Genomic DNA, 288358 nt, shown 5'->3' with positions numbered 1-288358 from the left:
AAGACCATATAAAATTATATTTTAGGAGGGTTTTAGGAGCATCAGCGACTAAGACCATATTGCTCCGTGTATATTGTCTGTAAAATTTGCGTGAAGTAAAATATTGTAATCATATTTCTAAAAAAATCGTAAAGTCAGTTTATTCTGAGTCTTTTCTTTAACTCATTAGCAACTTATGGCACATTGGGTCATATACAACATGTCAATAAATTGCCTGTGCTCTGTGGTCGATTTGCTATTTTCTGGACGAAAAACCCGAGTTTCCGGGAGAAAAAACCATGCTACTCTCGCCTAAGACCAACTAACTCGCCCACGTGAACAATAAAAATTCCTCGCGTAATTTACGGAATTCGAATTCAGGTCTTTTCCACGCGGTGTGGTGAGGACGATAACTATACCAACTGTGCTACCCACGAGGGCATTAGATACCACTGGCAGAGGCCATCCCTCAGGAATGGCAAAGTGGAAATAATCACCGTCCTCCACACACACACAACGGATGGAAAATGCCTGGGTTTGAATCCTCAATGACGCGAGGAATTTATATAGGCCTTTTCACAACGTGGCTTATTTAATCGGTCTCGGGCGAGGGCAGCATGCCTTTTTTCTTCTGGAAACTCGGGTTTTTCTTATAGCAAACAGCAAATCGACCACAGATATATTATATACGGAGCAATATGGCGTAAGTTTCTGATGCGCCTAAAACTCAAAAACAACCACTTCTTGTGGGTCACTTTACCAGACATAATCTAAAAATCGGGAACATTCTGAGGACAAATAATACATGAAAATCGGGGAGGTCTAGTAACCTAATGAAACAAAAAACTCTTATAAAAGAATAAATTTGTCTAAAATTCAGTTTAACAGTTAGAAACAGGACGTTAATTGTAGTGGTGTTATGTCAGTTTAAGTTTTAAATAACTTCTGAATAGCTGAAGCATGGTTTTTTGATCCTGATTTAGTGACTAAATGAACGAAATTTCTAAGACATACAAGTATATCACAACAGTCCATAAGTTCTATTGAACTGAAAAAAAAAAAACGTTTGTTGAAAATTCCCTTATGACTGTACATGCGTATATAGGGGGGGTATCAACAATCACAGTCCTTATTATCCACCGAGATTAGACAATACACCTACTCTATGACTAACAACATCCAAAGGAATCTCCTACACCGTTACAATTGCCATCAAATATTGCACGTATCTGAAGTGGACTAAGACGTCTTGAACATACAACCTATGATTAAATTTGCAGCTCACTTCTTATCTTAAGACCAATAGTCTATTTAAACACGAACTTTCGAGCATGATTGCATGCGCGTGCGCGCATGCGTGTCAGTATGGTTCTATAGACAAGCAAAAAAAAAAAAATAAATAAGTTAGACTTCACATTTAGTCCGTGACGAGAAGTCTCTATCTCAAAAAGTCAAGTATTGGACAATCTCATAATGACAACCTATCAAGTTTAAAAATTCCGATAATTCAGGGACTGCATTTTGTTCGTTAGATCTGTTTTTGGTTTCCCTTAGAAACGCCCTTGGGAATGTGGCACACGGAAATATGAAGCTAAAACAACACACACCTTTCCGCGAAGTTTGGAGTTTGATAATACCGTGTTGTTACAGGCTTCCATCGATCGTCAGGGCATACGAAATGGTTGATGTGGATGTACAGGCATTTCCAGGGGCGGCTCTGGAGTTTGCGGAACCGAGTGCAAAGTAACTACGTGGGTTCAGTAAAATAATTGCGCAGGACCGACAATTAGTAACCTAATAATTTTTTTTATATAAATAAATTAAATTACGTTTTAACAGACTTCAGAAATAACGAACAGCCATTGAATTGGGATATTTGTTAGAACCGAACCTGGTGAAAAATCCTGGTTTCAGGGAACCAGGATTTTTCACTATAACCTTCTAGCAGCTTGCTAAACGTGTCAGACATCAGTAGGGATTTAGCAGGCTACATGCAGTCCGTTAAAGCGTGATTTTATTATAATGGCGAATTTTAAATTATTACAGGAACAAGAAGGGCAAAATTATTAACCTAAAATTTCAGATTTTTAAAAATTTAAAATGAAACAATTGGTTTCGTGTATATAGGAATATGAATTAATCTAGATTAATACTGTGTTAATTTGTAAACGGGGTCTTATTTCTGTGTTTCTTTTCATGTCAATAAAAAGAAACACAGAAATAAGACTCCGTTTACTCTATTCTGAGTGGCTAATGATTCTTTTCATTGCTTTTTAAATTAGTCGTTTGTTCGTATTTCTAAATGTAGTTTTTTAAAAAGTATTCGTGTTTTTTTTGTTTATTTTACTGTATTTTATCGTACGTTTTGTATGTAGAGAGAGGGATGTCATACATTCCACTACATAGCACAATGGTAAACGCATGTGGAATACTGTGTTCAAGCATGGAGACCGTACCTAAGGAAAGATACTGAGCTTCTTGCAAGGGTCCAAAGTCGGGCAATCTGCCCATCTTGTATTGACTTCTGTAATGCGACCTTTTTGATAATTCTTAAACAACCCCTATAAATGTCCCTTATACCTGTGCGAAGTTTGTCGAGTCTCCTCATTTCATCGTTATTCCATGATACACCACCATACCAAATTTTGTCCCGCTTCATTGCAAGCTGCAAGTGTTACACTATGCTTTCTGAGCGTTCTGTTAATTTTCTAGAGCAGTGTAATGCCAATACTAATACAATCTTGAAACTTTCATTTTTTTTATCCCAAGTTCTCAGTTGTAAATTTTACTGTATTTCAAAAAAAACATGGTTGAAATAAATAAAATAAATTATAACAAAAACATGGTTGAAATAAATGAAAGATAGTCAACTATATTTCATTATTTCGTAGCCAAGATACCATATAAATGTGATGGCCTTGTATATTATACAATGTACAGCTACACGAAACGTGATTCGGCAACCCTCAGTTTCTTCCTCATTCCTGAGACACTATTAAAGAGAATGAAATCACTAATTGTATCCGTATTCTTAAGAACAGTGACGAGAACCCACTAAAATAACCCACCTCCCTATTAATTTTATTTTTGCTGATGTTCTCGCCGGTATTCATCATTTCGTTTTTATTTTTGTTTATTTTATTTTTTTTTCGTGAATCTTATTAACCTTTCTGGTTTATTTTCTATCACTAAAAGCTTTGTCTTAAAATATGCTTTTCACGTTTTCCTATGTAAAGTAGCTTCGACTGAATAAATCAAATGAAAACGAGAATTATTATCAGCAATCTCATCCGCAAATTTTTCTCTTCATCGTGTAGGCAGACACATGACTGACATCCAGCTGCCTGGCTAACATCATCAGCTATCGTACCTTGATGATGTTGCATGCCAAGACAATATTTTATTCTATGAAAACTGCGAATTAATCCGATCCTTGTTCTGGTCACCTTCCAGAGTTTTTCTATCTTATTCTAGTGGAGGACGACATGCAGTTTTCAACGTATACCTTTTACATGCCCGGATGAACTTCTATTAAACGCCATTGTAAAAAAAAACTGAATAACATTGCATTTCGCTAGCAAAGACGCACCCGTCTCTGTGAACGTCATATTGCCTCTGCTGCGCATTATTCCTCATGCATACAGGATAGTTAAAGAAATCTTTAAAAAATATAAATAAGAAGAACTATGCTGTATGCTCTTTATGATGAAATTATATATTATTTTTGGTTTTACCGCGAATCATCATCTTAATCCATGTTGCGTCAACGCATTATGTCTATACAAGCGTGTTTTCACTCCATTACACATATCTTCCAACATAATCTTCGCTCCATGTTTTGTATTTCAGGTTCTATGTATTTATATATATGTCAGTCCCTGTAGTTTAATAAATTAAAAAAATCGTAGCTTTCTATTGCAATTTTACTTATTTCAACTTGGATTTTAATAACAATTTAAATATAATACGTATTTAACGTTTCTGCTGTGATTAATATAATAAGAATACAGTAACACTTCAAGATGTATTTAGCAAACTCATAACAAACGAGCAAAAAGCAATGACTTTTATGCACTAACCTGGTATCAGTGTAATTCTACCTGGCATTTAGACTGGCTAACTGACTGTATAGCGAGAAGAAAACACCAAATAACGATTGTAGACCACTACTCAAAAGATTTTACATCCCTAAGAAGTATTCCTCTAGGATCTTCGCTAGGACTTTTGTCATTTAATATATATATGTTAATGACCTTACCAAAATTAATTTTCCGCACGGTGATAGAACTCTAATGTATGCCGATAACATAGAGAGGTACCTACGCGCCATACTCGAACCCACACTATTCTACCTAAAATTCAGAACAGATTACGGGAAATTATCTCCGTTGAATTACCTTTTGGATTTAACTGATCAACTTAATTTGGATTCATTTATGAAACCCTCCTGGGTAGCACAGTTGGCAGGATCCCCACATCGCGTGGAAGGGACCTCAGTTTGAGTCTCGTCGATGACGGAAGGAATTTTTATGGGTCTTTTTCACAGCGTGGCTGAGTTAGTTGTTCTCAGGCAAGGATAACATGGTTTTTCGTCCACTAAACAGGAAATCGACTTCAGAACATAGACAATATACACGGAACAATATGGCGTTAGTCGCTGATTCTCCTAAAACCCAACAGCAACCCTTTATGGATTCCCAAACTTTTAATATTATTTAAAAAAAAATTAAGGCGGGTCTTCAAGACCCTGTCTGATGAGTCCAACACTACCTAAATACATGATCAGACAAAAGTATATTCATCTACTTATGTATCATTCTAAAGAATGATACATAAGTAGAATGATACATTCTAAAGAATGTATCATTCTTTATGTTCTTTTATTTATTTATTTTTAAATTTGCATTTTACATTATAAAGTTGCTTATTCACTTTATCAATGCTACTGCATTTATAAAACGACTTGCTTAAATCCTATTAATAATTAAAAATTTTTAATAGTAACATTTCTTTTTAAATTAAAAAAAAAAACTTACAACAATTGCTGTACTTTTATTCTTCCAGTAACTTACGGTTCGAATTTTAAGCTAACATTTTAAATGTTACCTAGAAATTATTATTAGTTTGTTCTTTTAAATGCACTATGTTCCAATATTTTAATGATATTAAAACGTTATCTTATGATGGTACACAGCGTAAGTGGATGCATCGCCTGTAATGTGTTTAATTCTAAATAAATAAATGAGAGCATTTCGTTTTTGTGCATCGGCCATTTTGCCCATTCATTTCTCCAACAGCTCACGGCAATAAACATAATATCCAGCACTTCAGCTACAATAGACGATATATGGTAACCTATTTGATATGAAAGAAAATAATGATAATAATAATTGCCAGATTTTTATTTGTCCCATCTTAATAAATTTAGAAAGGCTCGACAAAGTGAAATATAAAATTTTATGAAAATCCATTCCGTGGAAGTCTAGTTATTACATGCGAACGGACGGACAGAGAATTAATAACTGTCGAATTTGTATTGGTCCCATTTAATGAAATTTGGGATGGCTAGACAAATATTTTTAAAAGGCCCAATTATAAACTTTCATTAAAATCCATCCATTAGGAGCCAAGTTATTACATGCGGAAGGGCAGTTGAACATAGTGAAGAAAACAGGCACATTACTCATACACTCAGCGGTCACTGAATTATGATCACCCCATCCGTAATGGACTATGTTGTACAGCTTGCAGTATAAAAAGCCGAACAACTTAGTACGCTAGAGCAGTGGTAATTTGCCTATATGGGGAATGCAAGAACATTTTCCCAAATGAGTATGCACTGCACACTCAAACATATGGGATTCCACAGCAGACGACCCAAGAGAGGCACCCTCCTCACTGCTGATCATCGACGGCGAATGCTGTGGTGTCAACAACACGCTGGTTGGTTACTGGAGGACTGAAAACAAATGTGCTGGTCGGATGAGTCCAAATACTTGGTGCAGCATGCCGATGGAAGCCTTTATGTGTGGTTCAAGCAACAAGAAGAAGAAGAAGAAGAAATCTTTATTGTATACAAAATGCATATGCCGTACACAATACCCTTCACGGCTAGAAGCCAGGGGTTTACAGTAAAGGTTAACACAAGGTAAAAGTCTAATATAAAGGTTACAAAGGCTAATACACTGCAATAAACAAGGAACGTAAATACACAACAGCATGTTATCATGCTAATTTATCCTCCAGGGAGCAGTCCTCTTACAGTGTTGGAGTCATCTGAGCAGGCGCAGAAAGTTGGAGCAATGTAGTGAGGGATCCATGGGAATGATGGACAGGTCCTTGGGAGCAGGTTCTAATGCCCTGTGACGTGGTCCTGAGAAGGAAGTCGATGGAGTAAGTTCTGCCTGTATTTTTTATCCACTGCGAACTTGTAGAGGTCGCCATCCAAGGAGTATACGTACTGCAGCATTTGCACGGGTATGAAGCGATCGGATAACTTTAACCGGTTTGGGGTGGCCTGGAGGACTGGATTGGCCCGAAGGCTTGGGACCGGGATCCTCCAACCGCAGTTGGCCCAGAAGTCTGGGTGCGAAATAATGCCAACCATCATTTTTACAGAAAAGACGAGTCTTCTCTCATGGATAATGGCAGGAAGACGTCTGATATTTAGAGATGCTGCCATCTGGGTGGTCCTTCGTGCAGAGGGAAGTCGGAATTTCCATATGGCCCACTTCAATAGCCAAAATTCGCCCGCAAAAATCCGTCTTAGATGCGTTGCGGCAGTTGAGGTCCAGACTTCTGCTCCATAAAGAATGACCGGATAGACACACGTCTTAATATACCTGCACCCAACGGCCTGGTCATGGACATGCATAAGTTGTTGCTTAAGCATCCACCGGAGTCGACAGAATTTTTTTTGCAGGTGGTCTATGTGTGGTATAAAGGAGAGCTTCTGGTCAAAAATAACGCCCAGGTCGGTGTGTTGCTGCACAGCAGAAATCGCGGATCCTCTTATATTGGGTTGCACCATCGTTGGGTTCCGTTTGAGCGAGAAAGTGAGCTGTTTCGACTTCTCAGGATTGATGTGAAGGCCGAAACCGGAGAGGAAGGCCTCGAGGTTCTGGATTTTATGTTCGATTACTACGTTTGTGTAGTCAGCAGTGTCTCCGGGGTTGATAACAGTGAACAGCTTTATATCATCGGCGAAAGTGATAATATCAGTTCGGCCCGTCACGAAAGGCAGAAGAACGGCTGAGAACAAAATACCAGAGAGGACCCCACCTTGTGGGACTCCAGTTGTAATATTTCTGGAGTAGCGTCGATTGGCATCGCGAACAATAATCGTCCTATTCTCAAGCATTGACTGAATGAACCAGAGCACATCTCCGCCAATGAAGTAATACTCACGTAATAGCCTTATCAACGCGTGAACGGATACGGAATCAAATGCTGCCTGGACGTCGATATAAGTAACGGTGATTTCCGAACCGTGCTCAAATGCTTCGAGGATCGTGGTAGTGGTACTGACTAGATTTGTAGCGGTGGATCTTGACCGGGTGGCATAGTGGATCTGCGGTGGCTGATGTGGCATTATTTGTTTGGTTAACGTTTTCAGAAGAGATTTCTCAAATACCTTTAGTAGGCTTGATGCAGAAGAAATAGGACGGAAGTGACTGGGCTGAGAAGCAGAGCGTATTTTTGGCAGCGGTCTTACTAGATAGACATGCCACATAGGAGGGAAGAATTTTTGATGAAGGATTTCATGGACCTATCGTTCATGGTGCCTACTATCCAGGCAAGCGGCGGTGGTTGCTTAATATGGGGTAGGTTTTGCTGGCAAGAACTAGAACCCCTAGTGTGTATGGATCAACATATCACTGGTGAGGTCTACTGGCAGCTCTTTGTCTGCGCGGGTAGCACAGTGGTATCGTCCTCCCCACACCTGGTGGAAAAGGCCCGGGTTCGAATTCCGTCAATGACACGAGGAACTTTAATGGGCTGAGCTAGTCGGTCTCAGGTGTAGATAGCAAGGTTTTTTCCCCGATCAACTGGGAATTTTTCGTCCAGCAAAACAAGCAAATCGACCAGAGGATACACGCAATTTACAGACATAATATATATATATGGGTGGCTCTAATATAATAGTTTCATTTTTACTGGCAGTTCTTAGAAGACCATGCGCATCCTGCCATGTTGCATTTTTTCTTGAACAGAAATGGGATCTTCCAAGACGATAATGCGCCGTGTCATTGGGTCTGCACTGTGCACTGTGCACCATCTTGATTGGCCTCTAAAATTGCCTGACCTCAGTCCAATTGACCACCAGTGGGATGTTTGGGAACGGGAAGTGAGGCATATGGACACGCAACCGTCATCTGTTTCAACATTGTGGAAAGCCTTGCAGGCAGCAGATTTATATGGACTGGTTTAGCAGATTTATATGGATTTATATTTATATGGTTGCAGATTTATATGGACGTCTTCAGGCATCTAGTGAAGTCAATGCCTAGGAGAATAGTGGCTGTAATACGTAAGTACGTGATCATAATTCAGTGATCACTGAGTGTATATGCTAACGCGCCTAATAACCCACATCCGCACACAGGTGAATTTGGATTTTGATTTATATAAAATTGATTTCTAATTTCATTTACATAATAACTGTATATGTACGACCAAAGTGAATGACTGATTGACGAAGAGGCTAGCCCCTTTACATTGCCCTTCGGGAGCTCGCCAACAACACTGCTGACGATGTGTCTGTTTTAATCTGCTTGTCATTTTTGGAATTTTTTATTTATACGACTTGATTAATTTCTGCACAAGTTCTCTTGAAACCTGACACAGAAAAAAAAAATCAAAAAATTTTTTGATTGGTATATTTAAATAATAAAACTAGGAAAAACCATGGCGTGTGAGGACTATACCTGATTTCACAGAAGTGTAGAAATTAGTAATTTCATGGAAAAATGTGATAAGCCTGACTTAGTCTTTCCTACAGAGAAAGAGAGAGAACATAATTGTAAACTTCTTAAAATTGTTTCTTTAAAATTCGAATTTTAAAACGTTCATTTAAAAACTGAAAAAACTTTTAAAAAAAATTTAAAAACGTTCATTTATTATTATCATTACAATAATAATCTCAATCAATTTCCTGACACGAATTTAATTTTTAATTTTATTAACCTTAATTAAATACAAGAGGGAAGTGAAGCAATTAAATAATCTACATTTCTTAATTTTTAAATTTTCCTATCGATATAATTAATGGAATGAAAAGAGAATCACAGCTTTCATAAAATTAAGCAACACGAACAAATAACACAAAACCGAAAAGAGGCGTATTTGTTACCTAGTTATTCAAAAATTTCTTTGACGCCCTTTTCATGTTTACGCCCGAAATACGCACATCGCTCGCGGCATCTTTATTTCTGGCTTTGAAATAACAGATAAAATTTAGAAGCTTATATTTGTAATTTATAATTGGCACATGTAAGATTTACACACACATATATATACTGCATATATATATATATATATATATATACACACTGTGCTGCTACTTTATTAGGTACACCTACCTAGTAGTGTGTTGAGCCTACTTTGGCCTTCAAAACAGCCTGAATTCCTCTAGGCATGGATTGAACAAGATGCTGAAAACGTTGTGCAGGAATACATGAGTGTGTTACGCAGTTCCTTGAGATTCGACGGAGGTGTAGGCCTGCAGCGAACAGCCCTTTCCAGCTCATCCCAAAGATGTTCAATAGGATTGAGATTCGAGGACTGAGCGGGCCACTGCAGCAAAGAAAAGTCATTATCATGTTCCTGGAACCATTCCATAGTGATTCGGGCTTTGTGCACCGGCGCATTATCGTGCTGGAAGTAACCACCTGACTGAGGATAAACTGTCAACATGAACGGATGCACTATCTATGGGTATCAATGGACCCGACGTGTGCTAAGAAAACATTCCCCATACCATAACACTGCCCCTACCATCTTGCACAGTAGTCGTCAGACATGACGGGTCCATGGATTCATGTTGGTTTCGCCAAATTCTGAGCCTTCCATCAACATGATGCACCAGGAACTTCGACTCGTCAGACCAAGCAACTGTTTTCCAATCCTCGATAGTCCAGTGCTGGTGTTGCTGTGCCAACAGGAGGCGTGCTCTCTTGTTCTTCATTGATAACAAAGGTACGCGATGTGGCCGTCGGCCACATCGCGTACCTTTGTTATCAATGAAGGAATACAAATTTGAGGAATATGCTGTTGTAGCCCATTCGCGACAAAGTGCGACTAGTGGTCCGTTGCGATATTTTGTTCTGCGCACCAAGGTTGTATTCTGACATGATGTGCGACATTGCGGCCCATCTGTTTGGTTGCTTGCACAATTCTAGCCATCCTCCTCTGACCTCTCTCATGAACAAGCTATTTTCTTCCACAGGAGTGCCGTTGAGAAGATGTTTTCTGTTCTTTGCACCATTCTCGATACACCCTCGAAACTGTGGTGCGTGAAAAGTTCAGGAGAACTGTCGTTTCAGAGATGCTTTGTCCAGCACGTCTTGCACTTACTACCAAGCCACGTTCGAAGTCCGTTAGATCACTGCTTTTCCCCATTCTTGCTACGGTTTGTACACTTGACTAATACTAGAAAGGTTGTTCTGCTGCATTTATATCCACAACTGTGGTCATGTGATTTGCAACGTTGTGGGACAAACCATTTGTGTGCACAGCAGGGGTGTACCTAATAAAGTGGCAGAACGGTGTATATAAGTAATTATAAGCAAAGTTAGAAAGAGTTTTAAGAAACAATAACAGTCAGAACAATGGAAGTGTTTACATTTAGAATAATTACGTCTTGGCAAGTGACACCAGAAGCAAACGGATTATCGTTTATTCACTACTACACCACTTATCTTAAAACCGAATTGGTCCTCCCAAAAATTAAGTGGTGTGAATTTTTGGGGTGATTAGTTTCTCCACTCCATAAAAAATTATTAGCATATAAATCTATATTTCTCTTTCTCTTTCTCTCTGTTATTTTTTTTTCTTCGTCTTTATGCACTTCATTAATATTAAATGGGAACAAGTCGTTAATGTACGGGGTGCGCTACATTTCAGACGCATTAGCAAATAGTAATAATTCATAATTTATAAAAAAAAAGGCAAAAAGCTACGAATTTTATGCGCGAACCGATAACATTTATATAAAGTACAGTATATGGATAGCCAATGTGATATGTATGAAAAAATAAATAAATGAATAACAATTACTGGATTGATTTCTGTTAGTCCGATTTTAATGAAGAATCGGTAGACTACCATCAGTTCTAAAAAACGAATTATAAAATTTCATGAAAATCTATCTACTGGGAGTCCAATTATTACATGTGGGCCGACGGACAGACAGAGAAATAATATTCCGGATTTATATTAGCCCGGTTATAATGAAATTTGGAATGGCTTGAAGAATTTTTCTAAACGAGCCAAATATAAATTTTATGAAAATCCATCCATTAGGAATTCAGTTATTACATGCGGACTGATGTAAGGAATGACATGGTGAGGACAATGGGCACATTACGCATATATGCTAACGCGCCTAAAAAAATATACTACTCAGAAAGGACATTAAAACATTTAAAAAGCGAAAATTTATTTTGCTTATATAATTTGAGAAATTCCTTCCTGAATTCATAGAACCAAAACTCACTTATAGAGCTCACTTCCTGCCATAATCAACCCGTTCACATTAGAACGAAAAGATTAAGGCAGGAAGTGTAAATCTTATATCCTGACCACAAACATTTCATTCAGACGTCATATATAGCTGGAAACTAAAGATATAAAAATAAAACCCATCATGTAAGTCTTTCATGTAAGAATGAAATGGAAAGTCATGAAAAAAAGTGCCAACTAGAGAGGTGTGTGTGTTAAGCCAAAGTAGCTAAGTATTCGTGTAATCTTGAATGATTTTAATATCTGCTACAGTGTGATTTCTCAGTCGGTTTGCCTATTTTCTGAACAAAAAGCCAGAATTTTCAAAAAACAAAACTATCTGAAACCGATTAACATGGCTGCATTATGGGGGCGGAAGAGGGCTATAAAAGATGATGATGATTTCAATGCAGGTCTTTACCAAGCTAGTCGATCTCTTGCTTGAGACCGACTAGCTCAGTCAAGTTGCGAAAAAAGTCCATAAAAATTCCTCGCATCATTGACGGGATTCGAACCTGAGCATTTCCCACCCGACGTGATCATATCTGCTGTGCTAACTACGAGGACCTTCATCTACATCATAACACGTTAATATCAAACCTCAATTTTTGAAAGTGCTAAGAAAATTTGCCTCTTGTTTAATAGCATTAGGAGTTTTCTAATTCTTTGTTGAAGCCATCGAATACGACCTCTGTTCTTGCATCACCAATGGTTCTGTCGAGGCAGGAAAAACTGACCTACTAGCATCTTACTTTTCTACGTTCACTTCTGCTAATCTCCCACCACAAAATTTCCTGTAAAATATAGATTTCCCTGAATTATACCATATAAAATCTCGCCCTGGGTTTAATAACTCCCATTTTTGCTTTGAATGAAAGAGATTAGTGTAATCTGGAATAATTTTGCTGTATAAACTTTTTCGTTCGGGACATTCGAATCTCTCAAACGAAACGACTGTTTCGCTAGTATGCCGAAAATTCACTTTTTAGTGGATAAAAATGTTAATTGATAACAGTTTTAGCAGCAAAATTATAAAGTCTATCCTAACAACTTTGGAAAACCTGCTTCGATCACCAGAAGTGGAAGAAGGTTTGGTGAAGAGTTTTCTACAAACTGCTCTGCTGAATTATAATTTTTTTGTGATAAGGGTTTAACATCCTTATCACAAAATAAACAGTGTAAAATCGTACTTAGCAAGACTCTGGCGAATGTGGCAAATCCCACTAAATAGTGGTACAAATTAGGAGCTTAAACCCTTGTTTCTTAAATGGTCCACAATATATTATTTCTTTGGGTTCTGGTGCGTCTGCGCGTGTAGCACAGTGGTATCGTCACTGTCCTCCCCACACCGGGTGGAAAAGGCCCGGGTTCGAATTTCGTCGATGACGCGAGGAACTTTAATGGGCTTTTTTCACTCCGTGGCTGAGTTAGTCGGTCTCAGGCGTAGATAGCAAGGTTTTTTCCCCAGAAACTGGGGTTTTTTCGTCAAGCAAACAGACAAATCGACCATAGAACACACGCAATTAAAAGACATAAGACACAGCACGGCAGATGAATTTAATTATTCGAGTGGCCTAAATATAATAGTATCCTATAGTTCTGGTGCAAGTGCACCAGAACTATAGGATACCATGCCACTGCTCCGAAGGAAATGGAATTCGACGCATAATTTCCTAAAGGATTCACTTCCAACAACAACAACAACAACAACAAAAAAAAAGTCGTTAACAAATTTTCTGACGGACTCAGAGAATTTGTTAGAGTTTTTAATCTTAGAATTTTAGAGATTAAAAACTTACAGTTTGTTTTAGAGATTAATAAATTAGATTTTGTTACAGTTGTCTTAGAGTTAATGAAATACCACAGATGATAATCGAGTGTCTTTCGTAATCTGTGAGTAAAATAGTAATAAATTATTCCACCGATATCATGAGTGCTGCCAGTGTAATGACTGGCCAGAGATTCATGTAAAAAAATAAGTTAGGCGTGTGTTAAGTGCCAAAGCAACTAAGGCTATGAGGTCAGTATATTTATGTTTTTAACTGCATGTATTCTTTAGTCGGTTTGCTATTTTTGCTGGAAAAACCCAAGTTTCCGGGAAAGAAAACATGCAACATTCGCCTGAGACCGACTGACTCAGCCACATGCACCACCGATTTTTTGCGTTTTTCCGTATTTTTAATCTGAAGTGAAGGTCTGTTGACAGCAACAGCCGTTCTGGACAGCTTTCAAGTAATAGAAACAATGAATCGACGCGTCCATTCGTCCATTCTCAAGTACTATATTCGTTTCTTATGGCCATTTGGGAATGAGGTAAGTCGCAGAAAAGCAGAACAGAACAGAAATACTGTAATTAAAAAAAAAAAAAAAAAAAAAACAGCCTGCATACCCATGAGATACGGCTCCTGTGACTTTTTTCTATTCTTTATACTTATAAAAACTTGAAAGTCAAAATATTTTAAGATGTGCAAATAAATATCAGCTTGTTATGAACAAGTAAAATTCCCCTATCCAATCAGGCTACAGGGGGTGATACCAAGTGGTAATTAAACAATGTGCTTGTTTATACTCCGGCACGACCACTAGGTCAGAGAGCGTTGTGAATTTGAGGAGTTTACATTAATTATTTTTACAAAACGATCACCATCATCATGAACTTGGTCCGGCTTAGGACTACAGAGGAACAGGTCTTTTAAGACCTGTTCCGTTGAGAACACGTCTTTGTATTCCGTTGTTGTTTGTTTCCATTCTTTAATAATTTTATTGATGTAGATATTAAATAAATTTGGTGATAGCCCACATCCTTGTTTGGCTCTTTTATTGGTGTTAATTTGGTCTGATAGTTGGCTGTTTGACTATTTTATGCAGACTTTTGAGTTTTTATATAGGCTTTGTATCGCTTTCCGGAGTTAGGTTAGGATATTTTCTTCATGTAAAATCTGCCCAAGTTTTTCCTGGTTTACAGCAGAAATGTTGGTATGTTAAATTCTCGTCTTTTCTCCAAAATTTGTTGTAATGACAAAATGGCATCTATTGTGCTTCTTCCTTTTCTGAACCCATATTGTTCTTCTTCTAAGAATTGTTCACTGTATTTATAAATTTATTCTTTAGTATATTAGAGTATAGCTTTGAAGCATTTGATAGCGGTATTATCCCTCTGTAGTTGTTAGGGTTATTTTGGAGCTTTTTTGTGTAAATTGATTACTATTCCTGTTTCCCAATTTTTGGATATGGTTTTTGTAATATTAACTATAGTTCTTCCATTGTTATATTTTCTTCATCTTCGGTTACCACAGATTCATCTTCCAGTTCCCTAGTGTCAGGTTTATACCATAGTTTGGAATAGTGTTGCTTCCATTCTGCTTGAGATGGAATTGGTTTTTATTTGATCATTTGTGTCTAGTTGTAATTTCTTAAATATTTTGAAACCTCTTCTCTGTGGGCCCGTGATATCACCTTCTAAGGATTTAACAAATTTATCCCAGTCATCTCGTCGGATTCTTCTGGTTAGTTTTCTGACTTCTTCTCTAAGCTTTTTATATTTTATGTGCAGATGTACGCCTTTAGTTTGTAGGAACAGTTTATAGGTCTTTTTTTTTCTCTCTCATCGATTATTTGATTCAATTCTTCATTCCAAGTTCTTAGCCATCATTAACCGTATTTAGCAGTCACGTGCGCATGAACCACAGTCCACTCAAAGCTCTGGTGTTTCTTCATCCTCGCGCCAGACCACCTGGCTACGTAATTAACGGACTATAATAAAAAATAATAATACTACAAAATGCTAAGGTTATGTGGTTGTTTTGAATTTGTGTAAAGGCAAATGAGGACATAAGGAGTGTGTATATATTGTCTATAAATTGCGTGTATTTAATCTACATTTTACTGGTTCTTCCGGATGATAAACGCGAGTTTCCTGGGGAAAAAACACGCAGCTCTCCCCGAGACTGTATACTCGGCCACAGTACAAAGAAAGCCTAGAAGAGTCCTCCCTCGAGACAGGACTCAAACCTAGGCCTTTTTTCACAGAGTGTGGAATTCCAAAAATTGAGTTCGAGAGATGCTTCGAGCATTAGTAGCAGTGTGGAATGAGTACAGTGATCAACGAGGAGTGATCGACGCCTCCAAGGTTCTCGTAGTCCTATTTTGAACGCTGTTACCATCCAAAATGGCGGGCAAGATAACAAGAATAACTTCGTTGATCAATCCGTCATGTTTATTATATCATCTTTACTTTAAGTAACAGCCCTAAACAAACCTCATAAATTCACTGGAAGAATAACACCGCCCAACTCGTGTAGAATTGTGTCTACGGAGTATTCTTAGTGACGCATCTAGAACGATACAAATCTTATGTTTTGTATGGTGTGTAGAATATTTTTTAACAGAACACTGTTTTTGTAGTCACGCAAAAGTTGTGCTATCAGAATTGGTGATTGATTGTCTGCAGCTTTCATATTCTTTGTCACGTTAGTGTTCCACAGTGTCCAGAAATAGTCACTATTAACTAGAAGAATTCTCGTTTAAAGATACTTAAATTCGCAGAACACTCCAGGTAAATTAATTACGCTAGCAAATAAACCTAAATTACTTGCATGAACAATGCACAGCTGAAAGCTCATATTAGGACATTCTGTCTCTTAGCTACAGAAAGTTGATTTTGTTAAACCAAACAGAAGCTGTCAGCCATATATGCCAAACTCGAATCATTTGGAAGACCACATTCATAATTTAACCCAAAAGTTATTATTCAGTTTATACCATTCCACCTTTGCAACGAATTAAATTTAAGCTTTCCCATCAATTGTCAGTTGTTAGTTAATCCATCTTACAGTGTTGGTCTAATTTAGAAAATTCGGTATTTAAAAATTTCATTTGATAATTTTCCACGGATATTGCTCATTGCATTTCTTTTATTGGTCCCAGAAACGACTGGTATACTATACCAATTCTAATCTATTAACATTCTTGGAACCTTGTAAAGTGTCAAAAAAAAAAAAAAAAAAAAAGGCTCTCCTTTTGCTGGGTGGGAAATGCAGCTTATGGCGAGTGGGTCTGATTCAGGTCAGCAGGAAGATCCTGTCTCAAGGTGGAGTTGTTATATCCCGTTCTGGGGTCGGAGGGAAGGACACCAGCACCAACAGATAGAGGTCACCCAGTAAAAGGAGATCCCATGATTGGGGTGAAGAAACATCATCATCAGCAACCTTACCTAGGTGGGAGTTGCCCATCCAGACCAGCAACTAGCTCCACAGGAACCACGAAGATAGTTCTAGGAAAGACCAAGTAAGGCATAAAGATCTGATTAAGTTTGGTTTGAAATCAGCGAGTACTTGTGGAGTGGGATTGCTGCGAACAGAACTTGGCAAATTAAATCTGGTGCTGACAAGTGCAAGGGCCGTCTGTCTGAAACGCAAAAAAAGCATCCTCTTTTAAACAGAGCTGTAGCAAACGTGGAGATGCTTGGAAGGCATCTTTGAATCCAATAAAGTACTTGCTGGAGTTGTGACTCCCAGATTCAGCATGGGTGTTGTGTCCGAAAATCCAAAAAGATGTCGCAGCAATGAAGTAGGTGGCTCCAGCTCTCCCTCCGTTTCATCACAGGCACAGAGGAAACGGCTGATGAGACACAGTTCCATATGCTTCTGATTGATGGATCTAGGCCCAATCAAAGGAAGGTGGTTTTCAGGTTTGGCCTGAATTAGGTTCTAGTGGATTTATACACATTTAGTAATTCACGCTACCTACACCTCACAGGCGTAGCGCCACCCTTTTCAAGTAATACTTAATCCTTCCTGCGGCGGTGGCGCTACGCCTGTGTGGTCCATCTTGAAAATAACGAGTCTGCATTAACTGCATTGGTTTCGAATGAATTGTGTTGCGAATGATTGGTTGTGAACGAAATAACGAGTCCGCATTAGTTCGCGATAAAAATCTGTGATTTTTCTGTACCTTCCTAGATATATAAAAAAAAAATAAATGAAATAATAATAAATTGTCATATTTATGGGGAAATTAACCTTCTCCTTGAAGACTACCTTACTGATGGACCGTTTGTCGTAAGAACAAATCTATCATACTCCGACATCTGTTATTTCTCCAGGGGAGTTGTGACTCCCCTGGAGAAATAACAGTACCTCAAGGCTCACTTCTTGGACCTATCCTATCTGTTCTTTACATCGATGAATTTCTCTCTCATCTTCCATCTTCTCACCTAGTAGCGTATGCCAATGATATTTCCATCCTGATCACTGATAAAGACCCTAATCAGCTTCAACTCAAGATCTCTGCCTTGCTCTCTGTGATGCATAGTTGGCTTCAAAAGAATCAGGTTATACTGAATCCAGAAAAATCAAAATACATGGTGTTTAGAACTAAAAATAAACCACTAAATATTGATTTAGACGTAACATACAAAGAAAAACAACTTGAAAGGGTGAATGAAACCAAGTTTCTCGGAATCTGGCTAGATGATAAGCTAAGTTGAGCAAAACAGATGATAACTCTACGAAAGAAAGCTTTGTCACTAGTGGGAATACTCGCCAGGGTGTCTCCTTCCCTCCTCAGACTAGTATTCCTTTCTTTAATTCAGCCGCACCTCACCTATGGAATCATCTCATGAGGTACCACCAGCCAAGAAAACCTTGCGAGAATCAATTCGATTCTCAATCGATGCGTTCGTTCCATTTTGGGCCTTCCCTGGAACGTATCGGTTAGTTTGAGATACAAGGAAGTGAGACGCCTCAGCATCTACCAACTGCTACAGAAAGCTGAAGCGGTCTTTGTTTACAATACATTGAAGACACCAGAGTTTCACCCTCTCTTCAGATCCTTTTCCATAACTATAGAAAAAGAAGAAATATCATACAATCTAAGGAATGAAGCCAACCTGAAGATTCCGCTTTTCAGAAAAGCCGTAGGTCAGAAAAGTATAAAATACAGAGGTGCTAAAACCTGGAACAAACTTCTTGAAAAAATCAAAAATGTCACTTTACTAAATCAATTCAAGAAACTACTAATTGAACACATCTCCAGGGATGTCTGATTCAAATTATCTTCCCCTCAACTCCTGGATTTTAAAAACACCAACATGGAACAAATGTACAAATGTTAAAGGAAGCAGTTGGCAAATAGTTTAAATTTCTGTGCAGACATCTCATTATTTTTCTTTTCTCTCCTCATTTAATTGTAAAAACGTTCACAATGATATTATAAGTAGTGATGCTTTTCGAAGTCTTCTGTAAAGAAAAAACTGCAATTTATTTATGTCTTTCCTGTTGAACATTACCTGTACAATTTCAGAACTGTATATTTTGCAATTGTATATTAGTACATTCATCGTTTTTTAAGGGAACACCCCCTAAAAAGCAATTGGCTTATGTGTTCTCCCTCCCTTTTTGCTGTTATCTCCCAAAAAAGTGTAACATAAAATAGGGATATATAAATTATTATTATATTATGTTACCTGAATATTAATTCATCTGCTCTGCCTTGTGAATTGTCTGTAAATTGAGTGCGTTCTATGGTCGCTTTGCCTGTTTTGTTGGACGAAAAAAACCCGAGATTCCGGGAGTTATATACGCCTTAGACTTACTAACTCAGCATCGGCGACTTAAGGCCAAGTTGCTCCGTGCATACTGTCTGTAAATTGCATGTGTTCTGAGGTCGCTAGACGAAAAACCATAGTTTCCGGGAGAAAAAACCCACGGTACCATCGCCTGCGACCTACTAACTCAGCCACGTTGTGAAAAAGGCCCATAAAAATTCCTCCCATCACTGATGGAACTCGAACTCAGTTCTTTTCCACCCCGTGTGGTAAGGACGGCGATACTATCAACTGTGTTACTCACGAGGGCATCACGTTTGCATTAGACATTTCTATTAAGACGGCTGAATATTTTTCTAATGTAGGTTGGTATGTATTACTTTTGGATGATCTCTTCAGAGTGTACGAGTACACTTAGAGCATTATTAGTGTTACTATAACACTGTAATAACGCTCTAAGTTTACTCATAAGCTGTAATTGAAGAGGTCATCCAAAAGTAATACATACTAACTTACATTAGAAAAATATTTATAGCCTAAAAGGTTTCTAGTTATCAAATTGATGGACTGAGAAATGGCAGTGGAAGTTTAACATCAACAAATGCAAGGTACTGCACGTAGGTAGCAGTAAACTCAGAATAATTTATAAACTGTGTGGTATTAACACTTGGGGTTAATTATGCAGCCAGATATGAAATTCTCTGACAGTGCAGACATATTGCCAGGACAGCAAAGGGGTTTTGTCAAGGATATACAGAAACTTTGCTAGCAAGGATAAGGAGGTGATTATCTCTTTTTACAAGGCCACGGTTAGGCCGCAACTTGAGCACTGTATACAAGTCTGGAGGCCGCACTTTAGGAAGGATGTAGAGCTGCTGGAACGGGTGCAGAGAAGGGCAACTAGGTTGGTGAAAGGAACAAAAGGGGGCTCATACCTAGAAAGGCTTCAGTTCTGCAAATTAGAGCCTCTGGAAACTAGGCACCTGTGGGATGATCTGATTGAGGTGTTTAAGGCCTTGACTGGATTCAGCTTACTTAATCGCATTCGTCCTCTTGCTGAGACTACACACACACATGAGGGGACATAAATTCAAGTTGAGGAAGGATGGTTGCAGGACAGATGTGAAGCTTGTCTTCAGCCAGCAGATGGCTGATTGCTGGAACAGGATTCCATCTGTTGTTGTGGAAGTGGATGGTTTGGTTTGGATAAATTCAAGGAAGAAACTTGAGAAATTCTTGGAGGGTACGATGAGCGACGTGTGTCGTTTTTTTTTTTTTTTTTTTTGCTGATGCTTGATAAGCTTACTTTCTTGCATCATTTGCCACTACTAGAAATACTACTACTAAGCAGATTCTATCTAATTTATTATTGTTTTCCAGAAGTTAATAAATAGGAGACTAACCTTTTAATGAGGCTATTCGTTTGAAAGTAGTGCAATACCGGTGAAATTCATTGTTCAGGAAAATTTTTTTTCTGCTGAGTATAAAGAACAGTAGCATAGACTATACACGGTAAACAATTTTTCCAAGTGATCTACAAACATCAATATTCTTAGAGGTGTTTTTGAAAGGTTTTTTGATATTTTTTCGTTATTTTGCCTAATCAAGACGTAAACACCGAAGGCGATATTCACTCGGAATCGAGTTAGCGAAAATTTTCGATTCCTGGCAAATCAAATTTGAAATACAAGTAATATTTTCTGAAATGTTATATACTGTATTTTTAAATGTTTTTAAAACTATTTCTACACATCATAATCTTTCGCGCGTTTAACGGTTTTTTCACTCCGTGGCTGAGTTAGTCGGTCTCAGGCGTAGATGGCAAGGTTTTTCCCCCGGCAACTCGGGTTTTTGGTCCAGCAAAATAAGCAAATCGACCATAGAACACACGCAATTTACGGACATAATAGACAATGCACGGCAGATGAATTTAATTATTCGGGTGTCCTAAAAATAATAGTTTGGTTTCTTTTTTTTTAGCCCCACCACTGCAGGGTTAAGGTATTATTTGGAAGGGTTGATACTTTCATGTTTGAATCCGATCGCCGTTCTGATCTACACTGAACTAAAGTGAATTCGTGCGTGCCCTATTAAGAATGCAAAGAAAATTGAATAGGGAAAGCCAGAATTATTTAATAATCCTGCTGTGTATTTAATAGTGCTTTGCTAAGATAACTCATAATTTATCTTAACAATTTTTTTTTCTTGGGATACAAAGAAAAAAAGAATGATTTGCAGATCTGATTTTATTACGGCATAGAGCCTCCTTTTGTAAGAAATATACATGCAGGTATTTGGGGCTTTCAATGCAAAGCTTACAGCATTGGGAATAGTGGAGGACCCGCGCTGTACTTGCGTGGAATACTTCCCAAATTACATAATACGAAGGAAAATGTATTCACCCGTTTCTCGCGCAGAACTCTCATTTAGGCAAGTGATTCTTACAGGTCTTTTCAGGTCACCCACAGGATTCTGTTGGGGTGAAATTGAGTTTCTGAAGCGGCCATTTTAAATGAGAATATTTGTATGAAGAAATTAATGATTTGGAAATTTACTGTCATACACTGTATTCCAGCAGATTTTCACATCCACCGACAGCCATCCGCCGGGAAAGGCTCAGAGAAGTCTTAATGCCCGCTGCGGTCCAACACCTGGAAACAACAAACCAGAATGGGGACCCAGACGAGAATCAAAAGGGAATAACGAAAATAATACTTGCGGCGAGTGAAGCATCAATGAAGAGGAGAAATCCCAAACCGGGAGCAGTCTCTTGGTGGACTCGCGAGTTCCAACAACTCAGGAGGGAGACCATGAAAAGAAGAAAATTCTTTCAACGGGCAAGACGCATATGGCCTGCTGCTGAGGTCCAGACACTGAAGTAGCGCTATAGAGAAGCAAGAAACAGATATATGGATGCGATAAACAAGAGCAAACAAAGAGCCTGGGAAAACTTAGCAGGCATATCAGGAAATAATGAGCCCTGGGGGATAGTCTATAGGATAATCACAAACAAACTCCCCAGGGGGGAAATTATTTATACCACATTGACACCACAGGGGAGCGAAACCACCACATGGCAACATTCAATCACAAATATTCTGGACGCTATTTTCCCGGAGACTGCCATGCCTACTTCACCTGAACAGCATAGAATATGCCAAGAAAATGACAAGTACACCACTGACTCCTGTGAGCCACCGTTCACGCTAGATGACATCAAACCCGCGGCAAATCACATAAGAAATAATAAGTGCCCTGGTCTCTATTATTTCGAGCTGTTTGTCTCCACAGAGTTCATATGGCGCAGATGTGGGGAACCACCGGAGGCGCCTTTCCCCCAACACTATGCACACTATGCATACCCCACGCACAGGATTTGACTCCTACATTGAAAAAGATCACCAAAGAAGATCCGATTCAGATCTCTTGAACTCTTCACGTGCTCTCAACTGCTAATGCCTGATGGCGATCTGTACCGGGCTCACTTGCCTAGTACCTTTACTCCCTTTCCCCTGGAGGGTGGAGGAGACAGTCTTGTCTCCTCTCTTCCCCTGCCAACCCTTATTCTTCTCCTGGTGAGGCACGGGCCTGCCTCACTGAATATCCTGGGGTCGCCTTCTCTATTGTCCCCATACTTCTGTATTCCCCCCCCTACTCTGCCTAATACGCCAGCGTTATACCCCACACAAACTGTGAGGTTATACCCCCCACACACACACACACAAACTGCAAAAACTTAACTTCGTCCAAATTAAACCGCATAAACCTCAACTGACTTTTATAATTCCAGTGCTCACCCCTACCGAGTTTTTTTTTTTATAGGCCCTAGTCACTGAAATCTCAGGAAACTAGGTGGCAGGGCCTGCCAGAGTAAAATTTCATTCTGTGTACCTGGTCTGCCTCCACGAGGCCAAGTGTGGGCAACATCGGGCCTCAGTAGGGGTTCAGCAGCTAAACGGTCAGATGAACAACGATACTAAACACTACACATATACAAAATCCACACACTTTTAAATCTCCGGCCTTCCCAGTGAACTGGTACACTTGCAATGAAAGCAACGAGGAGATGGGGGGGGGGGAACCGCTGGTGCCGTAAGACTTCAATACACTTTACACTTAACCCACACACTTTTTAAATCTCTGGCTTGTCCGATACAGAGAACATACGCGGAGATGGGAGAAATCCCGGAATTAGAAAATAAACGACATTTAAAAATTAAATATTACGTCTAATTATGTAGACATTAATATGGAAAAATTTAAAGCTTTACGTGCACTTTGGCTGTAAAGGTAAGGCTCTTTATACCTTACCTGGTATAAAGAACCGGAACTCTTGGACAGATTACCCCTAAAGAGGGAAATCACAAATGACATACAGTGCAACCATTTCTCACATCCCACCTAAAGGGCACAAGTTTCCCCAACCGTCATGTTCCAGAATCCAAATTGTAGATCTGTTGTTCATCTCGCATTCATCGAAACTGAGGACCCATTTAGGAAACTAGAGGTGTAGCAAAAGAATGCAACATTAATAATATATTGTTAGTCGAGTGTATTAAGCGCCAAAGCAACTAAGTCTATGAGGCGTCGGTATCAGTGGCGGCTCATGACTCTGATGTTTGGGGGTGCTGCATCTTAAAGTTACATTTAATTGCCTAGGTTATAAGACACGTAGACAATACACAGTAATAATAATAATAAGCAAGTTAAAAATACTACAAAACATTAACTAGACATTTACCATTAACAGACTTGAACTTGTATTTAAAAACAAAATCCATTCTTCGGTTTTTATTTGTCGAAAATAGATTAATAACTTTTTCATTCAAGTTTGGTGATGCATTATCTGATGGAAAAGTTCTAACCAGAACTCGAATTTTTCATTATTCAAGATGTGCAAAATTCCAGTTGCTTCTGAAATCGTCTTATCTGCGTTTGCTGTCGCTTGAAGTTCCTCCATGAACTTTTTTAAGGATTCAAAATTTTCATAAATGCTGTTCACGGTGCGTATATTGAAGTTCCATCTTATAGGGATTGTCGGGCAACACGGCTGTCCATATGCGTTCTGAAAACAGAGAGACGCTGTGGTGATCTCGAGAAAAATATTGGTATCAACATGAGGTTCGAAAAGAATATTCTTGGATCTGGGGTACTACTTGCTGCATTTCTCATCATCGGATTCAGTTGGTGTGCATAGCAGTGAATAAAATGTGCATTTTTATACACTTTTTATTTTAGCCTGAACTCCCCCTTTCTTGCCTTTCATCACACTTGCGCCATCAAATGTCTGAGCAACCAGTTTTTGAGCATTTTCTTCGAGAATTATGTCTAACTGATCTAGAATGCACTTCGATATTCCCTCTGCCGTTTGGTTTTCTGGAGTGAAAAAAACCCCAAAAACGCTCAAAAATGTCTCCATTCTGTTCACATCTCAGAAGAATTACCATCTATATATGTTCTGAAACATCTGTTGTGTCATCAGCCATGAGGTTCGAATGAAGCAATGAAGCTTCATTCGAATGAAGCTTCTTTAATTTCTCTTTTTATTTCATCCCGGCATATTTGCAGCAAACAGTCAAGAATATCATTCTCAATAGTTTTTGAAATGCCTTTAAATGCTACATTACTTTTAAAACGGTTCTTTAAATTCGAATCTAATGTACAGGCGAAATTTATTAATCCTCTGGATACTCCTGAATTTTTAGAATCGTCTTTTTCGTCATGTCCCCGTAAAGGAATTTCAAACTGTCCACAAAATTTAATGCAGTCTATTATTTTAGATAATACCTCACGATTCTTGGTAACTTTTCTGTTATGTTTGCAGATCGAAAGTCTGTAGGCTTCACTAAGATTTACGCTGCCTAAAAGCGATAGTGAAATCACATTATCAATATGTTTCTTCAAACTCTCATGTTTTAGAGTTTTTTTTCTTTCATTCTGTTTATGTTTGCAAAGCCACTTTTTGTCCACGTTAAGTCCACCTCCGAACAGTAAACATGGAAAACAAAACAATGCATTTTTAACTTCACAACCACAAAGCCAACTTTTCCTTTGGTACCATTCAGTTTTAAAACTGCGAATATATTTCTTATTATTACTTATTCCACGCTGAGAAATTTGAATCTTTGGGGTGAGGCGGCCTTCTTTTTTAATCGCATTTTTTTTCTTGGAGGAGATAATTGTGAAAAACTAAGTTGCTGAAGTTTATTCACTGTCACGCGATTTACTTCATGGGGAAGTTTATTTAATCGGTTAGTTTATTCGAAATTATTCATATGTGTGTGTTGGTGTATATGGTGGTAATTTCAAAAGTAGGAAGTCATGGTTTAGTTTTACCTTTTAGTTTATTTATTATCTGACAATAATCGTCCAAAAGAATAATGGAAAAGTTGATTAAATCAAGTTCAAAATGTAGTCAACAGTTGTGTAGACTGTCCCAGAATAACTCACGATGGAACTTCATCTATGAATTCACATGTAGCGGACATGGAAAAAAAAAACCAAGCTTCCCACTGAATGTCACCTGCTTTGAAGTTTTTTTTTTTTTTAATCATTTAAGAAACCTTCATTACTCTACATTTGACTACAAACATCTATAACTTTTAGCATGACAAATGTTCAAAATATATATGCTTGTAATATCTAATATCTCCAATTTTAACTGCATAAGTAAAAATATTTTCAAGAAAAAAATAAAACTTTTCTAAAGAACCCCTAGCATCTAGCCGTCAAGCTAGCATCTAGCCGTCAAGGGTGAGAGCATGATATCAAATTGAATAAATAAATAAAATAAAAATTGTCCACGTCTAGAACTTTTTCGATATTTGTTTCAATATTCAGAATTGAATATCCAAATAGCCGCTACGAACTCCAGCCTAGAAGAATAACCATCATATATTCCTACTATTATTAAAGAACAAAAAAAAAAAGTCAACTCATTTATACAGATACTAAATAGTACTGGGCCCAGGGCAGTGCCCTGCGGGACACTTAACCATAATCGGAATGGGGACGAAGCAAGTGACTTAGAGCTAAACTATATACTGTATTTTCTGTCTTACAGGTAAATTCAAACCAGTTCTGAGAGAGGTGGCGTAAACTATATGTCGTAAACCAAATACAGTCTCATTACGTACTTTATAGTCATACCTGGTGTGTATAGAGAATGAGAATTATTTTATAACATTTTAAATATAATACTGTCATTGATCTACTTTATATCACTTTAGGTAGTGAAGTGGATCAATGGAGTAATACGCAAAGCACAGATAGTCTTCCTTCTGTAAACTCATATAGGCCAGCCTATGAAGACAGTATGTATTTAGCACGGTTGTTGTTGTTGTTGTAGAGTTTTAGGAGCATCAGCGACTAAGGCCACATTACTGCGTATGTACTGTCTGTAGATTGCGTGTATTTTGTGGCTGATGTTATTTGCTGAACGAAAAACCCGAGTTTCCGGTAGAAAAAACAATGCTACCTTCGCCTGAGAACGGCTAACTCAGCCACCACGCCCATCAATATTCCTCACATCATCGCGAGGAATATTTATCCATGAAGGTTTAGTATGATTAACCGAAAAGTGTGCAAAAATATGGAGCATCATCTTTCAGCTTTATGCCTTAGAAAAATATATTAAAAATAAGCAAATTATTAGAATACACTATCGTGCGAAAAGTCATAGGTCACCCCCCACTTACTACAGAAAATTTTGCGAAATTTTGACTACGAAATATGCAAATATTTTGGCCTATGCAGTTTGACATTATTGGACATTAAGATACATAGTATGATGAACAATACCCCTTCGTGGGGTAGTACAGTGGATGTAATTAATTACCTTCCTCCTCACACCGGCTAGAAAACGCCTGGATTCGAATCCCGTCAATGGCGTGAGGAATTTTCATAGTTTTTTTTTCAGAACGTGGTCGAGTTAATCCGTCTCGGGTAAGGCTGCAAAGTTTTCTTCAGAAACTAGGGATTTTTCGTTCAAAAAACATGCGAATTGATCACTCAATTTACAGACGCATACGGACGCCTCATAGCTTTAGTTACTTTGGCGTAAATTACAAACAATAATGTCTAATATAGGAAGTTTTAGCGATCTGAATAAACCTGTTGCATACTACTATTGCTGTTCACCCCTACATTACCATCCTCCACCCACCTGGTGGAAAAGGTTCGGGTTCGAATCCCGTCAATGACGAGAGGAACTTTTGCGGGTTTCTTGACGCCTGAGACTGAGTTAGTCGGTCTCAGGCGTAAAAAGCAAGGTTTTTTTCTGCCGGAAACTAGGGTTTTCTAGAAAAACAGGCAAGTCGACCAGAGAATACACGCAATTAATGGATATGAAACACATGGCCATATAAATTAGTTCTTGGATGGCTCTAATACGACAGTTTATTCAATCTTACCCAGTATTGTACAGCACCATTCTTTACTGGTGGCACTTTATCGAACTAATTTTTTCAGGTCATTTCTTTTCCTGACTGCTTGCATACGATGAAATCAGCATTGGTCGGAGACTGGGAGCGAACCGCAAGGGCGTTCCGGTTCGGTACATGCATCGGTAACGTCATGTATAAATTAATTAAAATTACGTTATTTTATTAATAAGCATTCCGCTTCGTAGAATTTTCCATTTTCCATTTCGACCCTTGTGCATATGTACAATGCACGGCTAAAAGATTAGAAAAACACCCTTATTTGCATGAACATTGTGTAAAGGAAATTGTATATTCAAATCAAGAAATCACAGAGATATGGTGATATGACAGTGAGTTACGAGTTGATCGAATATTGATAGAGCTTTTGCATCGGTGATTTGGCATGAATATCGTATCACGTAACTGAGAGTGTAATGCATGGCAGTGAAATTGTAGGGGTTTGATTGTGGTAAAAAAGTAGCTCGAAGGTTCTAATCACGTAGGGTGGTATTTTTTTTTGTTTGTTTTTAGCTAAGAAATTTTATTTCTAGTAAGGCTATAACTAATTTCAAACTTTATGAACTTAACGGTACAGGGTGTCTCAAAAATACACGGCATAACTTCAGGAATGAGTTCCTCATATGTAAACAATAAAAAAATATTTTATATGAACATAGTTCCGGAAATGCTTGGTTTCCGAGTTTTGAAGGTCTGTCTATGGCACTTAACTGTTCACATCACCTTATAGTAGTAATTGTTCAAAATGTCCACCTTCTGCCTGAACACAGGCCTCACATCGACGTCTCCTCCTCTACTTCAGGAGTCGTAGATCTTGGTCATCCTCTGTCGGCAGCACGAGGTGTAAAGGTCCCATGTTCACAAAGGCGGCGATGGATACCTTCAAACGTTTTCCTGTCTGGACATCTTCGTTCTGGGAACCTTTCGTGGTACAAACGACGAGCCTCCAGAGCATTGCCGTCCGCCAAACCGTACATAAAATGTATATCCGCTTGCTCCTGATTTGAGTACATGGTCGGAATGGAAAACCACCAGATTCTGTCAGTACCTTGTGATGACCTGCGGGAGATAAGACATTCTGTCAATAACTCGGTTAATAACTCGGGAACCAAGCATTTCCGGAACTATGTTGATATAAAATATTTTTATTGTCTACATATGAGGAACTCATTCCTGAAGTCATGCCGTGTATTTTTGAGACACCCTGTATAGAGAAATGCATAACAAGTAAACTCATAGCGTAATACATATTGTTGCATTTAGGTATCTATTAGTTTAGTGTAGTAGTCTCAAATTAGATTGGATTTAAACGGAAATCATGCCTCAGACTACAGCAGCAAACCAAAGGATTAAAAATAGTGTGAGTACTGTGCTAGGGGGAAGAAGTGCAGGGGAAAGTTCTCCTACAAATAACGGCATTATAAATTGTGCTGTTTGTGCGATGTTTTCGGGTTATTGGAATGAGAAATGATACAGTCTTTTTGTGTATTCGGTGCAAAGAGAGTGAGGAAATTAAGCACGAACTCATCTCTCTGATGGGCGTTTATGAGAGCTTGAACAATACAGTGGTTGCCCTCGAAGGAATTAGAATGGTGGGCCCATCAAGCTCTCAGCTGCCCAATTCAACACCAGCGTTTACACTTGTGCAAGCGCTGTCATTCAATCGGAAACAGCAGAATTCCCCAAGGCAGAATGCGCTGGTCTCAGAGGAGATAGTTATTTTCAGGGAAACGGGAAATATACTGGGCAAATAGGACAGGTGGAAAAGGACCAGGGTATGTCTGCTGGGGGGAGGAAAAGTATATGACGTTGTAGAGCAGATACCATCTTTTAAGGACACAAAAATGACAGTTAGCAGGTCAAGGTTGGCACTAATAATATTAACATAAGAAGATCTAATTTACATAACAAGTGCAGGACAATGCCGAGAAAAAGTTGCGAGTTAGGATTAAACTTGAAAATATCTGCAATTCTGCCCGGATACGATAGAAAGAAGTACACATTGAAGGCTTTGTCAATCAATTCTGCGCTGGAGTGAATGTTCAAGACTTGTAGAGTAGTGAAAAATGAAAAAGACATGGGATAATTGTGCAGTCAGTCGTGAAATTCTTGCAGCAATGCAGACAGGCTACCAGGACAGCTCATTGGGTTCGTCAATGATATACAGGAACTTTATGGAAGGAATAAGGAGGTGATTATCCCATTGTACAAGGTATACGAAATCGGTTTTCAAAGTTGTAATATAGAAAAAAAAAGAAAGAAAAAATTATCTGTTGAATTCAGTGGCATTCCTGGACAATTCGTTACAAAAATAAGAACACATGGTTATTATAAATGTTTACAGATGTAAATAGGTTCATTGTTTGTGTTCCTTTAAAACTGCTCAGCCACTAGGTACATCTCTTTAAAATCCAGCGCCTCTCAATCCCGGGGGTACCGGATTTTAAAGAGTTTACTGTACCATCAGACAGATCCAGTTACGTTACCGGTTACTGCCTCAGTAGACGCTCTCCGTTATTTTCGAAATCTGTTAAATTGCGATTCGTTAGACTGAGGGTATACTACAGTGGCGGACAAAAAAAAAACCGCATCACTTGTGAATTTTGCAAATAATGTGTTTTGTGCTGCATTGTGCGGTTCACAAATGTTCGAAATGCATTTGTTAGATGAGATATATATCTCTGTGAATAAAATCCAATAAAAAGACTCCACCTGATATACCTAATTGCCATAAATATCTTCCCAAAGTGTAAAATGCGTAATTAATGGAAATATGAGAAATCATGCAAATGGCAATCATGACAACCAAACATACATTTTATTTTATTTACGTGTACAAACTGAAATGACAAGTTAACGTAATAGTATTATGTACTGTAAATCAGAAAAATAAGTCCTCAATATTTTGTTGTTCCTTCTCGAGCTGTCACTACAGCCTTGCCACGATCTGGCATAGAGTTAATCAACTTCTGGATCAACTTCTGGTTGCCCAATTTCGTGGTACCACACCCTTACAAATGTTCTCCTGCAGCTGAATCTTACTTTTTGATTCTTACTTCTGAGCAATTTTAGACGACATTATGTACCAGCAATTTTCAATAGGGTTCAAATCTGCACTGTTGCCGGGCCAGTCCAACACTGAAATGACAGCATTTCTGAGGTATGACTGCACCTTAAGGGAGAAAAACGAGGGAAAACATTGGTGTAAGTATGTTTTAAGCCTTGTGAGACAAGAAGACAAACTCATCATTAAATCTAAATAGCACAAAACTTACCAATTTTGCTGTGTGACAAGGTGCTGAGTCCTGTTGAAAAATGCAATTTTGGATGTCTGTGTGGTGATCTCTAATAACGGGTTTCAGGCACTCCTCCAAGACAGCAGCGTAGGTTTCTGCATTCGCCGTTCCGTTAATAAACTTAATTCGCCCCACCCCTTTACTTGTTATGCATCCCCAGACTATCTTACCGGCGGGGAACTTTACAGTCGGTATTATGCAGTCAGGATGGTATGCCTCCGATTTTCGTCTTCTGACATATCGCTTCCCATCCGAGCCATGCAGATTGAATTTCGATTCGTCAAAAAAGATGACGGTGTCCCATTGCGCTTTTGTCCAAGAAATATACGTTTTAGCCCAAGCAAGTCGCTTCTTCCTCATTTGTTGGATCAACAACGGCTTCTTCTTGGGCCGATAGGCATGCAGACTACATTCCGAAAGCTGTCTTTGGATGGTTCGTGCACTTGTTTCAACACCAGAGGCCATCTCAAAGTCCAGTTTTAGATCAGGAGCACTAGTATCGCGATTACGAAGGCATAGCTGTTTCAAAATATCGATCTTGGGAAGGCGTAGTCACTCTCTTACGGCCTGATCCAGGTCTTCTCTTCACATCATCGGTTTCACGCTTTAATTTCAACACCCGGAATACTGTTGACTGGTGGCAGCCTATTTTATCAGCGATAGCACGCCTAGAAAGCCCTTCCTGGGACAGAGATGTAAAGAAGTGTAGCTTCTTTTTTCTTGGTGTCAATTGAACATATGGAGCCATGCTTACACCTCCGCAAAACTAATGAGCGTGTATACCCTTCCAGCGCCGTATTTATCGAAACGGCTGATGCAATACATTGCAATTATTGTCTGATGCAATAGAAGCGTTAACTGACGCAATGCCTTTGCTTTGCGACAAACAAAATGACGGTAATCACACAATATCTTATACGTTTCACTGCAAACGTTACTTTTTTAAGGTGATGCAGTTCTTTTGTCCGCCACTGTATGTTTCGCCACTCCTTGTTTCCGCCTTTCTCTTTTTTTCTCCCCTCCCCAATTTCTCGGGCCAGAGAAAGAGAGAGAGATTTCTATAGGAGTCATCTTGTTCGCTATAATTCTAAACGAATTCAAGAAAACAAGTCCAATTATCAAATCGCCATGTTCGTCCGAAACAACTGTTGATAAATTATTTCAAATGTTTACTTTTCATTTTTAAAGAAAACGGCTAATAGTCACTATCTACTTCACGCATCGTAGAGACTCATTTATTTCCTTTTCGTTTCTTTTGCACGACATCATTATTACAGTGGTACCCAGATTTATCTCGCTAATCTACCTGTACGCCACTATCTGCAGTAAATCAACCCATATTTAAACTCCGCATGCACTTAAGCACGCGTCAGTTGAACGCTTTGCATCGAACGAAGAGGTACAAAGATACTAGTGGCAGTTGTTTCGTCGGCGACCATTGTCCCTCAAGTAGAACTACACGTGCGAAGGGGCAACACCTAGGCATCGAGTAAGTAAAATCTATCCAATATGTATAACGTCAATTTTTATGGTAATTTCACACACGTGATTAACCCTACGTGTATTTATTTATTTGTGCATGACAAGAAATGTTATTTTTAATTTTAGAATTCCAGTTAGCTGACGTACTACTACGCAGTTTCGCTTATTGGTATTTTACGTACATCACGCCTAGTGGCGCTTTTTCTTAACCATGGGAAAACTGTAAAATAATTGGAAATACGTGTATAGGATAAATGCGAATAATAAATTCGAATATTAATAGAGAATTTAATATAAAACATAATACTGTAGGAAATGATGGTGTGACTCTAGCTGGGATATACTTGCATGAAATTATAAAACTGCTGTAAAAACAGACATTACAACACTGTGAAACAACAATATAATTAAATCAACAGAGTTGTATTACAAATATTGACAGATGGCGCTAGGGTAACTATTATAGCTGTATAACTTTTTTTTTTTTTTCTTTTTTGAAATTTATATCTGGGAGAGCTCCGGTCATGTCAGTGACCAAAATGTGTGTGTATTAGGATTACATTGTTTTCAAATCCCGAAATCGGGACACTCTGGTAAGTGACGTCATATTAAACGCGTTTTCGTAAGTACGTCGTAGATGGGCGAAGCCAGTGTGTTTGCGACAACCCCCTTCAATCTACTCCCTCCCCAAAGAAGGAGGAAAAAATCCATAATTTTGCTAGATTTTCTAAAAACAATATTATTTATTTTCGATATACTGGTTGTTTCATAATATTTGGACCGTACTTTCCATTATGGATCCGTTGCTGTTTGAATTTTAAAGGGCAATCAAGATTTCAACAGTAAAAAATAATACACAACCATACAGCCATTTTTGTCCAGGCGAGTAGCACAGTGAATATAATCACCATCAACCCCCACATCAGGTGGAAATGTCCGGGTTCGAATTCGGTAAATGAAGTGAGGAATTTTTATAGAGTTTTTTCATAAAGTGACTGAGTTAATCAGTCACTTTATGAAATCAGTCTCAAGCGAGTATGTCATGGTTTTTCCTCCCGGAAATTCAGTTTTTTTTTGTCCATCAACAGACAGATCAACCACGAAATACACGCAATTTATACGCACAATATACTGAAGTCTCATAGCCTTATTTTATTTATTTATTATTATTTTTATATATATATATATATATATTTTTTTTTTTTTTTTTTTGGCGTTTAACACACACGTACACACATTCACAGCTCGGTAACCGTTCAGAATCTAGCATATGTTTACGCGAACGTTTTTTTAAATTTTTTCAACTTCTTTCACTTCATTTAATGATATTAACCAATGATGTATCAATCATTAAAAGTGTTGAAAGCGGTATTTTCGCTGTCCCACTGAAATCGGAATGATTGGCAACCCTAGTATGCGTGCGTATGTTTGCGCGTGCACAGGCTGGACATTAAGGAGGTAAAAGGATGCACTTTATCTGTACCCGAATTGAAAAGGGCAAGAGAAACTCCTCCTTGAAGTCCTTTTTCCCAATATTAATTTCGCATCCAAGCCCCTAGAACTCTAGGAGCAGTACTAGCGCGCAGTAATACATGTAATGTTGACAGGTGTCAGGTACTGACACGGTTAGTGAGATATTTGAGCGGTAAACAAATTTAAAAAATACATGTCCGGCATTTTCTTAATTAAGTCAGTTTTCTGTGTTCAATTTTAGCAATATTTAAGTATTCAATACAGTTGTTTTCTCGAGAGCATTAATAAATTTTGAAACCATTGTTGCTGTTTAGGGGGAAATACATGTATAGTCTTTAATCTTTATTATTTTCATGTAACCATAATACTAGGGGCGTTTGAAAACTTCGTATCCTGAATATGTACGAAAGGTTTATTTGAGGAGTCTAGTACCACGTTACTTTTCTACACTGCCCTACCATTCCATTAATATCCGGACACCTCCTCTATGGATGGAGAAACAGGTCCTATGCATGCAACGCGTCACAGAACTTGCTATAAATATGCGCACTGGGCTTCGAATAGATAAATGCAAAAGTGGGCATGCAAGATGACACGTTCAACAGAATTAACAGACTTCTAACGTGGAATGATAATAGGATATCACATAAGCAAGCGTTCTGTACGAGACATCGCAGTCACTCTGGGGATCCCTAGGTCAACGGTTAGTGACATCATATGCAAAAGGAAGAGGAATGGGACTGAATCTGCCAAAAAAAAAAACAAAAAAAAACGGCCTGGTAAACGATTCTGATTTGAACCCTATCGAGCATCTTTGGGATGTATTGGATCGTCGGGTACGTGCACGTCTAGATCGCTCAAAGAACAAGGCCGAACTTGTGGCTGTGTTAAAGGCCGAGTGGAGGAACATATCAGCTGACATTTATAAAAAGCTGGTTGAGAGTACGCCGCGAAGATTGAAGGCCGTCATAAAAGCAAAAGGTCTCAGCACAAAATATTAAATGACACAATAAAAGCTCCTTTTTTTTGTCTGAAGGCAGGTGTCCGGATATTAATGGTAGGGCAGTGTATGTAGTCCCCTTTGGAGTCAATACTTTTGCCACCCATACTACAATACATTGATTCTAGCTGTGAAAAAACGTTTTCTCTTGGGCCTTCAGGAATGTATCCACTGCAGCAATGATCTCACTATCAGTACAAAAATGAATGCCAGTCAGTATTTTTTCAAATTAGGGAATAGGTAAAAGTCCGATGGCGCTAGACCTGAAGAAGGATGGTCCAAGATTTCAAAGCCGCACTCATGCAGTGCACCCATAGGAATGACATATTTGTGAACTATGTGGTCCTGTGGAACAAGACTCATTTGCTGAGTTTTCCTCGGCGTTTTTCCTTTTGATGTTTTCACCAAAACGCCTCACAAGGTTGCATAACATTCCCCTGTGATTGTCTGGCCTTTCTGAAGATAATCCACTACCAAAACTCCATCAGCTTGCCAGCAGAAGGAATCGATTTGGCTTTCTTTGGAAGGGAGGGGGGAGAAGAGCTGTGTCCACTGTTTGACTGCTCCTTTATCTCTGACTGAAAGTGATGGACCCACGTCCCATCCATTGTCACAAAACTTGCAAGGAAATTTGCTGGATCTACTTGAAAACGATGCAAATGTTCACTTGACTACAACTCTTGTGCGTTTTTGATCTGTTGTCAATAAGCTTTGGGACCCATCATGTTGACACCTTTTTCGTAGTAAGGACCTATGTTATCATGTGGTACACAAGTTCAGATGAGATGCCCAAGACGCTGGAAATGTACCGAACTGTCACTCATCACCAGGTCATGCATACTGTCAACTTCTGGAATGAAAGACACTGCAGGTCTTCAACAGTGCGGTCATCTTCTAAGCTCTTCCTCCCTCGTTTAACTTCTGCCCACTTCTTAACCACGGAACAGGAGGGGACATCCTCCCCCAAAGTTGTAACCATATCCCCGAGTATTGCCTTTGGAGTTAGTCCCTTTTTTCTCCAAATATTGGATGACTGCACGGTAACTGGTTTTGTCCATCATTCCTCACTCACACAACTTTGTTGACTTCAGAACCTGTAATTAAAACAGACCTTACTGAAACTGCATGAAACTTGATGGGTTACTGTTTTAAGTGTTATACATTTAAGTACAGAAATAATTTCAACTGTCTCAATAAAAAAAAAAAAATAAAGCTTCACTAAAACTTTATTTTTTAATATACAGGGTGTCTCAAAAATATTGGTACAAACGTTTAGGGGAGGTAGGTAACATCTAAAGGAATGTGAATCGCATAGGAACCCATAACCGGAAACGTCACGGGAAAGTAGTAGAAGAGGCACAAGAAGCAGAAATGACACAAGACAGTAATTAGTGGCAAACATTTATTTGACATAATATTAACAATAGAGAACGAGATGGATGCATTTCATGATGTTACAACAGATGCTCGAAGGTTCCACCATAAGACGCGATGCATGCGTGACACCGACGCAGCATGGATTGGCGGACACGGTCGAACACACCTGGATTTCCTTGACAGTAGCAGCAGCGCAGACGAGTCTCGCCACGAGATCCATTTCCGTCTCCACAGGCGATTCATACACGATAGATTTGAGGGCCCCCACAGAAAGAAATCAAGGCTCGATAAATCAGGTGAGAGTGGGGTGGGGGCCAGGCAACGGGTTCACCACTGCCAATCCATCGACACCCAAAACGCCTGTTCAAATGGTCACGAACACACCTTCCATAATGGGCAGGCGCCCCGTCATGTTGAAACCAAATGTTGCGTCTCACATTTGCTGGAACATCGTCAAGTAACCCTGGTAGAACTTGTTCAAGAAAGATCCGATATTTAGCGGCGGGATGGTAACAGGTATGGGCCGACTAAGCAGTCACCGACTATACCTGCACACACACACACACACACACACACACACACACACACACACACACACACACACACACACACACACACACACACATTTATTGCGAAGCGATTTTGTGCCGCATGGCGGCGCCCACCGTTTGGGCCCTCTGCTAATCCATACACTAGGCGCATGTCTGCCAGCTCACAGTTCGTATATCGATGCATGCTCTTCGTGCGGCGACTACTGCTTGAATGAGTAAACCAGAAATTTTCCCTCTCGCGAACTGATGAACAGCGCCGTGTACCGACTTACGGTGACGTTTCCGGTTATGGGTTCCTATGCGATTCACATTCCTTTAGATGTTACCTACCTCCCCAAAACGTTTGTACCAATATTTTTGAGACACCCTGTATACTGTACTTAGAATATTTGCCCTCGTGAGTAGCACAGTTGGTAGAATCGCCTTCCTCCCTACACTGGATGGAAAAGACCTGAATTCGAGTCTCGTCGATGACGTGAGGAATTTTTATGGGCCTCTTTCAAAACGTGACTGAGACAGGCGAGAGGAGCATGGTTTTTCTCCCGGAAACTCATCCAGCAAACAGAAAATCGACCATGAACATATGCAATTTACAGACAGTATACGTGGAGCAATATGGCCTTAGTTGCCGATGCTCTTATTAAAACCCTATTAAATAATGATAATAATTCGAATATGCAGTGTGTGTGTGTGTGTGTGTGTGTGTGTGTGTGTGTGTGTGCAATAGTTTCTTCGTATCCGGTATTTTCATGGAAATTATCCATCAAGCCAGCCATATGACATCGCTTTAGACGTCAGTACTGGATGCTTCTTTTCTTAATTTCTAATCAAATAGAACTTCAAAGTAACGTTTTGTTTTCTAGAACCAAAATTATGGCAATTCAGTTACCGTCGCAATCTTACCAATAATATTTATAGAAATGACTCGTTCCTTCATGAAAACATTTTCCTAAGCGGGAAAGAGTAGGTGTATTAGATTGTGAATCCACAATTCCACCGCGCAAGATTGTTCGTTATTTATTTATCTATTAATTAAATGTTTGTTACTCTACGCAACGTACTTTGAATGAGGTCACGTTCAATTCGAATAAACCCATCGTTCAACATATCTTAATTGATCCCACTGAGAGCTTCCACGGTACCCTTACACAAGACACGGACGTATTTAGAAAACTAGATGAAATTTTTTGCCGCGGAATTCTTGCCCCTACCACACACATTCCTGGCACTAGTTCCTTAATGTATTATTTTGTTTTAAAAAACATGCTTATAAAAAAAAATCACTAGTTTGCTAGCTTATTTTGAATAACAAAGGATTGAATAGATTATAATAAATTTAAAGGATTAGACAAATCATAGCAAAGAATAGTGAAATAAAGTGAGCGTTTATTTATTTATTTTTTGATGATGTCGCATAAGCTAGCTTTCTCGCATCATTTTGCCCGTAGTATTACCGAACACTGTAGTATTATTAAATACTTAATACTGATGTGTTTCCTCTCTTTTTTTAATTTTTGGGACAAATAACAGCAGTCTTAATTGACATTGATGATGGATAAGAACGTTTCATTTCTAATCATGGCGAACGGTGCAATAAAAGTCCAGTTTTCATGACCTTAGTAGCTTTAGTTATCTTTGACTGCACTCAGAGAAAATTCTCTCTGAAAATTAGTCGGTGCAACCAATCTATTTGATCAAGCTTTATCTGTCAAAGGAAACTGGGTGACCTTTACCACAGTAATCTGTGCAATGATATAGAGGCGAATTCCCTCGTAAACAAAGATTTTATTTCCCGATATTGAAACTTTCCAGATTGGATTTCAAACCATGGTGATAGCAAAAGGCAATTAACGATTTTTGATAGCAAAAGGCAATTAACGATTCGTCAATTATCGTTCCAAAATAAGAGAATTTATTAGACTGTATTAATTCAGTTCTGCACTGTGATACTGAATGTTGTCCTTCGTTGTTGAATTTTTTAACATTGAAAAATTCGTGATAATAAACTCCAATATTATTCCGAAATCGTAAGAGCTAAAGAGGTAACATAATACATTTTAATTCTCTTTGATACCGAGAATTTCGCAAATAAGTATTTAAGTTAAAAGGAGAAGAAAAATTTAACTATTTTTGTCAGTTGTTCATTAATGGGTTGATGAATTATAATAAATATTACTAGGGGGGGCTTCACCACCTGCTCGCTTTGCTCGCCAACCCCGTTGTTGTTGAGTTTAACGACACATAGGCTGCTAGGGCCATATTGTGTCTTTCTAATGGTGGCCAACCCCCGCGAACGGTTTTCTAAGTAAAATGTAGAGGTATGAAGGAGTAAGTCAAATCTTTTCTATGTAAAAGACACTTGTCGAAACGCACTGATCGATATCTAATCAGGAAATTACTTTATGTAATTATTTACCTGTGCATTTGTAGTGATGTAATTTCCCTGCCAACTTGTACTCCGCATCCCTCTTCTCCTCTACCCCATCATGTGGCATTCTCAAGGTGGAATAAATATTACTATGTAATTATTTACCTGCGTTTACATAGATCACTAGGAAAACGCCTTTTGATTCGGGTTCCATAATGAGGAATATTGATGCATTCGAAAGACCAGGTCTAAAATATTTACAAAATTCTAAACTATTTACAAATATACAAACTATATCCTTCATCAGCTGACATTACAATGGAACATCAAATGATCTGGGCGCGGTCATGTACTTGATAGTGAAGCACGTGCACGAGGTCAGTAAACGTTATGGAGGCCAACAAAAATTATTTACAGTGCATTAGTAGTGACGTAATTGCCCTGCCCTATTCTCCCACTGGCTCGAATAAATATCCTAAATATCACTAGGGGGAAAACTTTTTTAATGTATAGAGAGATTATTAAAATAAGTTTAAGTTTATTGTCAGTGCACACTCCTGTATAGCTGTTGTTCAGCTAGCAGAGTAATTGTTACTTTCTATATAATTTTCACAAAATAATTTCCATTCTTATATAGAGTGACAATTCACGGGGTTGTGTCAACGATATAGAAGAATTTTGTTACCAGAGTCAGAGAGGTGATTATCCTGTTGTAGAAGGCAATGGTTAGGCAGTATCTTGAGTACTGGAGGCCTCATTTTAAGATGTGGATCTCTTGGAATAGTGCACAAAAGGGAACAAGATTAGTGAAGGACACAAAAGGGTGCTCTTACCAAGAAAGGCTTCATTTCTGCAAATTGCAGGGGTCCAGAAACCAGGCAACTGCAGCGAAACCTGAATGAAGTGTTCAATGCTTTAACTGGATTTAACTGGATACACTAAATGCTAATGGAATCCTTCCTATTTCTCAGACAACACGCATGAAGGAGCATAAATTTAAAGTGAGGAAGGATAGTTGCTAAATGTATGGAAACTTGCTTTCAGCCAGAGAGTAATTGATTGTTAGAACAAACTTTCATCTGAGGTTGTGGAAGTGGGGAGAATTAATAAATTTATGGAAAAATTGACAAATTATTAGAGATGATGGACACAATGATGTGAAGAGTTTTTTTTTTTTTTTATATGGTGTGAAAGCGCAGCTGTCGTACGAAAGGTACCTACTACAAGAGTTCAAGCCAGCTCTAATCTGATTACAAAAAGATTTAGCCGCCGCTTTGGCCTTGTTAGTTAGGACGAAATAAGTCCCTGGTTAAGTCAGCGATCTACAGTAATCCTAAATTATTCACATGAAAGGAAATTACAAATTTCGATGTATTTATTACTGTTTACGAATGAAGAATTTTCCAAATAACTTGCATTTGGAGTGCAATCTAAAGGATTTATGACACTATTATTGGCACTGAAGAATCCTCTCTCGCAATCTAAATACATTTTTTTATTCATTAATTAAAGCAATCTCAGCCAACCAATGGCAACCCCGCTGTCAGTTCCACATAATTTAGTGTACTCTGATATACGCCCTCTCCTGTTTGCCCAAGAACAGGGAGAGAAAAACTGCCATGACCAAAAAATATTGATATGAACAAACTGAGAAGAATAAAATTACATAAAAAATAAATATGGCTTTCCAACAGACTGTTCAGAGTCTGTTGGAAAGCCAGCAGCGCATGGAGCTGCCAAGAACAAAAATGCCAGCACAAAGAGTTGCAGTGGATATAGCAGACTCATGCCACCACTAAAGCAATGCCTTTCAGAACGATTTAACTGAACTTTTTAGGTAATTCAGCACTACACCATACCACATTACAAATCCAAGGCTTCCAGATGCAGAAGAGTCTTCTGCCTAAGAAATATTGCAGTTGCAAAGGCTTGGAAAGCTAACAAGTTCTCCTGTTTATCAACTAGAATTGTCTCGCAGCCTTCTGCCATAAGATTGAGATTACTCACCCGAGATACCAATTCAATTCGTAGATCGCTGTACTCCTCACAATTGTACATAATATCTTCCCACGATTCTCTTTCGCCACAATAGCAACTAGAACTTTCAGTGATTCCTAAATCATGCAATTTTGCATTAATCGAACCATGACCAGTCATTCAGAACATAGCTTGTAAGTTTGCTACAAACCATTTGAACTGTATCGAGGCTGCATTTCTTAAATCTGGGAAAAAAATTTGTGTAATCTGCCCTTTATCACAAAAGTCCAACAGTCTTGCCAGATTTTACCAAAGCGTCCCAGATTCTTGCCGTTTCCTTCCTGGGATTTGCCAAGATGTCCACCTCTATATTCAGAAAAGAACAGGGAATGCCACGGCGGATGAAGTAAGCCAACGCACAATACACCAAGTGCAGATCAACAGGCAATTTTCCAGTCGTAACTTGCAAAGCTGGGGTCGACACAGTTCTGCATGCCATGCACATCCTAAGGAGCATTACTCTTTGAATGGAACTGAGCTTTCTAGTAAATACTTTTCCACTTACACGCTCAAACCAAATTGGTGCACCATATGTTACATGGGGATAAATACACATTCATATAGCAAGTTCAGCACCTTACCTTTTATTCAACAGCTAAACATAGTGATTCGAGTAATCATTCCAATAAATTTCTTCATCTTTTCTGATAGATATGGACACGTGAGTTGAAGGTCAAAGATCCGTCAAACGTAATGCCTAGATATTTTAATTGCCTTGTCCATTTTAGGCTCGACCCATTCATTCTCACAACTGGCGGTCTTCTACTCGAAAAATGACCCTTGAAGACCATTGTCCTTGTTTTGGTTCCTGATACAATCAGTTTATGTAAACTACACCAGTTATAAAATTCAAGCAAAACCTGCTGTGACCTGGTTTCTAGTTGCCTCCGTGAATTCCTTCAATGGGCGGCTCAAGATCATTCGCATACGCCACAATCTCAGTATGCTCGAAGTCCTTACGCAGCTAGTCCTCCAAAACTAGATTCCACAATAGTGGTTCAAAAACAGATCCTTGTGGGCATCCCATGGTTACCTCTCGTACAATAGAACCAACCGACGACTTAAAAGTTACTGCACGGTATGTGAAGTAGTCCTTTAAAGATCTTATTTGAACAGCCTACAAGTCGCAATATCATAAGAACGCTACTCCATTGAATGGACTCAAAAGCTCCTTCAAAGTCAATAAATATTCCAAGGACATACTTACTGTTCGAGCCTAACATATAGTTTTGCAATGCCCAACCGCATCTTCTGTTCCATGACCTGGAGTAAACTCATATTGTTTGCCAGATCAGTGTAAGTTTTTTATTATAATCAGTAATCCGTCTCGCCAGCATTCTTTCAAACACCTTCCCTATTCCAGGGAGGAGGGCAATAGGTCGATAAGATCATGGATCATTCTTTGGCCTAGATGGTTCCTTCAGTATCAGCTTTAATAAGGCATCCTTTCATGATGCCTTTAAAGACTTCAAGAAGGATCCCTGGTATCAGTCGATGAGCCTGTTTAATGACCTCTCCTTCCTTATGCGCTGCACTGCATAACAGAGTTCAATCAGACTAAAAGGATCCTCTTTATGTACCCCAGAATAAGCAAGATTAAGCCTTTTCATCAACATCTGTTCCTCATCGCCTTGCTCAGAGATAGTATCTCCAATCAGATGATCCCAAATCGCAGACATACAGGGTTGTTAAAATTAAAGTATCCCTATGTAGAGGGCTCTGGAGCGAGTTCTAAGGCTCGTACTGAAGAGAAATTTGGATAACAGGTACAATAAAGAATGCGCTCGCCATTTACTGGAGAAAAAAATATATATTTACAAAATTTGTCACTATACGGCGCTGTGGCAATACAAATCACTTGAACAGCGCTACAATTGTTCAATTTGTCCTTCATTTTGCTCAACAACAGTTTCCATTCAAAGAACAGCATTTTCTACAGCATAAGTAATATGTCAACTGGAATAGCCAGCACATGACGTCTAATACTGTCCTTCAGATCTGCCAGAGTTTGACATCCTTCCTGATACATCTTGTTCTTCAAAAAACCCCACAACCAGACGTCGCATGGGGTGAGGTCCGGTAATCGGGGTGGCCATGATGTCTGGAAACAACGGCTGATGACCCGTTCGTCTGTGAAGTGTTGCCTTAGCAATATTTGGACATAACGGTGGATGTGGGGTGGCGCACCATCTTGCATGAATATGGTATCCTGAAGGCACCTACGTTGTTGTAGCTCTGGTATTGCGAAATTTGCCAACATTTCATAATATCGCTGTCCAGTGCCGGAACAAGTGCGTGGTCCAGTCGGTGTTACCCGTTCAAAAAAAATATAGCTCAATCATGAATGTGGCCGTAAATCCACACCACACTGTCACTTTTGGAGAATGCAACGGGACCTCTTGGATAACTCGAGGGTTTTCTGTTGCCCATTTGCGACAGTTGTGCGTATTCACTTGTACATTTAAGCAGAAGTGGGCTTCATCACTTCAAAGGACGTTCCATGGGCAAGTGATATCCACTGTCATTCGCGAGAAACTGAAGTGCGTATGGGAAACGAATATCTGCATCACCATGCTTTAGCTGCTGTAGCATGTGCATCTTGTAAGGATAGTACCGCAACACCTGAGGTATTACTAGCCTTAAAGTGAAATACGGCATGTCCACTTCACGAGAAACAGCTGGCACATTTGCGCTACCACATGGAGATTGACTTGATAAATCCACGACAGCCATAGCCACATCTTCAACACGAGAGGAGTACACTCGTTTTCGACCTCTACCCGGTTGAACACCAAGATGTCCTGTCGCTTCAAATTTCGCAATCATTTTGCGGACAGCACAGTCATAGGTTTGTGCTGTCCGCAAAACAGTACAGCTTCACTAATAGCGCCTTTTCCTGAAACGTTGTTGGCATTGCTGCTGTAGTGCAGGCAAACATCTACTGTATGATTTTGAAGAGACTGCTTTGCTTTTATACAGTACAGTAGAGCTGAGTAGTGGTTCTGTGGCAATAACTTAGGGCACGTAACTAAGATAGTTACCGGCCATACAGTGACAAATTTTGTAACTATTTTTTTCCAATAAATGGCGAGCGCATTCTTTATTGTACCTGTTGTCCAAATTTCTCTTCAGTACGAGATTTAAAACTCGCTCCAGAGCCCTCTACATAGGGATACTTTAATTTTAACAAGCCTGTACTTTCTCTCCAACTCGTACTTTCCTCGTCAACACGTCCAACTTAATGCCCACTGTTCTAACCAACGCTCTCCAGGCAGTTAATTTTAATTTAGATATCATAAGCACGTATGCACACTGATACTCTACTTTTAAGTACATTAACTGCCTCCTCCCCATTGTTACGCTGATTTCTTTGGTACCTTTTCCGCGTTTCATGACCCTGCTTCCGAAGTCGGCTTAACTCACCAGACCACCATTTAACGGGAATCCTATTGCAGTTCTTTTGCTTCATAGATGTGCTGGAAGCATCAAGGAGAGAGCGCTGAAGTAAGTCCACTGCACTCTCTCTCTCTCCAGACATCTGACTGAATGCCCCAATGCCCAGATTCCCAAGCTGGACATGAATATGTTCGTGAAACCTATTTCACTTTGCATTTTTAATAGCAAATCGTCGTAAATGTTCCTGAGACGGAGCTAGTTTTTTCATGTCGCTAACAGAAAATACAATGGCCCGATGATCAGAGCAGATCCAATCTGCTCTTAATCGCCAATCGTCCACGATACCAGCTGTCCTTATATTAGAGATTGTCAAGTCAATATTTGATTCTACATTAACATGAAGAAAGTACTATGTGAACTTAGTAAATTTTGTATAAGCAATCCACAACAAGCCAAGCATTCATCTAGTTGACGACCCTGATCATTTGTAATTCTGTCAAACCACGATGTTGATCTTGCGTTAGAATCTGTCGCAAATATTACTGAATTACTACCTAAGCAATTTTGAACCAGCTCCATGTACGTGATGTAGATATTATAATGTCTGTTGGGTGATGACAATACAAACAACATAGATAGATAGAATGATGCAAGATCTGATTACACTCCTATGCATACCATCTGTGAAGAGCACAACGAATTTATAACAGTGATAACTACGTCCTTATTAAACACTACAATTGCAGCTCGTAAGTCTGGTTCATCGGCACAGAGTACGCGTGCTGAAAGTGTATATCCTGTAGGCCGACCTTTCACTAAGTATGGTTCCTGTATGCAGGCAGTATCAATATTCTCTCTGCTGCACACTAGTCTAACTTCATCTGCCACCGATCTTGATCTCTGAGCATTAATCTGTAGTATACGTAGATTACCATTCGATTTTGCATTGTACTGATTAAGAATTAAGTGATTATCAATATCTGCCATTAACGTTATCAAATTGCGGTGCTCTTTCTTTGACCAACTAAGTACATCCAAGTATTCTGGACACTTTACTTCTTACGGAATGATATGTGGCTCGGTTTTTTTTTGCCTTGCAATTGGAACAGATCGGTTGTTCTCGCTGATGAGTACTGAATGTGTACGGCACAATGACTGCAAATAGGGTATCTGCAGTAGCATGTTCTGGCTGTATGACCACATCCCTGACAATTATAGCACAAGGTAACTAAATGAAATTCGTTGAACTTATACGACATGAAGCCAATGAAAATCCTACCCTGCGGTAACAAATGACTTCTAATACGCCTTGACACCTGGAGGACCCAATTGTTTCCTGTTTTTGCTTTATTAATACTACAAAAACGGACAAATATCTACGTCTCCACTTCCTCCCTGGAGATGTTCATACTTACTAATTTTTTGTTGTATAAGTCTTCTACCAGGTCTTCCTTGTTGATTGTTTTTTCCACATCATGCAATATTATTTTTCGCCCTGACTCTTTTGGAGTCGAGAGGATCACATCCAATCGTTTAATGCTCTCGCGTTCCTTTACCTCTTGTAGCTCCTTTTCTGTTTGCATCTCCAATATCACACCATTAACCCTAATCTTCCAAAGCCTCCTTATCCTAATTTTCTTTAAGCTGCTTTTAAGCTCTTTAGTTACTGCTAAACGCACCTAATCACTATTTTTCAATCTTGACCCCCCTCAGCTGCTTTCACTATCAGAACATGACCTTCTTCCCATTCAATGATGAGGAAGATAAGTACACCTGACTTTCATTTCTGCCCTTAGTTTGCCCTCGTCCTTCGATTTTCACCTGATTCTGAGGTGTTCTTTGCTGGATTACCTTACTATATAGTTCTTTTACCATATCACTATTTTTATTTTTCAGTCCTTCAATTTTTTGTTTGGTTTTTGGTTTTTTTTTTTTTTTTTTAGGAGTATTAGCAACTAAGGCCATATTGCTCCGGGGATATGCGGTGGTCATTCTCTGACCTTTCCTCATCCTTTGTATTCGGTGGTCACGGGTTCGAACCCCGGTCTAATCAAGAAGCCTGTCCTTCTTGATCTGGAGCTTTCTCAGTTGTATCTCATTCATATCTAGTACCCTTTCTAAGCCAGTGTGACCTTCTCCTTTAAACGTTCATTTTCAATGCCAACATCATGTAGAGCACTTTCAAGCGAGCGCCATCTTGAAAGTACCCCAATTAGAATCCTCATACCCGCAACTTTTTTTTTCTCCTGAAAAAAAAAATCCTCCAGGTTCTTGCGCAAGCAGAGAGAAAGCCAACTAAATGTTTTTTTTTTACCTAAAACTTATTAAAAGATATTTTCTCAGCTAAATCTACAGGTTCCCTCGCAAGATCCAGGTAAAAATCCCATTGATCTAGCATACTCTGTGTTTCATCACATGGAGACAAATCAAGGGAAACAGATGTCATAAACTTCTCCAAATTCCTATTTGCCTTGGCTAAGTCAAGATCCTTCTGAACATTGCGCATAGTATTCTTCAAACTGGTACTTACTTTGAAACGTTGCACACGTTTACCTTTGGCACTTTTCCTAGGCTGAGGGGATCTACTGCATGGCGACGTAGCGGGGCCCCGCGAGGTAGGGGTGTCCCCTTGTCTCCACTCTATTAGACCTATTTCGAAGCCTAACTGCTCTAAAACAGCCGGGAGACTTGTGGAAGAGAATAGAGTAACCATTCCCAAGTCATCTGCAAATCTTCACTTCTGCTTTCCTCCCGAGTATTTAGTCTAGTTAATGTTTTATCGCTTTTATTCTTAACGGTCTACCCTTTATTCTTCGGCCTAGCCTTTCCGGAACTCCTTTGCATTGTTCCAGTTGCTATTGCATCTGTTATTTTCTCATGAATCCCCACAGATATGTAGATTTCACTATGTTCATCCTCTCCATTATCTACTTCCTCATCCCCAAATCCAGTCATATCTCTTACCCTATTTATAACTCCATTAATTTTTCCAAGATTATTCAATTTGCCTGAACAGATTGTATCTAGAACAACCTTGTCATTCGAAGATCCTTCACACAAGCAATCGTTACTTCCCTTCACTATGTCTTGATTATTCCCTGCTGTGAGAAAGCCAAACACATTCACCAATGTTCCATTGTCATCAAAATCATTCTCTTTTTCCACCCAACAATATTTGATTGTCCTTTGTTTCCATATATTCAACTGAACCCATACATCTATCTCTGTCCCCTAACTTATCATCCAATTGTCTTTCACTAATCTCACCTATGTCCTTTGCGCCTTCTAAACCCTTAGCCATTGTCGTTTCATCCATGGTGAGAATCCGCAACAGTAAACGTTATGAGCAAAGCAAATGGTAGTACAACTTATGCTACCTAAAACTTATTGAATCCTGTACAGTTTACATTTATGACCAATTTAAGAGATGGCGCAACAGTTGTTCTTTCAAGACTAATGTAGACTATCGTTAACGGCTACCTGACTTAAAATCGTTGGGCCTAGAATACTATCAATAATTTAAATACAGTACTAGCTATCAGGCCCTCTTTACTTCTACAAATGTAATCCTGAACTAGAGATTTGAATGCTGTGACCTAAGATAAGATTGTGAGCAAGAAACAGTCCCAGAATTTTGAATCATATTAGTTCTCATTTCAAAATTTCAAAACCCGTGTAAAGCATAGTAAGCCATTAAAGGCAGTTACGCTTTGAGAACGTTCAACTGCCGCGACCTAAATTTGTATTTATATTCTATATATTTACCAATTCTTTACTAAAAATATTCAAACCAGAAAGCCAAAAGCTTCCTCTATGAAATCCACGTATTTCTTTTAACCTAGACTCGCTAATATTACTGTTTATTTAAAGAAAATAGTGGAGAAGTAAAAAACCAGAACTGTATAATGATACACCAGCCCCACCCTCTCAAAATCTAAGTACATGATACGCCGGCCAAAAAAAAAAAAAAAAAGCAAGAAGGACATGAAACAACCGCTTATGCATTTCTCTCATGAAAGTAACTATTCAGTTGATCTTTGAATTTCTTCAAACTGTTAGCCTTAACTACTTGAGTTAGTTATTTTGGTTTTTAGGAGCATTAGCAACTAAGGCCATATTGCTCCGGGATATGCGGTGGTCATTCCCTGACCTTTCCACATCCTCCGTATTTGGTGGTGACGGGCTCGAACCCCGGTCTAATCAAGAAGCATGTGCTATGCACTGCTGCTCCTTCCCACCTGGCTACGGAGGCGCCCTTTAACTACTTGAAGAGGCGACTTGTTCCAGTAATCAACGACTCGTTGGCTAAAAGAAAACTCCCTACAATCTAGTCTAAATCTCTTTCCCTATAATTTGGATCAATGGCTCCTAGTTCTAGAATTCCTTATAACAATTAAAATTCAGCCTTCATTCATTTTGTTAACCTCTCTCAGAGCCTTATCAACCACAAATAGGTCCCTGTCAGGTATTTGGTTCCCAAGCTCTGTAGCCCACAAAATCGGAGTCTTTCCTCGTACGGTCGCCCTTTTGCCGATCTCACCATGCGAGTTGGCCGTCTTTGGACCCTCTCAAGAAGCTTAATGTCTTTTTTTTTTTCTGAGGTGGGGTCTTCATACTTAGAGTATTCCAAATGCAGTCTTATAATTGCCTTATACAGTGGGATCATCGACTGGACACCATGGGCTTTCGCTCAGAACACTTCACATCTGTTCGTATTCATGAGTTTGAACGGCATACCCTTTCCTCTAGGTATTCCACAAAGAATATTCGGGTGCTGTCAAACCTGGAGATCGATCAGGCCAAGTCTTCAGTGTTAAATTAATCTTGAAAACATCTCTCTCAAGATGATTGTGGCGCTTAGTGTGCAGTAGCTTCACCTTGTTGAAACGAAAATATGTCCTCCAATTCTAGATAAAGAAAATTTTCAGTCATGTGAAAATTTTCCGTACCTGTCGTTTTTTCCGGCTTTTTACCTCATCTTGCTATCAGAACTTAGAAAATATTAGTTTGAAACTGAAAGTGACCACTGACAAACCTGTAAGTGTTTTCGTGGCACAGAGAAATGTATGCCATGAATTTTTAACTGAACAGCTGCAGCCGAAATGCCAACTGTCGACCGGCTTGGTGCAAGGCACACCGAATCTAGGCTGTAATTCAATGGAAATCGGTCCTGTAGAGCGATGAGTCATTCTACAGTCTTCCAGTTTGAATGGGTTTAGCTATAAAGAATGCCAGGAGAATGATTAGTACCTGAGTGTACACCACCCATTGGTCTATGCCTGGGATCGAAATGGATGGCTGGTTCAATTATAATTTTAATAATCAAGTATGTACATGACATTACCGATGCGTCTGACGAATTGGAACAGCGTTTCGATGTGCTCTGGACCATGTCCCCCTCCCTTACCAGAGACCGACTAGCTCGACCAAGAGGTAAGAAAGACCATTAAAAGCACTTCCGGCTAGTCCAAATTCAAACCAAGGTGTAGTTTGAATTGGGACGCTGGTAGAAAAATATCGATCATAGCCATTATGCTAGGTCCTCCGTGACAGTATGCGGTTCCGTCAATTGTAACTCGTTTGGAGAGGTCTGCTTTCGTCTATGACTGGAGGAATTTCTAAAGTCCTCTTCAGTCGAGGCTGCAGTCAGCCGATATTAGGCGGGGGAAGTAGGACTTTTCCTCATGAGTTATTCTGGATTTTTCAACTCGCACAAGACAAAAGTGAAAATTGGTACAGACATAATATACAACGGCGCAATACAACGGTCTAAGTTGATGCTACTAAAACCTTACAGCAACAACATTATGCTAGCCGCGACAGCGCAATGGATGCATGAGCGTAAAGGACTTTTTATCCTCATGGGTGAAAAAGACAGGACCGCCGCAAGTGGGTAGGCGAGGTAAGCGTCGCTTACGGGAGTCAGTTCAAGAGGAAGCCGAAATTTTTTTCCGCTATTGTTTTCTGATTGGTTACCGCTTATCAGTATTCAACATTTAGGGCAGCAAATTTTATTTTGCTTACTGGCGGCACATAGGAACGCAGTGCTACCGGAAACAGATAAACCGAACGTACATCATTTAACATAGTAAAAATGTCTCAATGAAAGAATTGCCCCTGAGTGGTATCCTGGGCTCGCACCAGATTTCCAAGCCCAATATAACGCCGTCCGCTAAATCAACAAATAGCATTCTTTTATGAGATTTAATTTCAAATCATGCAGTGTCCTTAGAGGTGGTGCAGCTTACGACTTGTATTCCTAGAGTGTATTGTATACTGTATTTTCAATAGAATTTAGGTCTTAGCGCCATCCTGGCTATTACATTCTTTAGATAATTTCGATTATCAGGCACTGCTGCTCCGACTGCATTCTACTGGATTCGTCCATGAACAGGAAATTAAGGCCAGTTCCATCCCTAAAAATTTGTACGTAGGCCTCTCGTGTACCTTTGGATAGTAAAGGAGTCATCGTCGAACCCATGAAGAAGTGAGAACCTTTGATGGTAGCGAAGCCAACTTCAAACATCTATCAATTAATGATACAAATTCCTCTGATCTTGGAATCTGTCCAAAAGTATAAACCAAAAATTTATTTATATACTTTGCTAATACCATCGTTGTATGAAAGATTCATACGATGGAGCGGTGGTAAGAAGGCTATAAACAAAACTAGAAACACAGGATAAGCTGGCTAAGTAAGGAGAGCGATGCTTTTATTAAACATACCTAAATTTGTGCATCCAAAGGGATGTTGTCCTCTTCAAGGGCATCTTGGGAGTTTATCACGATGTTTTTTTTTTTTCATCTTCAGTAGTGGAAAATCTTCGTTCTTTGGGGGTGGATTTGATTTTTTCAAATCGCTAAAAATTCTCAAATACTATTATATTTCTATAATACTGGGTCCCGGAACGTTGGAGTTTGTCACTGCAGATTTTGATGCATTGTTTCTGGGTCATACTGGAAGTACCGAGTTATCGCTGGCTACTGTTTCCATCAATAGTATCATCCATCTTCCCTTGAAAGATGAGAAAAAATACCAGGAAAAAATAATCACTCAAAGTGGGTGAACAGTGTTCACGCGGCAACTTTCCTCGTGTTCAAATTTTCTTTTACAATGAGTGTTTCGAAACCCTTTTAATATGTTCTGCCTCGTTTGCAGATTAGAAATTTGTTTAAATTCACAAAATTTTATATTAATATTTTTCCTATAAATAAAATTAAACTCATTTTTATCGTGACCCCTACATTAGACGGGTAGATCGACTTGAAAGTGCTGCTACTGAAAAGGTACACACATACCAATATTTCCGTTATTATCGTTCCTCCATTATCCACACACATGAAATTCATTCTTGTTTCTGTCATCACACGATTTGTTGTGCTGAATATATTTGATAACGACCGTGCTGAGATTTCTGAAATAATTTCCAGAATGAGAACTGAGAGCTAGTCAAGGGACGAGGACAAGTTCATCCAAGAGTTACTCAATCCAAGACGATCAGTGGTTTGCTTTAATGACAAAGCATAGTAACAGTAGTAGTGAAATGATATTGAATCATCCACTTAAAGCTATCTGCGTGGTGTTGCCAGTGCCGAACCAAGGTATTTTCTCGCCCAGGGCAGGAAGATTTTTCGGCGCCCCTTTTAATAAGGACATATATATTATTTATTTTTATTTTATTTTTTCACGATTTGTAAAATTTAACGCCCTTTAAAGAATGGTGCCCCGGGAATGTGTCCTGCTAGCCCGTGCCTTAATCCGACACTGCGTGTTGCCATTGTTTTATTTTGAACATGACGAAACGAACCAGTTTATTCTCCTTTTTAAAATCTTCAGCCAGATTCCACAAGTAGTGTAATTTGGAGACAACGAGAGAGGAGAATCTCTGCAATATCAGGGACGGCTATTTTGAAGACGGAGTAATGGGATACTTAACTGAAGGAGATTAAGATCAGTTGTCTGGTAGACAAAATATTTGTTTAAAATTTGTTTAAATTCAATTTCTGTAATTTGTAAATCTTATTTCAGTAATTATGCGAAATTAATTTTTTAATATTTTGTAAATTTAATTCTTAACTTTTCTAAAGTATTTCTGCTAAGTTAAATTCTATCAGGTATCTTCGGTAGCTTAATTTTAACTTCACTAGTGGATAAAGTTTTAGTGACTGTTTAATTTCTGTAAACATATTGTAAATTTATATTTTGTATAATCTTAAATTCAAATTTTACCTAAATAATGGTTGTTACAAGACCCACTTTCAATACATCGTCCAAAGCCATCATAACTAGGCAAAAAGTACCTGCGGATATTTCCGGCATGAGTCATGAGTTCGTCGCTTGTATGGAATGTGACGTCTTGTAAGATCAGTCTGGTACACTAACCAAGCTCAACTGACGACTCTTCTTTGATCCGGATAAAAGGAGCGCGCCGATCTCAAGTTAAAACTTAGTGCATTACTAGAAGAATTTGAGTCACTGAAGAAACGGGTGCTTGCCCTAAAAAAATGTAATTGGGACCTCGTCAGGGACTCAAGTATCTCGTGATTTGCAAACTGATGTATCCCCGTTTCGGGACACAGAATGTTCAGTTCTGGTCTCATAGCAAGTGGCTACTTTCTGCAATTTATAAAACTGAAGTTTTTCTTGGTAAGATTACTCTTTTATGCCCTAAGTTTACTGCTCTTCTCTGCACCTCAGTAGTACACTGGTGTGCAAAACTTAAGGACCAACACTATTTCTAAAGATTACAACCACAAAATGAAAGAAACAGCATGTGACGATTTGCATAACTATGGCCGTTCAGTAGAGAAAGCTGGTGCACATGCAAAAATTTGAATCGTGATGAGAGGGCTCACATAAACAGATAAAAGCAGCAGTTCAGCAGTTATATGCAAATTACCGAACGGTGAGCACGATTGTTACAGACGTTCGTCTGTAACAATCGTGGCTTATAGTTTGAAAAAAAATTCAAAGGTGAACTGGATAGTTACCTACATGAGGAAGGAAACGCGCCATTTTATTTTATCTACTCTTTTTTACCTGTTTTTGACCTTTTGCAAAAAAGCCTTGCAATATTCGGCTAATACTAATATCCGGAGTTTTCATGTAAAATTTTAATCCTATCCGGCCACTTTATTAAAGCTATGGATGTATGGGCTATATGCAATCAACCTATGCAAAAAATATGTAAATTGAAGAGTTCATATGTGCCTCATATGTACAGGGAAAGCGCTTTAGCCATGTGACCTGACTGTTTCTCAAATCAGCTTGCAGTAAGTGGGGAACGGACAAGATTTCACCAATATCCCAAGAGGTATGATTGTCCGTGGGCGCGTTTAGTAGGTGCTACAGCAGAGAGGACAGTTATTTTTGTAGAGTTTTGGGCACATCAGCGACTTAGACTGTATTGCGCCTTATATACTATGTCTATAAATTATGTGTATACTGTGGTCGGTTTGCTGGACGAAAAACACGAACTTACAAGAAAAAAAACAACGCAGCCCTCGCTTGAGCACGACTGTCTTATCCACGTTGTGTAAAAATCCCATAAAAATTTCTCGCGTCATTGATGGGATTCAAAGCGGGCCTTTTCCACCCGGTTGGAAGACAGTGCTTATATGCACTCGACTATTGGTGAGAGCTAGAGTACAGCTGTACATGCCGAATATTCAAAAGACTAGCGCCATTCGAGTCATTAACGCAGTGGTGTTCAATCGGGGTGCCGCAACAACATTCTTGGGGTGCCGTGTAATTTGGGTTTAAGTTACTTAAAGTTATTATTATTATTTAAATTTGTATATTTATTTCATTATAAAAAGGTGTACGGTATCCATTGTACCGTATCTTTTCATTTTTGTGGTGATCTTTATTTAGGACCTCTATATAAAGAATAAAATTATATAAAGAAAAAAAAAAATATTAAAAGGTCGAAAACCACTGTGTTAGGTATTTCTTTTGACCTAGGGGTGCCGTGAAAAAATTACTAGGACACTAAGGGCGCCGTTAACCGAGAAAGTTTGGGAACCTCTGCATGAACGAATGGGAAAAACGCCGAAGGCACGTTAGGCAGTAGCGGGCGAGTAATTGGTCTGGCTCAAAATCCCGATAGCCCTGAATCCAGACTATATTGTAAAAATATATGAATATAATTCTGAATATTTATTAGTTTTTTAGTAAGTAAAATTTTACCTTATTAGATTAATTTTGTAGAAAAAATATGAAAAATAACAAAAATTTTAACGCCAAATACCTCTCCAAATTTCAAGATCATAGCATTGAAATGCTGAAGATAAAAAGCGAAATAAGAATACTTTCAGAATATGAAAATTTAAAGTAATGTATTTTGGCAGCTGCGTAACATTTGTCATAAATATCATTAGCATAACTAAAACTGTAATTGTACAGGTATTTGTTATTGAACGTACTTTCATGAATTTCTTTGACAAGTACATTAGGCATGACCATGGGAGCCGGCAGGATATTTTGAAAGGGGTAACAGGAAAAAATATCCCACAGAAAAAAATCCCATTTTCTTCTTATTATTATAATGATAATAATAAGAAGAAAATGAGAAAATAAGAAAATGAAATTTCTTGTTAAAGATTCTGCAGTGGGAGAGGAAAGAATTCTATTTACAACAAACATAAATATTCAACGCCTATCATGTGCTCAATATTGGATTATGGATGGTACATTTAAAACCGTGCCCATAATTTTTTTATCAATTATATACAATACATGTACCCGTCGGTAATGAAAACTATCGAATTCTTCCCTTATTTTGTGTTGATGACGAATAAGAGTGAAGAAAATTATAAACGTTTGTTTCAAGATATGATTGACTTTGCCGAAGAAAATGAAATTGAATTGAGACCACATGACCTGGAATTAGCTGCAATAAATGCCTCCAAAAGTGAGTTCCCTAACGTGTCTAATAAGGTCTGTTTTTTCTAGCTGGGACAATGTGTTTGGAGAAAAATTCACGAGGGTGGACTGGCATCTCAGTACGGCACCGATGAAGAATTTTGTTTGTTGATTCGACATTAGTGTGCCTTGGCGTTTATTCCTCCTGGTGAGATACCACAAGCATTTAATGTTCTGAAGCCACATTTACCGAGGGAAACTAGTGATGTGACAGAGTGGTTTGAAGACATATGGAATTGGAAGAATTATACATATGAAAGAATTAGACGGTATATGCGTAATGGTACGGTAATTCGCGCTCCACCATTATTTCCACCACATACGATTCCATTCAACTGGGAATGCCACACACCCAAAACAGTGTTGAGGCTTGGCATGGAGGATGGGAGTGTATAGTTCGACGAGCACATATTGGCGAATTTAAGGAATTAAACATCGAGGAATTTAAGAAAGAACAACAACAGATCGATAACCAGGTTGAATGCATACTTCGTAATGAATCCTGTCCAAAACGTAGAGAGAGAGAAACGAGAATAATGACGGTTGTGAACGATCGTGAAAATAGATCTGTGGTTACTTTCGCGGTATTGCACACAATGTATCTTTACACTGTTCTGTATCACACGACAATGTATACCACGCGGAGATAGGGGAAATCTCTGGTGCCGTTTGATCTTAAACACACTTTACAATATATCTTTATAAATATTATTTTGTTTTATGCATATATATAAAGAGTGTTGTTTAGTTTATGTCATTAATATGACATAAAATATTAACATTACCATATGCTGTTTACATAACTGCAATATACATGTTCCATGTGTTCAAATAAAATTTTAATGTTTTTAGCGGCCGTTTTGATTACATGAAAAACATTTTTTTATTGCAAACAGTTTCTGAGATATGGATTCTAACTTTGTTTTTTTAAATGGAATCGGTATGTCGGGATTTCCGGCTGTCTGTCGGGATTTTGGGCGGCACCGGTGAGTAATGACTGGGTCCGAACATCATGTGGGGGATAGATATGGAGCGGGGAAAGGCAGGCCCTGTCAGACTGCCCGAGAGTCAAGACCCCTCTTGACGCTCCTGATGTCTCCTCTTAGCCTAGTGCAGATCAAGCAATAGTCACCAAACGACGAACAATTAACCTCTGTATTTAATCTGGCTGGAAAAGACCGGCTGGAAAAGACCTGCGTTCGAATCCTGTCCATGGAGTGTGGAATTTTTATGGGTCTTTTTCACAAATGGCTGACTTAATCAATCTCAGGCAAGGAAAGTATGGTTTTTCTCACAGAAACTAGGGGTTTTTCGTCCACCAAACAAGCAAATCGACCACAGAACACAACACAACACAGTTAACAGACATAATATATATGGGGTAAGATGGCCTAAGTCGGTAATGCGTCTAACACCCTACACAGAGCCAGATTTAAACTTGCTGTGACCCTAAGTTATAAAGTATGAGGCCCTTCACCGGCTCACTGTCACAATACTAAAAAAAGGATGTTTAAAGTGGAGCGAGGTCCCTTTTAATATGAGGCTCTAAGCTGTAGCTTGTTTAGCTTATAAATCCTGCCCTTACAACAAACAACACTGTGGGAGTCTATAGGAATAACGCTGCAAATAATGCAATAAAGGCGTAGACCTTCGTGACAATTCCCAATCTCGGACATCAACCGGAAATACGTCCAATTTGGTACCGACCAGGTACATCCAGCGATGTTACCTACTTTATCTGTCTGACCCCTATGGATAGTGTTATTATCAAGGTGACAACGAGACAAATGTATAAAAGAGTGGTGTGAAAAACAAGACTTCGAGGATCTGCCCTGGAAAAGAGGGAGAGGCCAAAAAAAAAAAACAATTTCACACATCCACTCCCTCTAAAAGTTTGTTCAGTTCCTCCTAGAACTTATTCAAGCTATCAACTTCCACAACGACAGATGGAAGTTTGTTCCAGCAATCAACCACCCGCTGGCTAAAGGCAAATTTCCGCACATCTATTCTACAACCGTCTTTCCTCAATTTGAATTCATGCCCCCTCAGGTTTGTAATCTCAGCAAGCGGAAGAATCCCATCAGAATTCAGTGTGCTCAACCCATTCAAGGCCTTATACAACCCAATGAGATCACCTCGCAGGTGCCTAGTTTCCAGCCGCTGCAATTTGTAGAACTTAAGCCTTTCTTAGTAAGAGGACCCCTTCGTTCCCCTCACCAATCCTCTTGTTGCCCTTCTCTGTACACGCTCAAGCAACTTTACATCCTTCCTAAAATGAGGCTTCTAGACCTGTACGCAGAACTGAAGACGTGGCTTGACCATTGCCTTATACAAAGCGATAATCACCTCCTTTTCCCTGCTAGCAAAATTCCTGTATATCATTGACAATATCCCATGACCCGCTCTGGCAGCTTGTCTGCATTGATGAGAAAACTTCATATCTGACTGTCTTTTTCCCAGGTCTTTTTCATTTTCTACTACCGTAAGTGTACTACCACACAGTTGGTACGTTTCTCTGGGGTTACTTCTACCCATATGCAGTACTCTGCATTTGTCAATGTTAAACTTCAGTTGCCACTTCTCAGCCCATCTGCCCAAATTTTCTAGATCCTGTTGGAGTAGCACACTGCCATTACTGTCATTAACAACCCTGACAACCTTTGTATCATCTGCAAACTTCGACATTAAGCCTGATATTCCTTCATCAATGGCTTCTACGGATACAGCGAACACTAAATAATAAACAACAATTAGACATTTCCTCAATGTAGTAGCAGCCTTTGACAACATCTCTGTCCAAGCTATGACAGTAATCCTGAAGGAGTATTTCCTCATTACAGGGAGCATTTTAAGTGTTCCTACTAACACTTCAAGAAAGACATATTATCGCAATTAACGGGAAACAAACAGCAGTTTACTGTATCTCCAGGGAAGAACCCCAAGGGACATACTGTCCGCCCCCTTCTTCGCAATAGCACTAACCCTATTTTTTGCTCAAAACTATGAACAATTCATTACATATGGAGATGATTTGAAATTTTTTGTTACCTCTAAAGAACAAGAAGTAACAAGAGGTGTTCACTATGTACAAATCGCAAATCCGCCCTACCATGGAATATTGTTCCCACATCTGGGGTGGTGCCCCCAAAACCTCTCTCAGGCTTCTTGATTCCATTCAGAAGAGGGCAGTTAGATTAATTAATGATTCATCTCTAACAGAGTCTCTCCACTCGCTGTCTCATAGACGTACTGTTTCTGCTGCATGCCTCTTCTACAGATATTTCCATGGGCACTGTTCTTCTGAATTGGTTTCTATAATTCCCGCTCTCTCTCTTTCAAAACAGTCCGAACACGTACCGCCACCAGCCAACATCCATTTACTGTCCAACTTCAAACTCACAGAACCAACTTTTCATCTTCCTCGTTTATTCATTCAACTGCCGTTTTCTGGAGCAATCTTCCTTCATACGTATTTCACGAAAATAACAGTCTACAGAAATTCAAGTCCAATGTCAACAAATATCTTCTTTCGTCTTCTCAACCTCCGACCCAAGCACGATACTAAGTACTATAGGTTCTAATACCTCTCGTGTTTGGGGTTTACATAAAAAACAAAAAAAACGCTGCACTTCATCTACCCGAGGAAGCAAACAAGACAATCAGGAAGCTTCCCTTGATGCCATACCACTCTAATCTGTACAGCAGTCTTCCATGCGCAACAGTGTCAAAAGGTTTCCTGAAATCCAAGTATATGATATCAAAATAATTTTTTGCATCCAGTCCTTTGTGACCACATCATGGTATCTATTATTTTTAGGCCACCCGAATAATTAAATTCATCTACCGTGCAGTGTCTTATGTCTGTTAATCGCGTGTTACTTCTTAACAATTACTTAGTAATTAATTAAAACTACTAAATTAATTAATTAAATTAACTAAATTAATGAAAATTATTAAACTACTAAATTAATGTTATGGTCGATTTGTCTGTTTTTCTGGACGAAAAACCACAGTTTCTGGGGGGGGGGGAGCCTTGCTATCTACGCCTGAGACCGACTAACTCAGCCACAGAGTAAAAAAAGCCCACTAAAGTTCCTCGCGTCATCGACGGGATTCGAACTCGGGCCTTTTCCACCCGGTGTGGGGAGGGCGGTGACAATACCACTGTGGTAGTACTCGCGCAGACCTCATCATAGTATCCAATCAAATTTGTCAGACAAGACTTTCCCTTAACAAACCCATGCTGTATCTGAATTATTACGGCAGTCTTGTCTAGGTGATCCTGCATCACTTCTTTAACCAGTGACTCCATTATTTTCCTCGCAACAGAAATTAAACTAACTGCTCTGTAATTACTTGTGTCACCCTTAGATCCCCTCCCCTTTGTAAATTGGGGATACATTTGCCCATCTCCAGTCCGTGGGGACCTCTCCTGAATTGAAGGATGCTCTCATAATTATGGCTAAGGGTTTGCTTACTTCCTTTGCCGCCTCCTTTAATATAACTGGATAAATCCCATCCAGGTGCCTTTCTTATGTTTAATTTCAACAATTTCTCCTCCACTTTGCTCTCAGTTATTACAAAATCATCATTAAGCACCCTGTTACAGTTTGATAAACTTCTGGTATTATCCTCCCTTAATAACTCCTTATGCGTGAATGTAGATGCAAAATACGCATTCAGATTATCAACCATCGATATGAAGTGGACCAATCTGATTCATCCCCTACTTCTACAGTTTATATAAGTAAAGAAGTCCTAGCTGTTTTTCTTAGCATCCTTTGCCAAAGATTTCTCCTAATTTGCCTTCGCTTGCCTAACCTCCTTTGTGATTTGTTTCAGACTAGCTTATATCTGCCATAAGCTTCTGTGCCACCTGATAATTTATATGCATCCCATGCATTTTTCTTAATATCTCCTCTTAATATTTTTATTATTTATTTTCTCATATTCTCCGCATTTTTATTTCGTATTATTCCAGTAAAGCTCTTCTAAGATTATTGCCCGTTAAACTTTTAATTTTCATTGATTCAAGGATGCTTGGCTATAACTTCTGAACAATGGCACAGGAGTTCACATGCTGTTCTCATTACTTTCCTACTCAGGTATTATCTGTCCTGCGCTGAAAGAGAAATAGGTTAAGAGCGTGCTGTAGTCAAAAGGAATATACGCTTCTGTCCAACGAAATATCTTTCTAGTAGCAGAGTTCCGCTACCTGAAAGATATCGATTTCTCAGACAATGCTTTTTTCTCCTCTTCTGAGAATAATTCTCAATTCAAGTGTAGTGAAAACAAAAGCAAGCCACTGAAAATCCATATAGGAACGATTTTTTTCACTGCTCAGATAAGCTCACTTTAACAAATTACATTTCATTATAATATAAACTTTAGCTGCTATTATCAATTATTATGGATATATTTTTTTCCCTTTAATAGCTTTGTTAATCTACCGCCTTAAAACTATGTTCAGTTAGAGCCACCAGTGTTTCACAGAAATTAAAATAATCTGGTAAAAATTCGTGTATAAAGTTCTTCGATCCTGATGAAAACAAAGTACAGTATAGTAAATAATAAGTATAATTAACATATATAAATATGTGTATATAATAATTTATTTATTTATAAAGTTATTCGTGCAAATAAATATCTAATGTAGGGTGGCAGAGATGGACGAACTGGGTTCAAAGACAAAATTTTGTCTGGCCCGTTACATTACCTGCATTTAACATTATTTCACACCTAAAAAGAATGGATGGACCTGGGGCATTCTTAGGAAATGCGGCGCCCCCTTTAAAATTTTCTTCATATGTATATTCAAGTTTCAGGTTTTCAGGCGCCCCTTGAATGTTGGCGCCCGGTTGCAGTGCACCCCTTTCACCCAAAACACGAAAAGAGAAGTATGGTAGACAAACTGCGTGAAATATGGCAAGATTAATGGGATTCGACAACAAAAGGTGCTGTTACCAAAATATTTATTCCAACTGTAACACTGACATACCCAAAGCCTCCTCCCTGGTTTGCTCCAGGTCTTCAAGTTACCTTCTTGCTTACAGGGCATGGCCCATTTTGATATAAATTAACCGCGCTTGGAATTGAAGAAAACTCATTCTGTCTCTGTGGCCATGAAGAAAACTGGGAACATGTCATGTACCTCTGTCCGCAGTATGACGGCTACCGGACTAGACTATTCACGAAGATACAGGAAAATCCCTGAAATTTTGAGCACCTTTTTCTCACGGAAGAAAACTTCTATATAGCTCTCACTGAGTTCGCCCAAGATTTATTCCAGAGAAGGCGTTCTACCCACTTGAGGCACACATTACCAATTCCAGGACAACCCAACTGATAACACTAACTCTTCGCACTCTTATCTTTTTTTATTTTTGCACCTGAATACCTTTGGGTTGGTCGGATGCAGCTGAAATCTGGCTTGCCAGATGTGGTATGCCAACATGGCGCTCTCCTCTGCAGGCCTCTCTTGTTCTGCAAACTGTCTTCCTTAACCTGGTAATGGGTGGGCTCCCAATGCCAGGGGTGATTCCCACTTCTCCTTCTCACCTCTTTGCTCCGCTGGAGGATACCTTCCTTCCTCATCCTCCTCCTTTTTTCTCACTTTGATCCACTTCTCGTCTTTATTATTATTTTTTTTTGTTCTTCGTCAGGAAGCTCGGGCTGCCCCTGACGGAGAGCAGCCAGAGCACTGTGGAAGGCTGGCTCACCTCCCAGTAGTGGTGGAGGGCAACGTGGAGTCGCACTAGGCGCCATGCGGCTAAGAAGCTAGAACATTACAACAGAACCCAACAGAAAACTTTTCACATACAACACGCTATACTTTTTTCTGGCTTTTACAGAGTTCTGTATACATCACAAGAGTACTGATGGCGCAGAAGTGGGAACCACAGGTGGCGCCTTACCCAAAGAATATGCCACTATGCCACTCCTTTCACCTTCGGGAAGGCCGGCCCCTGGAATGGACTTACCTGAAACGTTTCGTGGATTAACTGTGACATGTATGAGTGTAAACTATTATTCGTTTACATCCACATAAGATATCCATTCATTGTGCCGATCACCTTGGAACGGTGTACTAGAAAGTCCTGCTGTCAGTACTGTATTAACTAATTTTTACTGATACGGTTAAAAGTTGAATATAAAATAAGCCCTGCAGTGATACTAGCACTATGTTGTTGTTGTTGTTGTTGTTTGTTTTTTTCTGTGTATGTTAACACTAAAGTAACTCAGGCTATGAGACATCAGTATATTTGTGTCTCTAAAAAATAAAAAGAATAAAAAAAAAATCCATATACGGTATTTTGTAGTCCATTTTCTTGAGGGAAAACCCCCGAGGAAAAACCACACAACCCTCGTTGAGCCCAAGTAACCCAGCTTTGTGAGGAAAAAAAAAAAAAAAACATAAAAATACCTCACGTCGTTAACGGGATTTAAACTCAAGTGTGGGAAAGTCGATGATTATATCCAATGTGTTACCTGCGAAGGCACTAACATCATGAGGCAAATTTTCAAAAAGATTCCGGTTATTTCCATTTCTTGCTGTTTCTTAATGAATTTGGGTTTGCTGATTCCGATACTATAGGTCCACGTGGGTAGCACAGTGGTATCGTCAGCGTCCTCCCCACACCGGGTGGAAAAGGCCTGGGTTCAAATCCCGTCGATGACGCGAGGAACTTTAATGGGCTTTTTTTCACTCCGTGGCTGAGTTAGTCGGTCTCACGCATAGATAGCAAGGTTTTCCCCCAGAAACTGTGGTTTTTCGTCCAGCGAAACAGACAAATCGACCATAACATTAGTTTAGTTAATTTAATAAATTAATTTAGTAGTTTTAATTAATTACTAAGTAATTGTTAAGAAGTAACACGCAATTAACAGACATGAGACACACTGCACGGCAGATGAATTTAATTATTTGGGCGGCCTAAATGTAATACTTTGATTCCGATAATATTAGAAATATTGTTAGTATATTTCTGATAGTATCAATGGCTTGCCCCCAGTCCCAGAAATAAAAGGAAAGTAAATATGCAATAATACAAGTACTGTACTATATCAGATTAACAATGTTTAACTGCTGCACAGAACAGAGTATTAATCTTTCATAAAAGTAAACAACAAGCTAAAAAATTACAGATTAAAAAATTACAAACCTTCCTTAGGCTGATAGAAAAAAAAAATTCCTTAAAAAATGCACATTTAAACGTCTCTATTTTCTGGGCAGTATGATCATATCGAAAAAGATATACGAAGTGTAGCAATAAAGTTCCTAGACTGGTGCTGTTGCGGTCATGTTCGATGGGTTTAATAAAAATAAATGGAAGTGGCATGTTGTAGTTCAAACTACGTCCAACAGATGGTGGTACAAAGGTTGTCTAGTATGCTGACATGTTGCAAGTAACAACCAGTTTTGTTATTAGTGTTAACGTTCCGTGCCAGGATTTTGCAATAGAACAACGAACAAATATTAAACTTCGCTTTAAACTGGGAAAATCTGCAACATAAACGTATGAAACGTTAAAAACTGTTTATGGTCATGAAATGTTAAGTCGTACCAGTGTGTTTGAATGATATCTGCTAGACTGCTATGTTTTATTTTGTTTTTTTTGTAACGTTTAAGCGCAGCAGCCACTTGGGCCATATTGAGCTGTATGTATTATGTCTGTAAACTGCGTGTGTTCTGTAGTCGATATGCTGGATGAAAAACCCGAGTTTTCCGGAGGGGAAGAAACCATGCTACCGTCACCTGAGACCAACTAACTTAGCCACGTTGTGAAAGCTGTGAAAAAGATCCATAAAACTTTTCCACCTGGTGTGGGAAAAACGGCGATTCTACCTACTGTGCTATCTCCGAAGGAATGGCATAAGCGGTTCAAAGACGGACCTAAGGATGTTCGCAATGATCCAAGAAGTGGGCGTCCGTTTAATCATTTGACCTTCGGAAAGATGTTTAAGTTGGATATGAATAAGCAGAAGATTCGTCAAATTCTACATGAAGATTTAAGGAAAAGGAAGATCGGTGTAAAATTTGTGCCTCACAGCTTCACGGATGAGCAGAAGCAACGGAGTGTCATGAAGATTTCAGCCAGACTTGTCAAGACAGTCCTAATTTCCTCGAAGGTATTGCCAATGGAGATGAGTAGTAGTAGTAGTAGTAGTGGCACATGATGCAAGAAAGCAAGTGTAGGAGCTTATGCAGCATCAGCAAAAAAAAAAAAAAAAAAAAAAAATCACACCATTCCCTCCAAATGCCTGTCCAGTTCCTCCTTAAATTTATTTAACCTATCAACTTCTACAACGACAGATGGAAGTTTGTTCCAGCAATTAACCACCCGCTGGCTAAAGGCAAATTTCCGCACATCTATTCTACATCTGTCCTTTCTTAATTTGAACTTATGTCCCCGTAGGTTGGTAATCTGAACAAGTGGAAGGATCCCATCAGAATTCAGCGTGCTCAACCCATTCAAGGCCTTATAGACCTCAATCGGATCACCGCGCAGGTGCCTAGTCTCCAGCCACTGCAATTTGCAGAACTTAAGCCTCTCTTGGTAAGAGAATCCCTTCATTCCCCTCACCAATCGTGTTGCTCTTCTCTGTACACGCTCAAGCAAATCTACATCCTTCCTAAAATGAGGCCTCCAGACCTGTACGCAGTACTCAAGGCGTGGCCTGACCATTGCCTTATACAGAGGGACAATCACCTCCTTTTCCCTGCTAGCAAAATTCCTATATATCATTGACAAAACCCCATGACCCGCCCTAGCATCCTGTCTGCACTGCTCAGAAAACTTCATATCTGACTGCACAATTACTCCCAGGTCTTTTTCATTTTCTACCACCTTAAGTGTAGTACCACACAGTTGGTACGTTTCTCTGGGGTTACTTCTACCCATATGCAGTACTTTGCATTTGTCAAGGTTGAACTTCAGTTGCCACTTCTTAGCTCATCTGCCCAAATTATCTAGATCCTGTTGCAGTAGCACACTGCCATTACTGTCATTAACAACCCTGCCAACCTTTGTGTCATCTGCAAACTTCGACATTAAGCCTGATATACCTTCATCAATATCATTGATAAATATACAAAACAACAGTGGACCTAACACCGAACCCTGTGGGACTCCACTAATAACATTAGTCCAAGAAGAGCAGCACCCATTGATTACCACCCTCTGTCTTCTCGCACTTAACCATCCTTTTATCCATTGTAGCAACTTACCCTTAATACCATTCTGCTCCAATTTGTACAGCAGTCTTCCATGCGCAACAGTGTCAAAAGCTCTCCTGAAATCCAAGTATATGATATCAAAATTATTTTTTGCATCCAGTTCCTTTGTGACCACATCATAATAACCAATCAAATTTGTCAGACAAGACTTTCCCTTAACAAACCCATGCTGTGTTTGAATTATTGCTGCAGTCTTGTCTAGATGATCCTGCAATGCATCTTTAACCAGCGACTCCATTATTTTACCCGGAACAGAAGTTAAACTAAATGGTCTGTAATTACTCGTGTCACCCTTCGATCCACCTTTGTGAATTGGGGACACATTTGCACATCTCCAGTCCGTGGGAACCTCCCCTGAGTCCAAGGATGCTCTCATAATTATGGCTAAGGGTTTGCTTAGTTGCTTTGCCGCCTCCTTTAAAATAACTGGATAGATCCCATCCACCCCAGGTGCCTTTCTTATGTTTAACTTCAACAATTTCTCCTCCACTTTGCTCTCAGTTATTACAAAATCATTAAGCACACTGCTACAATTTGATAACCTTCTTCCATTTTCAAATTGTAATAATTCCTCACGTGTGAATGTAGATGCAAAATACTCATTCAGTTTGTTTGCTATCTGAGCAGGATCATCAACAGTCGTACTGGGCGTTTCAGTACGACCCAGACGACAAGAAGCCTCAGAGCACACAGTGTATTTTAACGAACCTTTCAAGATTCAGTTGAATCTCGAGTCCAAAGGATCCAGGTATGTTACCAATGATAGACATCTATCTAGGTTTGAAGAAACACAAATGATGAGAAAAAGAAACAGATCATCTCATTTCTGTTTCTATTGTTATTAATGTTTCGCATTTTTGAATAACTTTCTTTTTATACTCGGTACTGCCATTTTTTACTAAACTGCAATTTAATTGGCCTGACTGCGAATGAGAAAGGTACTATTTTCTCAAAAATGATTTATTCATTTTTACTAATTTATTTACTAATTTATTTATTTATTCATTTACTAATTATTATTTAAAAAATAAAGTTTAACTTAGAAAATAAAGTTTAGCTACTTCAGGCTACGTTAATTAGTTTGGCGCAAATAGTAACGTTATATTATTTAATTTTATTATTATTTTTAATGTTCTTCTTTGTGCTACAGGACATGACGTTTGTCGATAAGCGCTGCTTTGGAGTGTGGTGATGAAAATTTAATTACTATCATGCTGACTCTTAAATGTTATAATTTTACGAGTCTACCATTTTACAATCTACATGAAACAAAATAACATAGTATTAAAACAGAAGCTAAACTCAAAAACGAAATACAATGGAAAATTGATGATGACAGTAAAATATAGTAACTAGTTTCTGACGCATCCTGTACCAGAAGGGATAATAGTGAATAATTAATTAATACCTACAAATATACAGCAGGGTCAGTCTGTTTCCATAACTGAAAAACGAATACGATTAATTCAATTACAATGAGTATTGGCAGAATGCCAGAAGCAAATTCCAAATCGCATCCTTATAAAAACCTAGAACATTCCATAATATTTTTATCACAGAGTAATTTTACTACTCTGTGATTTTTATATGGATTTAGCCTCTTACTAAATAAATCCAGCTTGTTTTTCATTGGATTTCGCTTTTCATGTGAAATCACATTACAGACTAACATAATGGCTGGAGAGACCATATAAGTTTCATCATAATAAGAAATTTGTGTAGAAATGTTAGAATAAACTGTAAATATTATATTAAAAAGTTAGAATATTTAGATAAATATAAGCAATTTGAAAACAAATTTACCTCTGCTTCTTCTACCCGTTTCAGTTAACGCTTCAGTTATAATCATTAAATTTTACTGAATACAAAATCTACTGAATACATTTATGTGCGAAGATTTAAAGGTAAAAAACTAATTGAAAACTGTGTGCCGTAACCTGTACACAAAGTTCTAAAATGGCGATTAAAGTTCTTTTGGCAACTACCACCATATTTATCCTGTCTAAAGGTAATAAACTGAGCGTCACACTGTGACGAATTTCATATTTCATCAAATATTATTAAATTTATAATTGCATATTTAAAAAAATGTTTAATTACAATATTAATAAAAATTAACTATGTATAAATACAATTAATATAATTAATAAATAAAATAAATATTTCAATACAATCGCTTTGTATTGAAATAGGTATATTGTGTTTTCTTTAATTGTTTCTGAAATTATATTGTGAAGAATACTTGCATTCTGTGCTTCCTCGAAGGTCGACTATTACAAATTTAATGGAGACTACTACGGATACAGCTAGCATTAAATAATAAACAACAGTTGGACATCGTTTTCCTGGATGTAGCAGCAGCTTTCGACAACGTCTCAATCCCAGCTATAACAGTAATCCTCAAGGAGTATTTCCTCATTTCAGGCAGCACTTTAAGCATTCTGACTAACACCCTTCAAGAAAGACAAATTATCGCAATAAATGGGAAACAAACAGCAACTTACTGTATCTCCAGGGAAGTACCTCAAGGAGCCGTATTGTCCGCCACCTTCTTCGCAAAAGCAATAGCCCCATTTTTAGCTCAAAACTGGGAACAATTTATTATATATGCCGACGATTTGAAATTTTTTGTAACCTCTAAAGAACAAGAAACTGCACACCATCTATCAGAGGAAGCAATCAGGAAGCTAGAAGAATATCTGCATTACATTGGCCTGAAACTTAATGAAAAGAAAACTGCTCAAATGACCTTCACCAATAAAAAGAAGAAAAATGAAATTACGATTTTTGTGAACAATACCAGAGTCCAAAAATCCCCCGCACATGTCGACCTTGGCCTTAAGTGGGATGAAGGATTAAACTTCATACCTCACTTCGAACACATTAGGAAAAAGACATACGCAACACTCTGGAGCACTAGACAAGAACTCACCGGTCTCCGAAGCCCTCATCTTATGATTCAATACATAATTAAATGCGTTACACCGATTCCGTTGTACGCATCAACTATCTGGTCATCGACCCCCGAGAACAACATCAAGGCCTTCTTAGGAGTAGAATACTGGCTCCTGAGGTGGCTAAATAAGATCGCCGGGAAACCGTTTACCATTTCAAGAACGGTCTTGTTTGCCAATCTGGATATCACACCCTGGAAGTATATCATCATAACCAGAAACATCTTAACTCTGGAAAAGCTACTAACGGAGAGAATAGATGCCCGAAAGTGGGAAACGTGATGAGTCGTCCTCGGATGATACGACCGAGAATAAACAGGGAAGAACCAAGTCTCAAGTGCGAATTGACTCAATTGGACTCTCTGTAGATTCTTCCCAGCAAATACTGTGAATTATTTTAATAATTTAAATATAGATCCAGAGAAACTATGTACAGACAAAATGTATAGGACAGAAATCGTTGGTAATGTGCACCGACAGGTACAAATATAAAATAAGAAGACTAACTTAATAATTTATATAATAATATTTAGCATTTAACAATCATTTAGTAATTAATTAAACCAACTTAACAATTAATTCATTAACCACATGCTCTGTGTTTTTTCATCTCCAAATTTTGTAAATAAGTTCATGAAATATGCTTGTAAATACTGATAAAATGTAACCACACCCTCTAGCCACGTGCTGTTTATGGGTGTCTCGAAAGAGAAATAAACAGATAATAATAGCATATGGAGCGAATAGTTTATCGCCAATGAAATATAACTCAAAAATAAATGTAGATCAATTTTAAATTTAGATTAAAATTTTAGATTTATATATTTAAATAAATTTAGAATGACCTTTAAATTTATATTTATAATTAAATGAATTTATATTTCGGATATCTAAGAATTGAGCACAAGAATGTTATTACACAAGAGTGTAATTTACGAAATATGCGCCTAGACGCATAGGCGAAATTCTACCCCCAGCCTCAAGATTTTCGAACGGCCCTCCCCCACATGATCTTTAACAACCATATGATATCAATCGTTGATATGGTATTGACTTTTTTAGATTTTCTTCCTCCCCTCACTTGTGGAACTGGCAGTATAGTTGTTTCCCCCTTGTATAGACATAGACAAGATAGTGATCTAGGAGAGCCATGATTGCGCCCCTAGATAACTATCATGAGCGTCCTCATGGGTAGCACAGTTGGTATAATCATCATCCTCCCAACACCTGGTGTAAAAGACCTAAGTTCTAATCCGTCAATGACGCAAGGAATTTTTATGTGCCTTTTCATAACGTGGCAGAGTTAGAAGGTCTCAGGCGAAGGTAGCATGGTTTTAATCATGGAAACTCTGGTTTTTCGTCCAGCAAATAGCAATTGACCATAAGAACACATGCAATTTACAGACATACTATATATGGCGCAATATGAACTAAGTTGCTAATACGCCCAAAACCCATACAACAACAACAACAATATATCTATGATTCGAAATTTTCAGAACCCGTGACAACTTCCAGCCAAATTCAGTGGAATTAATTAGTCTTTTTAAATTACGGCCGTTTTAGACCACAGACTGCGGTTGAAATGGAAAATTTTACGAAACGGGATACTCGTTAATAATATATATATATATATATATTTTTTTTAATAAACAAATATGTACCTAGCATTATCGACAAGTGTGACTTAAAAATGCCTCATTAATGTTTCAAAGCATAATTTTTAAAAAAATTAAAGCCTTCTGGGTAATAAGCTTGTGAATGGACATTTTGTCCAGGATCTACAAATTTATAAATGCTCCCCTGAGTTATACACTTATCATATACGGTAGTACGATAGCACAGCTATAAATGAAGCTCCAGAAGACAGAGATGTTCACAATGGATATGCTTCACTGAAGTGAGCTCAAGGAAATTAAACATGGACAAGTTGTAGAATGCTATTAGACAGGACTTAGCATACAAGATTTCTCTTAGGCGCACTATAGCCATAGCAGCTAATGCACCATTAAACAACCATACCACCACAAAATTTCTCAGCTTTATAATATTTTGAAGATATGCAAGTAGAAGTCAACTTGGAGTGCAAAAATCATACATCAAGCAGGAAAACTGGGATGAAATCTGCGAGTAATTGTTCGTCTCATCTAATAAAAACCGCGTCTCAAATTTTTACAACTTGGGATGCTGTTTATTATGTTTTCGGGTTTTAGCTAAGTCTTTTGCGGTTTATACTAAAACTGATAGTAGAATCTGGCTTATTTTAAATTGTATACACTAGTTACCTATGCTCACTCATGACCTCAGTTTTTAACGTTTTCAACTGATTTTTGCCTCCCTGTGTAGCATTTGTCCATGCATTATAAATATATTTATTCCTCTGACCTAGATATTCATATTAATAAACAGATAAATAAGTAATGCTATAATAAAAGAAAGATGTTAAATTAACATGACTGTAAAGGTTTTAAACAATGTGGAGAAATAACCTTTACCCTATAAAATTCTTCCTCTTGAGTTTTGCGGGTATACTTATTCATGTTTCATAAAAGAGAAAGAAAAAGAAAAAATAAACTACGAAGAAAATTATCAATAATTTACAAGAAAATGGGTCTGGGTATGTTTGCAACTGACCTGTGCACGCATATGATCAAAAACTAAAACCATGGTGAGTTAATTTTAGTTGTCGCCAGGGCAGTGTGTAGAATTTATGTGTGCTAGTATTCTTTCTCGATTGAACTCTGGGTTCTTGGTTTTTTTATGTTGGTGCTATTTTTATACAGGAGATGCACACATTTGTGGATTTGTGGAGGCGATGCACACATGTGTGTGTGTGTGTGTTTCACTAAACATACACACAAATTTTATACCACAATTAGACACAGTGCATTTAAATAAATATTTATTTGGAGATATGATTTGGTATGAAACAAGTGAGAACAAACTTGCATAAAAAAACAAGTTGGAGAAAAAATACGATTATGAGTATGTATTTGAAGAAGAAGAAGACCTCTTTATTGCATACAAAAGTCACACGCCTTACACAAAACCCTTCACGGCTACAAGCCAGAGGTTTGGGTTCTGGTTACAATGCACACTCCATGGTTTCTACTTTTGCTGTGAGTGGATGTGACATAGTAAAGAAGAAAATAATTCCTGTTTCCGATTATGAGTGGTCCTGATTTATGAGGACCTCTTTAGTCATTAGTACATATTCGTTTATGTTCGTACCATAAAAAATATGCGACTAAAGATGCAAGCGGATGTTTTTGGTAATTATGTGGCGTGGCTAATTTTAGGTCACTAATCCTTATTTCGACTCTAAGGTAAACGTACAGATATATACTCCGAGTTGGCTTTGAATTAGTAGCACCTACCTAAAACCTTCGGGGCAACCTTTTACCCATAATACAGCCCGTACACGTCTTGGCATGGTCAGTTGGGTGTAACAGGGTTTCATATGCATGAGCAACTTAGGCCATATTGTGCCATATATAATATACCTGTAAATTCCGTGTGTTCTGCGGTCAACTTGCTGTTTGCTGGACGAAAAGGCCAAGTTTCCTGGAGGGAAAAACCATGCTATACTAGCCTGAAACCGACTGACGCAGTTACGTCGTGAAAAGGACCATAAAAATCCCTCGCGCCATAGATGGGATTCAAACTCGGGGTCTTTTCCATCCGGTATGGGGAGTAAGGCGATTCTACTAACTGTCCTACCCACGAGGGTTCGTGGCATATACTTCATAAGATGTTGCGTGATGTCCTGTAGTAGTGCTACCCATGCATTTCACAATGCCTCCAGTAATGCCTGCACATCTTAGGTGGGTGATCTTAGCATCGAATGGCCTTTTCCAGTAGTTGCCAAACTGGTTGAAATCGGTGAGTTCGGCGGCTATGAAAGATTCATTATCATGTTCCTGATAGCAATCTGCCTGGCCTTCTGACATGAAATGTTGTTTTTTGATAGACGGAGTTGTCTTTATGCACTGTCATTATGAACAGATGTATTTCGTCTGCGACGATAGAAAGGTAGGCGTTCCCATTGAGCACGTGACCAATGGTTTCCCACGAAAGCAGATCCCAAACCATGACACCACCTCCTCTAGCCGGCCGAACACCAACAATGCATCTACTTTGGTGTTCAGCATCAACAGTGCCATTACCTCATGTTACTTTCTCCAAAGGCTGATACGCCCACCAGAATGATAGTTAGAAACGGATTTCGTCGGACCAAGAGACAGATTTCCACATGTCAGTAGTTCAGTGTTGCTGCTGATGTGCCCATGCAAGGCACAGTTTCTTGTGTCTCGCAATGAGCATGGTACCCGTGACGGCTATCTAGTGCTATAGCCTATACAAATAAGCAAATGTCCGGCTCATAGACAGTGTGAATATTGGTCTCGCTATTCCTAAGTTGTATTGGGTGGTTAGCTGGGTCACTGTGCTCCGTCGTTGCTGTCTTATGAGACACGACTCTTACCACGGGCGTCGACCACACGTGGATATCGCATGTCTGACTTTTTGGCTGGTTGTATGACTGCTGTTGAGCCAGTCACGATGGATTCGTGACTCCACAGAATGGGAATACTTAACCACGTTGGCTGTTGTTGAGATAGTAGCGCCTGCAAAAAAAAAAAAAAAAAAAATTCAAATTAAAGTATTAGGGCCACCAGTAATTTCTTACGTATACCTCTGTATGTATTATGTCTGTAAATTGCATGTGTTCTCTGGTCGATTTGCCTGTTTTGCTGTACGAAAAAATCCTAAATCCTAGGGGGAAAAACCTTGCTCTCTACGCCTGACACCGCCTAACTTAGCCACGGATTGAAAAACCCATTAAAGTTCCTCGCATCATCGACGGGATTCGAACCTGGGTCTTTTCCACCCAGGGTGAGGAGGACGGTGATGATACCATATACCATTGTGCTACACGCACGGACAGTGGCACCTGCACGCGTCCCACAATTATTCCAATCTCGGATTACGAAAGATCTCGATGCCAACCCATTCTTCCTCTCAAACACTCAAAAAGTGATCGCCACGTGTGCGAACTACAGTATCAGCCGTTCCGACTTTGGGGCCATCATCAGCATCACAGACCAGCCCATTCCTACGCACGGAGGTATTGCGAATATTTTGTCGTTGTAGGGTTTTAGGCGCATCAACAGCGCATTGCGTTACATATAATATGACTGTTCATGTGTCCTGTGGCTAATTGGCTGTTTTCTGAACGAAAAATCCGAGTTAGACTAACTCAGCTACGTTGCGAAAAAGACCAGTACAAATTCCTGGCATCATTTACAGGATTCGAACTCAGATCTTTTCTGACCGGTGGGGGGCGGACAGTGATTATAGCAACTGTATTACCTACAAGGGTGAGTGCTAATGCAAAGGCATCTCAGTGCACAGTGAGTGGACAGAAATCATGGCGCCTCCGTAGCAAGGTGGGAAGGCGCAGCAGTGCGTAGCACACGCTTCTTGATTAGACCGGGGTTCGAGCCCGTCACCACCAAATATGGAGGATGCGGAAAGGTCAGGGAATGACCACCGCATATCCAGGAGCAATATGGCCTTAGTTGCTAATGCTCCTAAAAACCAAATAACTAACTAACTAACTGACAGAAATCATGGGTTATCTACCTAGTAACGGGTAGGCCCACCTTTCGCCCGGATAAGGGCAGTCACACGGTGAGGCATTGAGTCCACTAGTTCGCGAAAGCGTTCCACAGGTATTTCCATCCATGCTTGCTGCACCGTTATCCATAATCCCGTCGCATTCCTGGGTGGAGGATCCAAAGCTCGAACGAACCTTTTCCACAGGATCCCAAAGATTCTCCGCAGGGGTAATGTTCGATGAACAAGATGGCTATTCCATCGTGGTAAAATCTACGGAATGCTCTTCGAACCATGTTCTAGTCACCACGACTCTGTGGAGAGGCGAATTGTTCTGCTGGAAGAGTCCATTGCCCTGTGGGTGCACATGACCATGAAGGGATGCAGATGCTGACATCTCTGAACAGTCCAGGTTACATGTCCAAAGATGGACGTGTAACTTGGATCGTTCAGAGATGTGTCTAGACCTATCAGAGATCCCAATATGTGTGCCAGTTGAAAACCCTCCAGACTTTTACCGACAGTCCACCTTCCTAAACAGTTCGTTGTTTACATGACCGGTGCATAGCTTCGTGCGGTTTCCGCCACATACGCACCCTGCCGTCAGCTCGAAATAACTGGAAACGGGACTCATCGGACCAAACGGCCCGTCTCCAATCATCCAAGGTCCAGTGTCGATGTTCTTACGCCCAGTTGAAGCGTAGAATCCTGTGTCGTGATGTTAGCAATGGGACTCTGGCGTGTCGGCGGCTCCTATAACCTATTGCGGCTAATGATCGCCTGATGGTCTTGGTGGAGAAGTTTCTGGCACCTTTCTCGTTGAAGTCGGTGGTGATTTGTGCCACTGTCGCTCTCCGGTTGGCTGAAACAATGCGAGACAGACGTCGACGGACATGTTCATCCACCACTTTACTCCGCCCACAGCGCTGTCCACGATGAGATGTTGTTCCGGAAATGGCGTATTCCCGGTACACTCTTGATACCGTCGAACTGGGATAGTGCAAGTTGTGTACCACCTCCGCGATAGAGTGACCCATGCGTCGGGCATCCACTATCATCCCGCTTTCAAAGTCGGTTAATTCACGACGTTTTTCCTTACTGATATCGAATTACCATCTACGTGAATGCAATGATGCATCGTACCTATATACCTGCCAAGAGGTGGGTTCGTCCACTAGCGAGAGGGGTGACTGCGCCGCTTTGCCGAGGAACCGAGTGTCCCATAAATTCTGTTCTTTCAGTGTGTGTGTGTGTGTGTGTGTGTGTGTATAAAAAGACCGACAGTTACATTCTGCCTTATTAGAAAAATAGCGACATTTCGTACAGTTTCAGAAGGCTTACATGCATCCAGTGTGTGTGTGGGTGTATTTGGGTGTGGGTGGTAAGCTCCAAAGCAAGTAAGATTATGAGGTTTCACAGCTATAAACATGCTTTAAAAACTGTTGCACTAGACAGTTCTGAATCTTGGATATTTCTAAATTCATATTAAATTTTGTCAATATATCTGGAATAAAAATTCTTCTCGGGCATTTTCTCCATATTTTGCCTCTTCTACTGAAAAACAGAAAAAGATATAATATAGATCGCAATTTGATCTTTTCCTCACAAAAAAAATCTCGTAGAACCCTAATAGCATTTTTACGGCACACAATTTAAAAACCTATGATCTCTAGAATATCAATCTGCTAACTGTTTTGATTTTTAAAACAGAACTTCCTTAAGTATCTCTGATTATGAGAATGGAAACTAGCAAAGAAGAAAAATCGTTTAATAATAATATTAATAATATTATTATTATCAATTTATTTCGAAGGAATGTCCCTTTGCAGATAGAGGACAATATAATAGAATTTACTTAAGCATTTAAGTCACTTGAAAAGAAAACACCTACGTTACTTTGATTCTTTCATGGAGCTACCACTGGAGGAGTAACTATAAATTTTGCCTTTCACCGAGTTATTTCGAATGGCCCTAATGATCTTTAATAACTACATAATTACAACCATTGGAGTCACTTACAGTGGGAGATCTAGTGGAATGGTACTTAAATAACAGTTAATGGCCCATTCCAAGTTCATACCCGTTTACTGTCTCCATGTGTTTATCTGTCCCACACCCCAGGAGGTTATGAGGGATATTGCAATGCCATCATAACAAGAGATACATACATACCTCGTACACACCAACCCTGGGCCCGAGAATTCATTTTTTCCATGCATAGATATACTTGTATATATGGATAACAGTAATGGTCGCTTTTAATAATATTCCACTACGCTGCGAAGTCTATTCTCTTGCCACAGTTTGGATTGAACTATTCGTTCTTGAAGCCTTTGACACCAAGTCAATCGATTTCTTCTTAATACTAACGTGCTATATAGGAAAGTCATGCTTTAAAACGCTGTTTGCGTGGCTACTTTGTATTGTATATTGCCACATACATTTCAATACCGTTTCTACTCAACAGTATTTCACCAGAACAACAACAACGTGACTCATATTAACAATTTCCTCACGTGCTGTCGTTTCGTGCTCCTCTTGAAAGACTTCGCGTACAGCATACCTAAATATGTTGAGTATAGTATCTGTCTGACCAAACAGATGATGAAAGAATAACGACTTTTACGATGTCTCTCGCTGGCTCCAGTATTCCTTTGGATCTATAAAATGCTAAACAGTGGATGTCTGTATAGAACTGACTTATTTACGACAAATGGTTGCTTTGGATTACTTTATACTGAGTATATGTGGGTGTATTTAAGCGTCGAAGTAACTAACACTATAATTCATTATATTCTTTGTAAACTGCGTGCCATTTGTGGTCGGATTGCTTGTTCCGGGAGATAAAACCAAGACTCTCGTCTGAGACCGACAAACTGAGCGATGCGAAAGAAAGCCGATAAAAGTTTTGCGTTATTGACTGAGTTTTGAATCCAGGCCTTTCGCACCCTGGTGTAGGAGGACTGTGGCTGGAATCATTGTGCTGGAGCAAGGACTTAGTAGTGAGAGGAACATTAATACAGTGTAATACAGTACAGTGATAATATATATCATTGGCGAAACTATAAATTCTGGTTCCCCCACCCCCACTCCCTGAGCTGCCCCTCGTAATCTTTAAATTGGGCACCCCTGGACACGGAAGAAGAATACGAAGCATTCAGTAAGTTAGCGCAGGATCTTTTCGCAAGGAGGAGGACATTGATCGCGTTGCATAACAACGCAGGAGATTAACAAAGCAGACCGTAGACCTGCACCAAACGAACAAGAAAAGAGCAGCAAGGAACTTAAGTAAAGGAATGTATGTTCCCTGTTTATGGTGGCCCCTAGGCATATGCCTATCTCCACCTATTGTCTCTGTGAGGAAATAACCCCTGTTCAATGGGCCTGACATAGTATTAACACACACTACAATAAACACACTACACTAAGTAAAGTAATGGTGCACCTATCAACAAATCCTTACTGACTAAACACCCGGAAATTACTTACCTAAACTTCACGCTATTACTTACCCAAACTTGACGCTACTAAATAGAGAAGGCAATGAACAAAGAGGAGGATGCCTATGGCGACCCAACACTGATGACGGATACGTCCCAAATCAGCCTCATGTCTGATGGACCGGAACTGACTACCCACAGCGCGCCGAGTAGTAGTTGTACAAGATTCCCCTCCAAAACTGAAACTAGCAAATGGAAGAATTGGAATTACAACTGAAGGACAACGAATACCAACATATGGAATGACCTTCTAGTCCCCCCCCAGCAGGGGGACTAGAAGCATCCTGAATCTGATCTTCCGCCATTTGGTGATCTAAACCGGGTGCCCTAACCCGTGTTCTTTAAATCCCCATCCCCTAGCGGGGGCAGACTGGTTCCTGTCTCCTCTCCTCCCCTGCTTCCCACGTCTTCTCCTGATGGGGCCTGTCCCCGCTGATCTTCAAGGGGTCGCTTTTCCTATCGTCCCCTTATCTCTATCTGTTCCCCCAGCCTTCAGTCTCAAACAACTTACCGAGTATACCCATAAAGTAACTTCATTGAACTAGCGCAAAATTTAACCCCTTTCACTTAAACCTATACCCCAATTTGGCTCTAAATTCACCACAACGCTCACTTTTTTTTTTTTTTTTAATATACCAGGTGGTTATAAACACTAGGGTCGTTTTGACACTAGGATCTCCTATTCAGGAGACCCTATTGTCAAAACGGTTAGAGTTAGCGCTGTGAAAATCGGTGGGTATATCATGTAGGACCGACCGGGCTAGCCAGGTGGGTAAAGTGCCTGCCTGGCAACCCAAAGGTCGCGGGTTCGAATCCCGCCTCGGGCTTGGATTAAAGTACTGCAAAAAAAAAAAAAAAAAACTTTGGGAGGTGCACTATGGACACAGAAGCCGATGCGCCAACAACTACCAAAAAAAAAAAAAAAAAAAAAAATGTCATTTAGGGTATGGGGAAGCGATTTGTAGAAGAAAAAAATTAGTTCAAATTTCCACAACTAGGGGGAAAACGGCGCTGCACATATGTAAAAGCTGTCATTTACTTCAAGACACGCTGCTTACGCAAATGACATCCTGTTAGATAAAAGCAGAAAGGCCAACGCCACCATCAATGACCATTATGGCTCTTACAAAAAAGGAACGTACTCTTTTAATAAAACTGTTCTACTAGAATAATAGTTACGCTAATGCAGCACTACGTGAATACTAGAAACTTAAAGGTTTGCGTAAAGGACCTTTGACGTCAGTGGGGCTTCGAAAACTAATAAAGAAATTTGAAGCGACGTGGGAGTTAGGTTTAATTCCAGGCAGGGGATGACGACGTATCGGAACGGAGGTAGTGGATGAAGTGGCGGTTGCAATGGTCAGAATGCGAAACACTACCAGTTAGTAATGCCAGAGGTGTGTCAAGGGACTTGAACCCTCCTTGGTCTACTGTACATAGAGTGCTTCGAATTATTTTATGCTGGTTCCCGTACAAGATTCACGTAGTGCAAGAACTAAAGTCTTGTGATCAGCAACAACGAATAGACTTTGCTCTGCGATTTTTGGCTCGTATGGAACTTGACGATACATGGGCTCGAATGATCTTGTGGTCTGATGAGACACATTTCACTCTTCACAGAGCTGTAAATGCACAAAACTGCCAAATATAGGAAACTTCTCGTCCATCTGCTGTGCATGAAAGACCACTACAAAGTCCATACGTTACAGTACGGTGTGGATTCACAGCAGAGTTTATAATCGAACCATTTTTATTTGAAGAGTCTACGCCTCATGGTCCCATAAGTTATACGGTAACTAGTGCACGGTACTGCGCTCTTCTAAGAGATCACATTATTCCCTCTCTGCAAGAAAGACAATGCTCGGAGACCATAGTGTTCATGCAAGATGGTGCCCCTCCCCACGTTGGTCGACAAGTGAAGGAACTGCTCCGTTCAACATTCGGAAATGATCGCATAATTTCTAGAGACTTTCCACAGTTCTGGCCAGCCCATCAACAGATCTCAATCCCTGTGATTTCTGGCTATGGGGATACCTGAAAGACAGTTTACCGTGGCGGCATACAGACGCTTGTCGATTTGAAAGCAAGCATTAAATAGTATGTAGTTAACATCCCCAATGAGATGCTATGCGAAACTGCGTCGCACTCAGTCTTCGGTTTTCAGAATGTAATCTCAAGTGAAGGATAGCACATAGGACAATATCTGTAACTTTCTAAGTTCTGATATTAAAATCTAATCCTGTGTTAAGTATTTCATCTCGTGTTTACAGTGGCAATTTCCCTGGTGGCGGAAATTTGAACAAATTTTTTTTCTTCTACAAATCGCTTTCCCATACCCTAATTGACATTCTCACCGATTTTCACAGCACTATCTCTAACCGCTTTGACACTAGGGTCTCCTGAATAGGGAAACTTATTTTATAACCACCCGCTATATAGGCCCCTGCCACTGAAATTTTCGAAAACTAGGTGACAGGGCCTGCCAGAGTACTTAAAAAATCTACTGGGTGCCTGACCTGCTTCCTCGTGGCAAAGTGTGGGCAACGGTGGGTCCCACTAGGGGCCCAACATCTAAATGGTCAGAAGAACAACAGAATGTAACACTACACGACATTCCCCTCCCCACAACCTCCACCTGTGTTGGTTTCTACAAAACCAGAGGCATACATGGAGTCAATTATTAATTCTGTTAATATGGATATTAAAGCAATAGTGATGGGAGATTTTAATGTACCCTTTCACTAGTACTCTATTAATAGTAAATTAGTTATGGAAAAATCTTATCAGTCTAATCACCTTTTAAATATGTTTTCAAGATTTAAATCTAATTCAAAGAAATACTCTTGCAACTAGAACGAAAAATATACTAAATCTAGTATTCTCAAATTTTGACAATAAGTTGAATTATGCAGAACATAACTATTTTAAAGTTGATCATTTTGCTCTCCATTTGGACTTAACATTGGAAATTAAGTCAAATAAACCCAAAGATATAAAGGAGTATTTTGATTTTAAAAATACTAACTGGAATATGGCTAGAAGGGCTATCTCTCATTTAGATTGGAGCAAATTTTATGATATAAAAGATATTGATAAACTATTAGATATCTTAACACAGTTTAAAAAATATCATAGAACAAATGGTTTCCATTAAGATAAAAAATGCAAAGGAAGTCAAATATCCTATTTGGTTAAATTATGGTATAATCAAACTTATGAGAATAAACTAAAATTGGATTAATAAATCCAAAGATTTTCTTTTTTTAGGAAAGAAGTGAAATATAGAATAAAAACAGCTTATTATCTTCAATAGAATCTTCAGTTATTAAGAAAAACAATCTTAATCTATTTTGGAATCATTGGTCTAGATATAAAAAGCAACAAAATATAAAAAATACATTATTACCAACTATGAATGAATTCATGGATACCAATGGGCTTTTGGAGAAGTTGTATTGTGTTAAGTAAACAACTATTACACTTTATAAACACTCTTGCACATACAGTACCTCTAGAGTATTTTTTTTTTTTTTATCGCAACAGAACATAGTAGCGAGGGCAAAAGTTTCAAATGAGCGGGTACCAAATGCCAGGGAAGCGACCTTAAATAACTATAAGGGGTGTGTCAGGGTAGTTAATTATACAAGAACACTAAGTCTTAATTGTTTATACAGTAATGTCAGAAGTGTTGTCAATAAAATGAGTGAATTCGAACTGCTGGTTAGGACAAGTAACGCTGACATAATAGGGCTTGCAGAAACATGGTGCCACCCGGAGATAAGGGATGAAGAGTTTCAGCACGGTATGTATGATGAAGAAAAAATTAGTCAAGAAACACTTGTCATGATGAACCAAAGACGACAAATGAAGAGCAAGAAAAACACTGACAGGGAGAAAATTGAGTATACTGAGTTATGCAAAGCCATTAGAAAGAGACTCAGAGAGGACATAAGAAGATTTAACACAAGAAAAGTAGAACAAGCATTAAGGGAAAACAAAGGATTTAAATCAGCAGCCATGAGCAGTAATACAGAAAGACAAATGATACTGAAACTGAAGAATAGCGATGGTGTACTTATAAACAGCAGAGAAGGCATAATTCAAATAGCAGAAGACTACTATAGAGAATTATACAAGGAGCGAGGGAATGATACCAGCAGTGGGGAAGATGGATTGCAAAGTAGCAACACATACGACATACCCGATATTCTTCCTGATGAGGTAGAACATGTATTGAAGAAAATGAAGAATCGGAAAGACCCGGGGGAAGATGAAGTTACTGTAGAGTTGTTAAAATTGGGAGGAAGAGACATAACACAAAAACTGGCAAGGCTCTTCACAAAGTGCATTAGAAAAGGTGTGATGCCTAAGCAGTGGAATAATGCAATCATAGTTTTGCTGCATAAGAAAGGAGATAAATCAGAAATTGGAAATTATAGACCAATTAGCTTGTTATCCCACATCTACAAGTTGTTCACAAGGGTCATTACTAACAGATTAGAAAGAATACTTGATGAGAATCAACCGAAAGAGCAAGCTGGCTTTAGGACAGGATTCTCAACTATGGATCACCTTCACGTAATATCACAGCTAATGGAGAAAGCAAATGAATATAAAACACCATTATGCCTGGCATTTGTGGATTATGAAAAGGCGTTTGACTCCATACAGCATAAGGCAATGTTTCGGGCACTGGAAAGACAAGGCATAGATACTCCATATATTATGATTTTGAAGAAAATATATGAGAGTGCTACATCCTTTATTAGACTAGACAAAGACAGTAGCAAATTTAAAATCGAGAAAGGAGTTCGACAAGGAGACACAATATCTCCGAAGCTGTTTACTGCTGCCCTTGAGGAAGCTTTCAGAAGATTAGACTGGTCGCAGAAAGGAGTCAATGTGAACGGAGAGTACCTAAACCATTTACGATTTGCAGATGACATTGTGGTCATAAGCCACGATCCCAAAGAATTAGAGGAAAATCTTAATCAGTTATGCACAGTTAGTAAGGATTTTGGACTAAAGATGAATATGGCTAAAACAAAAGTAATGATGAACAAGTATGCCACGGAAAGGGAAATAATGATTGAAGGAGCAGTAATTGAAAAGGTGGAGTCATATACTTATCTGGGACAAGTTATTAGCTATAATAATGATAAATGGCTGGAAGTCAAGAGAAGAATAAATTTTGGATGGATAGCATTCAGGAAATATAGTCACATACTGAAGAGCAATATCCCAGTTTGTCTGAAACGTAAAATAACGAATCAATGTATACTCCCCACCATGACTTATGGAAGTGAAACTTGGGCACTCACCAAAAGAATGGAAGAGAAGCTAAGAACTACACAGCGAAGAATGGAACGAATTATATTGGGAATCAGACTGTTAGATAAGAAGAGAAACACATGGATTAGGCAGCAAACTCAAGTAAAGGACATTCTTATCAAAACTAAAGAACTAAAATGGTCTTGGGCAGGACACATAGCTCGAAGACATGATGACAGATGGACTAAGAAAATAACAGAATGGTACCCAAGAGGAGCTAGAAGAAAACCTGGATGACAAAGGCGGAGATGGATAGATGAAATTCATGAGTTTTTGAGTAGTAAATGGATGGCCAGTGCTCAAAACAGAAGGAACTGGAAAGTTGCTGGAGAGGCCTTCATCCTGCAGTGGATTGAAAATGGCTGATGATGATGATGATGATGTATGATGATGGATTTAGAAGAACACAGAAGATAGAAGGGGCGGTGGTGTCATGCTTCTTATCAAAAGTAGCCTGATCGTGACGAAAGTTTTCCCAGATTCAGACGTTTCACATGCTAGTATAGAATCTGTATGGTGTGAAATAGTTGGAAGCAAAGGTATAATGAGAGTGAGAGTAATCTACAGGCCAGGTGATTGTAAAGATTATGATGAGAGCCTCTACATGTAAATGGAATGGGCAAGTAAGTGTGAATGTCTTATTATTGGTGATTTCAATTTGCCTCTAATTGACTGGAGCAAATGGGAAGGAAACTCCACGTGGGGGGACAAAATTTTTAAATCAATTAGATGATTGTTATTTGTATCAACATGTCAGGGAAAGTACTAGGGAAAAGAATACTCTAGACCTCATCATCACCTACGAACTAGATGACATAATAGGGCTGACAGTACAGGAACCAGTAGCAGGAAGTGATCATGGAGTTCTACGGTGGACAATGAAGAGAGAGGTAGCAGTAATTAAAGGCTGTTGTTGTTGTTATTTGGTTTTTAGGAGCATTAGCAACTTAAGGCCATATTGCTCCGGGGATATGCGGTGGTCATTCCCTGACCTTTCCGCATCATCCATATTTGGTGGTGACGGGCTCGAACCCCGGTCTAATCAAGAAGCGTGTGCTTATACACTGCCGCTCCTGCCCACCTGGCTACGGAGTTGTCTTTTTGAATAGTATGACATCACAATTTTGACGTCACATCCGCAAAGGATGTTTCACATAAAACCACCTACGGGCGTGCTCGGCAGACGCGCGACTTTTTTATTCTTTTTTTTTTTTTTTTTACAACTAGGGAAATATAATGGATACATTTTTTTTTTTTCATGATAAAAAATTTTAATATTGAGAATAAAAAATAACAAAAACATTTCCCATATTACAAATAACGAATCATCACAAAATATTCTAGAATATAAAAACAAATATTACATAAAAAACAAACTGTTCTAGAAAAGGTACACAAAAATCACAGATTACATAAAAAAAATATTCAAGAAAATTTTATTCTGAAAATTGCCATTGCAATTTGCTGCTTTATTAATATTTGTTTTCGATCTTCTTCTTTGCTCAATAGCTGAGCTATTATTACTGAGGAATGATTCGACATAACGATCCGGATCAAATTGAAGCAATGGTTTTCCATTTAGATGTATGATCATCATTAACCCCGAGGGCTCACATCTGGTGAGTATGGGCTAGGCACACCCAGGGTCCTGAGCTGGATATCATCATTCTTCTCTTTCTTGGTGATTCCCTTCTACTTTTGACTCTCTGTCTCTCAGGGTAACTCGGGATTTTTTATTATTTTTTTTTTCCTGGTGCAGCATAAGCCTCCGGCTTCCTTGCACCATATGGCTATTAATAATAATAATAATCATAATCTGCAACGTGTTTAATTGTCAACATTATTCTTCCATTCACACGATATTATTCATTACGCTGAAAGCTCGCTCAGCTTCAGCACTGCTAATCGCAATGGTTTCAAAGATATTTCTGGCTTTCTTAATTGTAAAGGGAATTTCACTCGATTTTAAAGATAAACTGTCTTCGACAAAATCTCTAAAATCATTAATTTTTATTTCATATTTTATCAGCAAATAAATTTCTTATTCCGTTTTCACAGTCTTGCCACCGAGACGAAAGTTCTTTCAAATTCCACTGTTTTCGGTAGAATATGTTTAAAATTTCAATGGTATCATTATTTTCTTTATTTAATTTAAAATCACCCTGTTGCATTAATAACTTATTATTTAAGGATAAAACAATGCATTTAATAACTTGTCACAAGGTAATTTTACTGTTCTTACTTTCGATTTTGATTCCTTCAAATTCTTTCCACTTCAACATGCTCTCAATTTTAGCTTCATAATTTCCTTCAGAATTTTTCAAATTAGCGATAGCATTGATAGTTCGAATAATATTCATCTGCCTTTACCATAGTGAATCTGTAAAGCTTCTGAAATGTAAGAGGGCTCCTGTAGGATGTCGATCATTAGTGCTAAATGGGTAAGAAATTCCAGATTTAAAAGTCGATTTAACAATTCCGAATATTTAACTTCTGATTCAAAATGTTTGCACAAAGCGGGATAATTCCCTTAACCCGCAATTACCATCAGCAAGCTACAAGTTGCTCTTCGTAGCTCGAAGACACGACCGATCTTTGTAATTTCCACATCAAGTTCTTTAGCAATCATTTTTAATTTGCGCTGGTTTTTTGGAGATTGGTGATATCATGGATACATTATTATTATTATTATTATTATTGCCCCTATGCCATTATATTTTAGAACATTTTCTACATACTGAAAGATTCGACGAAATTTCAAAATCTGCCAACATTTCATCTTCGTAAAGTTTATATAATACCTTAGTTGCCTCAATCCACCCCCCTACGCTGCCTCAATCCACCCCCCTACGGAAACTACTGTATTTTAAATGTAATCAAGGGGAATTTAAAAAAAAATCGGTATAAAGAAGTTGGTTAAACAGAGGTCCGACTGTAATTAAATAAAATATGAAGCAATTTTAAAATACATAACCGATCGATTGAGCCATTAAAATGCTGGGAATGGGGCCCCGCTCGCCCCACTGTAGTATCGGCTCTGGATACTCAATAATTGCATCCAGGATTTCATTTGTAAAATAAATGATTGTCTCAACGATGGGCTCCCAAATTTTCAAAAAACATAACAGTATAGCTCATCACTGCTTAAGGTGCTACATGCCCATTATTAACTGGGTAGATATCTCACTGAGAGCGAATACAATTGGATCATGGTATACCTTTAAAACATTAATCAGAGAAGCCTTGAATGCTTATATACCATTAAATAAATACTCCACGAGCAGGATTCGGGGGCGGATAAGAAATTCTTCACATATATAATGCAAAGAAGAGAAGGACAAATTAGATCAGACCCTTATGTAATGGACGTGGGATAGTATTAGATACCCCAGCTGAAGTTGCAGATGAACTCAACAGTTACTTTGCATTGATATTTACTGAAGAAAAACCCTTCACATCAATGAGAAATTCCTGGAGTGAAGTTGAAAAACATGTAATTAATGATGTTGAAATTTCACACGTTTATTTAATGAAAAAACTTTTGAACCTACAGGCCAGTAAGGCTCCTGGGTTGATAGCATTTACCCTTTAATCTTAAGGGAGGCGGCAAGTGAGTGCCTTGAGCCATTGAGGCTAATTATGAGAGCATTACTGGACTCGGGAGTGATTCCGTTGGATTGGAAAAGCGCCAGTGTATCTCCAATACATAAGGGCGGTCTTCAAGAGAAGTGGGAAATCACCGGCCGGTTAGTCTAACATCAGTAGTAGGGAAAATCATAGGGACTGTAGTGAAGGGTGGAATTCAGAATCACTTAGAAATGGAATTCTGAAGGATACTCAGCATGGTTTTGTAAAGGGAAAATCATGTTTAACTAATCTAGTTAACTATTTTGACAGGGTCGCTCAAGAGCTGGACTTAGGGAATAATTTCGACGTTGTTTATTTGGATTTCAGCAAAGCATTTGACTCAGTCCCACATGAGCGATTACTTTATAAGCTGGAACAGATTGGAATCAGCTTATAAAGCATCAGAAAATCCTTAGATGGATTTTCCCGGATAGCAGGCTTCAGGGCAGGAGGCAGAGGGTTGTGATAAATGGTTATTCCTCAGATTGGGTTGATGTTAGAAGTGGGACCAGTATTAGGACCATTGTTGTTTTTGATTTTCATAAATGACATCGATGAAGAGATAGAGGACGTGATGTCTAAATTTGCAGATGACATAAAGATTGGTAGAGTAGTTAATGATTTCCGCCAAGCAGAGCTTCTTCAGAATGACCAGGATAGACTTCAGAGATGGTCAGAAAAATGGCAGCTATGCTTTAATCCAGCAACAATGCTGGATTAAAGATATGGCACCTGGGGGACAGTAACCCCAAAATCACTTATACACTTAGCGGAGTTGAGCTAAAGCAGGTAGTGGAGGAAAGAGACTTGGGTATTACGATATGGTCAGATATGAAGTTCTCCGAGCATTGTAGACTGGTTGCAAGGAGGGCCCATGGTCCCTATCGATGATATATCGAACAATCGCTAGTAGAGATAAGGACGTCATAATCCCATTATGTAGTCCAAGAGTTAGTTCCATTGTAGTCCCAGTAGTCCAAGAGTTAGACTACTCTTGAAATACTGTGTTCAAGTATGGAGACCGCCTAAAGAAAGATATTGTTCTACTTGAAAGGGTCCAAAGACGGCTAAATCGCCTGGTGAGTTCGGCAAAAGGGCGTCCATATGAGGAAAGACTTCGAATATGTGGGTTGCAGAGCTTGGAAACTAGGTACCTTAGAAGAGACTTGATTGAGGTGTTTAAGGCTCTGAGTGGCATAAGCAAAATGAATGAGGACAAAATTTTCGCGTTTATATATGATTCTAGAACTAAAGGCCATAATTTCTAGTTACGTTGGAATTGTTTAGATTGGATTACAGGAAGCTTTATTTATATACAGAGGGGTGTTCCACAGGGTTCTTCTCTTGGCCCTTGACCATTTAGTATATCTTTGAATGATATATATTAGGGTTCTTCCCCCACAGCCAAAAACAGCTAAGTTTCAGGAATTATTTGTACAATATATTTGTAAAGAGATACTTTTGACATTATTTACAATATTATACAGACATTATACCCTTTGATTTTATTACACCGAGTGGATAGAAATCACTGGATACCTATCTAGTAACGGTTAGGCCCACCTTTCGCCCGGATAAGGGCAGTCACACGGCGAGGCATTGAGTCCACTAGTTCACGAAAGCTTTCCACGGGTAATTCCATCCATGCTTGCTGCACCACTGTCCATAATTCCATCGCATTCCTGGGTGGAGGATTCAAAGCTCGAACGGACCTTTCCACAGAATCCCAAAGATGCTTCACAGGGTTGATGTCTGGTGAATGGGGAGGCCCTTCCATGGTGGTAAAATCTGCAGAATGCTTTTCGAACTATGTTCTAGTCACCACGTCTCTGTGGGGAGGAACATTGTCCTGCTCAAAGAATCTATTGCCCTGTCAGTGAAGGATGATCATGAAGGGATGCAGATGGTCTTCAAAGATGGAATGTAACCTGGACCATTCAGAGTTGTGTTTAGACATATCAGAGTTCCCAATGTGCACCAGTTGAACCCGTTCCCCAACGCATGTTCCAGACTATTACCGACTCCACCTACCTGAATAGTTCCTTGTTGATATGACGTGGAAACCCCATAGTTTCATGGGGTTTCCACCAGATACGCACACTGCTGTCCGCTTGAAATAACTGGAAACGGGACTCATTGGGCCAGGAAACTAATCTCCACTCATCCAAGGTCCAGTATCGACGTTCTTCCGCCGAGTTGAGGCGTAGAGTCCTGTGTCGTGATGTTAGCAATGGGACTCTGGTGGGTTGGCGGCTCCCATAACCTATTGCGGCTAATGATCACCTGATGGTCTTGGTGGAGACATTTCTGGCACCTCTCTCGTTGAAGTCGGCGATGATTTGTCTGGGTGGCTGAAACAATGTGAGACAGATGTCGACGGCCATATTCATCCACCACTTTACTCCACCCACAGCGCTGTCCACGATGAGATGTTATTCCGGAAATGACGTATTCCCGATACAATCTTGATATTGTCGAATCGAATGGAGATACTGCAATTTCTGTACCATTTCCGCGATAGAGTGACCTATGCGTCGGGCACCCACTATCGTCCCTCTATGTGAATGCAGTGTACATATATACCTGCCAAGCAGTGGGTTCGTCCACTAGTGAGAGTGACAGCGTTGCATTGCCCAAGAACCAAGTACTCCATTAATTCTGTTCTTTCAGTGTATATTGCCCACGTTACTGTGCAGTTTGCCTGGTTGAGGTTAGGCCATCATGGACCTGTCTCATGTATTTCCAATCCTTGGCAAATTTGTAGAGGTTGTCGTCGATTTCTTGGACTGTTATGAGCATCAGCCCGGGGAGAAAGCGGTCACTAACGGCTACTCTATTAGGGTGGGCTATAAGTGTGGGAGCTGACCTCAGTCCCGGTTGAGAAATTCTCCAGCCATACAGTTCCCAGATGTTTGGTTCCGAAATTATTCTGGTAGCCATTTTGTCAGTTAGGATGAGACGTCTTCCCATTACAAGATTTGGCAGTTGGGCAAAGTTTAGTCAGGTCGACATCGCAGTTGTTCTTTTTGGGGGGTGGACGATGTTGTTTATGTGTAATCCGTCGAAGGAGCCAGTATTCAGTGGAGCACACGTGCTTGATGTTGGTGGAGGCTGCAGACGCCCAAGTTTCTGAGGCATGTAACACGATGGAGTATACAGAAATGTATACGTACCAACGAGTCACATCCAGATCCCCAACGTGGAGCAGTTGCTGTTTAGTAGTCCATCGCAAAATTAATCGAACATTATCCTGTAGAGATAGGGAGGTCATAATCTGACTGTATAAGGCAATTGTTAGAGGTGATTTGGAATAAATGTTCATGCATGGAAACCTCATCTGAAAAAATACATTGAGCTTCTTGAAAGAGTCCAAAGATGGGCAACTCGCATGGTGAGATCGGCAAAAGGGCGACCGTATACGGAAGGACTCCGATTATGTGGGCTACAGAGCTTACCAACCAGGCACCTCAAAGGTGACCTGATTGGGGTCTATAAGCTCAGAGAGGGTTTAGTAAAATGCATGAAGGAAGGTGAAATTTTCACTGTTATAAATAATTCCAGAACCGGGAGCCATAAATTCAAATTACAAGGGAAGTGGTGTAGACTATCTTGTAGGAAGTTTTATTTTAGCCAGTGAGTCGTTGATTGCTGGAACAAGTTGCCTTCTTAGGTAGTTGAGGCTAACAGTTTGAATAAATTCAACGATCAATTAGGTAGTTACCTATGCAGGGAGAGAACCACATAATTTGTATTTTCTTATCGACTTTTTTTTTTTTTTGTTTTTTCTTTTCCTTCTTCCTTTTGTTTGGCCAGTTCAATAGTGCTTCCTTGCACTATTGGCGAACACCATTATTGATAATATTACTAAATAATGTGGATTTTTTTATTATTTTTTTATAGGTACATGATGACTAAAGGATAACAATTTCCCAGACGCAGCTTTATCCTCTTCCTCCTTTAGAAACTCCCTAAACTGTTGTGGACGTAGAAAGTTGGTTTTTTTATCCCCACGGTTTCATATCTGGTGAGTATGGCTTTTGCATACCCAGGGTTCTGAGCTGGATATCATTATTCTTCTCTTTCTTGGTGATTCCCTTCTCTCTCTCTCTCTCTCTCTCTCTCTCTCTCTCTCTCTCTCTCTCTCTCTCTCTCTCTCTCTCTCTCTCTCTCTCTCACATATTCTATTGGAGGTGTTGACGAGGAAAGTATGTTCAGAAAAAGTATATCTGCGATTTTGGATCATCTGATTGGAGATACTATCTATGACCAAGATGACGAGGAACAGGTGTTGATGAGAAGGTTTAATAATGCTTACTCTGGGATACATGATGATGATTCCTTTAGCCTGATTGAACTCTGTAATGCAGTACAGCGCATAAGAAACAATAAATGCCCAGGGATGGACCTCATTGAAGGAGAGGTCATAAAACGTGCTCATCGACTGATACCAGGGATCCTTCTTGAAGCCTTTAATAGCTGCCTGCGTGATGTGGTTCTTCCATCACCATGGAAGCATGCCTTATTAAAGCTGATACTGAAGGGACCATCTAGGCCAAAGAATGATCCACGATCTTATCGACCTATTGTCCTTCTCCCTAGATTAGGAAAAGTGTTTGAAAGAATGCTGGCGAGACGGATTACCGACTATACTGAAAAACTTACACTGGTCTAGCAGACAATATGGGTTTACCCAAGGTCGTGGAACAGAAGATGCGTTTCAGACATTGCGAAACTACATATTAGGCTCGAACAGGAAGTATGTCCTTGGGATCTTTACTGACTTTGAGGGAGATTTTGACTCCATTCAATTGAGCAGCGTTCTTATGATGTTGAGACTTGTAGGCTGTTCAACTAAGATCTTTAGGGTGGTAAAGGACTACTTCAAGCACCGTACAGTGACTGTTAAGTCGTCAGTTGGTTCTATGGTATGAGAGCTGACCAGAGGATGCCCACAAGGATCGTTTTTTGGACCATTAATGTGAAACCTAGTTTGGAGGACTGGCTGCGTAAGGACTTCGAGCATACAGAGATTGTAGTGTATGCGGACGATCTTGTGCCACTTCTTAAAGGAAATTCACGGAGAGAAACTAGGTCATAGCAGGTTTTGCTTGAACTTAATAACGTGTAGGTTACATAAACTGACTGTATCAGGAACCAAAACAAGGACAATAGTCTTTATGGGTCATTTTTTTGGATAGAAGACCCCCAGTTGTGGAAATGAATGAGTTGAGCCTAAAATCGGCCAGGCAGTTAAAATATCTAGGCATTATGTTTGACGGATCTTTGACTTTCAACTCACATGTTACTTATTGTAGTAGTAGTAGTGGAATGTGATGCAAGAAAGCAAATGAAGCATCAGTCAAAAAAAAAAAAAAAAGAATTTTACACAACCATTCCCTCTAAATGTTTGTCCAGTTCCTCCTTAAATTTATTTAAACTATCAACTTCCACAACGACAGAGGGAAGTTTGTTCCAGCAATTACACCTGTCTTTCCTTAATTTTAATTTATGCCCCCTTAGGTTCGTAATCTGAACAAGTCGAAGAATCCCATCAGAATTCAGCGTGCTCAACCCATTCAGGTCCTTATACACCTCAATCAGATCACCGCGCAAGTGCCTAGTCTCTAGCCACTGCAATTTGCAGAAATTAAGCCTCTCTTAGTAAGAGGATCCCTTCATTCCCCTCACCAATCTTGTTGCCCTGCATCCAGTTCCTTTGTAACCAAATCATAATAACCAATCAAATTTGTCAGACAAGATTATCCCTTAACAGACCCATACTGTGTCTGAATTATTGCTGCAGTCTTTTCCTGCAATGCATCTTTAAACAGTGACTCCATTATTTTATCCGGAACAGAAGTTAAACTAACTTGTCTGTAATTACTCGTGTCACCCTTCAATCTCCCTTTGTGAATTGGGGATACATTTGCACATCTCCAGTCCGTGGGGGCTTCCCCTGAATCCAAGGATGCTCTCATAATTATGGCCTTAGTTGCTTTCCCGCCTCCTTTAATATAACTGGGTACACCCCATTCACCCCAGGTGCCTTATGTTTAACTTCAACAATTATCTATCAGAAAAGGTGAAGAAATTTATTGGGATGATTGTTTGGCTGGGGAATAAAAGGTAAGGCGCCGAACTTGCTATATGAATGTGTATTTATCCCCATGGTAACGTAAAGTGCACCAATTTGGTTTGAGCGTATAAGTGGAAAATTATTAACCAGAAAGCTCAGTTCCATTCAAAGAGTAATGCCCCTTAGGATGTGCATGGTATGCAAAACTGTGTCAACTCTAACTTTGCAGGTTGCGACTGGAAAATTGCTTATTGATTTGCATTTGGTGTATTGTGCATTGGCTTACTTTATCGGCCGTGGCATTCCCTTTTCTTTTCTTAATATAGAGTGGACATCATGGCAAATTCCTGGAAGGAAAGGGCAAGAATCTGGAATGCTTTAGTAAAAGTCTGGCAATAGCGTTGGAGTGTTTTTGATAAAGGGCAGATTACACAAAAAGTTTTCTCAGATTGAAGAAATGCAGCCTCGATAAAATTCAAATGGTTTGCCCCAAACTTACAAACTGTGTTCTTATTCACTGGTCATTGTTCGATTAATGCAAATTTGCACATTTAGGAATTACTGAAAGATCTAGTTGCCATTGTGGTGAAAGATAATCATGGGAACATATTATGTACAACTGTGAGGAGTACAGCGATCTACAAATTGAATTGGCATATTCGGTTAGTTTTCTCAGTCTTATGGCAAAATGGCTGCATGACAATTCTAGTTGATAAACAGGAGAACTTCTTGGCCTTTGCAACTGCAATATTTCTTAGGCAGAAGTCTCTTCTGCACTGGAAGCCTTGGATTTGTAATGCGGTATGTTGTAGTGCCGAATTACCTAAAGTTCTGTGAAATCGCGGCGGCTTGAGTCTTCTATATCCACTGCAACTGCAGCTCCTTGTGCTGTAATTTCTGTTCTCGGCATCTCCTTGTGCTGTCATTTGTGTTCTCGCCAGCTCCTTGTGCTGTCATTTCTGTTCTTGGCAGCTCCTTGTAGCCTTTCTGTTCTCAGCAACTCCGGCGCTGCTGTTGTTGTTGTTATTTGGTTTTTAGGAGCATTAGCAACTAACAGCAACTAACTCCATATTGCTCCGGGAATGTGTGGTGGTCATTCCCTGACCTTTCCGCATACTCCGTATTTGGTGGTGACGGGCTCGAACCCCGGTCTAATCAAGAAGTGTGTGCCTCCGGCGCTGCTGGTTTTCCAACACACTGTGATAATCTTTCCTATAAAGTTTGGACTTTGTCTGAAATTTAATTATATGTATATTTATTATTTATGTAATTTGATTATTTTCAGTTTGTTCATATCAATCTTTTTTGGTCATGGCAGGTTTTTTCCCTCCTTGCACTTGGGGAAACAGGAGAGGGAGTATATAAGAGTACTGCTAAATTATGTGTAACTGACATTGGTTGGCTGGGACCGCTTTTACTAATAAATATCAATATCAATCTCTCTCTCTCTCTCTCTCTCTGGGTAACTCAGAAAGTTTTTTGTTTGGTACAGCATAAGCCTCAGGCTTCCTTGTACCATATGGCTAATAATAATAATAATAATCACTGCGTCTGGGTGTAATAAATTTTCCAAGCGTTTGTTGACAAATAACATGACGTCAGAAAAAAAAAAAAGATAGAAAGAGAAACAGGAATAGTCATCATCACTAACGGGGTTGTACAATTATTCTTCCTCCGTACCGTGTAGAAAAGGCCTGGGTTCGGTCTTAATGAGGCTGGAGGAATATTTATGGGCTTCTTTTCAAAACATTAAATATATATATATATTTTTTTTTTTTTTTTCAAGACATTCCACTTAGAAATTAATCTGTCTCATGCGAGGGCCACATCAAATATCAATTTATTTATGTCAGAGACAACTGGGTGCAATTATAGTGATCAAGACAGACACAGCTCCACATGTGTTGTTGTGGCGGACCCCAGGGTTTCCCCCATTAGCCAGACAGCTCCACAATAAAAAAACTCTACTGTTTTTTTTTTTTTTTTTTAATAGCAAAACAGGCAAACCAACAGAAGAATGCGGCACAGTATGCTTACGCCTCATCTTCATTAGCGATAAATGCACACACACACACCCACAGTATTTCAAAAAATGTAAAGAATAATTCCCAGCACTTTTTTGTTTCAACTAAAATTTGTGCATATTGTATTTACCATAGAGTAGTAAGATATTACTACTCTGTGGTATTTACTTTCATTCAGTATAACGCAGACTCAGTAAGATAGAAAAGCCGGTACGTTGTAGCGAGATTTCAATATTCTGTATTACCACTGATTGTGGTACGATGTAGAGGGTGTTATAAAATGTACTTTTTCATGAGAATTTTACCATTGCATTCATCTTAGCATTAGGTGGTGGTATTGAATGTAACATGGTGTATATGGTTTACTTTTTTCCCTGTTCACAGTTACTACTCCAAGTTTGTGTACAAGGTCATTAAGACATCATGGCCGAAATTGACTTGACCACGGAAGTAAAACACCGAGTCCTTCCGAAGTTAAATGGCGTTGTACAGCCTTTACTTACAGGTAAGCTAAATTTTTTTTGAATTTCTCGTCATTTTAATGTATGGGTTTATCACAGAGTTGTTTAGAGCTCTACAGTAAAGAACAGAATGATTTTAATATAATTTACTAGTGTTCCGTGCACGTGCATTTTTAAAATGCGGCGTAATCCAGTGCCGTGTTCCTCTTACAAGCTTCTTTCGTAGTATAATGCATTACGAAAAAAAATATCGTATAATCTCTCTCTATATATATATACACGCACACACACTTTGCAAACCTATTTTTGTATCTAAATCTGAACTCAGTGTTAGTATCCATACTCGTGAATCATTGGTGTTCAGTAAGCTCACTCTCCTTTTACTCCTTACGTTTACGTGTAAAGATTTTCTAGACTTTTGAGGTATAAATTTGACTCAGTTTGAAGTGAGAATTAAACTTGCTGTTTTCGCTTTATTGCAATTCTTATTCCACGGCAGGAATAACAAATTCTTGAAGAGCTTGCGGTTCGAACTAACTGCTTTCGGAGGCTCGAAGATTCACTAGTATTTATGAGCGATACGCAACCTTTTCAATGACGGTTATGAAACTTATATCACTATCAATTTGCTAATCCCGTGATCCCTTGTTTTCTGCCCATTTCTTTCTTTCGCATTTCTTGTTGTTCACAACGAACATTTTTTTCATTTAAAAAAAAATCAGATTTAACTCTGATTGAAACTGAAAATTTTAAGCAGTTTAATTAATAGCGTCGACATTCCTTTTATAAAATTTCAGATTTCAGTTTTGTGTTTGTCTTTTGCAGCCTGATTTTGTTTTAGTAATTATAGTATCTGGCTTACCTTTGTTATCTTTTGATTAAATTTGATTGAAAAGAAATTTAGATTTGTTAGTAATAGTTATTAGTAATAGCAATAAAGCACATTTTTAGGAAAACCATGGTTTAGACAAAAGATGAGAGTTCAGGTTGGAATGGGGAAGTAAAGATTTCATCCCTACAAGAATAATATTTCACTAATGTAATCTGAGCAAATATTAGAATCAGAAGATGGGGAAAATAGGAATAGATGTGTGTTCTTGTGTTCTCTACCTTGTAGTAGTGGTGGCATGTGATGCAAGAAAGCAAGTGCATGAGCTTATGCAGCATCAGCCAAAAAAAAAAAAATCACACCATTCCCTCCAAATGCCTGGCCAGTTCCTCCTTAAATTTATTTAACCTATCAACTTCCACAACGACAGATGGAAGTTTGTTCCAGCAATTAACCACCCACTGGCTAAAGGCAAATTTCCACACATCTATTCTACATCTCTTTTCTTAATTTGAATTTATGCCCCCTTAGGTTCGTAATCTGAACAAGTGGAAGGATCCCATCAGAATTCAGCGTGCTCAACCCATTCAAGGCCTTATACACCTCAATCAGATCACCGCGCAGGTGCCTAGTCTCCAGCCACTGCAATTTGCAGAACTTAAGCCTCTCTTGGTAAGAGGATCCCTTCATTCCCCTCACCAATCTTGTTGCCCTTCTCTGTACATGCTCAAGCAAATCTACATCCTACCTAAAATGAGGCCTCCAGACCTGTATGCAGTACTCAAGGCATGCCCTGACCATTGCCTTATACAGAGGGACAATCACCTCCTTTTCCCTGCTAGCCAAATTCTTATGTATCATTGACAAAACCCCATGCAGCAATGAAGTTTTCTGAGCAATGCAGCCTGTTTGCATTGCTCAGAAAACTTCATATCTGACTGCACAATTACTCCCAGGTCTTTTTCATTTTCTATTACCTTAAGTGTAGTACCACACAGTTGGTACGTTTCTCTGGGGTTACTTCTACCCATATGCAGTACTTTGCATTTGTCAAGGTTAAACTTCAGTTGCCACTTCTTAGCCCATCTGCCCAAATTATCTAGATCCTGTTGCAGTAGCACACTGCCATTACTGTCATTAACAACCCTGCCAACCTTTGTATCATCTGCAGACTTCGACACTAAGCCTGATATATCTTCATCAATATCATTGATAAATATACAAAACAACAGAGGACCCGACACCTAACCCTGTGGGACTCCACTAATAACATTAGTCCACGAAGAGCAGCACCCTACCGCCCTCTGTCTTCTCCCACTCAACCATCCTTTTATCCATTGTAGCAACCTACCCTTAATACCATTCTACTCCAATTTGTACAATAGTTTCCATGCGCAACAGTGTCAAAAGCTTTCCTAAAATCCAAATATATGATATCAAAATTATTTTTTGCAACCAGTTCCTTTGTAACCACATCATAATATCCTATCAAATTTGTCAGACAAGACTTTCATGCTGTGTTTGAATTATTGCTGCAGTCTTGTCTAGATGATCCTGCACTGTATTTTTAACCAGTGACTCCATTATTTTACCTGGAACAGAAGTTAAACTAACTGGTCTGTAATTACTCGTGTCACCACTCGATCCCCCCCCCCTTGTGAATTGGGGATACATTTGCACATCTCCAAACCGTAGGGACTTCCCCTGAGTCCAAGGATGCTCTCATAATTATGGCTAAGGGTTTGCTTAGTTGCTTTGCCACCTCCTTTAATATAATTGGATTGATCCGATCCACCCCAGGTGCCTTTCTTATGTTTAACTTCAACAATTTCCCCTCCACTTTGCTGTCAGTTATTACAAAATTTAATAACTGAGATATAATATAATAATTTAATAATTAAGCACCCTGCTACAATTTGATAACCTTCTGCCATTTTCAAACCTTAATAACTCTTTATATGTGAATGTAGATGCAAAATACTCGTTCAGTTTGTTTGCTATCTGAGCAGGATCATCAACAGTCAAACCATCAATATCAAGTGGGCCAATCAGATTCATCTCCTTCCTTTTAGAGTTTATATAAGTAAAGAAATCCTTGCTGTTTTTCTTAGCACCTTTTGCCAAGGATTTCTCATAATCTGCCTTCGCCTGCCTAACCTCCTTTGTGACCTGATTACAGACTAGCTTATATCTGCCATAGGCTTCTGAGTCACTTGATAATTTATATGCATCCCATGCATTTTTCTTCTTTGTCACGAGTCTCATTAGTTCATTTGATAACCATTTAGGCCTAAACCTTGAACAACATTTCTTAATAGTTATGAAACTTTTAGTAGCATCCATGATTAATTCCTTGAATGCTTCCCACTTAGAATTTACTGTTGTACATTGTCAGTTGATCCCACCATACAGAATTTAAAAACTGTCTGAGACCCCTGTACTTACCTTTACAGAAGCAAAAACCCTTTCCTTTACCCCTGATGGTAATTAAATCTTTAAGTAAATCCCACATCAGTACACTGTGATCACTGCCACCTAGTGGTTCCTTTATCTGCAAATTCTTAATACACGAATGATCACTGCTGATAACCAGATCAAGAGTATTACCCTCTCTGGTTGCCTCTCAAACATGCTGATGCAGAAAACAATCATCCAATAAATCCACAAAAGGCTTACTAGTGTGTGAGTGACCAACCCACGAGTTCCAATCAGTATCTGGGAAGTTAAAATCTCCCATTATAATACATTCTGATTTACTAGCCCACTCTATTTCTCTGTACAATTGTTCATTGTACTCATTCGAGTCATTAGGCCTATAACATACACCTACTCTTATTTTTGCTTTTGCAGTGCTTATGTCACACAAAACTGACTCAACAGTGCACTGTTTATCTATATCAACTGGATGGGCGCCTCCGTAGCCAGGTGGGAAGGAGCAGCAGTGCATAGCACACGCTTCTTGATTAGACCGGGGTTCGAGCCCGTCACCACCAAATACGGACGATGCGGAAAGGTCAGGGAAAAACCACCGCACAATCCGGAGCAATATGGCCTTAGTTGCTAATGCTCCTAAAAACCAAATAAGAACAACATCAACTGGATGCACTTCTTTTGATTTTATGTTTTTCTTAATTAACAGCATAAAACCTCCTCTCTCCCTATCCTGTCTATCCGTTCTGTACACATTGTACTCCCCAAATTCCAGTTCTTCATTCCTTATATCTGTGTGACACCACATCTCTGCTATCCCAACAATATCTGCCTTTGATGTCTTGACCAACATTTCAAATTCTTCAAATTTATTTACTATACTTCTAGCATTGGTATACATGCAAGTATATATATACATGTAAACTCTCCTGATCACCATATTTGCCATCCCAGAATTGTTGATGTTTTAGAGTGGCCACAGGACAGGTTTTCATTATGGACTGTCCCCATTACGATCCGAGGTTCCCGGAAGGCAACTAACATTAATTCTGCACTTTGAGGGATTGTTGTTGAATAAAAGACTGAGTGTTACACATTTTATTAGGGTTGCCTGGTATTTTAGTAGGTAAATGAACAAATTATGTAATGTTATTAGTAATAGCAAAAGCCTCACATGTCTGCCAGCTGGAGTTGTGGACATTACATCACCAAGGAACATTACTTCATGGAAAGTTAGTATAAATTTTCCTTTACAGAAAGGGTTTTTCCTGCATATTTTCCATGGAGGAAAATATGTTGTTTTTTTTTTTTGGTTTTTAGGAGCATTAGCAACTAAGGCCATATTGCTCTGGGGATATGCGGTGGTCATTCCCTGACCTTTCCGCATCCTCCGTATTTGGTGGTCACGGGCTCTAACCCTGGTCTAATCAAGACGCGTGTGCTATGCACTGCTGCTCCTGTCCACCTGGCTACAGAGGTGCCAAGGAAAATATGTGTACAGGTACCACGTTTTAGATGGAAGGAATCATAGAGTGAATAATTAGGATATGTGAGATGAGCTGGAGACAGCTCGTGATAAAATTCTCTCTGAGTAAAAAAAAAAAAAAAGAAGTAAGCTGGACTTAACAGGTTAAATTTAAATTGACATTACTAGGATTAGAATTGACACCATATATATCTGTGAAATCAATTGGAAAGCTTTGGAGAGGTTTAGTTCCTTTTCTGTCTGTAAGTTTGTTCCATTTATGCCATACTTATAGTATAATGAACTGGATATATTTTGATATACCCAGACCATTGCTTAGTGTCAGACAGATGCCTTTTTTAAATTTTTTTTTAATAAAATTAAGTCCTTCCCTGTACTTTTCTCCATCAATATTTTCTTTTGATTTACTACAGTTATAACGTTAACTGATTGTTTGGTGTCTGATAGATGCCACTTAGTAGTATTTCAGGTTAATGCAAGGTACTATTTCACTTATAGAGCCTAAACCCACAAAGAGCTCTTATATTGGGCAGAGAGGAATTAAAGGATTTTCAGTATGAAGACAACTTGAATTATCATATAGAAAGACATGAAGTTCAAGTGCTGTGTAAGATGACAATGAGAAGGGCACACCATGTTCTATGATTTATCAGAATTTTGGAAGTAGGGCAATACTCGGAGTGTGGCTTCAATTAGTACGGGATTCACTATAGTGCAGTTTATAATCTGCAGCTGCGATTGATTATCAATTAATTTTGTTCTTAGTCTACCTCATTACTATTTGTATTTATTATTTTTCTAACTAATCATACATAATTATTTCTAATATAAAAAATCCTTATGATACGCACATCATTATTTTTCCTATTGAAACTATTCCCTGTTTAGTGCTGATTCAGTCAGTGTGGTAGTTTTTTTTCCAACACATTAATTGCACTGTGTGAGGTATTCCTGTATAGAGGAGGTCATTATCCCTCTGTATATGATGATAGTACAATCATACTTTGAATATTGTCTCTAGGTCTGGATGCTGTATCTAAAGAAAGATATGGAACTTCTGGAGAAGGTGCAAAGAAGCGAGACTAGATTGGTGAAAAGCAAGAGCATCATTCCTTGAGGAGTAGCTTAGAAGATGTAGCCTACAGAGCTGACTAACTGGGCACTTTGTGTGGGAGGTATAACAGGTGGCTGAAATAGCGAGTTTAACAAAATTCAAGGAAGAATTGGATAGACACTTTTTGACTAGGGAATAATGTGCGAGAGGTGGTGTGTACAGGTCTGGCTTTAGGGTAAGTGCTGAGTAGGCACTATCCTAGGGGCACCAAGGTTTAGGGGGCATTAGTGCTCCCTCTAAACCTTGGTGCAAATTGGTAAAATTAATCATTCTAAAAAATGAGTCTTCACATTTGTGGGGGGGCACCATAAGTCAATGTGGCCTAGGGATGGCATATACCCTTGAGCCGTCCCTGGGTGTTTTTTTTTTGGCAGATGCAGAATAAGCCTGCTTGCTGCATGATTATTCTGTTTTAATACCACTTCAACATTCAGTGCCAACATTCAGCTTTTGCACCATTCTTCCTTGAAGCCAGCAACAGTAATTTGGCTCCCCTTCCATTCTTCAGGTTTTTTCATCAGCAGCATATTATAATTTGGCTCTTTGTACCAATTGTGTTTATTTTTCTCTGTTGTAGTCTGAAAATTTCTCACCCCCTGAGTGGTATAACAGAAAACAAGTGAAAAAACACAGCTTCAGCAATATAGATTTCAAACAAAAAAAGTGAAATAAATTACATAAATAATAATAAAGGAAATGTTTTCAATTCAGCAGAAGAGCTGAAAATTAAATTTTTATAATAATAATTAAAAAAACTGCACCTGAAAGACAAGATCTAATATTCCTGACATTTTGAGGCTACAGATTTAAAAAGTTTTTACGTGGCAAGTGATTCACTAGACCAAACCTATCGGTAATGCTCTGGGGGAGGGGGAGTAGCTGGTTCAGTTAGTATAATCTCGCTGTCTCTATTCCACCAAATAATGACTGGAGGGAGTCCAAATAGCCTCTTTGTGGGAAGCATTGTCGAGGCATGTTATGGCACGGAACTAGCCATATTCTTCTTGTGTGTATGTTATATTCAAAAATTTTATTAATTCATACAGCATGTCATTTCCCCCTCCCTACTCCTCTGACTGCATTATGAATAGAAAAAACTAATTAAAAAAGATCTAACCTCATTCATTTCACAAATATATGTGATCTCTGTTCCAATCTCATTGATGTCCATTTCCACCTACAATCTAGTAAGCCCTACATGCTTTTGTTGACAGAATCCCAATTTATCAGTTACCTCTAACCCTACCATGTCAATTGCCATAATTGTGTTTACTAATTCCTTTCACTTCAGAAGTGGTACTTGTGTATATATATATCCACTTTGATATTCCTTGTCAGAGACTTCCTAATTTAGAAACTCCTCTTTTTTATCTCCTTTTGCTAAAAACCTCTGCCCTGTTATCTCAAATTCATCTCATATCTCTGTTGTTCTTTCATTTACATACCAGATTATCAGACAATCCTAACCATACACCCAAAAAACTCTTGATCTTAGAAATGATATCCTTTATTCTGAAGTAGTAGTAGTAGAGGCATGTGATGCAAGAAAGCAAGCTTATGTAACATCAGCCAAAAAAAAAAACAAAAAAAACATTTCACACATCCATTCCTTCTAAACGTTTGTCCAGTTCCTCCTTGAATCTATTTAAGCTATCAACTTCCACAACGACATATGGAAGTTTGTTCCAGCAATCACCTACCCGCTGGCTAAAGGCAAATTTCCGCACATCTATTCTATAACTGTCTTTCCTCAATTTGAATTTATGTCCCCTCAAGTTCATAAACTCAACAAGAGAAAGAATCCTGTCAGAATTGAGCTGTTCAACCCATTCAAGGCCTTATACACCTTAATCAGATCACCTCACAGGTGCCTAGTCTCCAGACACTGCAGTTTGCAGAACTTAAGCCTTTCTTGGTAAGACCTCCCTTTCATTCCCCTCACCAACCTTGTTACCTTTCTCTGTACTCGCCCAAGCAACTCTCTATATCCTTCCTAAAATAAGGCATCCAGACCGGTATGCAGTACTCAAGGCATGGCCTGACAATTGCCTTATACAAAAGGATAACACCTCATTTTTCCTACTAGAAAAATTCCTGTGTATCATTGGCAATACCCCATGACCTGCTCTAGCAGCCTGTGTGCACTGCTCAGAAAATTTCACATCTGACTGCACAATTACTCTCAGGCCTCATTTTCTACTACCCTAAGTGTAGTACCACACAGTTGGTACATTTCTCTGGGGTTGCTTCTACCCAAGAGAAACATACTAAGTTTAACATTGACAAATGCAGTACTTTGCATTTGTCAATGTTAAACTTCAGTCGCCACTTCCCAGCCCATCTGCCCAACTTTTCTAATCCTGTTGCAGTAGCATACTGCCATTACTGTCATTAACAAACCTGCAAACCTTTGTATCATCTGTAAACTTTGATATTAAGCCTGATATTCCTTCATCAATATCATTGATAAAAATACAAAACAGTGGGCCCAACACTGAACCCTGGCGGACTCTACTAATAGCATTAGTCCATGAAGAGCAACATCCATTCATTACCACTCTGTCTTCCCCTACTCAACCACCCTTTTATCCACTGTAGCAACTTACCCTTAATACTATACTGCTCCAATTTGTACAGTATCTTCCATGCATAATGGTGGCAAAAGCTTTCCTGTAATCCATGTATATGATATCAAAATTATTTTTTGCATCCAGTTCCTTTGTAACCACATCATAGTATCCAATCAATTTGTCAGACAAGACTTTCCCTTAACAAACTAATGTGGCAATCTTAAAATCTAGTCCTTTACCTAAACCTAGTTTTTCCAATAAATATGCTAACCTTCATTTACCTACCTGTTTAAGATATTGCACTTGGATTGTATCCAAATTTCCAGTTTCATTTTTTTGCCCACAGTAAGCTTCCAACAATTGTAAAGCAGTTATTAATCAATTCAAACTCCACTTTGAATAGGCTAAGAGCAGAAAACTTCCATTTTGTTCAAACAATAGCCGAGCATTCTGGTCTCTTGCTAAAGCTGTTGGCCACAACTCTGTTTATCAATACACATTCCTCTATTACAATCTTTTGGTTGTATTGTATCCTTAGATCCTCATATAAAGATAAAGCTGACTTACTGGCATCCTATTTTTCTTGTAATTCTTATATCATTGTTCTTAGTAAATACTATACCTCCATACCCACTAAGTACCTCCCATGGTCTTCCTACTGAAGAATGTTAGCAGAATTCTGAATAATCTTAATGTCAACAAAGCTCTAGTTTCTGATGGCATTTCTCAACTTGTTCTCCAAACCTGTGCTTCTGAGCTTTCTGCTATTCTGTTTTGCCCTTTACACTTTTCTTATTTTACTGGAATTTTTCCTTCTGTTTGGAAATTTGGCCATATCTTATCTATCCAGTTCCTAAAAATGGTGCCAAATCCCTCCCATCCATTTATTGTCCCATAACACTTACCTTTACTCTTTCTAAAATAATGAAGTCCAACTGAAACTCCTAAACAATCTCAGCCAATTATCTCAATGATTGCCGGTTTGGATTATCAGTGCCAATCCACTAGTGATATATTTGCTTATGTTACTTATCTTTGGAAACTTATTAGTTAAAGTTTGGTGAGACTCAAGCAGTTGGCAGTTGCCCCTGACCTTTCTAAAGATTTTGATTGTGTTTGGCATAATGGTCTTCTAAACAAGCTTTGCTATGGATTGCTAACTGTTTTTTTGCGATTTTCTTTGTGGGTGATTATAGATTGCTGTCTTCTAACTTCTCCACTAAATGTTGGTTTTTTCCAAAGGTTGTTCTTTTTCCCCTTTTTTTCTCTTGTATATTAATGACCTTCTTCCATTGACTGAAATTCCTGTCTATATTTTTACAGATGATAGTACACTATTCCACCTTCAAGTTTGGGAAACCTTGCCATACATAAATAGCTAGCATCACTCAAAGAACTTTGACATACTGTACAGTTATTCCCAAGTCTTTTTCCTTATCAACTACCTTGAGTTTGATGTTAATCAAGTAGTATGCTATTCTAGGATTTTTGCTACCGAAGTGGGCAGTATCTTGCATTTAGAATTGTTATACCTCGTTTGCCATTTTTCAGCTTACCCAACTAGTTTATCTAGATCTAGTTAAAGTAATGCTTTGATTATTATCATTAACTGCCCTGCCTATCTTTAGATCATCAGCAAACTGACATTAAACTTGAAATACTTATATTCTATATTGTTAATAAATATCAGAAAACAAATCCCTGCAGAATAATAATATTAATCCATGAAGGGTTGTGACCATTTATAATTACTATCTTGTCCCACTTAATTCATGCCAATAACTTGGTCCTAATGTTGTTTTTCTTCAGTTTATAAACAGTTGTTCATGTAAAATGGTATCAAAATCTTTACCGAAATCTAATTAAATGATGGGAAGTATTCAAGGAGGTAATCTTGGAAGCTACTAGGCTTTTTGTCTGAACTGAGAAATACTATTCAAGGTTTAGGCCTAAATGGATGTCAGATGAATTAATGAGACTCGTGGCAGAGAATAAAAATGCATGGGATACATATAAGTTATCAGGAGACAGAAGACTATAGTAGATATAAGCTAGTCTGTAATCAAGTCACAAAGTAGGTTAGGCAAGCGAAAACAGATTATGAGCAATCTTTAGCCAAGGATGCACAGAAAAACAGCAAAGACCCCTTTACTTGTGTAGGAAGGGGATGAATCAGATTGGTCCACTTGATATCGATGGTTTGATTGTTGATGATCCTGCTGAGGTAGCTGACAAACTGAATGAGTATTTTGCATCTACATTCACACATGAGAATGTCTGTAGGGAAGTGGAGGCCAGAAGCTTATCAAACTCTAGCAGGGAGCTAAATGATTTTGTAATAATTAAGAGCGAAGTGGAGGATAAATTGTTGAAGTTGAATATGAGAGGCACCTGGGGTGGATGGGATCCATCCATTTATATTAAAGGAGACAGAAAAGGAAGTAAGCAAACCCTTAGCCATAATTATGAAAGCTTCCTTTGACTCAGGAGAGGTCCCCATGTACTGGAGATGTGCAAATGTGTCCCCAATTTACCAAGAGGGATCAAAGGGTGACATGAGTAATTATAGACCTGTTAGTTTAACTTCTGTTCCAGGGAAATAATGGAGTAACTGGTTAAAGAAGCACTGCAGGATCATCTAGACAAGACTGCAGTTATAGTTCAGACACAGCATGGGTTTGTTGTAAGCTCATGGTCACAAAGGAACTGGATGTAAAAAATAATTTTGATATCATATACTTGGATTTCAGGAAAGCTTTTGATACTGTTGCAAAAAAAAGACTACTGTACAGATTGGAGCAATATGTCATTAAGGTTAAGTTGCTGCTATGGATAAAGGGATGGTTGAATGGGAGAAGACAGAGTGGCAAATCACTGCTCTTTGGGGACTAATGTTATTAGTGGAGTCCCCCACGGTTTGGTGTTGGGCCCCTTGTTGTTTTCTGTATTTATCAATGATATTGATGAAGGTGTATCTGGGTTAGTGTCTAAGTTTGCATATAATATGAAGGTTGGCAGGGTTGTTAATGACAGTAATGATGGTATGCTACAGCAACAGAATCTTGAAAAGTTGAGCAGATGGGCTGAGAGGTGGCAACTGATGTTTAACGTTGACAAATGGAAAATACTGCATGTGGGTAGGAGTAACCTCAGAGTAACACACCAACTGTGTGGTACTACGCTCAGGGTAGTGGAGAATGAAAAGGACCTGAGGTAATTGTGCAGTCAGATATGAAGTTTTCTGAGCTGTGCAGACAGGCTGCAAGAGTAGCTCATGGTGTTTAGTCAATGATATACAGGAATTTTTGCTAGTAGGGATAAGGAGGTGATTGTCCCCTTGTATAAGACAAGTCAGGCCACACCTTGAATTCTGCGTACAGGTCTGGAGGCCTCATTTTAGGAAGGATGAAAACCTGCTGGAACGAGTACTAAGAAGGGCAACGAGATTGGTGAATGGAACAAAGAGTTGCTGTTACCAAGAAAGGCTTAAATTTTGTGAATTTAAGCATCTGAAGACTAGGCACCTGCAAGGTGATCTAATTGAGATTTATAAAGCCTTGAATGGTTTGAGCAAGCTCATTGCTGATGGGATTCTTCCTCTTGCTCAAATTACTCACCTGAGGGAACTTAAATTTAAATTGATGAAAGTCAATTGTAGAATAGATGTGCAGAAATTTGCCATATCCAGTGCATGGTTTGGATATAGTTGGAGCAAATTCCATCTGTTGTAGTGGAGGTCGACAACTTTATTATTATTATTATTAGCCATATGGTGCAAGGAAGCCTGAGGCTTATGCTGCACCGGCCAAAAAAAAAATTTCCCTATTACCCTGAGAGAGAGAGAAGTAGAAAGGAATCACCAAGAAAGGGAAGAATGATGATATCCAGCTCAGGACCCTGGGTGTGCCAAGCCCATATTCACCAGATGTGAGCCCCTGGGCTTAAATAAGTTCAAGGCAGTGCTAAACAAGCATTTGGAGTGAATGGATGGGTGAAATGGGAGGATTTTTTTTTTTTTTTTTGGTTGATGCTATATAACCTTGCTTTTTTGCATCATATGCCTCTACTAATTCTAATGTCAGAATTATTCCTTGCATCCAGTTCTTTTGTTTATAATCTCATAACTAATCAGATTGGTCAAGAATGCTCTCCCTCTAATAAATCCATTCTGGTACTGCCCCCATAGCAACATTCCTATCATGGTGATCCTGCAGTACTTCTCCAAACATTGATTCTATTACCTTCCAACTTGCAGGTCCATTGCTGCCCCCAAACCTTTGAAACTCACCCTTGTGAATAGCAGAGACATTTGCGTAAATTTCTGTCTTTGAATGCAGTGTATAAGGCAACTTGGGGGGGGGGAATGAATAGTCAGGGTGTTATTTACTCGAAACGTTTGGGTAGTTAACTAAAATTTATTCTTAATATGTTAACACTGTTTTGATAGTTGAGTTGACAGCCTGAAATGTAAGGAGCATTGGCACATCCTTGCTGAATATAGTTATGTGGACAAGTTTTTTTTTTTTTTTTTTCTTTTGATCAAGTAGTAAAAGCCTCCCTTCTAGCATTTTTTTTTTCTGTGTTTTTTAACTCACTGCAGATGATATATTGTGATACCAAATTTGACAATCAGATTTTTGAAATAAATGGCAAGAAATAATTTAAAATAGGAAACTTTAAAATTTTATTCTTAATTTTGACATATCAGATATATGAAAAATAATATGAAAAATATCTTAGAAACAACACCGTTGTTATCCAAAAAAAAAAAATTATTTCCCTTACTGCCTTACAGACAACTATCAGACAAGATGTGAGAAAAAATGAAGCTGAAAAGAAAGCTCTGGAAAATTAACGTGTATTTATTAGCCTAAACATTTTTACTCTAAAATGGAGCCTTAACAAATTTTTTATGGCTATTCTTCTCCAATTAAAAAAAAATATATATGTAGTTGGAGAGGAGGTTTTACCATTGTTGAAAACTAAAATTTTCAGTTTCTCAAAAATTCTCACAAAATTCAAAAGTGTTTCTAATTTGGATAGTGCTATATGCCCATTGTCTGCTTAAGGAATAATACCGAATCACTTGGTGATGAGACATGACAGGTCATCAAGCATTGATATCCAATCAGCAGGGAATTACATTAGCAATTTTAAATGAATTATTGAAGAACTTGGATACAGATGACTTGGAATTGCAATATGTTTGATGTCTTTTGAGTTTATGATGGGCATCATGGCGAGATCCAGTCTTCCTTACATTTTGAGAGTACAGCTCTAAAATGGTGTTCACAAGCTCTCTTAATAGTCCATTGGACTGAACCTATTGGTAACTCTCTAGGAGCAATCTGGATAAGCTAGTGTATAATCTCATTGTGTTTACTCTGCCAGATAGTGATTGGAGAGAGTCCAAGTAGTGTGTAATGGGGGATATTGTCAAGGCCACATTATGTCAAGAAGTTGGGTATATTCTTGCCATGTGTACACTATATCTAAAAATTTCATTACTTCATACAGCATATCCTCTCCACCTTTTCTTACTACTGAATACACCATGAATAGTCAAACTAATAGAGCAAACTTATCTGCAAAAAGATCTAAACCTCCCAAATACTTCCTCATTCATTTCACAAATATACATGGTCGCAGTCATTGATTAGAACTTAGTGTTGTTGTTCTGTCAGAGACTTTAGAATCTCCTCTGGCTTAAAATCTCTCTCTACCACATTCCGTCAAATTCATCTGTTGCCTTTATAGTTCTCCCAACTCCACTAATCACTTGGAACTCTTTGGCTTCCTTTCTTTGAAATTTGACTTTCTTCAGTCCAACTTTCTTAACAGTGAGGTGATTTTAATGTTCACAACTCCAGCTGGCTTCCATTTTCTAGTTACATGGATCCAGCTTATCACGGTGTTGTCTTTTGCAATTACTAATGATCTTGAACACATTGTTCATTTACCTACCAGAATACCAGACAGTCCTAACCATGCAGCCTTTATCTTTTTCTCATGAACAACCCTTCCAAGTAGATGGTCAAGGTTAGTGGTCCTCTGGGCGCCTCAAATCACAACTTAGTGATGGTCTCTTATCCAATGTTACCTTTCTCTTGTGACCATTGTCAGCCTCGTGTTGCTTGGCATTTCAAGAATGCAAAATAGAATGACCTGTGAGATTTCTGTTCTTTTCCTTATTTGGATTACTGTTTTAGACCTTTCTAGGTCAGTGTTTGTTCAGATCATGCCATTGAAATTATTCTTGTAGGTATTCTACACGCCACCTTATAATATCATCCTTTATGTAAACCTTGGTTTTCCAACAAATGTGCTAAGGTGTTCAAGATAAGAATGTTGTATATTGTAATTGACTTGCATCCAAATCTTTGGGTTCATTTTCTGCCTGGGGAAGAGCAGCATAACTTCATTTATGCTGCTCTTCCCCAGGGTTCAGTTCTTTCTCCCAATCTTTCCCTCTTGTATATTAATGACCTTCTTCCACTGACCAGAAGTCCTATCCATAGTTTTGGTGATGATAGCACATTACATTCCACCTTCCAGTTTGAGAAATCTTGTTCTGCACAAATGGCTTTGACTCTTCCAACATCCACTACCAATTCCTGAAATGCTGATCTCCAGTGCATGAAACTAAGTTAACTTAGTTTTTTTCAATCCTTCTAAAACCCATTCCTCTCATATCTCTGTTAGGGACTCTCCTGACTTGGCATAAACACATCACAAATACTCTTCCCGTGCACATAAAAATCTGTTTTCTCTTTCACTCTCAGCATTACTTTTTTGCTGCCCAAACAGCTGCTCACTCTGTACTAATCTGCCCTACCATGGACTATTGTTCTCAGATATGAGAACAATAGTGCATGCTGTATGCTCAAAACCTCTCTCGGGCTTGTAGACCTCATTCAAAAGAGGGCAGTTAGGTTAATTAATGACCCATCTCTAACAAAGTCTCTCCTTTCTCTGTCTCATAGATGTTCTTTTCTGTTGCATGCTTTTTCTGCAGATACTTCTATGGGCACAGTTCTTCTGAACTGGCCTCTCTAATTCCCGCTCTCTTACAAAACTAGTCCAAACATGTGCTGCAACATTGGCTGGTTGCTGCACATCCAATTTCAAATTCACAGAACAACTTTTCTTCTTCCTTGTCTTTGAATTTTTGGTTTCTTAAACAACCTCCCTTCACACATTTCTGAAAATTACAATCTACAGAAATTCAAGTCTAATATCAACAAGTATCTTCTTTCATTTTCTCAACCTTTATCCCATACATGGGACTAAGTACTGTCAGTTTTAATTCCTTTCATGGCTGTGGTTTTCATAAAAAAAAAAAAAAAAAAATGCATGTGTCAGGCACGTATGAACGATGTTCTATGTGAAACATTGCTGTAGAATTTAATTTTTTTTTGAAACAAAAAAAAAAAAATAGTTTTTTATTTTTTTAATATAATTTATTAGCTTTCAATTTCAGGAATACGAGGTACAACTGATTTGTGGTAACTAAATAAGGGTCGCAGATGGTTGGTCCTGACTTGTTTATGGCTGATTTAGTTTAGCCAAAGCAAAATTTTTCATTATTTTTGCACATTCTCAACGTTCCTGTTGACATTCTGCAGCTGATTTTGCAATCTTTTCGGTTTAGAGCAGGGATTCTCAATGGGCGTGATATTGCCTCCAGGGGGGGAAAATGGTTTTTGGGAGGAGAAAAAATCATGGGTATTACAATGGTTTGTTGCCCTCCAAAGTTCATCCCCACTCAACGATATCTTATTCTTTTATATTTAATTTCTCTCATTGGGTTTTCTTTTCTTCACTCACTCCTAATTTTATAGGAGTGAGTGAGAAATTTTGATAAAAGAAATATAGTGGGTGTGATTTAATTCAACCACCTTTGCTTTGCATAGGCATTAAATGCCTTAAGTGCTTTCAGAGGAATGTCTCGGCAATCCTTGGCATTTGCACCTTTCTGGCGGTAGCATCCTTGGCAGTGGTGGCGTTGTTGATATGGTTTATTTATTTACTCTTTTGTTTCATTGGTCAATATATGAGACATGGATGGGATAAGGAAATGTTTGTCTATTGTTTCTACTTTCTAAGCGACAATTAGTATTGATTTATTGTTTCCTTGTGGAAGTTGTTTATTTTTGATCAACAGTGATTTTAAAAAGAAAAAGTGTCAACAGTATCTGGATGAATGTATTGGCTTGGCACACCCAGGGTTCTGAGCTGGATCATTCTTCTCTTTCTTGGTGATTCCTTTCTACTTCTCTCTCTCTCTCTCTCTCTCTCTCTCTCTCTCTCTCTCCCCCCCCTGGGTAATTCAGAAATTTATTTTTGGCTGGTGCAGCAAAAGCCTTAGGTGTCCTTGCACTGTATGGTTAATAATAATATCTAGCTTATGGTTTTATTCAAAGCTCTTTTGACTCAAGACATCCTAATGTGTCTTATGTGTAATACAGTAGTTCTTTTTCAAATGAGGTGATGAAACCATCAAGACTTTTAGATCACTTAAAAAGTAAACATCGTGATAAATTTGGATGGAATGATTGTGTCTTATAAAATTGTAGAAATTATTGCAAAAACTGGTAGTACTCATACAGTTGCTGAGACAATTATACGATCCATATTAGAGACTGTAATTTCAACATCAAAATCCTTCCAGTATTTTAAAAGCATTGCCATTGAGCAACAATTCAATTCGAAGACGAATCGATGAGATATCAGTTAACATTGAAGAGCAGCTAATTAGTAGTAGTAGTAGTAAACGAGGCATGTGATGTAAGAAAGCAAGCTTATGTAGTATCAGCCAAAAAAAAAAAAAAAACAATTTCACACATCCATTTCCTCTAAAAGTTTGTCCAATTCCTCCTTGAATTTATTTAAGCTACCAACTTCCACAATCACAGATGGAAGTTTGTTCCAGCAATTAACCACCCACTGGCTAAAAGTAAATTTCTGCACATCTGTTCTATAAATGTCTTTTCTCAATTTGAATTTATGACCCCCCAGGTTCTTAATCTCAGCAAGTGGAAGTATCCCATGGAAGTTGTCTCCATGGATAGTTTGGCAAGGGCTTAGAGAAATTGAAGCCTGATGGATTGGTACCTATGGGAACCCATGTTTTTTTTTTTCTTCTTTTGCTTTCTTTCTGGCTTATGCAGCAAAAGCCTTTGACTTCCTCATACTGTACAGCTGGTATTAATGCTGTCATGCAATGCTATTTAATCTGATTATTATTGTTATAATGACTAGTAAACACAGTAATCTTTTAAAAAGTTAATTGTTAATTATTGAAATCAGTTTATTTCAAAGTGAACATCTATATGACCTCCAAATAGAGGTCACGTTTTAGTTTATGGAGGTTGTGTAGTTTTAGAAATTAATGCTTGTACACATCAGCTGAAATGCTATATAAGAAAATATGAAAATATAAAATAATATTTTTTTCTGATTAGTAGAGTTTCACTGTAGTATTTTGCTTCTACTGTATTTGTTTTTATAGATCTCTATCAAATCACAATGGCATATGCATACTGGAAGAGTGGGAAATGTGCAGATCATGCAGTATTTGATTTGTTCTTCAGAAAAAATCCATTCCATGGGGAGTTCACAGTATTTGCAGGACTAGAAGAATGCCTTAAATTTCTTCAGAATTTTCATTACTCAGAAAGTGGTAAGTATTTGGATCAATGTACTTAATTGAAAAATTAAGTACATTGAAAAATTTTCACCCTGTTAAACACACACACACACACACACACACACACACACACACACACACACACACACACACACACACACACACACACACACACACACACACACACAGTAAACTCCTTATTATGTCATTCCCACTTTTAGTGCTATTCTGCTTTTATTGGTCTCTTCTTCTGGCCCTATGATCAATACTGTGAAGTGTGGTGGGTCATGCTTATAATGCTTTTCCACTTATAGATTACATAAATCTACATACTGGGTATGTGCATTTATATAATCATTATCGTTGTAATGTACATTATCATTGGTCAATTGTGTGTACAGAGGTAGGCAGTGTTAACAGAATACATCATGTCATTGGATATGGATTGAGTTATTGATGATATTTTAAGGAGTCCTTATGGATTGGGTTATTTTAATGATAGTGCATCTCTGTGCTCCATTTTTCACCTTGGAGACATTTTGCACCCTGGGCCCCCATGATAGTTACAATGCTTGGTGTTATATTTCTTTTAGATAAGAGATGGATACTTAATTTATTTCAGAGAAAACAAATAACTGTGACATTGGTTAATACCAGTGCCACTGTTTCTGATGTGAGAATTAAAGCACATAACTGAATCATGTATATACAATAAATAAAATGAGAGAAGCACTTCACCACATTTAATTAACATAAATTTATTAAATTTTCAAACTTAAACAAATCCACCCGTTTTGATATTTGAGATCTACAACTATGGTAAGAAAAAAAATGTAGAGAAAAGAACTTTTAAGCTGCTAACTTGCATGCCTGTGGTCCTCTTTGCTACAAAGTGACTGATTTTCAATATAACATTTCAATATGACTAGTCAGTATAACAGTATAAACTGAAACATTGGGAAAGTAACAATTCTTTCCTCTTGTCCACCTCTGTTTTGTAATTCTGCCAGAAGAGGTTGCTATCCTTCCTTCCCCCAACCTTCTGCTTCTTATCATCCAACTCAAGTATTGTCAGAATTATAGACATTGTAAGCAATGCCTAAAAACCATTTATTTATGTTACTATATTTTGTTCACTGTTGTTTGTTCTAGTATGTAATTTTTCAGATATATTAATACTACTGAAAAGTGTAAGAGCTGGAATATACTGTCATCCTGCTTGGTAATTTTTGTTAACTTTACTGAATTTCTTTCCATTAAATGCACATAAAGAAGTGTTTTTCTTCATAATTATTATAGCCTGCATTATCATGCTTTTTTTGCCGATCATATTAGATCTAAGTAAACTTAAATTAATCTAATAAATACTGTGTTGCATACAGATAAATTTTTATTTATATTTCATGTGTTAAATTTCAAATTCTCATAATTAGAATTCCTCTATGGAATGTTTCATCTCATATTTTTGGCCTGATATAGTCGAGTTGTCAGCATGGGAGTGCATTTCAATGTGGCTTGAGCTCATGTGACTGCTAAATACAATTAGTGACTATTCATATCTGTATAGCTACCCGTCAACTCCTCTGACTTATGTGGTCATGCCAATAAACATAGAGGTTTTGGTTGGTTAGCGATGGCATTGGCAGTTTAAGTAAATTTTTCTTCATGTAATTGAAGTTTCTGGGAACATAGTCGTGTTGTTTTCCCAGCAGCTTCTACCCTTATGATCACTTGTAGACTTTTTGCTAGTGAAATGTGGTGTTAAGGGAAAATCTAAGCATGTGGTTGTATTATTATTCTGATAATGAGAATTTGTAATTTAATTCTTAAACATTAAATTTTTCATCATCTCTCTTTGTTTCATTTTTCCTTAAATTTATTGAAAGTACCCACTTCCACAACACCAGATGGAAGTTTCTTTAACAATCAGTCACTTTCTACTGAAAGCAAGAGTGACTGATATTTGCACATCTGTCCTATAACCATCCATTTTCAGTTTTTCCTTCTATGTATCCCAATATATATACAGGAACTGTGCAAAACTATTGCACATTATCTTTTGCAGATAAGTTTCTCATTGTTCTTTATCTTGTTCCTTTTATAATTTAAAATCTGAAAAATATAACACTTTAATTTTGCACATGTGCTTTTACTTGAATAAATATTAACAGTGTTGGTTTTAATAATAAAATTATTCAAATAATATTTTCTGATTGCTTTTCTTTTTTTTTTAATATCCTTTTCAGATATTTCTTACCTGAAGAAAACTTTACCTCTTACTGTAGAACCAGAATTTTTTTCTTTTCTTTCTCAGTTAACTGCAAAGGATGTTTCATTGTATGCATTAGAAGAAGGATCAGTAGTATTTCCAAGAGTGCCATTATTAAGGGTAGAAGGCCCTCTTCCTGTTGTACAACTCTTAGAAACAACACTGCTTACTCTTGTTAACTATGCCAGGTATGTATTTCTTCTTCCTACAATTTTTAGGATAACTTACTTAATATTTATGTATTAATCTATGCTTTTCTTCGATGACACTCAGATTTCTAGACAAGATCACGTATCTTTATTAGGGATTACCCTGACTTTTAATCTCTTGGCATAAGCACATCACAAATATTGCTTCCCCTGCATCTAAAAAACTGGGTTTTCTCTTTCGTTCTCGGTGTTTCTTTTCTTCCAAAAAGCTAAAATCTTAAATCCAGCCCCGTGGAATATTGTCACACCTGGTGCGATGTCTCCAAAACCTCTCTCAGGCTTTAGACTCCATTCAAAAGAAGGCAGTTAGGTTAATTAATGATCTATCTCTAACAAAGTCTCTCTCTGCTCTGTCTTGTAGATGTTCTGTTTCTGCTGCATGCCTTTTCTGTAGATACTTCCATAGGCACTGTTCTTCTGAATATGCTTCTGTAATTCTCCCTCTCTCTTCCAAGCCAGTTTGAACATGTACCACAACCAGTCGGCATCCTTTATTCCTTCAACTTCCATTTTCTGGAACAAAACCTCCCTTCATATGTAATTCCTGAAAATTACAAGCTAAAAAAATTCAAATCTAATGTCAACAAGTATCTTCTTTTATTTTATCAACTTTCAACTCGTGCATGGTACTAAAGGTTCTGATGCCTTTCATGCTTGAGGTTTTCATATTAAAAAAAATATATATATATCAAAGGTTGAAGAAACAGATGCTATTATTTCTGTAAAAAGACTCATTCTTAAGCATGCATTTCATAAATGGAAAACATTAGCCTATAATTAAATTAACAAATGGGTTGCTCCTTTAACTGTTTCCCCCATTTGAATATGTTGCAGTATTTGGCTAAATTGAATTGCTACTAGTTCATAGCTAAATTTAAAATAGTAGTGGTTATTTTTACTCTACAAAAGCACATTTCCCTGTCTTGTAGGGCAAACAGCGAGGTAGGCAAGTTCGTTACTTTAAATAATGCACATTTATATGATGGATAAAAAAATGTTTGTGACTGTTTTAGTAAAAGTATCTCTTATCTGTTCATATAAGTTCAAATGCCACTTAGTTCTTCTAACACATTAATTTGGAATATAGCAAAAAATTTACTATTTAATATAGTACAATAATTGTTCATTTTGCAAAAGGGATTTGTTCCTTAAGTCATTTTCTTAGTGTTCATTAAACAAAAATAATTTCCATTTAATTTAAAAGTAGTAGTTCATAATACAGTTCATTCCGGTTATTTGGGACACATTGGGACTAGTGCATTTTGGCCCGATTAAGTGGCTGCCCCGATTATCCGAAGTTTCATGTAAATAGTTAAAAATACAATGTGTACACCCCCCCCCTTTACGATTGATTCACTGTACAATCAAATCATGTTACGGCAAATTCACCATAGTAAAGTACCGTTCACTATACGGTGTGTAGTGAGCGCTGGTCATTGAATTTTAATTCTATTAAACAGTGATTCTAATTAGCGAAAATTGGAGGAATATTATCCATAGGCTATAAAAACAAAGATATATTAAGCACAAATTTACCCTTTATTACCTTACCAATTAAAAAAAATTAAATGATATGTGAAAATCGGAAGAATATACGTGATAATCAGAATAATTAATACGTAGCCTCTGTAGCCTGGTCAGGAGTAGGAGTGCAGTAGCACACGCTCTGAGTAGACCGGGGTTCAAACCCCTGACTGCTAAATACGGTCGATCTGCCAACCTGCACTGGACCAGCATGGCAGATTATGGTCCATTTTCCTCAGCATGAATTGTTGAGGAGGCTTCCATCCTGCAGTGGGTTGATAATGGCTGCAGTTTACTTACTATAATATGTACATACTAACTAGTTGACATTTCTGTTCACTGACATTTGTGGGTGGGGATTAAAATTTAAAACAGTAAGAAGATAAGCAATCAGTAACAAAGAACACAGCACACACAAATTGCAAGTAACACGATACGTGCAAGTGAGAACGGAGTAATGAGTTACAAAGCTTTAAAAATAGGAAGGAAGAGAAGATCTGAAAATTAATTTTTTTATATGATTGAAGATCTCATGGAAGTGTAAACACATTTCACCGTAATAACCCACAGAATTCCAACTGTCTGTATTATCGCAAATTCAGTAAGATCGAGTTTACTGTCCATTTATGATAGATTTCACTAACAGAAAAGCCCAATAAACAGGTGACTGCTAATTGTTTTTATTGTTTTATGGTTGTGACCTCCAGAATTTCGACCGAACCACGTGGTACCGTCGGAGACAATCGTATGGTAATCTCCAGTGCTGCGGTCTCCTGCCCCAATTAAACGGCATGCTGTCCCAATTAAGCGAAGTAAACCCTGGCTATTTTCTCCATTGGTTTCTGTTTTTTAAGATTTGCCCCAAATAACCGGAATCCACTGTATTATGACCTGCACCAGTACATACATATATAAATAATATTAAAGGAAAGTAAATATATTGTGTGTGCGTGCGCGCGCGCGCACACACACACACACACACACACTTATTATAATGAAGGATACTTTAAATGAACATTCAAAATACTTTAAGCCAATTCTTCCACATTGAAAAATGTTCTTTTAAATGCCAAGGTAGCACAAATTTTTTCAATTGGCAGCGCATCGTTTTCAGATTTGAAGTTTTTTGTGCGCAGGTTTCTGGTACTTCTTAGTGCTGTTTAAAGATAAAGGAATAGATGAAACGATAGATATTTTGCAGCATCAGTTCTGTCAGTTTCAGCATGAGAACCTATCAGATGGCATTGTTATGAACTAAATTTCAAATCAGTATTTCTGAAGAGGTGCAAAGTCTGCAACACGATCTTTCTCAAAGCAGGCATAATCAGTTGATATCTAACAGACCTTCTAAATAGAAGTCTGTAGACAGAAAAATTCTAGGTAAGTTAACGTTTGTCTGTAATATAAAATGTATTTTTTTAGTGAAGTTAATGCACAGTGTGGACTTTACATTGGCCCAGAAATTCCATGTTTTACATCCGTTTACAACTGTGTTGATTTCCAGCTTGTTGAAAGTCAAAATTTGGCATCTGTGTGATTTTTGTTAAGAATTGATGTATGCCCATTGAAATTTCAGTTGGTCTTTGATTCCCACTTCCAATGCTGAATTATATACATTACATGTATGATTGATATTATTAGAAAAAATGTTTTGTATATAATTTAATTCTGAATATAATAGATATTTGCAATACTTAAATTTATTTATATAATAAATAGGCAGAAAGTATTTTCAGAATTATGTTTTTCACCATAACACTAAAAATTTCAGTTAGTTATAAAAAAGTTATTAAAAAAATACTTATGCTTCGTGTACACACTATGAAAAGCTGTACGTGTTTATTTTACTCTGCATAACACTACACACATGCACGCACACAAATGAATACAGAGATGCCCACCTTCAAAAATAAACTTAAAAAAAAAAATCAAAATTTTCAATATAGATTTTTATTTATATTTGAAGTCAATATTTTAGGAAGTGCCTTTCACACATGTATATGCATAAATATGATGCGTAATACACTATATATGTTTACTAGTTTCCATATTTTCATGTTTTCATATTTAAGTTTACGCCATATAAAAGCCTATAAGCAACAATGGGCTTTCCATGCTTCCGCTCGATAGCTGGTGATTAAAGCAAATGTTCTATCTCATGGTGTATAATAACCTAATGCATTTCATAATATAAAATGACAGAGACTGATTTTCTTTAAGTTATCAAATGATTTATATATTATTTTTAGCTTGGTAGCAACAAATGCTGCTCGGTATAGAATGGCTGCAGGTTCACAGATTAAACTTTTGGAATTTGGACTACGAAGAGCACAAGGCCCTGATGGTGGACTCTCTGCATCAAAATATTCATATATTGGAGGTAAGTAAATATAGTCCATAAAGCCATTTTTAAAATTGAGTTTTGCTTGTTGAATACCTACGTACAGCAGAAATAAATAGATGAGGGGAAAAAAAAACTGACAAAGTTTTTAATATGATAATAATGCAAAAAATATATATATGATTGAGTAAAAAGAAAGTGAGGGTCACTGTAAATAGTGACTGATGATCATTTGTACCTGCAGTGGCTGGACTTTTAACAGCCCTTGGTATATCCCCCAAATGTATATGCTTATATTTAGAAGCATTAAACATTTAGTTGCCATTTTTCAGACCATACATGCAACCAATACAAATCTTTTAGAGGTGATATGAATTTGAATTGTTCAGTTGTCTTGAATTTTTGACTACCTTTCCACCTTAAAATCATCAGCAAACTTTAACAGCTTTCCTTGGATACCCTCTTCATTATCATTTATGAAAATTAGAAATAGGAACAGCTGAACACCAGGCCCCTTAGGGACCCACTTGTTACACTGGTCTACCCTGATGACTGACATTTATGGCAACCCTGTCTCCTGTCTTTTAGCCAGCTTACAATCCAGCATAGGATTTTACCGGCTTCTTCCAGTTTATATAGCAGCTTTCCATGAGGAATGATATCAAAAGCTTTACTAAAGTCTAGATATATGATATTAAAATTGTTACCTGCATCCAAATGTGCATTGATTACATCGTAATAATTCACTAGATTGACCACGCATGACTTCCTCTTCATGAATGCTGGGATCTTGTCAAGATGGTTCTGAATTGCATGATTATCCATAGAAGTCAATCTCATTGGTCCATAGTTGCTCAGCTCTTCCTTGGCACCAACTTTGTGGATTGGGAAAGCATTAACACTTCTCCAATCCAAGGGGATATTCCTAAATAATCCAATGATGCTCTTATTAACATTCCCAGTGGTTTGATACACTTACATGCAGCCTTTTTAATTATAATTTAATATATACCATCCTCCCCTGTAGACCTGCCTGCCTTTAATCTCACTACTTTTTTTAACAAATGCTTCTCTGGGATTATTATTCTGCTACTTATTTTACATTATCTTATTTTGTAGATATTTGAGCAGTGATAAATAGTTGGAATGAATTGCAGTAGCAGACTATTCCTAATATGAAGCCTCATCTAAGATCTAATTGGATAATTATCAAGATTACATCTTTAACATGAAATGGAATCAGATACAGCCACTCTCTGACTTACATAGGGGTTGCATTCTGCGTAACTTTGCACAAGTCAAATTTTACCTGTCGGAATTTCTCCTTCAATGCTTACACAGCATGCGCAAGTATGGCACCTTGAATGCTGTTTTGTTATCACCATCGATCTTAAATGCGCTGATCCTTTAACATGTTCTTTTATATGTGCACTGTCCTTTAAAATACTATTCACTGTTGAAGCAGTGTGACCTAATTCCCATGCAATAGATAACAACTTTGTTCTGCTTCGTACTTCTTAATCATTTTTATCTTTATTTCTAAATCAATTTTGTTTCACTTCCTAGCACTGCCACCACTTGCACTTTCCTTTAAGTAGATGGGAATAAAAAGAACACTGATGATGACCGACACAGGGTTAAAACAGATGAATTACAATATAAACACAATGAATGTTGTAGGCACTTGGCTTATGGAGTTTCGCTGTCTACGTATTTTTGTCATCCTAGTCAGGTCCTCCATTTATTTCCGACAGGATGCAAAATACGTTTCTGCGATTTTTTTTTTTTTTAAGTTTGCACCAGAAATCAAAAATTTACTTAAAGTCAAATTTACATAAGTAAAGTATTACGTAAGCCAGGGAGTGACAGTAATTAGTTTCTTATTTTTGAATGAGTGCCAAAGAATATGCTGGCTATTAAAACTGTTTTGAGAATTTATTAATAATAACTTTATTTTCTCTAGGATTTGATGGCACAAGTAACGTATTAGCAGGCAAACTGTACAACATTCCAGTAAAAGGGACACATGCTCATGCTTTTGTAATGTCTTATTCATCATTTGATGACTGTAAAGCAAGGGTAAGTGGAAATATTTAGTTCATTTAAATAATTCTTAATAGATGGCTACATATTGGTATAGTGACACTCTGCATCGTGGAAAACTGAACAGAATCACTTAATTTCTATTCTAACCCACGCACTTCCTGATAATTTTGATTACACTTATGCTAAATCAGAAAAGTACTAGTTGATAAAAATTTTATTATACAGCAAGCTGTCTGTAGACACAGAATCCAAAGGTAATGATCCATAACAATTATCAGCAGAGCTACACTATTATAAAGTTATAATAGTGCAGTATAAGAATTTTTCAGAGTGAAAATAGTTATTTCTATGTCAGTGTTTCTTAAATCTCTTTTTCAGTCTGACAACCACTTCAGTGAGAAAACTATCCTGAAAAACTCTCTCACCTGTTTGCACTTGCCACCACAAGGAAACATGACTAGTTATAGTGCTACATATCAGTAACTGGTGTTTTTGAATACTCTGCAGACTACATGGAGAACCTTAGAGACCACCCTCTCTGAGAACCATTGTTCTATGTTTGTGATAGCATTCAGCAGTTACTATTGATTTGGTTTGCATTTTGTATATTCAAGTTTCTTCTAAAAAGCTATTTTAATACCAGGAGGTTTGAAAGGTGTGGATCAGTAATTTCAAAAATTTCTTGATAAGAAACAACTGCTATCACCAGCAAGAATATGCAAAGATACATTCTTCCTAATAAGAGTAAAAACTATAACAGATGTAAATGGATGTGAATGTCTGCTGTTCTCTAGGATGCACAATTTAAATTCTTTGCATGGCATCATTGTAGTTTTTCTAAAAATTACCTATGATGCTTTGAGTGTTTTGGTTCTGCACGTATAGTTCTATGGGCATTACTTCTATTAGCAGATAATCACAATCTATTTGAATTAAAACAATCTTTTAAAGGGGGGAGAATTCTATGATTGTGTGTGGTATGCTGTACTATCTTCTTGAAACTGCATGTTCATTGATATCTAAAAGTGCAATAACATTTTTGATAATGTTCCACAATAAAGATTTTATTAAAAAAAAAAAAAAACTAATTAAATATATATATATATATTTGGAAACTATGCACCAACCATGTTGAAAATTTTTGGGAATGTTGGAGTGTTTATAATGAAATATAGTTTATTGTAGATCATATTATTATCATAGCCACTTAGGTGAAATCCTGATTCTAAAAAAATATCACTAATAAGTGTATGAGCACATCTTGGAGGCACTTTGTTTCTCTGTTTAATTCCTACACTGGAAGAGTATAATTCTGTATATAGTCATTATATAGCCTTCTGTACAATTGATGCTAAATGGATTTGTCACTCAGTGTTAGTTTTGAAAGGTCTGGATTGAATCTCATCAGTGACAGGAAGAAAAGATTAAGGTCTTTTCAAGTGAAGCTTAATTTCCAAAAGGTTTTTTTTTTTTTTTTCCCCATCGTGAAGCAGATAAGCCAGCATTAGAACATGTAATTTTCAGACACATTGTAGTGACGTTTCCTGGCTTGCTTTGTTTTCTCACTAATTTTAACAACTCAAATTTTCTTTATGATAGAATATAATAGATGTAAGTGATGCAAAAAATAATGTTCATTGGAAGTCGGTTGGTTTTTCTGTTGCTTCTTTTATCACCTCAGGTTTACACTGGTAAGCTGCCGTGTCATTTCTGATCACAACTACTGCCAATTTTCTTCTTGTCTCCTGACAATTCACATGTCAGACCTTTTTAAAAAAATCCTTGAGAAAGATTTGTTTCTTCATATGGTAGTACTATTTGTCAAAAATGCTATACTATAGATTTTTTACTATACTATAGCACTTTTGGCAGCTTTCTCAAACTGCAATAATTAATCAAGAAAGATATACCTTTGCATTTGTTTTTATCACCTTTTCATCATTGTTATGGCCATATATTTATAGTAATTGTTTGGCTATAGTGCGTAACATCACTACACCTCCATTACTCATTTGAGAGCATTATAAAATATTTTTATTCATTGCCAGTTAGTTACTTTGGTTTTAAAAAAAAAAGTTAGTTGATGTATGCAGTGCATTACATTTCAAATGTAAAAATGATTTATAACAAAAAAAAAAAAAAAAAAATGAGCAAAGAGCAATGAATTTTATGCACAAACTGTGAAAATTTGGTTTCTGTACATTAGCATTAGTAGAGGCATGTGATGCAAGAAAGCAAGCTTATAAAGCAACAGCCAAAAAAAACCCTTCCCATTTCAACCATCTGGTTACTCACTCCAAATGTTTGTCTAGTTCAGCCTTAAATTTATTTAAGCTATCAACTTCCACAACAACAGATGGAAGTCTGTTCCAGCAATCAACTACCCACTGGCTAAAGGCAAACTTCTGCACATCTATTCTACAACTGTCTTTCCTCAATTTGAATCTATGCCCCCTCAGGTTCTTAATCTCAGCAAATGGAAGTATCCCATCAGCATTGAGCCTGCTCAAACCATTCAAAGCCTTGTACACCTCAATCAGATCACCTTGCAGGTGCCTAGTCTCCAGATGCTGCAGCTTACAGAATTTAAGCCTCTCCTGGTAAGAGAACCCCTTTGTTCCTCTCACCAATCTTGTTGCCCTTCTCCGTACTCGTTCTAGCAACTCTACATCCTTCCTAAAATGAGGCCTCCAGACCTGTACACAGTACTCAAGGTGTGCCTGACCATTGCCTTATTGAGGGCTGATGATTTTCCTATGTGTGAGTTCTGTGGCACAATTTTATCAATCAGACACATTTTAATTGGTTGTCCAGATTTTAGCAATATCTGTTTTGCCGCTTTTAATCATTTGACTGAGCCGTATACACTCAGTCAGATTTTATCCGACAATGACAATGTGTCTGCTGTTTTTAGCTATTTTAAATCAATAAAGGTTTTTACTTGTATTTAAAATTGACATGTTATTGTCATGTTATTTATTTTATACCTTTTGTTATTTTATATCTTGACATGGTGACCTAAGTAATTAGGTCAGTGAAGGTTTAAATTTTTATATATCACCTGATTTTGATGCATTATAGCCTTAGTTGCTAATGCACCAATAAAACCCAACAACCAACCAACCAACCATTGCCTTATACAGAGGTATAATCACCTCCTTGCCTCTGCTAGCAAAATTCCTATATATCATTTGATTCCTATATATTCCTATATATCATTCCTATATATATTTGAGAAAACTCCATGACTTGCTCTGGCAGTCTGTCTGCACTACTTAGAGAACTTCATATCTGAATGCACAATTACCCCCAGGTCTTTTTCATTCTCCACCTCCCTGAGTGTAATACCACACAGTTTCTATGTTTCTCTTTGGTTACTGCTACACAAGCAACGTATGCCATGTTGTCCATTTATTCCTTCAACAAACAGATGGCAACAAACATGTCTCGTATACAGCATATGGATAGCCTGATATGTATGTAAAAAAAAAAAAATAATAATTATCAGATTTTTATGGATCTGATTTTAATGAAATTTGGGAGGGCCAACAAATCTCTAAAAGACCCAGAAATAATAAATTTTTGTTTTTAGATTTTTTTTACTAAAGTATAAATATAAAATTTAATGAAAATAAGTCCACTGGGGATTGAATTATTACACGAGGATGCATGGTCATGTTAAAGACAATAGGTGCATTTTATATATATGCTAATGTATCTAAAAATGAATAAAATAAGTTTTTGATATGCAGTTTAAACAAGATTTGCATTCTCTCAGTGTAATTTGTGTGAATGAAGATGTAGCTGTATAGGGACATACCTCTCTCAATTAAAACAAGTTGACCAGTTCAATTGTTTATTGTAAGTTGGTATTTATGATATATGATTATTGTTATAAATTAGATCGTGATAGACAAATATGCCAATTTTACTCAAGAGATTAAATTGCTTTGAAGATGTAAGTAGAATTTTTCTCTTCAAAAAACTTGCTTGTTACTAGTGGAGTTAAAAGATTGGCAGGTTTTTAAAAAGTGGCAATTTCTAGCTCTCAAAGTTAGATACATGAGATTTCCCCTCTTTCCCATATTCACATACAGTAAACCCCTGTTATTTGCGGGGGGGGGGGGGGTTACATTCCTGAGAAATGCCGCAAATACTGAGTTATGGCTCTCACAGTAATAAAGGGGTTCCGTTCCAAAGTATGAAATATATAAGAAAAACTAGTCTAAAATTTTGTCTATGTATGTATTATATGTACCTTCATAATATGACTATGTACATAGACAGTACATGTAGACATGTATAGTATCTTATGTAGGACGGCACCTGAACGAAAGTTCAACTCCGTCTTTGTACACTGTGATGGTTACAGAAAGCACTGTAACAGGCCAGAAATGTGTGTAACGTTATGTTCGTGCAGTGTGTGTGTTGTTGTGTTGTTTAGTTGTTTCTGGCCGTTTTGTCACCAGGCAGGCGATCACCTGGAAAGCCTGCCCAGTGTCCGTCTACACTACGGGGAGGTAGGCCACAACTGCGCAAGAACCATGGCCAACCTCAACAGTCACGTACTGAATGTCCAAAGAGGGTTTGTGGAGCCATTCAAAAGAACCCCGCGCCAGCAAGCCGGCAACAGCGCACTCACACACACACACACACACACACACACACACACACACACACACACACACACACACACACACACACACACACACACTCTCTCCCCCAGGAGACAGGACAGCAGAAGACGAAGAAATAAGGATGAGAATACATAAAGTAAAAAAAAAAAAGTAAAATAAAATCTTTATCCATTTCTTGCCCACATCTGTATGCAGTGCTGCCCAAAGTGGTCCACAAAGAGAAAAGGTGTATTGTCAAACAGAAGTTGTAATGTCATTCAATCATGATCGGCAGGAACAAGTTCTAGATATAATTCTGAATTCTATTAAACTGGAGTGGTGTCAGAAGTCTCTGGTAGATGACGGTATCACTGAGCAGAGGTTTAGTTGAAGAGAGTCTTGATAAAGGATGAGTCAGAGAAGTGCAGCATCTGTTAAAATCTTTGCGTGGTCTTGAAAGCCACAACAATTGTGTATATGACGTCATCAGGACGACGAGGCAGCGCACAGTTGTATTATCATTTATGATGCATTTTCAGTTTCATTTCTTGAATTAACATTGAGGTTTAGAGATTTCCTGCGATTAAAAGCAGCATTGCAGAAGGTTTGAAGGGCCTGGAAATTGTTGACAGAGATGAGTATCTTCTCACCTCCGGGACACAAGTTTGGTACTGTTGCCTTAAGAGCCGATCTTAGATCCTCGTAAATGGAGCATTCAAAAAGTACGTGAGGAGAGTCTTCCGGTAGCCCACATCGACAGGAGACTGTATTGGAAAGTCTGAATTGGTAGAGTTTTGCGTTAAGCGAACCATGCCCAGTTAGTATGTAGGAGGTAAACAGTGAGGGTGAAAACCATTTTCTGGTGGATGATGAGAGTAGTGCAGTTACGTCGGGAACAAAGTTTTTGGTGATAGCTCCTTTTTCGGTAGAATTCCATCTATTCTCCCAGGTATTCACTAACAAATTCCAGCATCTGGTTCGCTCAGTTTTGGGATCAGTCTGAGGGTTAACAATGATTCCCTGAAATTCCACAGAAATGCCTTTGCGGATGTAAAAGCAAAGCCCTCTAAACACAACATGCAAGTCAAGTGGCATGGTGCCTGCAAGAGTCTGTAAAGCTGGAGTTGATACTGTTCGGCAAACGTGAAGTAGGCTGAGGAGAAAGCAACGTTGAATAGTGGATAACTTGGTTTGTACTGTTTTGAGTGCAGTACGTCTAAACCAAAGGCTGGCAGCGTAGGTTGTAATTGGGATTATGGAAGCATTATAAAATAGATGTAGGGTTTTAGTGTTCAGTCCCCAGTCTTGTCTGGTAATTTGGAGCAGCATTGCGGTAAAACTCTTAACTTTGACAGACAGATGTTGAATATGCTCAGTAAAGGAAAAGCGGTCGTTGATGATGGCTCCTAAAAATTTGATGCTTCGGACAAGTGGAAGTGATTTCTTGTCAAGTTTTACAACTGGTGGTCTGCGATAGTCTAATTTGTGTTTAAAAATCATGATCTTCGATTTTGTTGGGGATAATTTTAATTTGTTCTTAGAGGACCAGGACGATAGTTCAAAGAGTACTTTATTGGCATAGAGTTCTAATTCAGATCTTGAGTTTCCATTCACTAAAATGATAATGTCATCTGCATACGCAAGTTGTTGCACATTTTGAAATTCAGTCGTCCTAAGCAGCCAATCATCGAGAACTAGGTTCCAAATCAAGGGACCTAAAATTGATCCTTGGGGGAAACCACGGGAGACAGATCTGTTAATCTTCGTGCTTTTAGTGATGACGGTGACGGTGCGATCAGCAAAATAGTTTCTAACAAGTTTATAAAGCTGAAGAGAGCAGTGATTGGAACGGAGTCTGCTGAGGGCACTTTCCACCATAAATTATCAAAAGCGCCCTCAAAATCGATAAAGATTGCCATAACGTACTTGGAGCAGTCAATGAGGTGGTGGAGTTCTAATAAGGCGTCTTCGCATCCAAGCCCTTGCCTAAATCCGTATTGAAGAGAGGATGTGGAGCTTGTGGCTCCCTGCAGTGTGGTTATTTTATTGGCAATTAATCTCTCTAACACTTTTCCCAGGTGAGAGAGCAAGGCTATGGGGCGGTAGGATCTCGCATTATCTAGTGGCTTACCAGGTTTATGTAAAATCTTAAGAATGGCGTGTTTCCACGGTTTGGGAAACGTTCCAGTATTTAAGCAGTTGTTGAATAATTTAAGTAGAACTTTGGGCCTTAGGTCATAAAAGTGTTTGATAAATATGTTGTCAATCAGGTCATCGCCAGGACATTTGTTTGACTGAATTTTATTCAAGATTGAAGTAAGTTCTTCTGCAGTAAATGGACTTGTTTCTTCTAAAGGAAGGTATTTTTGGTTTAAATCACGAATAGATAGATGGTGTGAAGTGTCAATAGTGAGATCATCGTTAGGCAGCAGTTGGTCCAAGATGGCATTTATGGAGTCTGTTAGTGTAATAGTTTCCATACTGCTGGAGGTAATGGAGTTAAAAATGTCACCCAAGATCATTTTATTTTTAGCAATTTTATAGATGACGCCCCAAGGATTATTATTCCCAGACGTACGGACAAAATTGTGCCAGGATTGCAATTTGCTTTCATAAATCAATTTTACGTATTTTCTTTTGAGAGTTTTAGACAGTACATAGTGAAATGCAAGCATATGGCATCGAAATGAAAATAAGAAACAATTTAATATTAAATGTAATATTTATTAGAAATTTCAAACTGCGCCTTTTCTATAGCTAAAAAAACTTATCCCGCCAGTGCTATCACCAGTTTCGCTAAAGTGTTGATAAAGGAGTTTTGCCTTTTCACGAATGATGAATGAACTTAACGGAATTTTATTTTGAGTTCGGTCTTCTATCCACAGATTTAAAGCCTTTTCCATTTTTTCTAATTTAACATCACGAGTTACAGAGCAAATTTTTGAAGCAATTAGCGCGTTTCCATGGACACTACGTCGGATTTTTTCTTCCGATTTCTTGATTGATCGTATCGTTGACTCATTGATTTTATAATGTTTTGCCACTAAGGAGACACTTTCACCATTAGAAATTTTATCTAATAACTCAATTTTATTCGCTAATGTCATCACCTTCTTTGATCTTTTCACATTTCCCTTGTTATTCGTAGCCATATTTTTGTACGGGTAAGAAAGAAGTTTCTATTCCGTAAACACAATAAAGTCACTTTCTTCCATTAACACACTTGAAAAAGTCTGTTTTACACTGCAAAACGGTAGATTTATCACTTTTGTAGCATATAAATTGATAAATTTATTCAATTTATAAGCATATAAATTAAAAGCAAACGACGAAACCTTCCACGACAAGAGCATAACACATATTGAACAAGGATTAGTGAGAAACATCCACGCTCGCGATTTTGTACCCCTCTCCCCCCACCCACCGAGCGCTGTTTTGACCAGAAAAGATGATTTTAGCCACGCCTATGTTTTTTTTATGGCGGAAAATGTTCACAGCGCTCTAAAATTCACATTTTATATTAAATCAGTGACCGCAAATACACGAAACTGCGAATACAGATACCACGAATAGCTGGGGTTTACTGTATTTTTATAATGGTTAATTCATTTTTATTTAGGGTAATTCTAAATGTAAAAGTTAAAAATCTGTCACATGCTTAGTAATGCAGATGGATAGAGGATTCACTTGTAATTTTCTGTTACCTAATGAATGAAGATTGTTCCAGAGAACAGAATGAATGAATGAAGAAAGAAGAAAACTTATTTGAAAAGTTTGAAGTTAACTGAGGAAGGATGCGAAATGAGTCACTGTTTTATATATAATTAAATAGGTTCAAAAGAAAATCTAAGAGTTGCAATTGCCAATTCAGAAGAATGATGTGCTTGTGGAAATATCTGTAGATGATTCATGCAGGAGTTTGAATTAGATTAGAGTAGTCATTTGTTGGGAGCGTCATCTCATTGGTTAGCAGTTCAGGAAAAGAAACTGTGCTGAGTCAAAAAAAAAAATAAAATAAAATAAAACACAAACATTGAGTTTTAAGGGGAAACTATAGTAATCATATTCTAAGGGAAACCATAGTTTCCTCCTAATACAGTAAACCCCCGCTATTCGTGGGGGTTACATTCCTGAGAAATGCCGCGAATACCGAAAACGCGAATACTGAGTTATGGCTCCCATAGTAATAAGGGGGTTCCATTCCAAAGTATGAAATACTGTATATGAGAAAAACTAGTCTAAAATTTTGTCTCTGTATGTACCTTCATAATATGACTATGTTACATAGACAGTACATAGTGAAATGCAAGCATATGGCATCGAAATGAAAATAAGAAACAATTTAATATTAAATGTAATATTTATTAGAAATTTCAAACTAGCGCCTTTGCTAACTAAAAAACGTATCCCGCCAGTGCTATCACCAGTTTCGCTAAAGTGTTGATAAAGGAGTTTTGCCTTTTTACGAATGATGAGCGAACATAACGGAATTTTATTTTCAGTTCAGTCTTCTATCCACAGATTTAAAGCTTTTCCATTTTTTCTAATTTAACATCACGAGTTACAGAGCCAATTTTTGAAGCAATTAGTGCGTTTTCACAGACACTACGGTGTTTTTTGTTTTTTTTTTCAGATTTTTTGATAGATCGTACCGTTGACTCATTGATTTTATAATGTTTTGCCACTGAGGAGACACTTTCACCATTAGAAAATTTATCCAATAACTCAATTTTATTCACTAATGTCATCACCTTCTTTGATCTTTTCACATTTCCCTTGTTATTCGTAGCCATATTTTTGTACGGATTAGAAAGAACTTGTCCACAATAAAGTCACTTTCTTCCATTAACACACTCAAAGTCTGTTTTACATTGCAGAACGGTAGATTTATCATTTTTGTCAGTAAATCAATTTATAAATTGATAAATTTATTCAATTTATATTGATTATATTGATATAATAAATTAATAAATTTATTCAATTTATAAGCATATAAATTAAAAGCAAACGACGAAAACTTCCATGACAAGCACATAACACATACTGAACAAGGATTAGCAAGAAACATCCACGCTTGCGATTTTGTCACCCCTCTCTCCCCCACCCACTGAGCGCTGTTTTGACCTGGAAAGATAATTTTAGCCACGCCCATGTATTTTTATGGCAGAAAATGTTCACGACGCTTTAAAATTCACATTTTTTTAGGTTTCATTTTATATTAAATCAGCGACCGCAAATACAGATAACGCGAATAGCGGGGGTTTACTGTATATGCTTGTGTCAAGAAAGACTTGAGGCTGATATTCCAAATAGACCTGTCTGATATTTTAATTCAAAACTATCAAATGGTATTAAGTTTTTCTAGCATTTAAATGTCTGAAGATCAGCATTTAAGAAGTTAATGTAGGATACTATATTTAAGAGATTTGCTTATTTCTACAGAACAGTTTATCAAACAAAAAAAGAAGAGAAGCCATTTTTGGCAAAACAGTTAATGGAATTGTGGATAACTGTGTATATGTTTGAGCTGAAGAGGAATTTTTTGCAAATATTCAGTTATGTTACCTTGCTAATCTTTGTGTTTTTTTTTTCCCCCTTCAATTCTGGAAGTTTTCTAGAATTATTATATGATTTTTGTGTTGTGCATTTTCATACTCGTTATTCTCTTTGCAGACACTGAAGTGTAGACACACAAGCCAGGATGTAGACTTTGTGTCCTTGTGTTTAAAATATCGTAGAGATCTCTCAGAATTCTTACATATACTAAGTGATGAAGCAAGTACTGGAGAGCTTGCAGCATTTATTGCATATGCTGTGGCATTCCCAGACACATTCTTAGCTCTCATTGATACTTATGATGTCATTAGGTAAATGTTAAAGGCATTTATTGCACTTTCTTATTAGAAATGATATCCACAGTTTTATTATTTATAGTATTCTGCTCATATGAATAGATAATATTCAGTATGTCCAAGGACAGGTTGCTTTAAAATCTTTTTATGGGAAATTGTGAATAATATTTGTCACTAAAATTGCATATTTGGGTTTTTAGTTCTTATTTCAAATTGGTCAGCTTCATAACCTATCTTTTAAGTTCTTTTATGTAAATAAAAATTAGTAGTTTTAATGTTTTTTCTTTTTTTATATAATTAAGTTATTTGTGTTAGCACTTCACTGTCAAGATGAATCTGTGTAATAATTGTATTTTTTCATACCTGTCAGATCCACTCTTGTCATAATTTATAGCTAAATTTGTTATATGGGATATTTCTTTTTATTGTGCAACATATGTGAGAATTGATATGATTTTGAATGCAGACAGCAGGAGGACACAGATACTTGCCATTTTGACAATAGTTGTTGAGACCTGTTTTTTTTCCTAATGTGTATTGTTCAGGTATGTAAAGATTGTATTGTCCTAAAAAAATGTTGCGCATACTGGACTGTAATGGGAAAGGTCAGTCCTCTAAATTTGAAAGAAACTTATAGTTGCAGAAGTTGCTGGAACGTTAATGATGCCATTATGAAAAAGAAAACTAGAGCCATGAAGTTTTGAACTACAGCACCTAATGGTAAACTATAGAAGAATACTGTAATGAGAAAACTTCACACCACACTTTGGTGCTGAATGAATTACAGCATTGTAAGGCAAGTTTGCACAAGAGCAAAATATTTTGTCTGATGCATTTCTCATCACTCTGAACTGGACCATTTCCCACAATATCTGAATTTTGGCTTATTTACAGTTTCTTCTTAACAGAAGGAACAGTAACCATGACTTAAGTATATAGTATTTTAACAAGTTATATCAGTGGTCATAAAAAGAAAACAAAAATGCTTCTTACAGTATTTCAGTAATTTCATTTATCAATACCCTATCCAATAATCTTCTGATTATTGGATAGAGTATTGATAAATGAAAGTAAGTCCAGGCATCTTATTAGCTGCAAATTAAATTTGCTTTATTGTGAGAATGTTTTTTTTTTTTTACCAATAGTAAATACCATTAGACAGAGGCAGTTACATTATCAGGTCCCATACAGGTGAAAAGCCTAGTTCATGGTTGCTATCTGTTATTTCTGAATTCCATTAAGTCAAGGGTTAACTGTATTCAGGTCTGATCATGATTTCTTACACTGAGACAGTCACTCGATGAGCAGTAGTGGGAAGGGAAAAGAGAAGCAGCAGTAGGTTTTGTCTTATTAACTTTAGTCTGGGCAATCATAAATTCAACAGATAAATTTACAGTTAAAAACATTAATGTTACAAGTGCTTCTTTCATAAACATTAATAGTCTATTAGAAGCCTGACACCAACGATTTCATATGTTGAGAAGGGAGTAGTCTCAGTTCTTTTAACAAAAATATCTTTGTGTAGTTAATAGGTATGGAAAGACTGCTTGAAACCAGTCTTCATTCTTTCTATTTTCTACCTCTTTCTTTTCTCTCCCTCTTTGTGCATGTATGGCGCTTCTGTAGCCAGGTGGAAAGGAGCAGCAGTGCGTAGCACACGCTTCTTGATTAGACCGGGGTTCAAGCCCGTCACCACCAAACACAGAGGATGCGGAAAGGTTAGGGAACGACCACCGCATATCCCGGAGCAATATGGCCTTAGTTGCTAATGCTCCTTAAAAAAAAAACCAAATAACAAAATAAATAATCTTTGTGCATGTGTGTGTGTAAAGTATATTGTATGTAGAAAGTGTGAAGAAAATTTTGATTTAAACCTATTGAGTATACGGTATACACTGTGAGCTTGACTAAATGGATAGGGAATGTAGCAATATATGGTATGAAAAAGAAGAAATTGACAGGAAATTAAAAATAAAGATAAGTGAAAAGGCGACCAAAATAAGATAACATTGCAGTGTCTTGCACAATCTCATTGTCATCATCAGAGGTCATCCACCGAAATTATGAAAAAGACAGCAATGTTCCTGCTTTTGTTTCTGACATGTTCTGTATGCTGTTGAGAATGAAATATTAAAATTTTGCTGTAAGAGGGCTATTAGAGCTCTAAGGTCTAATAGATTGCGCCAATAAAAGTGGTTATATTACGTAGTGCATACAGATCGTGGATGACCTTTTTTGATTTAAACCTCTATTGAGGTTTAAATCAAAAGATTTTGATTTAAACCTCAATAGGTTTAAATCAAAATCTTCTTCACACTTTCTACATACAATATACTTTTTATATATATACACATTATGGCTGTAGGGTACGTTTTGCTAATGCAGTGTTCCTGATCCATAAGCTATGTTATCTTCCTTTTCGTACAGTCAGATTCCACCCCCCATGATAATTAGCTTCTTAATACAATTATTCTTTACTATATATATATATATATATATATAAAATATTTTATATAATATTGAAGATAATAATATAGAAGTTAATTCAAGCAGACAGTACCAAGCTGGATTTAAAGAAACGCTAGGGATATAAATATATATTAAAAAAAAAATAATAATCATAATTAAAAAACACAGACACAAAACTTATTGTTGTCTACCCACAATCTAGACGACTTCAACTGGGGCCAACCACACAGACTGAAGGCAAAAAACGACAAGGAGCTCTGTTTCTGTAATGATCAATGTCTGCTAAGATATATAAAAATTCCGAGATTAAGAAAAAAATTAAGTAATTTGAATCTAAACCAATTAAAGATAGTTAATTTTTTTTAGAATCAAAAGAAATATTATATACTTAAGTATACTGTATATACTTAAGTTCACGCTAAGGTGACATGCAAGTTCAGCTCAGGGTCGTAGGAACGGGTTTGTGATCCCGGGCATACCCGAGCTATAACTTATCTCTTGTAGGGTCTTTAAGCTGTCCTACACTCTTTGTTCTTATTTCTCCGAAATTATTAGGGTAATCCGAGGATGTAGGAGAAACTATTTCTTATCTGTACTACTATATCTTTGCCTTTATGGAGTTCAGGTTCTATTATTCCTACTCTATTAGTTTTTATTCTTACTATCTGCATGTTTCTCTTTGCGTTAACTTTAATTAATTGATTAATTATTTATTTTTATTTTTACCATATCTATCACATAGGGGTCACTACATATATATTAACTCACTAGAGGGATTATTATTTCATAACGACTAGTTACATTATGTCCTGAATATGCTAGATATGCCTTATACTTTGCATTTGTTCTTATTTTAATTATTAAATTGCGTTCTCTGTCGGGTCAACGATGATCAATATAAATAAATAAATTTTCTGTTTATACTCAGGGACAACCAAATGGTCAGAGGAGTTCACAAAATAGACAGAATACAAGAAACAGCACCGTATTCGGCAGTCACAGTCTGGAACCCTGGTCACTCAAGGCACGTGTACTTATGCACCCGCTTACATTTATAATATCTTTCTTTTGATTCTAAAAAAATTTTTAACTATCTTTAATTTGGTTTAGATTCAAATTACTTAATTTACTTAATCTTGGAATTTTTATATATCTTAGTAGATATTGATCATTGCGGAAACAGAGAGCTCGTTTTTTTCCTTCAATCTGGGTGGTTGGCCCCAGTTGAAGTCGTCTAGATTGTGGGTAGACAACGATAAGTTTTGTGTGTGTGTGTGTGTGTGTGTGTGTGTGTGTGTGTGTGTGTGTGTGTGTGTGTGTGTGTGTGTGTGTGTGTGTGTGTGTGTGTGTGTGTGTGTGTGTGTGTGTATATTTTTTTTTTTTTTTTTTTTTTTTTAATATATATTTCTATCCCTTGCGTTTCTTTAAATCCAGCTTGATATTGTCTGCTTGAATTAACTTCTATATTATTATCTTCAATATATATATTATACAAAATATTTTATACACATTATGGTTGTAATGCATAATTGCTCTAGAAACTACATTGGCCCATAAGTATTAGTTACAGCTTGATACAATTTATTAACTTTCTTTCCATATTACTCATACAAATAAATAAATACACACACACACACACACACACACACACACACACACACACACACACACACACACACAGGTGTTCAAAGAAAGTGCATCACATAGGAATTTCATATTTCTAACCCTTTTTCACCATGGTATGTTTCATTAATGACTAGCATCACAATAGAAATATAAACAAAATATATTTATTAATAGTTAAGGCAAAGCTAAGTAATATTTGATAGGTGCTCTCAAAATATTCCAAAATGAGCATTTGCAACCTTTTTATACAACAGTTTTGGTAAACTTGATAATTATGGCTGAAATGCTATCAGAAGCCTGCAGTTTCCTTCAGTTTATCATTTTAAATGGAAAACAAAATGAAAAGTTCACGAAGTGCAAATTAATATTTTGTTGAACCGCCTCTGGCCCTGGTGACAGCAACACACCGTCAAGGCACTGACAAGATCAATTTCTGAAGTTAATCAACTGATAGTTCGTGGTTCCAAACACAAATTATGGCTTCCTGAAGTGCATGAACGGTCTTTGGTTTCTTTCCAGCAACTGCAGATTCCATGCAATGCCAACAGTTCTCTATAGGATTCAGGTCCGGGCTGTTTCCTGGCAGCTAAGAGTTGTAATGGGCCATTCTTCCAACCATTTTTTTCACCTGTAACAAATGTAAACACATTACTATTGAACCTCTAATGCAGAAATGAAACTAAAGTAACTACAGAAGTGCCTACTTACACTTTTTGCCTGATGACAAGGAGCAGAGTCATCCTGAAAGATGCAGTTGCTTGGCAGGTTGAAAGCAGTTTGCTTTCCAATATAGCCAGGTATCCATTGGCATTTACAGAACCTTTTATAAACTTCAAGTGACCTACTCTGCAATATGAAATGCACCTCCATATCATTCGGCTGGTAGGGAATTTCACTGTAGACACCATACAGTCTGGATGGTATTCTTCACCACGTCTACGGCGAATCGTTTGTCTTCCATCAGAGCCATGCAGGTTGAATTTCTTCCACTGCTCGGGGGTCCATTTGACATGCTCCTTACACCAAATTAATCGGGCCTTTTTCATTTTTTGTGTGAGGTGGGGCTTCTTCTTAGAATGACAGGCTACAAGTCCATTTTTGAAGAGGTATCTTCTGACTGTTACTGCACTTGCTACCACTCCTGTATGTTCTTCCCATTCTCTTTTCAGCTTAAACAAAGAAGCTTTTCAGTTTTTAAGGCATAAGCACTTCAAAACGTGGTCCTGTTTTGGCGTAGACTCATTTGTGTCAGGTTCCTTTCTTTCCTATCAGCAGAACCAGTATTCTTGAGTTTGGAAAGAAATCTACTTACTGTCGACTGATTACAAGGACACTCTATAAGCAATATGACGGGAAGAACATCCTTCCTCACTTAAAGCAACAGTAGTACTCTTTCTTTGTAGTGTCAACTGCATGTAACTTGCCATCCTGATACAAGCAGGAAATGACTGCAAATCTTGCAGAGTGTGCTTATATAGCTGAATGTAACAGCTGATTCAATATTACATCATCACCTGCGCGTGTCAATCTTATCTGATGCAATCTGTAAGAAACATTGCCATATACTTACGTTATTTGGAAGACTAACGGAAGTGTAATTCGGAAGAATTACACTCTTAAGGGGTGATGCACTTTCTTTGAACACCAGTATGTGTGTGTGTGTGTGTTATAAATCTCTAAAATCACATATCATTTTAAAAGATCACAAATAAAAAAATACAAAACAAAATTAAATTGAAGTTCAATACTTGAAAGTGCATGATCGATGTCATGATCAAATAAAGCCACGCGATCAAAGGAAGCCGCATATTGAAGCATTAAAAAAACATTTATTTATAATTTTTATTTTCAATTACATTTTGAAAAATTAAAGTTTTCATAATTAATAAATATGGATTTATTGCGGATTATTTCGCTCACCTCACTTAGGAGACCACTGATCTAGCCTTATGCAGAAGGATAATGCAGTTAACCTCCTTATCTCTGCTGGCAAAATTTCTGTATATCACTGACAAAATCCCATGAACTGTCTTTGTAACCCATTTGTACTGCTCAGAGAACTTCTTGTTTGATTGCACAATTATGCCAGGTTTTTTCATTTTCTACTACCTTGAGTGTGGTACCACACAGTATGTTATTCTGAGATTGCTGCTACCCATACACAGTACCTTGCATTCATCAATGTTAAGCTTCAGTTGCTACTTCTCAACCCATCTCTCTAATTTTTCTAGCTTTTGTTGCAGTAACATACCTTGATTACTGTCAACCACCCTGCCAACCTTTTTATCATCTGCTTTCTTTAACATTTTTCTGAACGTTGTTAATTAAGCCTGATTTATCCTTCATCACTATCATTAATAAATATCGAAAACAACAATGGACTCAGCACTGAACCCTGGGGTACTTCACTAATAAAATTAATCTAAAAAAGTGCAGTGTCTTTTATAGTCACATTCTGCCTTCTCCCACTCAGCCGTCCCTTTATTCTTAGCTGTAAATTGCCCCTGATGCCACACTGCTCCAATTTGTACAGCAGTATTTCTTGTGAAACAATATCAGAAGCTTTCTTGAAATCTAAGTATATGATATCAAAATTATTTTTTGTGTTCAGTTTCTTTGGTAGTGTGCCATAGTATCCAATAAGATTGGTCAGTCAAACTTGCCTCTTAATGAATCTGTTAAGTTTCTCTCTCTCTCTCTCTCTCTCTCTCTCTCTCTGTTCAGTTTTTCTGTTTGACACCAGTTTTTGGCAGTTTATATCTGTAGTATCACTGAATAACATTCTTTGAAGTTTGGTTTGCCAGAACAAATGCAGATCTAAGACAGTATTATGGCACTGCTTTTCACAAAAAAAAAAAAAAAAAAAAAAAACCTTATGAGCATTATGTTTTTATCTTTCATGCAATTTAAGATGGACACAGAGTTTGCCTGCTGTTCCTGTATTAACTGTGATGCTTTAGTTCTCCATAGAAATCACTGTTTCACCATTGAATAGCTAAATCCAACACTGGAATACAAATCTATCTTTGTGCCACAATTCAAAAAGAAAAAAAAAAAAAAGATTAAATGAAACTTTTGCATTAGACAACAAATTGTACATCAAAATTTATAAATATTTATAAAAAATATTTTGCTGAGTGTGAGGATCACTGTGGTAAGCAAAATAAGTTTGGAAAGCATATTCATGAATGTTAGGTGATTGCAGCATTGTTTTACCTTATGGGGAATCATACATGTCTGCAATAAAATGAGTGCCCTGTATGCCTTGAATTAAATACATTTATATAACGAAACATAGATAAAAATTAAATATTCAGTCACCTTGAATTAATATTGATCTCCTTTCTAGTTATGTTAAGTCTACTTTTTTTTTTTTTTAGTATGGTTTACTGGAAATATCTAATATTAATTACTTTTTTAAAACTGTTTTGCTGTGATATTTTTTAAGGATTTAATATATAAAAAAAGCTGAATTTGGAAAGCAGAAACTTTTTAAATGTAGAAGCATTTTTATCCTTAATAAGAGCAAATAACAAGTGTTGATTAATTACAAATTATTATACTTATTAATGAGATTGCATAATATGATTTTTTTCTTATATATTTTTTTATGAAGAAAATAGAAGGGATTTCAGAGTTTCTTCAAACTCTGAAATCCATTTCTTCCTCTGTCATTTTTAACTCGTTCACTTCTTGTGTATACATTGTTTTGGGGTTTTTATTTCACAAGTGTAAAATGGCTTAGCCCAATTTTGCTGTTTTTCATTTATTGTGCAAGCACAAATTACAGTATATATTCTAAAAACAGTGTATAAAACAGATTCTTAGACTTTTAAGCTATTCCTGAACTATATTCCATTTAATGGCATTAAGCAGATTAGTTTTAAATAATTTCAATTTAGATTATTTATCTAAAGAAATTTAATTTACAGGGTTTGAGTTTCCTTTATAATTGCTCATGAGTTTGCTGCTTCTTTATATGTTGTATATCTCAGACGTTTTGTGTATTGGAATGGGTAATATAATATTTGGATTTGAGAGTTATCAAAAAAAATTAACATGCAATGTAATATCTGGTAGACATGGTCATTTAGAACTGATGCATATAGCAAAAACCTTTTCCCTGCATCTTGCAGAGAGATTGTTTGATCATTAAAAAAATAGAAATTTAATGTTACTGGCATATTAATCTAAATATATTTTTAAACATATTATCATAAGTGTCCCTGTTAATTAATTGCCATCCCCTGTCTTATACAGACTTCATTACTGAAGCATTTCACATCCATTGAATGTTACAAGCAACTAACCTGATAAGTAATATTTGATTAGGAAAAGTTACATTACTGAAAACATAAGTAAAGCTTTATTCTGAGTAGTTTGATTTTAAAACGATTTGTATTCGGAGGAGGGAATGTTGCTTACAATATCAATAAAAATTAATGAAAGGCATAATACTATGCCTAACTAGAGAAGTGCATCTCATTAAAGAGGAATGTCTAAAGAATATGGAGGAGATTTTTGTGAAGGTTACATTCCTGAAGTTTGTGATTTAAAAAAAAAATCCACAACCTGGGTTAGTTTGTATGTACTTGATTATTTTAAAGAAGTTGTTAAGGCAGGCATTAAAACAATAAATTTAACAATGAGGACTTCATTAAACTCAGAGTGATTCTCTTGGATTGGAAATGCACTTGTGTATTGCCAAATAGGTGAAAGTGGTTCAAAGAACAATGTGAGTAGACTGGTCAGTCTGACTTCAGTGGGAGGAGAACTGGTAGAGGCAGTGATTAATAATACTGTATGCAGGCATCTCAGTGAAATTGTTTTTCAAGGGAACACAGCATGGTTTTGCCACGGGAAGATCTTAACTAATCTGATTATCTATTATGATAGTCACTCAATAAGTCAGATGAAGGAAATAACTTTGACTTTATTTGGACTTGAGCAAAGCATTTGAATTGGCCCCATGCCACTTTCCTCCTTGCCAGTTGTTTGCACTGCAAACAAGTGGCAAGGAGGAACACTAGGAGGAGTTTGTCTGCCTGTGCCATAACTCTAAAATCCCTTTCTTCCTCTGTCATTTTTAACTCATTCACTTCTTGTGTATACATTGTTTTGGGGTTTTTATTTCACAAGTGTAAAACCTTGTATTTTGCAGCATTAAACCATGGTTGCTAGTTCCGACCATCCACTCATTTGAACACCTGATTTTTTCGAACAGTTACTTGTAGAGGTAGGGAGGTTAGGTTATAATTCCACTGTATAAGACAATTTTGAGACTGCACTTGAAATGTTATGTTCAAGTATGGATGCCACACTTCTAAAAAGACATGAGGTCCTTTAAAAATCTAAAGATGGGCAACTCTCTTGATGAGATTGGCTAAAAAACCATCCACACGAAGGAAGACTTTTTGAAATATGGGCTACAGAGCTTGTTAACTTAAGTACATTAGAGGGGAATCTGTTGAGGTTTATTAGCATCTGAGAGATTAGTAAAAATTAATGATGGGGAATTTTCATAGTATTAAATGATACTATAAGATCAAGGGGACATTAATTCAGAAGGATGAAAAAATTATATATTGAATTGTGGGAAGTTTACCAAAAATCTGGAAAAAATGTTTAGCGCGCTCGTGCACACACACACACACACACACACACACACACGCGCGCGCGCACAGAATAACATGATTTGGAATTAGTGTATCCCAGATGTGGAATCTAGCATTAAAGTTTAATAGCCATTAAGCTTCACTGGCACCTAAAAACCAGTTATATAATTTGCCCATTTACTGCAGCAACATTCTTTGGTTCTTGTTGTTAATAACTCTGCCCAATAATAACTTAATATCATAAGCAAATTTTGACAACCAACTTGTGATATCGCTATTAATATCATTGTTGAAAATGAAAAACTACAAGGAGCCCTGCCTACTGGGGCTCCTTGAGGAACCACTTATAACATTATTCTATTTGGAACATTGTTCAAGTATAAACCAATTTTATCTTCTGCTAGATAATCACCCCTTTATCCATAGCATCCTATTCTGTAATGCTACAATTCTCCAACTTATACACAAGGCATTCATGTGATACTTTGTCAAAAAATCTTTCTAAAATCTAAATAAATTATGTAAACAGTTGTTTCCTGCATTCATAAGTTGCCTGATTGGCCAGACAAGAAAAATATCAAGTTCTTACCTTAACAAAATTATGCGGTGACACTGCATCCCTAATCATAAATTATTTTTCCTGATACAGTGGTTGAACTTACAGGATTTATATGGATAACTTAGAACTGGCTTCTTTTATGGGAGAGATTTTTACACACTTCCAACCTTCTGAAACATGAGTCTAAGGATGCCTCCACTATTATACAGTTAATACCTGTATTAACATAAAGATATTAGTGACCATTAACTACTTCTTTTGGTATAACTGGATTGATACCATCAGTTTCTTGCACTGCCTTAATCTGATAATTTTGACTTGAGCTTTTCATTAAATACACACATTTGTTTAATGATGATAATTAGTTGAACAAATAGGCTTATTTCCCTGAAAAAGATATCTTTGTTTAAATATAGATGCACAAAATTTGTTAATTTCATCAGCCATCTGTTTGGGATCATATAAACTGATCTTGCTGCTCCCTTGTTGTGGGCCATTAAAATGTATTCCATTGCTTTTAGCATTCATATATACAAAGTCATCCATGACAATATAGTGGTTTCATCAATTGTCATTCATTTGAAGAGGTCTGGGCTATCAGGTCCTGTTGATCAGGGGAGGAATTTCTAAAATCCTCTTAAATTGAGGCTGTAGTTGACTGATCTTGGGCAAAGGATGTAGGTAGGGTTCCCTGTGAGCTAATCCAGATTTTTAGCCCACATAACATGTAAATTGGCCCTCCAAACACTTGTACAGACACAATACATTGGAGAAATATATCTTGAGCTGCTGATGTGCCTAAAACTGAACAACAAATGCAAAGAACCGTTTACTACATTTCTTGGACCTCTTTGCCATATTCTTTTTATAATCTGCTTTAACTGTCTTATTTCTTCCCTTGCTAATCTATAGATTACTAATTGCATCAATTTTTAGACCATCCATTTCAGTTTCCACTTTATGTCATATCTTTTTATAGAGTTACAAAAAAAGTGGAAACTGAAATGGATGGTCTAAAAATTTTCTTTACTTTTAATAATTGTAATGGTAATAGGGTTGACTTTTTAAGGTATTTTTATCAAAAAATCAACAGCACAGGATGTACGCTTCTTGTGAGCAACTAGATCTTGTGGTAGCAGCTAACAAAGTATTTTAACTGAACATGCCAGTGCAACCCACAGATGCAACTTGTTGGGGGAAATGTGGCATTTCACAGTATCTGCAAGAGCATGTCTTTAACCTAGGGTCCAAGGTCCTTCACGTCTCACAACTGCTCTTGGAGAGAGTTATATCATGTTCCTCTTCACTCTGCATTTCCTCTTTCCCAACCTCAGATGCTATCCAGAAGATGCCTTAGACCAAGCTACCCTTCTCTCCCCTTCCATATCCAGGGTTACTTCTGGCATGAGAAGGTTCCAAGGGATCCAAGACAGACTTGCCAGAAAATTAGCCAACCAATCAAACCAAGCTCCATCCATCAGTATTGCTCCCCTGCCTTCCTGTGTAAATCATAGCACATTCAAAACAGATAAGCCATAGCCATTCAGTAAATCAGTCAACTGCAACTTTTTTCTTGCAGCCATGTTGGAGTACACAGGCTATCCATCCCCCTATAACTTGCCATTCACTGAGTGCTTACAGCTCTCAAAGATGTCCAATACAAGTTCGAACCTGTCAGAATCTTTCTTTTACTTTGTTTACTGCTACCATCAGATCTAGTTAATCACAAGAAATGTATGTCCCATGTTGTTGTTTTTTTTTTTTTTCTAAAAATCCCCTAAAATCTACTGTTGAAGGTTATAAAACTTTTAGTAGTAATATACAGTAACTTTCTCCCCCTCACTTTATACTTTTTTGATTCACTTACCTTTTTTATTTTAACTGTATTTCTGTTTAGTTTTCCACTGTTCGACCTGTTTACTTTTAACAGCATCTCCCACTATTCAATAAATATTTTTCATTTATTTGCACAGAGTTGTGTTCTTTGTCATACATCTTATCTACATGTGTAAGATTGCTCTTCAACTCATATTATTGTCTGTTTTCTTCTGAGGTACCTAGACTGCCAAGGTACCTGTAGGGATTGTAAAGGAGACCTTAAGAGTTTAAGGGAACTGCAAGGAGTGAGAATTATTGGAAAGTTAGATATTTGTGGCATGGGCAAAGGTAATACTTGCACTATCCTTAAGAGAGTACTTGTGTGCAATCTCTATTTACCATACGCACAGAAAGAGGAATTGAAGTAGTCACTCAGATCACCAAGGTACCTAGACCGTAGTAACGTTTCAGATATCTTATGGAACTGTCATTATTTTGTTTGTATTTAATATAATAAATAGCTGAAAGTTATGGAATTAGTGAACATTCAACTACAAGAAGAAACACTAGGCACTGCATTGGCTAGTGTTAAATGTGCTGTTTCAGTCTGCACAGTTACAATATTCAAAAAATTTTACACTAGGTTACCTCTTAAAATAAGTAAAGTACAATACAGAAATCTAGTATCATTAGCATTAGTATAGGCATGTAAAGGCATATGATGCAAGAAAGCAAGCTTATACAGCATCAGCCAAAAAAAAACAAAAAAAACCCTTCCACTTCACCCCTCCGTTCGTTCAAAATACCTGTCCAGCTGAGCCTTAAATTTATTTAGGCTATCAACTCCTACATCTGTCTTTCCTCAATTTGAATTTATGCCCTCTCAGGTGATTATTCTGAGCAAGAGGAAGAATCCCATCAGCATTGAGCATGCTCAAACCATTCAAGGCTTTATACACTTCTATCAGATCACCTCGCTGGTGCCTAGTCTCCAGACACTGTAATTTGCAAAACTTAAGCCTTTCTTCGTAAGAGCAACTCTTTGTTCCATTCACCAATCTTGTTGCCCTTCTCTGTACTCGTTCCAGCAGCTCTACATTCTTCTTGAAACGAGTCCTCCAGACCTGTATACAGTACTTAAGGTGTGGCCTGACCATTGCCTTGTACAAGGGAATAATCACCTCCTTATCCCTGCTAGAAAAATTCCTGTATATTATTATTATTATTAGCTATATGGTGCAAGGAAGCCTGAGGCTTATGCTGCGCCAGCCAAAAAGAATTTCTGTCTGTCTGTGTGTGTGTGAGAGAGAGAGAGAGAGAGAGAGAGAGAGAAGTAGAAGGAAATCACCAAGAAAGAGAAGAATGACGATGTTCAGCTGAGGACCCTGGGTGTGCCAAGCCCATACTCACCAGATGTGAGCCCCTGGGGATATCATTGATAAGACACCATGAGCTATTCTTGCAGCCCGTCTGCACTGCTCAGAGAACTTCATATCTGCCTGCACAACCACCAGGTCCTTTTCATTCTTTACCACTGTCAGTGTAGTACCACAGAGTTGATACGTTGCTCTGGGGTTGCTGTTTCCCATATGTAGTACTTTACATTTGTCAATGTTAAACTTCATTTGCCACCTCTCAGCCCATCTGCTCAACCTTTCCAGATCTTGTTGCAGCAGCATAGTGTCAGTAGTGTCCTTAGCAACCCTGCCAACCTTTGTATCATCTGCAAACTTGGACATTAAGCTTGATATACCATCATCAATATTATTTATAAATACAGAAAACAATGGACCCAACACTGAACCCTGAGGGACTTCACTAATAATGTTAGTCCACGATGAGCAGTGTCCATTGATATAACACGATGTTCATAACATAATGTTCCAGCTGTTATGATAAATGGGAACATCTGAGATCACTGGTCACTTCTAGTGACTTTAGACATTGTTTCCAAATGTTATGGTGTTGTACTGGTTTTTTCTATTGTACTTTTATTTTAAGAATTAACCTAGTGTTAAATTTTTTGAATATTGTAATTGCACAGATAGACTAAAAAAATTGCATTTAATACTATCGAATGCAGTGTTTGGCATTTCTTTTGAAATTTGAAATTCATTACCCATGTGATGTCATACAAATTCCTAAAAAACCAGGAACTAGTATAGAACATTAAATGGTAACTCAGGTTATTTATGGCCTTTTCCAAAGAATATAAGTAAAAACTTAAGATAAATTAAAATTTTATTCAGTTTATAATAGCTCTTGCCTTTTCGGGCAAAGAATATTTTTAATAGTAGCATTAAACAATGCATATATAAAAATATTAAATCATGTTTGAATATGCAGAAGGTTTATTATAGAGCTGCTCATTGGTTGATAAAGCAGACAACTGAAATGGAGAATTAAAACAATTTTCATTTGCCACTTTAACATATACATTCCCTACCAGAAGGCATTAATAACTCACACCCCACCTGATTATAGGAAATTGTGTGTGATTAAGAAATATGCAAGTATTTTGGGCTTATGATACTGATCATTAGTCCAGAATTTATTTCATTTGTGTACACCAGTTTCCTTTTACTGAAGAAATGGAAGTCCAGGGATGAGACTGAGCAATGAAATGACCAGATGGGTGGCATAAAATATTGACCAATAGGAGCCAGTGTGCTTTGAGCTGACTGGGTAACTCATCGTACTATGGAAAACTTACAGTCAAACCTGTATGCATTTCCATGGCACAGTGAGCTGCAGTCTGCAAGGCATTTGATTAGAAACAAATGCACAGTATCAATCAACATGGATGGCACACTAAACCTAGACTGCCGATCAGTCGATGGGAATCAGTCCTGTGGAGTAACGAGTGTTGCTATTTGCTTTTCCAATTTGATGGATATAGTGGGTATGAGGGATTCCTGGAGAATGCTTAGCACCTGACTATGTTATCCTAACTGCAAAGTTGGGAGAAGGTAACATAGTCTGGGGTATTTCTTGTGTATGGACTAGGTATACTTAGAACTGTGAGTACTAAATCCTACATTGATGTACTGGACAGTTCTGTGTGCTCTAGATGTGGCAGTTTTGCAGGCAGAAGTGGCTCTTACACCTTTCAACATGACAGGACTAAATCAGAAAACAAAAATCAGCATCTCAGTGCCACTGCAATGTTGGAACATTGCAGTGGCACTGAGATGCTGATCCCAACAAAATTGAACATCTTTGAACATCTGCCCATGAATAGCCTCCACCTTTCTGCATAAATAGAACAGGGCTAAAATGGGCTTCTTTGTTAGTGGAACTCTCAGATGTTTTAGAAGAGTGGAGCATGATACCACCTGCAAATAGTAAGTAGCAGATAGTTTTCCGTGGTATATCGAAGCAGTCATTATGGACAAAGGTGGACTAACGTACTATTAATTTCTTTGAATGAATATGTTTGTGTATTTATTCAAAGATTCATCCATTCAACTTTTGGTAGGATAGTGTATGTACTGTATGTGTTAAATTCAGAATTAATATGTAATGATAATTTCTACTACAATGACTTTCAGTAGTTTAATTAATTTTTTGTGTGTTATAATTGACATTTCAAGGAATCTTAAGTTTAAGAATTGATGAGTTAATAAAATGAAAGACAAGAAGAGAAAAATTTTTTTTTTTCTTTAAATCTGCATGCCATCATACTGCTTTCAGAAAAGTGGTCTGTCTTAGTTTTTAATTATTAAGTTGCCCCCAGCTCTTTCATAATAAAAATAGTCATATTTGGCCTTTGGCAAGTTATTTGTCTGATGTTTTTTAGGGTGTTTTCATATAAATGTTAATGGAAATTGTGACATAAATTGATATAGTTTTTACTAATTTAAAAAGAAATACTTAAAAGTGAGAATACATTCATAAGTAAAAAAAGTTAAGGAAGTTAAAAATTTTTAGAAAAATTGCATCACCACTTGTCAAGAATTCATCAAAATTGTGTAAATGAGTAACTCATAAAATCTGTCAGGAAAAAAAACAGTGAAGATGCATGTCAAAAAAAAGAATAATGAACTCATGAAAATCTTGAACTTTTACAAAGTTCATACTATGAATAAGGGATTAAAAGAAGTGTAATGGGAGGGGGGGGATATCACTCCATTGCTGTACAACTTGCACTTACAGCCACACATTGCCAAGAAGGCTATTCAAGAAATAAATAGGTAATGAATCATGTTCTCCGAGGGTAAATTTTAGGTCTTATAAGGTTCTTTGTAGGACAGACTTGCAATCCACCTCCCTCAAAACATCCCAGCCATTGCAAATTTTCTAACATATTATCCCCTTTGTTTGAGCCTATAAGACTCAGTGTACCTTGATCTGTTGTAACCTGCAGCTGATGTGAATTCCAATTCAAGTTGACATGCAGGCATTTTTACTGTCACCTGGCTGTTATGATCAGTGTTTATTGATTTTTGTTGTTGCCTGCAGATGGCCTTCACTTTTCCTGAAGATATGTGATCCCATCTCCTGGACTTCTTTCCATTGCCTAAAGTGACACCTACAGGCGTATTGAAGAACTAGTGATTTCCTCATTTTTGGCCCCATCCTTCCAACAGTTCAGAGAAATCTGAGCTATTCAAAATTGCTGATAGCCATCCGGATGGTATCTCCTTGTCATTGTTGTACAATCCTTTAAGATAAAACCTATCGTGTGTTCTCATGCTTATCAGAAATAAAAGCAAAAAACATTTAAATCTATTTCTAGAAATTTGCATGTTGCAGCATTTTATGTGAATTTTAGGCATATATTCTGAATGCACACTTAATTATATGTGGCATATGCCATATGCTTTTCTAATTTTGCATATATATTTTGTTTCAAGCAGTGGAAAATGCATAACTTCCTTAACTTATGCACACGAGTATTTGAAGTTTTACTCCTTTAACCACTATTCCTTGTTTTTGGTATTTTGTTGGCTTCTCATTTCTTTTTGAGAAAAAATTATTAAAGTTAGGAATAAATGAGCCCATTGTGTCGTGTACGTGGCAATTTAACAGTAAGAATTTTTATGAATATTATTGGCTGTTTGTACGAAATAAATAATAAAGAGTAGTAGTAGTAGTAGTAGTTTTGAAGTAGTTTTAGAACAAATAACGAATTTTAAAGTCATGTAATATTTAAGTTTTGTTTTAAAACAAATCTAACTTTTAAATGTCTTTTATTATTTTTTTTTATAATGTGCAGGGCTTATAGCACTGCTGTTTTTTTTATGTATGTGTGTATGTTTGTAATTATATGTGGTAAGCAAATGTGAAAAAAAAAAAAAAAGTTCATATATTTGCATCTAAGGTGCACTTGTGCTGTAGTAACTGTGATCTGCATGTTTGCAGGGGTGGGCAGTGGACGGTGCTGCTTCCGGATATCACTACTCTCAGAATCAGGTGACTGGCTGCTGCTCTTTCTGCACTTTATATTCTTGGCACTATTTAAAAGCTTGTATTCACTGTACACTGCCCTGTCCCAGCTGTTGGGAATGAACAAAATGTTGCATGAGTTATCTGGACATGCTGCATGCCTTTGTCATGCATTTCCCTCTTGGACTGCTAATTTTCTGATAATGGTATTTAATCTGTATCTTGGATTAAATTGTAAAAGAAAGCTGACATGAATACATTTTACACTTGTTACAATTGTTATTTTTACTTAATCTAGTTAAAGTATTGCTATTAAACACTTCACACATAAGATTTTTCTTTATTAACTTATATTTAGAATACTTTGAATTGCTTGACTGAAAATGCTTTTTTTTTTTAATTTGGAAAAAATATTGATATGCCACCTAATTTTTTCTTTATTTTGACTATTATTAATAAGAGGACTTATATATCACTTCATAAGTACCATGTGTAATTTATGTACAATTAGCTTGTTAGTATAAAACTACATATTTCTTGGGATATTTTAAGTACTTATTCCAAGATATTAAATATTCAATCCTTTGTATATTTATTTGATATCCTCACTCTTTTCTGATTGTTCGAACATGAATTGCCCCAGTTAGGAGTATAAACAATTATGAACTGCTTTTTAACATCTGCCAGTCTCCTCTCAACCTAAAATGAGCAAGTTTAAATTTCTATTAAATACTGCTTAGCCACACAAGATTATCCCCTCAATCTCTTTCGACATTTCTAGATCAGCTGTTACTGCTGTTATCTGAAACAGGGAAGTAAATTCACCAAATGGCTTCATCATGTTAGTTTCTTTAGCTAGTGAGTTGTTAATTACTGGAATAAGTTAAGACCCAGAATTTGGAAAATTCAAAGATACTCACTGGAGAGGTGAAACACTTTTTTTTTTTTTTTTTTTGTTTGCATGGCAAAAACCTATGAACCATACTTGAATTTAAAGGTAAGACATAAAATGTTTGAGAATCAGAAACATTACATTTTAATTACAACCCATATGAAACATAAACCTTATTTCATATTAAAATATTTTGTGCTTATTTATTTCATTTCCAATAAATTTTGTTCTCTTGATTATTAGATTCATTTCTTAAAAATTAAAACTTTTCTTCTGTTTTGAGATTTCTTCCAACAAAATTCCATCTCATCAAAATTTTTTCTTCAACTTTCTCTTTGCTGTTTAAATTTAACTTTTGACAATAGTGAAATAAGTTTCTAAGCATTTGCTATTCATTTTTTAGTCAGTCTTTTGTTAAATATTGGGATTATTTTAGATATAGTTTGCACTTTTTCATCATAAATATAAAAATCCTGAATTATTAGTATTATAACATTGTGATCAAATTGGACCAGAATAACATGCTTGTATAAGTCGTTTCACAATGTTTTTTGGGCAATAAGCAGTTTGGAGAACATTTACCTTTGCTTGACTTTGAATCCTTTGTTGTGAATCGTACTGGAAACCCTGTTGCTATACTAGCATGCTTTGTTGCTTGCTTGATTGGTATACTCGGTTTGTCATTTAATGTTTCTTTATCAAAATGTTCAATAACATTAATACAATTTCCTTGGATATGTACAGATTTTCATGTTTTTTGTTCTTTTGATACAGATTCCACTTCACCCATTTATGTATTTTTATAATTCTGATCACTTGTGTATAAACACAAGTTAAAACACACAGTAATGCATAAGACAGAGTTTAAATCTTTTGCTGTGATGTGACTCCTACTACAAAAATGGAATATTCATGACATGTTGCCAGTGAGGTGACTTACTAAAGTGGGTATGCAGTATTTTCATTGCCTGGGAACATTGCCTTCCTCAGGAGATAATAAAACTTAAAAATTACAAACTGCTGCAGAACTTTAATATTCGTATACAAATATCTCATAAAGTCTCAAGAATGATAATTTTCCTTGGAAGTACAGATAATTAGTATGGATTGAATATGAAAGTGTATATTTTGCTTTAAATAGTTAAATGGTAATTTATAGGGAGAATCTTATTTTGTTATTGTTTATTTTTTGTGTTGACATTTATTGAGATTATAAGATATCTTGATTTCATTACTGAATTTATTTTTATTAAGATCCCAATGAAAAATATTAAAACCTTCAATACTCTGCACAATTTTAGGTATTTGCCCCCCCTCCCCCCACATACAGCTTCCATAGCCAAGTGGTCAGGAGTGGGAGTGTAATAGTACACACTCTTTGAGTACACCAGGGTTCAAGCCCCTGACTGCTAAACACGGTTGATCTGTCAACCTGCACTGGACTAGCGTGGCAGATGATGGTCCATTTCCCTCGACATGATTTGTTGAGGAGACCTCCATCCTGCAGTGGATTGACAATGTCAGCAGATATATATATATATATATATGTTACATCAGTATCTACTGCATAACTTGAGAAGGTGATTAAGGGGCAAGAATTCAGGAGTTTTCTTTGAAGTTCATTTAAAAAGAGAATTCTGGTTGGTTTTGTGATGTCATTTCTTGTTTGTCACAGATGATTGTCTATAAGTTATATTTGCAAATTAGCAAATTATGGTAACAAATTTAATATAATAATAATCATGTAAATAAAGTTTTAATAAAAATAACTTCATTAGTTAAAAAAAATGTTGCATCAGAACAGAATGCATTACCCTCCTATTTTGACTAAAGTAAATGCCTTCAAGAAGACACTACTTGGTTTACTTGAGGTAATGGGCATACTGCATAACTATGCAAAATAGAAATACATATTTTATATTCCATGTATAAAGGTGCATTACTTTAAAGGCCTAAAGCAGATCTTCAAAAAAGATTCTGGCTAGATTTAGTACTATTCAGTATACTAATATTACTTTTATGCACTTATGAGCCAACACATTATGACCATCTACCTAATAGCATCTTGGGCCACCTTTTGCCATAGTAACTGCTTGCACCCAGCATGGCATTGACTCCCCCCTCGACGTGGGCACCTGTACGTGGTGAGGGGACATCCCTGTGACGCTGCTGGACTTCCAGACTAGCATCACTGGGATCCAAGGCCCACAGCCCAGGTTCCTGGCTTACATCAATGGAATCCGGCGTGTTTGCCGTGCGCTGCGACCCGTGGAAATTCGGAAAGGGGGATCCTGGTGGTTGAGGGGCCCAGCTTCAATACACCACTTTGGCCCCTGCTTCGACAAGACGGGTGGTCCTGGAAGGCCCAGCTAGGATCAATCGGCTAGTAGGCTCGCCTGCGAGGGTCAACCGTGTCAATGCCACGCCCCTACCCTCATGGTTCGAGGGACAGGATTCAGGCTGGCGGCGGTGCGGGTATAGTGTCTGGGTAGCCCTGGCGTTCCACTCCCGAGCGCATTTATTGCATGCCGGGTAGTGGGCGTCCCTCTGGGCTCCGTGGTGGGTGGGGAGCCCGGGCACTGAACCACTTCAAAACTTCATGAATCCTGATAAACATATTCCTTCAGGGGCCCCAACCCGGTCCCTATCTGAAAATAATGACGGAGAGTCAGATAGCATTATTGCTACAAAGAGGCAGCGAACGGAAGTACCATCAGGGCCTGTTCCAAGGTTCCTAATTATACACTCCACTGGTGAAAAACCGATTGGTAAAATGTCACCCTTTTTTTTATTCAAAAAGGGTTAGATGGGCTAGCAGGTTCTCCCAAATCAGTTAAGAGGCTCCGCTCTGGAGACCTCTTAATTGAAACTAAAAATGACAGGCAATCTGAACATCTACTCCGAACATCAATCGGAGGAATACCTATAACAGTGACACCACACAGAACACTCAATTCATCGAGAGGTGTCATTTCGGAGTGGGACCTTCTCGACGTAACCGAGGAGGAAATCTGCTCCGAATTAAAACCCCAGGGAGTTATTGCCGTCAAGAGCATTACTGCGCGAAGGGATGGAAAAATTGTTAAAACCAGGAGCGTTATCCTGACTTTTAACTCTCCTAAACCTTCTGATGAGATTAAAGCTGGATACATCAACTGTTCAGTGCGTCCATACGTTCCGAACCCTTTACGGTGCTTTAAATGCCAGAAGTATGGACATTCTCAAATGGCCTGCCGTGGAGTCCTTGCATGCGCTCGATGCGGTGCAAAGGACCACAAAACAACAGCATGTTCAGCCGCAAAACCCACCTGTATTAACTGTGAAGGCGAACACCCGGCCTATTCACGAGCATGCCAGAGGTGGAAAGAAGAAAAAGAAATTCAACGGCTGAAGGCAGAACTAAACATATCATACCAGGAGGCAAGGAAATCGGTCAAACCCCTGAATATCAACAAACCTACCTACGCCCAGAAGGTAGCAGGGAGATGTTCTGTCGGAACTCAGACGGACATGACCATTCCTCCAAAGGAGTCTTTCACTCCCATCGCGCGGTATCTCTTAAGTTCTCAAAAACCTGCACAAAAGGACCAATCAGCTGCCACTCCTATATCGGTACCTCCTAATGCTCCACAAGTAACAAAGGTAATTATGAAAGAAAAGAATAAGAAAGTGGAAGTCCCCCCCCCCCAGTACCCAAGAAAAGATGGATGTCGAGCAGAAGGAGGTACCCGAAGATTCAGTCTTGGAACTCTTTGCGGAGGAGGAAATGGACACGGGACAGCGTCCATTCTTCCCCAAAAAAGACAAATCCAAGACTGATAAAAGTAAGCCCTCAGCACCTCGGAAGCCGCCTGATGGACCCACCAAGCCAAAATAATGGCTAAATTCCTACAATGGAATTGTCGTGGATTCCGGCGAAATATTGATGACATCAAGGCCCTCCTGCAACAGCACAAGCCAGTTTGCTTTTGCCTGCAGGAGACATATTTAAAGGCAAATGATGATCCCACCATGCACAACATCACAGTTTTTTGAAAGGATAGAATTGCGGATGGCTCTGTACATGGGGGAGTGGGTATCCTTGTGGGTAACCAGACCCCAGTGCAGCCCTTGCTAATTACAACCAGCATAGAGGCTGTTGCAATTCGCCTTTCAGTGGGATTTTTATTAACTGTGTGTTCCATTTATTTGCCACCTGGGACTGACATCTCCCAGGCAGACCTTGATGATCTTCTAACGCAGCTGCCTCCCCCTTTCTTACTTCTTGGGAATTTTAACGGACATAACACCCTGTGGGGTAATGCTAACATCAACGGAAGGGGACGAGTCGTAGAGCGTATGCTCAATGACAATGACCTTTCCCTTCTAAATACTGGAACAAACACCTTCCACATGCCTACCCATACTACTTTTTCTGCCATTGATCTCTCTATCTGCTCCCCTTCTCTACTCCCTTCACTCACTTGGGAAGTGGAGGAGAATCCATACGGAAGTGATCACTTCCCTGTGATAACCTCGTTATACAGTGGGAAACCATGTCTTCCCTTCAGGTTACCACGGTGGAAGATTGATCAGGCTGACTGGACTGCCTTCCAACATCAGGCAAATTTTGATCTTAGCACGGTCAGTCAAGAGCCTATCAATGATGCAGTTAAGTACATCACAGAAAATATTGTCCAAGCAGCTGCGAATGCTGTTCCAAAAACATCTGCCCGGTTTCCACCATTTCCCAAATCTTGGTGGAATTCGCAATGCACAGCAGCAAAAAAGGCTCAAAACAAAGTGTGGGGGATATTCCGCTGATATCCTACCACGACCAACCTTATAGCCTTTAAACGTGCACGATCCAAAGCACGATATATCCGTCGTCAGAGTCGAAAGGAATCGTGGATCCGTTTTACCTCATCTATTAACCAGTCTACCAACTCTAAGGTAGTCTGGGATAAAATCCGGAAAATGAAGGGAAAATATACATACCACCCTTCTTCAATCCTAGATTATAATGGATGCGCTATTGCAGATCCAACTGCAATAGCTAATTCTCTTGGGGAAACATTCTCTAATATCTCTGCAACATCTTCGTATTCCCCAGAATTCCTGGTCCTGAAATATAAAATCGAAAAACAGACACTTAGCTTTAAATCTAAGAGCATTTATCCCTACAACGGGGATTTCACTATTCACGAACTGAAAAGAGCCCCTCGCTCTTTCCAAAGCAAGTGCCGTTGGACCAGATGGCATCCATTATGAAATGATTAAACATCTTCCAAAATCTATGGATTGTCTGCTCCTTCTGTATAACAGAATCTTTACTGAAGGGCTGTTTCCTGACTCCTGGCAAAAGGCAATCGTTCTTGCCTTCCCTAAGCCAGGAAAGGATCCAAAAGTCACCACCAACTATCGTCTTATTGCTCTGACTAGCTGTCTGTGCAAAATCCTGAAGAGAATGGTTAATTCTCGTTTAATATGGTATCTCGAATCAAATGACCTTCTCTCCAACATCCAGTTCGGCTTCCGAAGGAACCGGTCCACTTTGGACCATCTTATTAGATTGGAAGCATCCATCCGGGATGCTTTCCTAAAACGCGAACACTTGGTGTCAGTGTTCTTTGACATGGAAAAAGCGTATGACACAACTTGGAGATTTGGCATTTTAAAAGATTTACATAGCCTAGGCCTGAGAGGGCATCTCCCCTTTTTTATTCAAAACTTTTTAGCCAATCGATCGTTCCAAGTTCGTGTGGGATCCTCACTCTCTCGCTCCTTTAGCCAAGAGGAGGGAGTACCACAAGGATCAGTATTAAGTGTCACGCTTTTTGCCATAAAAATAAATTCCATCACAGAACAACTTCCTCCGACTGTAAACAGTGCCCTCTATGTTGATGACTTTAGCATTTTTTGTCAGTCGTGCAACATGAGGGTTATTGAAAGACAACTGCAGAAAGCCATTGATAGTCTGAATTCCTGGGGACTTGCAAATGGCTTCCGGTTCTCGCCGGAGAAGACCGTTTGCATACACTTTTGTCGCAAGTGTAATCTTCATCCTGAACCTGAATTAAGGCTCGAACAAAATGCTATTCCAGTAGCAGCGAACACAAAATTCTTGGGACTCATATTTGATAAAAAACTGACCTTTTTGGATCATATTCATCAACTCCGCACAAAGTGCACAAGAAGCCTTAATATGCTCCGCTCGCTTTCCTCTATATCTTGGGGTGCAGACCGATGCACCCTTCTACGGCTTTACCGTGCACTTGTGCGATCCAAATTAGATTATGGGTCCCAAGTATATTCTTCAGCCAGAGACAGTGCCCTTCGATGGCTGGACCCTGTCCATCATCAGGCTCTACGTATCGCTACTGGAGCATTTCGAACATCTCCTGTCCAGAGTTTATACGTCGAAGCAAATGAACCACCGTTATCGCTTCGACGTAAGCAGTTGTCTTTAAAGTACGCTTTAAAACTGAAATCCCTGCCAGACCATCCTACGTGGGCATTCGTTTTTGAGCCACGATGGGAAAATTTATACAATACCCGTAAGACTGCCAATCGTCCTTTAGGTATTTGTCTCCAAGAGCTACTCAAAGAACTTAATATCAAGGTAGACAAGGTTGCCCAAACACCAAAGCAACCCTTTCCACCCTGGCATGCTCGTGTCCCGGCATGTGACGTCGCTTAGAAACTGGGGAAAGTCGGACACTCCATCATGTGTCTACCTGCAGCTTCATTCAGCACACCAAACTGAATATCTCGACTTTGCGCCAGTCTACACTAACGGTTCGAAGTCAGAATCATATGCGGGATCTGCTGCTGTCTTTACAGACAGCACTATATCAGAGCAGATTCCCTCTGAATGCAGCATATTTACTGCAGAGCTGCACGCTGTAGAGTTAGCCTTGGATCACATTAGTAAATGCCAATACCAACAGTTCATTTTATATTCCGACTCTCTTAGCATGTTACAGGCTTTAATATCTGTGAGATATAACCCTCATCCAGTTCTGTCTAGTATTCAGCAGAAGATTCACTTCCTCCGTGGACGTGAATATGATATCCGCTTCTGCTGGATTCCCAGCCACATTGGGATTAGGGGAAACGATTTGGTTGACGTCGCAGCCAAATCAGCAATTCCCAATAATAACCGCTGCCTGTCAGTCCCCTATACAGACTACAGGCAAATAATACACAAAAAGATATATTCCCAATGGCAGGACTTGTGGAATAGACAGACTGGGAATAAACTATATTGTATAAAGCCTGTAATTGAACCGTGGCAGTCTAGTCTGCGCAGGAATCGTAAGGAGGAAGTTGTTCTTGCCCGGACCCGCATAGGACACAGTCATTGAATTCATTCGTTTCTGCTGAGGGCTGATGACCCTCCTATGTGTGAGTCCTGTGGCACAATTTTAACAATAAGACACATTTTAGTTGGATGCCCAGATTTTAGCAATATCCGTTTTACCGCTTTTAATCATCTGACTGAGCCATATACACTCAGTCAGATTTTATCCGACAATGACAACGTGTCTGCTGTTTTTAGCTATTTTAAATTAATAAAAGTTTTTAATTATATTTAATTTATGCTATTGTTACTTCTTTATTGATTTATTTTTTATATCTTTGTTATTATATATCTGGACATGGTGGCCTTACTAATTAGGTCACCGAGAATTTAAAATTTTTTAAATATTACCTAGTCTTGGCGCATTATAGCCGTAGTTGCTAATGCGCCAAAAAAAAATCAAACAAACCAAACCAAGCATTGACTCCATGAAACTGTGGAAGGTGACCTCAGGTATCTTGGACCAGCTGGACAGAAGAACATCCCAAAGTTTAGCAACAGAACAAGGCACTGGTGTGAACTGGTGAATGCCTCATTCCACCACATCCCACAAATGTACAAGGAGGTTGATGTTAGGTGTAATTTGGTGGCCAGGGGAGCACATAAAATGCTTGGTCATTATCTTTGAACCCTGCACAGTGTCAACATTATCCCATTGAAAGAGTCCAGTGCAATGGACTATGTGTATGCCCTTGTTGTAGCTTGCTGTTAATTGAGGGATTGTGAGCTGTCTATTGTCCTGGACAACATGTGCTAACTGCGGTTCACCTTGACTGTCAACCAGTGGTGGTGTCCCCATCCCAGAAAATTGGGTGGTTGTGCGTCCCTCTTTGGACAATTCCAACCACACCTACACTATGGTGGCCCTCGAGCAGCTGACAGTGCGGTGGATGCTGAGATGCTGGTCCACCCTTTCCTATCACTGCAGATCATTCCCTGTTCAAGCTCCATCAGTTCCTTCCCTTTCTCTGTTGCCCAAGCTTTGCACTGATGAACTGAGAGGCACCATCTGTACTATCACTGTGTATGCTGTGCCAGTTTGTGACATCACTCCTAGGTATTGTGGCATGCTTGTGGAGACAGTAGTCGTCAATGTTTTAGTCGATGCATGTAGTCATAGTTGTTCATGCACCATAAAAGCTAAATTCAATCAGTCGGTCATGAGTGTGTATGGATTGCTTGTAGGTTGTGTGTATTGTGGTGTACACAAAGGTGTAGCAGGTGAAGATAGTGATAACTGGCAAATTTTCTGTTGCTGGCTTTCACATAATCCTGTAGATGATCTTGGTTTCATAAACTGTTTGCTGGGGATAGATGAAGTTTCATTTACTGGAACAGAGATTAGTAACTTGCATAGTCTCCATATGTGTGCATTGGAAAATGTTGCTTCGTAGATAAACATCTTTCCAGCTTTAGTTCAGCACTCAACATATGGGAAGGTATTTTGGGAGCCAGATTACTGGGTCTGCATTCTACCACATTTAAATGCATGTTTGTATGCAACCTTTCTCAGGGAAACACTATTCTCTTAGATGACTAGTGGTTTGCTACTTGCCCAGGTTAATTCTTGAAGGTATGTCAGTTGGCTGCACTTAACCAATCTCAGGAAGAGGGAGTAGGGTTTCTCTGTGAATGACTCCAGGTTTTTCAGTCCAGTCAACATTCATCCTACGAACACACACACACTTCTATTGATATAATATACTGGTGCAATGTGGCCTAAGACACTAATTTGCTGTTAAAAGAAAAAAAAAAAAAAAAAGTCATTCTGAATATGTGAGCAGCCACGTAGCTGCAACATGATTGAGCACTTGCTCATTATAGCCAAGATATTTGACTATGGCTGAATGAATATATATATATATATACACACATACATACATACATACATACACAGTTGTTCCCCCCCCCCCCCCGGTATCCGCTGATTCAGTTAACCAAGGGGAAAAAACAAAAAACTTAATACGTACTACTCGCATGTCCAATATGATGCTTCCCTTTATTTTTTACAATGTCGCGTATGGTTTGGTCACCAACATTATAATGGTTCTTTAGATATTTAACAGAATAATTTCAAATATTTGTTTAATTTGAAAGCACAACTCTTGTGTTGTGCTTTCATTTTCACAATTTCTAAATAAAAAAAAATTCTGACACCGCTGACATAAATAACAAAACAAAATTTGTCCTTTTGCGGTGCGATGGAACACAACAATCGGCACGATGCATTAAATCAAACTAAACATTTGGTCTCTTTCTTTTTTTTTTTTTTTTTTTTTTTTTTTTGAGCAGTAGGTGTGAAGACAGTGGGGGTTGCAAGATAATAGGTACATTAATCCCCCAGTGATGACTTACAACACCAGTTCTTGTCGCTTATTTACAACATGCAAAATATCTGTTTATACCTATTCTAGTTATTACTTGAATTTTATGATTTCTGGTTGTTTTTTTTTTTTAATTTGGAGTCTTGAAGTGTCCTGGTTAAACCAATCCTGGTAAATCGAGAGTCTGCTGTACTTTATTATTACCGTATTTAATGTTGGTAATGTCTTACTGTGTGTTTAATTTATCAATTAAACTTTATTATATGTATGTATGTACAAGAAAATCATGTTATATATGGGGTCAGCAGGTGTTTGCTTATATCTGTGGTTTCTGCAAATTGCAGCTGCTAGAGACTAGGCACTTGTGAGGTGATCTGATTGAGGTGTATAAGGCCTTGAATGGGTTGAGCACACTGGATTCTTCCACTTGTTCAGATTACAAACCTAAGGGGACATAAATTCAAATTGAGGAAAGACAGATGTAGAATAGCTGTGAGATTTGTCTTTAGCTAGCAGGTGGTTAATTGCTGGAACAAACTTCCAAGTGTCATTGTGGAAGTTGATAGGTTAAATAAATTTAAGGAGGAACTGGACAAACATTTAGAGGGAACTGTTTTATAATTTTTTTTTTTTTTTTTTTTTTGGCTGATGCTGCATAAGCTCATACACTTGCTTTCTTGCATCAGTGCCACTACTACTACTTTCTTAAGTATGTTGCAACAATAGGGAATAGAACTTTCTGTTTTCAATACCAGTTTTAAAAGTAACAAAACATTGAGTAAATAACAATCAGTGAATTAATAGCTTTTATAAAGTTTCATTCATTTATTTATTTACATATTCATCCTTCTGGTTAAATTTGTTGCCAGAATTTCTGAAAATGCTGATATTTTGTAAATCTTAAGAGAATGTAAGTAATTATATAAGTAAGAAAGATTGAAAAGTAATAAGTATAAAAAGACAAAAATATAAATAATAAGTAAGAGATTATATAGGGCTCGGCAAAAACAAACTATTTTAAAAGTGGTGCCATTTTGTTGCAGTTTGTGTCCTGGAGTAGATTACACCAAAGTATTCAGTAAAAAATGGAGTGGAAGTTAAATGTACATCATGCATTTGCTGTCAAAACTTTTTAAATCATGTGACTCCATTGTGAATACTCAGTGTAAATTTAAATACCACTTCGCATACATCAGAAGAAATGTATTCCAAGTTGAATATCATAACATATTACAAATTTAGAACAACAGTGTGTTAACAGATGTGAAACCTCCAGGTTGGATGCATACAGCATGTAATCCAGAAAATGTTGAAAGAATCAGAGTAACGTTAGGTATTAATCAACCTAACAGATGTTTGAGGACTGTGTTGAAACAGCGTATATTGTATATCGCATATCAGTTTAAAGTTCCATCCATATAAAATACAAATGGTTCAACAATTACTTGTACATGATTTGGATACATCTTTGAATTCCTGCAATCTCTTTTTACGGAAGGTGAATGATGATCCAGACTTAATCATTCATTTAATCATCAGTGAAAAGACTTATTTACATTTAAATGGGTATTTAAATAAACAACAAAATTTTAGATATTGAGCAGCCAAAAATCTGTATCACCATGAACACCACTTCACAGCCAAAAATTTGTCATTTGGTGTGGAATGCCTGCTTTCAGCATCATCAATCCATACATTTTTTGAAAATGCTAATGGTTCACTGTCAATTTAGCATATGATGTAAGAAAGCAAGCTCATGCAGCATCAGCAAAAAAAAAAAAAAAAAAAAATCCCTTTTCACCTATCCATTCACTCCAAAAGTTTGTCCAGTTCTTCCTTGAATTTATTTAAGCTATCAACTTCCATGACAGATGGAAGATTGTTCCAGCAATCAACCACGTGCTGGCTAAAGGCATTTCTGCACATCTGTTCTGCAACTGTCTTTCCTCGATTTGATATGCTCCCCCCCAAGTGCATACTCAGAGGAAGAATCACATCAGCATTGACCTTGCTCAAACCATTCAAAGCCTTATACACCTCAGTGAGAACACCCCACAGGTGCCTAGTCCCCACACGCTGCAAATTTGCAGAACTTAGCCCTTCTTGGTAAGAGCACCTCTTTGTTCTTCTCACCAATCTCATTGTCCTTTTCTGTACTTGTTCCAGCAGATCTACATCCTTCCTAAAATGAGGCCTCCAGACCTGTGTGCAGTACTCAAGGTGTGGCCTGACCATTGCCTTATACAAAGGGATAATCATCTTATACCTTCTAGCAAAATTTACAGGACCCCATGAGCTGTTGTGGCAGCCTGTCTGATGCACTGCTCTGAAAACTCCATATCTGACTGCACAATTTCCTCCAGGTCTTTTTCATTCTCCTCTACCTTGAGTGTTGTGCTACACAGTTGGCACATTACTCTGGAGTTATTGCTACCCATATATGCAGTACTTTGCATTTGTCAATGTTAAACTTCAGTTGTCACTTCTCAGCCCATCTACTCAACTCTTCTAGATCCTATTGCAACAGCATACTGTCATTAAAAACCCTGCCAACCTTTTTATTATCTGAAAACTTGGACATTAAGCCTGATATCTCTTCATCAATATCATTGATAAAAATACAGAAAACAGCAATGGGTCCAACACCAAACCCCAAAGAGCAGTGTTCACTGATTACCACTCTCTTTCTTCTACCACTCAACCATCCCTTTACCCATGGCAGAAACTCCCCCTTAATACCATACTTCTCCAATTTGTACAGCAGTCTTTTATGCGCAAGTATCAAAAGTTTTCTTGAAATCCAAGTATATGATATCAAAATCATTTTTTTGCATTGTTTCTTTCTGACCATATCATAGTATCCAATCAAATTGGTCAGACAAGATTTCCCCTTAACAAATCCATGCTGTGTCTTGAACTATCAGTGCAACCTAGTCTAGATGATTCTGCTTTGCTTCTTTAACTAGTGACACCATTATTTTACCCAGAGCAGAAGTTAAACTAACAGATCTGTAATTACTCGTGTTACCCTTCGATTTCCCTTTGTAAATTAAGGATACATTTGCACATGTCCAGTCTGTGGGGGATCTCCCCTGAATCCAAGGATGCTGTCATAATTATCGCTAAGGGTTTGTTTTATTTCCTTTACTGCCTCCCTTAATATAACTGCATAGATCCCATCCACCCCAATGGATGGGATCTATCCAGTTTCTTATGTTTAACTTCAACAATTTCTCCTCCACTTTCCTCTCAGTTATTACAAAATCATTTAGCTCCCTGTTAGAGGTTGATAAACTCCAGCCCTATACATAAACATCTTGCGAGAATTTGTAAGAGAGGATCTTCACCAAAAAGGAGGCAACTTATGAAATGTGTAGTTTCAAGAGGGTGGTGCTGTAGCACATACCACAAAACTTTCCATGGACATTTTAAAGCAAATGTTTCCAATTTACATTGTCTTATTTTGTTAACATAAATTGACCATCAAGGTCACCAGACTTATCTGTTTTTAATTTCTCTTTTGGGGTTTCTTAAAATCCACAGACACTTAAGAAATTGAAACAAAGCACTTGTGATGAAATTGAAGGAATACTACCAGAAGCATTACACAGAGCAATGGATAATATGAGAATATGAATAGAGGACTGTTTGCAATGGTGGTGGCCATTTATGGAACAGCATTTTCAGATACTGAGGAATATAACATATATGTCTTTTCCAATTTGCAAATGATTTATTCAGAGAAAGGAAATGATGCCACAAAACCTTAGGTGCTATTATCTCTAAAATTAACCTTCAAAGAAGTGTTAAATAACATATACACACATGGTATTACATTTCACACATGTTCAGTTTTTGCTTAAAACAGTTGAATATATATATTTTTTTGTGAGTGTTAAAGAATTGAAAAAGAAATAACCAGTTAATGCTTTTGAAAAAGAAGATTCATGGTTACTTATACTGAAATATTAGTAAACATTAACAGATCACATGCATAATTATAAAGTGAATTATGGCATTATAAGATTCTCCTTCATTTTCTTTGAGTTGTTTCCATATTTTTGAGATTTCTGCCATCTTTTCCCTAAAAGGTATATCTTTTAATTCCCTCAGCATGATTCGAGAAAATAAACTATATCCAGAATTGGGCGGGCATTCACAATAATATATCAACTATTGCCAACTTTTCTGGATTCTTAAAAACAGTATCCAATAATCCACAAAAATTAACATCAGATCTCAGGCCTGATAACAGATTCAAAACAGAATCAGTGTTGCTAGTGTTAGTTGATATATTGTGGTGAATTCATTTACAAGAGAAGATATTAAAATTCTAAAGCAAATTAATTTTTTCAGTATATTACAGTAGTACATGGAAAAACTGTGTGTATTTTTCAGAAAACTAGTTGTGATTAGTGTCGAAACAAACTAAAATGAGATTTTAATTTAGCAGATAGTTGTGCGGAGTAAGTTTCTTCATGGAATTTAAAATTTATAAAAATGAAAACTTTGTACATACTTGCTTTTAAATATTAATTTGTACTTATTTTGACTTGATTTTCCAATGTTAGAGTGATTAATATTGTCAAAAATGAAATCAGAATACAACAAAAACTTCTCTTTACTTTTTTTATTTAATGCAGTAATATCTTCTGCATCGATTTATGCATCACTTGTTTTAGTTTTATCATCTTCTGGATCTGAATTTCAGAGAATTTTGGCTTTTATAAGTGCAAACCAGGATTCTGAAAATCAGAGATCAGTATGACCTGTGATTTTCAAATACTGTATATTTTTTCATTCTGCCATCTGTTAAAAACTTTCTACTATTAGAAACATAAATAAGAGATGGTAGAATGTGCTAGATGATTTGAAGACAATTTGTACGTAGATGGGCGGATTATAATAAAAATGGTGTTCAAAACATAAATATATGTATGTACATAGTCCTCAAAATACAGAGTTTCTAAAGTAAGGTGGAATATAGTCGTTATATTCAGTCTTTTCATATATCATGTATAGAAAAATCTAAAAATACCCATTTTTGTTCAATCCTCATAGCAGCTCAACATGCAAGACTATATTGAGACTGTCCTGAAGGTAATGCTGTACTGTTCCCATTCATTAGTGAGTTTACCAATATCCGCTTGAATCATTGTAAAGAGGGGTGTGCCTTGCTGAAGAAAAACCTTTCTATTTACATATGATGCAGAAAGGTCTTTTTCTCTGATAAATATACCATATGTCACAATTGACATTTCTAAATTTTGCGGCGCCTCTGTAGCCAGGTGGGCAGGAGCAGCAGTGCGTAGCACACGCTTCTTGATTAGACCAGGGTTCGAGCCCGTGACCACCAAATACAGAGGATGCGGAAAGGTCAGGGAATGACCACCGCATATCCCCTGAGCAATATGGCCTTAGTTGCTAATGCTCCTAAAAACAAACAAACAAACAACACCCCAAATTTTGTGTTCAGGACAAGAGAAAACCCACATTTTATCATATAGTTGAAACACAACCTACCACATGTGATATGGGCAGGTATATAACTCTCTAGGAGACATCTGGAAGCTCCGGCAGTCCCATCTCTTCGGTCATGGTATGGTTGATGTCTTTTGAGGTTAAGATGGACATCATGGCAAGATCCAGTGTTTCTTACTTTTTGAGCATATACCTGTAAAACAGTATTTGCAGGCCATCTGCTAGATAATTCACCAGAACAAACCTATTGGCTCTAGGAGGCATCCAGATCAGCTAGTGCAGTAGTTTTCAACCGGGGGTGCCGCAACAACATTCCAGGGGTGCCACGTAATTTGGGTTTAAGTTACTTAAACTTATTATTTTATTAATTGATATGTTTATTTCATTATAAAACGGTGTACAGTATCTTTTTAATTTTCTGGTGATCTATAATTGATGTTTACTAGTACCTCTATATAAAAAATAAAATTATTATATACTGTATATATATATATAATTTGTACTTTGAAATGTAATTTTTATAATTATATTATTGTAATAACTATCATATAACATATATTTTTTAATATTTTATACACACACACACACACACACACACACAGAGAGAGAGAGAGAGAGAGAGAGAGAGAGAGAGAGAGAGAGAGAGAGAGAGAGAGAGAGAGAGAGAGAGAGAGAGAATCTGATCTAACAGGCAGAAAATTGAGTAGTTGAGTAGGGGTGCCACAAAATAAAATAAATTACTTTGGGGTGCCGTTATTAAAAAAAGATTGAAAATCACTGAGCCAGTGTATAATCTCATTTCCTATACTTTGACAGATAGTGACTGAAGGGAGTCAGGGTAGTGTAGTGTGTATGCCAAGGACATTGTCAATGCCATTTTATATCAAGGAGCTGGGGTATATTCTTGCTGAGTGTATGCCATATCCAAAAATTTCAATACTTCATTACGACATAACCTCCCAACTTTTCTCACCATTGAATGCATCATGAATAGTCAAATTGATTGAACAAACTTATCCACTAAAAGATCTAAACCTCCCAAACATTTCCTTGTTCATTTGACATATATATGTGGTCTCAATGATGTCTATTTCTAATTACAGCCTGCCGACTCCACTTAACTTTTTCTGTCAGAATCCGAATTATTGGTTGATTCAACCATTGCTCTTCTCAGTTATTCTAATATTTGCTGTATGATTCCTTTCGTTTCAAAGGTGGTACTTGTTCATATGTCTGTTCTGATATTCCCTGTCAGGGACTTAGACAGGGGATTCCAAAAAAATTTGGAATCCCCTCTTTTCAAGCTTCTCTGGCTTAAAATATCTTTACCCCATTCTGTAAAATTCATCTCTATCATTCCCCCAACTTTACTAATCACTTGGAACTCTTTGACTCCCTTTCTTTGAAACTGGACTTTCTCTAGTCCAACTTTCCTAACAGTAGAGGTAATTTTCCAAGGCAATTTAATGTTCACTTCAGCTGGATTCTGTTTTATAGTTGTACAGAACCAGCTGGTCGAGATGCTAAGGCTTTTGCAATTGCTAATGACCTCACACAGATTGTTCATTTACCTACCAGAATACCAGACAAATCCTAACCACACAACCAACAATCTTGATCTTTTTCTCATGAAAAACCCTTCCAAATATACAGTTAATGTGGGTAGGCCTCTAGGCACCTCAGATCATAACTTGGTGGTCTCTTCTCCAACAGTCTTTCTCTTGTGGCCATTCTCAGCTTCATGTTATTTGGCATTGCAAAATGGGATGATCTGGGAGATTTCTATTCTTTTCCTTGGTTGGATTACTGTTTTAAATTTTCTGAGGTTAATGTTTGATCATATCGTCTGTTATCTGCTCAAGATAAGAATGTTGCATATCTCAACTGGCTTGCATCCAAATCTCAAGGTACATTTTCTGACTACACTAAAGCTTACTACAATTGTAAAGTAGTTATTAATCAGTCCAAACTAGATTTTGAACAGCCAAGAGCAGAAAACTTGCTTTGTGCAAATGGTAGTTGAGCCTTATGGTTTCTTGCCAAAGTTGTTGGTTGCAAATTTTTCCCATCTCTATGCACACCCATGTTAAAGCCTGATGGTTCTATTGCCATTCAGCTTCTTCTTTTTTTTTTTTTTCTAACTCTTGTATTTTTGAGGATCTTGGTGGTTGTTGTTATTTGGTTTTTTAGGAGCATTAGCAACTAAGGCCACCTTGCTCCAGGGATATACGGTGGTCACGGGCTCAAACCCCAGTCTAATCAAGAAACGTGTGCTACGCACTGCTGCTCCTGCCCACCTGGCTATGGAGGTGCCAAGGACCTTGGTAAATCACCTCCTACCATTCCCAGTACACTGCATTCAATACCTCTTCTGCTCTCAAAATTCTCCATCGTGTAAAAAAGACACTAGGAGAATATTGAGCAATCTTGATGCCAAGATATTTCTTTACTTATTCTTAAAGCCTGTGCTTCTGAGTTCTCTCTCCTGTTCTGTCACTTTTTTACACTTGCTTATTCCACTGGTGTTTTCCTTCTGCTTGGAAATTTGCTCATATCCAGCAAGTTCCTAAAAAGGGTAACAAATCCCTCCCATCCAATTATCATCCCATTGGGCTTCTACTCTTTCTGAAGTAATGGAGAAATCCATTAACTACCAAATGCCAAACTGTCTAGAAACCTTCCATCTGATCAAGGTGGAAGGTTTCTAGACAATTTAACCCAAGCACGGTACTAAGTACTATAGGTTCTAATACCTCTCGTGTTTGGGGTTCTCATAAAAAAAAAAAAAAGGATTGCCATTATGGATTCTGTCAGTGGCGATCCACTGGTGATATACTGGCTTATGTTATCCATCTATGTGCAAATTCAGTGGAAAAGTTTAAAACTCAAGCAGGTGCTTGACATTTCAAAGGCTTTTGATTGTGTTTGACATAAAGGTCTTCTAAATAAGCTTCCATCTTATGGACTTAATTTTTTTTTTTTTTTTTTGTAATTGGGTGTCCAGCTTTCTCTCTGACCACTCACTGCAGGTGATGGTAAATGGTTCTCTGTCTTCTAACTTCTTCAGTAATGCTGGTGTTCCCCAAGATTCAGTTCTTTCTTTCTTCTACCCTTTTCCTTTTGTATATTAATGACCTTGTTCCATTGACTGGAAATCCTATCCATAGTTTTGTTGATGATACCACATTGCATTTTGCCTTCCAGTTTAAGAAACTGTGCCCTGCACAAACAGCTTCAACTTCTTGAATATCCACCACTAGTTCCTTCATTGCTGAGCCCCAGGTAATTCTCCATCGTGGCAAAGCCAATTTAGTTAATTTCAGTATGAAAACTCAGTCCAGTCTTATATCTCACGAAAAGGAGTCTGTTGCTCCTATGCTTATCTTTGATGGCACTCAGATTTCTACATGTGATCACATATCTTTATTAGGGATTACTGACTTCTAATGTTTCTTGACATAAAGCATATCACAAATATTACTTCCTCTGCATCTAAAAAATTGTGTTTTCTCTTTTGCTCTCAACGTTCCTTTTCTTGTCAACAGCAACTTCTACTGTACAAATATCTAATCTGCCCTACCTTGGAATATTGCTCCCACATCTGGGGTTATGCTATCATAACCTCTCTCAGGCTCCGAAATTCAATTCAAAAGAGGGCAGCTAGGTTAATTAATGACCCACCTCATACGAAGTCCATCCAGTCTCTGCTTTGTAGGTGCTCTGTTTCATTGTAGTTTAAAATAAGTGATATTACTGAGTAGCAAATTTGCATCAAATTTTGTTTCAGTTTAGGGAAAACTGTAACAGGAACCCAAAAAATGTTAACAGCAGCTTTTGGGGAAGATGCTATTTGTTCAAAAATTTCAGTGGTTCACAAAGTTTAAAGAGTGCCACTTGTCTATCAATTATGAGTCTTGATCTGGCTGCCCTTCACCTTCAGAAACCAATGATTTGATTGCTTGTGTTCATAATCTGACCAGGAGTGATCGATGTTTAACTATCCACAAAATTGCTAGTGAAATTGTTATTTCTTGTGGAACATTTCATTCAATTTTAATACAAGATTTAGGAACATTACACATTTCAGATGATCACAGGGAATAGCATTTTCTCTCATATCAAAACCTTGAACAAAACAAACTTTGTTTTTTACATCTTTGCTGGTGATGAATTATGAATGTGTAGATATGACCTGGAAACAAAGGCCCAGTCCTCTCATTGGGAGACTGTCTTTGCCAAGGCCTAAAAAAAAGCAAGTAAACTTTATTTGGATGTGAGGTCATGTTTATCTTATTTTATGAATATTGAGGCTTTGTTCATTATGAATTTGCCCTGCATGGTCAAACACTGGATCTTGAATACTAAAAAACACGTCTATGGCAATTGCACAATGCAGTTTGGAGAAAATGCTGTAAAAGTAGGCTTTGGGAAGTTGGCACTTGCATTGACAGAGCTTCTGTTCACTTGGCACTTTCTATTCAAGAATTTCTTTGGAATTCCTACATTGCTGCATTCTCCCATCGGCCATGCTTACTATATTTAGCTCCCTGTGATTTGAATAGGTCACAGGCCTGCAATGGCTGAGGAAATCATCAGAACACAAACTGTTCTAATGTACAAATTAATAGCAGTTCCAAAAGAAGCTTATAAGTACTTCCAGAAATTGCAGAAGTATTGAATTCAGTGTCAAGGAAGCTACCCGAAAGGAAATCCATCCAAATAGTTGACAAACTTTATCATTTTTCAAATATTAGTACAGTCTCTGAACTTTTTGATTGCACCTTTTTATATTATGGCACTCTGCATGCAGTTATTTTGGTGCATTGCTACATTTATACATAGTGGGTTTTTATACACCTTGCTGTTTTGTGTTCATATTGTAATCAGGCAGAGATGGGATTTATAATATGATCTTATCTTAGCTCTATGGGCTTGGCCCTTTTTGTAACCTCTCTGCTACATATGGTATTATGTAAATTTTCTAAATGGTATTATTTTTATATTATTTTATTTATTTGGTGTTATTAAATAATGTTATGATGTTATTTAGATTTTCTAAATAACATCAAATGATTGGCTTTTAGGTTAGGTTATGTTAGCCATATGGGCCATGCTTTTGCAATTCTTTACAATTTATACATGTCAATTTATTTACATTTCCTTATTGCTTGAGAGCAATGAGATTAGCTTGCTTTTACTGGTATATACCCTTCCATAATTTATTTTATATTATTGCTGCTAGCTGCAATAGTTTGCCATTTCATAAAAATGTCAGTTGGTTTCATTAATTTATATTAGTTTTAGTTCTATTGATTGCCTCTTTCTTGTGACATCTTTGCAGTTTTAGTAAAATTGTAAAGAATTTGATTACTTTCCTTGTATTGTAGTGCATTATATAATAATTTTATGGTTTGCAAAATTTTATATTATTATACTCTGTAAGTAGTCATGAGTCATACAACTCATGATTTTACAGCTTAGGTCACATAAATTAGAAGAGCTAATTTATGAGATTTGATTTAGTTATGACTTCAGTTCATAAATAGTGTGCTGTGTCATTGACAATAAATCACTACTTTGTTCTTATAATATTTATATTTGATTTAAGATGGTACACTGCTTACAATCACTGAATTTATAACATTTTGCTGCTTGATATTATCCATGCCATCTTATGGGGAAGCCAGTTGTGTGCTCCCAATTAGTCAAAGTGTAATTGTTATTAACATGGTCCCTTTTTAACATGTTTTGATTGTCTGATTCTTATTTTATGCATGCAATCAATTAAAGTATTTGAGGAAAAGTAACTTGCTATCCTTTTTTTTTTATCTTTCTTCACCTTATTTAGCATTTGCTATCTTCAGCATTTTCCCACAGTTCTGTTTAATCCATAGATGGCTCTTATAATTGTATATATTTGATTAATTTGTTAGCTGTTTGTTGGAATATCTGGGTTTTTTTTTTGGTTTTTTTTTATCAGTAAACTGTTAAATTATATAATAAAAGTATAAACAGTGGCTAACAGTGTAGCCAGTTTCCTCTTAATATTTCTAGTAAAACATAATGAGAAATACAGTATAACTTTAATAATTATGGTTTAGATATATTGTATAACGACAACTCCTAACAACATGCTGTGCTGTGTATACTATTAATAATTGACAGAACATTTTGTTTATGTTTGTCTCTATAAAATTTAGTTTTTAGGGCATTTGCGCTCTATCTGGACTCAAAATACATATGTGTGGTCATTCAGTTATGAGCTAAAATAAATTTAATCTTGCTTTCTAGCTCAGAACTTCTTGAACTTGGAGCTGAAAATAGGAATTTGCTATTAAGTTAATTTTGATTTTTATTTGTTTGGAGATATGACATATTTCTTCCTGATGAAAAATTTTAAAAATTATTCAGACACCGGTTGTAATAACTATTTAGCATATACAGTTCCTTAGGCTAAATGTCTGTCGGCGCAGCACGGCAGTTGGCTTATTTTGTGTGATGTCAGTACCTTTGTATGTAATCTTGAGTGATGTCAATAGCGTAGATGTGTTTAAGCAGTTATATTTTGTGTTAGCTTTTGTTATTATTTTTTGTCTCTTGTATGTGGAATTGGTAGATTCCATTACACAGTGCTGAAATTAAACCACTTATTATCATGGTGTAATTGTGTGGCTAATTATTTTTGGAAAAATAGGAATGTGTTTTATCTGTCTGGTTTCGATGGGTCAATTTCTAACCCGTGTTATATCTTCATATAACTATATTTATGTCTGGTCGATAAGTCTGGATGAACTATTCTCCCTCCCCAAAATGTGTTCTGATATTGTTTTTTCAGTAACATCATTCCACTTTCCAACTAGAAATATTCTTTGTTCAAAATTTGGCAAACAACCGATAACTGTTGTGTGTAAATAGTGTTAAAGTGTAAGGTGCTTATTGATGTAACTGTATTGGTTCACTGCAACAAGGTACTGGGAAGGAGCAGCAGTGCGTAGCACACGCTTCTTGATTAGACCGGGGTTCGAGCCCGTCACCACCAAATACGGAAGATGCGGAAAGGTCAGGGAATGACCACCGCACCGGAGCAATATGGCCTTAGTTGCTAATGCTCCTAAAAACCAAATAACAACAACAACAAGGTACTGGAATCAGTATTGACAGCCCCAAGTAGATGGTCAATGAGTTGAACAGGTTCTTTGCATCTGTAGTCACACAAGAACATATTTTTAAAGGGGAGAAGTCCATTAGTCCAGTTAACAGTTATTCTCTTGAAATAATGGAACATATTATTGTGTTTAAAAGTGAAGAAAGCAGAAGGAGCTGTTAGTGTATTTCTGGTTATGCTGATAGATGTGGCTAAGGAGGCAACTAAGCCATTATCTATAATAGTGTGGCATCCTTAGTCAAGTGAAGTTCCAGGAATTTAGAAATGTGCATATAGTAGAAGACAGAGTTGTTATAAGTAGGCAATGCTAAACATAGATCAGTGTTACCTTTCTAACTTTTTAGGGTATTATAAATGAGGGAACAGATTCAAATCAAGGATAATTATAGACAGTGTTAAAACGGTTTTCCTTTACTTATTAAAGAATAAATCAGTAGTTGGAAAAAGTGATTTCTAAGTCTCTTCTGTAGCTGGATAGTTATGTAAATTTAAAGAGGATTTAGTTAATTTTCAAAGGAGATAAATTAAGAAAATGGAGGGAGACTTTTTTTTAAAATTTATATAATAGTTTTGTCTCAGGCGGAGGGAGTAGGCCCTCTCCCTGAGTTATTCCTCAGATTTTAGCATATAAAATGTGCAGACTGACCTACAGATATCACCATTGAAAGACTTAATACACTACCCCCGTATGACCTAAGATACTGCTGCACCGTAAAACCATCAAAAGCAGCAATGTAAGCTTTGCTTCTTTGAATCATTCTATCATATTAATATTATTAATACTGATTTAATACTGATCTAATATTTTAATTGAGTTATGTCATATGAAACTGTTCTTCCCCCTTTTGTTTTTTTAGTCATTTCAAGTTTCCCTTGTGAAATTAGCAGTCATTGGTTATTTAATTGCATTTGTAAAAGCAGTTTCCAATAGTTTGGTGTACCATTATTATGATTATATGAAGTATTGAGTCATCTTGTAAACAAGGACCACCCTGCTGCTTTTGTAATGTTATTTATTTTTAATTAATTAAATCAGTTTTTGAAAACATCATTACAGAATCTTTCCATATATTCAATAAGAAAAACTCAACAGAGAGTTATCAACATCTGCTTAGAAAAAAGTTCAATGTGTGTGTTTGTGTGTGTATATAGTATTGCCATTATCCATGTGATATTTGTTTTAATGTGCTTATAGTATTATTAACAGGGGTGAGAAATAATTAAAAATATTCATAAATTGTAAGGTTTTAATTTTAGACACCAAATTGTCCCCTCACACAAAAACAGATGGATGCATAACCACTGTTTTTCAAAACATATATAACACTAGCAAGTTGAAGATTGATGCCAATGGCGATGCACATGTCAGTGGTTTAGTTTTACCAGTGTTGCCAAATATAGTGGAAATTTTTAGTGCCATATCTTAAAAATTGGGACTTGAAATATATTTCAAAATTCTGTAGAGGCCAGAAGCATTAGCTATTTTATAATTTAATTCTCAACATTGAACTATTTCACTTTCATTGTCTTATCAAGGAATTGTCACTAGAGACCATTTATTGTGCATGTTTTTGAAGATATGTGACCCTATTTAATTTTAGCTGTTTTGATGCTTCTATTAAGTTTATGTACTTTAAAGTTATGAAAACAATTTTATGTTATTGGAATAGATTTTTTAAGTGTGGGAATAACATGAATATAAAAAAAAAAAAAATTGTCATATTAGGGTTACCTGACAATTACCTCATGCATCCATATGTTATTATGGTCATAAATTGCATGTTCTCTGGTTAGTTTGTCTGGTTTTCTGGATGAAAAGCCCAACTTCTAGGAGGAAAAACCTTGCCCAAGACCAACTAACTGATCCATGAGTGAATTCCCATGAAAGTTTTTTGCATCATGGATAGGATTCGAATGCAGGTCTTTTCTACCTAGTGTGGAGAGGACAGTGATTACAACCACTATACTACTTATGAGGGCAAACATGATTTTAAAGGTAAAAGGAATTTCAAGAAATGTTACTTTTTCAAGTGGCATTTCTTGAGTTGCCTTTTTGTTTGCACTTTTGTGGATCAGTAGACAACATTAGTTTTAATTGCTGTTGTAGAGTAACCTGTACATTTGGAAAAGCACGTTACTTGTCATAAACATCTGATGAAATTCTGCCAAAGTTGCCATGTAAAAACATTTAATAAAAATTTAGGACTAAAAGCCTCAGACAATGGAAAACAACTTACAAACATATAAATTGGTGCAAATGCATCATGTATTTATATAGTAAGTTAATTATAATGGCATTACTTCATTACATCTCATATTGTGAATGCCTTCACGAGTTGCTTCTCTGGTTTTACTTCAAATAAGTAACAGTTCTCCAATAGAGGACTCTTGAAGACTATTGTTACTTATTCTCAGTGGATGCCACCACCCAGACATCTGTTTCAGGGCTGTTTGGCCCTTCATTGGTGGGTAGGTAGGTACCAGGTGGTATAGTGGCTGACAACTCAATTGTGAAAATAATTCCACAATATGAGAGATGCAAAACGGTGTTTAGTAGTTTAAGACCTAATAAAAATTTAGGGCTAAAATCCTCAGACCATGGAAAAACTTACAGACATACAAGTTAGTACAAATGCCTCATGTCTATACGTAGAAAAGTAACCAAAGTTAATTATAATGGCATCAGTTCGGCCATTATGCCTACTCACTGATGAAGGGCCAAATAGCTCTGAAACAGCCATCTGGGTGGTGGCATCCACTGAGAATAAGTAACAGTAGTCTTCTTTATTGGGCAAGTGTTACTTATTTGAAGTATAACTGGAGAGGAACTTGTTGTGAAGGCATTCACAATATGAGATATAATGAAATGATACCATTATAATTAACTTCGCTTAACTTACTACATGTAGACATGATGCATTTGCACATAAGTTTTATGTATATAAAAACATGTACAACATATTTTAAAATAAAGCTTATTAAATTCCAGCAACTGTACTTATTTCATTATTCTATTGTTTGTTTCTTTATTTCTTCAGGGTTTGTGCACCATTTAACCTGTAATTTGGATATGATGAGTATTTTTCCTCTCAAGTTTCCATTATGCCAAACTTTTATTTAAAAATTTGGAAATTATAAAGTAATATGAAAATTACTTATTTTTAAAGAATCTATATAATATTATCAGTGGGGGAAGGGGATAATGAGGATTATTTATATATAGCAATAATGTCAGCCTTCTAAATTTTGGGTACAAAAGTACCTCATATAGTTTTAGGTCCTGCTTATTAGTTATTTCTTTAACATATCTTATGCCATCATGAATATATTTTTGTTTTGGAGTGAGTGAATATGATATTTTTCGCCACAAAAAAAAAAATTCAAGGCAAAATCTATTTTGACAGGCTTGTTATATGCTACTAAAGTTGAAGTATGGAAGTTTTTTTTTTTTTTTTTAATGACTGTTACCATTATGCACATGATATTTTTATTATTTATATGCTTTCCACAAGTTAAAATAATAAATCCCACTTCCATTCATAGGTAGGAAATTTTGTACACTACTGAGAATCAGAAATTTTGATTCAGGATTAATTTTAATCAAAGCAATATCTTGTTAAAAAGTTATCATAAATATCTGAATATTAATAATGCTTGACTTGTCCATTTGCATACTGGCGCCTCCGTAGCCAGGTGGGAAGGAGCAGCAGTGCGTAGCACATGCTTCTTGATTAGACCGGGGTTCGAGCTCGTCACCACCAAATATGGAGGATGCGGAAAGGTCAGGGAATGACCACCGCATATCCCAGAGCAATATGGCCTTAGTTGCTAATGCTCCTAAAAACCAAATAACAAACAATAACAATTTGCATACTGATAGAAAAGGTTATAGCTATCTTTATAAGAATCTTTTGAATTTCATGTTTGTGTGTATATATAGGCAACTAGGTTGCTTCAGTTAAATTTATTATTATAAATTACTAATGACTTTTTTTTTTTTTTTGTTAGGAGTGGCTTGTTAAACTTTTCAGCTGTGGCATTATCTTTGCATGAGCTGGGTTATAAAGCTATTGGAGTTCGTATTGACAGTGGAGATTTGGCTTATCTGTCATGCTTAGCAAAAGAAACTTTTAAAAAAATATCGGAAAGGTTGGTAAGAAGTTTCACCTTGGCTTAAAAAATATATGAGTTTTTGTGCATGTATAAATAGATATCTGTAATATATAAATAGACACCCTTCTAATCTTCATTAATCTGTTCTTTGGTGTGCCTTGTTGAAATGTTAGAACAGAAACAGTTATCTGTAGTGTTGTACATAATGTTTCAAATATGTTAATAATTTTGATTCATTTTTTTGTGTGTTGTGGGGGGGGGATCGAATTTGAAATCCCAAAAATAAATATTTAAGAAGACATGCATGATACTTTGATGAAAGGTTGGGGTCCAAAATAAGATCTGGGCTCCCCATAATTTATGTGCTAGGCAGTTGAGAGGATGGTTAGTTACAAGTTTGCATTCATCAATGCTATATGACATTCTAATGGTATGAAGAGGAGACCTTCCTTCCACATAAATGATGGCTGTTTCTGTGAGCATTAGTAGAGGCATACGATGCAAGAAAGAAAGCTTATGCGGCATCGGCCAAAAAAATAAATAAATAAACACAAAAAAGCACTCCTCCCATTTCACCTCTATTCGTTCCAAATGCCTGTCCAGCTCAGCCTTAGATTTATTTAGGCTATCAACTTCCACAACAAAAGGTGGAAGTCTGTTCCACCAAACAACTATCTGCTGGCTAAAGGCAAATTTCCGCACATCTATTCTACTACTGTCTTTCCTCAATTTGAATCTGTGCCCCCTCAGGTTCGTAATCTGAGCAAGAGGAAGAATCCCATCAGCATTCAGCTTGCTCAACCCATTCACGGCCTTATACACCTCTATCAGATCACCTCGCAGGTGTCTACTCTCCAGGCACTGCAATTCGCAGAACTTAAGCCTTTCTTGGTAAGAACACCCCTTTGTTTCCCTCCAATCTTGTGCCCTTCTTTGTACTTGTTCTAGCAACTCTACATCCTTCCTAAAATGAGGCCCCCAGACCTATACACTGTACTCTAGGTGTAGCTTGACCATTGCCTTGTATAACAGGATAATCACCTCCCTGTCCCTGCTAGCAAAATTCCTATATATCATTGACAAGACTCCATGACCTGCCCTGGCAGCCCCTCTGCACTGCTCAGCGAACTTCATATTTGACTACACAATTACCCCCAGGACTTTTTCACTTTCCACTTCCCTGAGTGTAGTACCACACAGTTGGTACAGTTCTCTTCAGTTATTGCTATCCATATGCAGTACTTTGCATTTGTCAATGTTAAACTTTAGTTGCCACTTTTCAGCCCATTTGCCCAACTTATCTAGATCCAGTTGGAGTAGCTTACTGTCTTTACTGTCATTAACAACCCTGCCAACCTTTGTATCATCTGCAAACTTGGACATTAAACCTGATATACATTCATAAATATCATTGATAAATATACAAAACAACAATGGGCCCAACACCAAACCCTGGGGAACTCCACTGATAACGTTTGTCCACGAAGAACAGTGTCCATTGATTACCACTCTCTGTCGTCTCCCACTCAACCATCCCTTTATCTATTGTAGCAACTTAACCATTAATGCCATACCTCTCCAATTTATACAGCAGTCTTCCCTGTGCAACAGTATCAAAAGCTTTCCTGAAATCCAAGTATATGATATCAAAATTATTTTTGGCATTCAGTTCCTTTATGACCACATGATAGTATCCAATCAAATTGGTCAGACAAGACCTCCCTTTAAGAAACCCATGCTGTGACTTTACTATTACTGCAGTCTTGTCTAGATGATTCTGCAGTGCTTCTTTAACCAGCGATTCCATTATTTTCCCCGGAACAAAAGTTAAACTAACAGATCTATAGTTACCTGTGTCACCTTTTGGAACCCCCTTTGGGAATTGGTGAAAAATTTGCACACCTCCAGTCCATTGGGACCTCCCCTGAGTTCAAGGAATTATCTCTCATAATTATGGCTAAGGGTTTGATTAATTCCTTTGCTGTCTCCTTTAATATAACTGGATAGATCCCGTCCACCCCAGGTTCCTTTTTTATGTTTAACTTCAATTTCTCCTCCACTTTGCTCTCAGTTATGACAAAATCACTTAGCTCCCTGTTAGAGTTTGATAAACGTCTGGCACTCCCCTCATTGAATAACTCCTCATGTGTGAATGTAGATGCAAAATACTTATTCAGCTTATCAGCTGCCTCAGCATGATCATCAATAGTCAACCCATCTATCTTAAGTGGTCCAATCTGATTAATCCCTTTCCTTCTAGAGTTTAGATAAGTAAAGAACTCTATGCTATTTTTCTTTGCATCCTTTGCCGAGGATTTCTTGTAATCTGCCTTTGTCTGCCTGACGTCCTTTGTGACTTGATTACAGACTAGTTTATATCTGCCATAGGCTTCTGTGTTATCTGATACTGTATATGCATTCCATACATTTTTCTTCTCTGTCACAAGCCTCATTAATTCATCTGACATCCATTTAGGCCTGGACCTTGAACAGTATTTCTTAGTTGGAATAAAATCATCATCAGTTGTTCCCACTGTACAGAATTTAAAAACTGAGACCTTTAGTCACCTTTATGAAAGCAAAAGCCCTTCCCTTTAGCCTTGATAGTAGTTACATCTTTAAGTAATTCCCACATCAGTACATTGTGATCACTGTCACCCAGTTGTTCCTTTATCTGCAAATTCTTAATGCTTGAATAATCACTGCTGATAATCAGATCAAGAGTATTACTCCCTCTGGTTGCCTCTCGAACATGTTGCTGTAAGAAACAGTCATCCAATAAATCCACAAAATGTTGCTAGTTTGCGAGTGACCAATCCACAAGTTCCAGTCAATATCTGGAGAGTTAAAATCCCCCATTATAAGACATTCTGATTTACTGGCCCACTATTTCTCTGCACAATTGCTCATTAACTCATCAGATTCATTAGGCCTATAATACACACCTATTCTCATTTTTCCTTTCCTAGTGCTTATGTCACACCAAACAGACTCAACATTGCATTGTCCACCAACATCAATTGGATGCACTTCCTTAGATTTTATGTTTCTTAACTAACAGCATAACCCCTCCTCCCTTCCTGTCCTGTCTATCCTTTCTGTACACATTGTACTCCCCAAATTACAATTCTGCACTGCTTATGTCTGTGTGACACCATGTCTCTGACATCCAAACAATATCTGCTTTTACTCTCTTGACTAGCACTTCAAGTTCATCAAATTTATTAACTATACTCCTAGCATCAGTGTACATGCAAGTATACATGCACCTGTTTCTACTCTTAGCTACCCTAACACAGCCCAGTATTTATTTCTTCCACTATGACTCCCAGCAGTCTTGGAAATCTCCGTTGCCTTGTTTTCCAGGCTGCCGTTCATTCTAATAGAAGCAGTGCAAGAATCACTTCTGCCTCTACCTGCAGCCTCTGTTAACCGTTTAGTATTTTTTTTATCCCCCAAAGCTAGCAGTTTTCCAACCCACCTAACACTGCCTCAATATCATCAGCAAATATTCTTGCACCCTTTCTATTTAAGTTTATCCAATCCCTGTAGAAGCATTCCCTCCTGTCAACAAGCACAGACCAGGCTGAAAAAAATTCTACCCCCTCGAGCCTTGCATAATCTCTCCAGGGCCGAATTGATCGACAAGGCTCTCATCGTATACTCCCTCCTATTGTGTCTTGTCAGAATTGCAGACACTTTCACATTCAACCCTAACTCGTGACTTTTTTTTTTCAACATTTACCCGTACTTTTTGAGTAAATCTGCAGATCTCTTACTCTTAATGTCATTAGTTCCAGCATGTACAACAGTATGAATGGGTTCAGCACACTGAATTCTAATGGGATCCTTCCACTTGTTCAGATTACGAACCTAATGGGGCATAAATTCAAATTAAGAAAGGACAGATGTAGAATAGATGTGCGGAAATTTGCCTTTAGCCAGCGGGTGGTTAATTGCTGGAACAAACTTCCATCTGTCGTGGAAATTGATAGGTTGAATAAATTTAAGGAGGAACTGGACAGGCATTTGGAGGGAATGATGTGAATTTTTTTTTTTTTTTTTTTTTGGCTGATGCTGAATAAGCTCATACATTTGCTTTCTTGCATCACATGCCACTACTACTACTATATCACCTTTTGTGCCCTTAAAAGATGATATCTGCTCTACAACGTCATCAACTTTTGCCCCTGACAGACATACCCTGGTCCTTTTCCACCTATCCTTCTTGCATAGTATATTCCCCGTCTCCCTAACAATAGAGTCACCAACAATAACTAATTCCTTTGGGACCAGTGCATTCTGCCTTGGAGATTGCCTCTATGTTGCCTGATGCACAGGAGTGAGCTCTACTGTTGAGCTGGACAGCTGAGAGCTTGATGGGGCCCCTCATATTAATTTCTTCAAGAGCATTTACCCTATACCTCAAGCTCTCATATAAGCCCAGCAGAATGCTGAGTTGCCGCCTAATTTCTTGACACTCTATGCATCCTGCACACACAAAGACATTCTCCTTGGCTAGATCATGTCCCGTTTTAGAAAGTTCAGCAAACACTTCACATTTCGCACATTTTTTGAGACTGATGTGTTGGAGAATCGTTCCCTTTGTTTCTCTCCTGAGTCACAGCACTCTCGCTACTCTGTGATATTTGCTTCGCAGCTGTAGTCTGGGTAATAATTTCCGTTTAAATACAATTTAATTAACAATGAAGTTTAATAAAATTAATAATATTTTTGATTAATCGATAATACTATAATAAGCTAACAGATTCCTAATTGAGTGCTTCGTATTATGCTATCTAGTTTTACTTTATACCTTACGCTATCAGTTTGAGATATATATACATTACGCTATTTCTTATCGACTACAATATGGTGGATAGTTCAACATATTGGTACTAACACCGGGAGTCGTAATTTCCAAAAATCGCTAGTTAAATTCTAAATAAGAAGCTAACGAACGCTACTAAATCTATTTAATATCTCTGTAAAACACAATGCAGTATGTTAATTAACCAAGAATACAGTAAAAATTAAAAATACTTATCCCTGTATAGCAGCCAAAAATCCACAGACTGTTCTCTTCCGCGGCTCAATTTGATCAGTACCTCAGCCATGCATAGTATAGACTTTTAAAGAAGGATCAAGTGATGAATCAGAGTGGACTGACTTCAATTTGTGGATCTGGACTTTTAGAAAGCTATATCAACAATGCCTCACTTGATTTCAGTAATAAATGATCTTGTTGGAGAATTAAAATCAGGGAGAGCTCTTTGGTTCCTCTAACTTTGTTTGAGATGGTCACTGCCAATTTTGTATGCAATGTTACAGCATAAAATATGATATTAAAGAAATACCAGCTGTCTTTAGAAAAAGTGGGTGGGTGGCAGTATGTTCTTAAAATTACATTTCTTGCATTTGCAATGTGAGTGTTACAACAGTATCACAACACAATGATAAATCTGCTTTTGCCATCATCCTTTTTATATTTTGCGAGATTTTTTTTTATCTCTTTCAGTACATAATTCCTATGAATATATTTGTAGACTATAAAAAAAACAATTTAACAATCTTTAACAATCTGATGAATTGGGAAATATTGAATAAATTTGCATATACAGGTATACATTAATTTCCAAAATTAAATAAGAGAGCAGACCAAAAAATAGTGTCTCAGTTCACAATCTGTACTTGGTGAAGCAGTAAGTTCCAGTTAGATCCTTCATGTAGCTAATAATTTCTAGTTTTGTGATTTTTCATCTACTGTTTTAAATGGAAGCATCTTTGAATATGCAATTACCAAGGTTCTGACTGCTAAAAATGTTAGACCTGTCATTGACAGTTACTTGCTATCTACAAGAATGAAACTATTGATGCCAGCACTGTTTGTTAGTAGGTTTTATGAGTCAAAGGTAGTGAAGTTGGTAAAGCTATTGCCATTGACCTTTTTAGATTGAACAGGGAACAACTTAATTGAGATAAAAGCAGTTAATTAGGGCACAATTTAAATTTAGAAGCCATAAAATCTAAATGGTTATACTTAGTCTAATGTTAACATCAAATTCAAAATTTTCAGCCCAAATATGACAAAAAATGGTCTTGACAACAGATAGCCTAAACCTAAAAATAAGTGAGATAGATCCTAGTGCCTTTTAATTGAAACAACTTTTATATAGTTATAAATGGATAGTTTTTATAGCTTAATATAAGTATATACACATAACAAGGTATAAGATAATATAAAAGTATTAAATAATATGAGTATAAGATAATATAAAAGTATTAACTAATATGAGTATAAGATAATATAAAAGTATTAACTAATATGCATATAAGATATTATACAAGTATTAACTAATATGCATATAAGATATTATACAAGTATTAACTAATATGCATATAAGATATTATACAAGTATTAACTAATATGAGTACATTTTGCCAGATGGAAAGTGAACTGAATGTTGTAAACACCTTGAAAAACAAATTGCATTTGTCATTGGAAGACAGCTAATGAGAAAAAGAGAAACAATAGAATTAAGGAGGATTTCTGAAGGATTTAAAGTCTAGTTATTACATTTTCTTCTGGATTTGTTGCATTTTTGCAAGTAGTCTTTGTTTCAAAATGTGTTTTCATATGAGATATTTTCGAGATTGAAATACTTTTTTTTATACCTAGTTAATTTTATATGCAAATATTGGCTATAGCAAGCACGTTTGTGATATATTTTTTTGTGATACAAATTAATCTATTATGAGATAAATAAGAGCAGTCTGTATATGAAAAGTGAGTATTTGCCACTTCTGGAGGTTTTTGGTGCGTAAAACTTTTTTCCACTTCCTTCTTTTTTTTTTTTTTTTTTTTTTTTTAATTGCTCATTAAATTTTATATCTAATAAGCAATAGGTCATCTTAGTGTTCATTAAATTGTGAATTAAGTTAAAATTTTTCCTTCAGGTATAATCTGCCTTGGTTTAGCCAACTAAGTATTGTAGCAAGCAATGATATTAATGAAGAAACAGTAATTTCCCTAAATGAACAAGTAAGTAATTTTCTTCGTAAGGTGCCTTAGCTTATTTGTAATCAAACTGATCATAGCTTTTTATGCTATGATAGGCTGTGCATGTGTTTGTGTTTCCAAATTTGAAATACAGTAATTCATTTTTATGAAAGAGGGTAAGTTCCTTGGAAGTTATTTGTTATTCATTAAATGAAAATTAATTATCATTGATTTAATGATAGTATCAAGGATATTGTGAAGCTGAGACAGTGTTTATACATATAAATAATAGTAAAGGAAAGCAAATATATAGTACGTATGTATGTATTTATTATTACAAACAATAATTAATTTTAAATGAACAATAGAAATTAAATAAAGCATACAAAGTATAAAAGAAAAAAGGAACAAAATAAAAAATAAACTGAATTAGCACTATTTGAAATCAGTAGATAATGATTCAAGTTAAATACCTATTTTGCCACCCCTTCCCTTCTGTTATCTCCTTTATTTCATTTGGGAAATGTTGAACCGTCTCAGCATCTGCATGTAAGTTGTGCAAGTCAGCATGTTTCTTAAAACATCCCTTGATTGATTGATGGACTTTCTCAGCCTTCACAATCCCTTAAATCTTGCTACATTGATTTTGTTTGTATCTGAACTAGATAGCCTCACTAGAATATATCACTGTTTCAGTTCTTTGATCCACAAACTGATTAGATTTTGAGTCTGTACTGTTGAAGACAGTACAAACTACTCTGAACTATCCTCGGCAGTACTACAAAATAAATGTGGATGCAGTAACAGTTATTCCAGTAGTTGCATTGAGAATAAGTATTTGAAAAGCAAACTTTCAATTTTTTTTATACAAACATTCCATATTAAGGCATAGTTTACAGAGTAACCAATCGACAGTATAGCACTAAACAAGCAACGAGGAATGGTTCAGTAACACAATCAAAGCCTCCTGTGTGCACGTACATAGTTCATCAATAAGAGTGATGTTATGCCGTCACTAATGCCTGTCGGTTTTGGTTTCATGACCTTTTACACAAGGGATTATTGTACAAGCTTACTACTTGCTTCACAGCTTACTGTGCAGTGTGATAAAATATTGCAGTAAACTTAACTGTGTTGGCATTCTGACTATGAAACAAAAGCATAAATAATTGAATGAAAATTTAGACCGGTTTTTAATGTAGATTTTATTGTAATACTCCATTATTTCAGATGGGAAAGATGCAGTCTACTAAGAAGGTGCACAAGACACAAGGGGAAACTATGTACCAGTGAGTTTGACTTGAGGTGTGGGTAAGGTCATGGAGTCTCTCATTGAGGATATGATACAGGATAGTCTTGATAAAAATGCCAGCATCCTTAATGGATCTCAACTTGCATTCAGGGAGAGTCTTGCCTGACTAATCTAGTTAATTATTAACACAGTCATAAAACAGTTGTGTACAAGAACTCACTCTGACAATATTTACCTTGACTTCAGTAAAGTTTTTGATACAGTTCCTCATGAAAAGCTATTAAATAAATTGGAGCAAATTAGGATTAATGACAAGATTCTTCACTGGATCAAGTGTTTTTGGTTAAAAAGTTATAAATGGACATACCTGATGGGCCAGTGTAGTAAGTGCATCCATTAGAGATTGATGTTGGGGCTACTTCTGTTTTTTTTTTTTTTTTTTTCATTATTATTTTTTTTATTTTCCTTAATGACATTGATAAGAGAATACAGGGTTAGTTGTCAGAGTGTGCTAATGATTAAAGGTAGGAAAGGTGGTTAACAACAAAATGACTTTGATTGGTTGCACGAATGGTCCAAAAAAATCGAAACTGAAGTTTAATGCTTCTAAACATAATGTTTGTACGTAGGGAACAAAAATTCAGAGGTTCCTTACAAGCTGGGGTGGGGGGAGTTAAAAGTGGTCCAGGAAGAAAAAGACTTATAGGGTGCAGTTAAGTCAGACCTGAAAATTTCCATACAGTGTAAACAGGTGGCTAGGAAGGTGTGTGGTATCCCTGCCTGTGATATAGAGGACCTTCTCAGTAAGTCCTCTATCACAGAATGTCATCATCCTTTTGTATAAGATTATAGTGAGAGCACATATAGAATATTGTGTTCGGGTTTGGCAGTCACACTTGAAAAAAGACAACTTCCAGAAAAGATGCCTATATGAAGAGCGGCTTAAAAAGTGCAGACTGCAAAGCTTGGCAACTAGTTATTTGGTGGGGGGGAATGCATGATAAAGGTATGTAACTTCCTGAATCAGGGTGCCTTGCATACCTCTGTGTCCTTAATGCCATTCACAAAATCACATTTTTTCAATGTTTTGATGGCGCCTCAGTAGCCAGGTGGGCAGGAGCAGCAGTGCGTAGCACACGCTTCTTGATTAGACCGGGGTTCGAGCCCGTGACCACCAAATATGGAGGATGCGGAAAGGTCAGGGAATGACCACCATATATCCCCGGAGCAATATGGCCCTAGTTGCTAATGCTCTTTTAAAAAAAAAAAAAAAAAAGTTTTGATGCACTTAATCACAAATTTTTGGTTAGCATTAGTAGAGGCTAATGATGCAAGAAAGCAAGCTTATAGAGCATTAGCCAAAAAAAAAAAAAAAAAAAAACCCATTTCCCACATCCATTTACTCCAAATGTTTGTCTAGTTCTGCCTTGAATTATTTAAGTTGTTGACTCCACTACAACAGATGGAAGGGTTTTCCAACTATCAACCACCTGCTGGTTAAAGACAAATTTCCACACATCTATTCTACAACTGTCTTTCCTCAATTTGAATCTATGCCCTCTCAGGTTCTTAATCAGAGCAAGCAGAAGTATCCCGTCAGCATCGAGCCTGCTCAAACCATTCAAGGCCTCATACACCTCAATCAGATTACCTCGCAGGTGCCTAGTCTCCAGATGCTGCAACTTGCAGAACTCAAGCCTTTCTTGGTAAAACCACCCTTTTGTTCCCCTCACCAATCTTGTTGACCTTCTCTATACTCGCTCAATCAACTCTACATCCTTCCTAAAATTAGGCCTCCAGACCTGTACGCAGTACTCAAAGTTTGTCCTGACCATTGTCTTATACAAGGGGACAATCACCTCCTTATTTCTGCTAGCAGAATTCCTGTATATCATTGACAAGAAACCAGAATTTGTCCCCAGGTCTTTCTCATTCTCCACTACCCGAGTGTAGTACCACCCAGTTGGTATGTTACTCTGGGGTTACTGCTACTCATATGTCACACCATACTTTTAGAATATTGCTTAATAAGTCATTAATCATCTGTTCTTGTGAAATGACATTTTAGATTCATATAACTCACTTCATCTAACTTTCATATTTATGAGCTGCACGTCTATTTTTCTTTTTTATGATTTTTTTAATTTAATTTTTTTTTTTTTGTAAGTTATTATTGGTAATCTACCTCCTTTAGATTGCTGAAACTAAAAGAACACAGTGTGCAACTTTACATTTATATTTTTCGATGGCGTTAATGTCTTGCAATATTTTCAAATTCAAGTGGTGTTTTAAAAAAAAAAAATAAGGTAACAAGCACTTATAGGTGAAAGGCTTCAATTCTTACATTGAATATTTACAGGCACAAAAAACTTTAGTACACATCACTTTTCTATATAGGTAGCACATATATTTAAGAATTTGTCCTATCATGACATCAAGGCATCTTACTTGGATGTGTGTGTGGTGCAAAAATCTCATAATTATTTGAGGAAACAGACATTGTGTGTGTGTGCGCGCTACCTTATTTTTTGAAACGCTAATGTAAATGTCATGCTTCACTGTTTTTGGTCATGTGGTTGTGTCTGAAAAGTAATGGCTTGTTTTTTTTTTATTATTGGAAAGTAATAGTGATGCTGTCTCCTAGTGTATGTTGAATAGCACAGACATGTTATGGTTTGCCATTGTTTCTTGAGTAAGATTTAAGTAATGGATTAGTTTTTACCCTGTTGGATAATCATGGTTCACTGTCATAAGATTTGTGTACAACGGATCAGATTAGAAGAATGAGAGCAGAACCTACAATTGGTATTTTCATATGACATTTGATGCTTACTGGACCAATGATAATGAGTTTAAGGACATATACTGCCTCTACTTCCAGTGCCAGATGAAAGAAAATAGTATATATCACATGAACACATGTGATATATACTATTTTGTTGTAAACATTTACAAAATGTTAAGGCTGCAACCAAAATTTCAAGTTATGATTATATTATTGCTTGATACTGTGATCTTCTGCTGGTGAACTTCCTGGATTGTTTCAGTGGATTATAAAACCTTTGTATGTTATTTCATATCATGTGATGAATTAAAAGAAAAGGTCCTGAATTGAACAGCCAAAACAGTATGAGGAAGGAATTTTTTGGTCCCATGTGTGGTTGGGATATTTGTTTAAACTACCAGAGTATACTTTTCATTTGAATATATACTTATGCAACTGCTTTTGTTTTCACTGGATTTGTACATTTTTTTTTTTTTTTTTTTCCAAATTTTTTTAGTATAATGCCATCCCTCATGTTGAAATAATAAGCACAAAAGAGTTATTTTGGTTTTTGTTTCAGGCCGAAACCAAATCATAAAGCATCCACTTTTTAGGACTACTGCACCACCTTTTAGGAATACTACACAGTGTTCATTTACTTTCCTGGATTCTTTGAGCAAAAAAGGCTTTTGAATATTTTCTCTGCAGAACCACATATTCATCTAAATTGTGTGGTTGTAAATAGGTAAGATGGATAAGGAACATCAGTAGACACTTGCATAGTGTGTTATCTTGGCATCCAGATCAAATAATATGGACATTTAGTGCACTATATATAGTGAGCTAGCTAAAATTTTTTTTTTAAATTCTGTCTTTATTTTAATATCCGTAATTAAATCATAAAATAATCATAAATCTGTTAGCAATCATGTGAAATCGTATTCAAAAAAAGGGGTGGTGGATCAAAATGATCTTTATATGACCAATAATAAATTTCAGTATGTCAGTTATGTTAGAATTACTAGATATATATAGCAATCGGATATTTTATTTTAGAAATAGTTTAGCTGTTTGTAGAAAATATCAATATATTTATTAAATTAAGCCAGGAGGATTTCTAATGATATCAGAATCACTAACATAAATTCATCAGTAAGAAAAGAAGAGTGGTCTAAATGTGCATGTAGACATTGACATTAATATAGGTTTAACTTTTTTCATGAATTTGATGCCTATTTTTTTCTTTATATTTTACTTTAAGGGACATAAGATTGATTGTTTTGGCATAGGAACACATCTGGTAACTTGTCAAAAGCAACCAGCCCTTGGTTGTGTTTACAAAGTAAGTTTTTATTCCTTACTCTTTGTCCCATCATATAGTTAAATTTTTTAAATGAAAATATGCAATTTGTTTGTTAAATATTTGTTAATTTTTTTGCTAATGGTTTATTAGATTTTATAGTTCATCAACAGTCCCTTACATTAAACAAGTATAATCTATATGAATGATGTATTGAAAAGTTTTTGCAGTTTTAATGTGGATTGAATAAATTATGATCTTATTGTGTGTATATACATGCACTAGTTCCTTGCAGTAATCTGAAGTGTATATATATATATATATATATTTATTTATTAACATCACATCCATAAGGCATGCAAACCCTGAACTTTGGTGTGAAAGCTGAGCATTGTAGAGTACAGTACAGTACGTTACAGTGAATCAATATCAATACAAAGCAGTCATTTGTACTAAAATATATATGTTAGGATTAATAAAACAAAGGAAAAAGTAATTTCTTGTACATTGGGTTAAGAATGTAATCAGTGTTATTTAATGGTTGAAGGAAATTAAAAGAGGACTAGCAAGCAAATGTTGAGTATGAGGGCAGGCAGTGAGAAATAAGTTTTGTCATTAGAATTCAAGTGGGGTATGGTGAAAGGCATTTGTGCAAAAAGAGATGGAGAATCAATAAGAGTTTTTATAATATTGTAAAAAAAAAGAGAAAGATCTGTGTTGTTAACAGGAGGATGGAAGGACGATTCTGAAATGATGACAAATTGCTGTGTAGTGCCAACGGTGAAAAGCAAAACTGTTTTGAAAACATAGGAATTCAATGAATTTGATTTGAATTTGTTCAGGTCTGTGAGAAAGATGTTCCTGTTATGGGGACCAAATAATATTACAATAATCAAAAATGGGGAATTACAGGAACTCCCTGACTTAAGTAATACTCGACTTACGGAAATTCGACTTTACGTAAGTTTTTGCTGGCTGGTGAAAACTTAAAAAAATCGTGGAAACATTTTGCAACCCGTAGGAATAAATGGAGATATCGTGAAAATACCGTAATGTTGAACCCAATAACACATCGGTGGTTTTTTTTTTTTGTTTTTTTGTAATTCGTTCCAAGACCTTGGAAGTTGAAAATTTCGCTATATTACTAAGCTATTTATCTCTCTAAAAAAGGTCATATTTATAATGGAAATTGCACTACCCCTTCCATCGTTGTAATATGTTCCCCCATTATAAGAATCAATTTTGAACACCTTTTTGATATTTTTCTAAAACACGTTTCTGGAGAGCACAACCATAAAACAAAAACAATTTGCACTTTCCAGTTTATTGGACTTTTCTGTTAGTGCATCTAATTATAAACGGGTAGTAAACTCGATCTTATTGTATTTGCAATAATACCGATAACCGCAATTGTGTGGGTTTTTACGTTACAGTATTATGGTGAAATGTGTTCCCTTCACTGAAATCTTTAATCACATAAAAAACAAATTTTCAGAAACTTCTCTTCATTCTTATTTACGTATTACAATACTGAAGGGAAAGCAACCGACAAAAAGTGCAAGTGGTGGTGGTGCCAGGAAACAAAATGAAAATGATCAAGAAGTACGAAACAGGAAAAAGTCTGCCATTTATTGCAAGGGAATTAGATCTCGCTGCTTCAACAGTGAATACTACTTTAAAGGACAATGTGCGTATAAAGGAACATGTCAAAGGATCAACGCACTTAAGATCAACAGTGATCACAAAACAGCATTCAGGTGCTATATCGAAGATGGAATAGCTGTTAATAATATGGATCGAAAATGAGATTCAGAAGCGAGTGCCCCCTGAGTCTAATGACCATTCAACAAAAGCAACAAGTAGTTATAAAGATATTAAGGATAAGTATGGCGAACCCCAACCCAAGTTCCTGGTATAAGAAACGGGTGGTTTAAAAGGTTCAAGCATTGCGCTGGTTTCCACAAAGTTAAAAGTATGCAGTGAAGTCGCCAGTGCCAATTCTGCAACTGCAGAGAAATTTTGTGGTGTTGGAAAAAATTATTGATGAAGGCAGCTATTCAATGCAGTAAATTTTTAAAGGTGACGAGATTGCTCTGTATTGGAAAAAAATGCCGGATCGAACATACATTGCCAAAGAGGAAAATACAATGTCAGGTTTCAAAGCGTCAAAAGATAGCGGCATGCTCTTGCTTGGGTCTTACAGCTTACAGCAGGAGATTACAAATTAAAACCACTGCTTGTGTACCATTCTGGAAATCCTCATGCATTTAAGGGCATTAATAAAGTCACCCTGCCCATGCATTTCCGATCGAACCAGAGAGCATGGATAACAATATCTCTCCCTTTGAGGATTGGTTTAAATGCTGCTTCATTCTTGAGGCTGAAAATATTGTTAAGACAACTACAGTCCTTTCAAGATTTTGTTTTTATTAGATAATGCTCCTGGACATCCTATGCATCTAGATGATTTCAATTCGAATGTTGAGAGTCATATTTCTACTGCTGAACACTACTTCACTCATCCAATCTATGGATCAGGGTGTTATTTCGAATTTAAAAGCATGCTATTTACGCACAACATTTGTTTGGGCATTGTCTGCAGTAGTCGGTGAGAAAAATTTTATGTTAAGAGACTTTTGGAAATCTTACAATATTTACCACGCCATCTTAAACATTAATAAAGCTTGGGCGGAAATTACTAAAAGTTGTTTAAATGGCGCATGGAAGAAAATATGCCCACAGCATGTAAAAAGGCTTTGAAGAATTTGAAAAAGACGAATCATATGAAGAGGTTGCAGAGCTACTTCAGTTGGAGGTTGATGCCAAAGACATGGAGGAGTTAACAGAAGAAGAGAAGGAATTATCTAATGAATAACTTATTGACTTGCAGGCAGCGATAGTGAAAGAAGAAACTGCCGACGAAACTCAAGATGAACCAAATGAGCAGCAAAGACGCTTCATCACCAGAGAGATTGGCAGTGGCATTTCGTGAAATTGCATCGGCAATGGCGAGATTTGAGAAGATGGATCCTGACATCGATTAGTGCAAAATATTTTAAAATAAAATACAATAAATAAAAATTCAATGAACATTATCTGCCAGAGTCCTATTGTGTCAGACCCATAAGACCTGGTGAAAAAAAAAAAAAAAAGGATGTAACATGTAATTTTTAATCATTTGTTTCAAGGCTTTCTTTCTTTAGTACTGCTTAATTTTATGTACTTTAATTTAGATTTCCATGGCATGAGGCCACAGCTTCCAATATAACTAAGTTGTAACACTGTGGTCATGTACTATACTAACCTCCATCACAAAGCACTTATAAAATGAAGGAAGGAAGAAAGCCTTGAAATCATTAAATCCTTTTAAATAGCACCACCCTGATGGACTAAATGTTGCATTTTTCAGAAATAATTGTGTGATGAGGTGATGGGAGACTATAAATAACATATTTGTAAGTTTTTCAGTTTTTTAACATATTTGTAAGTTTTTCAGTTTTTTAACATATTTGTAATTTTCAGTCTTTTAATCAGAATAGGACTGGCAGAACTGACAGTTTATAGAAAATAACAATAATAAAAAGATTAAAAAATATAGTGTTTTAATATTTTTATTATGGTAACTGAAATAACTGTCATATGATAGTTACCATAGACTCGTAAAATACTGTAATACTGAATAATATATTCCCCAATTTAGCAGAAAATTGGAAAGAAAATTTATAAAAATTTTCAAATTAATTTTTTGATTAATCCCTTGAATTGGAAAAGTACTGTTCGATCAGTATACAGTTCAAGGGATTTAATTAAGATTTTAGAATTAATTAGGATTTAATTCAGTTTTTTTTTTAATTTAGCTAGTTGAAGTAAACGAACAACCTTGTATCAAACTAAGTTTAGATGTTGAAAAAGTTAGTATTCCTGGAAGAAAGGAAGCATATAGACTCTATGGGCATGATGGTAAGTTAAATGAACTGGTGACTTGTTCAGTAGGATTGCTATACATTTATTTTGTAGTGTAGGTTGGGTATCCTAAAAAGATACTTTATTATATATAGTGGATGATTAGTAAATGATGCCTAAAAAGCATTTTGCAATCTTGAAATATTAAGAAGCAATTCAGAACTCATATCAATGACTGCATTTCCTTCTTTATAAAATGCTTGCAGATCATCTTATCCTTTAATTTGATTTTGCAGCCAGCAAAATTCAAACTGCATAGAAAATAATATGGTCTTAATTCTGACATCAGAATAAACTTGTCTTTTCAACAGCTTGCTCTGATATTGCAGCTCTCCAAAAGGTTAATTGGCCTTAAAAGATGAGACTGCTGTGCCAGCCTGTTTCAGGATTAATTGGTCTTTCATTAGATAGCAGATGGTCTCTATTGACAATACACAGACAAAACAGTTGTAAAGAAGTTTTTTGATGTGAGCTGCCATATGGCATACAAAAACGATTTTTAGAATTGTAATAAAGTTATCTGTTGAAAGTAGTGTAAAACTGGAACAACTCATTACAAAGGGAGGTTTGTGGTACTGTGAAAATTAAAACTACTACATTACATTATCCATGGAGTTTAAGTCTTTCTGGCTGCAGAAACAAATGAAAGGACAAATAATCATTATAAATGCCTAAAGATGGGTATTTTTTAAAGGGCCCTCTGGTAAACTCAAATTTTATTTAGGTTATGCTATGTGTTTTCTTCACTTTCAGTATCTTTCTTCCGTGTTTTTTTTTTTTTTTTTTTTGTTTCTTTCCACCTCCAGTAGCATCAGGGGCTAGTATGCACTTAATGTGTAGTGCATAGTAACCCCCCAATGTTACTGGATTGTCTCACTTGATGGATAACTATATTCTTACATTGCATATAAAATTATGCCACTAGTGGCATAATTTTAACCCATCACTTATTTCACCCATCAAACACATTTCATATACAGTCAATCCTCGTATAGCACGATAGTTGTGTTCCTAGAAATCCTTGTGCAATGCAAAATCTTGTAATATAAACAACAGGCCCTATGGGAAAAATAGGGTTAAGTGCTGACCACCCAAGATTGAACACACATCTGTAACCAAAACATTACCAAACACAATAAATAATCGTAATAAAATACTTACGTATTTTATTAAGACTATTATGTAATAAAATATTGCTAATGTTTTTGCTTCTATCGTAAGCAAACTTGTTTTTTTGTTTGATTTTCTATCCAAACATATGACAGCGGTTCCATCTCTTCCAATTCTTTGTGTGTTAATCTAATGGATTTTTACTGGGGAAACCCCGGTGGGCCGGAGGCCGGTGTGATTTTGGCCATAAACCATAGTATGAGGCCACTGTAAATTTTCCTGGGTAAGAATTTTTAACCCAGTCTGCCTCTGTTTATCGATATTGCTTTTCTTTTTCTCTCTGAATCTGCAGTGTCTTCACCAGGATGCTTCCTTTTCACACCAAGTATTTTACTAATGTTTAGGGAATAAAGCACAATTACAAAATGAGGAGGCACGCTTGATACACATAAACAAAGCTGCGCGCGTGTAGCAACTGAATAAACAACACCGTAAAGGCAGAGATACACTATTAACACCTCACATTTTACTAAAGCACGTTTCTAGGGGTTACTACCATAAAACAATAAAAACAATTTCCAGTTGCATTTCTGCTAGTGGAATCTGTTATAAACTGGTAGTAAACTCGATCTAATTGCATTTGCGATAATACTGATAGCTGGAATTTTGCGTTATTATGGTGAAATGTGTTTCCCCTTCACTGATATAAAAAAACATAAATACAGTACATTTTCAGAATCTTCTCTTCATTCCTATCGTGTTGCGTTCGGTTGTGGGTGATTCCGCGTTCGACTGCCATTTCTTGTAAACACAAAGGCGAATCGTGCATAAGCATATTCGGTTTGTGTTATATAAGATATCGTTCCCCTATTTATAAATCATGTATGATCGAATTCATGTAGTGTAAACACGTGTTATACGAGGACTGACTGTACTTATTTCACCCATCCAGCGAGTGGATGGGCGAAATAAGGATTTTTTTTTTTTTTTTTTTTGGCTGATTCTATATAAGCTTGCTTTCTTGCATCATGTGCCTTTGCTAATACTAATATGCAACCTCTTATATTTATGATGTATGCCTGTATATAACACTTGGCTACAGCTGACAGTACGTGAACTGGTTTAGTTTTTTAGTATTTGCTCAATGCAAAAGTAGTACCTACCAATTTGCACATCCTATATTATCTGTGAGATATATATATATATATATATATATATATATTTGCTTCCAAGGTAGGAATTAATTTCGCCTTTTTTTACGGACTCCGCTAAACATTATACATAATTTTGCTAGTTCTACTCCCTTAAAATTACTTCCAGAGGGTGCGCCCACTATGTGGTTTATTTAATTTAATTTATTTGATTAATGTTTAACTACGAGGGCGCTGGCTTTCACTTTCATCGGATATATAATAACACGTGCGCTACCATGCGGTCTTTCCTTTTTGCTGTCGCTTGGTGGTAAGATTATTGCTATCTCTTAATCATTATTTCTTGTAGGAAATAGCCATTCCTCTGTTCGCTAAGTTTATATGTTTTTACTTATATTATCCTAAATTCCAGTATTAAACTTATGATATACCAGGATCCCTTTCTATAAGGGATGGGAAGTTATGCTCCCGGTATTATCCTACATACTTTGAATTAAAGCCTTTTCTTTACTTTTATCAATATTCTATCTAATCCTATTTTTCTTACCTCATGAACTATTAGAGCAATTCGAGGGGGATTGAGGTACTAATACTATAAAAAAGTAAAAAGTAAAGTGCAGCCATTATCAATCCACTGCAGGATGGAAGCCTCCTCAACAATTCATGCTGAGGGAAATGGACCATAATCTGCCACGCTGGTCCAGTGCGGGTTGGCAGATCGACCGTATTCAGCAGTCAGGGGCTTGAACCCCGGTCTACTCAATGAGCGTGTGCTACTGCACTCCCGCTCCTGCCCACTCGGCTACGGAGGCTGTCGTAGCCTAATACTATACTTTAACGGAGACTAATACTATACTTTAACCTTACTTCCATTCTCCTTATTTTAGCTATTGCTTCTTTTGTACATATGTATAAGAAATTTAATGGATGGATATTGGTTCTCTTTCTCTTTTTCGCTCCATGCTATATAATGTATTCTTTATATATTTGTTAGCTATCAGTTGGGCTAATTGTCATCTAGCCTGTGAACAACTAAATTATCTGCTTAACCATTAGACTTTAATATTACTTTTTGACTATGTTATACAGGCAGATGACAACAGAAACTGATAGCTCTGTTGATTATGGGAGGGATATATTGAGAGGGTTAGCCCTTGATAACGTCCCTTTCAATGTATCCCACTACCCATAATTAACATATTCTGTTATTATTATTATTACCTTATTTTACTTATGATGTTTCTTTACTAGATTTGGCCAATGGGGGCTGGTATCGGCAATTATAGCATTTTGGTGCTTTGATATATGGATATATATATATTTTTTTTTAGTGGGCAGCCAGCCTATTTACATATTTTATTATATTTATATAGTATCAGTATTATATTTTCGGACACCACATAAAAAATTCTAACATAATATACCTTTAAACAGCACGTACCTTATCTACTTAGACTATAATCAAATATAATATTACGATGGATATAATGTTTTATCTACAATAGATGGCATTAATCCGATCTGGACTATATTGCTTAAGATATTTATTAATTGCTCCTATTATATATATATATATATATATATAGCATGTATAAAGTTAAACATGTTGGATATTTTCATAGTATTACTTATATTTAATGCTAATCTAGTTAGATTTTAACATATTTCTTTTAAGAGATCATTAGTACATCGTTAACGCCATTGTATATAAGCTAATTGGACGTAATATGTGCCTGTAATTATAATTATCTAAATGTACAATTAATTGTGGAATGTTTTCGGTAAATGGTGTTTGGGTGCTTACAGTTCAGGTGATTAGGTTAGTCCATAAAGGCTATCTTAATTCTGTAGGGCCTATAAACATATTATATTTTATTTTTGTAGCTTTTAACCTAATGGTAAGGAAAATTTCATTACAATTGACTGATGATTTTTCATTACCTGCAGCTAACATCTAATCAGAATTAATGACTATGCTTATAACTATTCTTATTCTAAATTACAATACAATTTTAATATTATTATGCAATTTAATTTAATACATTCCATCACATGGTCATCAATCCCCTACTTCGTCGGAGGCTTCGAGCGATTCGATGGCCCATTTGATGTAATGTCTCATACATACCGTTTCTGTTGTCACTATACCAGTTTTACTTTTGCAAATTACAGTGTCTGGAGACTAGGCACCGGTGAGGTGATCTGTGATAGAGGTGTATAAAGCTTTGAATGGTTTGAGCATGCTCAATGCTGATGGGATTCTTCCTCTTGCTCAGAATAATCGCTTAAATTCAAATTGAGGAAAGACAGATGTAGGATAGATGTGCGGAAGTTTGCCTTTAGCCAGCAGGTAGTTGGTTGGTGGAACAGACTTCCATCCCTTGTTGTGGAAGTTGATAGCCTAAATAAATTTAAGGCTCAGCTGGACAGGTATTTCAAAGGAACGGAGGGGTGAAGCGGAAGGTTTTTTTTTTTTTTTTTTGGCTGATACTGCAAAAGTTTGCTTTCTTGCATCATATGCTTCTACTAATGCTAAAACCACCCTAATGTCAACCCACATACATTCATCAAAAATACCCTAGAACTGCCAAAACAATAAATTATTTTATCCCCAAATTTTAAACGGGCTTATTGCGCTCAGATGAGGCTCGTCATCTGACTGCACTACAACCCGGATCCAAAAAATTACCCTCCAGATTAAAATACTGACAAAACATCACCTAGTAAGAAGCTGTAAATATGTAAATAGCCATACCATAGGACATATACATGCTGTTATGCTTTAGAAGAGCTATACCGGCACAGTCCGAGGTATGGCAAAAGAAAATGTAAATGTGCATAGGTAAATACATTATGTAATAAGTGTATAAAATCCAAAGTTAACATATTGCATATAGAATTAACAACATAACAGCCACCCAACCACTTAAAAATTACCCCCCCACAAACCTTAGCATGTGATATGTGGCTCGAGGCTAATACACCTCCACGCCATTGATTACAGTAAGTGCGACTGCGCGACAAAACTTTGCTACATATAAAACAATTAGAAGGTGGGCAGTTCCCCCCCTTTCTAAACTACAACCTCTACTGGACTAGTAACGGTAAGTAAGAACCTTCACATATTCACATACATATCCATAGGGCTTTGTGTCAACTAACCCAGTTTGCTGCATAGAATGCTAACTAGAACAAAAATATATTAATACAAAATTTAAATATAATTCATATAACCATACTTAAACTAAAGATTAGTAAAACTGGTATAGTGACAACAGAAATGGTATGTATGAGACATTACATCAAATGGGCCATTGATCCGCTCAAAGCCCCCGACGAAGTAGGGGATTGATGACCACGTGATGGAATGTATTAAATTAAATTGCATAATAATATTAAAATTGTATTGTAATTTAGAATAAGAATAGTTATAAGCATAATCATTAATTTTGATTAGATGTTAGCTGCAGGTAATGAAAAATCATCAGCCAATTGTAATGAAATTTTCCTTACCATTAGGTTAAAAGCTACAAAAATAAAATATAATATGTTTATAGGCCCTACAGAATTAAGATAGCCTTTATGGACTAACCTGATCACCTGAACCATAAGCACCCAAACACCATTTACCGAAAACATTCCACAATTAATTGTATATTTAGATAATTATATATATATATATATATATATATATCAAATAAAATAAAATATCTCTTAAAATTGTGAATGTTAATGTTTCTCAAGCATGGTCTTCAGTTTTGGCTTGTACCACTGATTATTTTTTGTAACTGGAGAAGTAGGGCCATAAATTCTTTATGGCTCAGTGTTCATATAAAAAAAAAAATGTACCAAAAAGACTGCTACTACTAAATATTTATATTTATATAAAAATAAATACACACTAAATATAAATACACACACAAATAACTTTGGTACTTTTGCTTTTATTTCACATATTAGTAATGTGTGAAATAAAAGCTTCTGAACACAAGGTGTTCAGAAGTTTTTAACCATATCAAAGGATTCCGGTTATTTGGGCCACCAGTTAATCCGGGCAGCCGTTTATTTGGGGTAAATCTTAAAAAACAGAAACCAATTGAGAAAATAGCCAGGACTTACTTCGCTTAATTGAGACAGCATGCAGTTTAATCGGAGCAGGAGACCGCAGCACTGGAGAGTACCCTACGATTGTCTCCGATGGTACCATGTGGTGCAGTTGAAATTCTGGAGGTCACAACCGTAAATCAATAAAAACAATTAGCAGTCACCTGTTTATTGGGCTTTTCTGTTAGTGAAATCTATCATAAATGGATAGTAAACTCGATCTTATTGAATTCTGCGGGTTTTATGGTGAAATGTGTTTACACTTCTATGAAATCTTCAATCATATAAAAAAATTAATTTTAAGATCTTCTCTTCATTCCTATTTTTAAAGCTTTGTAGCTCATTACTCTGTTCCTACTGGTGCGTATTGTGTTACTTGCAATTTTTGTGTGCTGTGTTCTTTGTTATTGATTGTTTATCTTTTTATTGGTTTAAATTTTAACCCCCACCCACAAATGTCAATGAACAGAAATGTCAACTAGTTTAGTTAGTATGTACATCTTCCGAATTTCACGTATCACAATTTAATTTTTTAACTGGTAAAGTAATAAAGGGTAAATTTATGCTTAATATATCTTTGCTTTTATAGCCTGTGGATAATATTCCTCTTATTTTCTCTAATTAGAATCGCTGTTTAATAGAATTAAAATTCAGTTCACAAACGTGATCACAATGACCGGCACTTACTACACATCGTATAGTGAATTCGTCGTAACGTGATTTGATTGTACACTGAACCAATTGTAAAAGGTTGGGGGGGGGGGGGGGGTTACATTGTATTTTTAACTCTCTACGTGAAACTTTGGATAATTGGAGCAGCCGCTTAATCGGGCCAAAATGCACTAGTCCTGATGTGGCCCAAATAATCGGAATGGACTGTATATCGTTTTAATATTACTGCAAAACTCATCTACCAATGATTGCAATCTCTCTGTCCTTAATTAACTGAAATAAATTGTCTAATGATTCATTATTAGTGTTATTATTAGTATATTTGTTATAAATCAAACACCTTAAACAATTCTTATTGAAATTCTGGTAATGCTTGAATGTCCTTTGGGTCTTCTTTTCCCTAGTATCGATGACTGTTATTCAGTCGCTCATACTTTGTAGTACTTCAAGAAATTCCTAGCACCTGTACTGCTGTTTCATAAATGGATGCAATGTTTAGTACAGGTCCATCATTTTATTTTTTCCTTTACAAAATAGGCCACCACACTTCTCAATGTAATTTGAATTACATTGTAATTTGAAAATGAAATACCACCACTTACCTTCATCTTAATTTTTACCATTTTAGGAGGAAGAGTAGGTGTTATCTATTATTATTATTATTATTAAATCCGTTTATTGAAAAATAGCAAGTGTTTGCTTTCACCCCTTATACACAGCCGACCGGCTAGAAGGGTGTACAAAATGCAAGAATTGCAATTATATACAATATGAGAAGGGTGTACAAAAAAACAAAAATTACAATTATTTACAGTATTTACAATATAAGAAGAGTGTACAAAAATGCAGGAATACAATTATTTACAATATTTACACAAGTGCGTATATTTACAATATTGTTTACAAATTGTCACTCATTGTCAAGATTATAGTTGAAGTAAGCACAGAATGCCAAAAGCTGAGGGAAAAAATGCAGGTTGTATCATACAGATGATTAAAAAGGAGTGACCTGTAAAAAAAAAATTAAATAAAAATGAAAAGTAAAAGTAATGGTCACTGGCATCAGATAAGGGTGGGCAAATTTGGCTGTAATTCAAAAAGGGGAAGTAGAGCAAAGATGTAATAGCATTAGTTGAGGCATATGATGCAAGAAAGCAAGTTTATACAGCATCTAGCTAATCCATTCAGGATATTTTTATGCAACAGTTTAATTTTAAAATAAAATATAGATGATACAGTTGACCAGGTTTTCTTCAAAACAACTTTTGTATTTTATGATTAGTTCAGACCTTTAGTTCTGTATTTTTTGTGTCAGCTCCCCACAATTCCCATCGTAATGCATAACTATTTTCTGTGGATGGAGTGTCAAAAATTAACTGAGATGAACTATAGATCTTTGTTCTGTAGATCTAGGGATCTATAGAACTGTAGATCCCTAGATCCCATATATGAAAATATAGATCATTGTTTTCACTTCAGAACATTAATTGTAAAAAAGTAGATATCAATATAATACATTATTGTGCCACTTTAATTGAATTCCAATTAAAGTGGCATGTGCATCTCTGTAGCCAAGTGAGAAGGAGCAGCAGTGCATAGCACACGCTTTTTGATTAGACTGTGGTTCAAGCCCTTCACCACCAAATATGGAGAATGCGAAAAGGTCAGGGAATGACCACCGCGCATCCTGGAGCAATATGGCCTTAGTTGCTACTGCTCCTAAAAACCAAATAACAACAACATTAAAGTGGCATCAACTTTTAATAGTGGTTATTGACATGCATTTTAAATTAAATGCATTTTCATATATATATATATAACCAATATTAATCAAAACTAATGCCAATTAGTTTTGATTAAAAATAAATACACACTAAATATAAATACACACAAATAACTTTGATACTTTTTTTTTTCTTTTTTTTTTTACTATCTGATTCAACTATTTCATTATTCTAATATATATATATATACGTATAAATGTGAAGCTGGAAGTGTAAGTACACAAAAGCCAAGAGGAAAAAGATAACAGAAATATGAGAAAATGCATGCTAAATTTAAGACTAAAAAGGATGCAGAAGTATGGCAGGATGTGTACCAAACAAGACACAAGACTGTCTAAAGATATAAAACAGAAGGGGCTGTAATTTAAAGAATAGCATCATGCAGAGCAGCAGATAGCTAATTCTTAAATTGATATAAAGTAAAATACCACACAGTTGAAACAGGAAAAAAGTGGAAAAATAAAAATAAGTTGGATATCAGAAATGCACCACAGCACACAAAGCAGCAGAAAAGGATGCAAATGTATATATATGTATATTGTAAGAAATATAACAGATAAATGTAAAGATTGAAGTGTAAGTTACACAGAATGCCAAAAGCTGAGGGAAAAAAAATGCAGGTGGTATCATACAGATGATTAAAAAGGAGTGACCTGTAAAAAAAAAATTAAATAAAAATGAAAAGTAAAAGTAATGGTCACTGGCATCAGATAAGGGTGGGCAAATTTGGCTATAATTCAAAAAGGGGAAGTAGAGCAAAGATGTAATAGCATTAGCTGAGGCATATGATGCAAGAAAACAAGCTTATACAGCATCAGCCAAAAAAAAAAAAAAAAAAAACCCCTTCCCATTTCACCCATCTGGTCACTCCAAACGTAGTAGTTAGTAGTAATAGTGGCATGTGATGCAAGAAAGCAAGCGTATGAGCTTATGCAGCATCAGCTAAAAAAAAAAAAAAAAAAATTGCACAACAGTTTCCTCTAAATATTTGTCCAGTTCTTCCTTAAATTTATTTAACCTATCAACTTCCACAACAAGATGGAAGTTTGTTCCAGCAATTAACCCACCTGCTGGCTAAAGGCAAATTTCCACACATCTATTCTATATCTGTCTTTTCTTAATTTGAATTTATGCCCCCTTAGGTTCGTAATCTGAACAAGTGGAAGAATCCCATCAGAATTCAGCATGCTCAATCCATTCGCAGGTGCCTAGTCTCCAGCCGCTGCAATTTGCAGAACTTAAGCCTCCCTTGGTAAGAGGATCCCTTCATTCCCCTCACCAATCTTGTTGCCCTTCTCTGTACACGTTGAACCATCTTTCCTAAAATGAGGCCTCCAGACCTGTATGCAGTACTCAAGGCATGGCCTGACCATTGTCTAATACAGAGGGACCTCCCCTCCTTTTCCCTGCTAGCAAATCACCTCCTTTTCCCAGCTAGCAAAATTCCTGTATATCATTGACAAAACCCCATGGCAGCTGTCTGTATTGCTCAGAAAACTTCATATCTGACTGCACAATTACTCCCAGGTCTTTTTCATTTTCTACCACCTTAAGTGTAATACCACATAGTTGGTACGTTCCTCTGGAGTTACTTCTACCCATATGCAGTACTTTGCATTTGTCAATGTTAAACTTCAGTTGCTACTTCTCAGCCCATCTCAAATTTTCTAGATCCTGTTGCAGTAGCACACTGCCATTAATGTCATTAACAGCCCTGTCATTCTTTGTATCATCTGCAAACTTCGACACTAAGCCTGATATACACCGAACCCTGTGGAACTCTACTAATAACATTAGTCCATGAAGAGCAGCGTCCATTGATTAGAATTCTGTCTTCTCCCACTCAACCATCCTTTTATCCATTGTAGCAACGTACTCTTAATACCATTCTGCTCCAATTTGTACAGTAGTCTTCCATGCGCAACAGTGTCAAAAGCTTTTCCGAAATCCAAGTATATTATATCAAAATTATTTTTTGCATCTAGTTCCTTTGTAACCACATCATAGTATCCAATCAAATTTGTCAGACAAGACTTTCTCTTAACAAACCCATGCTGTGTCTGAATTATTGCTGCAGTCTTGTCTAGATGATCCTGCAATGCATCTTTAACCAGTGATTCCATTATTTTACCCGGAACTGAAGTTAAAGTAACTGGTCTGTAATTACTCGTGTCACCCTTCCATTCCCCTTTGTGACTTGGGGATACATTTGCACATCTCCATTCCATGAGAACCTCCCCTGACTCCAAGGATGCTCTCATAATTATGGCTAGGGGTTTGCTTACTTCCTTTGCCGCCTCCTTTAATATAACTGGATAGATCCCATCCACCCCAGGTGCCTTTCTTATGTTTAAATTCAACAATTTCTCCTTCACTTTGCACTCAGTTATTACAAAATCATTAAGCACCCTTCGACAATTTGATAACCTTCTGGCATTTTCAATCCTTAATAACTTCTCGTGTGAATGTCGATGCAAAATACTCATTCAGTTTTGTTTGCTATCTGAGCAGGATCATCAATCGTCAAACCATAGATGTCAAGTGGACCAATCAGATTCATCTCCTTCCTTTTAGAGTTTATATAAGTAAAGAAATCCTTGCTGTTTTTCTTCGCATCTTTTGCCAAGGATTTCTCGTAATCTGCCTTCGCCTGCCTAACCTTCCTTGTGACTTGATTACAGACTAGCTTATATCTGCCATAGGCTTCTCTGTTGCCTGATAATTTATATGCATGCCATGCATTTTTCTTCTCTGCACGAGTCTCATTAGTTCATTTGACAACCATTTAGGTCTAAACTTGAACAATAATTTTTAATAGGTGTGAAACTTTTAGTAGCTTCCACGATTAATTCCTTGAATGCTTCCGGCTTAGAAGTTGCTGTTGGTAACATCTTCAGTTGATCCCACTGTACAGAATTTAAAAACCGTCTGATGTTTGTCTAGTTCAGCTTTAAATTTATTTAAGCTATCAACTTCCACAACAACAGATGGAAGTCTGTTCCAGCAATCAACTACCCGTTGGCTAAAGGCAATGGGTAACAATAAAATCTGATGACAGCAAAAGTAAAACTTGATACATGATTGGGTAATTACTTTTGGTTACTTTTAATTATTTTTATTAACTGTTCATGTATCAAGTTTTACTTTTGCCATCATCAGATTTTATTGCATCTTTGCTCTACTTCCCCTTTTTTAATTATAGCCAAATTTGCCCGCCCTTAGCTGATGCCAGAGACCTTTACTTTTATTTTTCATTTTTATTTATTTATTTATTTTTTTTTTTTTTACAAGTCACTCCTTTTTAATCGTCTTTATGATACAACCTGCATTTTTTTTTTTTTTTTTTTTCGGCTTTTGGCATTCTGTGTAACTTTTATTTCCATCTTTACATTTATCTGTTATATTCTTACAGGTGTGTGTGTGTGTGTGTGTGTGTGTGTGTGTGTGTGTGTGTGTGTGTGTGTGTGTGTGTGTGTGTGTGTGTGTGTGTGTGTGTATAGAATGTTAAGGATAATATAAAGAATTATTAGAACAAGTAAATCAATCCAATAATAATACCATCAGGGACCTAAGAAAACGCAAAAAAAAAATAATAATAAAAATAATAAAAAAATTATCGCTTTTTATCGACAATCTATATGACTTCAACTGGGGCCAACCACCCAGAATGAAGGCAAAAAACGACAAGAGGTTCTCTGTTTCTGTGATGATCAATATATGCTAAGTAATTTAAATCTAAACCAAATCTAAACCAGTATAGGCCAAATATAAATCGAATATATCTAATATATCAAAATCAGTGAATGCTAATATAATGTTATCACAATGTCTAAGGATTGCTTATATCTGCAATAGTAATAAAAATTGTTCAGCGGGATTAACAGCGTTGTACGGCAAGTTGATCAATAATAATTTCCCTATCGCTTACCTGAAATATCATTTCAGGAAAGCAATAAGCATAATTAATTTCAAAAATTTGTTTTCTGAACCTATTGGTTCACTATAATTTTCAATATAATTGGCATATTTAGTGCCATGTATATATGTACATAGGATACACTTTGCATTCTTGGTGTCTTACGGCGTAGAAAACTTGTACCCACCGGCTTGCAAATTCAGCTCATGGTCCTACTATAAGAACGGGTTTGCGATCCCGGGCATACCCGAGCCACAACTTATATCTTGTAATGTCTTTAAACTGTACTACGCTCTTTATTTTTATTTCTCCGAAATTATTAGAGCAATCCGAGGATGTAGGAGAAACTATTTCTTATCTATACCACTATTTTTCAACTTTGTGGAGTTTAGGTTCTATTATTCCTACTCCTTTAGTTTTTCTTCTTACTATCTACATGTTTCTCTATGCATTAATTTAATTATTTATTTTTACCATATCCATCACATAGGGGACACCACATTATTTTGACGACTATTACATTATGTCCTAGATACGGTCAATATGTAGTATGTATTATAATATTTAATCTTATTTTAATCATTAAATTACGTTCTCTGTTGGGTCAACGATGATTAATATATGCTTACATTTATATTTTACTTATATTTCTTACCTTTGATTCTAATATTTCTAAATTTTCTTAACTTTTATCATCATTCGATTTATTTATTTATTTATATTCGATTTATATTTGGCCTATACCAGTTTATATTTGGTTTAGATTTAAATTACTTAGCATATATTGATCATCACAGAAACAGAGAACCTCTTGTCGTTTTTTGCCTTCATTCTGGGTGGTTGGCCCCATCTAGATTGTCGGTAAAAAGCGATAATTTTTTTTTTTTTTTTTTTTTTGCGTTTTCTTAGGTCCCTGATGGTATTATTATTGGATTGATTTACTTGTTCTAATAATTCTTTATATTATCCTTAGATAGTATGAATCAGAGCTATACTACTCAATATGTTCTACATTGATAATAATATTAGTAAAATAATAAGAGGAGTTTACCTCAATATAGATCACAGGAATGAATTTTCATTCCTGTGATCACGACATACGGTCGATAAGCGTTGTCAGCTTCAGGAAGGAAAATCGTTTTGAATATTTTCGTTAGATTCTTTTAATTGCATTAATTTGATTTTTAATTGTTTTAAATTGATTTGAATTGCGTTAAATTGATTATTTAATTATTTATATTTTACTCTAACGTACCGGTAAGTGGTCGGTAACTCCTTTTACTAATATTATCCTTAATATTCTATAGACATTATGGGTGTATTGCATGATTGCTTGCAACAGCATTGACTCATAAATATTACAAATTAGTTACAGTTATTGTCGTTTTAACTTTCTTTCTTTACTTTTTTATCAATAATTATAAATATATATATATATATATATATATATATATATATATATATATATATATATATATACACACATCTGCATCCTTTGCTGCTGCTTTGCATGCTCTGGTGCATTTGTCATATTCAATTTATTTTTATTTTCCCACTTTTTTCCTGTTTTATTTTCCCACTTTTTTCCTTTTATTTTATATTTTATATCAATTTAAAAATTAGCTATCTGCTGCTTTGCATGATGCTATTTTTTAAATTACAGCCACTTCTGTTTTATATCTTTAGATAGTCTTGTTTGTTATACATTCTGCCATGTTTCTACATACTGTTTAGTTTTAAATTTAGCATGCATTTTCTCATATTTCTGTTATCTTTTTCCACTTGGCTTTTGGCATTTGTGTACTTACACTTCCAGTTTCACATTTATAAGTGTATACACATCTGCATCCTTTGCTGCTGCTTTGCACACTCTGGCACATTTGTCATATCCAACTTATTTTTTATTTTTCCATTATTTCTCCTGGTTTTATATTTTTTATATATATAGATATATTTTTTTTTCTTCTTCTTTCATAGGTCATGCACTTATTGATTTGCTACAGAGAGAAAATGAACCTCCACCAGAGTCAGGAAAAAGAGTTCTGTGTCGTCATCCATTTCAGGTATTATCACATAATTTGTGTTTGTTGTTTTTAGTTTCAGTTAGTCTAATTTGTTGCATTTAAACAGAATTAATTATTGACATGGAAGAGTTTAGAAAATAACTTTTTACATTATTATTTTATATAAGTTTTCTTAGAGTTGTATGATTAATGCATTTCTGTAAATTACTTTCCCATAAAAATGATAATAAGACTGAATTATGTTCTGGATTAGACTCCCACCCATGGATGTTGCATTTCTCTGTATTAATTTTTATATGCATATTTTGATTATTATAAAATATATTAAATAGCTAATTATACATAATTATTTACAGTTAAAACACAACTTAAAATATATATATAAGACAAAGGATGAAATCATTGTGTCCACTCCAGTGGCAAAACTTGGCTGATTCTGAAATGTGCAAATATGGCTTTCTGGGATGATCTTGTAATAATTGATGATGCTTTATGATAGAAAGGCAGACTGGAAGGGACTGTGGCTGTTTAGTTGTCAAATGGGGGATCATTTTATTGACAATTGTGAGTGGATTAACAAGGTCCTTCTGCTTCCAAGCCAGCTGTTGAAAATGTATTAGTAACTCCACATGGTAGAGTGGTAATTTAGATATATTATAATTTAAAAACTGCTATAATTCAGGCTTTTTGATTTGCTCACCCGTAGACAGGAAGTCGATCCTTTGAATAGCCTTCTGTGTCAGGACTTGGTAATTTGGAATCCCCTCTTTTTGATCTTCTCTGGCTTAAAATCTCATGTGTCAAATTCATCTGTTGTCTCTACCATTCTCCCAACTGCACTAATCACTTGGAGCTCTTTGACTTCCTCTCTTTGCAACTTTACTTTCTCCAGTCCAACTTTCCTAACAGTGAGGTAATTTTCCTTTGTGATTTTAATGTTCACAACTCTAGCTGGCTTCCGTTTCTAGTCACACCGACTCAGCTGTTTGAGATGCTGAGGCTTTTGCAATTACAGTCCATTCCAATTATTTGGGACACATCAGGACTAGTGCATTTTGGCCCGATTAAGCGGCTGCCCCAATTATCCGAAGTTTCACGTAAATAGTTAAAAATACAATGTACCCCCCCTTACAATCAATTCACTGTAAAATCAAATGACATTACAACAAACTCACCATAGTAAAGTACCATTCAAACTCGCTATACGATGTGCAGTGAGCTCCGGTCATTGTGATCACGTTTGTGAATTGAATTTTAATTCTATTAAAAAGCGATTCTAATTAGCGAAAATAGGAGGAATATTATCCACAGGCTATAAAAGCAAAGATATATTAAGCACAGATTTACCCATTATTACTTTACCAATTAAAAAAATACTTGAAAATTGGAAGAATATACGTGATAATCAGAATAATTAATACGTACTGTAATGTGTACATACGAACTAGTTGAGATTTCTGTTCACTGACATTTGTGGGTGGAGGTTAAAATTTAAAACAGTAAAAAAGATAAGCAATCAATAACAAAGAACACGACACACACAAATTGCAAGTAATACAATACATGCAAGTGAGAACCGAGTAACGAGTTACAAAGCTTTAAAAATACGAATGAAGAGAAGATCTGAAAATTAATTTTTTTATATGATTGAAGATTTCATGGAAGTGTAAACACATTTCACCATAATAACTCACAGAATTCCAGCTGTTGGTATTATCACAAATTCAGTAAGATCGAGTTTACTGTCCGTTTATGATAGATTTCACTAACAGAAAAGCCCAATAAACAGGTGACTGCTAATTGTTTTATGGTTGTGACCTCCAGAAATTCAACCGAACCATGTGGTACTGTCGGAGACAATAGTATGGTAATCTCCAGTGCTGCGGTTTCCTGCCCCAATTAAACGGCATGCTGTCCCAATTAAGCAAAGTAAACCCTGGCTATTTTCTCCATTGGTTTCTGTTTTTTAAGATTTTCCCCAAATAAATGGCTGCCCCGATTAACCGGTGGCCCAAATAACCGAAATCCACTGTACTAATGACCTTGCACAGATTGTTCATTTACCTACCAACACGCTTGATCTTTTTCTCATAAACAACCGTTCTAAGTACACGGTCGAAGTGAGTGGTCCTTTAGGCACCTCAGATCACAACTTGGTGATTGTCTCTTCTCTAATGGAGGCTTTATCTCACATCTATTCCCAACCTCGTATTGTTTATCATTACAAGAATGCACAGTGGGATGACCTGCAAGATTTCTTTTCCTTGGTCGGATTACTGTTTCAAAATTCTCTTTCCGATTTCTAGGCAAAATGATATATCTCTTTTGGAGATTACTCTGACTTCTAATCTTTCTTGGCGCAAGCACATTACAAATATTGCTTCCTCTGCATCTAAAAAACTTGGTTTTTTCTTTCGCTCTCGGCATTACTTTTCTTCCAAACAGCTGTTCACTCTGTACAAATCGCAAATCCACCCTACCATGGAATATTGTTCCCACATCTGTGTCGGTGCTCCTAAAATCTCTTTCAGGCTTCTAGATTCCATTCAGAAGAGGGCAGTTAGGTTAATTAATGACTCCTCTCTAACAGAGTCTCTCCACCCTCTGTCTCCTTGACGTACTGTTTCTGCTGCATGCCTTTTCTACAGATACTTCCATGGGCACTGTTCTTCTCAATTGGCTTCTATAATTCCCGCTCTCTCTTTCAAAACAGTCCGAACATGTGCTGCCACCAGCCAACATCCATTTACTGTCCAACTTCAAACTCACAGAACCAACTTTTCATCTTTCTCGTTTATTCATTCAACTGCCATTTTCTGGAACAACTTTCCTTCACAAGTATTTCCTTATAATTACAGTCTACAGAAGTTCAAGTCTAATGTCAACAAATATCTTCTTTTGTCTTCTCAACCTCCAACCCAAGCAAGGTACTAAGTACTATAGGTTCTAATACCTCTCGTGTTTGGGGTTTTCATTAAAAAAAAAAAAAAAAAAAAAAAAGCTCTGGGTTTCTCAGAATGGTAGATGAGAAGGGGTTCAAATTTAAAACCTCCTACTGTGTTTCCTCCTAAAAGAAGAGTAAGTCTTCTTTACTAGTTTTAAATCCTGGCACAGATATCTCCATTTTTGGTGATATAAGTTTTACTTAGTAGACCTTTCCAAAATAAGGCAGTCTTGTCTGCATTAAAGATTTGTTTTGGAGTATAGCCACCTTCACAAATTATCGCTTTTCAGCTCTTTGGAGAAATGCCCTGCAGTATCTGCTCTAGTTGCTTTGGCCTTAAGTGAAATGCTTTGAAAATAAACAGGGAGTTACCTTTTATTCAGTCATTTGGACAAGATCTGAAGAATGTCACACGCCAGTAACAAAATGTTTGGTGAAGCCTTAGTTTCAAGAATAATACTATGGTTACCAGTAGTAATGCTAATAAAAATTAGTACCACTCCTAGTACCAGTATTAACAATAGGTGGTAAATGACTCAACAACTGGTGCAGTACCACCACATTGCTTATTGGAGGCTTAAAGTGATGAAACCGATGTTTAGTCTCCAGAGTAAAGTTTCCGGCATCTCTCCCCATGCCTATCTCCTTTAACCCATGTATGGTACTAATAATACCACCGCACATTCCCCGAGCAATATGGCCTTAGTTGCTAATGCTCCTAAAACCAAACAACAACTTTATTGATCTGTATTAAAAATAAAAATTCAGTTTGTTTTGATTCAAATTTAAATTTTAATGATTTATGTTGTCAAGATTTAGTGTTTGGTATCTTAATTTTCTTATTACTATTTTAATAATAACATAGTAATACATAATAATATTAACACTAGCTGGTAGATGACTCTCATCAACGAATGCAGTAACACTACTTTGCATATTTGCAGCCTTGAAGTGTTGACACCCATGTTTAGTCTGCAGAGAAAAAAGTTTCTATCATTCCCCCGATCTCCTTCCACCCATGCACAGTATTACTATTATGAACTTGGTTACAACGAGCATGGAAATGACGAGATCATGGCTGTAATGAGCAAAAAGCCCTATTGATTTTAATTTAAGAGTATTCCCATACAATTGCTCACTATTATAATAAGCGTACTACACGGATATACTGTAAAAATTCTGGTAACTATACAAACATTCTTAAATGCTCAGGTAGTCAAAAAAACTCAATTCTTGGAATAGACAAAAATGAAAAGGGCAACTTAGCTTTTATGACCACCCGCATCGGATTAGCGGCTGGTTTATGACCTTGCCCTTTCAGGGACAGGGGCCATACAATAGTGCATTGGCATTCTGCTTGTTGCATTACCTTATTTACAGATTGTCTTGTATTCACTGAACCACAAATTTATTTTGGGACTTCTAAGAATTTTGGAAACAGGACTTCTAAGAACTTTGTATGCAGATCATTTTACTGTAGTTTTAAAGTAAAATCAATTAGAAACGAACCCTTCCTTTGGAAACATGTCTACTAACAAAAGAAAGTCTCTCTCAATTTGTAAAAAAAAAGTCGAAATTATTTGTGAGTTAAAACGTGCAAAAATGTCCAGGTGTGTAAAAGGTTTTCTTTGTCCTCTTCAACAGTATCAACATTGTGGAAGAATAAATGTTTACATATTGGCACTGGAAAAGAACATAATTGGGAAAAAAATTTAGAAAGTGCGAGGTTACAAACATTGATGAAGCATTGCTTCAATGGTTCACTACACAAAGAAGTGCAGAATTTTCAATAGACAGTCCGATCTTGAAGGCTCAAGTGGAAAAATTTGCTAAACAAATTTGGATGCAATGGTTTTATATACAGGGTGGTTCACTATCAGTGCGACAAACTTGCAGAAGGTGTAGGTGGCACAAAGACGAATCGGAATCACATAGCATTGTAGGGTCTGAAATGCCTTCGTCGCGCGGTAGAGGATGTTGAACGGGAGGTCGCGTGAACGGCGATTCCGCTGGAAGTCAGCATTTGCGAACCGGTTCCTGAGGCAGTAGGATGGACGAGTATTCAAACGTTGAACTGGCTGACATGCACCTCGCGTATGGAGCTGCAGACTGTAACTGGCGCGCCGCTCTGCGCTTGTACCAGGAACATTTCCCGCACAAGCGTGCTCCTCATCATACGATTTTCGCACGTGTGCACAGAAGGTTATGTGAGACTGGTTGTTTCACAAGAGGTACCATGAATCGAGAGCAAACGACGAGGAGAATGTCCTATGTCTTGCAGAAGGCAATCCGAGTATGAGTACTCGAGCGATAGGCCAACGATTGGGTATTTCCCAGTCCACTGTATGGAGGATACTGTCAACAAACCAAATGAGTTCATACCATCTGCAATGCGTCCAATCATTGGAGCCTGCAGATTATCCACTCCGGAGGACTTTTGCTACTTGGTTTCTTCAACAGAAACAGTTTGCAAATGCTGACTTCCAGTGGGATTGCTGTTCACGCAACCTCCCGTTCAACGTCCTCTACCGCATGACGAAGGCATTTTGGACCCTGCAATGCTATGTGATTCCGATTCGTCTTTGTGCCCCCTACACCTGCAAGTTTGTTGCACTGGTAGTGAATCACCCTGTATAACAACGGTTGGCTGGATCGATTTAAAAACTGAATACTAGCAGCATATTAATACAAATAATATGTAGATATATACTAATATATATATATACTTTTTTTTTTTTTTTTGAATCTATATTTTCATCAAGTTATTAAGAATTAAAAAAAAAAAAAAAAAAAAAAAAAGAATTAGATTTAACTCATCACTGATATGGTGAGTAATGGTTATAACAAGGAAATTTTGTTGATCCCTTAATACTCGTTATAACCAAGTTCGACTCTACTTACTAGTACTAATACTTGTAGAAGTTGATAGTAAATTTAAGGCTGAGCTGGAGAGGTATTTTGAATGAATGGAGGGAGGGGTGAAATGGGAGCGTTTTTTTTTTTTTTTTTTTTTTGTGGCTGATGCTGTGTAAGTTTGCTTTCTTGCATCATATGCCTCTGCCAATGCTAACACTATGTGGTAGATGACTCTCATGAATTGGTGAAATCCACAATTAGTCCCAGAACAAAGTTTCTGGCATCCCTTCCTCAACCCATGTACAGTATTAAGTACTGTACGTTTTGATACAGTACTTAGCACTCTTTCATGTTTTTTAAAAAAAAAAGTGTACTTTATTGATTGCCTCCGTAGCCAGGTGGGCAGGAGCAGCAGTGCATAGCATACGCTTCTTGATTAGACCGGGGTTTGAGCCCGTGACCACCAAATATGGAGGATGCGGAAAGGTTCAAGAATGACCACCATACATCCCCCGAGCAATATGGCCTTAGTTGCTAATGCTCCTAAAAACCAAACAACAACAACAACAACTTTATTGATCTGTATTAAAAATAAAAATTCAGTTTGTTTTGATTCAAATTTAAATTTTAATGATTTATGTTGTCAAGATATCTTTATGTTTGGTATCTTAATTTTCTTATTACTATTTTAATAAGAAAATAGTACTGGCTGTATTATCTATATTTATATGGAGTAATAGATATTACTTACGTAAATGCCTTTGCATGTATTATGTATATACCATATAGTACATTATGTATACACCAGATGTCTATTCTCTTACATAATGGAAATGTCAGTTGTTCATGAATGGTGGAAGATAGATAAATATTCCATCCACCTATAAATAACATAACTCCCAATGTTTTTATTTTATCTGGTATTAGTATTTTGACATTGGCACCATTACTGATGGAACATATCAGTATAGATTCATGCTATAAGTTCATCACTATCTGCATTACCCCTCTGCCTAATGTGGAATTGCTGAAAACAATGCATTATGCCAGGTGAACATGGGGGCATCCTTTAGTGGCATCACATCCAATCCATCTTGGAATGTCACGAAAATGCAATCACAGACATTGTATCTCTAATCCCCTACACAGTATTCCAAATGCTTTGATTACTGTGTTCAAGTATGGATACCACACCTAAAAAGACATTGAGCTTCTTGAAAGGGTCCAAAGGTGGGTAACTCACCTGGTGAGATCAGCAAAAGGGCATCCATATGAGGAAAGACTTTGAAAATGTGGGTTTCACAGCTTGGAAATTAGGCACCTTAGAGGAGACTTGATTGAGGTGTTTAGGGCTCTGAGCAGCAAAAGTAAAATGAATGTGGACAAAACGTTCATGATTATAAATGATTCTAGAACTGGGGACCATAAATTCAATTTACAGGGGAAGAAATTTAGACTGGATTGCAGGAAGTTTTATTGTAGCCAGTGAGTTATAAATTACTGGAATAAGTTACCTACATGGGTAGTTGAGGCTGACAGCTGGGGGAAATTCAAAGGTCAGCTGGATAGTTACCTACAGGGGGGGGGAAATGCATAGGTTGTCTATTTCCTTTTCTTTCATTATTTATTTTAGATACTTTTAAAACAGCATAAGCCTTGGCTTCTTTGCACCATATGGCCATTACTAATACTAATGTAATGGCACTCCAACTTGTTGGAATAGGACTCAAGGTTAACCTTCAAGTTAGGGTGTTAAAGACATCTCCGAAATGGCCAAATAAGTCAGTCTGGTTACTGAGCTTTTTGAAAAAATATTGGTTCAAGAATTGTGATATGTATTGTGTTGTGCAACACTAGACTATAACCTTTTGATGAGGTATGGATATCTCAAACCATGTGTGGGATCTCTGATCCCCTTAGTTGCATATAGTGATGACTGATTGTCTTATACAAATAAAACGTTGCTTTGTTACTGAAGTGAATTTGTGAGAGGAAATAATTTTTACAGTTGTTCCAGATTGCAGGTGTAAATCATTTTTACTTTGGTCAGTTATCCAGTTTGGTGGCCTGCACTGGTTTGTCAAAATTAAACAAAATTAAAAAATAATAATAATAATAACAAGAAACTTTAAGGGTTAACACATTAACTGCTTCATGATGCACATATGTCTCATGGGTTTTTTTAATCCATTTGAAGGGAGACCACCTGACTTTAGAACCATTTTCTTCCAGTTCTACAGGAGGAAAACCAGATATGTTTGCCAAGCAACCTTTGCCAGCAGCTAATTCAGCATTAGTGAGAAGAAAGCCCACAAATGTCTATGCCCTTGCTTATTCTGGCTTAAAAAAGGTCGTTGAAAAAGCCAGCAACAAAAGTGTTAACACATTCTTATATGTTAAGAGCAGGTACTTGCCTTCCACCATCCATGATTTGTTGTGCTTCTGATCTCTTAAGGACTTCTGGAATACCATAGATTATATGTATTTACTTCTTTCTTTCAATCTTAGGAATCAAAGCGAGCATATGTTATGCCTTCCAAAGTAGAGACATTATATACACTCTTTTGGAAAGATGGAAAGGTATGAAAATTTTCTTCTAATAAACTGTGTTGCAGAAATAAATTCAGAATTCTTTATGATATATTATTCTGAGAGTAAGTTTATCTGCATAAATGTAAAAAAATAAATAAAATAAAATAACCTGTAAACAAGTAAATCTGTTGTGGTGATAATAATGGAAATTTAGAATTGCATAAAAAGGAAATTTAAAGGAAATTTATATACAGTTGTCAATTTGTATTTTTGCCAAACTTTTTGCTTTGCTTTTTTTTTAATTGGAATTTTACATTATTTTATTTGTTATTTGGAATATTATCTCAACTTGGCTCAAGTTACCATCACAATTATATGATTTTTTTAACTTTAAATTGGTCTAAAAAACGACCTAGTAATAAGACATTGATTTGCTGGACCACTCTATTTGTCTGTAAAGGTGTTACTTGTCACAGTTGACTACTCCCACTTTTTGTTTTCCCAATGCTTATGTCATACCATACTGATTCAAGAGTATCTGTTCATGCCTAACCTTCCTGTGCATATTGTATTTGCCATATTCATGTTCTGCATCCACTGTATCAGAATGGCATCATCATGTTTCTGATATTCCTAAAATTTTTGCATTTGTTGGCTTAACCAGTATCTGAAATTCATCAGATTTATTACTTATACTCTTAACATTAGTATGCAAACATGTGAAATCTGGTGTCTTATACATTTTGATATGTATTTGTTATAACTCTGACACATCCTGTGTAATTGCTTACAGCAGCAGTTTTCTACAGGAATTTTTCAGACATTAGGTTAGTTTTAGCATTTTTTGCACAATCAGTTAGTAATTCTCCTGTACACTCTCTCTCTCTCTCTCTCTCTCTCTCTCTGATAGTCACATGTCCATATATCCAATTTTTGCTGAATTGCCATTATAAGCACTAATAGGTTCTATACTTCCCATAGTGATTTTAAAGTCAGTATATATTCTAATAGACTGTTCAAAACAGTGCAAGAATGCAAACTGCCTCTGCTCTTAACCACAGTTAATGTACTCCCCACCCCCTCTCCAAGCTAATAGTTTCCTAAACTCCTATCTCTGCCTCAATAGCATCAGAAAATATTCTTGTGCCTCTTTTATTTAATTGTATCCCATCTTTAGAAAAGCAGTGTCTTCTGCTAACAAATGCAAGCCGTGCGGGCTCTGTGTGCCAAGCGATCTCAGTGCTTGTATCAAAGCGAAATATTTAAAGAGCTTTTGCCATTACATATTCTGGTTATTTCTGAATACTGTTTTCCTCATTTTATATTGCAGTAGCTTTTTCATTCTACAAGAAGTAGGCAAACGCCCAGAAAGGAAAGACACCTTTCTGTTTCTTTTTCTCTATTACTAACAGAACTAATAGCCGCCTGGTCACCTCGTGTCGCTGCTCCTGCCTTCCCGTGGTGGGGCCGGTATTTAGGGGACTTTAATGGGCACCATCCTTTATGTGGCGCTACTAAATTAGATAGATGGGGTCAACTCATTGAAAGCTTTTTAGAGACACTAAACCTTGCCATACCGAATACTGGCGTGCACATTCACATTCAGCTCCCAACTGGATGTACTTCAGCAGTGGATCTCTCCATTTGTTCTCCAGTACTGTTCCCGACCATAGAGTGGTATGTTATAAATGACACTATAGACAGTGATCACTTCCCAATCGTATGCAAGCTATTGATAGCACAGGCTCCTTTAACTAAACCCTGTAGGAAATGGAAATTTGCCTGAGCAAACTGGGCAAAATTTCAGTCATAAATCTCTTTCGATGAGAAAAAAAAATCCATCTCCAGCCTATTTATGATGTGACAGATTACATCACGTCACATCTCCTAAATGTGGCCAAAGATACATTACCATTATCAAATCCCCCGGGCCGAAAGCATTATAATTATTGGTGGAATAAGGAATGCACAAAAGCAAAAAATAAAACCTGGAATTTGTTTTGGCAGTATCCAATCACAAAAAAAATCTAATAAATTATAAGAAATTAAGGGCAAAAGCACGTTTTGCATCAACAATTAACAGATACACTGACAGCAAATTAATTTGGAAAAAAATTAGACAGCTTTTTGGTAAGTTTCCAACCATACTTCTCCAGTCTTCTCCTGGAATGGGCGAGATTTATCTAGCCCCTCGGATATAGCTAATGCTTTGGGCAATACTTTTGCTGAAATCTCAGCAACATCAGTTTATACTACATCTTTCCAACGAATTAAAAACAGTAGAGTATTAACTTCCAAACTGCCTTCATTCTACCGTATAACAAACCTCTACAATATTCTGAACTTTTGCATGCCATTAAAACAGCTCATAATGGTGTCGCCGGATCAGATGGGATCTATTATGCCATGCTATCTGATAGAGGTGTATAAAGCCTTGAATAGTTTAAGCATGCTCAATGCTGATGGGATTCTTCCTGTAGCTCAGAAAAATCACCTGAGAGGGCATAAATTCAAATTGAGGAAAGACAGATGTAGGATAGACGTGCGGAAATTTGCCTTTAGCCAGCGGGTGGTTGGTTGGTGGAACAGACTTCCATCCCTTGTCGTGGAAGTTGATAGCCTAAATAAGTTTAAGGCTCAGCTGGACAGGTATTTTGAACGAACAGAGGGGTGAAGTGGAAGTTGTTTTTTTTTTTTGGCTGATGCTGCATAAGCTTGCTTTCTTGCATCAAATGCCTCTACTAATGCTAATGCTAATGCTGCAACATCTTGATGACAAAGCTTTGCACCTCCTCCTGGTCTTTTACAACCGTATTTTTTTAGAAAATGTTTATCCAACTTCCTGGCACCACTCTATTGTTTTGGCATTCCTGAAGCCTGGAAAAGATCCATCCAACCCCCACAGCTATAGACCAATATCTCTGTCAAGCTGTCTCAGCAAAATCCTTGAAAAAATTGTCCACATTTGACTCATTTGGATCTTTGAGTCACAACATCTAAGAGCCGTAGTCAACATGGCTTTCGATAAAACAGGTCATGCTTTGATCTCATGATCAAGGCTGAATTTGCCATTCACAATGTCTTCGTCAAACACGAACATCTAGTAATGGTTTCTATAGATATAGAGAAGGTGAAGGCTTTTGACACCACCTGGCGGTATGGCATACTTAGTGATCTTTATTCTCTCGGTCTACGAGGCAACCTTCCCATATTTGTTCAGAACTTTCTACACACTAGATTGTTTCAAGTAACCTCTCTACAACCTTCATTCAGGAAGAAGGTGTTCCTCAGGGATCAGTACTGAGTGTCACTCTTTTTGCTCTTAGAATCGTTTCCATCACTAAACAGCTTCCGAACACAGTTGAGACATACCCCTATGCGGATGACCTTTCCATCTCCTGCCATTCCCAAAACATGAGATCTATTGAAAGGCAGCTTCAGATATCACTGAATAAAATACAACATTGGGCCAGCCTTAACAGCTATTGACTCTCGCAACAGAAAACAGTTGCTATCCATTTTTGTAGACAACGCAAATTTCATTTGGATTCTGAACTTCAAATTTCCAATATCACCATCCCAGTCACTACTACTACTATCAGATTTCTAGGATTAATCCTTGACAACAAATTAAATTTCTTAGACTATATTAAAAATGTACATACTTCCTGTTTAAAAAAGTTAAATATACTCAGAACTTTATCCGCCCTAACATGGAGTGCAGATCGCACCTCCCTGTTTCGGTTATACAGGGCATTAATCGGATCCCGTCTTGATTATGGTGCTCCTGTCTATGATTCTTCCAGAGCAAGTGCTTTGTACTGGCTTGATCCAGTTCAGCACAGTGCCTTGACGATTGCACTTGGGGCTTTCAGAACATCACCAGCACATAGCTTCTACATTGACACTCATGAGCCCCGTTAATTCTACATAGGAAAACACTGCTACCGAAGTATGCTGTCAAAATACAAAGTTGTACCTCACATCCAATTCAATCCACCATTAGAAAACCTCTACAGAAATAAGCCTAGTATAGTAAAATCAGCTGGTCTTCGCCTTCTTGAACTGATGCAGGTTTGGAATGTTTCCATTCATTCTGTACAACAGGTAGTAATGTGCACTCAACCACCATGAACTCGTCCTCCTTTACCAACCTGTGACACTTGCCTCTGCCAGTGGGGAAAAAATATTCTTAAAATCATCAATTGTGAAACAACTTCATGCTATTCACATTCACAGATATTTTGATTTTTCTCCAATTTATACAGATGGCTCTAAATCTAACTCAAACATTGGAGCAGCAGCAGTGTTCCTAAATACCACTATTTCAGCATCCCTTCCACCTGAATTCAGTATCTTCTCAGCAGAATTATATGCAATTAAACTAGTCTTAGAAAATCTTTGCTCTGACTGCTCATTAAAATTTGTTATTTGCACTGATTCCCTCAGCTCAATTATGGCATTATGTAACCCACTCAGATAAAGTTCACCCTGTTCTAAATGAAATTAGAAGTCCTTCAAATAGGCCTCTGGGGTTGGGCATATTCATAATATAAATTTTTAGTAGTTTACACCAACCTTGCATTGAAATAATAAAGCAAAAAACAAAATTAATAGTTTAATAAAATAAACAAGTATTACTAATTTACAATAAATTACTATTTACAATAGGTATATAAAACAAAAAGAAGAAAATATCATAAAATGCAATAAAATATACAGAATTAAAAGCACTAAAATCTGAAGCTTCAGATTTTAGTGCTGTAGATTGAAGAGCGCCACCAACTGATCACCTTCTACTGGATTCCAGCACATTCCGGAATTTATGGTAATGAACTAGCTGATAAAGCTGCAAAAAATCCCAACTACCTTAGATTTAACTAATATTCAAATCATTCATGGTGCATGCCTAACAGAATGGACAGCACTCTGGCACTCTCAAACAAATAATAAACTTTTTCAATTTAAACAGGATCTTAAAATTTGTTCCAGTGTCCGTACATCAAGACGAGAAGAAATAGTCCTTTCAAGAGCAAGAATAGGTCATACTTCTTTAACTCGCCTTCATTTACTCACAGGAGATGATCCACCACAGTGTCAACATTGTTCTATAAATCTGACTGTTAAACACATTGTCATTGAATGCCTACACTATAAACAAGACAGAACTACAGCCCTGCTATCATTGGTTAACCTTCAGAAACCAATAACTGTAGAAAATGTCATTGGTGACAATGCAAATATTCCTGAATTTTTCAAATTTCTGAAGCAAATTGGAGTCTTTAATCATTTCTGATTTCAGCCTTTTCTGACATTACAAGAATTTTTTATATATTATATAATAAGCGAGTAGGCGCATTATAGCCAAAGCAGCTTATGCACCATAAAAACCCCCACAACAACAGTAAGCCGTGCGAGGAAAATTTTACTGAGTCCTATATAATCTCTCAAGATTAGAGCTGATTGATAGGTGTCAGCATCCAAGTCACAATGAATGTAATACCAAACAGTGGTATTGATGAAACAGGAATCCACCTTTCTGCTATATGAAAGCTATAAGTTTAATAATTGAAGCAGCATAGATGTTTTCTTCAAATTCTTTCCTATTGTCACACTGATTTGAAAATGCAGGATGGGTCAAAAAAGCTAGACACATTTGAAATTAAAATTTTGATATTTCAAATACTGCCTACTCTGTATTAACCAAGGTTGATATTTAATAATTTAATATATGTATGTTATTTTTAATGGCTAGTTTTAAATATATAAAGGTTTTTCTCTTCCTCAGATATGTACAGAAATGCCTTCTCTACATAGCGTGAGGCAAAGGGTTAAAGATTCCTTGGCTACTTTGCGTTCTGATATCAAAAGAAATTTGAATCCAACACCATACAAAGTATGATCATGTTTATTAAATTAATGAAACAAAAAAATTCAATTTTAGTTATTAAAATGTATTATTCAAGTTCAGTTACTATGAATAATTAAATTGTGAACAAAATTTCTCTGATAATATCTTAACTTTTGAACAAAGATTTATAATTATTCATCACCTTTATCGAAAATATTACAGTTTCATCACATATAAAAAATATATGATGAAATAGTAATAAAATTATAAATATTTACCTTCAGTAAATTGGTATACTGCAGTTTTATAGTCAATTTCTTCCATTTGGAAAAACTGGAGGTTGCAGGAAATTATTTTGCCATCACAGAATTCAAAAAATGTCAATTCAAATGTATAATTTCCATTGACATAATATTAGTAACATAATAAGAGGAGTTTACCTCAATATAGTACGTAGAACACTTCCGTATGATAGCCTCCAGAAATTAAAACGGAAAAACCGAAAAAATCGATTTTTTCGGTTTTTCCGTTTTAATTTCTGGAGGCTATCATACGGAAGTGTTCTACGTACTATATTGAGGTAAACTCCTCTTATTATGTTACTAATATTATTATCAACGTAGAACATATTGAGTATTACAGCTCTGATTCATACTATCTAATCGACATAATATGGAATTCATATCTATCTATATTGTCTACAAAGCTTTAAACATCTTTTGGATTCATAATTAAGTTGCAGTTTTTAGAAAAGAATTGCTTTATGATTTTTATCATATACAGGTGGTCCTCAGCTTACCTCAGTTCAAGCATGAGTCCTCAATCACCAAGTTTGTGCCAGGCTATCCATGTTATTACTTATATCAGCATGGCTTGCACTTTTTTTTATTTCTTTTAAGTAATAGTCACATTTCAATGAATGAGAGCCCTGCACTTGCTTTTGTTGAGAAATATCAAGTGAAAAGCTCCTTTATTCTGTGTACTGTGGTTTAAAAATACAAATGATGCTGTGAAAGTGCATTTGGATGAACAAAAATGACATTGACTAAAGGTTTAATTGGATGAACAAAAATGACATTGACTAAAGGTTTAATTGGATGAACAAAAATGGCATTGACTTGGCTGAAATGCTTAAAAATTTGAAATGGCTTAATTGGATTAAAAAAAAAGACTATGTACCTTTTAAACTGTGTCACTATTCGGACTAGGACTGAGTCTTTTTTAAGACATCAAGAGTGCAAGGCAAAGCTACTGGTATTGATACATAGGCAGCCAAAGATTTTTCCAAGAGAATAACAAAAATCATTGTTTGTTTGTTATTTGGTTTCTAGGAACATCAGCAACTAAGGCCATATTGCTCTGGGAATATGCCCTTGACCTTTCCGCATCCTCCGTATTTGGTGGTGACGGGCTCGAACTCCGGTCTAATCAAGAAGTGTGTGTTACGCACTGCTGCTCCTTCCCACCTGGCTACGGAGGTGCCTAGAAATCATTGAACAGGGTGGCTGTTGCTCCAGATAAAACATCAGTATCATGAGACCTAAGCTTTTTTTGGTAAAAGATGCATTCAAGAATAAAAAAAATGCTTAAATCAGTCAGAGAGAAAACTAATGTCTGGTTTTAAATGAGGAAAGGACACCTTTTGCTTGTTCAAATGCTGCAGGTGATTCTAGTCTAAAACCATGCTGAAATCCTAAGAATGCGGATAGCTTTAGGCCCTTTTTGAGGATTGGTTCACAGACTTCTTTTTGCTTTTGCTGCTGTGCAGTTATTGTCTACAGAGTAATCTGCCATTGAATATATTATTCCTGGAATATCGTCCATGGACATCCTTATAGCTTGCATTAGCAGTTGAAAGTTGCATTCTTGCACCCCACCCAACAGTCCAGGGATCATTGCACATTTAAGGCATATTACCAGAGAAGAACCTTTGCTCAGACTGTCAAAACAGACTACAATAGAATCCTGAAAGAATTTTGGTAAGGATTCAGTATTTTGGATGCAGTGAAGCATATTGGAGAATCTTGGGTGGCTATTAGTGTTAGTAGTGGCAATTAGTAGTGATGCAAGAAAGCAAGCTTATATAGCAAAAAAAAAATCCCATTTCACTTATCCATCCCCTATTAGCTCTTCCATCACTAATGTTGCCTCCTTTGATACAATATTAGTGATGGAAGAGCTAATAGGGACACTCATAGTCATGCCTTTAATTTGTTAGTGGGGGAGGAAACCCTGGGGTCCACTTCTCAACACTTGAATCCACAATGTACAGTACATTGTACAGTACGATACCCATAAATTTTATCTGATAATTTTAAACTTTCAATTTATAAAAAAAATTGCAAAAATAAATAAATAAAAATAAAAATGGCCTCATGGTTAGTGACCGGCGCTATTGCGAATCGGTGCAAATTGAACCGGTGCAAAACGAGGGCTACCTGTATATATATATATATATATATATATATATTTACATAAAAAAAAAATTGTTTATGTAAATGAACTTTACCACTAGCTGCTTTAAATGGCTGGTATTTATTCATTTTTTTTCTTCCTTTTTCTGTTTACTTTGCATGTTATATTTCACAGTAAAACAGAAAATCATATGTATTGTTTAAAATATCATGTAAAAATTTGTCTCTAAAAGCGAAATGTGATATTACAAGCATATTCAAACTGCTGAATGTTAATCCCACCTTCAGCATGTTATTATTCTTAATCTTTTGCTATTATAGTAAGAGTAAAATGGTTAAGTTTCATCCTCCGTCTATCATAGATTTGCACTTTTTTGCCATTATTTATAATGGTATTTGTCTAAAACCATAATCAAAGACGTTATGGTATACACTGTACTTCTGCTTCTTTGGTGTGTGTGTGTTTGTGTGTGTGTGTGTGTGTGTGTGCGCGTGCGTGTGTGTGCGCGTGTGTGTGTGCGCGTGTGCGTGCGCGTGTGTGTGTGTGTGTGTGTGCGCGAGATATTTGAAACATGCCCTGTATTTTCTGTGTATAACTGGAGACACCTTGTCCTGCATGGATATGCAAGTGAGTTTTGAACTCTCTCTCTCTCTCTCTCTCAACACTCTGAACTCTTCTCATTTTGAACTGTATTCTTAACTTTTCTGGATTAGTATAATAACTGTTATCAGTGGATGCTATTTTCTTTCCTTCTTATATACAGGGTGATTCACTACCAGTACGACAAACTTGCAGGAGGTGTAGGGGTCACAAAAACGAATCGGAATCACATAGCATTGCAGGGTCCGATATGCCTTCGTCATGTCATGCAGTAGAGGATGTTGAATGGGAGGTCGCGTGAACAGCGATCCTGCTGGAAGTCAGCATTTGCGAACTGGTTCCTGAGGCAGTAGGATGGACGAGTATTCAAACGTTGAGCTGGCCGACATGCACCTCGCGTATGGAGCTGCAGACTGTAACTGGCGTGCCGCTCTGCGCTTGTACCAGAAATGTTTCCCGCACAGGTGTGCTCCTCATATATACGATTTTCGCACGTGTGCACAGATGGTTACGTGAGACTGGTTGTTTCACGAGAGCTACCACGAATCGAGAGCGAACGACGAGGATGCCAGACAATGAGGAGAATGTCCTATGTCTTGCAGAAGGCACTCCGAGTACGAGTACTTGAGCGATAGGCCAACGATTGGGTATTTCCCAATCCACTGTATGGAGGATACTGTCAACAAACCAAATGAGTTCATACCATCTGCAACGTGTCCAATTATTGGAGCCTGCGGATTATCCACTCCGGAGGACTTTTGCTACTTGGTTTCTTCAACAGAAATGGTTTGCAAATGCTGACTTCCAGCAGGATCGCTGTTCACGCGACCTCCCGTTCAATGTCCTCTACCGCATGACGAAGGCATTTTGGACCCTGCAATGCTATGTGATTCCGATTCGTCTTTGTGCCCCCTACACCTCCTGCACGTTTGTCGCACTGGTAGTGAATCACCCTGTATTTACCACTGATAGCTTCGTATTAACCAATGCTCCTTAAATTTATTTTATCTTCTTAATTTAAGTTTATTATATTTCACTGTTCCCTCCCAACATGATTAAACCTCTGGCTTGTTTGGCTGTAATAAATATTTGCTTATTTAATGTACTTAAATTTATTTTTTCTTCTATAATAAGTAATAAAGAGAAAAGTAGTCCTATATTTCCCATAATTTTAAAATTTTGATCCTAATCAGTGTATTAATTTAAGATAGATTACAAAATAAATTATCTGGCTACTGGGTGAGCAACTTTTTTTACCATTCTATCATTTTAGCATTTTTTCCTGTGTATCCTGTACTTTCCTGTATCTTTATATCCTTCATCCTGTCTTTCTGCCATAGTTAGTCTTATTTTTAATTGTATGGTTGGTAGAAGCACTGTATACAATAATATTATATACCAGGGGTGGGCATGCATGAGGTCAATGAGACCAATTTTATAATATGAAAAGCCGCATTCCGGTTTCTCATATATTATAAAGAGCCACACCATAGTTACATAGTATTAAATACACAAATTTAATTTAATTTAATTAATATGATTACATATTCTGCACAAGTTTTAAGTGCTATGTAAAGTATACATATATAAGAAAATATAATTAAGAGAAAGAAAATACAAAATACTTATTTCAAAATTTTAATAATAAAAATAAAATATAATAAAAATGCATTAATAAAAAGTATAACATTTAACATAAAAAGTATGCATTAATAAAAAGTATAACATTTGGTCAAATCTTTGAAATTTGGCATAAAATTTGTTAAAGCTGTTTGCAGCAATTCTGTGAGATGATGATTGGTCAACTGTGAATGATATTTCGACTTCACGAACTTCATTGTGGAGTACAAAGATTCACAGCAATATGTTGTACCAAAAATTGAAATTAGACGGCAAGCAGCTTTCTTTAAACGCGGATATTTTGATTCTGGCACGAGTTTTCAAAATTCAATTATAGAAGTAGATTTGTGCTGCATTTGCAATGCCTGATCCTCTTTCATCTCTAATAACTCCAATTCCCCAGCTGCTTTTTCAACAAGTATTATTTCAGAAATTGGAAATCCATCTTCAGTAATATCACAAATAAATGGGTTCACAAAATATGCAAATATAGATTTTAAACTTTTCAAATCTTCAAACCTATGTTTGAAATCTGCTTTCAATTCTTCCAATTTTTCTTTGTATTCGTCTAACGTTTCTTCTTTGATATTATATTTGCTTTTACTCGTGGAAAATGATTAAATATTTTGTTCTTAAGATCGTACACAAAAAGCCGAAGTTTAGCTTCAAAACTAAATACAGTTTGTGACAAATCAATAATTTTTTCCTTTCCTTGTAAAACCAAATTAAGTGTTTGCAAATTTTGTATAATGTCTGTAAGGAACATTAAGTCAGAAAGCCAAGTTTCATTTTATAATTCTGGGTATTTTTTCCCTTTTTCTTTTGTAAATATTATGATAGGATTTAGGAGTTCCACAAAACGGCTCAAAACGTAAGTTGACAGCCATCTTACAACACACCATAGGGATAAATCACTGGGCAATTCATCTGTTTCGTCATTCACTCGCAACTCTTCTAAAAAGTTCTTGAATTGACAATGTGTTTTGGCATTTGTTCTAATTAAATTCACAATCTGCAAAACAATCTTCCACACATTTTCGTATTTGAAGTACAGTAATACCCCGACTTACGCTACCCCGACTTACGCGAACTCGGAGTTACGTGGTTCTTGATTTTTTCGTTTGGCAACGCTGCCGCCCACTATCTTCAAGGTCGTTTTTCATATGTTATCGATATACGGTGCGACAGCGGAGAATGAGAGCGAAAGATGAACAAAATTCAACTTTGCTGCTTTTATGTTTTTTATATCAGTGAAGGGGAAACACATTTCACCATAATAACGCAAAAACCAACACAATTCCAGCTATCAATATAATAGCAAATGCAATTAGATCGAGTTTACTACCAGTTTATAACAGATTTCACTAGCAGAAACGCAACTGGATTTTTATTGTTTTATGGTAGTAACCCCTAGAAATGTGAGGTGTTAATTAATAGTGTATCTCTGGTCTTATGGTGTTGTTTATTCAGTTGCTACATGCGCGCAGCTTTGTTTATGCGTATCAAGCGTGCCTCCTCGTTTTGTAATTGTGCTTTATTCCCTAAAAAGGAGTAAAATACTTAAAAGGTGTGAAAAGGAAGCGTCCTGGTGAAGACGCTGCAGATTCAGAGAGAAAAAGAAAAGCAATTATCGATAAACAGAGGCGGACTGGATCAAAAATTCTTACCCGGGGAAAATTTATAGTGGCCTCATACTATGGTTTATGGCCAAAATCACACCGGCCTCCTGCCCACCGGGGTTTCCCCGGCAAGGCTAATGGCCAGTCCGCCTCTGTCGATAGAGAAAAAATATGAAATTGTGAAACGCTTTGAGCGAAATGAAAGGCCATGCGATATTGCACGTGCTACAGGCCTAAATGAAACAACGGCGAAAAGCACATGACAATTGCAAACTTGACAGGTTGAAAATTGAAAAGGGCTCAATTGTAAAGGGCTTAAAAATTTTAGAAAACATAGACTCCAACGAAGAACGCGTTATAGCTACAAAGCAAGGAATAAAAAAATTATTAGCTTGCTACGAAGAAATTCTGCGTGAAAAAAAGAAGGCGCTGTGTCGTCAGACGAATTTGTTAGATTTTATGAAGCCATCGACATCGAAATAACTTTTTTACGTAAGTCATTTGTTTTTTAATACATATTTTGTATTAATATGTATAAAGAACTGCAATTTTATTAATATTTTTCTTCTAAACTAGTGTTTTTGTTAGTCCTTGGTCCCAATTAAGCAAAATTTATATGTATTTATATGCAAAGTTGTACCCCGACTTACGCGAATTCGACTTACGCGATTTTCGTCGGACCCACCTATCGCGTAACTTCGGGGTATTACTGTACTTCGCTATGAGATGCTCGTGGTGAATTATGCAGTGAAGAGGTAAGAAACGTGGAATTTTAGGATCGTTGTTTAAAAGACCAATGAGACCTTGGTTTTTCCCTATCATTGCAGGCGCTCCATCAGTTGCAACACTTACAAGTTTATCATGAGGCAATTCAAACCTGTTCATTACTTCATCAAGTGCATTTCTAACATCGATACCGCGAGTTGTTTCGATAAGAGCTACTAAGTCTAACATTTCTTCCTTCACATTTACGTCTGCCGATACATAGCAGACAAAAACGGCCAATTGTGGAACATCCTGAATGTCTATAGACTAAACTAAATGCTGTACAATTTTTCAAATCACACATCAAACTATTTTCAACATTTTTACTAATTGCACCAATATGACGCTCAGTTGTACGGCATGACATAGGAACTTGTACAATCAATTTATGCAATTTTGTATTATCTGGATCCAAAACTTTAACCACTTCTTCCAAGTTTCTTTTAATAAATTCTCCTTGCATTTGACTGGGGAGGTGCCCCAACTTGTGCCAAACCCGAGCTGCAAGAGCGCTCCATCATCTGTGCTGAATTACCGTTACTTTGCTAGTGAAATATGTATTTTGTATCTCTCCCCCCCTCTGCAATAGACATACCATGGACAGAATGGATCTTAGCAAATATACATGTAGTGTAAAAACTGATGTCACCACTGTCGGCGCCAAGAAAAACCCCCAGAGAAATTAACCCCGTTTTCCTAGGGCCACTTATATACTAGGCTATTCCCCCCCCCCCCCAAATCTTCGCCTGCAGCTCACAAGGCAAAAAATATACCCACTGACTAGTGGTTTATATCCTCCAACAGCTCTCAGAGCCCTCGAACAAAATAATGCATCTAGAACTCACTAATCCGGATAACTTTGAAAATCCGAAATGGATACAAACATGGTGGGAGAACCACACTAAAAAAAAACTGACTCTGACTGCGAACAAGTTAACCCTGAACACCAATTCCATACTCAAGAAGTTAAACCGACACCTTTGGCTTAAAGAAAAAATAAAAATCAAACAGTCTCTAATTCGGACAGAGCAACTAGAAGCCAGAGCCAACCAAAGGACGCTCATGATGATCCTGACTCCCTACAACCAGGAAAACAAGTTGAAACCAAGCCGAAGGATTCCCCCCTTGACCCTGCATTCCCAGAGGGATCCCCCCTTGGATCAAGCATGCACTCTCAAGACAGCCCTAGAAGACCTATTTAGGGACCAGAGCAACAGAATCTCTGCAGGCCCCAGAGGCCAAATTGTTACTTTATGGAATAAAATGGAGTCTGTTTTATTCCAAACATACTTAGAATCTGAAATAGCCACAGCTAAACTGGAGCTTATAAGGAAGGAGGAGCAAAACATATGCCACAGTGCACTCCCTCCTACACTGATGCGCTGAGGACACCGGCTCAGTGTGACCACACAGCCACCCAACCAATACAAGCCAAGGAGAAATCCACCACTCGGCCACCTAACCTTGTAGTGTTGAAACCCCTTATAAAGAGGACAAACATTCTAACGAACGCATTAAGCAGGCAATAATTGATAACCTCTCCGATGACCTAAGGACCACAAAAATAAAATCAGTACGAAAGACAAGGAATCCAGGCGTGGTTATCGAAACAGAGACCACAGAGGAAATAAACGAAATAATAGCCAACCGCAAGATCGCAGCCCTGGGGCTCAGAGCTGAACCCCCAAGAAGGAAGGAGGCCCTCCATCCTTATATATGACCTAGATAAGGATATCAAACACGAGGAGGTCGCAAGAGAATTGTTTGTTAGAAATCTGTCCAAACATTTGCCAGATCAAAATCTAAATGATCATGTGACACACAAGCACACCATCAGGACCAAGTCCTCGAGCACAGTCAACTGGTCTGTAGAACTGAACCCAGTAGCTTGGCAAATACTTATAAATCAGACTAGAGTTTATATACATTGGGGTGGCCACCGATTCCGCGAACATGTGGCTATCATCAAATGCTAACAACTGCTGCAAGTTTAGACACACGTCGCACACATGCTCCCAGGCTGTGTGAACCTGCGGCCACTGTGCTGGCAAGGGCCATGACTTCACTGACTGCCCAAATAAGAGCACAGATGCCGTTTGTGCTAACTGCAGAAGTCAGAAAATGGATGCTTCCCATTCCCTCAGAGACAGCATGTGTCCCATATACCAAAAATACAAGAGCTTGACCCAATCCAGAACAGATTATGGCACCACACCATAAACAATTCAACACTAAAGTAATCAAATTCTTCCAGCTAAACGCTCACAGAACCAGGGCAGTGGCTGACCAGGTCAGGATGAAAGCCAACGAAAGAAAATATAGATATCATCATACTCCAAGAACCATACGCAGCCGCCAATCAAGTAAGGGGATACCCCCTACAATACAAGATCATACAGCCTGAAAATGAAATCCCCTGGGCCGCTATTGTGGTCAGAAACCCAGATATAACAGTTATCGGGATCACTCACCTCTGCATGGCCTGGGCAGTCTGTGCACATCCTGTCGTAGCTCTTTATTGCCGCCCTGGAGAGAACATAACTATGGCTACAAGGTACCTAGAACATGTAACAAATATCTTCCCTAACCAGAAACTAATAATAGGAGCGGACATGAACTGCAGGTCACCAGCTTGGTACAGCCATCCCCAGACAGGCAGGGGACAAGGAATGGACAGCGCCTGGAGGAATTCCTAGCAACATCAAAGATAACAGTGCTAAACCAACCTAATCAACTACCGACTTACTGCAACCAACAATGGGAATCAACCATCGATGTCTCCCTAGCCACTAGGAACATTGCTGGCAATATAACAGACTGGATGGTTCAGGATGCCTGGACAACGTCCGACCACAGGGTCCTGACCTTCCAACTCAACAGAGACCATCACAGACAATATCCTGAGAAAAAAATGCTGCACAGATATGCGCCTGAACACTGCAAACTGGAACCAATTCAGAGATACTCTAATAGCAGAAAAAGATACACAGCAAGCTGCATTTCAAACAAACCAAGACCCTGACCAACTCCAAAAAACAGTCACAGCGATCATTACTAAAGCAGCAAATGCTGCCATAAAACGAAGAAAACCTGTACCATGGTGGAGTCCGGAGCTCCAGAGCCTCCGAAGAGAAGTCCAGGACAAACAAAAAGCATTCCAGAGAGCCAGATGCTCCTGGCCTGCCCTTGAAGTGGATGCACTATGGGAAATCTACAAGGAGGCCAGAAACCAGTACTCCTCACTCATACACAGAAGTAAACAACTCTCGTGGGAAAATCTGGTTGCAACCACTGGCAACACTGACCCCTGGGGGGGTGGTCTACAAAGTAACCACTAATAAACTCCCCAGGGGAGAGGTAATTTCAACCACCATAACACCACAGGGAGATGCTACCAATTCTTGGGAGGCATCTGTTAACAATATTTTGGACGCAACTTTCCACCCTCATGTAGACCCGCAGATACCCCAACAAATCAAGATGTGCACAGAGAATGACAACTACTGAACAGAAGACAGGGAACCGGATTTCACAATAGAGGAATTACAAGTGGCTGCACACCTTATTAAAAGTAAGACACGTCCAGGTCCGGACCTCTTGGAGCTGGAAATCATCAGGAAGGTGGTGGAGATAGCCCCCGATATGCTACTGAACCTCTTCAATCTATGTCTCCAAACTGGGACCTATCCGAAGGAATGGAAAAAAGCAAATATTAAACTCATAATTAAAAACCCAACAAAACCACCAGACCAACTGATTTCCTATAGACCAATAGGCCTACTAACAGTCTGCAGTAAACTCTTGGAACGACTCCTGTTAACCAGAATACAGGCTCACTACCTACAGGCAAACCTAATGTCCCCAAACCAGTACGGTTTTAGACAAAGAACGTCAACTGTAGATGTCCTGAAGAACCTCCTTGCACGTGCAGCTGCCACAGAAAACAAATACTTCCTGACTATCTCTATCGACTTCGCTGGGGCGTTCGACACCCTTTGGTGGCCTGGCTCTGGGGGAGTAGGATGCCAGGCAACCTCTATCGAGTAATACAAAGCTACCTCTCCAGTAGACTCATCATGGTGAATGCTCCATATAAAATACTCACCAGAAAAATCAACAGAGGCTGTCCACAAGGACTCACGTTATGGAACATCATCTTGGATGAATTCCTAAATACCGATATTGGAGAGGCGTCTTCACAAGCCTTTGCAGACGACCTCATCCTGATGATAGAGGCAAACAGCAGAATCCAGCTGGAAAGAAATGCAAATCATGCCCTTAAAATCCTACAAGAGTGGACCAATATCCACTTCCTTAGGATCTCTGCAACCAAAACGGACTCCATTCTCCTCAAGGGTGCCCTAGATTACAGGAGACCCCCCCCCCCAGATTAAGATTTATGGTATCACACTACGACTGTCCAAGGAACTTAGATACCTGGGAGTAATACTGGATCCCACTCTCCCCTTCCAGGCACACTTGAAATACATCCGTAAGAAGATATGGGACTATACAGCCCTCGTTACCGGAGTCGCAAAAAGGGACTGGGGATTGAAAAAGAAGACCCTCGAGCTGTTTTACAAAGCTGCCTTCCTGTCGATAGCTACCTATTCCGGAGCATGGTACCCCAAAGTCATCATGGCTGTAAATCGCAGAATCCTCAACTCTATCCATAGAGCCATGCTGCTCGCTATAACCCAGGCCTGCAGCACATTAGCACCCACGGCAGCAACCTACCTTTAGACCTCGAAGTAGCTAAATGTGGAGTATTATATGAACTCTTCAAGGGAAGAGCCTGCACCTTCGCCACAGATTCTACCACAAACCGTTTGACTGAGAAAAAGAGACTTACAAATCACCTCATGCAAACCTGGCAAACCAGATGGGAGAATTCCCCAAAGGGAGAAGTCACCAAACGATTCTTCCCCAACGTTGGAAAACTCTATCCAATGGCTCCAGCATGGTTCATGCCGGGACTCCACACGACCTTCCTACTAACAGGACATGGTGCCTTTAAGGCTAAAGTTACAGTCCTGGGCATTACAGATGACCCTACTTGCTGCTGTGGAGAGCTGGCACCACCTCATGCATGAATGCCAGCTTTATGATGACCTCCGCTGCCAGCTCATCACCCGGATCACCTTTTTGCCCAGAGATAGAGAACAACACCTCCTGGACTAGATGCAGGAATATATTGCCTTCTCAAAGTTCGCTGAAGCCTTGTACAGAAGAAGACAGGACCTGAATGCACACTAGCCACATAATGGCTAGAAGCCAAAATGCATAACACCAAAGATGACCTACCAGGCAACCATGAAGATAGACAAAAAATCTGAATAAAGGACGAATAGCAGCTGTTCTGGTGGCCTGAGCCAAGCACTAGCCTGGCTGCTCTCCTTTAATACCCCTTCCTGGCAGGAGGACGAGACGACCAGTCACCTCACCCCCCCTGCTACCCCACCTTTCCTTCTGGTGAGGCATGGGCATGCCTCACTGACCACCTGGGGGAAATCTCTTCTGTGTCCCCCATACTTCTGCCTTTTCCCCCAACGTTCTTCCTCCCCTCCCCCACTCTATCTATACATGACGCTAGCACCCTACACACTAAATTTAATCTAGCCAGAAAATAATCTTCACCCAGTCTCGGCATAATTATTTATCCTACGCACTGCCCTACTCCTGCCATATGAATGCATGTACACATGCTGTATGCAATCATCCAAAGTAATTATGATTGCATGGATGCGTATATATTATGTATCACTGTTGTGCATATATGTGTACGTTCTTATATGTGTATGTACATAAGGTGTTTTTTTTTTTTTTTTTTAGGTCCTAGCCACTGAAATCAGGAAATTACGCGGCAGGACCTGCCAGAGTAACCTAAGTCTACTGGGTTCCTGGTCTGGCAACACTGGGCTCCAGCGGGGGTCCAGCGGCTAAATGACCAGATGAACAATGGTACACGGCATTACACAGGTACAATACCCACACACTTTTAAACCTCTGGCATCGCCAGGAAACTTGTACACCCACAAAGAAAGCAACACGGAGATGGGGGAACCCCTGGTGCCACATGACAACAATATACCTTACACCTTAATAAATTCTCCTCCATATGGACATTTGGCATGAGCAATATTCCAAGCTATCAAAAAACTAGTTTCGTTTGCTCTGTCATCTTCGCGACTAAATGAAGACAAGAGTCCTTGTTGCTTATGAAGACCAGATTGCAAGGACTTAAGTTTCTCTGTTCGCAATTTTGAATTGAGTTGAAAAGTGGGGATGACTTACTTCGTAATGTCGACATAAATTGCTTACTTTGTAGTTTGCAATTGTAACTTTACAAATAAGATACGACTTTCCATTATTGTCAATAAAAGCAAAATTTTCTACCCATTCTTCTTGAAAGATTCTGTTTTCTTGTTTGTATTTTTGTTTTTTGATATTTTCTGAGGTCATGTTATCAAAAAATTTAAATAAATTTAATTCCGAAGTCTGAAATTGAAACAAAATAATTAAATTAATTTATGGTGCGGAAAAATTACACTCCACAAACAAGTTTAAATTGCTTAATAAAAAAGTCTACTTACCAGATTCTTTGAAAAAGCACGAAAAGCACTGCTGGCTGATGGCACCAGCAGTGTAAATGCGCGCGGATTTATTTATAATCAAAATAAAAATAGCAAAATATCTAGACATAAAAATAAAACACAACATAAAATCCTTATAACAAAATATTATTTACTTAGTTAATTTAACAAGATTCAGTGAAAAAAGTTTTGAAATAAAAAAAAAAACGGATTTAAATTTTCAATGAGAGCCGCACTTAAGTCAACGAAGAGCCGCATTTGCCCACTGTTGTTATATACCATAGTAATTATTTAATTCTTAATGGTGCAGAAGCTACATAACAGTAAACACTAATAATACAAGAATTATATAATAAAACATTCTTGCAAAGGTACATAAACATTAAACAAGGTTTAATAAACTAAAACTATAAAGAGTAAAATTAGCTAAGAACTTGTGAAATAAGAAAAAAGTGAAAAGGTTAACCATTAGCTTACAAGGTGAGAAACCTCTTTACCAACTTAGAAATATACAGCACAGAACAGATTTAAATAGCAGAAGCATGGGCCAATATGAAACATGCAAACTACCACATTATAATCCTCAAATGGAATGTTATTGCAAAAGTTTTTAGAGGGGCCCCTAAAGAAAGTTAAGGAAGGGAAAAGGGAAGAAAATCAGGATTTGGCAGTAAAAAGAAATGTATAAGATGTCATCAAAAAGTTGAGGGCTGACTTTGTACCTTGAAATTGCAGCATCAGAGCAAGTTGACTTGTCCCACGTTCAGTCTGGATTAGATGAAAGCCCTAAAGTTAACAAGTGTATATTGAATAGAAGGTGTTGTTGTATTTTGTCACATTTTAAAATTATTTCACTGAGCAGTGAATTTGCATAAATAAACCCATAATATGTTAAAAATAGCTTTTGGAGTTGACTCAAAGACTTTTCAGTGATTTACGTTGTTTAAAGAGAGCTACTTGTCTGTCAAATATAATCTTTGCTCTGGCCTCCTCCTTCAAAAACCAGTGATTCAATCACTCATATTCATGATATAATCAGTAGCAACTGGCATTTAACTATCCATGAAGTTGATAGTGAGACTGATAATTCTTGTGAGATATGCTAGTCAATTTTGACACAAGATTTGGGAATGTGATTCATTTCAGTCTTGCATTATTTTTCTTTTGAGTTTCTTAATAATTGCATTATTAATCTTTGAGTTCTTGTATTTCAGGATCTTCATCAGCATGCTGCTAATGATCCACACCATTTCTCCCATCTTTATCAGCAACAAATTGTGGGTGTATGGCAATGACCTAGAAACAAAGGCCCAATCCTCTAAATGGAAAATTTCCTCTCAAAGAAGACAATCTCAGTGAAATGTGAAGGTCTTGCATATTATATTTTTAAACTCACAGGGCATTATGAATTTGTTCCACACTCAAACATTTGATTTAGGAATACTACAAAACAGTTCTATAGCAATTGCATGATGTTAGGAGAAAACAGTCAGAAAAACAAGCTTCAGAGAATTGACACTTGCAACAGAACAACAGCCCTGCACACTCAGCAGTGTCTGTTTGTGGAAATTTCCATTCCATCCATCAAAACAATTCTTGTGTGCAGAGGTTTCCATTCATGGAAATCCTTGCATTCAAAAATTGTTTTAATGGGGGAACATGGTGATGGAGTGCAAAGCACTTCATTGCCATGTTCTGCAGTACTCGCTGGATATATTTCCTTGGATTTTTGCTTCCCAAGCTTTAGGTCCCCTTGAGAGGTCACTGATTTGCAACATCTAAATAAATTATTCAGAATGTGACCCAGGAACTATTAATGGCTCCAAAAGAAGCCTATCAAGAATGCTTCCAAAAGTAGCAAAGGCATTTTACAAATGGTTGTCAAGGCAACTAATTTAAAGAAGAACCATCCAGAGAGCTGATAAGCTTCATAATTTCCTGAATATTAATTCAGTCCCTGAACTTTTTGATCACGCCTCTTATTAATAGCAGCATATGAAATTTACCAACATGCAGTCCAACTGCAAAGTTGGAACCCAGCTGCTGTGTAAATATGGAGTGCTTCAAGTCCTGGAGCAAGTGTAGGCCCATAGTTAACAATTTAGCCAGCACAAATGAGTTTCCTATAGACTGTGGTTTCAAGATATAAAGCTACTTGTTGCATGTTAATGTCCAGGATTGGGAAGGCACTGTCAGTTTCTAATTTTGTGGAAAATTGTAATATATTGCAAGAGCAGCACTTCTGAGTCCTGGGGAATGACCACATCATCAGTATACTGCTGCAACAATCTGATGGGAACTGGCATTGAAAATAGGTTTACTTCCAGCTCCTTTGAGAAAATATTAGTGATGGAAGAGCTAATAGGGGCACTCATAGTCATGCCTTGAATTTGTTAGTTTAAAGAATCACAAATATGATTGCACTACCAGATAAACAAAGGTTCAAGACATTACACATCATCAACGAAGAGTGGAGTCCTGTTCCTGATCAAAAGTTGTCTATCACTGGCAACAGCCAGTGATAGACAGCTTGTTGTAAAGGAACTGATGTAAACAGGGAAACCATGTTGAAGGAAACTGTGATTCACTCTCAGAAATCTGTGATTCACTCTCAGAAATCTGTTTCTTATAACTTGTAGTAAATGCTTACTGTTGGGGACAGTATAGAAAGTCTTTCTGACAATATTAAAAGTTTATTACTAAACTTAAGAGTTCATACATTTGGGTATTACTACAAGTGATTTTTTATGTGCTTGTCTGACCAGCACAATAATCTTAATTCTGATAATTGGTTGCTGCCATGATTTTTGCTAATATCATAACTTATAATCACTATATTTGTAAAGCAGGTACCAATGCTAATCTCAGCAAAGGAACCTATATCCTAAATGTAGGCTGTAATTTAGCAGTGTGAAAAGCATTTGCAAGCTTCATATGCTGCTAATAAAATATGACGTTTTGTGCTTCCAAATTCATATTAACTCTTTCCTTCTCTACTGTCCCTGCTCTTTTTGTCTCCCACACCGTTTGGTGTGTGTGTGTGTGTGTGTGTGGCCATTACATTTATATGGTATCATGTGATAGTTTACATACTGAATGCTATTCACTGCTTCTATTATTTAATGCTGTTGTGTGCTGTATACCTTTCTAAGTTGATAAAGAGGTTTCTTGCCTTGAAAGTGACTTTGTGAATTTTACCTCTTCTATCCAATTTTATCATTTCTTAGCTGATTTTGCTGTCTTGTAACTTTATGTGCCTGTATTATTCTTCATTCCTTTTATATTTTTTTTTTCTTAAACTTTTGTTTAATATGCACAGTTTGGTTGCTACAAGAGTTTTATAATATATTTTCTGATGCTCAAAGTTTTTTCTCTGATACAGAAAAATGTATAAATTCAACCAAAATCTGCAAGCAATCTACTGTGCTGAATCTCCTTTTGTAGCAAGCATGATACTAACCAGTTGACTACTTCTGTTTTAAGTGGGGTGTTTATAACTGTGAATAGTAATTATGCATGTGTGGACAAATGGGTAAAATGTGGTTTTTATTTCTAATAGAATTGTATTAAGCAGGTGTTGCCTGTATATATAAAGGAGCATATAGATTGTAATATGAATAAGTGTGCAATTCTAATATACTAATTCTTATGTGTTATTTGTTATAGGTATCTGTGTCAGATGAGTTGTACCACTTTATGCATGAACTGTGGTTACAAAATGCACCTATTGGAGAATTATCCTGAAAGTAGGAAGCCTATAAAATATCCATCCAATGAAAATTTTTGCTCTTTGCAAATGAAATGAGCGATAAAAGAAGACAGCATTTCTTAGTGATGGCCGGTGAACAAGCAATAACCTGAACTTCAAGACTTTATGCTGTTATACATCATCAGGGAAAAGTAGTGATAAATTTTATTTAAATGCGTTGTTTTATATAGATATTTACTTTATACTCTTGACTTAAGTTGCCCAATATTATTTTCTTTCATTTCTCTATTTTTAATTATAGATTTTCTGTTTGTTTAAATATTTAGATTTTTACTAGGTTTTCAGTTGTATAGATGTAAAAATTATGAAATAACTTGCTGTCAAAAATGATAAATTTCTGAGCTACCAGTGGTATTTTATGCTGTTATAAAGCACATAACTATTATATTGCAGAAATTCATTATTTTTGAGTATTTTGTAAACATATGAAGTGCTTAATATGAGACAAATGCCATTTACCACCATTTTTCCTATAGTATTGGGAATAACACAATGCTCTCAAGTATTCATATGAATAGATTTATTTTTATAACGAATGTTTGCAAAATTTGTAAAATCTGAACGGAAACATAGCTTATTCAATTTTCTGTCACAGGTTGCTGTAAGTCCACTTTATTTATTCTGTATAGTATCTAAAAGAGATGAAGAACTTTCTCTTCAACATTTTTTAGACTTCTTTTATGCGTAGTTTATTGTAAATATAATTTTATTTCTTACTAGATTTAAGTTTCATGTAATAAAGAAAGAAAAATTAATAATTTTGTATTAGCTACCATTTCAGTTACTTTCTGTAACTAGTGAATCAAAATTTGGTACAATAGTTTGCCACTAACTGGAGATTATTGTAACAATACTCATTTTTTGGGAAAAAAAAGTCACTTGGCAACTAAACTGTCAAATCAGATTGTATTATCCAGAGTGTGATAATTAAAAAACAACACAACTGAAATAGTTTACACACACGAAGAAACTTAAAATTTTCAATGCCATAAGCTGCCCTGTAATTGCATAGTGATGTTTCAGAATGTTTTAAGTAATAAGGCCCCCCTCCCACTACATGCAACATTGGTATCTTAATGCTGCGTATGCTGTATTCTTTGTGTACCTAAGAAGACCTTTTGGTTTCTAAGAAACATGAAAATACTGGATATTTTATATACTTGTAAGTGGGGGGGTTACAAGTAACTAATTTAATATTGTCAAATTTGAATTTATTTTTAAAATAATTATTGATATTTTGAAGAAATAACTAGATTTTTAATAAACTTTGATTACCATTTCTGATTTTAGTGATTAATACTAATTTTGATTAGGTTTGTAAATGATGTTATATGGAGTGTTAAATGTAAATATAATTAAGACATTTTTACACTTGGCAAAGTTATAGTTTATCGGAGCAGTAATATGAGAAATTTTTTACAAATGTCCTAACTGCATACTGTGCCCAAATAAACCAATACATCTAATATAGCTAATATAATAAAACTAATAAATAAACTGATATTTCTGAATTCATCTATGGAATTCCATCTTCAGGTCATATTGGAGTTTTTCATTTGCTTTTGTGCGATTGTGTGGTGTGCTTGCAAAATGAGTGTTCTTCAGATAATGGGGATCCCTTATCCCAATCCAAAGACAAAATTCTATAGATTAGGAAATTTGTAAAAAAAAAAAATTTCTCACTTTATGCTGCCAGTGATGAGTCATTTTGTCACAATGGAAAAGTTTAATTATATTAAATTTTAATTGTATTAAATTGAATGTATTAATTATATTAAATTTAATTGTATTAAATTGAATGTATTAATTATATTAAATTTAAATTGTATTATATTTATAATACTAATTTTATTAATTACACATTTTATATTTTTATTGAAATTTTACTCACCATAAAAATTTATTACTATAAAAATATATTACTATCAAAATTAAAGGGACTGAAATTGCATAGCTCTGTTATATAGAAGTTCTTTATAAAATGATTTTTTGAAATTCTGTTCAGTGTTTTTTGTTAGTTTAGTGTTGATAGTATAATTCTGCATTGTTTGCTTATCTCTTATGTTAGTTACATTCCAGTTTCTTAGGTTATAACTGTATGTAATATGCATGTGTTTCTGGCAGCACATGCATATAGGTTTTGATAATGACTTCTTATTGTGGAATACATAGGAGAGTTAAATAGTGATTTTATATACTTTGAAGGATTCAAATTAGGGTAACAGGAATGTGCACAAATTTGATAACTTTGTATGAATTAAAAGTCATCTAAGAACAACCGAACAAGTTTTATCCTCCCCCCCCCAACAACAACACTTAATAAATGAAATATGGAAAGTATTAGTGTTATAATAGGAAAAGAAGAGTTTTTGTAAGAAACCAAAGCATCCTTTGCACTAAGAACAGTTGTGTGTCAATTAAGTCAGTATATGCACAGTTATTTTCAAAGCACAGAATAATGGAATAATGTGTTGCGAGGTTTGGTGTAACATTTGATGTAGCATTACTAAAGTTAAAACTGAGTGTGAAACAATGTCCTTCATCTCTTATATTATGTTTACTAAAGTTGTCTGTAAGAAAGTACATGTAGTCTCCTTCAATTCTGCTGTTGACATATATGCCTTTTATGTATCCCCACAAGAAATTGTTGCATGTTGTCAGGTTGAGACTCCTTGCAGGTTACTTTAGAGATACTGGAGGAGTAACATTGAAGGAGTAGTTCCAGTTCTTTGTAGTATTGTGGAGTCCCCTTACTCTAGATGTAAATATTTTTGCTCCCTTGAACTCCCATACATGGCACATTTGGTTGAGAAAATTGCTGCCATGTTGGGAAGCGTTGAATGTCTGCAGCATATGGGTCTTCTTAACAGATCTTTACCACTCAGCTTATTCATCAACCAATATGCTTTTAGCTTCTTATAGTGTTGATTTTCATGCTTATATATTGTTGTTTGCAGTATTCCAAGTTCAGAGGATCATTTCTGCAGGAGGTGGCTTGATAGCAGATTCAACAGCTTCTGCATGCTGTTCTCATTATCTTGTTGGCCGCCTACTCCCTATCCTATCTTTGACATTCCCTGTTTTGAACAACTTATGTTCCTACTTTAGTTACTTTTGGAGGCATTCTTATGAAATCTTCCTTTCAAGGACATTACTAATTTTAGCATATTGTTTTCTGTCTTTCGCAAGCCCCTACTATTCTTCAGCTGAATAGTCCTATAATTTTATTACCTTGGGGACCAGGATCCAATACCTGTAATTAGAGAAGAAAAAAAAAATTAAAAATATTGATAATTAATTAGTATTAATCATATTAATAAGAATTATAAATTAAAAATCATATAGAAATATTATTGTGTAGTATTTAAAGTTGATAAAATTAATTGTTTAAATTTTTCACTATTCAGATACTAATGGTTTGACATGCACAATATTTTAGTTTAATATCTGTGCATTTGAAAAGCAGTACTCTTAAAAAAACATATTTGAGTTTTTTAAAAAAAAAAAAATGAGTTTTACAACAGATTATATAGTTTCTCTCTCCCTCTAAGCTGATGATAATAAACTTCCTATTGAACATGTAAATATAAGCGAAGAGCATACTTCTGCTAGAATAAGAGAATGGACAAAATAAGAGCACAACCATTGCAAATAATCTTACAAATTATAATAAGTAATTAATGCATGTCATATAAATAGGAAAATTAAACATGCCATTATTAAATGCAGTAAATCGTATTACATAATTTGTTTAGGGCAATAGCCTCAGGTTACAAAGAAGTTAAATATCATTTGGGTTTGTGCTATAGCATCATATTTATACGTGGCCAACTGCTAAGTAGTTACAAAATTGGCATCATTTAAGTATATCTCATATTGTGAAGGCATTCGCAATATGAGATATACTTAAATGATGCCAACTTTTTTAACTACTTAGTAGTTGGCTATGTATAAACATGATGCTGTAGCACCAGCCTATACATTAGTAAATCATATTTTAAAATTGTTTCATTTGTATGTTTCAAAAGTATTACTCCCCTCCCCCCTTCTCCTTGTTCAGTTTGATATTGACTATTGAAAGTTCTTATCACAGAAAAAAATTAATGATTAATGCCATTTATGACCCAAATATTGAAATTAAAAGATATTTCTTCTTTAACAGAAATAAATCACTGAAATCGTGTTACAATATGAGACTTGTAAAACGTATCCATTACAAGATATCTTTCTTGCCAATTTTAGGAAATCTGTACTTAAAAAGTCTGTTCAAAATGTTCTGCATTTTATAATCCAAATGATTTCCAGAATTTTATTGAACATGAATGATCTGAATTCCATTCTGATTTTTGTGATCAGACTTACTGTGAGGAAAAATAAGGATGGACAAAATAATTCTAGATATTTCAATCATAATTCAATCCATCTGTAACATACTGGCCTAACATAGCCAAATTTATATCAATACTTTCTTATAATTTGGTAATGGCTGTAACTTCATCTTGTTTTATTAACTTGCACAGGCAAATGGAAAAAAAAATTTGTCATTGATTTCCATGGCTTTTTTTTTTTTTTATTTGAAGATACAGTAGACTCTCGATTTTCCAGGATAGATGGTAAAAAACAAATCCCGGATATTCGATTTCCCGGTTAATCCGGAAATACAGAAGTCCCCAGCACCTCCGTAGCTAGGTGGGCAGGAGCAGCAGTGCATAGCACACGCTGCTTGATTAGACCGGGACCACCAAATACGGAGGATGCGGAAAGGTTGGAGAATGACCGCCGCATATCCCCGGAGCAATATGGCCTTAATTGCTAATGCTTCTAAAAAAAAAAAAAAAACAAACAGAAGTCCCCGACATACGTAAGGGATATAGTAGTAGTAGTAGTAGTGGCATGTGATGCAAGAAAGCAAATGTATGAGCTTACGCAGCATCAGCCAAAAAAAAAAAAAAAATCACACCATTCCCTCCAAATGCCTGTCCAGTACCTCCTTAAATTTGTTCAACCTATCAACTTCCACAACGACAGATGGAAGTTTGTTCCAGCAATTAACCACCCGCTGGCTAAAGGCAAATTTCCGCACATCTATTCTACATCTGTCTTTTCTTAATTTGAATTTATGCCCCCTTAGGTTCGTAATCTGAACAAGTGGAAGGATCCCATCAGAATTCAGCGTGCTCAACCCATTCAAGGCCTTATATACCTCAATCAGATCACCGCGCAGGTGCCTAGTCTCCAGCCACTGCAATTTGCAGAACTTAAGCCTCTCTTGGTAAGAGGATCCCTTCATTCCCCTCACCAATCTTGTTGCCCTTCTCTGTACACACTCAAGTAAATCTACATCCTTCCTAAAATGAGGCCTCCAGACCTGTATGCAGTACTCAAGGCATAGCCTGACCATTGCCTTATACACAGGGATAATCACCTCCTTTTCCCTGCTAGCAAAATTCCTATATATCATTGACAAAACCCCATGACCTGCCCTGGCAGCCTGTCGACATTGCTCAGAGAACTTCATATCTGACTGCACAATTACTCCCAGGTCTTTTTCATTTTCTACCACCTTAAGTGTAGTACCACACAGTTGGTATGTTTCTCTGGGGTTACTTCTACCCATATGTAGTACTTTGCATTTGTCAAGGTTAAACTTCAGTTGCCACTTCTTAGCCCATCTGCCCAAATTATCTAGATCCTGTTGCAGTAGCACACTGCCATTACTGTCATTAACAACCCTGCCAACCTTTGTATCATCTGCAGACTTCGACATTAAGCCTGATATACCTTCATCAATATCATTGATAAATATACAAAACAACAGTGGACCTAACGCCAAACCCTGTGGGACTCCACTAATAACATTAGTCCAAGAAGAGCAGCACCCATTGATTACCACCCTCTGTCTTCTCCCACTTAACCATCCTTTTATCCATTGTAGCAACTTACCCTTAATACCATTCTGCTCCAATTTGTACAATAGTCTTCCATGCGCAACAGTGTCAAAAGCTTTCCTGAAATCCAAATATATGATATCAAAATTATTTTTTGCATCCAGTTCCTTTGTAACCACATCATAATATCCTATCAAATTTGTCAGACAGGACTTTCCCTTAACAAACCCATGCTGTGTCTGAATTATTGCTGCAGTCTTGTCTAGATGATCCTGCAATGCATCTTTAACCAGCGACTCCATTATTTTACCCGGAACAGAAGTTAAACTAACTGGTCTGTAATTACTCGTGTCACCCTTCGATCCCCCTTTGTGAATTGGGGATACATTTGCACATCTCCAGTCTGTGGGAACCTCCCCCGAGTCCAAGGATGCTCTCATAATTATGGCTAAGGGTTTGCTTAGTTGCTTTGCCGCCTCCTTTAATATAACTGGATAGATCCCATCCACCCCAGGTGCTTTTCTTACGTTTAACTTCAACAATTTCTCTTCCACTTTGCTCTCAGTTATTACAAGATCATTAAGCACCTTGCTACAATTTGATAACCTGCCATTTTCAAACCTTAATAACTCCTCATGTGTGAATGTAGATGCAAAATACTCATTCAGTTTGTTTGCTATCTGAGCAGGATCATCAACAGTCGAACCATCGATGTCAAGTGGACCAATCAGATTTATCCCCTTCCTTTTAGAGTTTATATAAGTAAAGAAATCCTTGCTGTTTTTCTTAGCATCTTTTGCCAAGGATTTCTCGTAATCTGCCTTCGCCTGCCGAACCTCCTTTGTGACCTGATTACAGATTAACTTATATCTGCCATAGGCTTCTGAGTCGCTTGATAATTTATATGCATCCCATGCATTTTTCTTCTCTGTTACGAGTCTCATTAGTTCATTTGACAACCATTTAGGCCTGAACCTTGAACAGTATTTCTTAATAGGTATGAAACGTTTAGTAGCTTCCACGATTAATTCATTGAATGCTTCCCACTTAGAATTTACTGTTGGTAACATCGTCAGTTGATCCCACTGTACAGAATTTAAAAACTGTTGGAGACCACTGTACTTGCCTCTACGGAAGCAAAAACCCTTTCCTTTACCTCTGATGGTAATTAAATCTTTTAGTAAATCCCACGTCAGTATACTGTGATCACTGCCACCTAGTGGTTCCTTTATCTGCAAATTCTTAATACACGAATGATAACTGCTGATAACCAGATCAAGAGTATTACCCTCTCTGGTTTCCTCTCGAACATGCTGCTGCAGAAAACAATCATCCAATAAATCCACAAAAGTCTGACTAGTGTGTGAGTGCCCAACCCACAAGTTCCAGTCAATATCTGGGAAGTTAAAATCCCCCATTATAAGACATTCCGATTTACTAGCCCACTCTATTTCTCTGTACACTTGTTCATTGTACTCATTCGAGTCATTCGGCCTATAATACACTCCTATTCTAATTTTTGCTTTCGCAGTGCTTATGTCACACCAAACTGACTCAACAGTGCACTGTTCATCTATATCAACTGTTCATCTATATCAACTTCTTTTGATTTTATGTTTTTCTTTATTAACAGCATAACGCCTCCTCCCTTCCTATCCTGTCTATCCTTTCTGTACACATTGTACTCCCCAAATTCCAGTTCGGCATTCCTTGTACGTTCCAGGACTTCTTATCCGTCGAGTTTTACGTAACTTGGGAATGACTAGTAACATATTGCTACTATATTATTATCAACAAATCTGAATTCAGCACGATACTTGTTAATGTTTGACCATTTTCATAAATTCTTATTAGTTTAATTTTCTGATCCAAATCGATCGTTTTCCTTTTGTTGGTAGATGTACTAGTACCGAAAGAAAAACATTTTCTTTACAGAAAATTTCATTTTCTGTAAAGAACTTCACAGTGTTAAGGCGAAAACTCACTTAAAGCACATTTCTGGAGGTCAACAAAAAACAATAAAAACAATTTGCACTTTCTTTTTTTATTGGGCGTTTTTGTTAGCGCAATCTATTATAAACGGGTAGTAAAACTCGATCTTATTGCATTTGAAATAATACAATACCTGGAATTCTGTGAGTTTTTACGTTATTATGGTGAAATGTGTCCCCTTCACTGAAATCTTCAATCATATAAAAAAAAAAAGCCATAAATAATTGTAAGAATCTTCTCTTTTTTTCCTATTTTTTTGCTTGTTATTCTGATCTCACTTGTGCAGTTTGTGTGTGCCGTGATCGTCATTATTGATTGCTTATTATTATTATTTTTTTATTGTTTTAAATTTTACAATCCTAAAAATAAAAAATTGAGTGAAAATAAATTTTACATAAATCCATAGTTGCGTAAGTCAGGGACTTACTGTATTGAAAAATGTTCAGCAACCTACATACAAAATATAGCGATAGATAATAAACTTATCACGTACTACTCGTGTTTCCAATACGATGCTTCCCTTTATTTTTTACAATGTCACATATGGTTTGGTCACCAACATTATAATGGTTCTTTAGAGATTTAACGGATGCACCGTTTTCAAACTTTTGAATAATTTCAAGTCTTTGTTTAACTGAAAGCGTAACTCTCTTTTGTGTTTGCCCATCATTTTTGCGATTTCTAAACAAAAAAAAAAAAAAATATATATATATATATATATATATATATTTACTATAAAAAAAATTTCGACATCCCAGTTGCAAATAGCAAGCATTGCAACCTTGTAGCATTGATCCCCTTTGCCTTGCTTGTGACCTTCCATAATAGCAGCCATTGTCAATGCAGAATGACATTCACTTTTCAGTTAGTATCTTACGACATTCATATTCTGAATGCTTCAAATCTGTATTTTGTCTGGTAGAATTTCTGCAGTTTATCAAAACAAAAAAAAAATATATATATATATATATATATATATTAGGACTATGGGATAAATATTTGCATCTGTATCATCTGTTGCTATCAATTTAAACAGATGAGTCATTTTCTGTTTTGACAAAATTGTGCAACTTCAACAGTTCTCAAATTCATTTCATCCAAAATATAGCTTGCCTTTGTGCTTGAAAACCATGCTTAGTTTGTAATTTTTGATTTAGGAAGCATTTTGCTGATCTGCTACAGTCATCGGAAGGTTGGGTTCTATTTGTTCACTTGTGTTCTTTCACAAATGGAGTGAAAAGATGCTTTGCTTGTATAACAACCAAATTATTTTCTACTTTTTTTTTTAACAAAAAATATATCTTTTTGTTTTATTCTTGATACTTTATATTACAAACATGTTTATTTTCCTGTTATATGATGTTTAAAGTCAGATTGACACTAAATACAAAATGAAAACCAACTCCCTTTTACTTGGAAATATGGAGACCACACCAGTATAGGCATCCTTTGATTTATATTAAGGATTATTTTCCTGTAAACACAATGCTATAAATAATTCATTCTTGACCATATTTTGATATCTTATTTCTTTGTGGTGAAAAATTTGTCCAGTGACAGTTGAATGTAATCCTTCCCCCCACCACAGAATTTTCTTAGAATTTCTCAAACCTCTATTCTATCACTTTAATCAGGGACAAGATCCTTTGCTTTAAGAAATCTTGATGTCAAAGTTTCTGTTTCTTCTCCATCACCTTCTGGTTTATATTTTTCCAGCTGAATGAGCTCTTTGTTTGCAGTGACTCCTCATATGAAGCAACCACTTCTTCAACATTATCTTTTTCCAAATCTCCAAAGCCAGACTGCCTCCCCAGTTATATAGTGTCAGCTTGCTCTGCACTTCCTTTGAATCCTCTAAAGGTACCATCATTTTTTTCTGACCACCGTTCATACAGTTTAAAGAGGACTTCATTACAGGTGTCATCAATAATATTTACACTTTCTGGATGTTGAATTTCTTCCGAAATTGTTTGAGTTGAGGCCCTGCTATTATTCATCAGTGGTAAGGTGAAGAACAAACATCCAACTTGATGTATTATTTTCCGACAATCACAAAATTAAAATAATTATCTTTACAGTACTTTGCATATTTATTTCGCTATCTTGTATATTTTTGCAAATGTCCCTAGTGCAGTAAGTTATCATTAGCTGTTTTGTTGGATTTATAAGTGATAGAGTGAACATATGGTTATGATATATGAAAAGATGTAAATCATGGCAATGTAAATCAAAGAATATCTGTTTACATTTTTAAATTCTTGAAAATAATACTTTCTTTCTTTCTTCGTATGATTGGGGGTTTGGTTATGATTAGTTATTGACATATCAGTGAAAAGATGGAAATCATGGCAAAGTAAGTCAAAAGATACCTGTATATATATTTCTAAACTCTTGAAAATAATACTTCTTTCTTCTCCTGACATTGTTGTTTATGTTTGAACTATAATGTAACTGTTTATAAACACAGAATGCCATTTCATATTGTATGATTACCGAACATTTTCTAACTCTAATTAAAGAACATATTCTATATGCTAAACATGAGAAGATCCAGAACTGTCTAACAGCAGCTTTAAAGGTAACATAAGTCATCTGTGTATGGGGCATGGAACTTGACTAAAATCTAAAAGAAAATTAATTTTTTTCTAGAAAATCATCCAAGACACATGAATACAAAAAACCTTCTGACAAACTTGAAAAGGTTGAGGTCTATATACATTTATAGGTTATGACTATTCACTGTTAGAAATGCATTCTCATGACATTTTTTTCTGCAAGTTTTCCATACACAAATGCTCATATTTTACTTCATGCAGTTAAAAGCAGTTTATTCTTTTCTCTTTGCTTTTCACGAAAAACACCTTGCAGAAATTACAGCATGAGTTAGCATGTATTTTGGAATTTTACTATTGCTGGTATCAAGCGTGGTTTCAAAAATAGGCATCTGAACTTTTTTAATCATTATATTAACAAGTAAATATCAGGAAGGGCATGAAATTGAAGTGGTTAGTGAATGCTAATTCTTTTATTATATAAATCCAGGAATGTCTATATTTTTGTTTTTATTATACAGGTATCATACATTTACAGAATGTTTTTTGTGAGGTGGGGGATACCAAAATTTCTTTTTTTAATATCTGTTTAGTAGTATTTATAATGTACTTACCAAGAATAAAGATCTGATCAGAGCACATTTTCTAACAAATAGCAGTCTCGGTCAAACAACATTAAATTTTATAGCACTTTTACCGTAATTAATATATTATAATACAAAGCTGTTACTAAGGTGTTTGGGATACTAAGAATGACAGAAGATAGTTTACAGAAGAGATTTTAATGTTACAAGACCTCTTTTAGCCTGTAATATAGCACACAGTCTTTGTGGATCCATTGCTCTAGCAGAACAGTTTTTAATTGAGCAAGTCAATGTTGCTGTTCTTGGATAAACTCCTCTTACATTTTTCAGTTTGCTCTAAAGTGATTCTGGGCTCACATTTAGGCTCCATTCATGTATGCAGAACGAGTTGCAAGTACAGCTGGGTGAGTACCATAACCAGTAAAAAAGGTGTGCCCCAAATCAGCTGAGATGGCAGAAGGGCTTACAGCATTAAACTTAACAGTAAAAGAATAGAAACAATGAAAAAAATAAATAAATAAAAATAATAATAAGTAATAATAGACTAGGATACACGTTAACAACAAAATATTATGTACAGCAGTATAAAATTAATAACATTTATGACAAATGATAAGTGTTGTTACTAGCAATAAATTTATCAGGGAAGAGTCAATGTCAAATAGAGAAAAATAAAGTATAAGAGTAAATTGATATAGTAATCTAAATAATGGTTATTGTAAACAGATATTACTTTTGGGAGATATTGAAAATGATTCTGTATATTAAGACTAGATTACATAGGGTGTATTTCAGTGATTCTTTTACATGCCAGGGTAAAATAAGTCAGATCAGAAGTGAGGAAGATAAGGTTAATGCTTGAAATTTGTGCATATCAATTTGATGAAGTCTTGTTGAATAGAGAAATTTAGTCTTGAATTTGCCACCCAGTTACTTCTCAAATAATGGGACAGACTTTTGAATTATAGAGTTTACTAGCAGGGATTAATTTGTTTTTAGAATTTCAGCATCAAATGGAGAGTAGTTTAAGTATTCAGCTATAATCTTTTTTGAGATGAATCTTCAAAGTTAGCTTCGAAGTCCATTTGAGGAACCAAAAAAAAAAAAAAATGTAAATAGATAATCAATGTAAAAAGTAAAATTAAATTGTATTAAATTAAATTACATATATGTTGCTCTTTTCCATATCACAACCAATGTCTCTCTTCTTTTTTTTTTTTTTTTTTTTGTAGTTCTCTGAACTGCTTTCATAATTAGTATGATTCACTACAGTACACTACTTGTCCCTTTTCTAAGATTCACTTTATGCCAATTCACAATCACCACTTCTAAGAACATGAACTATTATTATCAAATAACATACAATAATGTAACTTTCTCAATAGAATGTTGAATTGCAGAAAACGTGCTAATGCAGTTACACATATACCTGCTTTAAACAGTTGATGCTTGCATTGAAAAATGAAGATTTATGTATTGAGCAGTGCATTTTCAGAATTCATTAGATTTTTTTTTCTTTTAGAAATTTTTAATTTTAAGTGATGGCATTTATTGTTTGAGTTCCTTACAACAATATGGACATCATTATAACCCTAATAATGTTAATTTTACTATGAATAGCACAGTTTAAAGGTAATTCAAGTTCTGTTAAACAACAAAACCAGTACTCCAGAACAGCGCCTCCGTAGCCAGGTGGGAAGGAGCAGCAGTGCATAGCACACACTTCTTGATTAGACCAGGGTTCGAGCCCGTCACCACCAAATACGGAGGATGCGGAAAGGTCATGGAATGAGCACCGCATATTCCTGGAGCAATATGGCCTTAGTTGCTAATGCTCCTAAAAAAAAACAAAATAACAAAAAAATAACTCCAGAACACTGTAGATTGATGGGATTGGATGCAGGGCCGGATTTAAACTTGTTGTGATCCTAAGCTATAACATGTATTGAGGCCCTTCTCTCTTACAGTTCACCTGTGAATATATTATAAAAGGATTTTTTAAGATGGAACGAGCCTCCTTGTAATGTGAGGCCCTAAGCTGTAGCTTGTTTAGCTTATATATAAATCCGGCCCTGATTGGACGGAGTGATAGGAAATATATTTAGTATTTCCTGATTGAATCATATAAACAAAAATATTTGTATATTTCGTTTATCAGAGCATCAGATCTTATGCTTGATCTTTAAAAGGTTGAGAATTTCCATTCAAGTTAATTTGTTGATACAAGATATTTCCAAGAATTTATCCCTAAAGCTTCATGAACTAAGCAGCCCTATTAGTATTAATCAAGCCAAATGATGCAAGGAAGCAATTAATGATAAAGGATTGGTCATATCGATAAATTCAAGATAGAAATAGCTCAAGAATATATGGAAATGATTTATTCTTCTATTTCTTGGTAACTGGAATAAAGAGTAACAGGGATGTTTGCTAGTCCAGCATGCACAGAACCTTAAGGGACTGTGCACCAGTTTAAATAGTACAAAACAAATGTCTTAAATGGGGTACACATATGAAGTGGTCATATTTTACCACATGTTTAGCCTATTTAATATATACACTGTATTTTCTGGAATAATCTGTGCACTCCATTTTCAAGAAAAAATTTGAAAAAAAATATATATATTTTTAATACCTCAGTTACTCTTCTCCAGTGCCGTGATTATCATCCGTGGAAATCACTTTTGTAGGATATCTATCCCAAAGCAAGTTGTCCTCACTGCCTCAATCTCATTTGATATCCCATAACATTCTGATCTACTTCTGGCTGCTTCATCTTTCCTATAGGTATGTACTTGGGCTCTCTCTCAGCCAGTCATTGCATGTATAATTCCTTCAGTGAAGCCTTGAACAGCTTGTTTATGTATCTAGCCTTCTAGAGAAAATTGGCTTAATTGTGTTATGTAACCAAATGATATATTCCACAGAGTGCTCCAGGACAACTTTGTTACATTTCTGTGATCCAGTCTAGGATAAGTGCATTGTTCACCCACCTTTTTCTTGGGCTTGGACAATAACACCTATCAAGTTCACTTTTAGAATTTATTTCTTGAAAGTGATGTACTGGGGCAATGTTCTGCTTTTTGCTGTGACACACAATATTACAGTGTATCAGTGATTTTGTTGCCACAACCACAATGCTCTTCTCACCGTTCCTGTTTACTAGAGGTGTCTCAAAATGTTCTAGTCAGCATAACCAGTTTGTTCTAGATGATGTTAATGCCACTGCCACAAACTGATCACATCTCTGAAAACTGAGAACCTTTTCTTTGTATGCATATGAAAGCTGCTGTGAGACACTTATTCTTCTTTTTATGCATAGATTGTTTCTAGTAAAATGCCTCACAGTTCACTCCCAGCTTATCTTGAAACCCTAAATTGCAAAGTTCAGAGTTTCAGAACAAGTTGAAAATTAAAATCCTGAATTGCTAGTCTTTTGTGAAGCTAAGTCCTTAGTTTGCATGCTTATGTTCATAGCTGCATATTTGAACTGTTGCTGCTGAGTGACATATTTGCAGAGCTTTTCTTCAATTTCTGGATACTTTTTTTTTCCTACCCATGAAACAACCTAAAACTACATCTCTTTTTCCTTCCTCCAATCTAAGTGTCTCTGATACTTAGATTGGATATTCTCTAAGGCATCAGGCAATGATAGAAATTAAGATCAGCACAGCTACACCTGCAGGTTTTGGTTTAAGTTTCATGTGCCCATACAGATGTTTGCATGTTGTGAACAAGCATATATGGCAACTGGCATTCCAATGGATGTGTGTATAGCACATGAAAGGAATAGGCACACTTTTTAGGCACTAAAATTTTGTGATACACTACAATCACTACTATACTTATATATTCACAAACAGGAAGTTATTTCTGTTGGTATATTTAATAATACACTTACAGTACACCATAAACTTGCACATAATATTTAATTGTTGCTAATGTAATAAGAGGTAAAAGAGGCCTCTGTAGCTGAGTAGTCAGGAGTGGGAGTGTAGTAGCATGTGCTCTGAGTAGACCGGGGTTCAGGCCCCCTGACTGCTAAATATGGTTGATCGGCTAACCTGCACCAGACCAGTGTAGCAGTCCATTTCCCTCAACGTGAATTGTTGATGAAGCTTCTATCCTGCAGTGGCCATTCTCTGCAGCCATTATCCTGCAGATAATGGCTGCAGAGAATGGCCATGATATCTTCTGTTCCAGTTAAAGGAGCTGCTACTATGCAGTTCCAACCAGACATGTTGATGGTAATGGCAGGACCGATCAATAATCATGAAGCGGCATGGATCAGTGTCACGCTGGGTTGACCAGAAGTGCTCCACATCCTCTAAACGGATAGCTTTCTCGTGTTCAGAGACACGACTATTGTCTCCTGCCAGTTTCCCCAACATAGCAGAAACTGGCAGGAGACTCAGTAGTTGTGTCTGAACACAGAAAGCTATCCATTTAGCAGAAGTAGAACATTCAGCCATTGCTGAGCACTTCTGGTCAACCCAGAATGACATTGATCCATGCTGCGACGTCATGATTATTGATCGGTCCCACCATTACTGTCGGCACATCTGGTTGGAATCGCTGCACATCTTGTGCTGTAGTGGTTCCTTTAACTGGAACAGTGGATGCCATGTCCATCCCATTACTGAGGCGACCATCCTCTCGGCTGACAAACATTGGCATTTACAATGTTCCCAGGTATTACAGCTACAACTGCAAGCATTCCCTTCTAACTGCTACTTGTTACCTGCACCTGTAGCACGTAGTTCGCCATATGTGACTGCCATGGCACACACGTGACGTTCTGTATTTTGCATTAACGGTCACAACTGATGGATGTGTGCCCCCCCCCCACCCGTTCAAAAGCTATGTATTACTTTCCTGTATTTTTACCTGCAACCTGTTATTTTCTTTCTTTCCGTTTTGCTCTGTGGAACAATACTTTATTGAATGTATTTAGTTTAAATGGAATTTTCCAATTATGTTTCTGCACAAAATTTTAACAACTTTTTTTTCCTGTTCTTTAATATTGTGAATTATATGACTGAATGACATATTTCCCCATTATATATTAGCAACATGAGTTAGCTTCTTGCATACATCAGTTTTATTTCTTTATGCTAAGACACCTGTGTTCCATAACAGATAAAAGGACTGTCATTATAAAAAATACCAGTTCCAAAAAATGAAGATTTTTTTTGTGAAATATTAAACAGTATAGTGATGTCACAAATGTGAGCATTAGAAAACTACGGCTTCACTCTTTCTGTTTTAAACAGGCCAGCTCTGCATTCATCGATCTCAGCATCCTTTCACAGAGTAGTGTTTATATAGTATAAAAAATTTGTACTTTCTGCCATTTCCCACTTCGCCCATCAGACGTACAGCCGACTGGGCTAGCCAGGTAGGTAAAGCGCCTGCCTGGCAACCCAAAGGTCGTGGGTTTGAATCCCGCCTCGGGCTTGGATCAAAGTACTGCAAAAGCCTTGGGAGGTGCATTATGGCCACAAAAGCCGATGTGTCAACAACTACCAAAAAAAAAAAAAAAAATCAGACGTACTAGTTTACTAAATGCCGGATAAGAATTACAACAAATATACTTTTACATTAAAAATTTAAGATACAGAGAAAATTTACAGAAGTTTTTCTTTAGACTTGTATTTTGGTTTGATAAAAAGACAGCTAAATGAGTGAAAAATTTTGCTTTTTTTTTTATTATAGAAACTTACTATTAACCATTTGTAAATTTAATTATGTAGGTAGTTTAATATTGAAGACAAAATAGGGTGCTTGTACTTAATAGGAATGCAGGGATTATCTTTTCCCTTCCATCCCTCTCATAAATAGGCCTGATAAGCCTCATTAGAATTAAATCGAAGTTAAAGTATCTGATAGTGACTTTAGCTATTTTATATGTAATATCATTATTCTGTTAATGAAATTGAAGTGACCTGAATAAATTGTGTGCCATAATACCATTAATATATATGTTTATCATTCTGAAGTTATTGTTTTTTTGTTTATTGTATTATTTACACATGTAAACAAAAATTGATGTTTAATCATATGTATAAAGGTTGTAGAATTATTTATTGTTAAAATCACTGTGATAATAGCTAAAAACAATTGTAGTATTTTGAGTGTATATGAGAAGGTTAATTTCAGATCAGAAATGTTTTCTGAGTTGTATTGAAATCTTTTAGATTATTTACATTTATTTGACCAATACACTGTATGTACTGCTAAGAACAGTACTCTAGGAATGAGTTTTATTTAAGTGATCTCTTTGATATATCACACTGCAGTAAGATATTCTGGTAACAATACCAGAATACGGAACTGATAATGAAATTATGTACAAGTTTCATCTTTAGTAACATAATTTCATTTGGCACTTGTTTTTTTTTTATGTTGAAAATTTATTTTTCTAAGAGCTTCATTAAATCTGTTATTAACCCTTTTAGGAGTATCTATGGATATGTTTTCAAGAGTGTTTCAAATAATGTGTCCATATATGTACGAATTATCTTAAAATCATTCAAATTGGTGTTGCCATCTCTTCTCTGTTTTCAAGTAATGGTAGACAGTTTATAGTACTGTAGATGGCAGCACAAAAAGTTTTTAAAATCAGAAGAGAATTATGATTGGAGATCACACCTTAGCTTCAATTGTCCAATCTGAGCTTATAACAGCTGAAATTTTCCAGAATTCACTTACAGAATCTGATTAAATTGAATCAAGCGATACATAAATAATAAATGTATTTACACATGGGGGTTGGAGGAAGGTAACATGAATTTTATTATTATTTTTTTTATTCTGAATTCTTTTTATTTTTAACATGAATTTTTTATTAGTTTAAATTCTGATTTGATTGGTAAGTTACACTCTGTTTAGGCAGTCAAATGAATAAATTAATAATTTAAAAGTCTTTATGGACAAAATTTTCATTTTTACAAAGTTTCAAAATCTACAAAGAAAGTCGTGGAGCCAACCCTTAAGGGAAACTGACTGACTGACTCTCTAAAGTCCACATACACAAATATTTGGCACATTCACTCATGAAAGGGTTAAAAACGTACCATATTATTTGTTCTCCTGATGTGTTATCAAGGTATGCATACTATTCTGTATTTTAGGTAATGGTTACAGCATTTCATTAAGTACTGAGATGTCTGATCATTTCTTGTTGTGATTCAGTGACCCAATCAGAATTAGTTAAAGGGAATAATTCAGTTTAGTTGTTCAGTTAATGAAGTGTTATATTGATTGAGAAATGTAATTTTATTATAACTATGATATGATTAATAGTTTCTGCCAGTTACAGATGTACTTTATGGGCCTAACTTGGCCCCAGAAATCACTCTTTGAATGTCACAAGTCGTCAACTGTATTAAATTATTACGCAGTTTGTTTTAAAAGTATTTCCACTGTAATGGATACTGTGTTTTTGGCAAGCTGCATGTAGGTTAATTTTATTTTGCTTATTGCACTATTTGTGTTTCTAAATAGTTTTATTGCATAAACAAGCAGTTGATGAAAACATAAATTGAAAGCAATAGGTTACTAACTTTCTATAGAATATAGGGAATGTTTATATATATAAAATGTAGAAACATTTTAATTTTCCTTTATTTTGAACCTCCTGTTATTATTATACCTCCATAATATTATCTTCATTAATTACAGTAGTGTCTTTGTTTCCCCCACCTTCATTTCAGTTTACCACAGATTGCAAGAGTTTAATTGTTCATTTGACACTTAATAGATGCCATGTAAGTGATCTAATTTTGAGACTGTATAGTGATGTTAAAAGTAAAGGTTTCTGACTGGCGGGTGGGCAGGTGGATGGATGGATGGATGGATGAATAAATAAATGATAAAGGATACCAGACTTGTGCAGTGGGTTCCTGAGTTAGCATACCAATTGTATTTATTTTTCTGGTTTTCATACCACAGATAGGCAGTTTTTGTGGAAGGTATAACAGGGAAAAAAAAAAGAAAAAAAAGCAGACTCATCTCAAGAAATTAAGCAGTGTGATAAAATATTGGAATTGTAAGGAATAAAAAAGCGGTTTCTGATTCAACAAAAATCTAAAGGTTAATTTTTTTTTTAATAAAAACAAACTCTCTAATAGTTCTGTTTGTTCTCATTTAGGAGTGTGAGTAACAGAGTCAAGTAAATAACTCAAGTTATATATACTTTGGTTATATTATTATTAGCTATATGGTGCAAGGAAGCCTGAGGCTTATGCTGCACCAGCCAAAAAAATGTTCCACTTTAACTTTTTTTGATTTAATCATGCACACTATTGTTTTATATGCCATAAAATGACAGTAGTGGTCAGCAGTTATAACTGCTGACCAAATTTATTAAATAATAGTCTTATTGATAGCGTAATACAGAATAACATGCTATTAATGAGCTTTTATATTTATATATACACTTGGACATTTTTCCTCCATGAGTTATTCTGGTTTTTTCAGCCCACAATGCAGATTGGCCAATGAGCATACACTTGTACTGGCACACACACACCATTGTTTTCAACAATAAAATTTTAAAATATTTCCAAAAAAGTAAATGTTCCCTAATATGCAGGTGGGTGAATGGATGCATAAAGCAAGGATTCCTATGTGGTTGGGCTCTTGCATAATTTTTCTCTCCATAATAATGCCAAAATTTTGCAAGAGTAATTAATATTGTAGATATATACATGAATATTCATAGTTAGAAAATTGTATCATCCAAACTCCACCATCTCCAAATATTAAATGAGATTACATCAGAATGTGAATTAGGTGTAATTTTTTTTTTTTCAGTTATTCCATATTTGATCATATTCTGCTAGATATTTTTAATGTAGCTTGTGACTCATTCCTTTTATTTCTTATTTCCACTATCATATGTTTTAATCATCCTATATTGTTACTACCAGCTACATTAATGATATTTTTAGACTGGGAGGGATAATTTACAGAAAATACAGCTTTCAGATATTTTGATGGTGCACAGATTTGGTGGGAATTGTAGCAGTAACAGTGTAAAAACTAAGTCTGACAGATAGTTTGGTATGGTTGTTAATAAGTACAGAATGAGGCCTATCTGAGCATCTTGCAGGGAATGAAATCTTGATGGGGATGAAATGTGTAGTTCCACCTCTAAACAGTAAATAAATTTTTGTATAATGCTAATAAAGCAAGTAGCTTCTACCTTCAGTCAGTTCTGATTTATCTAATATTTCATATTTATGTAGTTCCACTTAGAAAGAATTTTTTTTCCTACTGGATAATAGTTCAAAAGAGTTCATTTTTAAATACTTTTGCTGAAAAATAGTTTTTCAAAAATTTGCTTGGAATTATTAATTTTAAGGATTGTAGCACAATAAATTACTATTGAGTTATTTCTCATTTTGTTTTTGAATTGTGAAACCATAATTGATAAATCCCAGTTGATAATTTCAAGCTTGGCTACATTGCACAGATTTACCAACACTGGTACTGGTGAAGATTAAAACTGGAAATTGGCTTGAATACTGAGGTTTACTTCAAGCATATATGATGTTTGGCAATAAAGTTCCTGGACTGGTGCAATAAAAAGAACACAAAGTGAAGAAGCTCAAAAATGGTTTTATTTTTATTCAAAGCAATCACCACCTGATTGAATGCACTTATTACACCATTCTAAAACTTTCTGAAAAGGGTCAGCATTGCGGGTCCAAAGAGATGATGTTCAGTTTGGCAGTTATGTTTTTCTTCATGTCCTAACATCCTGAAATCGGTTTTCTTTGAGGGCAGTTTTGGGAAAGATACTGCATGTCATGCTTTGTCTCTGGGTTTTACTGAAACACCCAATGCTCCTCTCCAGTGACATTACAGTCAGGGAAATCAGGATTGTCTTAAGACGTTTGGATGAAGTCTTTGCATGATGACACTCTTTGTTGCTTCTGCTCATCCTTGAGGCTGTAAGACAGATTTTGTGCAGACTTTCCTTTTCTGTAAATCTTCATGCAGAATTTGATGAATTTGATTTGCATCTTCTTATTCATATCCAACTCATCAGCCATCATTCTGAAGGTCAAGCGACAATCTCTTGCCATAACTTCCCAAACTTTTGCAACTCTTGCCTTATACCATTCATTTGAATGGTATAAGCTTGCCTAGTTTATACCATTCAAACACACTGATGCAACTTAATGTTTCGTCTCCATAAACAGTTTTTAAATTTTTTTGTTTCTGTTGCAGATTTAGGCACCTCCGTAGCCAGGTGGGAAGGAGCAGCAGTGCGTAGCACACGCTTCTTGATTAGACCAGGATTCAAGCCTGTCACCACCAAATACGGAGGATGCGGAAAGGTAAGGGAATGACCACCGCATATCCTGGAGCAATATGGCCTTAGTTGCTAATGCTCCTAAAAACCAAATAACAACATGTTGCAGATTTTCCCAGTTTAAAGCAGAATTCGATCTCTGTTCATTGCTCCATTACAAAATCATGACACAAAACATTAACACTACTAATGAAATTGATTGTTACCTGTGACTTGTCAGCCTGTATAATCTCTCTACCACCATTTATTGAAGGAAGTTATTTTCAAACTCATCAAACATGATTGCAACAGCACCAGTCTAGGAAATTTATTAGCAAACTTCATAAGTTGAGTTTACAGTCTGCATTATCTGTTATCTTTTGTATCTCCTGTTATTACTACTAATACTACTACTCCATCATATGATAACTCATCTACAGCTAAAATTCTAATAAACATTATATAAGTATTTTACTCTTCTCTTAACAACAAGATGTTCTTGAAAATAGCATTGCTAATTTAGAGAATGCCACTTATTTTGATCACTTCAGAACACAGCTTAATTGATAACAATAACCAATGAAACAAAAGTGCAGACATTCAGTGTTATTTATTGATGCAGTATGTAGAAATATGTACACTTAAAAAAAAAAAAAAAAGTAATTCAACAGACAAAAAACGTTAAAATTGAACAATATAAAATTTAATTTGAATGTCCACTATTTCTTCAAGAAAGTCCGATAAAAATGAATTTGGCATGATGTTTTTGGAAATCTATACACACCATTAAAAACAAATAATTAAAATATTAAAATCAAAATTACAAAGGGGTTAATGCTCTACAAATGTATCAGAGTTCAACAACAAATCAGGATATGTAATTAGTTCTACTGCATGCATGCATACCCTGTGCTAAGGCAAAAAATGATAAAAATTGATGCACAATTATAATAAATATTTTTTTTCTGTGTATTGTATATAATTCTTAAGTCTGATTGGGACTTCATAAATATGATAACATTATCTGTGATCATAATAAGTAGAGTACTGTACACTGTAGTGGTATAATGCATTTCAGATTTTTGAAACATTTTTATCTGTTCCCCTAATGAAACATCAGACACATATCTAGTTTGTTTATTTAACCATCATTTAACTTTTGTTTATAAATATACTATAAAATATACTTAATATTATAAATAAACTGCATATTTTAATGAAATAGCAAAAATTTCACCAAAAATAATATCAGCCATTACACACAGTAAAAAAAATAACTATTTCTTTTTATAACATTTATAAAAACAATGTATATATTCACACATTTCATTTATTTTCAACCTTCATTTTCAGTTTTTAACAAAAGAAAATTAAAAATAACAGTGGATTCTGCTATTCCTTGTTTTTTTAGTTTTACCAAACACTGCACACAATTTGGGGAAATTTACTGTTTATGATAGCAAAAAAAAGATTTATGATAGCAAAGTTGCACTAAATGATGTTATTCCTGTTCTTCAAATATGATATCATCTTTGTTATAGCTTAATATTGAAATTAGAAATTATGAACATTTGCTCACAATTCAAAAAAAAATTAAAATTAATTTTATTTAGTGAATTGTAGTTCAGCTAGTTCTTTGTCATAGTGTTTATAAAATAGTGTTATATATATATTCCCTTACTTATATATGTATTTTTCAGTATAATATATATATATATATTTTATTATATATAGAAATCAACATCTTTAGAAAAGTGTTAGTAATTTATTGGTATCTGTCTTGAGAAGTGAGGGTTGACTGCTGTGACTATTTTTGTGCCTTGGGCAAACTATGAAATATGCATCCCAATTACCATGTATCTGCTTGCTGGGATAACTTAATCATAGGGTGTTTATAAATAAAGTGCATAACTTTGGCTGCCTTTAGGTGGCAAGCCATGAAATTTTGCATAGACAGTATTTAGGCCATGTGAAAATGGAAAGCACAAAAAAATGTTTCAAAAAGTGATACTAGAATGGTTAAGCTCTGCATACCAACACAACACCATAATGCAATTTATTTGATCAGTGTGTAGAAGCTGCCAGTTGTGGACATAACTTCTCAATGTAATAGCGGTTTATATTGAAAATGTGCTGTAAGTGCAGTGCAGCACAGCATGCCAACTGTTGTCCAAAGGATGTTGCAGGGAGCATTGGTAATATGTCTTGCAATGTTTCCATGTGATTGTTTTTACTTGAGATATCCCAGTAACTAGAAAGGCAAGGATTGGATTTGGCAGAATGTGGTTGCCGTCAATTGATGAAATGCCAGGAAATGATATTGGTTGTTGTGAGGTGTGGTCTGAAGCAATTGCCAAGCAGCCAGCTGAGAAATATGTGGTAAAGCTGCAAAATCTTCTTGAAAACAATTGTGTGGACATTGAAAGGGGAGGAATCGTGTGATGTCTGAGAAGATTACATTTGCCTGCAAAAGAACATGTTTCAAACATGTTCCAAAAAACACTAATAATATATGATTTACAACCACTTGCTTGAGCCTCTTTGAAGCAAAATGATTCAATTCATAATCCAACTTACATCAATATTGTAAATCACGTGGAGCCGTGCACCCACACCCCATTTTTGATGAATATGTTATTACTTATGCCAGAAATGTTACCACTTAGCTAGATACTGTATATTGAAGTTGATGCATTGTTGGGCTTAGATGGAGTTACTAGTACAACACATTGATTTTGTAAGAAAAACCATTGCAGGAGAGATCAAAGCACTTTGCACTGTTGTCAAAGGAATATCTAGTTCTCATAACACTGTAATGACACTTTGTGGATAAGAATGTATGTATTCTGTGGTACCACAAAACACAACAACAAGAATTTTATGAATAACATGTTGACAAAATCTGTTATTGATGAAAGATCAGCCACAACAAAAGAGAGATTTTGTTAATAACAGCTATTGCAGTTGACCAGCATCGTTTCCTGAGAGCTATAGGAAAAGTGATTGTTTCTTTGAATTTCCTCATCATTTTCAAAAAGCAGTCTTAAGTTATTTAAACAACAGAGGTTGGTTACCTCCAAAGGGTAACCAAATTATTGCTATTGTTTTGGTAAAAGAGCTTAGCAAAAAAAAATTAATAATAATAACAATGATAAAATAAAGCATGATCATTGATTTGCAGTAACACTTTTGCTTGCTACTGTGGTACTTTTTTTTATCATATCTGAGATATGCATCACCAATCATGAGATTTATTTTACATGCAGCACCAAGTTGTCACTTTTTGGAACTTTTTTTTTTATATGTGGTCTAGAAACTTAAGAATTAAAATTAAGATTATGGTATATAAAGTTCTTTTTAAAGTAACTGTAACTGCAAAGCAGATTCCAGAAAGGCTGGTTACCAGTTGTGTGCAGTTCCTTTCCATATATAATCACTTTAAAGAAATATATCAGAAATTATTGATACAGGTATCTTTAGGTTACATTTCACCTTGCAAAAGGTGAAACCACATATCTCAAATTATTTTCCCATAAAAAAATAATTAACAAGATTAGGGTACGTTTTATTCACAGATGTACTTCTTTGTGGTAATATTTTATAAGTACTTTTAATTAGAATGATTATAAATAGCATGTGAAATAATTTAATATTTGTTATGTACATATTGTATGTATTAAACATAGTAATAACTTATGCAGAAATAATAATGTACTTTAAATAAGAAATAGAACACTTGGAACTGTTAAGAGTTCATAAATTATCAAGTATAGATTAACCTACAATGTGCATTGCTTCCCTTTGGTAAAAGCTGTTCTAGTTGCTGGTTTAACCTAATTTACAGTTCCTTTCACTGAATACACATATGCATAATATAGAAAGAAGTTGTGCATGTGTGATCATTGTCTCCCTCCACCCCAAATAGTAAAAAATCATAATATGAATAGCAAATGATTTGAAAATTAAATTTGGAAATTTAGTTCAAATTGTGATAGAATTAAAAGTTTATTTTGTCTTCTTCCATGAACATATCTGTGTCCTTTATTTGATTGTGTCCCGGGCAGTTCTGTTTCCCCATCTAAATTTAGAAGTCTCATTTCCTGCTTTCACTCTGTTATTTCTGTTGTTCCGTAGATAGATCCTTTAGTTTGGGAATACAAACTTGATTTGGCTCGTTACATTGTTGTTCCATAAAACAATTTAAACTTTCTTGCAATAATTATCTTTTTTTATGTTTAGTAAATGCATTGAAACTTTCTTACTTTTGTAAATTGAAATATGATACTTGTTTCTTGGGTGTGCTAGTATCCTTTTGTAACTGTTTTAGTTTTGTGCTATCATTTTAACTAATACTGTGATTTGCATGCTAAAAATATTTCATATGTAATGCATGTGTGTGACTCCACTTCATTTCATAAAAATTCATCTGAAATACTATTTTATATAATTTTGTTTTGTTTCTTGATGCTCAATCAATGTACAGTTAGTAATGAAAAGAAAGAACCCCAACCCTGCCCACTTATACACATCAGAATAATATTACACAATGCCAAATGCTTATAGTTAAATGAAATGTTAATTATGAAGATTTCATTGACTTATTATTGCAAGAGACAAATATAAGTAATTATCATTTTACTAAGTCAAAAAAAAAAAAAAAAAAAAAAAAGTTTTTCAGGAATAAATGTCAAATCATTCTAGATAAATTGAGGTTACAAGAGTGTAGCTGAAAATGGTAAATTTTTATCTTATGTAATGTTGAGTCATGTTACTCTTCTGTTTCATTACCTTGATTATTATTTATTATTTATTTTTTTTTTCAGTTTGGTTCATAAGTATCATGCTAAGATTGGTTTACTAATCAGTCAAATATGCTGTACATGCACACTTTCATTTTATTTGAAATGTTGCACATTTTCAGTGACTTGTGTGTTAAAATCTCTAATATCTTTATAGCAAAAAAAGTGTTAATTATTGAATATATAATGAAGGTGCTTTCTTTTTATATATGTCAGCTTGTTGAGGCATATAGTATTTTATACAAATAGTTGTTAACATTGTAGGCTTTTTAGTAAGCACCAGTAGAAATTGTTGCATTTTTAATCATAAAAGGTAATTATTATTAACCATGTATGGAGAGTTGTAAGTTTTAATATTTTTCCCTCTTGCTCCTCCATGTATTGTAAATTAGGACTTTAAATCTTAGCATGTCTGTGTGTGTATGCTCTGTAATGCATTTCATACCTCCTTAATTAAAAAAGAAACATCTACTTGTACAGGTGAATGGAGCTTGTAAAGAATACCTAAATTATTAGGATATTATTTTTTCAGCTGATCTCATCTCATAATGTTGTATTTAGTGTATAATAAGTGTATAAACAAATATATGTAAATTGGTGTAATGAAACATATACATAAGAATGTATAAGGTTAAATTTTTACTGCACTGTTTAAAATTGTTCTATAATAAATTAGATTGTATAATTATCAGTACTGATTATCATCCAGCATTAAATACGTGACCCATATGCATTGTTACGTTCATGGATTTTTCTTCATTGTCTATGTGTTTTCTAAATTGCAAAAAAAACAAGTGAATTTTTTTTTTTTTACAATGAACTTTATTTTTTCATCTTGTTAAGGCTTGAGTGTAATTAGAATAAGCAGATCAGAATTCCTGGCCTTTTGCTGGGAAGGTTGATCAGTATTAGTATTGGCAAAATGAATCAAGGAAACAAGCTTACATAATCAACAAATAAAACAAACTACAAGCTATATTTCAAGCATACACATTATTTCTCACTTTAGCATTTTTGCATAAACTGCATTATATATATAATGCATAATAAGTGGCCACTTTATTAGGTATGCCTACCTTTCCCTGAAGTGCTCTCCCTCAGTAACAGAATTACATTTGCACTGTGCAATATAGAGCAGTTGGTAGTGAGTTATGCCTTATTTATGGTATGCTTTATGGAAAGGTAGGCATACCTAATAAAGGTATGCTTTATTAGGTATGCCTACCTTTCCCTGAAGTGCTCTCCCTCAGTAACAGAATTACATTTGCACTGTGTAATATAGAACAGTTGGTTGGTGGTAAACCAGGACCAGACATGTAGGGATGTTGTGTATGTTAAATTCAGTGCAAGAATGAGCAAGAAAGATTTGGGTGACATTTAATGTGGCAAGGTAGTTTGTGCCACATGTGCAGTACGAGTACCTTGGAAACTACAGCCCTGCTGAGGGTTTTACATACGACTGTCTCAGGCATATGGAGACCTGTTAACCAAATAATATCCAGTCAGTAGTAATCCTGTGGTTGGAAACAACTCATTGATTGCAGGAGGCTAACAAGATTTGTACAGAGTAACAGAATGGCAACAGTTATTCAGATAACCCAGCACAATAGTGGTAACCAAAGAAGCATTTCAAAAAGCACATTGTTGTATACCTCATCACAGAATCACAGATAGGGTATCATAGCTGATTATCAAACTCCTTGGTTAAAAAAATGAGAAGGAACTGTTACAGTTGGCTCAGAAACACCGATGCTATAAAGCGGAAGATTGGAAGAGAATTACCTGGTATGACAAATTCTGGTTTGTGTCGTTTCACACTGGTGGGGGGGGGGCAGACTATGTGAAAATTGCTAGTCCATGGACCATCCTGCAGGTGTCGACAGTGAATATGGCAGTGTGATGGTATGGGGGAGTGTTTCTGTGATGCATATTGGGCCCTTTTTCCTACAGAGTAACATTTGGATGCCATAGGCTATCTGGAAATTATTTCCAATCAGACCTGTCTTCTCATGGTTGCAGTGTATCTATCTCCAAAGACCAGATTTGCACAGAACCAGTTCCAGGAACATAGATGAATTCATCCTAATGCTGTGACCTCCTCAGTCACCAGTTCTCAATCCAACTGAGCCCTGTTGGATCCAGTGGAATAAGCTCTTTGGAGTAGAAATCTACAAACATCTAATTTGTAAATGTGGGAAGCAAATGAATTAAATTCCAGCATCCCTATTGCATGCTTTTAATGCCTTGTTTGAGTGCATGCTGCAAATCTGGGAAATTACAGAGCTCTGTGTATTTCTTATTTGAGACAAAAAGTTTTATATTTTAAATTTCAGTGGTTAATTTATTTGATCCATAAACTGTATTCATAGTGATAAACTTATGTTTTTTTTTTTTTTTTGTCGAAAGAAACAAAAATGGCATACTCTTGAACAGAAAGGTGTTCGGCTTACAGCATTCATAATTCCAACAAATAAATAATATCTGAAAGTATGAATAATGGCATAATTTATACAGAAAATTGTTTACAAATAAACACATGAAATGATCATGCAAATAGATTGATTCATCTGTTGCCTTACAGGTGAACCAAGTAATATGAAGGAGATCCATCCAATAGATCATTGAATGCTTTCATCTCTTGGAGTTTGTAAATTGGATTCCTTGCATGAAGTCTAGACATCAGCCTATTTTTCAACCTTGGCACTAAAGGAATAGACACAGTTTTTGCAGGTATTATGGTGGACATCATGGTTGTTGTATATGTTTGGCCATAGGCAAACATATATAACAAATTTTCATCAGGTATTATGAGAGACATAAATTTTGCAGTCCAAAAATTCTGTTTGTCAATAACATAATTTTTGAAGTTGACTTCCACTTTTTTTGGTTCTAGACAGGCTAGTGATTAGTTTTGGCTGATAGGAAGGAACCCAGGAGAGATCCACTGAGTTTTAATATTCAGAATGTTTACATAATTATCAAAGCTATTAATGAGTTAAAAGGAATGCCTGAATGATATTCTTAATGGTTGGATTCAATCCTGTATAACACAATTCATTATACAACTTCTTACTACTATACTGATTAAAACAACATTGAGATCCACCAACTTGCACACACCTCATACAATTGTGAAATTTCTTTATTAATAATCAGTGATGGTTTAATATCATGAACTAAATTGTTCAGCAAGACCTTTCAAATGATATATATGTGTCTATAGGTGAAAAACTTGGATAAGGCAAACATATACTCAAGAATGGTTTTAATAATTTGTGCTTGTTTCCAGTAAATAGCAAAAACTTATTAGTAATGGCAAATGATGGAAGGAAGCAAGCTTATACAGCCACCCACAAAAAAACTACCCACTTCATCTGCACATCTTGCGTCTGAGTAATTCATCTAATTCTTAAATTTATTCAAATTACCTTCCTCCACAACACCAGATTGACAGTTTGTCCAACAATCAAAGTTTTATACATCTGTCCTGTAGCCATTCTTTTTCAATTTAAGTTTATAAACAAAGTCACCATGTTATGTTACTGTTTTAATAAATTATCTTATGTTACATCTACACTGTGTTCATTAGCATAGAATAAATTAAAATACATTGTGTATTTTAATTTATTCTATGCTAATGAACTGAAATTAAGCATTTTTTTTGGGGATGTAATTTTAAGTTTGAGCATGCTCAATGCTGATGGGATTCTTCCTCTTGCTCAGAATAATCATCTGAGAGGGAATAAATTCAAATTGAGGAAAGACAGATGTAGAATAGATGTGCAGAAGTTTGCCTTTAGCCAGCAGGTAGTTTGTTGGTGGAACACAGACTTCCATCCTTTTTCGTGGAAGTTGATAGCCTAAATAAATCTAAGGCTGAGCTGGACAGGTATTTGGAATGAACGGAGGGGTGAAATGGTAGCGTTTTTTTATTTTTTTTATTTTGGCTGATGCTGCATAAGCTTGCTTTCTTGCATCATATGCCTCTACTAATGCTAAAAAGTTTTTAGCATTATCTTTTACTGCTAAGCAGTACTATCACTTTTAATCATTCTCACTTCACTTATGCATGAAACATACAGATCGAATGACAAGTTTCGATTCAAAATAAAGTTTTGACTATACCAAATTCCCATAATTCACCCCCCCCTTTTTTCACTCCTATATTAGAAAATTTAAATTCTTTTTGAAAATATTCAGATAAAATTTGTGTATTACAAAGGGTTGATACAAAGTGGTGTTTGTTTAATATAAAAAATATAAATTAAGTGAAATATTTAGTCACATTCATTTCTATACAACATGCATAATCTATTTGCCATACAGTGCAAGAAGCCACAGGCTTTTGCTGCACTGGCCTGTGGTGGGGGGAGAAAGAGTAGATAAAAAAATACAAATTATTTGCTTTCCTCCTCACATAGGTAACTATCCACTTGACCTTTATATTTATTCAAACTATCAGCCTCAACTACCTGTGAAGGCAACCTGTTCCAGCGATCAACAACTTGCTGACTAAAAGAAAACTTCCTACAATCTAGTCTAAACCTCTTTCCCTGTAATTTTAATTTATGTCCATGAGTTCTGGAAATTCTCTATAACAGTGAAAATTCTGCCTTCATTCATTTTACTAACTCTTATAAACCTCAATCAGGTCACCTCTGAAGAGCCTAGTTGCCAAGCTCTGTAACCCACATATTCGGAGTCTTTCCTTCTATGGTTACCCCCTTTTGCCGATCTCATCATGCGAGTTGCTCATCTATGGACCCTTTCAAGAAGCTCACTGTCTTTTTCAGATGAAGTCTCCATACTTGATTACAGTATTCCAAATGTGGTTTTACAATTGCCTTATGCAATGGGACTGTGACTTCTATATACAAATAATGTTCGATAAATCATTAATAGGACACCTTGGGCTTTCCTGGCTGCTTGTTTGCTAAGAAAATTTCATATCTGCCTATATTATAACTCCCAGATTCCTTTCTTCCTCTACTTGTTTTTAATTCAACCCCACCAAGCATATAATTTATTTTCATGTTGCTATTCCCCAAGTTCAAGGCCTTGCATTTTGCTGCATTAAAACAAAGCTGCCACTTTTCTGACCATTCTTGCAGCCTGTTCAAGCCAACCTGGAGGAGCGCTGTTTGATACTGATCATTAACTACTCTACCAAATCTTTGTTGTCCGCAAATTTTGACATCATGTCTTCTATTCTATCATTAGTGTCATAGTTTCACATAAATTTTAGATTTTGTCATAATTTTAAGTTATATCAGAAGAAATTTTTTCATGGACAAAAAAAAAAATGATAAAAATCTGATATAATGAATGCTGCCTATTTCAAGAACTTTACTGTAACAAATTTTTATAAATGCACTTAATGAGAGATTACTCTTCATCAATTTATTTCCTTCTAACATTTGTTCACACTGGATGATCTAGCTTAGCTACAAAGTGGTACATATGTGCGTTGCACATATACCAAATGTGAATTGTGAAAATGCTGTACGAAAGCTGAAAGATTTTTAGTGTTTTGAACTTGAGGACTTATTGTATATGCTGACTTTCCCAGGGTGTTCAACTTCGTGGCTTGTATCTTGAAAAATAGGATTTATAGGACTAAATAAAAAAAAAAATCAGTAATATAAATTAAAGGTATGAGGAAAACTCGAGTTTTCTTCAGTTTTTATTCCCACTAAGAATACTCTGATTTAGAGGACTATGTGAACTCTGAATCTAGTTAAAAATAGCTAAAGGCTTACAAGATATATTTAAAAAATCCTAACACACTTTAAACCATGTCCTCTTCAAAAAAAACAGATTGATCCTACTACTGAGAAAATTGCAAATAGTGATCCTGCCACTCTTGATTTGTAAATTGGAATGCACTTAAGGATTAAATTATGGTGAAAAAGCCCAGAATAACTGCAGTTTCTGAAAGCAGTTCGCAATAGTTGTCTTTTTACTATTTTGAAATAATTTTGGGTTATTTCTGAGTGAATTACATTTTTTTGCAATTTACTATACAGTAGTTTAATTTCTCCCTTTTTCCGTGCACAGCATGTGCAGATTCCACCTCAACAGGGCGAACTTTTGTTGGTAGTTCTCTATTTTTCTCCCCCCCCCCAACAGCATTGTTGAATTTGTCTCAAGTTTCATGGTTTTATTTTCCAGAAACTTCATTCTTTTATCCAGTAAACAGGAAAAATGACCAAAGAATCCATGTCATTTATTGCTGAACAAAACAAAGGTCAAGCACAAGAGTGCAGTAATGCATGTTTGGGTTATATGACAAAATTGAACAGTTTTACATTATAAATAAATTTTCTGTTTATACTCTGGGATGACCACAAGGTAGAGAGAATACAAGAAACAGCAGTCACAGGCTTGAACCCGGGTCACTCAAGGTACTTGTGCATCTGTGCACCTGACCACTCTGCTACGGCTTATGTGCACAACGATCAAGTTATTCATTAGGTATTTATTAAAGACCTCTATGGCAGTATAATGGTTTTAGGTTTCACCATATCACTTGTTCTAAGAGATCTTGGTTCAAATCTCATCCAAGACTGGAAGAATTCTGGAATGCCTCTTCAATCAGGCTGTACCAACCTCAGACAAAGGAGTTCCGATGAGTTATTCCAGTTTTTTCAGCCCATTCAACATGCATAGCGCAATACCTCATGAACACAAAATTAAAGTTGTACACAGTGCAATATAGCTTTAGATGCTAATGCACTATATAAATAATAACAGCAACGGCAAGTTAGGTATTACGTAAGCAATAACACGTTATAATTGTATACAGTAAACCCCCACTATTCGCGGGGGTTCTGTTCCTGAGAAATGCCGCGAATACTGAGTTATTGCTCCCATAGTAATAAAGGGGTTCCGTTCCAAAGTATGAAATATATAAGAAAAACTAGTCTAAAATTTTGTCTATGTATGTATTATACTACCTTCATAATATGACTATGTACGTAGACAGTACATAGTGAAATGCAAGCATAAGGCATCGAAATGAAAATAAGAAACAGTTTAATATTAAATGTAATATTTATTAGAAATTTCAAACAAATCTTTCAAACCAGCGCCTTTGCTAGCTAAAAAACTTATCCCGCCAGTGCTATCACCAGTTTCGCTAAAGTGTTAATAAAGGAGTTTTGCCTTTTCACGAATGATGAGTGAACCTAACGGAATTTTATTTTGAGTTCGGTCTTCTATCCACAGATTTAAAGCTTTTCCATTTTTTCTAATTTAACATCACGAGTTACAGAACAAATTTTTGAAGCAATTAGAGAGTTTTCACGGACACTATGGCGGATTTTTTCTTCCGATTTCTTGATTGATTGTACCGTTGACTCATTGATTTTATAATGTTTTGCCACTGAGAAGACACTTTCACCATTAGAAATTTTGTCTAATAACTCAATTTTATTCGCCAACCTTCTTTGATAATTTCACATTTCCCTTGTTATTCGTAACCATATTTTTGTACGGGTTAGAAAGAACTTGTCCAAATGTTTTACACTGCAAAATGGTAGATTTATTAATTTTCACCACTTTCACCATTAGAAATTTTGTCTAATAACTCAATTTTATTCGCCAACCTTCTTTGATAATTTCGCATTTCCCTTGTTATTCGTAACCATATTTTTGTACGGGTTAGAAAGAACTTGTCCAAATGTTTTACACTGCAAAATGGTAGATTTATTAATTTTGTAAGCATATAAATTTTTAAATTGATAAATTTATTCAATTTTAAAAGCATATAAATTAAAAACAAACAACGAAACCTTCCATGGCAAGCGCATAACACATACTGAACAAGGATTAGCGAGAAACATCCACGCTCGCGATTTTGTCACCCTTCTCCCCCCACCCCACCCACTGAGAGCTGTTTTGACCGGGAAAGATAATTTTAGCAACGCCCATGTTTTTTAATGGCGGAAAATGTTCACGGCGCTTTAAAATTCACATTTTTTAGGTTTCATTTTATGTTAAATCAGCGACCGCGAATACAAATACCACGAATAGCGGGGGTTTACTGTATTTCAAATAATTCTCAAATTTGTAATTGCTATATAACTCTCAACAGTTATATAGCAATTGCAAATATATTTATGTATGAACTTATACTTACATATCCATGATTTGTGGAAAACAATGAAAATTAAAGCAAGGAGTTCCAAAAGGAAAGCTTGTGTTACTTGTTTACAATATAAGTGCCATCAATTAATGGGTTTCACTGAAGACAAAAGGGTAGCTAAATGGCATAAATTGGTTTTCCATTGCAGGAAGAAGTCGGATATAGTGAATTTTCATGCAACCGAAAAAAAATAAATAAATAAATAAAAAATAAACATTGGAATAAGAATGTAAGAGGCAATTCAAAGTAGGAAGTTATCACTGATTTTATTAAGTGGAGAAATGCTGTCAGAATCTGAATTCTTGCTGGTAATGAAATTAAGTTTCTTTAAATCTCTGGTGAGAAAGCAAAGGAGCTAATACGGAAAGGAGAATGCTAGTAAATTAGTTTTATTTTCAGATGAAGTTGCAATAGAATTTTCAAGATGGAAAATAAAAGGAAGTATGGGTAAACCGAAGTTCCATGCTAGGGCTGTAGAAAGGGATCAGAAAACATGAATATCATTAGGTAATGGAAAATTTTCTGTTGGGAATTTCAAATCATATTTGGTTTATTAATGCTTTCTTTTTTGTAATTATGAGCTTTAGTGTGGGCATAAAATGAATCTAGGGATTTTTGTATAAGCCAAGTGTAATGGTTTATCTTAGATGCATAAGCAAGCTTGTTGGAACACTTAGCTTTAGAGAAAGAATAGTAGTCGAATGTGAAATAAGGAGTAAAGCATTTCCTTTAGCATTAGCATTAGTAGAGGCATTTGATGCAAGAAAGCAAGCTTATGCAGCATCAGCCAAAAAAAAAAAAAAAAAAAAAAGTAACATAAATAAATAAAAAATAACCACTTCCATTTCACCCCTCTGTTCGATCAAAATACCTGTCCAGCTGAGCCTTAAACTTATTTAGGCTATCAACTTCCACGACAAGGGATGGAAGTCTGTTCCACCTACCAACCACCCGCTGGCTAAAGGCAAATTTCCGCACATCTATCCTACATCTGTCTTTCCTCAATTTGAATTTATGCCCTCTCAGGTGATTATTCTGAGCCAGAGGAAGAATCCCATCAGCATTGAGCATGCTCAAACCATTCAAGGCTTTGTACACCTCTATCAGATCACCTCGCTGGTGCCTAGTTTCCAGACACTGTAATTCGCAAAGCTTAAGCCTTTCTTCGTAAGAGCACCCCTTTGTCCCATTCACCAATCTTGTTGCCCTTCTCTGTACTCATTCCAGCAGCTCTACATCCTTCTTGAAATGAGGCCTCCAGGCCTGTATACATTACTCTAGGTGTGGCCTGACCATTGCCTTATACAAGGGAATAATCACCTCCTTATCCCTGCTAGAAAAATTCCTATATATCATTGACGATACACCATGAGCTACTCTTGCAGCCCGTCTGCACTGCTCAGAGAACTTCATATCTGCCTGCACAACCACCCCCAGGTCCCTTTCATTCTCTACCACTGTCAGTGTAGTACCACAGAGTTGATACGTTGCTCTGGGGTTGCTGTTTCCCATATGTAGTACTTTACATTTGTCAATGTTAAACTTCATTTGCCACCTCGAAGCCCATCTGCTCAACCTTTCCAAATCCTGTTGCAGCAGCATAGTGTCAGTAGTGTCCTTGACAACCCTGCCAACCTTCGTATCGTCTGCAAACTTGGACATTAAGCCTGATATACCATCATCAATATCATTTATAAATACAGAAAACAATAAAGGACCCAATACTGAACCCTGAGGGTCTCCACTAATAACATTAGTCCACGATGAGCAGTGTCCATTGATTACCACTCTCTGTCTTCTCCCCCTCAACCACCCCTTTATCCATAGCAGCAATTTGCCTTCAATGCCACACTGCTGCAATTTGTGCAGCAGTCTTCCATGTGCAACAGTATCAAAAGCCTTTCTAAGATCCAAGTATATAATATCAAAGTTATTCCCTGCATCCAGTTCTTTTGTGACTGCATCATAGTATCCAATCAAATTGGTCAGGCAAGACTTCCCCTTAACAAAACCATGCTGTGTCCTAGCTATAACTGAAGTCTTGTCTAGATGATCCTGCAGTGCTTCTTTAACCAGTGTCTCCATTAATTTTCCGGCAACAGAAGTTAAACTCACAGGTCTATAATTACTTGTGTCAGCCTTTGATCCTCCTTTGTGAATTGGGGTCACATTTGCACATCTCCAGTCCATGGGTACCTCCCCCGAGTCCAAGGAAGCTCTCATAATTATGGTTAAGGGTTTGCTTACTTCCTTTGCTGCCTCCTTTAATATAACTGGATAGATCCCATCCACCCCAGGTGCCTTTCTTGTGTTTATCTTCAACAATTTCTCCTCCACTTTGCTCTCAGTTATTACAAGAATCTCTAGCTTACTGCTAGAGTTGAATACACCTCTGGCATTCCCCTCGCTGAATAACTCCTCATGTGTGAATGTCGATGCAAAATATTCATTTAGTTTGTTAGCTACCTGAGCAGGGTCATCAACAGTTGACCCATCGATATCAAGTGGACCAATCTGATTCATCCCCTTCTAGAGTTTACATAAGTAAAGAACTCTTTGCTGTTTTTCTTCGCATCCCTTGCCAAGGATCTCTCATAATCTGCCTTCGCCTGCCTAACCTCCTTTGTAACTTGGTTACAGATCAACTTGTATCTATCATAGGCGTCTGTGTCACGTGTTAATTTGTATGTATCCCATGCATTTTTCTTCTCTGCCATATGCCTCATTAGTTCATCTGACATCCATTTAGGCCTAAACCTTGAACAATATTTCTTAGTTGGTATGTAAAGCCTAGTAGCTTCCAAGATAAGTTCTTTGAATGCTTCCCATTTTGAATTTGCTGTTGGCAATATCATCAGTTGATCCCACTGTATAGAATTTAAATACTGTCTCAGTCCAATGTAGTCGCCTTTACGAAAGCAATACCCCTTCCCTTTACCCCTAATGGTAGTTACCTCTTTGAGTAACTCCCACTTCAGAACACTGTGATCACTGCCACCTAGTGGTTCATTTATCTGCAGATTCTTAATGCATGAAGAATCACTACTGATAATCAAATCAAGAGTATTACTCCCTCTAGTTGCCTCCCGAACATGCTGATGTAGAAAACAATCATCCAATAAATCCACAAAAGCCTTGCTACTGTGTGAGTGACCAGCCCCCAAATTCCAGTCAATATCTGGGAAATTAAAATCCCCCATTATAAGACTCTCTGATTTACTGGCCCACTCTATTTCTCCGAACAGTTTCTTATTATACTCATCAGAGTCATTAGGCCTATAGCACACTCCTACTCTCAATTTTGATCTCCCAATGCTTATGTCACACCAAACTGACTCGACACTGCACTGTCCAGCGATGTCGACTGGCTTCACTTCCTTGGATTTTATGTGTTTTTTAACTAATAGCATAACCCCTCCTCCCTTCCTATCCTGTCTATCCTTTCTGTAGACATTGTACTCCCCAAATTCCAGTTCTGCATTATATCTGTGTGACACCACGTCTCTGAAATCCCCACAATATCTGCCTTTGATGTTTTGAGCAATACCTCAAATTCATCAAATTTATTTACTAAACTCCTAGCATTGGTGTACACGCAAGTATACATGCACCTGTTCTTTTTCTTAGCTACCCTAACACAACCCATGTGTTTACTTGTACCCCAGTGACTCCCAGCAGTCTCTGAAATATCCTGCATCTTATTTTCCAGGCTGCAGCTCATTCCAATAGAAGCAGTGCAAGAATCACTTTCACCTCTGCCAGTGGCTACTGTTAATCTATTAGTCCTTGTATCCCCCCAATCTAGCAGTTTTCCGACCCACCTAACACTGCCTCGATAGCATCAGCAAACATTCTTGCATCCTTTCTATTTAAGTGTATCCCATCCCTGTAGAAGCAGTCTCTCCTGTTAACAAGTACAGACCAGGCTGAAAAAATTCTACCCCTTGAGCCCTGCACAATCTTTCCAGGGCCGAATTGATCGACAGGGCTCTCATCATATACTCCCTCCTATTGTGTCTGGGCAGAATTGCAGACACTTTCAAATTCAACCCTAATTCACGGCTTTTTTTCATCAGTGACCTGTACTTGTCAAGTAATTCCACCGGTCTCCTACTCTTAATGTTATTAGGCCAACGTGTACAACTATATCACCTTTTGTGCCCTTAAAAGATGATATCCGCTCTACAACGTCAACGTCTTTCTAACAGAAAGATTTCAGTGATGTGACAAAGGCATTAGCATCATATTTAAAGAGTGGCTGAGCAGTACTAATTGATAAATATTGTTTGATTTTAATTCCTTATACAAAGTAGCATAAAACAAAATTCTTTAGCTGATCTTTTCAGAATTGGGAGAAGAGTGTCAAAACCAAGGTATATGCTTCAGGTGCAAGAATTAAGGAATTTAATTCTGTAAGTTCATAAATGATATAGGTAGTTGGGTGGCATGTTTGCAAGTAACTTTATCTGAGGCAGAGAATTACCTCTGCCTGGCTCTATCTTTTTATTTAAAATGAGCAATTAAATAAAGGAGAATGATCTCTTGATCTCTCTCTCTCCTCATAGTACAAGAAGGGCTCAGTCTAATTTGTTTTACAGAATACTGTATGTGCAGTTAACCTTGCTGGATGGTAGAATTCAAAATAAAGGTGAGAGAAACTGATAATAGTAAGATACCAATTAGCAGTCACACTGTGCTCTTAAAATGAGTTTGTATACTCTTTTGGAATCATACACATTATTCTAAGTGCCTTCTGAACATTTTAATTTTTTTCAGGGATGTGGCTGATTCTCCAGAGATTGTCAACATAAATCTTTACCTTTCCAAAAAAGAAAGGATAACATTTTTGTTATTGTGTTCATTATTCTGTTCACGCAGGTCCAGTGGAGGCTGGCTGTTATCCCATTTCAATTTCATTCCTCATTCTAAACAACTATTTATCTAATAGGATCTGATGCCATCATAGAAATTTTACAATAGGAATGACTTTATCATTGTATTAAAAGCTTTATTTTGCTTACAAAAACAGAATACAGCTATTTCTATATCATTATGGTCACCTCTTAATGTTCTTAATAATGGTTGTGATTACAAGAGCAATAGTTAGTATTAATATTACAAGGGTTACCAGCTTGGCAACATTATTGAAGTTCATTTCAAAACAGTTATTGAAATTAAGAGAGGTGCTGCAACGTCTGAAGAAACTGTCATTCTCATTGTAATTTTCATTCTCATATGTGGTTGCACTTGAGGATGTTTCTCTTTCATCATCCTCTAATTTTTGAACCCTTAAATCTTTTGCATCATTAGAATTAAGGCTTTCTTCATCTCGAATAAGGGCTACATTTCTACCATCAATTGGGCTTGGGGAAAGAATTCGCACACTTTCTCTCCTGTGTGTAGTTAACTCTGATGGAACTTGGTTGGATGTCCTTAAATCTGCTACACTTTGTGAAATTACTCTTGCATCTGATATGTTCTGAGAGGTCTTCCTGACACCTGTTGCACTAAAGGATGTCCTGCCAGTTACATGGTTGGTTACTGTTTTTGCATTTAGTGGCCTCTGGAGCAGAACACTTGAACTTGACTTGCTTTGTATAGCTACCTTCTCATCAGTATTTTTTCTTAGAATAGCATTAGCAAGTATTTCACTTGGAACAGATTTTTTTACACCTGCAAGAAGACTGGATAAAGCACTTTGAGTAGGCTTTTGTGTAGTGTGAGATATTCTAGGACCATTTAACTGACTCTGTGGATAGTTTCTGACCTGAACCTAAAAATACACAAAAAGAATTAAAAAACTTATTCAGTTTTTAATGCAGATACCAATCCTTGTTGGTATTAAGTTTTAACTATATTTGTCAATAGTAGTTGTACCAATTGTTATAACATTAATTAACCTATAACTTTGTATATAATTTCTTTATGTTATTTTCCTACCGTGCTGAGCCAGTAACAATATGAAAATGTGCCAAGATTGCTTTATCAACCTAAAATAACACTGTTATACCATTAGGGCAATACTCCATTTTAAGAATACAGAATTAGAGTAATAGTTGAACATTCTAATTAAAGTGTTTATTAATAAATTGTGTGTATATAAAGAAACGCTCAACAAATATTAAAATATCACTTGCAGAATGAATTATAATAACCTGGTTCTGTCTGCAGAAAATTGCAAAACAAGACTAATTTTAATTTATTAAAATTACAATACTTTAGTATTGCATAGTACTAAAGACTGCAGGGTTATACAGTAGCAAACAAAAAAACTGCATCACTTGTGAATTTTGCAAATAACGTGTTGTGTGCTGCATTGTGGGTTGCAGGAATGTTCGAAATGCATTTGGTAGATGGGAAAACTGGTGTTTAAAGTAAGTGAATCACTAGGAATTGCACATTTCTAACCCTTTTTCGATGGTATGTTACATTAATGACTAGCATCACAAATAGAAATATAAAAAAATATTTATTAATAGTTAAGGCAAAGCTAAGTAATATTTGACAGGTGTTCTCAAAATATTCCAAAATGAGCATTTGCAACCTTTATATAACAGTTTTGGTAAACACAACAATTATAGCTGAAATGTTACCAGAAGTCTTCAGTTTATCATTTTAAATGGAAAATAAAATGAAAACTTCACCAGGTGCAAACTAATATTTAGTTGAACTGCTGCCTCTGAAACTGAAATTACAAGTTAACGCAATAGTGTTATGTACTGTAAATCAGCAAAATAAGTCCTCAATATTTTGTTGTTCCTCCTCGAGCTGCAAATACAGCCTTGCAACGGTTAATAAACTTAATTTGCCACAACCTTTGCTTGTTACACATCCCCCAGACCATCTGACCGGTGGGGAACCTTACACTCAATGTTATGCAGTCAGGATGGTATGCCTCCGATTTTCGTCTTCTGACATCGCTTCCCATCCAAGACATGCAAGTTGCATCTCGATTAGTCAAAAAAGATGGTGTCGCATTGCTCTTTTGTCCAAGAAACATGGGTTTTTGCTCAAGCAAGTTGCTCCTTCCTCGTTTGTTGGGTCAACAAAGGCTTTTTCTTGGGCCGATAGGCATGCAGACCACATTCGGAAAGATGTCTCTGGTTAATTCATGCAGTTTTAGATCAGGAGCACTAGCATGACGATTACGAAGGCATAGCCATTTCAAATATCGATCTTGGGAATGTGTAGTCACTCTTACGGCCTGATCTAGGTCCACTGTTATTTTGTATATCTATCAATGATATGAATGAAAGTATATCAGGCTTAGTGTTGAAGTTTGCAGATGGCAGGGTTTTTAATGACTAATGGCAGTGTGCTACTGCAACAGGATCTAGAAAATGTGGGCAGATGGGCTGAGACGTGGCAACTGAAGTTTAACATTGACAAATGCAAAGTACTGCATATGGGTAGAAGTAACCCCAGAGGAACGTGCCAACTGTGTGGTACTACACTTAAGGTGGTAGAAAATGAAAAAGACCTGGGAGTAATTGTGCAGTCAGATATTTTATGAAGTTTTCTGAGCAATGCAGACAGGCTGCCAGGGCAGGTCATGGGGTTTTGTCAATGATATATAGGAATTTTGCTAGCAGGGAAAAGGAGGTGATTATCCCTCTGTATAAGGCAATGGTCAGGCCACGCCTTGAGTACTGCGTACAGGTCTGAAGGTCTCATTTTAGGAAGGATGTAGATTTGCTTGAGCGTGTACAGAGAAGAGCAACAAGATTGGTGAGGGGAATGAAGGGATCCTCTTACCAAGAGGCTTAAGTTCTGCAAATTGCAGTGGCTGGAGACTAGGCACCTGCACGGTGATCTGATTGAGGTGTATAAGGCCTTGAATGGGATCCTTCCACTTGTTCAGATTACCGAACCTAAGGGGCCATAAATTCAATTTAAGAAAGGACAGATGTAGAATAGATGTGAGGAAATTTGCCTTTAGCCAGCAGGTGGTTAATTGCTGGAACAAACTGAAATTCCATCTGTCGTGGAATTTGATAGCTTAAATAAATTCAAGGAGGAACTGGGCAAACTTTTAGAGGGAATGGTTGTGTGAATTTTTTTGCTCAATGCTTGCTTTCTTGCACCACATGCCTCTATTACTACGCTCATGTGCAAATCTTAAGGACCAACACTATTTCTAAAGGTTACACCCATAAAATCTTTACTTAAGGCACTCTTTACTGATAAGAGTAGATTGTCTCAGCAGCGATTCTGGACGTCAGCTAATCTGACGAGAGGTTGGCACACGGTATCACCCCACAAACATCACTGAAAGGGATCTGCCGAGTGGGTAAAGTACCTGCCAGGCAACCCAAAGGTCGCGGGTTCGATTCCCGCCTCGGGCTTGGATCAAAGTACTGCAAAAACCTTGGGAGGTGCAATATGGCCACAGAAGCCGATGCGCCAACAACTACCAAATCAAATCAAAAGAAAGGGATCAATATGGAGGTCGAGGTGTTCTCATCTGGAGAGGCATTATCTTGGATGGACTTACACAGCTCCAGATACTGGAAGGCGGTACTGTAACCGGTGCACACTACTGTACTGAGGTAATCCTTCCCCGTGTGCGTCTTTTCTGAGGTGCCATTGGCAGCGAGTTCGTGTTTATGGATGATAATGCCACACCCCATCACACTACGGCTGTGATATGCTTTTGGAAAGTGAGAACATTTTCGTATGGATTGGCTTTCCCATTCTGCCGACCTATTTTACCCCAGGGGCTCACATCTTGTGAGTATGGGCTGGGCACACCCAGGATCCTGAGCTGGATATCATTATTCTTCTCTCTTTTTTTTTTTTTTGATTTCCTCCTCTCTCAGGGTGCTCATTTTTTTTTTTTTTTTTTTTTTTTTGCTGATGCAGCATAAGCCTCAGGCTTCCTTGCACCATATGGCTAATAATAATAATAAATCCCATCGAAGACATGGGATGCTCTAGGGAGATGCCTAGTGGCACACCCACCAGATAATATTCACCTGCTGAAGATGGCGCTGACAGAGGAACGGATGATGTTACCGCAAGGACTTATCAACAACATTGTTCTAAGTATCGACATTAGAGGTGGCCATATCTCCTACTGAGCATCACCCTTTCCCTTTGTTCCATCTATGGCAGTGATGCATCTGTATCATGGCAGCCAGTGCTATGTTGCCATTTTTGAATAAAGTCCCTCTGTACCGTTTTGTTTCCATTGTTGTGTCGGTGTTGTTTCCTTCATCATTGTTGTGTCGGTGTTGTTTCCTTCATCATTTCTGTACCTCATGAGGTTCCTTCGGTATGTTTTTGCCATATCCAGGCCATTCTTATGAGAAGCTACAGGTGGAAAACCTGACTGGTCCTTAAATTTTGTACACCAGTGTATTACTATTACTATTCTCTTCACATCACCAGTTTCGTGCTTTAATTTCAGCACCCGAGATACTGTTAACTGATGGCAACCTATTTTATCAGCGATAGCATGCATAGAAAGCCCTTCCTGGGAGAGAGAGCAACAGCTACACTTTTTTTTCTTGGTGTCAACTGAACATATGGAACCATGCTTACACCTCTGCAAAACAGGATAATAATGAGCATGTATGCCCTTCCAACGCCATATTTATAGAAACGGCTGATGCAACAGAAGTGTTATCTGACGCAATACCTTTGCTTTGCAACAAACAAAATGACTAATCAAACAATATCTTATATGTTTACAAATGTTACTTTTTTTAAGGTGATGCAGTTTTTTTGTCCACCACTGTTTTTCAATGAAGGCATTGATAATTTAAAAATCGAATGCAGAAATATATACAGCTGTTAAATTAGGCCTCCACATATAATGTATAAAGTGCTAATGCGTATTCAAAAGGGATATTTGGAAAGTAATAAGAATGAGGCCTCCGTAGCTGAGTGGTCAGAGCAGGGGTACAGTAGCACCCACTCTTTGAGTAGAACGGGGTTCAAGCCCTTGACTGCTAAATACGGTCGGTCTGTCAACCCCACTAGACCATTGTGACAGATTATGGTCCATTCCCTCAACGTGAATCATTGATTAGGCTTCCGTCCTGCAGTGGAATGATAAAAGCTGCAGTTTACCTTCTTTTTTTTTACTTTTTACTTTTAAGAATGGTGCATTTCTCCACCAAGCAGTTGCAAACACAACTCATCATTGTCATCATGTTAGGGCTAATCCTTTGAGGGGGGAAGGAGGAGGAAGAGTACAATTCAACCAGGTCCTAGACTGAAAACACTCCCAAATCACAACAGAGGTACTCCCCCCCCCCTCAATCCAGACAAGGAGGAATTCTGTCCTTTTTTGGCCCTTCCCAAACTCTATAACTGTTGTGCATCATGTGACTGCATGTACAATCAAGTTTTCGTAAAAGAGGTTCAGTTCTCATGCTAATCCCTCAGAACTGAAATTCCCTTCTGTGTTCAGGAATTAATGCTGGACAGCCTACATTTGTAGAAAGCTAAATTAATTGTTGGGGGGGGGGGAGAGTTGTATTTTAATCAGCAGGAAAATCGACCAGAGAACACACGCAATTAAGACACAATATACATGGGTAGTTGAAATTAAATATCCAGGTAACCCTAATAAAATAGTATGGTCGTCTGGATGTGTTTTTCGTAGTCTGTACCAGGTTCAGTGGTCATGTGCATGGAACCATGGGTGCTTCCTAATACTCAATGTCCTGGATAATTCTGTGCTCTGCATTATTAATTTTATGGAGACAACATTTATACCTACAGATACGACAATCCCCACGTTATAACGAAGTAGAGATTGTAAATGCGTTATTTGAAGGGGAATAATATCGGTACATTGCAGTGGCCAACACACAGCACTCATCTCAATCCAGTTGAACATCTTTGGAACGAACTGGAATGCACAAATAGGACAAGGTCAAGACAGTGCTCTTCATTAGTGCTCACAAATGTTTCAAAGGAGTGGTGCAATACCACTAACTTTCCACAAGAATGTCTAGCAGACACTGAAACAGTCACTACAGCCGAAGGTAGTATTAAATGCATGTTCTGTTCATAACAGTAAGTGCCTCATCACTTTTTGGTAGAACAGTATATTTTTCATTTCTTATTATTTTTGCATCACTGTAAAGTTTATTGTTGCATTTTCTTTTTCTCCTTTGTTATACATAGTAAATGAGGTTGTTGTTGCGCATGTGCTTTGAATGAAAAAAAAATACGAACTGTCTTCTCGAAATTCATACTTGCAGTGTATTATCATAATGAACTGAGAACAGATGCAAAATGAAAATTTCACTGGTACTAAAAGCATAAAATGAAAATCATTGGCCGAATGATTAACATTCACTTCTTGTGGTATTAATTCTGTTATCGTCATTGTACTGATAGTATGACAAGAAACAGCTAAAATCATCACTTACTGGCTTTAAAGTTATACGACCGGTTTCTGTTGTATACACAGGAGTGATCTCCGATTGAGCTCGACTTTTTCCTCCCTCATTTGCGGGAAGTGTTACAGTTACATTCCTTGAATTCCGCGATCCTCTTTCATCACAGTTCAGGGCAACATCAGGTTTCTCACTGGAAAAAGTCATTGCAAATAATGGCTTATTCTTTCTATCTACATCTGTTACTGTAGCTTTGGGGAGTCCTCTAAAAGCAAAGGAACGCATCTGATGCCAAATACAAACTATTTTCTTCCTGTTCTGCCACTACCTATGAAAACACAGGAGAGTTAATATCACTCCAATAATTTATTTTGATAAAGATCAAATTGTAATCATGAAATGAAAGACCAAAAAGAGAAACGGGAAAGTTATCAATTTCTTAATAACACTTATTAGTATTAGTAGTGCTAAAGGCTGCAATAAAGCAGGCTTATACACCGATGAGCCAAAACATTATGACCAGTGAGGAGTCGTTACAAATCGAAGGAACTGCAGATGAACTACGGCGCGTGCGTGGGTCGGGACACGGTATAAAAAACACCTAATCCTGGACTCCGTTAATCAGTGTTACTCTTGTTCTTCAGATTGGAATGCCTGTTGCCTTTCCCATCTGAAGTAATGACCAGACGACTGGGTCAGAGCATATCCGAAATGGCACGGCTGATGGTGTGCTCACGGTCAGCCGTGGTTAGTATCTACCGAAAGTGGTCCGAGGAGGGCAAACCCACGAACCGCCGGCGAAGTGTTGGACGACCACGGCTCATCGACGCTCGAGGTGAACGAAAGCTCTCCCGGATGGTACGTGGCAGCAGAAGGGCGACTGTGGTGAACGCGCCGGTAATTGAAATACTAGTGACAGGAGTAATGTGTCACAACACACAGTACATTTAACCCTGCTGAAAATGGGACTGCATAGCCACAGGCCGCTCCGAGTACCCATGCTAACCACGATCCAGTGGCGACAGCGCCTACAATGGGCACGCGAGCATCGAAACTGGACCTTGAGTGATTGGAAGGTCGTCTGGTCCGATGAATCACGTTTCCTGTTGCACCACGTGGACAGCCGGGTATGTGTGCGTCTTTTACCTGGAAGTGATGGCGCATGGATTCACCGTGGAACGAAAACAAGCCGGTGGCAGCGGTGTCATGCTTTGGGTGATGTTCTGCTGGGATACCCTGGGTCCAGGTCATCAATGTGCTGGGTACTCTGACGTCTACCACCTACCTAAGTATATATAGACTTATTTATTTTATTTTTTATTTATTTATTATTATTATTTTTATTATTTTATATTATTTTTTTCAATCTCCTATTTTAATTTCCTAGCCACTGAAATCTCAGGAAATTAGTTGGCAGGACCTGCCAGAGTAAATACAAACTATTAGGTACTTGGTGTGCCTCCACGGGGCGAAGTGCGGGAAACGTCGGGCCTCAGTAGGGATCTGGTGGCTGAATGGCCTGAAGAACAACCGTACATAACACCACACATTCCAAGATCCACACACTTTTAATTTTCTGACCTTTACAGCGAACTGTATCACACAACAATGTAAACTACACGGAGTTGGGTGAAACCCCTGGTGCCGTCTGATTTTGGAGCGTCCATGCCTCGCCGGGTACGAGCTGTTTTGGCTGCACGCAGAGAACCAACATCATATTAGGTAGGTGGTCACAATGTTTTGGCTCATCGGTGTATATCATCAGTCAAAAAAAAAAAGAAAAACACTTATCATATCACCTGTCCAGTCCCTCTAATAATCTGTCTAATTTCTCCTTAAATTTATTCAAACTGTCCATCTCCACAACATATGTAAGTTTGTTCCAGCATTCAATTACTCACTGATTGAAGGCAAACTTACATAAATATCCTGACTCAATTTCAAGCTGTCTCCTCATGTGTGTTGTCTGAGCAAGAGGAAGGATGCCATCAGCATATTTCGCTTAATCAATCCATTTAAAGCCTTGACCACCTCAATCAGATCTCCTCGCAGGTACCTAGTTTCTAGACGCTGCAATTCTCAGATCTGGAGTTTTTCTTAGTAAGAGTACCCCTTAGTTCCCCTGACCAATCTCGGTGCTCTTCACTGTCCCCTGCTTCCAATGGAATCGCATTCTTCCTAAAATGAAGCTTCCAGACCTGTAAGCAGTACTCAAGGTGCGGCCTGACCATTGCTTTGTACAATGGGACAATCACCTCTTTATCTCTGCTAGAAAATTCCTGTATATCACTATCAAAACCCCATGCGTTGTCCTAGCTGCCTGTCTGCACTTTATGGCTTAATTTATTACTAGGGACCGATGAGTAAATTGGCGGTGAGCTAGATGATTTTCTAATAACTGAGAGGAAAGTGGAGGAGAAATTGTTGAGGATAAACATAAAAAAGGCACCCGGGGTGGATGGGATCTATCCAGTTATATTAAAGGAGGCAGCAAAGGAAGTAAGCAAACCCCTAGCCATAATTATGAGAGCTTCTTTGGACTCAGGGGAGGTACCCATGGACTGGAGATGTGCAAATGTAACCCCAATTCACAAAGGAGGATCAAAGGCTGACACAAGTAATTATAGACCAGTTAGTTTAACTTCGGTTCCAGGAAAATTAATGGAGGCACTGGTTAAAGAAGCACTGCAGGATCATCTGGACAAGAATTCAGTTATAGCTCAGACACAGCATGGGTTTGTTAAGGGCAGGTCTTGTCTGACCAATTTGATTGGATACTATGATGTAGTCACAAAAGAACTGGATGCAGGGAATAACTTTGATATTATATATTTGGATCTTAGAAAGGCTTTTGATACTGTTGCGCATGGAAGACTGCTGCACAAATTGGAGAAATGTGGCATTCGAGGCAAATTGCTGCTATGGATAAAGGGATGGTTGAGTGGCAGAAGACAGAGAGTGGTAATCAATGGACACTGCTCAACGTGGACTA

General features: G+C 36.8%; 1 protein-coding gene across 1 annotated transcript; it reads left to right on the top strand.

Annotated features, from left to right (window-relative positions):
* Positions 1-95297: 95297 nt before the first annotated feature.
* Naprt (nicotinate phosphoribosyltransferase) lies at positions 95298-239830 on the top strand. The gene is made up of 15 exons (XM_090389320.1): positions 95298-95461; positions 113358-113528; positions 115742-115952; positions 119747-119877; positions 121802-121921; positions 126729-126747; positions 132197-132367; positions 177040-177180; positions 184102-184186; positions 189422-189502; positions 193318-193420; positions 208138-208223; positions 216493-216564; positions 222305-222412; positions 239646-239830. Exons 1-15 carry the CDS (start codon positions 95380-95382, stop codon positions 239721-239723), a joined length of 1659 nt encoding a protein of 552 aa, XP_090245446.1. The 5' UTR covers positions 95298-95379; the 3' UTR covers positions 239724-239830.
* Positions 239831-288358: the final 48528 nt, after the last annotated feature.

Source organism: Mastigoproctus giganteus, chromosome 14, assembly GCF_048544385.1.
Source record: "Mastigoproctus giganteus isolate SK-2022 chromosome 14, ASM4854438v1, whole genome shotgun sequence".
In the NCBI taxonomy this organism is placed as follows: Eukaryota; Metazoa; Arthropoda; class Arachnida; order Uropygi; family Thelyphonidae; genus Mastigoproctus; species Mastigoproctus giganteus.
Note: the sequence above shows the minus strand (reverse complement) of the source record. Positions and strands in the feature narration are given on the sequence as shown.

Bases quoted from the DNA above. Each gene is read 5' to 3' on its own strand.
- Naprt (XM_090389320.1), top strand. From the start codon at position 95,380: ATGGCCGAAATTGACTTGACCACGGAAGTAAAACACCGAGTCCTTCCG. The intron at 132,368-177,039 runs GTAAATGTTAAA...TTTTTTTGTTAG, and splicing joins GATACTTATGATGTCATTAG to GAGTGGCTTGTTAAACTTTT. The intron at 193,421-208,137 runs GTAAGTTAAATG...CTTCTTTCATAG, and splicing joins TAGACTCTATGGGCATGATG to GTCATGCACTTATTGATTTG.